A 284,927-nucleotide genomic window follows, 5' to 3' on the forward strand; every position below is an offset into this window, starting at 1 on the left:
AGTGTTTGTGTTAAGAATCTTAAGCTCATATTATTAATCAAAATGAATAAACTTTATTGTTACATAGAACTCCCAGAACTTCTGTGCACTGTGCCAAGTAGGGCATCAGATACAGAGAGTGGCAATTATATTACAAAGGGCCTTACCTTCAGTATATGGTGAAAATCCATCTTTTGTAACTTTGGTTATGTTTTTATGGAATGAGCCACAGCTGGAGTTGTTTAGAGCATTCTACAGTACCTGTGCATCCACCTGGACTGCAGCAACCACCTCTTTTTAAGGGCAAACTCATAATGGTTAAATTAACCACTTAGTGTCACATACCTAGTATCCGTAGCAACAAATTCCTGAGAGCCTTGATGATGAAGAAGTATCAACAAACTGCAATCTAATCAGATCGATTTTCTTATGATAAGTAAATATTAAAAATTAAATAATAACAAAGCTGAATTGATTCTGATAACAAAGTTCACATCAAACACAAATCTCTATTTTTAATAAATATCTGTATTTTTGTTTTAGTATTATTATTTTTATGAAAACTAGAAACTTGATGCGGGTTTGAGGAAGTTTAGTAATTCGACACACTCTTTCCAGTCTTTTGAAAATGAAATAGAAAATGAGTTTGCTGGTAAACGCGTGCTGTTACTTGAAATGAAAAATGTGAAGTTGCAAAGATTCTCAGAAGCAGCTGCAGGAACTGTCATACTAAAAAATGTTTTACTACAAAACAAAGAGGTGAAAGAGCTAGAAAGCAGCTGGCAGCTGTTAACAGACTAATTGAAATACAGCAGGTATCTTCAGCAGAGCAGGATTCACGCTGAGATCCAGTTATGAAAGGTGATTTTACAGTACATGGGCTTCACTTTCTTTTTGCCTGTATTTTGACCAAATGGGTTTTATTACAGGTTCACTGAGATACCTACACGAGCTCTGGTAAAAGATGTACGTTTTATTTTTTTTAAAGACACTAATCCTCAGTATGGTGCCACAAATCCTGGATCACCTAAAAGGTATGAGTTTGTTGTAGACACGTTTAAAACTGCTTTTACATTTTCTAAAAGATTGACTTATTTCCCAGACCACAGCAATTTTCCTTGTGCAAATATATATATATTATATATATATATATATATATATATATATATATATATATATATATATATATATACACACACACACACATATATATATATATATATATATATATATATATATATATATATATATATATAAACAGCATTTGCCAGTACAAGACTGACATTGGCAAACTAGAACAAAGATGAAAATCATGACTGTTGATCGTAGTGTTACATAATCACAGGCCAGCAGTAACATCTGTATGTTAAACCATATATAACAAAGTCTCCTTGTACCTGTGAGGAGCCACCTTCAGAAAGGTGAGGCATCCAGCCCACAGAGCCAGAACAGTTCTACACTCAATGCTCAAATATACTAAAGATACTGAGAAAGACTTACAGTGGAAACATTTATCTTTTAATATGTCCAAATGATGACAGGGGTATTAAATGAGAGGAGGAGAGCAAAGAACCACATTAATAAGTAAGGCACACCTTGTGTCTCAAAGGCAATTCATTTTGACTTGAGGAGGAATCATTGCTCTGTTTGGCTTCAATGAACTTTAATTTCTTGCACATTTCTTCTAATGTTTACAGCTATGGCCAAACATTTCGAATCACCAAGTATTTTAGAATTGAGACATAATAATAATAAAAAAAAACATATAAACACAATTTATGATCTTTAACTGTATTAAGTCATGTAATCAAATAAACTACAATATAATATCACAAAAATCTACTGGAAGCCATAATAGTAGTATAGTATTTCATGTTAGATTTAAAAATGTCACATTTTCAAATTGTTATAAGTTTTTCGTTTAGTATATGAAAAACTACAAAGCAGTATGTAATTCAATATGTTAATGTAGCATTATTCAACAGGTTTCATTCGACTATATGAAGCAAAATGAGTTCATTCTATAGGGTGATGCAACACTTTTGGTCATAGCTGCACAGTGAATGCCCTTTTCTCTTTGTAATTACTTACTGGTGCTGCCTCCTCCTGTAGTTTTTAAGATCTTATAATGTTAACTTTATATTTTAATTTCCTGTGCTTTACTCAGCCTGGACACCAATCCTGAAACTGACTAGATGAGATTGCAATGACGTCAACAGCTCCATGGTGCCATGGCTAAAGGGAGGTTGTCTTGTTATACGGACAGTATGTTTCTGGGTACGTGTCTATCACCTTGCCAATGCCTTTTTCTATGACCTGTTAACCATTAAGGATCTAGGACAGGAACATAAACCATTCAAATTAGCTTCAGGGCTGTGTAATGGCACAGAACACAATGAGTAAAAAAGAGCACTGCGTTCAGCAACACATTATTCATTTGCATGTAATTATAGTTACAAGATGAATAATTATTATATGTATATTTAGCAGACACCTTTATCCAAGGCGACTTACAGAGACAAGGATATGTGAACTATACATCAGCTGCAGTCACTTACAACATCTCACCTCATAGAGGGAGCACAACAATTAAATAACTTGCTTAGGGTCACACAGTGAGGCAGTGGCTGAGCAGAGATTTGAACTGGGCACCTCTTAGTTACAAGCCCTTTTCTTTAACCACTGGACTGCACAGCCTCCTATAATTTATAATGACACATGGTGTAGAACTGGTTGGATTTAATTTTTGGTGCAGACTTGCCCTCATGTAAGAGTTCTATATAATGTTAAATCTTTCAAATATTTCACACAATTCCACAAAAAAAAAAAAAAAAAAAAAAAAAAAAAGTTGCTGAGCTAATTTAATCATATGAAAATTGCACATTTTAAGTATATTGATTGATGTTTTTTTTTTTCTTCTGGTTTTCAAATGTTCCATCTATTACTGCGTCATCTTTTCATTTGTACCTCGCGTTACCAGTACTTACAGTCAATTGTACAACCTGCAGCAAACATATAATAGCAAAAAATGTATGTTACAGCTTTTAAGCAAAATCTTAAGCTACTCAAGGAACACATAGCCAACCAAAGGCATCAATAGCTGCTGTGTGTGGGTTAGTGGTCATGTGTATTCCCAACGTCTTCATCGGGTAAAAAAATTAATACATGCCAGTACTGTACTGCTTTACCATTGGCAGATTGATAATCGTGACGTAAATAGAAACCCTCAGTTCATTCTGCAGTACGCTTCAAGAGATTAAATTGCAAAGGTGTCAGCCGGCATTTTGCATTGAATAAAGAGTTAGTTTTAAAAGTCTTTAGTTAATTTAAATAGATGTATTCTTTTTCTTTGGTTTCACCAGTTTGCGAGTAAACTACTGGTACCTGATTTTTTTATTTTTTATTTCGAGGTATTATGGTTTTATATGACAAAACTAAATCACGAAATCAAATTTAACAAGTTACGGGGTTATGGAGTACGTTGACTTTATCACCATCAAGCAATACAACATTTACGAACGAATTATTTAAAAGCCTGGAGAATCAAAAACAAACAACTCTAATAAATAACCATTTATTCTGTTTCTTCTGCATCTTCACTTGCTAAGGTAGTAAATGTCATTTTAGACAGATTTTTTTTTAAAAAAATGTCTTCTTTCTGTAATAACCAAACAATTACAGTGCGTAACTTGGACATTTCAGAGAATTTAACTAATGCAAACCCCGGGGCATCTACCACAAGCACACAGCGCGTTGTCATGTTAGGTTTAACTCTGGCAGCGTTCATTCTCTTCGCTGTAGTTGGAAATATTTTGGTCATACTCTCAGTCGCTTGTCACAGGCACCTCCGTATTGTCACAAACTATTTTATCATTAACTTAGCCGTAGCTGACCTGCTGCTTAGCACCACCGTGCTGCCTTTCTCCGCGACACTGGAGGTGCTGGGTTACTGGGTCTTTGGGCGCGTGTTTTGTAATATCTGGGCAGCTGTGGATGTCTTGTGCTGCACTGCCTCCATTCTGAGCCTCTGCGTTATTTCGGTCGACAGGTATATAGGCGTGAGCTACCCCCTGCGTTACCCTACGATGATGACCAAAAAGCGAGGACTGGTCACTTTGGCAGCAGTCTGGGTGCTAGCAGTGGTTATCTCCATTGGCCCTCTGTTAGGTTGGAAGGAGCCAGATCCACAGGACGACAATGTCTGCAAGATTACAGAAGAGCCCGGCTATGCTCTTTTCTCAGCTCTGGGTTCCTTCTACGCGCCCCTCATGGTGATTTTAGCGATGTATTTCCGAGTCTACCTGGCAGCCAGAAGAGAGACCAAGAGTCTGTATTCTGGGATTAAGAGAGAACGACTGAGCTCCACAGAGGAAGAAGTCACTCTGAGGATCCACAGGAAGCTCTCAACTGGGGAGAGCTCTTTAAGCAAACACGTGCAGCCATCTAATAACAAAGTTCTAAGCAGCTCGTTTTCCTTTAGGATTCACAAGTTCTCCAAGGAAAAGAAAGCTGCAAAAACACTAGGAATAGTTGTGGGAGTATTCATTCTCTGCTGGCTACCTTTTTTTGTTGTACTCCCTTTAGGTAAGTACATTATTTGATTAAAAGATGCATGAAACCTGTTCAGGTTTGTTCTCTGCATTTAATTAAATAATGCTTCCTTTGGTACCAATGTGTTTTATTATTTTTATTTATTTATTTATTTATGTTTGTTTTTTGTATCCCTAGGTTCATTTTTCCCACAGTGCAAACCTCCTGAAGATTTATTTAAAGTCATTTTCTGGCTGGGCTATTTCAATAGCTGCATCAACCCAATTATATACCCCTGTTTTAGTCAAGAGTTCAAAAGAGCCTTCAAGTGCATTCTTAAGGGCCAATTGAGGAGAAGAACCCCATTTCATGCTCAGCATCATTTCACCTCCAGAACCAGCATGGAGATGACAGTAAGCACTCTGGAATGCGAACCAGACAAAGACACTTTCAGATTTAGCACCATATCTGAGAATAGTGAGTCTCTTCCCTACCTGTCAGTTGACCCTGAATGGAAATGTATGTCTTCACTTCAAGAGCTGCATTCATACAGAGGGTAATATGATATGCTGGTCACATTTTTACATACAGATTACTCAATGTCATTCTAATTGGGACCAAGATAAATCTGCTTATAAGAATAGTCATTTTTTGCTCAATGTCAGTCAAAAAAATAGAAGTAAAATAAATGCTGGTACAGCTTTAAAATAATAGCTGTAAAAAAAAAAAAAAAAAGTGAAAGCCTTGTCAGTCAGAAACTTTTGAATTTGTTGTATTCCAGGTATTCGACAGCTTATAAGCTGTTTTATAACCTGCTATTTTGAGAAGGGAAATCAAGGACACCTTAAACTTTGAACAGCAGGCTCTATTCTATAGTAAAGTACTTTGGGACCTTGTTTATATAGTAGACCATATTCATGTCCAGTTCGAATAGATTTACGTAAAGTTTTTGGAAGATTTAAAACAGAATTGTAATCCTCAGGCTTTGTATCTTTTTGGTTAAATGTGACCTGCTTTCTCCTGTGTGTGCTATGTGTTATCTATCTTGTATGTATTGCAAACATATTTGATTATCTACTCAAAATGGCTATATTTGTGTCCTATATTTTCAAACTACATATATTTATAAATACTACAAAAGATAATTGTGCATTACAGTGCTCATTCATCAAATAAATGTGCATTAACTACCACTGAAAGCATTACAAATTCATGTACAGTTTTATTTGAAATAAAGTATTGTATTTAAGTAATAAATATTTAATTATTTTGAGCGTTTGTATTCAATAACAGTGTATTGCATAGCTGCCTTGCCTAATCAACATTACCAAGACTGCAATATTTCACGAGAACTGCTTAAGGATTGCTAAAATATGTTATTTAGTTATCAACAGATCCACATCTAAGCTACAGTATTGGCATGTCCTGTCCTCTAAGCTATCAAAGAGTTGTTACCTGTGTTGAGGAGGGTATAATGAACTCTTGTATATGATTTAGAAAGACATGTTTTCAAAACACTGTCCATGTATAAAAGTATACTGAAGTGTAATGAACCCAGCTGAAACCATCCCACTCTTGTGAGCATATCACCTCTCCTCCTGTTCACATGGTGTAGTAGTTGAGTTAGAATGACTAACAAAGCAGGATGGAGAAAGACAGGTAGTTTAATTGTGAGGGTGAGGTAGAGGTGACAGTGTTTAGAAGTCAGTAAACCGGAAAGTGTTGCATGTAAATGGCATGTGTCCTGGAAACTATCCTGCCTACAGTAATGGATGAAGAAAGGATTTTGGAAATGTCTCAATAAATCTGGATCCTGCCTCAAGTTTCGAGCGTCTGTCTCTTTAATGTGGACCTACAAACACCCCCCCCCCCCCCCCCCCCCCCCCATACACAGAAATCTTCCTGAAAATTTAACAGCTTCAACATACAGCGCGCTACTTTTACTAATCCCTACTCGAAATACCTAGTTAATGTACTGCAGCTCGAGCACCAGCTGCTGAATTCACAGCTGTGTTTGAAATCGAGCTACAGGAACTAGTTTGAGCTCTATTTTTCTTTAATGGGGCTGTGGATTGAATGAATGAAACCCTATACACATGTTTGGGTTTATATTTCAGTTTACAAACTCACTGGCATATAACTCCTCTTTATATTGTGATTGGGGTATATGTTCCAATATTATTAATTGCTTTTGAGCCTATATTATACCCTTGATTGGGGGACGTATATCAAAGGAAACTGGCTTGGCATACAAAACTAAAAACTCAACAGCATATACTGCATGACACTCAACTCTGGGGTCTGGCTGTACTACAGGTCTGGACCTCATAATCAACTCAGCTGCTTTTTTCAAACATTACTAAACAATGCTGCATTTTTCTTAAGTTAATCTATCAAATCATTAAACTAATGAAAGTGGGCTGTTGTTTACACACAATACATAATGGGCCTTGGTGATCGATCAGACATTCCTCCACTATATAAGTATATATTTTCAAAACCCACCCAACGTGTCCCTGGGGATATTACAAGAAAAAGCGTGGCATTATTGAAAGGTTTCTTCACATTACATTCATGCAAACTTAACTTGCAAAGAGCACAGCAGCAAAGCTCTTCTGAATCATGCATGAGAGGTTTGTTGCCACATCTTAAGTCAGTTTGGATACAGTGATTGATGTAACATTGGTTGTCTGAATTTTGATGGACTATACCTAATCCTACCCTTTCACTCCCTGATACAACCGTTAAGGTTCACAATAACACAGCCCTAGCGGTCCACACTTACTATAGTTCAGTCACCATTCCCTCTACAAGACAACTCTTACAGGCTTGAGGGTCACACTCAAAAGAAAAATCTGTGGTTCACCAAAGTAGGTTTCTGCTAGTCATCAAAGATGCAATGGAACCATTCCCAGTATCAGGCTTCTGAATCCAAGTTGAGACAGATCAACAAAGTCTGCAGACAAAGGGAAAAAAAAAAAAACCTTTGCCAACAACAATTGATTATTCATACACTGCTGAGGATTGCAATGCTTCTTCTGCATTAATCTTCAGACCAGATATCATGTTGGTTTTGAAGCTTGTCTATATTCCTCTAACACGGAGTAGTGAGGTGTGTGGGAATGGAATATTTTTTTGTTTGTTTGTTTGTTTTTTGTGTATATGTGATTTCCAGAGGACCTTGACTATTTTAATGCTTTAAAAGAAACACTTGTAAAATAGCAAGTATTGTACATCTGTAGCATTGATTTCGTATAATGGGACTTTTGTGAATGTCATTTTCCTTAAAAGGAATCATTAGCTTTAATGAGGCTGACTCTCATTTGTTTATAAGTCACTTATGTAATGGGAGACATATTGGGCAAGATATGAAGAGGTCTATTCGTATTGTTCAGTTTCAACTATATGCAAAATACAATACAATGCCTTTTCTTTTTTTAAAAAACACCACCTTGTTTGCCAGCTGAGTGTGAAGAGAGAACACTTAAAGTCAGCTGGATACTAGGATTCTATTTCTTCCTCTGTGGGAAAAGATGTAGACCAAGAAGATCATCACAGAAACACAATACAAAGTGTAAATAGATACTGTACCTAGCTGCACGGAGCAGTCACAGCTATCAATTCTGCAAACACCAGACCTGCCACAGGCATGCTTTGAGGAGAGCACGTAAGTGTGCATCATGAGTTTTTCGTGTAAACAGTAAAAACGATTGATTTCCATTTTCATTTAGAAGTCGCAAATTAGCTTGTTTGTTGTTATTTTCTCCACAGTTTAGTAGTGTCCAATTATTTGTGTTTAGTTCAGCTCACCACTATCCCCCGTCCCTGCCCCCCCCCTGCGCTGAAAGAACTATCAATCTGTACGCGTCCTGAAACGTGCGCCTCTAGCCGTCCGCTTTTTTACACACGCCAGACTCACCATGCAGCCACGCAGAGCTACAGCGTCAGAGGACAACGCAGCCCTGGTCACTTTACAGGCAAGTCCGCAGGTGCCCGGCCAGACCACAGGGGTCGCTGGTCGCCATAAGCCTCCCTCCACATCATATTAATCAAAGCCTGGTAAAAATAAATAAATAAATACGAATTCACCTTTCACAACAAAAAAAAATCCATAATACTTTAAATACAGAGAAATGCATAATTGATATACAGTTAAAAAAAAAAAAAAAAACAGTGCATAATACATTAAATACAGTGGAAAGTGCATAATACATGATAGTAGCATAATACATGAAATAGTACATAAATACAGTGGAAAGTGCATAATACATGATAGTAGCATAATACATGAAATAGTAGCAGCAACACAGCATATAGCAGGCCAGAGTCGGAGGACCTCAGCTTGCAGGCAGGGACATAGCGGGTCAGCAGGTTGGGGAGGTACTCGGGACCTGTGTGATGAAGTGTTTTGTAGTACTGAAGACAATCCTGAACTTAACAGGTTAGCCAGTGCAACTGGGCAAGACGGGGGGTGATCATAGTGTCAGGAATCAGGCAACAAAGAAATTCAGTAGTAATCCTGGTCAAGCTGCGAGTCATTTTTCAAAATTCTACATAATGGAAAAATATTAATATTCAGCTATCAAATTGTTAGCTAATAATGAAAAGCTGTTGTATAAGCACTGTCTTAGATTGTGTTGCTCAGTAGTTTACTGCAAAATTATATGGAACCTAATGTAATTGTGCCCTCTACTGAAAAAACTTTACCAAGCCACACAATTCTGTGTTGTTGATATATATATATATATATATATATATATATATATATATATATATATATATATATATATATATATATATATCTTTCCCATGTTTGCCATTGATCTGTACTTGCCATCAGGTTCATGGATTTAACTATAATTGAAGAGATTGGATTAATAATATATATGGCCCAGGGTTTCGCCAGTGAGAGCTCATAATTAAAGTGAGACTCAGTCTGAGGTCTATCAAGGCTGACTGACTGGAACCATGAACCTCAAGGGGTCCCTCTATATATACCCCAGGGTGGCGGTCGGCAACTTTTTTGAAGTTATGTCTCGTCGATTGGTTACTAACACAGAATGTTACAAGTAATCCTAATACAAGGTGTTTACACTTTGAGTATAAATATATATATATATATATATATATATATATATATATATATATATATATATATATATATATATATATATGTGTGTATATTTAAATATATTTACACACACCACAATTTAGAATAAATGACTCTCAAAATAGATGTTAATGTGCTCTTCTCTGGCAATGAGTAATTAACTATCACACAATTTTTATGTTAAGAATTTTTGGTAGTGTTCTTTGTCTGCAAAGAATCACAGGTAAGAAACCTTAACCAGTTATGGGCACTACAGTGGCTCAGCTTGTAAAGGCACTGATCAGTGGAGAATGGAAATGCATCATGTGGCCAGTAGCTTGCTGGTTCAAATTCTTATGGTTTTGATCTTGGCTGGGGACCAACAGGGCGCATTGCTTTTGCTTTTGCACTCTTCCTGGCTTGGGAGGAAAGCTGTAGGTTCACTTGACTGCAGCACAGTTACTTCTATGGAGCAGGTGCTGAAGAGGCCAGGCTGAACCCCCTCCTCCAGGTTTTGGAAGCATCTGCTGTTTAGGTTCGCCAGGTAAAAAGAGGCGATTGGTTATACAGAGGAAACCAAGGCTGGATGTTGATCTTCTGTCCTTCTGAGTTTGTAAATTGGGAGCAGTGATTAGGTGATAAATCAGGCATTTCAAACTGAGTTGAAGCCTAGGCAAAATCCATGATTGGATAGTTTAAGCTGCCATACACAAAATTCCTCCTCATCTCAAACTGCCACTAAGCCAATTAGACTGTCCCCTGCTTCTTCTTTATAATTTAGTTTTTTCAAAAAGGTATTTTTCATTTACAATTGCATTTTAGAGACATAAAAACAAAACAAAGGGTAATGGAAAACAAAAGATGAATGGAAATAAGTGATATTGTTTAGAATGTTTGGAACAGTAACCACCTTTTAATTCTTCACTTGTGAATACTATTCATTTCAGCAGATCAATGTGATTGTACGGAATGAAGGCTAACAGCAGATTACCTTGGGGATAGGAGGGAAGCTGTGCTTGAATGCTAATAACACGGTCAAAGAAAGATTGGGTATTTCCCTGGAAATATGGAAAACATGAGTCACTAAAATAAACGTCAGCCAGTAGCTCCAATCCCTGACAGCAGATGGGCTGCAAACAAATGCTTCCATACAATGTAATAATTACAGTGCAAAAAACATATTCTCCCAGTGTATAGTTGTATTGTTAAAAAATTATGTAGTGTTGATGACAGAAGTGCCATTTGCATGTGAATTGGCATTAACATTGTAGACAAAAGTGTGTGTATCAGTGTGTGTGTGTGTGTGTGTGTGTACTGTATACTCTATATATGAAATAGGAAGACAGTTACATAAAGTAACATACAATTAAATGAACAAAACAACATTTATTGAATGCTGTATGATAACCCCCTTCTAATAAAATATATCCAGCTAGATTACTAGCAGTGAATTGGAAGAAACATGCTCTTTAATCATCCGGGTTTAAGATTTGAATGGCTGAGAACATTACAGTATTTTTGTATTTTTTGTTAGTAGTAGTAGAGCACTCATCATTGTCTACTGAATTCCTGTATTCTCATGTCTCACTCTCTTCCTAAACATCAGTGACACCCAGTGGCCATAAAAAATATTACATTTCTATAAGGAGTACTTGCATTGTATTTAGTTGATCAAACCCACTTTTGAGCAGTTCTTCCAAGCATTAGTTCAGGAATGTTAGTGTCACTAGAAGTCACAATTAGAAGGTATCAAAATACAAGATTGTAATGGACACTAAAATCCAATATAAATGGAGTTTGTACAGTCATTATATATATATATATATATATATATATATATATATATATATATATATATATATATATATATATATATATATATTATTAGGAGGCAGTGTGGTCCAGTAGTTAAAGTCCAGGGCTTGTAACCAGGTCACCGGTTCAAATCCTATCTCTGCCACTGACTGTCTCACTGTGTGACCCTAAGCAAGTCACTTAACCTCCTTGTGGTCCATCCTGCAGATATTAACTATAAGTGACTCTTACAATAGGACATTGTGTGTGTGTGTGTGTTTTTAGAGTAAGTCTATTTAAAGTGAAGTTTTCTTCTGTGTCCTTCATATTTTCATTGCAGTTAACCATACACTCTTGAGAAATGACTGAAAGGACCACTGGCTTTTAAACATTTAGTTGAATGCTTTATTGGGGTTAAGAGATAACCCATTTTTAAAAGCTTTCCATACATGTTCAGTTATAGAAATAGATATGGCTCATACTTTGGATGGGTGGGGCGGGGGCGGTTACACTGCAGTGCTATGTTTAACAATGATCTCAATAAGAACTAGAAATCTGTAGCATACATGGGTGTAGGTCCCCAATTTTGACCATCCAAAAATGTATCTAACTAAATTATTTTTAATAATTAAAGTTAATACCCCATACAAACTGCAAACAGCTTATTTTGGCAAAGAGAATGTGAACCAAAAGAAACTCTACAGAGTCGCTGGAAAGATAAAGAAACTTTAATAAAACAGAGAGTGTATACAGTAGAGCCTGGCACATCCTTTTGGATCAAAGATATGAAAAGCAATAACACTGCAGCTCTGCGTACAGCAACAAATACAGCATTCTGAAATCTGTGCTTTGGATCGTAGTGATGTCACAGTTATCATTGGCAACATCAGCTTCATATTGACGGGCCAGTCTTTAGCTTCAGGAAATGAAAGGCTCTGTGCGACGATGAGTAATCTGCACCTGCTTCCATCGCTAGGTCTCATTTCAGCAGGCTTTCTTTGCTCGTCAATGCATTAAAGCCTTATTTTTAAGCATCAGAAAATAAAAAGGGAATCTATTTGCTATAAAAAAGCAACACAATTGCATTTCCCAACAGCCATGCCTCTTAAATAGTCTAGACAGACTCATTCTCAACCTGTAAAATGGAAATTCTTCTCCCCTACCTCTAAAGAGTAGTGGTTAAGATAAAATAAATAGATCCCTGTGATGTACAATCTCACAAATAACAGTTTATGCATGGAGTTTAGAAGGCGAGCAGGGTAAAACCTTGGAAAGAAAAGTGTAAGAGCAAAGGATCATGCTGAAAAAAAGCATTAGAGATAGTTTCAATTGTCTATTTTTTATTAAAATGGTTTGAGGATGATTCTATGCATTTTGCATGAAGGTTCTAATTTGCTTAAAGGTTTACAGAACACTCTGTAGTCTTCAAAACAAGCACACTGCCTTTGCTGTATACTGTGCTGTCTGTATTGCAGTAATATGTGGATACAAGCAGAGGATGCCCCAATGGTCAGAAGGAAATCTCAATGTCTCTCCACAAGCACTGCTGAAAGCCATTTGTTATAAGTGAACAGTTTAATTCCCCAGTCATAATCTCAAATATACACATTTAATCACACTTCAACATCAGAAGCGTTACAAATAAAGAAATAGCAGGAAGTATAGAAGAAATGTCACACACAATGTGTTGCAGCAAAGGCCTAGCTACAGTATCTAGCTATCCAGAGCTATTAACATCACAAATTATACAAAGGGCTAAAAAGTGCATTATTTGCTTTTCAGATTGTGTTACTTTTAAAAGAAAATATGTTCTGGAATTGATAGTATACAATCATAGACATCAATATATCTATAGGATAGGATCTCTCTCTCTCTCTCACTCTCTCTCTCACTCTCATATATAATAATTAATTTGAATAAATGCTTAGTATAAATTGGCAATAAGTTATTTGAATAAATGTTCTGCTATGAACTGGCTATGATCTATTTGCTATTATGCATGATCTAGCCATCCTTTTCACATACTAACACTGCTTAAACACATGGTTTAAAAGTCCACTTGACTAAGACAATTACAAAAGAAAAGCTGCATAAAATACAAGAATAGTGTAACTCCTTTTGCACAGATACAGGACAATGAGCTTGATGCACACCGGACAATACTGGAAAGCTGGGACTTGTTTTAGATTTCGTAGTTTCTGAATTTCCTCAGAAGTTCAGACGGTGTGTCAGCTGACCAACGGAAACGCAAGTGCCAGTAGTTATCATCTGAAAAACAGCATTAATTGAAAATCTCACATTGCAGATAACAAAAAAAAAAAACACATTCTATCATTCAGGATGAAAATACAAGAAAAAGGAAAAATTGATCCTTGTTAAAAGGAACTGTTGAAGACAGTTAAATTAAAAATCGATTTTAGGCCACAGCTATTGGGGAAAGTACAACAAACTGAGGGAAACACTGGTTATTACTTCATTTAGATTATACACTTTCGAATGTTTATTTTATTCCCTGTATGTACATCCTTTTGGTATAAATAAATATTCATAGCTTTTCTTCCCTTTAGTTGTGTTCATTAAAACTCTATTCAAAAACCACTTTTTCTTCACACAAGGGTCCAGTAACAGTAACCTCCATCTGAACTGAAATTGAATCAGACATAAATCAACATGTGGGATACATTTGTGTGCAGTCTTCCACAGGCAGGTATTCTGTGCGCTTAAACACTATACGACCTGACAGTAAGTTAGGTACTTTGCTATGCCCTTTTCATGGAGAAACCATCTGGATACAGGCAGCGGTTCTTTGTAATATATTTTCCATCTGTGCATCACGAAGGAGAAAGGACTTGGCGTGGGTTACAAACCACATCAACTGCTGAACATGAAATCAAACGGACAGAGCTTCAGTCCTCTGCTCTAATGCCATACAATACCTGTCAGAATGTGTAGTCATTTAAACAACGTTGAACATTTAAAGCTTTTGCCTACAACAAAAACAAACCATCCTCTCTGCTACAGTGCATTTCACTAACCCACTGTACCTCCTAACACCCGAAACACAATGTATAGCACTTAATGAGAATAATGTCACCTGGCCACTTTGCAGTGCTGCTGTGGAACAGTGTCTTAAGCAACGCGGTGCCTCCATTTCAAAGTGTACTACTGCCTTTATATCCTGTATGTAGAGTATACACATCAACCTTGTACATTTGAACTGTGCATGTATTTAAAAAACCTTGACTTTGTCTTCATTGACAGAGCATTTATACCCAGGTGAAGTACTACTCACTGGAAGATGGTGGTGTTTTTGGAGATTGTGGCTCTTCATCCTCCGGTGTCTTCTCAGTGGTCTTGCCCCCAGACAGCCCCACCTGCTCCATTTTGCTGGTCGACCCACTGCAGTCCTGCTCTCCATGCCGGTCAGGTGGCTTCCCAGGGCTCACGCTATCTTTGATTCCTGGAGCCTCCAGCATGGGCTCCATCTTACTGTTCACTGCCCAGTGCATAGACTAACGAAAGAAATCATCTATTCAATTGTGACAACATTGCTGGGCAAATCCACCCAGAGTTGACCACATCTAATACAATACTGTTATAGTTTTACTTCTAGTATTGTTTAAATTGTAAGTAAGCAGCGTTACTACCCACCTTTTTTATGTTAGCTATGGATTTGTCCGTTTTTTTTTTTTTGTAAGATGTTCGTGCCATGTGTTTTTTGAAGAGTTCATGAGCTGCTCTTCTTTTCTTGTTGCCTGCCTTAGACAGAAGCTAAAATCAGCTGGTGTTTTTAAAAATAGTAAGGAATAGCATTGTTTTGTGTGCAGTGTATTGCCAGAGAAACACAAGAAAACTCACTAGGTGGCGCTGGCTCTGCTTTCTAGAGACACTTTGGACGTTGGATATAAATGGTAGGCAACTAAAACCAAAGAGCAGCTTCTGAACACAGGCGAAGAAGACACCTTCACACACACTTGAAAGAAGAAGAAAAAACTGCACTTGAGTAATTACAATAAAAACCACTGTGAATTAATGCAAACCCCATGAAAAGGCATCAGGACAGTGCAGGACTATGACAAGTCCATTTGAAGAGACTTGGTCTTGAAGAAACACGCACTGTGGTTTACCAAATCTAGAAAACTCAAGAGCCTTGTTTATTACAAATGTTTCTTTTAAAACACTTGTCAGCAGATCACTTGAACGCAATCCCCTGCCACACGTACATGCTTTTCTACATTAAATATAGAAAACAAACAAACAGACTACTTCATGGATTGTGTTGTACTTGTATCAAAAGAGATACACCCCCAACAAACATATGCATGACAATACCAGAGGACTCAAGTTCATTTAAAAGAGATGCAAGATGACATCACTGTTAATTAACATAAAAAGGTGATTATTTTCTTGATGAAAATGTTCAACCTGTGTGTTAAAAGCACTAGAGTAAAGGAGACTGTGGTTGGTGAATAGGCAAATCAAAGGGAAAGGAATAACACAGACACTTGAGTGACATACCCTGTTAATAAATTCTGACCCATCTAATATTCTATTTACAAATACAGCACTTTAATCTTAAGAGAATTATCCACTGACTGTGGAATACAAATCTGTAAACTTGGGGATAAGTGGCTCCTACATTCCACAGTAAAGGTTGCATCCTGCAGAGAGCTGAACCTCAGACACTCACTGCCTTGACTGTGTCACAAAGAGCCTCCCAGTCAAGGAAGGGGATGGCGATTCTGCTTCGTCTCCAGTAGTCATAGCGGGCGCGGCTGTCTTCATTCTTCAGGATCTCTTTCGCCTGCTGCAGCTTTTGAAACTTTTCCACTAAAACCAAATGACAAAATTGACAATGTGGGATATCATTTTTGTAATAATCAAGACTTTTGATACTGTCAAAATAAAGTTTTATCACAATTTCACAGTTTCATAGATACAATAACAAACATCTAAAATACTTTAAATCATAAAGAAAGCAGGATTACGATGAGGTTTTGAAAGCAAATACTTTCAAAAATAATAACCTTTAAAAAGATAAATCCACAGGCCTAGCAGGTTCACTCTTTTTATTCAACTCTTTGTAGAGCAATTTACTGAAATTGTTAAAACTGATCATCTGAATAAAATCTTTAAAGAACCACCTGGTTGAGCCTGGTGACCTCTGAAGGATTGACTGCTTCAGACCCAATACTGCAGAGGACATTTTCTGTAGCATGAATTTCCCAAAGCCTCAGCTCCTAGTTGTTTCATCCACTTGGTATGTGTATTACAATGTACTAGCCTTGGAATTATTTTCAGTTTCACACTCAAGTGTAATTGATTGGTGTTGCTTTACAGCATGCCTCAATACTGTTACCCACTGTGCACTCTGCACTTATCAAACCAGAAACCCTGCTTCACACTGTGTCAGTCTGGGAACCAAGCTACCAAACCCCTGCTACTAGAAGATGACAAATTACTTTGGAGTTCAGCTATGGGGGAAAAAAAATGGAAATTGAAAAAAGAAAATTGTTTTTCTCTCCCTCGCTCTCAAAATAAAGAGAAAGTGTTTAAAAACACACACACACACACACACACACACACACACACACACACACACACACACACACTATGGGATGTACAAACCTGGTAAAGATGTTGGATAAAATGCAAATTAGGATTGTTTAAAATTGGATTATCAGCATCCCTGCTCATGGAATAAAATTATAATCCAGAGGTATAACTGGGTGATGTACGTCAGTTTAAAAGATGGCTTTGAACTAAATATACCAACAACACTTAGGTAAACAACTAGGGTTTAAATTTAAATTCTACTCTTTTTACATAAAGAATGCCCCATTGCTTCAGTATTATCAGAATATCTGATCTTTTCATCCTTTTTTTTTTTTTTTTTTTTTTTAATTGAAATGACAAGCACCTCAAGCACAGCATTCCTTTGTTTTGATGTTGCAGCATGAATTCATTCCCTAAAGTGTCATTCGGTGGCTATATTGGATGCATTCTTCTTTGTTCCTGGTGTACTGATTTATATTTGCACACATAATGGAAAACTATTTCTATTCCCTGAGATTGTAAAATCTAATTAAACAGAGATGCATGTTTGTTGGTAACAACATTGTGTGCAATAAAATATACGCCCCTTGACACTTTTCATTCACCATGTATTATGGTTACAATGAAGATACCATTGTGAGCACACCAGGGTTAGCATGAGGCTTGGTTCAAAATTCAAAAGTAACATACATGGTCTTCTGCTGTTGTGACAGTATTTTATTTAAGTTAATTTGCCCATTCTTATTAAATGCCTTACTTAAACAATCCTCAATGAAAACATGTAGAATTAATTTTATGTATGCATATCATACCTGTGCATTGGAAAATAAGATTGCAACTGGGAATAGATAATACTTGTTTTTCTGTAAAATTTCCTGTAAAATCATTACCTGCTTTTGGGTTATCAGGATTTTTGTCAGGATGGCAGTCAAGAGCTCTGGCTTTGAACTCTGTGAGGATCTGTTCTGACTTAAAAAAAAAAAAAAAAAAAAAAAAAAAAAAAAAGGAAAAAAATACTAGGTCAGGTTTCACTGGACCTTTTGATAAACAGCACAATGTAACATCAAACTGTGTGGACCATCAAGCAGGAAACATCTCATTTAGGAAATTCAGCACTGCTTTCACCTGGAACTGTGGGTCAGTTTAGATAACAGTCTTGGCTACTGATATGACAATGCAGTTTTATTAAAACAGAAACTATAAATGGTCACAGTTTACTTTATTAATCTGTGCTGGTAGTCCTTTTTATATGTGTTCCATGATTCATAATGAATTCCAATAATCATTGCGGGGGATTGATTATTAACAGCAATGGGTGTGACCAGACACACTTTGCTGGAAATTGCCAATATTGTGACAGAATAATTTCCAGTTGATATTTTGTACTTTAGAGAAGCAGCACTTTCAGCTGAACTAAGTTAGAGTACTAAACTCTTGCTCCAGTTAAATATAAATGTGGTGTTGTTCTTCGGTCCAGTGTTTGTTTGGCCCACTCTTCCTGTTACATGCAAAGCACCAGATACCTGCCAGCTGCTGCACAACTCATTTACTGATGAGACTTAGATTAATTGCCATAGAAAACACTTTTCATTAAAGCAAAATGCAACCTCTTATAAACTTTGCTCACTCAAATGAAACCACTCAGTAAAGAGGTCTGATGGAGTAGCAAATACTCCAATCAGCCTTTTACTTGTGTTTAGTCAGACACATTCAAATCAATACTAAACCAACAGAATTCATTCATAAATTAGTAAAGAATGGAGTAATGTCAATCCATGAGTCATTCCTTATGACTACAAACAACTATTTATTCAGCTGATGCCATTTTTCCATTGCACCTGTTTTCCAAAAAAAACATGATTACCACTTGATGCAAATTCTTAACATTTGTCATATTAAAACTGTTCAAATCAGAAAAAAAAGAAAAACAAAGGCTGCTTCACAAAAAAATTGAATAATGTGAAAAAAAGCATACTTAACTTGCTGTAATTAATGGAGCGATACAAAAATGAATGGGTTCCTACACAGCAGTACACTGTATCTAACTGTATTTTAATTAAATAATAACACTGTAAGAATCTTTGAATTGCAATGGTTCAATGTGACAATGTACTGCAAACATAAAAGCTTATATATATATATATATATATATATATATATATATATATATATATATACACACACACACACACACACACAACATGCAACAAGTATAAACAGTACATTGAAGTAATGTGCTACAATTCAACAATTGTGCTATTGAATTTCTAGCACAAGGCAGACAATTACTGTAGTATTAGCCACCTGACAACCTCAGAAAAATAAGCTGAATTTAATAATATTCGCGAAAATTATCTTAATCTTACCGATGACAGTTCATCGCATCCCAGCAAGCCATAATAATCTTCTAGATCTTCTGGTCTGCAGTTTAAAATCGCGTCCATTTACAAATGTTTAATTTACTGGAAAAGTAAAATTACGCACGGACAGAGACAACTTTCACCGCTAGTACAATACTTTCCACAAGCCTTTCTTCCTTGTGTACGACCCTGGTAAGAAATGCTTCTGCAGCACACACGCTGATCCGCTGATCAGCTGATATTGCCCTGCCTTCTGCACTTCTTATTGGGCACGCAGTAAAGGGGGAGGAGCAATGTAAGATAGTGTGCTTATTTTACAAGGCAGCCTGGTATCTGTGTGTCGAGCTTAAAGAAAGAAAAAGAAAAAGAAAAACACTCTGTCCTACAAAACTGAAAACTTTAAACAGTTATCTGATCGTATTATTATTTCCCAATATGCTACTGAGAGTAAATATGAGCTGTATGATATTAACCACAGTGACATAATCAGCATCTTGTATACTCTGGCCCAAATACTTCAGTGTGGTGTCGTTAATGGTATGTTATTAAACAGATTTGGTTGAAACAGTTTTAAAATAAAAACCAACAAATAAACAAGTATGAAGTGATGTAAATCAAATCTGTCCATTTTCTTTATTATATTACATGTACAGACACTGCGAAGCTACAAAGGAGGGACCAAGTTGTTTACAAAAAAGGGTCAAGATCTATGGGAGGTTGTTATTAAGTTGGGGCAACTACCACTTTTTTTGTAGCAACATAAATAAAAAAAGTTGTTTTAAGGTTAAGTTACATCACACACTCTGTATTTGGGAGATGATACAGAGCAAATATTAAAAATATAAACGAGCTGTTTTAGTCGGAGTTTATAATAGAATGATATGTCTAGCTAATCTGAAATTCGCTGAATGTAGCCAACAAATACCTGCCGTTAAATAAATTTCCCTTTCGGCTGTTCTGTTTTTTCTCGTATTGACTGTTCAGGCTAAGCACTGATTAAGGCGTATCGCCACCCAGGTTTCTCTCAGATCCCAGTTTCGTCCATTTCATTGATCGTGTGAGGCACGGGTGTGTCAAGATAGTCACTAGAAACACTTTGGGTGTGTCAAGGGATGTATATGACCCAGAGGGGGGCGGAGGGAAGACAGGTATTATTTTATTTTAATACATATAATACGATTATGTATCCACATATTACACTATGAACGTGTGGCGTGTTAAGATATGTCGTATTTTAATAGATTCGACTCGTTAACAAAACAATTCTGTTAACGAATCTTGCCATGTTGCTTTAGTTTTCCTCTGATTACGTGTCTAGACACACGCTGGCTGTGATTGGCTTTACCGTAGATTTCTATGAAGGACGTAGGATGATAATGAAGGCTCATTGGTTACGTGCGTTTGTTGTGGATGACGTCACCTGCAGCGAGTGCTGGCGCGTGGGCCGCTGCTGGAAGAGGTCGCGTCACGTGAGCGGTTTAAATAGCCCATCAGCTGTCGCGCTCGGAGGATCTTCATGGTCGAGCCCGAGCGCAGACACTGTGCGAGCTGAAGATGGCGGACGGCACGAAAATCATCCTCAACTCCAGCGCCGGCGGCTTAGAGGCTGAGGAACCTCTGGCTAAAAGACTGAAGCTCGGGGAGGTGTTAAAGAGCAGGGACACGGCGGCCTCGGAGGAGGAAGATATGGGAAAAATCGGTGGTGAGTCCGAGGCGACGGCGGAGCGGCAGCGGCCGGGAGAGGGGGTGCAAGGACAGGCCTCAGCGGCATCAGGCGGAGACAATGGGCTGCAGGACTCTGAACTACAGGAGGGGCTGCAGGAGGAGGAGGAGGAGGAGGAGGAGGAACTCAACGGGGTTTCTGCCACAGAGCGAGCAGGTATTAGTACTGCTGTTGGCATTCCTGTTTACAAAGCGCTTTTGAGATGTGATCTTCTCGAAAAAACGTTAATTATCACCAACTTTTCAAAACTTCCCTTTAGGGATATATATATATATATATATATATATATATATATATATATATATATATATATATATATATATATATATATATGTGTGTGTGTGTATATATATATATATATATATATATATATATATATATATATATATTATATATATATATATGTGTGTATATATATATATATATGTATATGTATGTGTGTATTTATCTCGTATTAGATATATATTAGTACATATATATAATTATTTTGTATATGTGTGTATGTATATATATATATATATATTATATATATATATATATATATATGTATGTGTATGTTATATATATATATATATATATATATATATATATATATATATATATATATGTATATTGATATGTATATATATATGTATATGTGTATATATATATATATATATATATATATATAAATTACAGTTAAAACAAATACGGCATGTACTGAGAATACTGAAATTAAAATGTACACATTGTTTCTCGATCGTTTTTTCATTATTTAATCGCTTTGGCGTTTCGCAGTATGTCAGTCTTAGTTATGTTTTGTGAGTATTAGTGTTTTCGTAAAATTGCAAACATTGTTAGGTAATTTTATTGTGAATACAGTAGTGTAGTGCAAGCAGTGAGGGGATCGACAACGTACAAGGGAAGTTGTCAGAATAGAGGATAGCGACGGTGACTAACGTTAGACACATTTCACCAAACCTTAAGGAATTGCCACAACCTATTAAACTATTTGTAACTGTGTTTTATTACACATTTATGAACTCAACATTTTCTGCAAAAAAGGGTTTTAATATAAAGGTACAGTATATTTTGAGAAATTGTCCATCCTTGATCACGTTGAAGCAGCAACACATTAACGTGTAGCACATCTTGTCATGCAGCTTGCAGGGGTTGATATTAGCTAAGGGATTGTATTTATTTAACTCTACTATAAGTTAATGAGTTTTTTTTTTTAATGGCCGTTAGCGGGCTTGGAGTAACTCAGGTCGTGTATTGTGCATTAACAAAACAGGAGTTTTGAAGCTCTGGCTTAAACCTAAATAAGTCCGAGGTCTACAATTGTGTATTACTGAACTTTTGAAACAATTTGAAATTACAAAAAAAACAAAAACAGATTAACGGATTAGTGCATGCAAACAGTGAAATTCAGATGTACCAATGATACAGTACATATCTTGTATAAATTGTTGGTCAATCTGAAGACGAGGAGTAGTTATATTATGTTAAATGATACATGTAACCATCGGATTATTTTGTTTATGTAGCCCTGTAATATGGATATTTTTTCAGATGGAACACCCCAGAATGAGGATATCCTCCTGAATGGGTTCGATTCATATGACTGTGATGACGATGATACATCATCACATGCAAGTTCGAGTGATTGGACTCCACAACCTCAGATAGGTAAGTCTTGCTATATGCATGTGACTTGTGGTGATTTTTGTAGTCTTTGTCCTGGAAAACATTCACTACAGTTAAAAGCTGCATTCATAAAAATTAATAATAATAAAAAAATAAAATAAAAAATAAATAACGCTTGTGCTATCATGTACATGTTTCTGCAAATGCTATAGATCTCATGAATATTTAACATTAAAATATGTTTGCAATTTAACACATTTTAAATTTGAGCATATGATGAAAAAACCTTGGAGATTGAAGCACACTTAAATACATTTACCATCTGATACACTATATTTAAGTAAAGAAATGCATTAAATGTTCTCCAAAATTTGATAGGTTTATGCAGACACTTGGAATTTACATCTGTGTGCAAATGGCATGTTTATGTTGCTGGTAGAAAGGTATCTCGTTTGACTATTATGTGCAGCATCTGAAGTTCATATAACTGAGGTTTCTTGTTGCAGGTTCGTATAGTTTTATTCAGCAGCATATTATGAGGGAGACAGACCCGCGGACCATCTTGAAAGACCTTCTCCCAGGAACTGTGCTTCCACCTGACCTGGATGATATGACTCTCTGGCAGATTGTGATTAATATATCGGAACCTCCAAAAAGAAAGAAACGGAAAGACATCAATACAATGGAAGATGTTGTCAGGCTGCTGCAAGAATGTAAAAAAATTATGGTTTTGACTGGAGCTGGGGTATGTATTCCTTCTGTTGGGGGGGTTTACTGTTCAAATATTATCAGATAAACCTCGGTCACCCAACAAATTAGATGTTAACCACAGCATAACCAGTGAATTGATGTACAAGAATATGAAGATTAGGCTAGCATGTGTGTCTTGACGGTAAAGAATTTAAGAACACCACTAATGTTGAGTTTTGTCCTTCTCAAACACACATGCATATAATAAGTTACATTTTTGCATTATTTTTAAACATACAGCATTGCAGACTTTATTATTATAAATGCCTGGTTAACTAATAATGCTTTTTATTGCAGGTTTCTGTGTCCTGTGGAATACCTGACTTTAGATCCCGTGATGGTATTTATGCACGTCTTGCAATAGATTTCCCTGACCTTCCAGATCCACAAGCAATGTTTGATATTGAATACTTTAGAAAGGACCCTCGGCCATTTTTTAAATTTGCAAAGGTTTGTCCTATAAATTCTGTTTCAATGTTGTATCTGCAAGCCTTTTGAGAATACATGGGTGGCTGTAAAATATGCTGTCCATACATTTATTCCCTGAATACCTGTGTTAAACGTTCTTGGGAGTTGACGACACAAGGGCTGTATGTCGCCACATTTAGCAAGTACTGGTAAATCCCCCAAATTCTTCAAGTTCAGTAAAGGAATAATACAGTTTTGTTTCAGCAGTTAGTAAGTTTACCAAATACAGTAGTCCATCGCGTCTCTGACTGTGGGGGGAACAGAGTAAGGGTGGATATGTAAAAAGTCAGGAATGGTAGTGCACAAAGAACATACAACACAGTGTATAAAAACTTTGATGGGATCTACAATCTCTTAAGTAATCTCTGTTCAATAATAAACAAACTCCGGCTACTTGCCTGGCTTTTGGCGGATTCGACTTGCTAACTCACTTCGATATCCAACCCTGGTTCGTTCTCTCTCTCTCTCTCTTTCTCTCTCTCTCACACTGCTGCAGATAAACGGTTAGGACTGAAATATGATGGACAGATGACTATTTAGATTTGCTACATCCTTGTCTTACTTCTATCCCTAAACAAATGAAAAAAGCAGAGTAAAATATCTCTGTAGGAAATGCAAAATGTCTGTTCTAGCAGTTACAAATGATTTGATGCCGTCAGTCAATAAGCTTCCAGACTTAAAAAGCTTCAATTAAAACCAGTCGGCTCCAAACAACATAAATGTAAAGGAATGAGAACCATATCGGAATAAGCATGTAAAATGTTAAGTAAATGCTTGCCTGGCATAATTAAAAGAAGGAGAAACACTTCATCTAATTTACCTATGTAATTACCTCTTTCAACTGGTGTTAGCAGATGTGGATTTCTTTGGGGATAAAATAGATTTGTGGTATGCAAAGTGAATATTGACCAAAGTGAAACAACAGCTATGCACATTTAACATTTAAGTGAAATATATTTTAATAGAGGAAATTGTTATCTGGTGGAGAATTTTTTCATAATAGAGTAATTATCTTAGAAAGGTTGTCATGTGATTCCCCACCTGTTTGAACTGGATAGAAAATAAGTGTACATATTAAGCTTGGTATAAATAATTGCAGTCTGAACTTTCTATTTTATTTTATTTTTTTTTTAGGAAATCTATCCAGGACAGTTCCAGCCATCTCCATGTCACAGGTTCATTGCAATGTTGGATAAACAGGCAAAGCTTCTTCAGAATTATACTCAGAACATTGACACACTGGAACAGGTGGCTGGAGTCCAGAGGATCATTCAGTGCCATGGTTAGTTTTATATATTTGCATTTAATCAAGAAGTAATGTCAGACAGGGAGCTGTATCAGGGGATTAGATAGTAAGTCATTTGTCCACATTCTTCAATAAACTGTTTTTACAACTTTTATAAAATGTAATAGATTACAAGAACATCACCATGCTTGTTTTGTTTCACAGCTTGGTTTCTACACAGTAACCACACAAGTCTTTTATTGCATGTGTCAGTATGGTTTGAATTCAGACCACATGAACATATAAATGTTTGTGTTGTATATACAGCTTTAATTAACTACTTACATAGTGAACTAATGCTGTACATTTCAAATTCTTGAATCTCCATTGCAGGCTCTTTTGCAACAGCATCATGCCTGACCTGCAAATATAAGGTTGACAGTGAAGCTGTTAGGGAAGATATATTTAATCAGGTATGGGTACATTACATTGTAAAATTAGATATGTACTGTACACATGAAACATCTCAATGTTCAGAATTCTTTTATATAATTGTAGTGTTTTGAACAAAGTACAATTTTAGTAATGAGTATTGTCAATTGTTATTGGCAACATACAAAATGAGCTAATCCATATTTAAGCATGTTGCATTTCAGTTGGTACTAATTTACCTATATATCATGAAATGTCTGTGCAAACAAAGATAGCATAACTACAACCAGAATTGAATAATTGTTTTACTGTCAACTACCACTGCTGTAATAATTATGATACCATTGGTTAAAGCTCTTTTGAAAGCTGATTTGTAAACATTTTATAATTTTAGATCTTCCCATAACCTTTTTACCTGCATTTCATACACTTGTAGGTTGTGCCTCGATGCCCCAGATGTCCACCTGATCTGCCTCTCGCCATCATGAAACCAGATATTGTATTCTTTGGAGAGAATTTACCAGAACAGTTTCACAGGGCCATGAAGCATGACAAAGATGAGGTTGACCTCCTGATTGTCATAGGGTCATCACTGAAAGTACGACCAGTGGCTCTTATTCCAAGTAGGTTATTAAATTGTGCAATGACATTTTAATTCCTGAAATGTGTTATTTTATTTTAAGAAATAAAAAGTAGCTGAATGACTTGGCCTGTGAATCAAGGATAATAACTTTTGTATATAGTTTTGTTATTTAAGTGGATAAGCTTTCAATTTTGCCCCTTTACAGTGTTTGATTCTGTGATTTAAGTGTGAATTTTAAATCTTGAATACGTATCTGGAATAATATCGTAATATTGCATGTACCAGTGCTGTACAAAGGCCTCAGTCCTGTCTTTTCCTTTTTTGATTAAATAATGTGAGTTTTCATGTCCTAATGTTGAATTTTTTTTTTTGTTTTAGACTCCATTCCCCATGAAGTACCTCAGATTCTAATCAACAGAGAACAGTTACACCACCTTAACTTCGATGTAGAATTGCTTGGAGATTGCGATGTTATTATCAATGAACTATGCCATAGGTTGGGTGGAGATTATGAGCAACTATGCTACAACCCTTTAAGACTTTCAGAGATCGCAGAAAAGCCCCCTCGTGCGATCAAAGAGTCCAAACTACAGTTCACTGACCTACCACATACCCCCCTTGAACTTACAGAAGACTCCAGTTCCTTGGAACAAACTAGTGAGCACACTTATACCTCCAAGCAAGCTTCCGAAGAAACAGCAGGAGCTCAGCAATCAAACCATGTAGGGTCTACCTCTGAGCTCCCACAAGCTAGCGCTACAGAAAACCCTCCACAGAACAGGACTGAAATTGTTGAAGGAAATGCAAAAACTGATATGGGGGATTTGTTAACAAAGAATGAGGAGTGTCCAGAGTCAGGTGAAAATAAATCAGATCTTGAAATTCTCCGAAGATGCTGGCTGAGTAGATTTGCAAAAGAACCAATCAGCAAGCGCCTTGACAGTACGTTTTTTTTTTTACATTTTTTTTCTATATGTATGTGTGTGTGTGTGTGTGTGTGTGTGTGTGTATATATATATATATATATATATATATATATATATATATATATATATATATATATATATATATATATATATATATATATATATATATATATAATGTGGATTACATGTAATACTAAATTTTGAATTTACTGCTAGCTAATCTGAGTTTATTAAATATGACTGCAAGGATAGCTTTATGCTTTTGTAAAGAGACAACAGCTCCTATTAGATAAAGACTTGATATTTTCTGATTTCTGGAAAATCCTTGGACAATATGAAACATTATCCTTCACTTTGACATGTAAACTAACGTGGCTGCCGTGTTGTGGTCATGTGAGTTTTGGTTTTCATTTCTGGATGCAGAAAAGCTTTGGTGTTGCCTTCACATTTGGTATGAAAATGTAGTCAGTGGTTCTCTTGGTCAAGCAAATGGGCTGCCACACTGTCAAAATCTCTTGTAGACCAGTAAGGTACTGAATTTGTTACCAGTTGTGTCTTATGAAAACAGTAACACCAGGTTGTTCAAATTTCACCTGTGAGATGCCAGATTTTGACTTAATGATATAATTTCCTCCATGTAAAGCTGCCTTCATTCATGTATGTGAAGTCATTAATTTTTTTTAATTAATTTAATTTCAGATTCTCAATACCTGTTTCAAGCACCAAATCACTACATTTTCCACGGAGCTGAGGTATACTCCAATTCAGAGGATGAGTCCTCGAGTTCCTGTGTCAGTCACAGTGACAACGAGTCATGCTGCAGCCCTGGAGATGAGGGAGAGGACGATAGCGAAGGAGAAGAGTTCTATCGCAGAGTCGAAGAGGACGGTTCAGAAGATGACGACTGCTTCAGAGATGGCAGAGAAGAATTGGAAGCAGAAACAAATGACTTTATAGACATGCTGAGGAATCAGAAAGACAATAAACCTGACGATATTAAACATGTGACACAAATGTAAAAACATGTAATGCCTACATTTATTTGCTACTTGTCCACCAGCAATAGCAGTCAGTGGACAGGAACAAAGGATGCTGTCCTGAATTTTTTTTTTTTTTGAGGAGATTGATTTATAGATTTTTTTTGGGGGTGGTATTTAAATTTTGGGCTATGCTCTCACATTTGGTCAACTTATGTTTTCCAGCAAGGTTCTGCACTTCCGAAGTTTTGTTGTATACCCCTTATAATTGTACCCATGCTGTTGGACAACAGATTCTTAAAATGTTCTTTCAGACACTTGAACTTTGCAGTTTTAAAAAAAAAAAAAAGCCACTGATTGGTAACGGGATGAAAAAAGGGAACAGAAGACCAAAGAACAGGAGTTTTTTTTTTTTTCTTTCTTTCTTCCCACATCCACAAATTAACTTATGTTAGAAGTAAATGTGTTGCTTTTGCTCTTTTGAACTTCTTCCAAAAATATGTTGAATGAAACACTGGCATTTATTTCTAAAGACTTACTCTGGCAGCTACTTTTTATGGTAAATAGTGTAGCAGTAGTGTTATTTTTGTATTTTGTAATACTTTTAATTCATACTCAGTGTTCGTACTATAGGCGACAAAGAAATAGCACTTGGAGTATGTAAACATTTTACGCTTTACACAAAACAGTGACAGTGCATCATTGAGCACTGGCTTGGCTTTTTATTTTAACACAGAAATGATTTTCTTCCTGTGGAAATGCAGTAATAATTTGAATGTTTTAAGAGTGTAAAGAAATACTTTAGACTGGGATCTGATTCATCAAGCTAAGCTAGTACGAATAATTAGAAATGTAAATTGTTGTGGAAACATGTGCCTGCTTTCTAAACTTTTATTAATAATGTTGGTGGCTGTAAATTTTGGTTTAAGAATGGCCGTCACTGTGGTACAGCTCGTATAAGCATTATTAAGTATGCCTTTCCATGAAGCATTTACACTGCCAAAATGTGAATTAGACAAGAATTTTTTTTGTGTGTGTGTGTATGTGTTTGTGTATATATATATATATATATATATATATGTATATATATATATATATATATATATATATATATATATATCTATATGTATATAATATACAGACTTTTTGAAAACACAACTCTAAAGAACTTTTAACATTTAAAAACATTGTATTTTACAGCAAGAAACATTTTACACTGGTTGCTGTGGTAGAAGCTTTGAAAATTCATCAGAAGCTGCTGTATTGTCTTGCAGCTGGCATTTGGAAAATATTTAAAATCACATAGCACACAGTATTATTTATTACAGAAACTTTAGATGTAATCCACCAGGATAGTAAACTTTATAACTAAGTATCAAACTGGCTTTAAATGTCTACATGGGTGCATCTGATTTAATTTTTTGTTTGGAAAATGTTAATTAGAAGCCCAGGAGTATCTATGTGGCCAGTTCTAGATAGTATTGGGGAATCTACTTGCATTGATTAAATGTGAGACAAAAATCTATATGAAACTAATACCTAAACACTATTTCCAAATGTAAATACCACATGAGTAGAAAGAACAAAAATCAGTTTTTACATTTGTTTTGCATTACAGTAAAAGATACACATTTTGTTTGACATTGGCAATATCAAGAAGATTATTTTAAATTGCAGGGTCCCCGTTTGTTTTGGTGTGTATCAGTACTGTACAAGATTTTGGGAAGACCCAGATGCTTCCTCTTCTGTAATAAAATGCAGTATCTTTACATCCATTAATTCCATGATGCTATGTCTGTTTTTTTTGTTCAAGGGACTGTTGAAATCTTGTTTTAATTTATTTTATACAATATGCTTCCTCTCTCTCTCTCTCTCTCTCTCTCTCTCTCTCTCTCTCTCTCTCTCTCTCTCTCTCTCCATTTAACAATACAACTTTTTAAAATATAGGAGCAATGTTTTATATATATTTTTTGTTAAAATGTAATTTTATGTTGCATTGGCATTGGTTGTAAAAAAAAAAATACTGTATTGATTACATTTTCTTATTTTTAAGGTTTCAATTTTTATAGCAAATCCTATCCCGTCATTCTTGACTGCTGTTTTATTCTACTGATACTCGTTCATAGTTATTCACTGTCGTGAACATTGTTTTGTGGGTTAGTAATAGTTTATTCAACCATTCTGTCTTCAGTTATGTGGTTCTTACATTACGTAATCTAGTACACATCAAAATATGTATTTGGATTTGTAATATAATGCAATAAACATTGTCTTAATTATTTTTGTTGACGTGTGTTTTTATAAAGGACAAAGGAGCACTTGAACGGCACCTCTGGACACAAGAAAGAAGAGTACACTCACTGATCGCTGCAACAACTGAAGACAACTAAGATCTGTTTATGTTTTTTTTCCATAATTTACTACAATAATAACTGATTCACAAATATTTTGCATGTGTTTTTGCCACTGCAATGACGTTGAGCTAACACAATTTTGAGGAAAGGTTTCCACCCACATCCCAAATTGGTACACTATAATATTAAACTGCATTTCACATTAGATAGCTTTTTTTATTTTATTTTTTAAGCTACTTTAACTACTCCTAAAACACGGCAGTTGTTCCTTTAAATATACACTTGCTGCTTTCTCGCCCACAACTCGTTCTTGATTCCATTGGTTAACTTTTAACGTAGTTTGTAGCTGGAGTGGTCAATTGCTACCGTCAATCATTCAGTTCTAGGTTCCTATAAATACTACACTGCCTCTATCAGTTCTGAAGTAGCTGGGTCTAAGTGAGAAGTGAAAATGGCAACTCAGTTTTTAATCCGAACTTCATACAAAGCTGTGCGCTTGGCAGCAGCGAACCACGTCTCAAGAACTACATTAAGAGCTATGTGCACTGCCAAGGGTAAGTGTAGTTAGTGTCAAGTTACGACTGTTAAGACGTATTGTATATTGACACATTCTGTAACATTATAATTAAAATTGTCGACCTGTTACCACGCTGTGACATGGTCTTGACGATCCTTAGTAAAGCGTTCGGACAGTGTCGTAAAGATTAATTATTAAATACACACATATATATATATATATATATATATATATATATATAGATATATATATATATATAAAATTTTGAATAAACCAATTTTCTTATACTGACAAGGGCGCTTTGTATGCGTTTTTTGAATGACAAATACTAATAGTTTTGTATGAGTGGTTTTAATAAACGAAGGTCATCGCGCTTTTATTCCAGTGCCAGGCCCATGTAAAAGACACACCTTTTCTGGCTTGGCTGCAGGATTAGGTGCCAGAAAGCTTTGAGCTGGAAAGCAGGTCGCATGCACAAACATCACAGATAGTTTTTTCGGACTACGTGCGACCCTGAGAACAGTTATAGGCTGTCTATATGTAACCATAATCTCGATTTCTTTTAAAACTGATTGTAATTTTCTATAGTGCAAACATTCTGTTCCTTTGAGTTAATAAAACACGCATTGCTGTCGAACAGAAACTTTTTTTTTTTTTTTTTTTTTAACCCTCGCTGCCCTTCATACTAGACATACATTATAATAAACAGCCTTGCTTTTTGTTGTTCAACATACTGTGTAAATGGTACTCACGCTGACCACGCTTTTTGAAGGTACTGCCTCCTTATTAGCTGAGCTGTTGAAGGCTTGATCTAGGGAACCACTTGCAAGGGTGTTTTGAGTCTGTAGTACAAGTAATGCTATTGTTCTGTAGGCATCCCAACCAATGAGGAGCAAGCCACAGGGCTGGAGCTCCGAGCTCTGTTGGCCCAGAAGAAGGGAAAGGTAATGGAGTCTGTTTAACAGCATTATATATTTTCATTTTTAAAGGGCTGGCTTCACAGACCCTGATTAGTACTGATTTTATTTATTTTATTAACTAGTGCTTCTATCAAGTGTTTTCAGGAAGGTTAATCAAATATTTATTTGAATAGGACCCATATAGTATTTTCAGGCCTAAGGAGTATGCAGGAACCAGTGAGGATCCACATATTGTTCCTTCCATCGGCGACAAGAGACTGGTTGGCTGCCTCTGTAAGAACTGGTTTAAATGGCTCCTGGGGATTTGCTAAGGGGGGGGGGGGGGGGGGTAGTAGTTTTATAATGAATTACGCTTTGGTTTTTCATAGTCTTAATTCTTCATACAAGCCCCTAGTGTTAGTTTGTTATTGCTCTGCCTATTTTAAGATTACCAAAATAAAAATGCTTCCCAATCCATTGTTCCAGGTGAGGAAGATAACACTGCCATTGTCTGGTTCTGGTTACATGAAGGGAATCCAGAGCGTTGTCCATCATGTGGATCACATTACAGACTGATTCATGAAGAGCTTCCACATTAAACAGGGGAGCAGATATCCAAAGAAACCATTCATTCAATGTCTTGTTATTAAATGGGGATGTGTGCTCTTTAAATAATTAAGCAATTCAATGTGTGTATGTCTGAATTGTGTATTCATTTTGTTTCCCAACTGTGTTAAGATTCTGTCAGGACTTTATCATACGGCCTCCAATGTGGTACAGCTGTGCTATTGGTTTCAATGTTGTAGTTCCTCTTGTAAGTCATATTTTCTGCGTCTTTCACCTTTCCAGTTTAAGTAAAGCCAGATTCGGTCTTTTCCTTTCCACTGCAAATGTACAATCGGTGCCACCCAAAACGAACAAGACAGCTTTATAATGATGCTGCTTGAGAAACTTTGAAGCTTTTGCACCTTGAAGAAAAAGTATTGTCAATTAAAAGTTTGACTTCTTTGAGGGTTGCAGTGGGAATGTGATATATGTTGCAAGATAGATAATATAACCTTGTGATGTCTATGAATTATACTACAGCAGGTGCAGCTATTTGGGTGGGGGACAAAACAAGTTACATCATTTGATAAAGGGTGTGAAGTTTGTAAGGGTCAAAAAACAGTTCAATTTTTTTTTTTTTAAACCCAGCACAGAAGACTGTTTCCTTGGTTTAAAATCAAATTCTTGAAGATCTGGGTCTGAATCTTTATGGTCTGGTCAGATCTAAACTTATGCCAATTCCCAAGGCCCTGATCTGTTGTCACAAGAAGGTCCTTGGTGTCTTTGTGATGCTCTCCATAATGTGGTTCTGTAACTATATGTATGTGATATACATCCCTAGCAGTTTTCTCCAGGCTGACTCTGCAAATAAGTCACTGCCTTGGATCAGCAATCAAAATAATCTGTATTTGCTGTAATAGTTGTGAGCTGTTCGTTTGAAAAGGTGTAGCCCTGCTCTCTGACCACCGTTTAAAAACGTAACAACTGTGCTGGCATTTTAGAGAACTGCAATATACAAACCAAAGTCTACAAACAACAAGAGGTACTAGAGGTATTTATATATACAGTTATAGTCAAAAGTTTACATACCCCAATGGAAATCTGTAATTTCTTGAAAATTATAGAAAACAAAAAATTACAGGAAAAATTTTTGTAGCTAAAGTTTTGCTTTTGTGTTTATTTTTTTTTGCAAAACTCCAAAAATGCGAATTCACCAAATTGCTTGATCTTTTTGTTTAATCACTCGATAACATTTTTGACCAGAACTCATATCCATCATTCAAATGCCATTTGGCAAACTTTTAGAGATTGTCCTTGTGATGTTTTCCTGGCTTTTTTTCTTGGTCTGCGACCATTGAGACCTTCACCATGCAAAACTCGACCTATGGTCGACCAATATCTTTGGCAGTCAATCTCGGATTGTTATTAACCTTCCTCACAATTCTTCTACTTGTTCTTGGTTAAAGAACCTTCTTTCTTCCAGACCGAGGGAGCATTGTGACAGTACCACAAGTCTTGTACTAATTAATATTAGAAACAATAGTTGAAATTGGGATACTCAAATGCTTGAAAATCTTCTTGCATCCTTCTCCAGCTTTATGACAATAAATCAATTTCTGCCTAAGGTCTTCAGATAGCTCTTTACTTCTTCCCATATTGACTTATAGAACCTATGCCTAACCCTTTTATAGTCTCTAAGAAATTTCACCTACAATCCAGCATTTTCTAGACTTTTCTATAATTAGGTTCTGCATTCTGAATGCTTTTGAATTAGCATTTTTGGAGTTTTGCAAAAAAAAAAAAAAAAAAAAAAAATGCTGAAATAAATAATTGTAGACAGATATTTCTTATAACTTTTTCCTCAAAAGCAAAACTTTTGCTACAAAAGATTTTTTCTAAAATTCTTTGTTTTCAAGAAATTTCTAGAAATTATAAATTTCCATTGGGATATGTAAACTTTTGACTACAACTATATATATATATATTATATATATATATATATATATATATATATATATATATATATATATATATATATATATATATATATAATAATGCATAGCTTTTACACTAACCAGTTTTTAACAATACAGGGTAGAAGGTTTGTGGGCAATGTACAATATTTAATCATACAAAACAATTGTTTTATTAGCATTTACTAAAGTAAACAAATAATAGCAATTGTTCACAAACCTTTTATATGTATTTCAAAAATGGTTGCTGTATGTTTACACAATTAGATTTGTAGTTATGTATGCACAGGCTTCTGATTTTCTTTTTACATTTCTGCTTTCAGTCTGCTTTATTTTTGCATACACACTAGGCTATAGGGAAAATGGGTAAAACGGATATTGCATCAACAGATAAAGACTACAAGCTTGCATTTAATTCCTTTACAACAGAAAAAGAAAAGCATCCCTGATTGACTTATAGCTAAACACATGCATGTTATATATACCATTGAAATGAAATTAGTCCTATGAAATTGTAGGAGTGATCAGGGTTAATCCTAAAACCAGAACATTTGACACAGGTAAATCCACCGCATGTTAATAAAAACACCTTCAAAGTGAAAACTTGAGGTCTTAGTTTAATTATATGCACCTATGCTTTAAGATTGTTTTTTTTCAGAACAGTACATGGTCCTGACAAGTCCATAAAAAAAAAAAAATCAACACACAATAAGCTATTACATTCATTTAAGTGATATGCTGTATAGCAAAATAGCCACTACTGTTAAATGCATTTAATGTAATACCAAACGAAAGGCCAAATTTTTAATATATATATATATATATATACACATACACACACACAAACACTCTCTCTCTCTTACACACAGCATTGACACGTTACAAAAGCATAAAGCAGTTTGTTCACGCTCCCACCCCCACCACAGCAAGATGACACAACTCTTCCACACTCTTCAGTCTATGGGTGAATCCAATGGGTGTATTGTTATAAAATCAACACAGGGTTCTTGTGACAAGTGGACTACCAGCTAACTGGTACCTTTTTAATCAGTAGGCATATTTTAGTTCCTCTTCCATTGAAAGCCTTTTTGGTTTGCGTTTTTTATGTCACTTTCAAAAAAAAAAAATTGTCCAGATAGTCTTTAGAAATAGAAATACTGCAACTGATAAGGCAAGCAATAAGAGAGGTCTTTGTCTTTTTTACACTAAATTGAATCCTTCATAGTGGTCGATGGCCTGGATTAGCTTGGCTCTCAGGGTTTGCTTGTCTGTGTATTTTGGCAGGTCTAAGAGATTGAAGCAGGTGTGAGCCACTGGCAGGTACTGCTCCCCACCTCCAGTGGGCTGGATCACCAGCTTGAGGCTCTTCATCCCCAGGATAGGAATGCGGTCGCTGCCACTTAAAAACACTGCAAGGGAAATGGGAACAGTCACATTGGTGTTACGTGTATCTTAGGAACAACGCAACTTGCAATAAGTAACTAATATGATTGAAAAAAACAAGATGCTGCTTGCTGTGAAGCAAACCTGCAATGGGTTGTAAATTGATTTTAAAAGGTCTGACTGAGCAGTTTTGTTAACCGTGTGATAAAATTAACAGGTGGTGTAATCTCATAACAGATGTACAATGCTTCCCCCTTGTGCTTAAAGAATTGAATAGATCAGTTACCTTTTCCCCACAAAACATCTCTAACATGCTTCCACATAATAAGTAATTTTTTCTGAAACATTTGTTGCTGGAATAATTAGTAAGCATGGCAAATAATAGTCTGGAGAATCAGACAGAATACACAATAGCATATTATTAAATTAAATATTAAGGAAATGCAGGTGATAAAAATTATCTCTAAAGATGGCATTTTGACAGATTCATGAACAGGCACTTAAAAATGGATCCAGCTCCATTTTATAGACCCCTGAATAGACTGAGTGAGCGAGGGTGTTTGCACAGGCTCTTGCACAAACTTGCATGTACAATAATGCACAAGGGGACGTGATATAATATAACCTGTACTGTGGGGGAACTCCATGGATTGATTGACAGGATGTTAGATGATTAAAATGCTTACAAAGAAACTGTTTCTTCTCCTCCAGTGGCAGCTCATGGAACACTTCCCAAAAGAGCTTTATAGTAGGATGGTCTGCCCAGTACTCTCCTTTATACTCTGTACTCTGGACACACAGAAAGACAGCATTCAATAGGTTGCAACCTTCTGATACAGAAACTATAGTCCCTTAACTAAATACATAAACAAACAAAATACTACTTCTTAACTACTGCGGCAACAAAGTGAAAATTCAACCAAGAAACCTATTTCTGTCATGAACCATAAAACAGTTTTCACCCTTAACATTTAACCTTGTATTCAATTTGTTGTAACACTGCCAATGGGCTGCCTACCTTCTCCAGTTCTTTCCAGTCATAGTTGGTGTTTCCAATCACCATTGACTGGAGCTCGTTGGGTTGGAACAGCTGAAGCACTTTACCTCCGCACACTTTGTGGAAGCCTTCATAAAAGGCTTCAAATAATGGAGCAACTGATGTATTGAAGATGTAGTCCACATAGGCATTGGCAAAGTCCTGCCTGAAAATAAGAACCATCAAGGTCACATAGCTCCAACTGCACTACTAACAATACACTCAGCAGAAATCACATTTCCAACATGAGATGGACTAAGATTTCTGACTCCATTCCTCACCCTGTTTACAGATCTTTTGAGAAACACACACACATATGCATTGTGAATACCATATCCATATTACACTGAGCACACTAAATCCCATCACCAATAGGAACTGACAGAATTATTGTTGCTTGAGCTCTAATTGTGTTTGCTTGCAAAAAATTCTACAAAGTTAAACTTGTGCTGAATGGACCTCAAACTTACCTGTTGTGTTTGTTAACAACAACATCATCACCATTTGGAACAAGTTCTTTGACTTCTGTTGCACCAAAGTTTTCCACAGTAATCTAGTAAAAAAAAAAAAAAAAAAAAAACAACAACAACAATAATAATAATAATAATAATAATAATAATAATAATAATAATAATAATAATAATAATAATAAACTGAAAAGACTGTTTAAGTTTAAACAAAAAAATAAGCAATTTTTAAAAATAGTAAACAGAAACCTGAAAATGAAATATCAATACAAAACACATTACGTGATAATAAAATAACACGAATGAAACTAGACAAACGAGAAATGGATTCCCTAATGCTGGAATGCCTAATACCCCCTACTTGATGAAGTTACCCCCTCAACTTGTTTACAAGCTGGTATTGGTCAATGGTGATTGTGATTCAACTAGAATAAAAATAAAAAGATTCAAAGACATACTGTGAAATTCAAACAGAATACGTCCTCCACATTATCATCTGGATAATCCAGTAGCTGCTGCATACTTCTGTAAAGATTAAATAAGAATACATTTAGATATGTTTAATCTTAATAAACAGTAACAGTCTCAGATTCTCTTGACCATTATAAAAACTCACTGAGCACTGACTGATGGGTTGCCATATTCCACGCTCTAAGGCATCCTGGCTGATGTTATCCACTTAGACCCTTAACCCTTTGCAGTCCTGTGTCGGACCAAGTCCGACATTACAATTTTCCCTTTTCTATCCGACATCATCAAAAAGATGTAAAGCACAGCTCTCTAATTGTTTTTTCTCTGGAAAAAGCTCAGAAAACCTTTCAATGGCCGAGTGAGACAGATAGGAGCCGAAAAAAATGGGCGTATCTGATAGCTCCATGCATTACAGAGATAACACGGGCATAAACAAAGGCGACAGTTGCTTCTGCATCCAGTGCTCAAAGAATATCACGGACATTTGCTGGGTTTTTTGAGATGTTATAATAATAAAATAATGACTTGGATCGCATCACTGAGGAGTTTGGTGATAAAAAGAGTGATCAGGAGAGGATTTATCAGTATGCACGTCTATAAAGAGGTATTTAAAAAATACAGCGAACAAGGGGTGGGGCTTGGCTGGAGATATAGTACCGAGTGTCCTTTTGCAATTCAATGCCTTTTAAACCTGGTTTTACTCTGAAAAAAAAAATAGATAATAAACAGCACCTGTGAAAACAAATTGGACCGGACGTGCCTGACAAGCGCTGAATAAAAGGACCGCAAAGGGTTAACACTACAGTGCATTTGTGCTAAACTGCCCTACTTTCCCTCTCACACATAATTAAGCCACAACCTCTATGACAAGTAAGGAGGCTGTGGTACAATAAATCCAATATTTTCAGTTTGTCCACGACAAGTGTGGGCTGGCAGCAAAAGAACCTGACTGAAATTAGGAGGGAGATCAGACTAAAATTGAAGAACGACAGTTTTGCTCAAGACCAACCTGCCTACGCCAGGCTTCAGCTCTTTCAGATCATCTAGTGTAGGATTCTTCTTCAGAAGCTTTTTATACAGAGCCAGGGGGAAATGCAGATCTACAATCGTCAAGTTATATATCGCCAGGCCACAGACAACACCAATCAAATTGAACAAGTCAATGTCTTCAAAGGTCTAAATAAAGATCAAAACAAAAACATTACAAACATTCTGAACTGGATCACACATTGTCATTACAAGGCTGATTGAATCCAATGTATTTTTACCTTGTCAGAGAACCAGATAAGCCTTGAGTCTTCGTAATATCTAAACATGCCATATTTGGGATCCAGCAGCTCTCTCATTATGAGCAGAAAGAATTCTTTCCGAACACCTCCTGCATCCACAGCTTCCTCCCCAACAAAGATCACCTGCAACAGCACTGGCTTTGAATATATGTAACACCTTGCTTGAAAAGCCCTTCTTCAGATGTACTAATCTTTAGCATTAATGTATACAAGCACTTCCAGGCTTTGGATATGTTCTGTATTTCACTGCGTTTCAGTTTCACTTGTTGTGGTACAAAAGAAGAACGTCTCAAGTCAAACAGGCAAGTGCTCTACTGTGACATTAAAAAGATACAGGGAATTCCAAGCCAAAAGTAAATGCAGTACCCTCAGCGGCTTCTTGTAATCCAGATTCTTGGTTTTCCTGAGCACTTCCATTGTATCCCCTACAATGTTTTCCCTCCTCACTACAAGCATCAGACAGGGGTTCACAGACTCCACCACTGGCATGAAGAATGAGGAGAAGTTCTGCCTGTGCGCCTGGTCAACAGCCATCTGAGAAGCACAAATACAAATGATACATGATCCCTTTCACCTGCAAGGAGGGTCATCAGAACTGCTTTTATTTAGAAATACATATATCTATATCTGCTAGGGATCATGAGGCATACGGAAGACTTAATAGATGATAAACGTACCACTAATAAAAGGGAACACATTCTTGAGATCATGAAAGTAAATCCTGCCAAGTATTAACTCGGACATTCCTGGCTGACAAAGCGCTTGCTGCTGTGCTGTATTATTATACAGCTAATAAAATATACAAAAATCACTCTCACCTGCATTTGCAATACTGCATCTGTTTGCAATAGTGTTGTCTTAGCTTGGGCATCAAAGACAAAAGGGTATGTGCAAATTGTGACAGGCATGTCTGGCATCTGAAAACATCACACAAATCACAGACATAAGCAACATATGAGGGCAACTGCAAACAAAACACGTTTCATTCATAAAAACAGACTAAAATAACTAAGAAGTTAAAGTTGCAGTGAACAAAGTCCAATGATGCATAATTACTGTAACTAAAGGCTTTACAAGGAGGCAATGGGAACAGCCAGCAAACGTGTAAGCTTTGGTAAAGTGTTCATGGGGCAAGGGGGCACAGCTGATTAGAACTTCATTATGAAAACAGGATTCTTTATAAGTGAATAATTCATTAGCAAAAAATAAATGGTGTAAGACATACATGGGGGGGTTGGAAGGACTGGCGGATTTACATTTTTCATGTTAGTATTTTTTTTTTCAATGACTTTTCACAATCCCTATGATTACAGCTGCCTGCACAGACTTTCAGTCTTATCAAGACAGTAATAACTTTAAACTTGCTATAGTAGTGGCATCTCAGAGTAAAATAAACCAAAAAAATAAAAAGTCAAGAGAGCACCAATGTACAATGCACTCCTGCTACAACCAATTCTATAAAAGCACATTCAGAAAAGCATGTTTTCAATTCAGACTTGAAAGAATCTCTTGTTTCAACCTGCCCAACGTCAACTGGAATCCATTCCACAAAAGACGAGCACGACAGCAACAAGCTCTGGCTCTGGATGATTGAAAACTATTTTTTTTAGAAAAACGAAGAGTTTTGCATTTTCTTGGAGATAGGATGGCCCTAATCCATGAAGGACAACAGCACAACTAGCTCACTGTGCTCAGACTCACAATCCTCTGGTCCAGATTAGCCTGTTTGCCTGAAACACTGGGTGCAACACACATGTGTTGGATGTGGGAGCACCCTAGAGTTGAGGAACACCCTGTATGTAAAATATGTATGTTGGTTGTAAAGAACTAAGCTGCTCTGGAATCACATTTTTTAGGTCCTGTCCTGAGCCAGACGCGTCTTACTGCAGATAATATGTTTACACAAAAATAAAAACAAACAAGAAATATCTGAAACTAGAACTGCCAACACTGACACTACTCTTACCTCCAATCCTTGATTGAGCTCCTACAACAAAAAGGCAGCAGAAAAAATATTGAAAGAGAAAAGAAGCATTAGTGCCTGTTTCTCATGAGGTATGGATCAAATTTCATATAAAAATAGAGCTTGCCTTCTAAACTGAGTGGCTAAACTATTTCCTACGTTCACTTACGAAAAAAAAACTCTGGAAAACTAAGACTCATGCTGATCTATATAAAAAGGTATTTGTTGAAGTTGGGGGTAAACTCAAACATGACTGCATGTGCAACCTCCAGCATTACACGTGGCTTTCCATTATCATACGTAGCGACACAAGAGGCTGCCATACAGGTGGAAAACAAACTTCAAAAAAACCTTACTTACCACCCCATACATCTGTTGCTGTATCCATGTGATGTAATCATTTTTAATGTCTATCAGAGAGTGCAATTCGTGAATGTAGAACTTGTCATATTGTATGATTTGTGCTGATCTCTCGTTAACCTATAAAAGGAGAAGAAACCTCATTAATCTACAACTAAAATATAACCCAGCTAGCCTTGGTGCAACAGAGCTTCTATACACCACTCAAACCAACTGAGATCTAGCCAGACATGTCAGCTCTGCCAATGGTTCAACTGAATCACAAAAAGCTGCTGCTCTTTTTGTTTTTTACAGTAACCATGAACAGTTATATTGTATAAAATGCCTCATCTCAGTCACCCCCCAAAAAGGACCTTTACAAGGATCCTCAGATTGATCCAGCCTTTACAATACATCTATGGTTACAAGACCAAGAGCAAGGACAAGAAAGAGCAATCATATCCCAAAGTGATGTTTCCCCTAATCTAGATATCCTCCGATTATGAGTACCTGTTCCTAATTTCTACATGCTCATCTCTTTGGTTTTATGTGGACAGCATGGGGTATTTTCCCTGTGCTGGCAGACTCACCCTGTGGAGAATCTCCAAGATCTTCAAGGCGATATGCAGGAAGCTGTTGAAGATCCTCTGCTCGGAGGGAGGGATCCCAATCTTGCGAATTCTCAGGAGGTTCACCACCACTTCTTTGTAGAGCTGCACAATCCTCTGGAAGATCTGAGGTTCAAGTTTAGACCACCAGTTTTCTATTAGATATAATACAGAGGGAAATCAGATGCATAAGAATTACTCCTGAATCAAAAGAGATAAAGGATTATTCTCAGAGAACTAATCTTTTTATAAAGCCACCTGTCTGGCTCAAATACTGCTATTAAGGTCATTACAGCATTAGGGTTAGGATTATACAACAGGTTAGATAGCAAGTGTATATTTTTACCAAGTACTTTCAGTGGCGTTTCTTTCAGACTGACAATAGCCAAAGCAAAGGGTATTGCTAAGGTTGTGAAGTTGTTGGGGTCACTGAACAGTGGGCACTCTGGTAGTGTAAGGTACAATCGCAGAGCTTCGATATCAGGGGGAGAGTTGGGAAGTTGAGAGAGCAGGTTCTTCTCTATGCTAGCAGCCACCTGAGGATAAAGCAAAACGTTTTTGAAAATTTATTTTTATTCCAAGAAGGAAACAGACTCCCTTATTTGTGTAAAAAAAAAAAAAGCCACATATTCAGACAAATTTCCATTTACTTCTCCTGAGGAACCAAAAGTAAAGTGAATGTGAATATAACGTGACTAAACACGTCAAGACAATGTGTGTCTTTAATATGGTGTACGCACAACAGAACAGAACATTTTGATCACACATATCTGTACAAATGGAAAGTTTGTATTGGCAGGGACATTCCTCTTGGTTCTGTTGTAAACTGGACTATATTATATTCCTGTATTGTACTCTTCCATCTAAAAAGATATTTGCCAGCAATGTTGCAATAAAGGCCCTATCCTTGCCTACCTGTTGAGAAATGTTTGGATAATCACGCTGTATCAGCCTGTGAAACAGTAGCCTAGCTGAGTTCATGTCAACCCCTGAGAATTTAGAGCTGGTTTTATGGTGGTGAGGATGGCTGAAAAACAAAAACAAGAATGACTAATTACAGCAAATGCTGACATCATTGTATCAGAATCTGATTACGTGAATTGTATCGATGTATTGTATTGTAGGACGAAAAGCTTTACATCTTACATCTAAATGGTTAACAATGTTGTACTATGTTTAGAATTTTTAGAATTTTGGGCAGCACACACCTTTGTAGAGTTTGAATATATCAAATACAGTAGATCATTTACTGTTCTGTACAGAAATATAGACAATAAAAGATCTGCCTTACCTGTCCGATAGGAAGCTTCCATTTAGACAGCTTGCAGAAGAGAACACCACATCTATCTCACTGGAGAGGAATTCAAACAGCACGACAGGGGTCAGTGTGCAAGACTTCCACGCCTTATTATGGTTGTTAATAAACTGAGATAAACTTGTTTAATGAAATATCTCAAATTATATAATACTTATCAAAAGACGTGTTACGTTTTGTAAAAGCACTGTGTACCTGTATCAAGGAAGTCTTGACATGGGCAGATGTAAAGTGTATGCGAGGTGCTCGTTTGAGGAATCTAAGATTTTGTTTTTTTCTTTATATATGTTCATGCGATATATATGTGAAATAGTGCAACCTGGTACAGTATTATTCTGCAGAACTGCGTATTTTAAGGCAAGCAAGAGATATTCTTACTTTGCTATATCAGCAGGAAGCCTGCCTTGATCATGGTTCAACCACCTTTGAATAATTTCATGATTTAATGTATAAATCTTCCTCAGAAAATCTGAATTCCGGAAATCATCTGCTGGCAAAGAATTCTGAAATAAGAGATAAGATTTATATTACAAGTGGTTTTAATACTTTTAAATTGTACTTTACATTTCTTACTTTTTTATTTCACATACTGTATGTACTACAATTTATTTTTACGCGTTATCATAACATCCTTTTACATTAGAAAAAGATTCCCTTTTTCTTACTTGAGGAGTGTAGTAATGTGCAAAGCTTTGGTCTCCACCTGCATAAATTCTCTTCACACAACAGTATTCTTCAATATCTGTGCAACACAAATAATCAGAGTTTACAAGATAAATTGAATAAATTATCAACCTTCAACTGAGCTAACACGACTTGCTTTATTTTGAACTTTAAGAAGGAAGAAAAACACCTGTTCTACAAATCACAGATCAGATTTGACCATAGCAGGTTAATTGTGCAATCCTTTCTAGAACAGAAACACGCACTTACTTGTATTGGGAGGACACTGGCTATTGTGTGCAACCCACTTTCCCTGGACAGTGAAGGGGCTGCTCCGGTTACATGTAGAGCCGGTTCCTAGTTGTCCATTACCTCCCAGCCCAAAAGAGTAAATCCTTCCACACGATGGGACAAATGCTAAAGTGTGCTGCCTTCAAAAAAAAAAAGTAACAAAAATTGAAGATCGATCAAAAATCAGAGGACAATATGCTGCATAAACTAGTACCCTAAAACCCGACTTTGCCATGCAGAACACGTGGAATTACACAGAGGGTACTTACCTACCACAGGCTATCTGTGTGACAACACTTCCCATCAGTTCAAAGACTTTCCTTGGGTTTATCTCATGACTGGTAGTGTTATGACCTAACTGTCCATATCCTCCAGCTCCAAATGTAAACACACCTCCCTCCTACAATGAAATGCAATGGTCAATAGGGCTGAAGTAGTTCTTAAATTCTTTTAAATCACAAAAGCAGTTTTTTTCTGATTATACAAGGTTTTTAAACTAATAAGAACTTTGTTATGAGTCAGCTCAAAGACTGGGTGCCTGGTTAATATTTGCCTTACGCAAAAGCCTACTTTATATTATTCCAAAGCTTACTGTAAAACCTGACGGTTACCATAAATAAATGCAACAATACCAGTAATATGTCTCTGATTTGTCTTGTACTATACCTTGGTAAGTGCAGCTGTGTGATCCTCTCCGCAACTTATATAAACAATATTCTGTGTTCTGAGAGACTTGAGGAGCACAGGAGCATACCTGTCTGCAAGAGAAACATTTCAGTGCATTTTAATAATGCAAAGCAGAATATTTAGGTAGAAAGCTGTATGATTTCTGTCCCTGCAGCACTCAGAACTGTATTTAAAATGGAAACCCAGAATACTCCGGAGAAGATTCTTGATTCTGCTGTATAAACACTTACTTTTACTTGACAACATTTTCATATTATCCAACTGTGTTTTAATAACCGCCCTCCGTTTTCAGAGAGAACTCATGAGTGACTAGAACAGCAATGAGTATAGAGTATCGCTGATATTGCTGTGTCACAGCCAGCCTTTTCAGACTACTGAAGATCTTTCCTGGGATCTAACTTACCACTCTCATCATTCAGGCCGAGCTGTCCGAATTTGTTGCGTCCCCAGCCAAACACGGCTCCCGATAGCGTGAGTGCGAAGCTGTGGGCTCCTCCAGCTGCAATCTGGGCAAAAGGAACACCCAGCAAAGACCGAATTATCTGCGGGGTAGACTGACTTTTGTTTTCACAGCTCAGTCCAAGCTGCCCAAATTTATTCTGTCCCCACGTGAAGATCTGACTTCCTAAATTAAAAATAGATAAATAAATAAACACAGGAGAATATGTATGCGAGGCTGCGTTCACAAAATGTTTTTTATGCTAACACAATCATAACTAAATGATGAGTGGGGGCACATATATAAAAACTGAACCCACACTCTTATGCACTGCTGTCCAGTCTGTTTATAACATCACTCACACCCACTTACCTTTAGATAATGCAAGCGAGTGCTGATGTCCACATGCCACCTGGATTATCTGAACATCAGACAAACTCTTGATGGTTCTGTTTAAAGACAAAAATAAAATCATTAGTCGCTTCAAGCAGTATGAGGTAAAACCCTGCAACATAGCAAAACGCTAAAATTTCTTCAGGTAAGGGCGACCCCTGCCTTTTAATTTATTGGGCATTAATGAGCATGCATGACACAAAAGTGTCATTGATAAATCTTAATCATATGTCACTCATGTACAATCAAGATAAAGTCCCAGCAGCAGAAGCCCTGATGTCTTCCCCATGTAAATGAGATGATATTGTGGTTCCCAAAACAGTTTAAATTAGTAGGCTATCATAAATATCTACAACTCCAAGAATGTTTAATAATATACATTACAGGTATCAGAAGCGTGGAAAAAGTAGGTTACCACAATGTATCCACAGCATTCAGAATAGCATGATTACTGCTTACTTAGTCACATGAATAAAGTCCTGTCCTGATTGCAGAGATTGTCCTTTGGATAATCAAAGGAGCCATTCCAAGAAAATGGTACATTTGTTGTTATGCAAGGCACAACTATTTTAGGCTTTTTAAAGTATGTTACTGTCCATCCTCCTTTAAAATGCTATGTGACTACATTATAACTGTGGTCACTTCTGACATTAGAAGGTTGTTGGGTTGTGTGTGTGTGTGTGAATAGTGTCTCAGCTGGCTCAGAGGCTTGATTTATATTGCTTGTCTCACTTGAGTCACTGTCTTACCTGGGCACTCGGACACACTCTTCTGTACCCGGCAGGCCCAGCTGACCATCAGCTGCTGGGCCCCATGCAAACACCTGCCCCTTGTCATTCAGGGCGAGAGTGTGCGCTTCCCCGCAAGAAACTGCCACAATGTTCTGAGCATCTAAGGCACCGACATGCTCTACAAAAAGAAGCAATAAACAAACACTATGTTACTGCCCTTCCGCGACACCTACCCATATAATAGATAGTAAAAAAAAGCCTCATACTTTCATTGCTTTATACGAAAGGGAGGAGACCACTTCAAAACGTCATACTTTTTGAGTTCTAACTAACCTGAAGACCCATCTCTGCTTTCTAGGGACGGAGGATGGAACTCAAAGTGCTTAAATGGTGGTACCTGGAGGGTTACCATGGGGTCCCCTAGCCTGTCAATGGGTTGGGATCATGTTTCTTCAAAGCACGTACGTTGTTTACGCTACTTTATTTGTTGCTAAAGTTTTCCCATCGTGTTAGTCAAGAGGCATTCTTTTTGCACAACCAAAGTTGGACTATTATGAAAAACTACTATCTGAGTTCTCATACAAGTTCTCAGTCTGTACTTGTTACTTACATGAATGTCAAGTTTCTTTTCTATTCAGTGGTAAGTTAGATGAAAGGTCAGCAATAAAAGAAGTGATCCATACATAAAGAATCAAAAACAAGAACACAGCGCTGTGAGATTCCAGAAAACACTGACCTTTCAACTGAGTTGGCCATACCTATTCTATGGTAAATATTAAAGCAGGTGGAGCCAAACATGATACTAAGTTACAGCTTTCTGCTGTGTACAGAATCTGATTTAAAGTATTGAATCATACCCAGGGGCTGTATTGCAAGTTGCTTTAAAAGGTCATCACAACATAAAATACTACTCCCACTGACTGACTGCTTGTGATCAACAACTGTCCCCCTGCACTCTGCTGTACATGCAAAGGCCTGGACGAGGAATGCATGGAATCAGCCGAATCATCAGAATCTTTATTTGCAACATCAGGACGAGACAGCAACTCTTACAGCATTTGAAACGACCAGCACCTTTCAGCTAAAGCAAAGCACTGCAGCAGCAACATACTGGTGAAAAAATAAAATATTTATTCTTTTTGTTCCAAGAATACCCCCTGGATTTAGTTTCTTTAAAGGCTGGAATTGTTCACTTGTCTCACAGACATAGAGCAACTTCAAGAAAACAACTCCCATAATTAATACAAGATGCACAACTGCATTTGGATAAACTATGCAGGTGTCCATTTCAGCATAGAAAAAAAAAAGATGATCTTGAACTGTAAGAACCACGGGCAACTCTACATATCAACTTGTTCTATAAAATCATGTATGTGTTCAATATATTGTGCAATATCAAGTTTATCAGATGTTTACCTAAACAGCAATCAGAAAGGAATCTGTGGTGAGTTGGTGAAGATATCATGTTATACAGTTCACCATTCACAGTGCTAGCTGTCTTTTCCCTTCTAGTTTAGTTTTTTTTAAAAAGGAACATAAAAAAAGGTTGGTGATCTTTAAACACATTTCACCGAAACTTATTTAGCACTTGTTGGATTTACTCTAGTAGTCTCAAATACTGCTTACCTGGTTTCTTTCTCGCCTTCTCGTGGCCCAGTTGCCCCAGATCATTACAGCCGCAAGTGTAGACTGTCCCGTCTTCCAGCACAAACACTGTGTGCCTTCGCCCACACCCCACATCGCGGATCTTTTTACCGTGGAAGAACTTGCAGCTCCTGGGCTCGGTTACGATCTCCTCATCGATTCCACCCACCCCGAGCTGCCCGAAGGAAGCATTACCCCAGCACAGCATGGCTACTGGCCTTCCACAAGCCACTGGCTCTTTCCTCTTAAAGTCTGGGTGTTCAGCAAATTCACTGATGCTGGAATAAAGACAAAGAAGTAACCGTTATTTCACCCAGCTCAAATGTTTATGAAAACAACTCCATTACTTGAATCAGAGAAAGCTTCAACTAACTAACTGGCTGCTTTCCTTGTTACTTTTTGGCATATACAATTAATGATTTAAAAAAAAAAAAAAAAAAAAAAAAAAAAAAGAGAACTTCACTTTATCAAAAGTGAAGGGTGTGGGCTCCCGAGTGACACATCCAGTACAGACGCTCTGCGTGTAGTGCAGGATGTGCCCTACAGCTTGGAGATCGCAGGTTCGAATCCAGGCTATGTCACCGACAACCGTGACCTGGGGTTCCTAGGGGCCGGCGCACAATTTGCCGTGCGCCGCCCAGGTAGGGAGGGCTTAGGTCGGCAGGGGAATCCACAGTTCACTGCGCACCAATGACCCCTGAGGCTGATAAGACACCTGCAGTCCTGCAGCAGAGCCAATCAGATCTGTGTTACCCTCCGGCACTATGGGTCTGGTGGCCTTGCTGTGGACCTGCAGCGCAAAAAATGACGGATTGGCAGGCGCACGTTTCGGAGGACAGGTGTTCCAGCCTCCGTTTCCCCAAGCTGCCAGGGTGTTGCAGCAGTGAAGCGGGTTACAAATAACAATTGTGCATTTCAAACTGGGGAGAAAACCGGGGGTAAAAAAAAAAACAAAACATTAGCGATGACTAAATTAAAAAAAAAAAAAAAAAAAGTTGTGTGTGTGTGTGTGTAATGGTCCCTGTGTTATTTCTATGTTTCAAGTGAACAGAAATCTGTTAAGACTGGTTTAAAACTAGTTTTACAAGCCCCAGGACATGACATTCACAATTCTTTATGTATACACAGGTTGTTTTGTGTAACTATGCAATCTTCACAAGGCACATGTAACAAGAAAAATATAAGAAAATCTACAAAGTCCAACTTAAATCTACAAAATCTGAGACACATAATAAACAATGCATACATTACAACACAAAACAGTAACACCCTCATGGCATTTTAACTTAAGTACATGCATAATCATATTTGATCTGATTTGCATGCATAAGACATATCTCTCTGAGCCCTCTAACAAATTAGATTTTATATATAACTAAAGTCTTACCTCATTGTGGGATATCATATGATAATACAGTGTTACCAATGGGAATATAAAGTAAACAAAGAAAGAGTGTCAAAACTATTTGACAGCTGTCTGGTAGGCACTTGACATCTCTTCTACTATCTTGCTAGTCCTGGCTTGGGCCAGTGGACATTAAGATCATCACACCAACATTAGACACTTTTTTTCCCCCTTTACCCACAGCACGTCCATATTTACCCCAGTAAATGAGTGGAACTGCTGCGTAACGTTTACGTTACAGTTGCGTAAAGTCTAAGGCGCGCAAGGTCCTGGAATGGCAATTTCATTTTATTTATTTTTTCCCCACAGTTGTGTAGTAATTCGAGATTCCACTTCCAGGAAACTTAGTTTTACTATACGTTAAGTTCCAATAGCATCGTGGTAAATAAATATTAGACTGTACTAGATAGGCTAAGTATACAGTAAGACTTCACGTGTACAGCCGAGGCCCAGAAATTCACTAAGAATTACTAAAAAGTACCGCTAATATATATATATATTATATATATATATATATATATATATATATATAGATATATATATATATATATATATCACAATACTTAAACACAAGATCAAACAGTTTACGTGCAATTTACATTCTATTAAATGTTAAAATGACTGCAGTAACTCCCACACAATCAAGTAAACATATTCAGAATTGCCAACAGTGGAATTCGCCGTCATCATACCACATGTGATTAATTACAGTAGACACGAAAGCCTTTGTATTTGAACACAGCTTTCATATCACAGTATACCAATATTGCTTTTCTACAGCAACGATAAAAAGGCAGCTCTTGAGCACGAACCGATAAGTACGGGACTCCTCGATCTTTGTAACACAGTCGGTACTTTATTTGAGAAACACTGTGCAGACAGGAACAAATGACACCCCTTCTTCACATTTGCGTTTAGTTTGCCCTCAGCAACACTGCTTAATAAATCAATCCCTGAAATTAATCTACAATGGTAAACTGCTTCTTTCCGCTTTGCTGTTTGAAATATTAACATTTACATCAGGACCGTGTTTGATTAACTCATCCTTCCTACCTGCAAATGTTGGAGATATTTTTCCATCACAGCCTCGATTCTGTTTATGTGAAAAAGCAGACACGTTGTCTGTCTACCTCTCAAGAGGACGACATCTATGTGGATTTACCACAGGATAAATATAAGACAAAACCCAGCCTGCAGAACCTTCTTTTGATTTCTGGCTGTTGCGAAACTGCTTCTAGAAACAAAACACACCATAGGACCGGACGTGACGACATTTTTGAACACCTCCCCTTGTTTTCTCTCCCTTCGTCATCCGTTGGTCAGTGTGGAACGGTAATCTCTATAAAGGCTGGTTTTTCAAAATTTTTAATCTGCATCAAAATTATCAGGATTTTGTAATTCTATATTTTGCGATCGAGATTACGTTTATCTGGATGATTTTGATGCGTTTTTTTTCTGAAAATGTCACTGCTGGATTACATTTATCCAGATAAGTACGATTGGGGAATCCAGTTTTTAATTAGGCTAGTAGTTTATATATATATATATATATATATATATATATATATATATATATATATATATATATATATATATATATATAGATAGATAGATAGATAGATAGATAGATAGATAGATAGATACACACACACACCATGGGTCTAAATGGTTAGCATTTCTGATCAGAACTCTACTGACATGTAGATGGAAATGTGACATTAAAAATGACTCCAATTCCACTCTGGCAACCATAAGGAGTGGCAGTAAAAGTAGGATAACACATACTGGAGTCATGTTAAGTGCGGTTCACTGTCAGCATTAGCTCAGACAATGAAGATAAGGGTTTGCTTAAGTCTCGTTTCTTCAATCACTATGTAACACAATTTTTGTTCCTGGGTAGTAAGTGTTATTTCCTAATTTCTTATGCCTCAAAAGTATAGAAAATGGCTATTATTCCCCACAGACTTTGCTTTTGTGACCAGGACAGTGATATTTCAAAATATCACTATTTCCAATGGGAAAATGTGTGTCTTTTCGTCCACATAAAGTCAGAAAAAAACAACATATGAATCCAAATTAACATGTATTTATAGTAAAGTAATACAAAGATGACTACAAAAGATTTAGAAGCGAGTAGTTTTTCGAGATTTACAATTATACTGTATTTATAGTATAATTGTAAATCTCGAAAAACTACTCACTTCTAAATCTTTTGTAGTCATCTTTGTATTACTTTAGTATAAATACATGTTAATTTGATTCATATGTTGTTTTTTTCTGACTTTATGTGAACGAAAAGACACACATTTTCCCATTTCCCCATTGGAAATAGTGATATTTTGAAATATCACTGTCCTGGTCACAAAAGCAAAGTTTGTGGGGAATAATAGCCATGTTCTATACTTTTGAGGCATAAGCAATTAGGAAATAACACTTACTACCCAGGAACAAAAAAAAAAAAATGTTTTTGTTACACAGTGTTATAAATGTAAGGCCTGTGATCATGGCCTTCCACTTTAGTTCTTTATCAGGTAAACTTTGAAGACTGTGCACAAGATCCCTTTGCAAGACACGAAGCCACAGATGTCTCAATTAGTTGTCTCTAGTGGCGAACACTTCCTTGTCTGGTAACCATTTTCTCACCCTTCTGAATACAAAGCATCTCAGCTTTTTACATCTTATTAAAATGATAAGATTGATTTTTAAACGAGAAAAATACTTGTGATGTACACAATTTTAACCACGCCACTGATTCCAGCACACTGGTCAATGGAAGCAGTCTAGACAGTGTAGTTGAATCTGCTGGTATTTCTAGAGTACTGAAACACATCTATATTCAATACCCATTTGCAGCTGAATAAATACATGCACACTTATTCCAAAAACAACACAGCTGTATGTAGTGCAGATTAATACCTTTACTCACACATTTTTTTTCTATTTTTGAAAAAGAAAAACTGGAACAGTAGAATATGTCACATTATAATACAGATTAGAATGGTCATACAAAGCTGTGTTTAATTACCATTTATTTATCATACTAAAATGCTCATCATATCCATATTTCAATTTATAGAATATTTTAATAGAATACAGTAGTTATTTCATATTATAGTCAGTTGCATAAGCAACTAGGAATACTTTTCCTTTGTATTGAACCCTGACCTTAACACCTAAATTAAGACCCATCACACCAGACAGGCTTAATTTTTGGTCCCAATTTTACAATGGCAATTTTCAACCTTTAAAAATATGACTGCTGTTATCAGAACTGTAAACATAGTTAAAGTGTACTCAGCAAATGTCTGGAATCAGAAAGAGCAGAAGTAAACTGCAGAAATGTATTTAACACTTTATCTTTACAGACTATTGAGTGTATTTTTACTTATTTTTTGTCTGGTATCTGCAGCAAATGAGATGTCTTCATTAAATTCCTTGGCGGTAGGCTGGTGATTAGTTCTAGAGAACTGGAGCAGAGTTCTAACCCTAACTGAAACAGATTTACTGTGTGATCCTAAGCAAGTCTCCTCTAAAGACCTGCCCAGCTGCCACCTTATCGCTTTGAGTCTCTGTGACATAAAAGGTGCTTTATAAATTGAATTTTTTCATTGGTTTTCTACTAGCCTTTGTCAATGTATCTAGAACTAATTTACTTGACCTATATATATATATATATATATATATATATATATATATATATATATATATATATATAGAGAGAGAGAGAGAGAGAGAGAGAGAGAGAGAGAGAGAGAGAGAGAGAGAGAGAGAGAGAGAGAGAGAGAGAGAGAGAGAGAGAGAGCACATTGAGTGTGTATATATAAGTGGAAAGTGACATTAGGAGTGGACTCACATTCTACTCTAGCACATTCTGAAATAGAAGTATACTTTCTATATTTGTTTCATATAGTGGAGAACATGATTACAGTGAAGGCTTGTGATTTTTGAAAACTGTATTAACTGTACATTACATTATTCTGTATGCAAGCCACAAATAAGTTAACGTAGTACAAAAAAAAAAAAAAAAAAAAAAATAAAAAAAAACAGAAATAAAGAATAAACTATTCTATTCGAGTAAGCAGACTTAAATATTATCCACATCTAAAACATAACATAACATAACATGGGGCGGTAACAGAAAGAAAATAAACTTTGTCATTGTTCTCTTTGTTTAGGAGCCCTTAGTCTATATACCCACATTGCTGGCCTGACTGGCTAGTGGACAAGTCTGTGGAACAGTTAGAGCCTCCATCCACATAGAAATAACAATGACTACATGGAGGTAATGGGGTGACAGAAGCCACTTAAAACCACAGACAAGTATATGTCATTTTAGCAGGCATAAATATAGAATAGGGGCTGCCAATTTAAATGTAAATTAGACATAGCAAGAAGTATAGCTGGTTTAAAAGGTGGGTTGTCTCCCTGTCTGCAAGTCACAGATAAGTTTTAATGCAAATGATCTCAAAAACATCTTTGAACAGTGGAAGTTACTGAAATGTTGCCTTCATTCTCCGTAATGTGTCGTGAATCTTTCGAGAATGCTTCTCCGTCGGTATCTGATGAAAATTAGTGTTGTTCTCTGCAGCAAGAAGAGGAATGTCAGCTTGGCAGAACTGGGCAATGCGATGTCTCAGGTAAGCTTGCAGATCCAAGTCAGGAACAAATGTATACACATTTTCTTGAAAAGCATGAACCTGGCTCACTACCTTTGCTATATTCCTTTAAAAAAAAAAGATGCAATATGTTAAGTGTAGTATTAAATTAATACATTTTGCATAAACCGTGGTTTGTTGCAAACAGAAATGGGTGCACTGAAACAGTGAACGCTTAGCTTAATTGAAAAAAAATATATATATAGAATAAAGTTGTGTACCAAATACTAAATAATTCAGAGTTCTAACACCATACCCCAGAAAGTTAGAAATCACATGACCTTATAACATGGCAGCCATAATAGGTCAATGTCATGGTCACCAGAACATTTATGAAGTCACTGCTTCACACAGACTCTGAGATCTGAGGCTGAGGCAGAGGCAGTGCAAAACGTAAGCTTTTTAAAATAGCGACACAAAATGCTTATTTTTTTTTTCTTGCTCAATACCTACAAATCAACTTGACTAATAAAATAATAGATTACAGTTGTGTACTGAGTAACAAGTGACTAGCATTAGGTCTTGTGGATATCACACAGCCGTGCTATGGAAGCCATAGCTCAAAGTGAACGATGTCACTGGATTTTCCCTAAGAAATTTCCACAACATTACAAATGTTAGGTTGGCATCTCAAGTGGTTTATGATATATTAGCAGTTACAAGAGCTGTGGTCACAGCAACATTAATGTAAATAACTTACCTGAGTTTAGGCCATTTATAGGCACCATTTGCCATTGTCAATGCACCAATTTCAAGCTGCTGAACATGCATGGCCAGAAGGTGAGCTGAAGGGATGGTTGGTAGCTTTTTAAATCTGTCTCCTTCCATTAAACATAGATTATCACTTTTCAAGAACACCTTCAGTGATTAAAAAGGAACAAAAAATCACTAGTATATCCTGTCCAAGAGTGGCATTCAGACACATCTTGTAGATCCAGATTGTGAAACACTCAACTTCAGAAAAGGGTTCTTCCCAGGTTTCATCACAAATGCTTCAACTATTAAGTAGTGAATTTGGATTGATATAATACATGATATCAAGAAATCTATTTAAACTAATTGATGTGTGTTAAAAAACCTAACAGAGGGTAAATAAACAAAAGAATACCTGAACAGCTTTCAGCTCCTCCATGATTTCAGAAACTTTTGAAGAAAGGTTCTTCCATGCCTTAACACAATGGAAACAGGACAATCACCAGTAATATTAAAGAGTTCAATAGGTTTGATTGGTAACAGGAACATTACAGATTATAAAAGGCAATCTTCAACCAACTCATTCACTGGACTCTGTGTCAGGCTGCTGGTAAGGATAACAGGAATTGGATTTCGAAAACGAATGCTAGAGAGATTCCACTTGTAATAGAACAAAATATCACAATATTAAGAAACTGTATTATCTAAAACAATTAAAAAAAACATCAATAGGGTCACGAGTAAATGTGAACACATGCTGCAGTGATTAGCTATTGGGTATAAACTGTTTTATGGCACAGACTGTTTTAATCGTGTCTTTTGAATCCATTTGTCAATAGTGCATACAAAAGCCACATAAAAGGCATTTGTCCCCCAGTTATTAATAATCAACATTATTCTGTTACCATCACAGAGTTATAGAAACCTTATATGCATGTCCACCTTCCAGGTAAACAGGCCAAAAGCATAAATACAAAAAAAAGTGTTCCTTTTTTTTTTAACATAAAGTCATGACATTGTAATAATAAACATGGATGACTTACAGGTAACTGTCTGACTATTATGTTTTCAAGTCCACAAAGGATATGCATTGCTGTGGCAAAATTTCTTAATTCGAAACAAAGCTTTGCAACATGGAGAAATGTTGACAGTAATCCAGCCTGTGCCTAAACAAAATAAATAAAAGCAAATGCATAAAAGGAAATGTTATTTATTTTTCGTAATTATTTCCATACCATATTTTATGTAGCAAAAACATGTCATGTAAAAAGTTAATCTAATCACATAAATGCATTCAGAGGGATCCTCCACTTTTGTTAAATCAAGACTAGAGTTTTGGCATATATACTTTACAACACTATTATAACACGAGGACACTCAATGTGTATAGCTACCTTTGGAGTATCACAGATGACAATTTCAGCAGAGACCCAGCTACTGACATTGTCTCCGTATCTCAGAAGCTGCAGCAGGTATCTGTTTTGTGAAGGTTCTGAAGCAAAGAGGCTGCTGCCCTCTAGTGGCAAAGTATCCTGACCAAAAGTTCTGAGAAAAAATAAACATAAGTGTAAAACTACGCTCAGCAATTCAGTTCACCCTCATATAATTGTAGCTACAGCTCGGACAATCTTTATTCTCACCTCATTTTTTTTTTTTTTTTTGGGACGGGGGGGGTTTTGGTCATGAAAAAACAAATGGGCTCTTCACCAAGCAGTAAGACAAGGAAAGGCTTAAATGCCTTCATAATGAGGAGAAGGTTGAAAAGTATACTCACTTTGTAATATGTAGTGTTTTGTCTTTGACACCAAGTGCTCTTGAATTAAGAAAATGAACCGGGTGGCATTCTTGAAACATTTCCTAATGATACAAAAATGAAAATGTGATACCAGGTATTATTGATGAATAATGTAGCAATATCATTGCATAACGTGTGTTTTAAGCAAATGATTACTGCGCCCAAGAATAAAAAAAGCTATATTTTTGAAATGGTACATTACAGAGAATCACACATCTGCTTTTCCATGAAAAAGGAGATGCACTTTGACAAAATATCAACAACTTTTAAAATATATCCTTTTATTTTATTTTGTGTATTACTTCTTGTTGAAAATTATAAGCAGCAGTTTCGCAACTCAGAAGTTAATTGAAGGATTATAGCGCCCTCTTGTAGTGATTTCTTATGATGCCTTTTTAGGTAATTGTTCAGACATTATTTACACTTCTGTAAACTAAATTCTGTCAAAAGGCCACTGATGTCTAAATGATACTTTTAAAATATGTATATTTTTTCCATAACACAGATACACACCTGCTGAACCAAAGTAAGCTGGTGCACAATCTGTTGTGTGCTATATTCACTTTGAAATAATGGATAGTTTTCTTCTGTTCTCAGACATGAACTTGAGAGCTCGTCAATGAGAGAAGAGTAACAGGGTCTGGGCAAAGCTGCTGCAATAGAATACTGTTCTTTTTGCACTGGACTAATTGCTTCTCCACCTTTAGACATTCTCAAGTGAAAACTCTGAAACACAATAAAACACTTTCATTTTTATAACTGACATGGTCTTATATGTAGTCAAATTGTTTCAATAACAAAACAAGATCCTGCAACTACACAATCAGTTTTAATAATATATGTTTAATTACCATTATCATTAAGCATCGTCCATTTTAGAAAGATTCTTTCATCAAACAGGGGTTTTATCTATTCACAGTTTTAATGAAGTTTTCTCAATACTACAGACCTTTCTAGAAGTCTCCTCAGTTGATATTTTTCTGCACAAGGAATGAACTGACTTTGTGTCATCTTCACTTGGTTCACTGTGGGACCTCTTTTTCTTAGGGGCACTGTGTAGCAATGCTAGTAAATGCTCACCTCGACTGTCCAATGGAAGGACCTAAAAATGACAAGTGTACTTATTAATAAATAAAAAATATATATATGTTTGCCAAGTTAAATGCTTAAAAGTGTTCTCATGCACATTATTCGACCATGGTCAAATGTTGTTGGCAAATATAGATGTCAGTTTCAGTGTTCATACAATAGGATTTGTACAGTGTAACGTAACTCAAAAAATGTTCAAACAGAATACATTTTTGGAATCTTTTACAATGCATACCTTGGCTGAAATGAAATCTTTCAGTGTGTTTAAGAGATTGGAATCAGGCACAAAGTCCACTTGGTAGCAGTCTTCAACCCATGCTTGCAGTAGATCTAATGTGCGGTTGTATATCTTTGCACAATCAGAAGAGTACCCTTGGCTTGAGCTGCAGATTTAAATAACAAGTTCAGAAGTACTTGCCATTGCAAGTCAGATGCTTTAAAGTGATTGTAGCTAACAAAATAATTACATACATTGTCCACATCATTTAAGTAGATTTCAAATGTGTAGTTTTGAAAGAAACCTGTATTTTCAGCAGGCATGAAGGTTTAAAGGTTAAATCAAACATGCTTAAAACAAAAGACCTGTTCTGGAAGGGTCAGAGTTGCCCATTCCTGGTTTACAGTCTATTACAGTACCAGCAACATACCTGACTGCACTGTTCAATTTATCAATCAAAAACTGAAGAAATTCCTTTGGTGTACAGAAATAACGAAATGTGTAAAGGAACTGTTGAATGTAACCATCCAGAAATGCATACCTGTGGACAGACATTAACATGTTAATAACCTTCTGTTAAAACAATGCTGACAGAATTAAACTTGAAATGAAAGTGTGGGATGCATTTCTCCATGGTAAAATTATTTGAAACATGAAACAAACATGGTTAGAAATGTTAAAGCAAGATAAGTGTGATAAAATGGCATTATATGACTGGATGCTCAGAGTTAAGATGTATAAATAGAAATATTTAAGAATGCACATTTGTTGAGATTCACAGATTCACAGCATGCACTGAACTGTTTTACTATTCAACCATTATGCCTTCATTTACAGTGATTATGAGTTGCGAATTTATTGCATTTCTGTTGGGGAGTTCAGATTTGGTGTATGCTGCTGCTGGCTGCTGTAAGCGTAGGAACAGAAGAAGCAGAAGAAACACAACATCAGGCATACAGGAGACACAAAAGGACCTTCTGCGCAGCTCATCCAAAACTAGAATAGCATACAGAAATACTCATACCAAGACCAAATACATAGTAATATCACATATATTGTCTAGCCACAGTGATGTGAAACGTAATGAGAAAAACTAGTCACACTCACATGCAGTGTGTTTCTACTTACTGTGCATATTGATCTAGGCATAATTTAGTGCAACTAGTTTAAGCACATGGCATGCTGTTTACCTAGCATAAAGGTAGCACATAAGTCCAAGTGGTGTTCCCGCCTGTACCATTCTTGTTTTGTTTTGGCTGATTTTGCCGCTTACTTTCACCGATTGGAAAGTTAGCAGTGAGTTGTCTTCAGAAGGATTCAGTTTCAAAGTCGCAGCCCCTGATCCAGAGTTTGCCAGGGAAGGGAGGAGGGAGATGTCCAGACCCCACTGCTCCATACACAAAATCTAGTGATAAAACACACCATGCAAAATATAATGTGCAGGAAAACCACTGACACATTTAAAACAATGAACATCGCTTAATGGTTTAAAATACAAGGATACACTAGAAACATGATATTTACCAAGGCTAACTACAATAGTTATACAACAACATCAACTTATGAAAGATCAGACTGAGGTCTGTTTCACATTTTGCTTTTCTTACCTCCAGGTATTTTTTAATTAATTCCAGAAATTCTACTTTGGATCTCATTTCTTCCAATTGGCCTTTCAGTTTAGGTAACATTTTGGTTTCAGAACCTTTTATAAAAAAAAAAAAAAAAAAAAAAAAAAAAAAAGGGGGAATTCATGTCTACACAGTAAATGCAGTCAGCAATGGCTTTGTCAATAGTATGCTATACAAAGTGAAATGTTATGAAGAAAACAAACCAGTAAACCAATTTATTATAAACTGCAATGGAACTGTTTGCAAACAAGTTAGTTTGTTATTCATGTAAATAAAAGGCGTAAAAGTAAAGGCAATTTGTTTTACCTTTGTTTCGTCTGTCTTGGTGCAAGAGTTTCTGGTAGAATGTTCTGGTCTTTTTTAGATTCTTTGACTCCATCATCAACTGCTGCTGAAGCTCCTGGAGAAAGTGATTGGATTATATTACTCTGGAATCACTGTGTAGATTATAACAGCCCTAAAGCAATTACAAAACAGTTTCTTGCTACAATTTGGCAACTGCACTGTATATGAATTAAACTCAGCCTACAGTAGCCTACACCTTGCCATTTGGACCATTTGATCTTTCTCAATGGCTGCAGAAATCAATATCTTTTGAAGTTGGGTTTACATCTAACAGATGTCATGTCCTCAATTTGTTAAAATGACCATTTTTGTTTTACAGTTGACAACGTCTGTTCTGTAAAGTGTTCTCTTTAAAACAATTAGAGTGCAATAATGTACAAGAATGAGGATATGACAGGCAATCAATTCATTTTGATATAAAACTAAGAATCAAGGTAAAGTACAGTAGACTAAAGCTCATGTCTTCATCTTTTATGAAATGCAAATCTTGATACAGCGTGAAACAATGTAGAAGGACCCCTGCTTTATTACAGAACTATATTACATATACAGTAACAATAATGAAAATGCCAATGAACAAAGCATGGCGATGCACAAACCGTATGGTGAGTTGTTTAATTTAATTATATATTAAAGCTTGCACAAAGAAATGTATAATCTGATAAACCAGCAGCCATGTATCTAATTTCCCTTTCATCTCCTTGGTTTCAAAGACACATCACTGAGAGCTGTGTGCCTAGGCAACAGTGTTCAAGTGTTTCACAACAAGGCAGCTGTCACCTTATAAGACGCAAAAATACTTTTGATCAAGTTATACAGTAAGATTATTCCAAATAATCTGAATTTGATCATTTTTCCAAACATTGAGGACAGTTGTCCTCTGCAAAAGCCATTTTATTGTATATTTCTAGTAAACACGCATTTCAAGAGTAAACAAAAACGACATGCCAACATCTATTAGGTATTTTAAAATGTATCAGAGATTTTCTTTAACCTGATTGGACCTTGAATGTTAGTTTTCAAACTATGTTTAATCCGCCGAAAAATATGTAAATACAGCATTCGTGTATTTTTCCTTTTTTTCTGCTTGACGAATGAAAATCTCTGTTCTTGTACACCCCTTTTGAATGTTCTGTCAATGCAGAGTAAGTCAGTCACTGGCCGATACATTACACCCATTATATACAATGAGCAGGCTCTACTGAAACAGCGAGCTTTACCCTGTCTGGATTTTCAGCCTTACAGAACTACTCGATCCTTACCACTTTTACTATTTCTTGTATTTGACTTTACAGCAATGTGTCAACTTTAAAGTGCACTGGGTTTCTGGGTAAAGAAATGAAAGTGCATGACAGGCATGATTAATCTATAAACCCTTTAAATGCAACAGTAGTGATAACCTTATCTAAACAAGTTTTTTTTTTTGTTTTAAATAGACTTTGATAATCCTTTCAGACAATGTACTGTAAACACTAGGATCATGAATGGAAATTTCAAATGTTTTATCTATATATATTATTCAGATAAACCCCTGCTTACAATTGCAACTATCTGCTTTTATAATGTGCAATGTACAAATGCACACAATATGATAAGCATCTCAGCTGTGAATAAAGACTCTGAACAACATACCTGGTTAAGGTCTTGTTCTATGACAGACTTCTCCATTTAATATAGTTTGCAGAAAAATGAATATTGAAAATTAGACAGATTTAGGAAAGTGAAACCTTTTAAATACCATAACTTTATAATGCAGTTGTATTACCTGTTTAATTATATATATATATATATATATATATATATATATATATATATATATGAAAGAGAATGCATGGTGCACTAATAGGAATATATTCAACAATCTATTAATTTAAAGGCAGAATTAGTAAAAAGAGAAAACTATGACAAACTCCACAGATAAAACAGGACAGAATGACCTTTTGATATTTAGCATACACTTTCCTCTCTTCCCAGACACAGACCATTTAATATTCTTGCTTGTCTGTCTCAATAACAAAACACTTTACTTACCAACATTTTAACATCCATGCACGGTGCCTCATTTCTCCTCCCGAGCTTCTTCACGTAATTCAGAACCTCTTCCCCAAAGCAATCAGCCCCGTAAAACACACTAGTCCAGCCTGGATTGCACTTTCGAACATTTGTTTGAAAGGGAGATGAAGAACGGCTATTTTCAGGCATTCTTTCAAAGTTCACAGAATCAGTATCTTCAGTCTCCTCTGTATAACCTAGGCTGAGCTGATCCTTTTCCCTTGAAGTACAAGCCCTGCTTGAAACATATTCATCTTTTCCAGACAGAGGTGAGGGCTCAGGATTTCTCTCTGGATGAAGATCTTTCAAGTCCATCTCATCAAACGTATCTTTCCAGGGTAGTTCTGCCTTTGTGTCAGGGAGGGATTCCTTGTCTGACACTGCTAGCAAAATAGAAAACATGTAACAAATGCATCCCATAACCTCACATTTCTTAACTTTACAATGTGAGATTCAACTGTCCACCTTTGCTCAGTAAAACAGCTAGTTTCTTAGCGCTGCTTCAAATGTCAGTTACCTAGACAACCAACACCTGCAGAGATGGACGTCACGACCTAAAACATTTTTCATATTTTCCCACACTACAGGTTTCTATTAAACTTTCATTTACATATTATTTTTGTCTCCTTCCTTACTTTATTATTGGCATTCCCGATTTGTGCAGATCTTTTCCAAAATGTACTACTCGCCTTTCTATGGAAATTAACTATATTAGTAAAGGTGAAAAACAAATATCTGAAGATAACTATTTGAAGTTTTTGTCAGGAAAGAAAAACATGTCGCAATCGTAACTGGTAATAAACCAGACCTATACTTTCAGACTGCCTTGTAATAAGGGGGTTGACTTGGTTTCTTATCTTGGTTTTCAGCTCAAGTATGGGTAGGCTATTCCAAGCATTATCACTCAAATTTGCTAATAAATAAATAAATAATACTAGAAAGTCACAAAAACATATGATCTGAAATTGTGGATTATACTTTATATTATATGTTTGCTCCAGTCTTTAATGTAACAGAATGAGAAACAGAAACAACAGGGTTTATTCAATTATCTAAGCAGTAAAATACCTATATTTATACAAATATCTGTCAATTGAATTACAGTAAATAAGCAACCAGTATGCAACATTATAATATGACATGCTGTTGCTTGTCTGAATGTATAGTTAGTGATTTATTTACAGACTCTAAGTTAATAAATATGTCTTGAAGTAAAGAAAATAGGAAGAAAACAGAAAAGGTGAGTGTTGTTGTTATTGAATGAAGCAATGCAGTTTAAAATAGCCTGATACCTGGACTGGCACTGCCAGAGGTCTCTGTTCCTTTCTCAGTGCACCTTTCATCTGGTAAATATAAGGTTTCAGTTGCTGGTAGGGATGGCAACTGTCCGGGAAGCTGTCTCTGGTTCAGAGATACAATTCTCTGCAGACCAATGGGACTCTTCTCACAAATATCTTGAGACTTTCTTTGCTTTCTGCTCACAGGGGCAGAACTGTCAAAGCTTAAAACAGATTTGGAATAGATCCTGAATAGAAAAAGTAGTCACAATTTAGTACAATGAAGCACCAGAACTGCTAAAAAAAAAAGTACCTTTAACTTTGCACTGTTCCCGTATGTGAAACGGTGTGAAAAAGTTTGCAACAATTCATCGTTGCCTAAATTATTTTATTTTCTCTAAAATAAAGCCCTTCTATCCAAAAGGTTACACACGTTGGTAGAGCTGGTAATACACACACTGTATGTAGTAACCAAAATATTTCATCAAGCTAGTCGCACAAGAGTAGCTGTTACCACAGGGACCTAATGTACAATATAATGATGTACTGAAGCAAATGCTACTGGGTTTTAAATGTTATGCTTTTATGCATGTTGTTCATAAACCCTTCACATTAAGAGGCTATTGTTAAAGATTTGCATGAAAAGAAATTAAAATGCTAATAGCATGCATTACCCATTCCAGATTCCCTTTTAACAGACAAAGACAAAGCTTTGACAGAGTTTTTAAATGAGTAAATCTTTTCAAATTCAAAAGGAGTACCACATTCATTCGAATTCAGGACACAGCCCAAATTTCCTACCCTCAATTTGAGGAAAACATCACATAAAGATGCATTAACAACCATACAATCTCAATTACGCATATAAGAAAATGAGGCAGTTTGCAGACCTCTGCTGACACACAGAGCCAGAGCATTATAGTTATACGCTGCTTCTCATTTCCAGTCCTGATTACTTGCACCTGTTTTTCTCTCTTTTTGTAAATTGTGGTAGTGCATGTTGAAAAATACAGGGGTTTAACCAGCATTTCCGATCTGTTCAAGCTGGTACTGTTTGTTAGAAACGCGGAAACTGTAAAAGCTCCTCTTCGAATTCTTCAGGAAGCTAGTGGCGCTTCTTTGATAATGGCTGCCTGCATGTCATGGATGATTCGATATCAGACAGTAAGGTTTTTGTTTGTCTTTTCTCAGGCAGTCAGTAACGTTCCTGTTGGTGTACTCGGGCAGTCACGTTTTCAATACACGCAACACCATACTCGAATTTAAGATGCAGGCCATTTTTGAGGAAAAAAATTGGTTTAAAAAGTGCGTCTTAAATTCGAAGGAATAAGGTATTTTATCAATCTATCTATCTTTTCCACCTTTGTTTTTCAACACACTAAAATGCCCAAGTCTCCCTCTGGACATGTTGGGCACCTAACCAGTAAGGATCAACGAAGAGCAACCAGATGGTTACCTCCGTAACCCCAATGTTGAGCACCCTGCTTGAATCTTATGGCTCACTATGCAGTTCAAGATTCAAACACGCAGACTCTCAATCTCATGGCTCACTATGCAGTTCAAGACTCGAACAAGCAGACTCTCGATCTCATGGCTCACTATGCAGCTCAAGATTCAAACAAGCAGACTCTCGATCTCATGGCACACTGTGCAGCTCAAGATTCAAACAAGCAGACTCTCGATCTCATGGCACACTGTGCAGCTCAAGATTCAAACAAGCAGACTCTCGATCTCATGGCACACTGTGCAGCTCAAGATTCAAACAAGCAGACTCTCGATCTCATGGCACACTGTGCAGCTCAAGATTCAAACAAGCAGACTCTCGATCTCAAGGCTCACTGTGCTGTTCAAGCAGCAGTGCTTTTATTAGGTGATCGACTGGAGACACCAATGATCATTTCATAATAAATGACACCTATAATGTGTTATTTATTTATTAGTATTATTATTATTATTATTATTATTGAATATAAAAAAAACACATTTAAATGTGAAATAAGGAACACAAGCTTTTAAGCACAAGCAATGATTCCCATTGCTGAGTAAAAAGTAAGAAAGATGACTGACTTACCGAGAAGTTTGAGGATGTTTTCCATTGACAACTTTGTACAGTGTCTCTAGTAATCTTTCATCCCAGTACAGGTCACAGAATTTCTCAGATACTGCATTGCAAAATGTGCCGAACTGAAGTTCGTTTAGAGAGAGGATGTACTCTCCTTTTGAAAAGGAAAACAAAGATACTTAATGTTTTAAAGACTATGCTGGCATATACAATACAGCAAAATAAGCCTTTTAAAAAAAATCTTTAAAATGTTATATTTTATTATTATATTATTATTATTAATAACAAAAATCCTTAAATTAAAAATGGATAAATCACTTTCCCTATGTGCAAGGCAAAAAAAATGCTTAATAAATATATTTGAATAAACATAAAGCATTACCCATTGCAAGATCTTCAACTCCATTTTCCAGGTAGCCATCAAATGCAAATTCCTCTTTAATAAGACATATAACATTCTGCAGGGGTGAGCTCCTTTGGTCTAAAGATAAACTTGAACCAAATGGATGTGTCATTGTTAGATCTCCACAAGAATCTACAAAAGAATCCACAACTTCTACTGGTCTAGCTTCATTTTTGGCAGTGTGACCTTTTGAGAGTATTCTTGGAATGTCCTGAGTTACAGAAGAGATGGGTGAGGAAGTCGTAGACCTTTCAACAGCAGCTGCGTTTTCTTTGACAGCATGGTAGTGATTCACTGGGGTAATTAAATGACCACTGCCATCAGAGGTCTCACAAAGATTGATCTTTGGGTTGGCAGACATCACAACCTTGTCTATGTTTTTGCTTTCTCCAAGGAGGGAAGACCGCTTTTGGTGTGAGCTTGACCCAGGTTCTATGCTAAACTCCAAGCCTGGGAGCTGCTCTGGTATGGCTACTTGGACAGGTAATAAAGTTATTAGTCCAGTTTTTGGATCCTGTCTAAGGAAAAAATTATTAACAATGGGGCTACCAGGTAATACTGAAGCAGCTGAAGAGCGTGAACTACTAGCTGCAGTTGGAACACTCTTTTTTTCATCGTCTGTGCACCCAGAAGAGCTTAGGAGAACTGGAAAAGATTCGGAATTGACCAAAGTGTTTTTCTTCGATGATGGGGAACAGTTTTGCCTTAAAGTGCTGTTTTGGGAGTTCTGCTGTCTTTCATTGATCACGTTCTCATTAACATCGTTTTCAATGTCACTCACAAGTACCAGTCCTTTCTTTTCCAGGATTTCTTTTTTTATGGCTTTCACCTGTTGTTTGGCACTAGAAGTTTTATGTTCACTTTTGGTAGTAAAATGAAGAAGAAGAAAATAAACATAACAATGTTATTATGTTATTCAATGCCTTCAGAAAGGTTAGAAGCATAGAAATGCAGGCAATGCACCTTAAAAGTGAACCTTAGACAGGTAATGCATAATATTTCATTATTACAGTTTACATGGGCAGGGGGGGTCTGGAGTCCTGGAAAATAAGGAGTTACTGTATTATTTGTTGTATTTGAGCTACCTACTATATTTATAACTGTGGATTACACTTTTCAACACAAACATCACTAACAGAACTCAGTGTCCCACTGGTGTCTAGTGACATGGCAGAGCCCCAGTTGTCAAATGCCAGATTCTTGACTGCTTCCAAATATACTGAGATAATACCATATATTTAGAAGCACTATGCAGTCAATGCTTTTATGTTTTTTAAATAGAATGGACATTTACTCATGATACATTACATGTTTCTACTGATTCTACCACTAAACAAAAAAGTAGCATTACCCTGCTGTCTCTGTGTTCTGTGTGAGGATTATAGGTCTGAAGTGGGTTGCTGAAGACAAGAAGGCATCAGGCAGATTGGAAGAGCCGTTTACAGAATACAGACAAGGAACTGGACCCTTTATAGCAGTCAGCTTGTTCTCACCAGCGATCGGCACAAATCCTGTCAAGTAAAAAGCAAAGGGGCAAGTAAAACAGTTAAATATTTACACCAATAATAATAATAATAATAATAATAATAATAATAATAATAATAATAATAATAATAATCAGTAGTAGTTATTAACAACAACAATAATATTAATAACACGACTACTGCGGTAATAATAATAATAATAATAACAATAATAATAATAATAATAATAACACTAATAATATACAAATGGCAGTGGCATTTCAGCACTAAAATACTACAATTACAAATTAGATATAGCTGGCCCATCACAATATAATAACCACAATATTACCTGTCTTGAAACATGAAGACTCATGTTGACTTGGAATATGCCTAATATCAGCAGCTTCTTGAGGTTTTACTACACCGTCCCGTTTGAATGTCTAAGAAAATAAACCTGATAATTACTTTAAGTCTTTAATGTTTCAGGCCTAGGCTAATGCAGTTTTCACACACTAACATTTAAAAACGTGTCTAAAACATATATCTGAACACCCTGTATTCTGAATGCAAACTGAATCATAACTGGATATTAAATAAGTTGTGTAACATTATGGAAAGAGTTTTAAGTATCTTGTACCTTTCCTAACTCAAAACATACTTGACTGAGGGTGTAACAGGAAGTATTCTAGTTCTTTATAAAGGCATCTGCCAAATAAATAAAACTTACATGAACATGTGTCAGGGCTGAGGCCTTGCACAGGTAATTTGTAAATATAGTTTGATTGTGTGTTTGTATTATAAATAAAGGTATGTATATTTTGAATTTAAAAGTTTGTCAGGAATGGGGTTAAAATCCCATCCCTGCAGAAATGTGTCCATTGCCAAATTGGTGAACTGCTTGCCAATTTGGGGATGGCCACCTGTATAAAAGAGGAGCCAGATCCTTTGCTTGTTTGGTCAGTTTAGGAGAAGGCCTGCGAGCAGCAGGTTGTGCACGCTGTCTCTTCAGTTTAGGAGAAGGGCTGCGAGCAGCAGGTTGTGCACGCTGTCTCTTCAGTTTAGGAGAAGGGCTGCGAGCAGCAGGTTGTGCACGCTGTCTCTGTCCGGTGATAGTACAGCTTGGGTGTGGGTTTGTTTGTTAGTTTAAATCGTTTGTTTGTCTTTGTTATTTAATAAAAATGCTCAGTGCTGAACTGCAGTCTTCTACCTCTGTGTTTGCTCTTACTGTCACTGGCCAGCCTTGATGGCAATGCTACTCTACCACAGAACATTATAAACTCATATCTACATTATAACTGCAATTCTAAAATCAATCAATTATACATGTATGCATCAAATATAATTGCTCACTTTGCTGCTACGGAATCACTACCAGCACCTGTATATGCTACTACTGTTTTGATTTTAAAAAAGGAAGCTTTTTTGTTTAAACCAATTTGATAATAATACCGGATTCTGCCAAGTCAGTGCCCAGGGGTGTAAAGTTTTCATTAAGGCCAATGTGTGTGTGTGGTATATTAATATGCAGTTAACATATTTACTGACTGATGAAATACAATTCAAGGATGCTGCAATATGTCCACTGTTTTGTCATTTCAAATCTTTTCACAAAACAAACATTAAACTTTAAAGCTACAGTGTGCAGTGCAAAACCACATCATGAAAAACCATGTTTGTAGGTTACGCTAGAATAAAAGTTGGTAGATTCACAAAGATACATAAACACATAAAATTTTCGGTCCACTAAAATTAATGGCTCTACATAATCTCTGTAAGTAAGAAACTGGAGTGTCCAGTCTGAAAACACAACACGAAATAATAAATTAACATAGCATCCAAAGTAGCACTACAGTATTAAAATGTTCAATATAAAAAATGCAGACGCTCTTGCAGTGATTACACTATGTAACACAATTTTTGTTCCTGGGTAGTAAGTGTTATTTCCTAATTGCTTATGCCTCAAAAGTATAGAAAATGGCTATTATTCCCCACAAACTTTGCTTTTGTGACCAGGACAGTGATATTTCAAAATATCACTATTTCCAATGGGAAAACGGGCAAATTTGTGTCTTTTCATTCACAGAAAGTCAGAAAAAAACAACATATGAATCCAAATTAACATGTATTTATACTAAAGTAATACAAAAATGACTACAAAAGATTTAGAAGTGAGTAGTTTCTCGAGATTTACGATTATACTGTAAATTTACTTTTGAAATATCACTGTGTTGACTTGGCAGGATCCAGTAAAAGAAAAAAACAGAATAATTTGGTGACATATTTTAAATAATGTGATTATATAAAAAATAAAAAAAAAACCTGGTGAATACTGCTGTTCAGCTCCGCCCAAACCTTTTTGGCATTGGTCCCTTGATGAAACAGATAATCGCTGCAGGTCTGTAAAATTTGCAAGTGAAAAAAATGCAAGCAACAAAAAATAAATAAACAGAGCAGGGACAGTCAAAGTCAAGCTAATATTTAGTTGAGCTACTCAGAATGTACATTTTGGATTAAATAAATTGCAATCTGACATGAGAATTTTAATATCACAGGATTTTATTTTTTATATATTTTTTATTTTGCATGTTATATCTTAGGCTTGCATTTAAAATGCTGAGAAGTCAAATGTGGAATCTGCAATAACCTTTTTATTATGTACATACTAGTCAACTACTTTGTAGAATGTTATGCAGAGACATGCACCCGCATGGTTTTAACAGAGCGTTCTGTAAATATCCGTAATTTTTAAAATTTACTAGCCTAACAAGAACAAACTAAGAAGTGATAATAACTACCTTTTGTGCAGCAGCAATAGATGGTCTCTGAATAGGAGTTCTTTTTGCCATCTCAAGCAGCAGCCTCTTTAACGTTCTTGGCAATGCTAACTTTTGATTTGGTGAAAAATTAAACTTTGCGGCCGCCCAGAGAATAGCTGCCACACCATAGACACAAACCTGGGAAAAGACAGTCATTTTTGAGCTTTAGAAAACAAAAAGAAAACTAACTGAGAATTATTTTATAAAAAAAAAAACAAACCTTCTCAGTAACGATGCCATGTTCTTGAAATTCTGGTGCCAAGTAAAATGAATCACAGGTAGCTAAGAATAGATGCAGATGATGAAATAATGATGAAAAAGTTATACATCAGAATGAATCAGGCTTTACCAATTGGTAAGGGTCACTTACTAACCTTTGAAGTTTTACCTCATGACCTATTTTTATTAATGAAATTGAAATATATATTTTTTTATCATTTAGACATTACCAATCAATACATCAATGTGACTTTACTGTTACATATTGTTTGATATGCTTCATATTGTAGCCTCCATGTTATGCAGTTTTATTATTAGTGTTCTGAAGCAAAGAAAACTAAAAAAAAAAAAAAAAAAAAAACACATAGTGAAGAAAAAGAAATCTAAGAAGTTGAAGTACAGTACTTATCTTCTGAAGAGGAAACAAAGTTGACCAAATACCTTCAAGTTCTCACTTTACCTGTGTTTTTTGGAGTTAAAAAAAGGAGTTCGCCATCACAACCAACATAAACTGAGTCCAGGCATAAATAGGCTGTTTAAATATAAGAAAATATTATATTATAAATACACACAACAGGTCATATTATATTTCTTATACATCTCATGGATTCTCTATTTTATCATTCAGTGTTATATGATAACCTTCTATGAAATGTGTCAAATTGTAATTTTTTAATTATTATTATTATTATTATTATTATTATTATTATTATTATTATTTTATTTTTTTTCATAATACATTCGTTACCATTTTTTGCAGAATTGAATTTGAGTAATCTATGACAAAGATACACTGTACCTGGAAAATCTATGCAGGTCTGGAGAGTGTAAAGGCATATGTGACACAGAGCCCACAGTTCATTAACTGACAATGGTCTACCACAACGAGAGAGAAGGTCCTTTAGCGATATCCACTGAAAGCAAAACAGATATAATTGTATCTTTCAGATATTACATATAGTTCTAAATAAAACAGTACCATAGCCAAATAGATCACATGTTAGTTTAAGGATTTATCTATAATACATCAGTTTATCAAGCTAGTATGTCACCATGGGGTTTCCATGCAAGTTTTTTTTTTTTTTTTTTAACTCAAGACACTTACTCGAGAAAAATATCTCATGTAAAATGCTTTTTTGTGTTTCTGTTCGCTCAGTTTATTTTACTCGAGCAAGACAATGACCAACAAACAAACCTCAAAGTTGTTTAAGAACTATCTGGTGAAGAAGGACAACTCAATCTAATGACCTGCCCAGTCTCCAGACCTCAATCCCATAGAACTTGTATGGGACGAACTGGACAGAACAGTCAATCAAAGCTACCCACAAGTGCCATACATCTCTGGGAATTGCTGCAGAAGAGCTTGGAAGACATGTCGGGTGAATTCCAGCTGAAACTTGTTAACCGAATGCCTCGTGTTTGTGAGTCTGTTATTAAGGCAAAGGGTGGCTATTTTGAGGAATCTAAGACTTAGAGACAATTTTCTTGAACATTGCTTTGATACTCCTTATGTTTTGTTTTGTATATTTTAACATGTGTTTTCATTTTCAAGTATTCCCAGAAACGTATACGACATAAAACATAGTCAATTATGAAAAAAAACTAGTTTTCAGCAAGTGTACTCAAACTTGTGACTGGTACTGTGTTCAACACCTCGCTTGGGTATATATGGGTAGTGGGCACTTGAAAGGGTAGGGGATCAGGTGGTGCTGCATAAGCTATACTACCCTGGCTTTGAAACCCTACCCATCTGGACGGCTGACAGCTACTGATATGGGCAAATACGGGTAGTGGGCACTTGAAAGGGAGGTGGCAGATACTGATGAAACAGACTGAAGTGCATTAATTCGTTCCCAAAATTGCCAATGCCTGCTGTATCCTGAACAAACTCTTGTCAATAACAAAATGAGGTGTTCAGGAATCAGTGGCTGCCTGTGAGACAGAAGGGGAAGGTTACAGTCTCACGAGAAAAAAAAGTGGCACTGCCTTTCACAACAAGCCCAAAACAAGCACAACCCATGTTAGAGTGGGTGTTTATGCAAATTACAACCTGCGACTCTCAAAAACAAGCCCAATGCCGCTTATTATAAGGGGACTTGGCAACTGTGAAGGTTACCTCAGCCACCAGTTTCAATTGGACAGCAGCAATCTATGCTGTCAGAGATTCTCTCCTTTCTTTTAACACACCCTAAGTGAAGGTTTGTGTGCCACTTGTTTATGTTGTGTTAGTTATTGTAAGATGCTTGTGTGTAAAATGGGATTCTCTCCTTTCTTTTAGTTGGGTTTTATTGTGTACAGTTCAAACACCGATAAAACGTTTTAGTGTTCATTGCCAACCTATTTGGTGTTTCGTTTGAGGGCATCAACAGTTTCAACAACCCGTTGGTTGTGCTGTGCTGGGCAAACAGAGCTGGCTCATGGACCTTTTTTAGCAACTTATTTATCAACGTGGAGGGCAGACACGCATGTTTTTTGTCTTTGTCATAGTTAGGATCAAAAAAGGATTGGAATTATTCATTGACATTTAAGCCGCTCACTTGCTTTGTGTACTTTAACGTTGTGTTTTTTACAGTTATTCTCCAACAGCTGCCGTTCAAACAAGGGCATAATTCACTGGGCACTTGAAAGGGAGGTGGCAGATACTGATGAAACGGACTGAAGTGCATTAATTCGTTCCCAAAATTGCCACTGCCTGCTGTATCCTGAACAAACTCTTGTCAATAACAAAATGAGGTGTTCAGGAATCAGTGGCTGCCTGCATTTCACGTTTACATTGACCCGCATGGAAACCCCATTTGTAAAGCCTCATGTTGTGGTTTTATAACAAGATTCTACTGATTCCCGTATACCAAATACCGTTCACCAAATATGTCTTCACGACGAAATTTGGATTGTTCTCTATATATTTGTTCTGTCATAGTCTGTGTCGTTTAATAATTTTTTTATGTCATACATTGAGAGAACCGGTAAAAAAAGTAGGTGTTTTGGACTAAATCGCTCGTTAAGAGGGTTTGCACGTGCGCGTAGCGCATTTCACGTTTACATTGACCCGCATGGAAACCCCATTTGTAAAGCCTCATGTTGTGGTTTTATAACAAGATTCTAGCTGGAATACATTACATTTCCAGCAGGTGGCAGCGATGCACAGTACTGAAATTAATAGCAACGTCTTCAAACTGAATGAAGTGCATACCTGGTTCTCAAATGGTCAAATATGCAAATAAAAAACATTTACACCACATCCCAAAAACTATTATACTTATATATATATATATATATATATATATATATACACACACACACACACACACTATATTATTGTATATAATGTTATGCTATCGTCATACGTTCATCTTTACTGTAGGCCTATAGGTACAGTACACGGTCTGTAAAAAATGAACTAAAGGATCTTTGGTAACAAGATCATTTTACTTTTCACTGTATAGTTAAAGTTTACAATTTTGCACAAACTGTAATAGCAGTGCAAGTCAGCTGAAAGATTAGCAGGACAGCTGTTTGACAAACAAAGCACCACTACTTTACAGCAATGCATGGAGCAGTTCTGAGGATTTCAAACTCATCAGTAATAATTAGTTATGCTAATTGTGCCTAACTTCATATAACGAGGCACGCACAACTGCACAGCTCTTCTATGACACACTGTTCACAGAAATAATGTTAAAAAAAATAATAAAGTATTAGGATTTACAAATTAACTTACTTCATCCTGGGTTTCTTCCTTGAGACACAGCATACTTTCCTTCATGTGGTTGTCTTCACTTTGGTATATGTTGTTATTTATCCAACTTTCATTTACAGGGGAAGACTTCATTTGGGGTTGTTTATGATTCAAGTTACTGTTTCCAAATACAGGTTTGGTGTCTAGGCTAGATACAGCATTTTTGTTTGTTTCAATAGGTCTTTGGACGCAGTGGACAGGTGATGTAAAGTTTTCCACCTCAACAGGAGAAGAGGTGGTTTTGTTATTCATTGGCAAATATCCTGAGGATTCAGTTATTTCAAAGTGCATCTCTTCCTGGGGAAGCAAAGGCTTAGAGAGGTTTGTATAACTTGTGCTGCTGTCATCTGTTAATATTTCAGGACTGGGAACAATTTTTTCTTCTGGCAATATTTCAGAAAGGTCTATTACAGTCACAGTTCTGTTGGCTTTAAATGGAAGAAAAGGAAGAGTACTCTTACAGGAATTAGAATGATTCAGTATGGGCGCTATCCTCCCAGATTCTGTCTGGTTGATAGGACTTAAACTACTGGTATCTTGCAAAGAGATTATACCTTTGTTAAAGTCTGAAAGTGATGAAGCGGTCTGTTCTGTAGGTGTACTTGAATCAACTAGAGGACAGTATTTTTTCTTTGTTAGTTTTGCTAATTTTAGGTTCATGGCTGGGGACATTTTCTTTGGCTCTATAGATGTGGTATCAAGCTCTGATTGAAGATTCAAAGTATCTCGATCCTCATTAGATAGAGACTGCTTCTCATTTTCTCTTCTCTCTTCAACTGAGTTCTGCATTGCAGAGTCTTTTTTCACAGACACCACTAAATCTTGCACACATTTTCCCTCTCTTTCAGCCACATTTGCAATCTGATTCTTCAATAAATTAGGGTCAAATACCAGATCCTCAGTGCTGGAAGATCCATCTGCTGGATTACGTTCATAATCTTGAAGCTCACGTCCAACACCTGCCTGCCGCTCTCTTCCCTTCCATGGACTTTCACAACCATCTGTTAACAGAAAGTAAAATATATTAATTGGACTTGAATTTCACTAAAACACTCGTCAGTTAAAAATCCAGCAAATATGCTTTTCTTTTACATGATGTTCAAACGCATTAAACATGTAGGTTCTCTGCATCGTAATATTGTAAACTTGAATTATATTTATATTTAATGTTTTCATCCAATGTGGGAGCAATTGTAAAACATTAAAGAATATCTAGCATTCAACAGTGTATAGTAAAATCTGTTGCATGGGACCAGAAAAGCATGCTGGCTAATCAAGGTAGTTAAAGCAAGAGCTAACACTTTAAGCCTATCTAAAACAATCTGAAAAACCTCTTCACTATTTGTTAGAATCTTTGCTTTAATACCAACAACTTGGGTGGCATTGTGGATTTTTGTTTTAATACCCACATTTATCCCACCACAGTTAAAGTGGTGCACAGAATTTAGATTTAATCAGTCCTCTGGTTTGTGGTTGCTTTAAACTAAATGGGATTTGGAATACGCTACTGATCAAATTAATTTTTTATCTACCTTACCTTGAAAAGCAGCAACTGATTCAATTGATAACACTCTTCGTCCTATGGCAGAGAGTTTACGACAAATAGCTGCTGAGGCACACTTTGTATTTCCTTCACCAAGCCTAATAACACTCTGCAGCAAAACATAATATTTCAGCTTCAGTTTAGAACATACATGAGATATATAATACAAGTAATGCAATGAAGTAAATCTGAAAAAGACAAATGGAAAAGCATATCTGATTATTACTTCTGTCTAGTGATGTTCTTACCTCAATATCTGGTCTATCTTCAGGTTTCTCTAGTTGCATCTGTTCCAAAACCATCTTCAGCTCTTGACTCAGCTCAGGCTCCAGTTCAGGCTCTATGACATATTCAGTAGCTGCTGTTAAGGTTGAACCCAGAGAATAGATGTGTGCCTGTACAAGAGAAGCATTTATCCATTGAAAAAGGTGTTGGGGGTAAAATCAGTTGCTCATTAGCACACGTTCACATTTACTATTTATCAGCTCCTCCTCCTCTACTCCTCCTCCTCTCCTCACCCAAGACACTAAAGAACCAAGAATCTTTGACTGTCGCCAACATCTATGAAATAATACCAAATCATTTTCATACAGATTATTGTGATTACTGTACTTTCACCAGCATATCAACTGTAAAAGTCAAAAGTGTTGGTCAATAACCATTTATACTTAACACTTTAGTATTTTTCATAAATATTAGTCATCTTGAAATATGACAAACTATTTTAAGAATAAAACTATAATTATTACAGTACGCAATCGAGGCAATGGATTTATTATTATTATTATTTATTTTATTTTTTTATAGAATGCTCAATTAAAAGTCCTTCACTGCAACAACAGCTCAGGAGAACTGAAGTTCAGTTTGTGTCCTCCGATCCCACGATCAAGCCAGGAGCTCCACGGTAGATACTGGCAAACTACCGACGCTTGGAGGACAAAGTCAGAGCTGCAAGTGTCTGCTTGAGCTCACGTGGCACCTGGCCAACTGCAAACCATTGATCCCGACTGTCTGTCTGCACATCACGTGCCCATGCCTTTACCAGGTGAGCCATTCGAGTACCCCGTTCAAAGTACCTATCAACTGTAACATATTGTAAGATTCCATAAACATTAATGGTAATGTACATACATATAGATATAAACATGCATACTGTTCTGCAGTGTCAAAATGGCATAACAAGCAACCCAGGTAGAAAAATATGATCAAAGTTGTCCCAAAAGATTACAGATTACTCATCATCATTGTGTAAGCAAACTGCTTTAATATTGAATACAGCCATGACCACTTGGTTTTGCAACACATTCTATTTTTTTTCTATATCAACAAACAAATGTTCTCATTTTGAAGATTTCACTATAAACATTGACAAGGCATACACAAAGTCGCTCACATAGGGAGTTTTAGGCAGCAAATTAATCCAATTCTATAAACACACCAGTGCTGCCTCAATGTCTGTGGATCTTTTAAACATATTTTGGGGCATTCTTCATTTGTAATTATTATGCTGCTTTTTTTCAGCATTCCCTGCACAATAAACCATTTGACTTTGCCCATAATTAAGAAATCAACCATGGAGAAATAATTTAATGAGAAAGTGTCTAGAAACAATATCATACACAAATCACATCTCACTTCCACACGGTAAATGGAGCCGATTATATACAGTTTCATGATGTTATTCATGTGATCTGCATGACCAATTCCAATTAAAAGGGATATTCTGAATGCAACATTTGCAGTTTAATGTGGCAGGTCATATACAAGTGTACCAGTTTTCATTGCTCAGTGTCTATGGAAAATGTTTTACATTGAGAGCACAGTTGCAAAGGAAATAACATGTTGATCTTATATACTACTGAAAATAATTTATGTTTGGAATATCTTAATCAATATGCACTTCATTCTTAATATGTTCTCTTTAAAACATTTTACAAATTCACAACTGCTGTTGAGAGACTCCGGTAATTATATTTTGAAGCTATTACTGGATACTATTTTTTTTAACGTATGTAGACAGAGCTGGATCTAAGAAGAATCCTGTAACAGAAACAGCTTTAGTTAACACAACATAAAGTGAGAACACAGCATAGACAGGCGGTCATTATTTAGTTGGTAAATTGCCAGCTTTAAAGTCTGTTAAAGAGCACATGAACAACAAGCAGCAGAATGACTGAAATATCAATCGATAGTGACTTTCCAGAAAAACTCAAGCTGTGTAGTTTATCCTAATGTGTGGGGTACAGTGGCCTCCAACTATTTTTAAAATCCAATTATTGGAGTGGAGAAAGATCGGATTGACAGTTATGTCAGGAAAAAAAAAAAAAAAAAAAAAAAACTAAAACAAAAGCAAGTTTATCATTTCTTTAGGAAACAAATGAATATTGTTTTTTTTTTTTTTTTTTTTTTTTTTTTAAGGTTGGTTGTACAGATAGACGTGCAACATGTTTTAATTTCAATTTATATATATATGGTCAGGAAAACTGCTCATTGCACAACAATAAAAAATTGCTTTCCCATTATAGTGTATTGCCTGTACTTCTGCAGTTTTTTTTTTTTTTTTTTGCTGTGCTGTGACAGAGATCAAATGATTCTTGGTGTTAGACCTTCCTCCTGACCTGCGAGTGCGCTGTGTAAAGGGAACAGAGTACCCTGGGCAAAATGGCATGACAGTTTATTCCCAGGGTTAGGCGGAAGTCGACCATCTAGAAAGGGGGCAGAGCTACGGTACACGAAACCAGTGCCCCGGACGGGAAACGGCGTGGCATCCACGGATTGGAGAAGCGGATGCACTCGTTGACCAAGGGGTAATGGGTGATGTTATAAAAAGGGGACGTAGTGATGTGATCTGTTCCTTTGTGGATGGTTATATTAAATGACCAGAAGGAGAACCAGTGTTGTGAAACGTGAGTGTTTTGTTTGTTTTTGTTTGTCGTTAATAATACTGTTTGTAATTATTTAGACAGCTAACACCATCCGGAGCTGTCGCCAACACTGCACTTTCGTTGTCACTAAAGAACTGTATTCACCACGAGCACTAGAGCACGCACTGTGGGCTGGTGTTTGTGTTTGTGTATGTGTTACAGGTGGGCGAACTAAAAACAGGACTGTTATTATTTCAGGGCCAACCTGTGGATTACAAATAAGCAATACACACTGCTGTATTGCTTCATTACCACCGTTATTATTTACCGTTTTTACCATCTGGCCATTAGATTTAAAAACCATTAAACACTGCACCTGGATTGGACCTGGACCTGGTCTGTTTTTTACTCACTGCTGCATTACCTTCACCTGCACACAGTTAACCACTTTCCCACACGTGCCAATAGAATTAGACTTGATTTTTTTGTTTTGTTTTGTTTAGTCCAGTAAAATTTAATTTGGAGTATCTGAACTATAATAACTCACTTTGCAACAGCTTTTATAAACCCATTTATCAACCCATTAAGCAGTCAATAACGCAATATTATGCAAAACTCCAGCAGTATGAATGGTCCCTGGGAGGGAGACCTCAGATTTATCTTGTCTGACAGACCTATTTCAGGCTTCATTTCACAAATGTAAAACACATTTTCTTATGAGTCATTTGTTTTACCAGATATACCATAATAAAAAGTAATCAATACAGACCAAAACAAGCATTCATGCTGCAGTGTAACAAAAGAGTTTAATTCTGCCTGCTCACACTTGCAGAAAATCCTGGGCCAGAAGGATATTGCGGAAGGAATCATACATAAAAGTTGGATAATTATAGAAAAGTACATTTAAAAAGAGTGTCTTAAAATATTACATTTAACATTATAACTCTTTCTGTTTTCCAAAAATAAGTACTACTTTAACTTCCAAATAAGGTTAACATAACATCATCTTTGTTTTACTAAGATCTCTATTATTCAGGAGGGTTAGAGAACCTGGATATTTCACATCCTTTTGTAATGCAGCTTAAGACACCGTAAGACAAATTAACTGCTTTGAATGTTTCTAAAATATTTACATTTAATAGCTGCAGCGGTCAATTATAAAAACAGGTCTTCATCAGATGGACGACAGAATACCTACAAATGTATGCTTGCAAATTTTCAAAATCAATCATTTTTTTTATTATTATTAAGTTGCTACAAGATATTAGTTTTGCAGATATCTGCATTCATTAGCAAAAACATGGCAAACTCATACTATTAAGCACTTGAAAAAGAAGTTGATAAAATCCATGTAAAATAGTATTGGTCAGCTCCAATATTTTATAAGCGATACTACACTGGTAAACACCAATGGCACTGATTCTGTCTATGCTACAGACTCTATGCCTTTGAGTTCCAGAGAAGATGCAGAGGCAGCAGCAACAGCAGCCTGCACCACTGGAAACAGAATTTGCATAGCATGCTGCACAACATTTTAATTGTCCCATTAGTATGCTTTCCATCCCTCCCCTGTCACCATGGAGCCTAGGGACACCTATTTTGCAGACACTTGTCATGTCTGTGTCTCAAAGATTTTCATCCATCAGACCCTTGTATTCATCTATTGATTCATACTAACATCAAATCTGTCATGTTTCTTCTTCTAAAAAAAAAAAAAGAAACAGGGATGTTCACACTATCCCCTTAAATAAATGACACAGTTGGTAGCACACAACAATAAATTAAATGAATTAAAAAGCTTCAATTTTCCATGGTACTTGTATTATAAGAAAAAAAGAAAGCTGATACACTGGTTTATTCCAAACCTAGTAAATAAAAACAAAAGTATTTAAAATCCTACAATTGAAAATCAAACCTTTTTTTAATGCAGACTGTGCTGTTCAGTTTGGATGCATTTTAGCACCCTAACACTATGTGATCCAACTGCGCAAAATGCTTAACAAGGGAGTAATCACAAGGTTAACAATACATTAAAAAAACAAAACGTTTACTAAAGGATGAGAAGCAGCTGTCTGTATTATTAGTTATCACTAGAAAGGGCACATTGTCTAATAGTATACAGTACACTTGTTTAAGCAGGTCAAGTAATATTAAAACTCCAAACTGAGACGAAGGTGAAGTGAATTACATAAGACTATGTGTCATACATCATTGCAAAAACAGAACAATTTGAAAAGGCTTTTATGTATTGCGAATTGCTTACACTAATGGCATGACAGGATGCAATACATTTTGATTTGTATTGTTATATAAGCACACTGCCGTGAATGAATCAAGTAAGTAAGGGCAGATACAAGTTATATGTGTTTTATAATGACTGTCAAGCAGAATAAAAATTTAAAGAGATTCACTGTCTGGAAAACTTGAACAGCAATTAAAGAAAAAATAATAATAATTTGAGAAGCTTGAGACATAGTGTTTATGTCATTCAGGTACACATACATACTCTTAGAACTTTATTGATATTTCTTAAAAGTATTTATTTATTTATTTTTACCTCCAGGGACCTGTCTTAGCAATCTATTTGTTACCTACAGAAAGTCCAGAAAAATTGCAACTGCAGGAACACAACAATGTTTCATACAAACAAACTGTAAACAACACAAGGTTTTGCTCTACTAAATATATTTATGCTAATTTGCTCCTTGCTTGTCCTTCAGCAAAATGGCAGTGTAAATTGTGCTCTGATCTTCCCTGATCTTGTATTCATGTATCAATTTATATGCTTCTGAATGTTTTTTTGTGAACAAAATGCAAATATCACAGACTCAAAAGAAATCAATACACGCTCTAATGAAAAACACTACCATCGATCATCCTTTTAATTAAAAGAATTTAGGGTATTTAAATTCAAGGCAGCATACAGTAAGTGTTTTCTAGCCAAGTATGATGAGCTGGTTGTGCAGCTAAGAAGCCAATTCAAGGAGCGCACACATTCACAGCAAGCCCTTGTGTTATACAAAACCTTGAGACAACAACAATAAAAAAGACTGCCCTCTGTTCTTGCTTGTGTCTCTATAGGAAGGCTCTGTATTGATTTTCAGCATGTTTACTTCAAAATCAAGTTTGTGCAATATTGAATCCTATTAAATTAAATGTACACTAGTTTGGTCCAAGTTGGCACAAGTTTAATCAAACAAAAGTTGATAACTCTATAAAACACCCTTGCCACGTTAAATTTAGGAACTTCAGCTAAATGCCAGACAATTAGGTGCACGATAAAGCAGCATTATTGAGTTTCATACAGTCATAGGGGGTATGTAGGCTGACTCAGAAATGCACAAATAAAAATGAAATTATTTTTTTAACAGTATTATATAGTATCTCTAAAACACTGTGCATAAATATTACATTTTTGTTTACAGTTCAAAATGAACTGCAGATTAAAAAACAAAACAAAACAAAAAACAGAAAATATCACGTCCGTACTTACGCATGTGTGATTTCGATAGAGTAGACAGGATTTCCAAGCAGGCGTCTGGCGATTGTGCCTATGGAGAGTGCTCTGTGCTGCTCATGAACTTTGATGTTTTCAACTTGTTGTATAACAGTATACTAATTATTATTAATATAATTTAGTCATTTAGCAGATGCTTTTATCCAAAAGGGCTTACAGAGACTTGGCGGGGGGGTGAATCTCCTGATAATAAGCCCCTTTCTTTAACCACTGGCCCACCAAGCCTCCTAATCAGGGAAGTGCAATCTTTCTGCATTTTTTAGAAGTCTAGTATAAATGCTCAGGTAAATATCATCATTAATCATAATACTTTAAAGGTTTTTGTTTTATTTATTAGGCACGGCTGCATTTTTGTAACAGCAACATCGTCTGGTTGAATTTGTTTTCGGTGTTTGATGAAATGGATACATTGCTTACTTGCAAAACAAAGGAAGAAAACACAAGAGTCTACAGAATGCAAAGCGACAGAAAGTTATACCGAATCCCTTTGGATAATTTTTATGTTAGCTTTAATAAAAATGTTTATCATTGTTAGTAGTTATTACTATAATTTTATCTTGAGGTAAACATTATAATTATGCGGAGATGGGAAGTAAATATTCACGTAAAAAACATTTACAATGCACACTATTCTGTATTATTTATACTAACCTTGCCAAATAGAAAATGAATACAACCATTTCCGAAGAGACTACTAAATACTTGTAATTAAAAGTTTTAAGAATTAAGCCTACTGTTTGGTATTCTGTCTTAAACCAGCAGTTTGTCACCCAAACTGTTGTGACATACATTATTTATTAAATAAACGAGGAGATAAATAAATGTGTTAATCAGATTACTGTATATTTTATTGCAGCTGTTTTGCCATTCCGTACAGCGAAAAGTGTAACAGGGTACTTGAGCTGAAACCTCCAGATAAGAAGCGGTGCAGTTTAAAAAAAAGGTTGAAAACCCCTGCAGTAGCTGACAGCTACGTCAGTAGGCTGCATGACATGAAATCTAAGATAACTCTGTCCTAAATGTAATATTATCAAGCCAGGATTTTGTGGAAAGTGAGAAGGCTGAGGTGCTTTTAGATAAAAAGTCATCCCCAGTACTTTGCACCAAGTAAAATTGTGTTTTGTTCCAAAACTGCATGAAATAATGCTTTATTTGTGCTGGAACAAATGATGGAAACACGCCAATAAAACAGAAACATAATCCTTTAGGAATTTCTACCATAATGACAAGAGCCGGTTCCGCTTTTCTTTTTGTGATGGAATGTAACACAAGAGACTTCACACATTTTTTTGAATATTTAATTTCTTACCTGTTTAATATCCTATTATATAGTGTGCAGTATCCTACATATCGTTCTCTATCATTATCTATTGCTGTTTGTGCACAGATCATTATTCACCAGGCTTACTATCTAATGCCCATCCTTCTGAAAAGACATAACCGAGGTGATTCTGCAATGACCATTAAACAATACTTACTATTACTGATTACTTCAGGACACACCCGTTATGATTATGGTACGTGCAGTACATAATGTCCTATACTCCATATATTTGAATGGAAAAACGTATGATATACAATAATCTGGAGTGCTTGAGGAGTTAAAATCAGACAGATATTAATATAATAATAGAACATAGACATATTGGACAGGATAAAAAATTACAACTCTCAATATATTATCAACAACATCTGTTAAAACTACTCTAGATCTACTAACAAGTTTAAGGGTACAAATGACATAAAAAAAAAAAACCTCCTCCGGTGAGTGCTAGGCTGTTTGAATCAATATGTGCTCAGTACAAACTGTGCAATGACGAACATTAAATGGCCATATAATGAAATTATCGACTGGCTAATATAATCTGAATTTACACCAAGCAGTTATTTCTCCAAATAATTAGTTTTATAGACATGGTATCAGTTTTTCCAATGAAACAGGCCCAAAAGGCTCACAGTGCTTCTGTACTGATGTCCACTATTTATTCTCATGAATCCCTGTGTGCAGTAGTGAAGTTGTTTATGGACAGGTACAAGTTATGCCTTATATGAAATAAACAACCTTTTAGGGTTTTTCTTTTTAAGGAATGTATTTACTGGGTACAGCCCTAGTCAGATTTTACATCTTGATTACAGTGTTGCCTGCGTGCCAACTTACTATCTGAGGAAACAAGAACAAGCAGAGACACAGTACAGGGCCTCATTTACTAAGGCAAGTTAGGTATCTCACTGTGCGTCTGTCACCATTAACCAATTAACCCTAAACAGCTAACTTCCTACTGCATGAATTATTCTGCCACATGACACCCCTTTATGTAATGGAGCAACTTAAATGCTGCTCAGTATACTCAAATAGTTTATATTTGAAATAGAAACTACTCACACTAGCTTAAAGTTCTGTCTGTATAGGTGAGATATATAAATGTTTTTTGTGATTTGGTTGATTAGTGTTTCTTAATGCCATTTGTGGTCAGAATCTAGAACTCAGTTCAACAAACTTTATAAGTATAATAGAATATAAACTTATAAATATTTGAAATGTCAGTTCTTACCTCAAAGGTGTTTCCTGTTCTGTCAAACTCAGGAGGCACAAAAGCGCCCTCTGGATCATCTGGAGAAAGAAGAAAAAAACATTAAGATGTACTGCACTATGTCAGTAACTATATTCTCCACCATGGCAAATATAAAGGTGAAAATATATTACATACATTATTACTGCCCCAGTAAGTGCATGTAAAAATGTAAGCGTGGCATCCTGTATGCAGTCGACAGATATATTTAAATGTGTTCCCCTTCTATTAATTACTCTGTGGTTCCTGGATTAGAAGATATAATACTATTGAAGCAGAGGCTTATGATAGAAACTCAAAATACCAATTGCAAGCATTAGATAAAAAAAAAAAAAATGCATGAAAAACACTCTAAATGTTTTCTAAAGAAAAAAAATGACGACATTTTACTGGATGTTACATTGCAGATGTAAACTAGGACTGCACATCCACAGGGTAAAACATGTATTTTTACAGCCATAACAACAAAGACAATGAGGGAAAATAGGTCATGCTTGCATCAGGCCTGTCTCAGTAGGATTTATTATGTCTTGTCTTAAAAATGGTGCAGGCCTGTTAAACTCCTGAAGGTTATTCTAGCCAAGAAGAAATTAACTGTTAACAGTCCTAGACAGAAAGGACTCTGCATGTGATAGAAAGAGGTACGAGAGGGACACAGACTATCTGACACGACCACTGCAAATGAGCAGCGCTACTTTCAAGAGAAACCTTTTTTCTTTTATTTAGAAAAGGCCTTCAACAGTGTCCAAATTAAACAAGAAAACTATTTTACTACTGGTAAGCTGTCAAAAGTATTATGGTTATGGTTTTGTACAACTATTATTATATTATTCACAGCCACAATGGTGTCTGTGTACTCAGTCTGCAGACCTACACATTTAATATATTTTATTAGGTAATCTAGAAGATTTGGCAGCTGTCATTTACAATAACATAAACTTTTTGGGATGGTAGATGGCATAAGACTCCACCTTATAGATGATAATCAGTAACTGGTGTATCTAAAATTATTCAAAATTAGATACTTGTTTTTCCAAGATATAGGTATATTAAAAGAAATTGAAATCTGTTGTCACTAAATAAGCACATGGCTCCTGCAACAAAATGTGAACAGTGTGTTTATTACATGGAAGAAATGCCAATCATTTGCAGCCACAGTATTATCATAATGGCAATACAGTGGCTTCGTAACAAATATTGCACAGTGGCCATCTCTGGAATATTTCTTAAGTTGTTTGAGTTAAGTTGCTACTGGCCGATGACACAATTTTAAAAACATAATTACGTCTACACATGGCTACCCATGTAAGTGTTAAAGAGAAAAAAAAGAAAAGAAAAAAGCAGATCTGCACACTGAAGTCGCAAATTCACAAGGCTGAAGGCATAAATTAGTCTCTAGAAAGACAGAACCGCACAATCAACTGCGCTCCAAGATATCTTTAATTCATGTATGTAAGTAAGTGTACCATTGTAAATTTGTATTAAAATGGTGCAGTTTCCCTTGCTTTAATACCATGTCATTTTCCCAGGAGTATTTACCATGCCTTCACATGCTTTAACTCATTCACTTTACCCTAATATACACCATCACAATACACTTTTAGATGGGTCTCATTGAGGTTGTGAAAAATGAGAAAAAAAAAAAAAAAACTTTATAAGCCACTTTTTTCAAACCTGACACAATGCATGCTGTAATGTTTTGAAGTGTTCTACTAAATTGCATAGCAAGCTTCAGTTCAAATACCATTATAATTATAAGCCACAGGCTGAAGACACATACCCGTACCAATTATCATAATGTGATGTGTTCTGAAGTACTATAATAGTTCTAAATTGCAGTATAACAGACAAGTAGAAGGGATTAGGTACAAGTCAAAACAGTTGCACTCTTAAATCATACATGATCATTTAAACAAGTTCAATTCTAAATGTTTTACCTTTTATCAAACACTACAGCAGTTTATTTTATATACTAAAATGATCACAATGGCAATACTTTACTAATTAACTAAATAAGTATAATCCTGCAGGTGTTTTTCCCTGGAGTGATCAATTATTTTATCTCTGAATAAACACTAATAAAAAATCTGGTGGAAACTGGTCCATAAATCAGCATTGGGTTTTAGGATGGCAGTATTCCACCACCTTTTAGATCACTGTGCACAGTTGGATTTAAACATGTAAAACCACTATTGCATGGACCCCATTTCATCAGCTTCACAACATTGCCTTTTATATTGAAAAGTGAGCATTTTTATATGATTATTTTCTCTAGCTATGGTAAATTTTGATCAGAAGTTATTTATTTCCTTACTGTAAACATAAAATATTATACAATATGCAAAATGTAACTGCTGTAAATAATATCTCACACATGCAACATATCACACAGCTATTGCTACAGCATTAACCAGAAATGCATGTAGTTTCCAAAATATGATAGTTCTTTCTCAGAGGAAAAGGAGAAATTAGCAATTCTGAGGTAGTGATGTACAAGTTTTATTTAAAAAAAAAAAAAAAAAAAAAAAAAAAAAAAAATAAACAAATAGATTCTGTATCATTTTTAAAAAACATGCACTTACCACTGAGCTGTTCCATAAAGCACACGTTTCCGTTGGCATTAAAGGCCAAAGTATCGGGGGTAATGCAGAGAGTGTGGAAAAGCGGCGAGTGGGAAATACTCTTCAAGGAGTGGGCGCACTCCAGGCAGACAGCCCAGATATCCTGCTCCAATAGGCATCTATCCCGCAGTGAAAGGATATCTGCAAGGGACACATTCTCCTGCCAAGAGAAGTATTCCTATATTATCCTGCCTGAAGCCAATAAGAGCTAGGCATGAATCTATTTCATGTCCAATTGTGTGACTTGTGTTAATACAGCACTAAAAGAAGTAGCTCATAATGAAGGGTTTCCAGAAGGTGGCAACTAAAAGAAAGTTGAAAGACTTTACAGCACATTACAGATAAACAGCTTTTGGGTTTAAAAAGTGAAAATTATGGATGCAGAGGACATGCCAATCTTATTTTTTATTACTGAATGTCAAAAGGCAGATATCTGAATACGTAGGCCTATTTTAAAAACTTTAATTATATATATATATATATATATATATATATATATATATATATGCTGGGATGAACACAGGACTTTCATGTTCGGATATTCGCTCATAATTGAAATATTTGTTTGGATATTCGAACATTCTACTTTGAACGCACATGTTAATACACAACTATTTAATTTAAAATATGTTTGCTTTGTTTCAGTTTAAAAACTTTAACCGGACTGTGCACCATAGCCAACAAGAAGCGCATTATTTCATACATAACATCTTTATAATGTGACCTAGACACTGTAACACAGGCAGCAATTATGGGTTGCTCTCAGAACAGAATGCTATCCAGGGCTGGTAATCACTCTATCACGTCCTGTTTATGCTGCATGTTTATGAATTGATTACTGTTGTAATTGTGCAATGAGATGGCTGGTGGAATCGCCAATTCTCCAGAAGACATTAGAGGAACACTGGACTGTTCTGTTCTGTTTTTTTCATTATACCAAACTAAATTGGAAAACCAGATACTTCAGGCCTTGTACTGTAACCGCAAAGATCTGTAAATAGAATGGCATATTATCTTGAAAATGCCTAACAAGTCTCTGCTTAAACTACATAAAAGGTCTGCCAACAAAACACTCATCTAACAGTTGTTGAAAGATGCCCAGTCAACTAACACCAATGGCTGTGGACCTTTAGCAGTATTTCTGGAGTAATTTGAGCACATTCAGACTACATTTATCTCAATGATTTCTTCTGTTGGGGCATTACTTTTCCTGTGTAGTGGAATGCATATGTCCTATCTTAAACCAGATGTGAACAATATATACTTTTAGATGGTTTATAGAGAAGGATTGACTGTAGATTGAACGTCACTGTATTAGGGATGAACAAAAGTACTTGAACTGGCTAGATATAAACAGGCCCTCATGTATGGTACAGATGGTGTATCTACTTTAGCATGTCACCATGTCAATTTGTAATTTTTTGTAATCTCCCTACAGGTACAGGTAAATTAATTACAACAGAAGCCACAACTGCCCGTTTCCTTTAATTAGATATTCTAAAATTACTAGTACAGAAAGTGACATCAAGGGAAATGCGTTCCTCTGCAAAACTAATTACACTATGCAGTCAAACAAACCCTAAGTGTCAACGTATACTGTAAACCCGTTTTCATTGGTGGCTTCGGGCCTTTCCGTGTATGTATCATTTCGTATCTCGTTTCAACAAATGTTGCTTCTGAAATTGTTGGTATATGAATAAGAAACCAAATGAGATCGTTCTCTCTCTGTGTCTGTGTTTTAATCCTCTTTGAAATTCTGAAAAGTTACATTTACTGATGGAATCCAAAACTGCAGGCAGTGTTACTATCAGCTCTGCAGAATCGAGCCTAATTAATCCAGCGTCTAGACAGTCAAACAATCGATCATAAACATTCACTAGCCTTGATGCAATAAACATTAATACACAACTAAATTAAAACTTTCCTATTCCAGTAAAAAAAAAAAAAAAAAAAAAAACACATTCATTTCAAGTAAAATCTGTGTTAATTGTATAAAAAAAAATATTTTGACCCTTAAATAAAAATAATGTAATAATAATAATAATAATAATAATAATAATGAGATTATTATTTATCTTACCTCATCTTCTAACAACGTAGGTAGAGGTTCAAATTCATAGTACTCTTCTACGTCTTCGTCTTCTTCATAATAAACAGCCTCTGCAGTTTCGAAAGTCCCCATAGTGTTTAAAAGAGGTTTATACACCATTTACCAGAACTACATTGATTACTTTATACATTTTAAACCACAACCCTTACAACCCAACAGAGCTACTTTATTTTATCCTAGCAACAACACCAGGTTGGGACTGACAACATGCCTCAGTGGCTGGAGATAGCAAACAGTTTTTTTTTTTTTTTTTTTTTTTTTTTAGAACATTCGATTCAGATTTACTTAAACGCCACTCCCGAAAATATTGCTCAACATTGAGATTAATGCAATTCTTTTCTGCATTTTTCAAACGTTTGCTTCTTAATACCTATCTCTCTATATATATACGGTATATATTTTTTTATGTATCAACTGCATTTTATCGAGGACTGCTTGCCTAGAGTTTGCTAACTATGTGCTGCCATGGCAACAGCCGCCATACCTCCACAGAAACAACCGACATTGTTGAAAGAGACAGACTGCAGTTTTCAACTCCTCCGTACCGTAACCGCAATACAGCGCCACAACAGGATAAATAAATAAATAAATAAACAGAAAACAAGGTAAACTCATTTCAGCATATTAGCCAGACATGTTTCTTACTGATCACCAAGCTATTGCATCCGAACTGCAGAATAAATATGTTAAAATGGTCAGTTTTGAAACCTAGGTAGGTACGTAGTCAAATGCTACATATAGGGACTGCAGTCATACAGCGACATGGATTGGATTTGAGAGGTACTAAATAATAATGGAATTTGCTCGGTCGATAAAAATAGAGCGTGCTACAGGTACATATGATGGCTCTTAGTACTATTCACAAATCCTCAGAAGGAATAAGACTGGTACACTGTTTGCCTATGGTGGCTGTACACGCTATTATTGACAGTGAGTTTCAGCAGTCTTCTGTTTGTCAGACATGCAGAGCTTAGCTCATAGCTGTGATCTTTTTTTTTGTTCAGTTGTTGTTGATAAAAATAAATTTTTCCTAAACAGCCAGAAACACCTGTCTTATCACAATTGTGCACTTGTTAAAACCATGTTTGTGGCCCAAGGGTCTATGGGTTTTTTGTGTGTGCAGTTGGGTAATAAAAATGACAAGGAATTCTTTTTTTTTTTTTTTTTTTAAGGATTCAGGGTCTTAACTGTGTCAGCAGGTGGAATGGGATTGAGTTATACTTTCAGAACAGAAAAGCAGTAAAAGTACAGAGTTGTCTAGCAGATTGTAGAACAAATGTAGCTAAATACAATGATCCACAGCAGTGCCTGTTCCACTGTCATTTAGGTAATATGATAGGATAGTCACCAGCTCTCATGATTCATGTTTCCTCACTGTAATGGCATTATTTATTCATGTATTTGTTTATTTTTGCATTCCTTTGTTTCTAAATATATATTTGTTTACAGCTGTATATACTGCGTCCATGTATACTCTGCGGTACCAGTATATTATACATATATACATATATATGTGTGTGTGTGTGACTACATATTGGAATAACAAGAAGCATGCAATGGAAAAATAGGAGATAAATGTGTTAAAATTATATGCTGTTTTTTGACAGTTGGCAGAAAGTGAGCAAGGCAGCATTACAATATCTGAGAAATGCAGAGAGCCTTTAAAGCACTGCATACTGTGTACCAATTAAAGAAAGAAAAAAACGGTATGACGACATTTCCCCTCTGGCAACGAGGGGAATTATTCTGCCTTTTGTTTTTTTATTGAGCTATGCTTTCTTTGGTCTTTTTTTAAACATGAAGAAAGCCTGCAAAATAAAGAAATTACTGTGGTGTGATTTCAACATTTAATGCAAAAATATGCGCAATACTAGCACCCAGAAGATTAGAAGCCAGCTATGACGTACATTCATATATATTATGCCTTGCAGAGCTTGAATGAAGGCATTCTTGCACAAGAATATCAGAGTTGCAGTAGATATGGAAGAATATGTTTTTCTGTCTCTATGTCAAGCTTTCATTTTGAGATAAGCACACAATCAATGTAGGCCATGGTGGTCCACTTTTACAGCTTAATGATAGCTTTCATTTCTGTATTTATTTAAACTTGGGTTTAGTGTCTTAAGCTGCCACTTACATTGCATAGAATGGAATAACCCACATTATCTCAGATAGATAGAATTTCCAGATTAATAGCAGCAGTGAATTCCTAATATTAATAATAATAATAATAATGGTCAGTTTTCTAGTGCTGCTTCAAAATTCTATATGATAATTATTATTTTTAGATGATTTTTTTAAATTTTTTTTGGTTGATAGGTCTATCAAAGAGCTTCTAAAACAACGTGGAATGTGATATTTAATTTCCCCCTTTTTTAAGCTGTCTCTCTGATTTCACATGTTAGCCATATAGCATGTGAAGCTTCTGGTGAAACATGAATGTTGCATTTCTATATTTATGGGTTATCTGTATTTCCTTTGCACTTACAATATGTCACTATCTCGTTTTAAGGCATATATTCCCAAACCATCATGTGTATGTATTTTTGTAAGCACACAGCTATTGTGCATTGTCATGCGCATGTAGCTGAAGGAAAAACTATTGAATGTTATTAGCATGCAGTAACATCTCAAGCCCCAGGCATACTGGACTGTAACCTTAGCTACCATGACTGAAAGCAAACCTGGCATCACTTGAGAGGGAACAAAAGAACGACAGGGACCATAATATGTGCTATATTGTCTTGGAGCGCTTGGCAAAGAGCAGGATGACCCATCTGCCTTTTATTTAGAAGTTAAATATTGATAAATATGTCAAGTAGCAGGACTAGATCAAGGTGTTCTTTGAGTGTGTATGCTTTTCAGACAGTAGAATTTTTGGTAACGCTTTATATTGTGTGACATCAATATTAAACAGATATGCAATTGCAAATTCATGTTACATTAATATTTAATAAATATGCAATAGCTGGTTTTTTGCTAAATGTTAACCAAATGTCGATGGAAAATTTAATTGCATATCACGTCCATTTATATTACGTTTTGTTACCCTTGAAAATATGTAATCATTTCCCATTGTTTACCTGTTTTTAATTGAAAATACAGTTAATCTGACTTAAATATTAATGGAAAGTAACAAGGAATAATGAATGTAAATTGTATATCAATTGCATATCTATTTTATATTAATTTATGCCACGCAATATAAAGCGTTCCTGAATTTTATATAGCAATTCTCACTTTTGGGAACAACGGATTACGGTTAAAGTTAATGACGGGTTTATTTTAACATTTTCCAGCCAAAAAATGGGTAAATTATGTCAAGAGTGGAAAATACATGTTAATATCCATTGATTTTGGAAAGACTAATTTCCCTTAGAGTCAGGTCTTATCCTGGCTAACAATAAATAAATAAATAAATAAATAATCAAACCCTGAACAGCTTTGGAAATATTGAATCCATTGATGTGCATAAACATGGCATTTTACTCAGTAGACCTAAATATCCACTTTCATATTTAACTAATTGTATTGCTAAGTCTCCATTTAGCAGTTCTCAGTCCACACATACATGTTAGTAATTAAGAAAGAAAAAAGAAAGAAAAGGTGTTCATTATGTTATTTACTTCTCTTGTGGAATACAAACTAGATTACAATGTGAAAGTGAGTGCCTTGTTACAATGAGAAAATGTGTTATTTTCGCCAAACTCAAGTATTCAGACAAATAACATTCACTGACTCAGAATACATCCACTGAAGAGTGACCTCAGACTGCCAAGCTTAAATCACAGCTCCTCTAAACATATATATGCACTAACTGGGCTGTAAACATGTGGCATGTGTTTAACATACATATAGCTTACAAACCAAACATATGAGAAGCAAGCCCTTCACCATTACCATTTCACAGGGCGGAACAAGGCCACCTGCTGTGATGTTTTAGGACATAAGGTTAGTAATGAATAACATATAAAAGAGGCTCCGTTCCTCAAAAGGCCCTAGGCATATAAGAGGGGATCTGTCATTGAGGAAACCCCACAAACAGGAGGGGGGGTCACCGTCTCTGAGATGACCCGACAAACGAAGAGATTGTGAACCAGAAAGAAAAACATTGGTTAGTAATATTAACACATAATTAGGTTCCAACTCTTCAATGGCCCAACATATGCAGTAGGTGGGTTCCATCGCTGAGGATACCCGACATACAAGAAGGGGGCCACCGTCTTTGAGGTGACCCGACATACAAAGAAGGGCACCGTTGTTGAGGTTACCCGACATACGAAGAGGCTCGCGAACTGGAAAGAAAACAAACTTTAGAAGCTGTTAGAACACAGAGAGAGGGGTGTTCCGCCTCTTCAAAAGCCCAACATAATAGAAGGGAGGTTCCGTCGCCTAGGAGACCGACAAACAGGAGAGGGGTCACCATCTTTGAGGAGACCCAACAACCAAGAGGGGTTCCTCCGCTTGGGGCCCGCACATGAATAGAGGCATCAGAGCCTGAATGAGAAGACGACAACGGATCATGCACGCTAAAGGAGGGGTTTGGCCGGGAGTCCCCTCTGTTTTACGGAGAATCCTTCTCTGTGAGGTAAATGAAGCGACGCTTAACAAAGTGGGAAAGAAAACCCCCCTGTATATAATTTAATTTTATTTTATTTTAAAGGAGGAAACCTAAGGTGGCTGAGGCAGAAAGGTCGCCCCCACTCCGGACATACTAGCAATGGGCAGATGCTATTTCGGCTGGTCCCATATTTTTGATTAGGTGCTGGTTAATCTTTGCACCTGCTGCTGAAGTGGCTGCCCCAATTCTGAGTGAATGCAGAGTGTAGAATTGAGGGGGAAAACCTGCCCTGGAAACCAAAGCGGAGAGCTGAGAAAACCAATGCCTTGAAACAACAGACCCACCTGCATTAATGAACAGGATAGGAAGGAAATCTAGGGTTATGTTCTGTAATGTATTTCAGCATAGAAGAATAGGGGCATAGAGGAGAGTAAATTTTTGAAAGTTGTATACATTGTCCTGGCTGAAGCTGATCAGTTTTTGAAATGCGTAGAAAGAGAAATAAATGAGAATCCAGAATATGAGTAAGGTCACTGCGGTGAATACCCAGCGTGGGAAAACTGGAAATAGGATGGACTGTATATTCAGAATATCTAAAAAAAACAAAAAATGCAGCGACACATAATGCTTCCATTGTTAGGTCATCAACTGGAGGAAAACAGCCTTGTCGGAGAATTGAAATCATGCTGCCAAGAATGTCAACAGAGATAGGCAAGCGAGTGGTAGAAGCAGCCAGTGAGCTCTTGGAAATTCCTCTCAGGATGAGACGATGAGTCTCAAGAAGCTGTAGATTTTAGCTGTGGAGATAGATTTTCAATTTCCAGGGGCCATATACTGGAAAACCATTCTGAATCCAAGAAATGATGTGTCTGTAAACAAAGCTATGTCGTGCGGAGCCGAGATGAAATTGTCATAAAACATGGATAAGCCGTTACAGTGCTGAATAGGAGCAGACCACATTTTTATATCTTTCCTAGCTTCTGATGAAACATTAATGTAGGAGTCGTTTTTTGCTGTTGATGCCAGAGCAAGTAGACAAGATATAAATGTACTCCCTTAGGGAATAATGCGAATTGCAAAGTTGCAGTGACCCAGCAATGAAAGCAGAGCACGTTTTCTAATTGGTTTTTTGCCAGAATGTTAATGGGAGTGGAGACTATAAGCATCGGAGAAAGTCACTTGCGATTTGAAGGGCAAACTGAGGAACCAAAAGGTAGAGCAGTGGCGATGTTGAAGATGGGAGGATCTACTGATGGTGCCAATGATACAGCGGAACCGGATATAACTGTAGCTGCGACTGACGTAACTGCAGGAATACAGGAGAAAACTGAGAGAACTGAAGTTTGCTTCTCTTGTTCAATATTAGACACACTTTTACCTAAATCACTCAGTTGGGTATTGACCGAGAATAATGAGTCAGCAAATGGCTGCATAAAAGATTTAATCTCTTGTTGGATTGATCTAGCTGAAGCAGGTTCCTGCTGTTTTCAGTAACAATGAAACAGAGCTTTAAAGCAGCACAGATGACACACAGTTTAGTTTGAATTCAGGGTAGTCAGATATAATGAACTCATTGACTGCATGATAGTCCAGTACAATACTACAGCTCTTACATTGCCCTACCCCCTTACACTGACTCTGTATCCTCTGTGTCTCTTAGGCTCCCTGCAGGCTGTCACTCACAGTGAAACTACATGATTTCAATGCAGCTGAATGCATTCAAGAGATTTTCAGAGTACTTTCAGAAAGCGATGACAAGGCAGTATGTAAAAACATCTGTCATTTATTGTAAAAAAAAACCCACACACTACACTCAGCGTGGCACAGTCAATAAGGTTTTTTATTATTATTATTATTTACTGTTAAGAGCAATGTATGCTTCAATGCTATATTTATTTGTCATCTTGTAAACAGAAACACATTACAAACATTTATATTGTTGTATGTCAAGTGTACACTTGGTGTCCAGCATTACCTACACTGTACCTTTTTCTTGTTGCCCAGTATTAATGATTGTATTTCCATATATTAACATATTTTATTTCTCACTTATCCCTGTAAAAATAACTTTTTAAAGTAAAAATATCTATGTAATAACTTGCTTCTTTCTTAAGGGGAATTCAGAATTAGCCATACAGAACTGTTTTTTTCCCAATGCAACCTATCCCTCAGCAGATTCTTTGATTTGTACCAAAAATAAAGAATACTTTTCTTTTACCTTAAAAGTATAACTAAATGTAAAAGAATCAAGTTCATCCTAGTGCAGTGTAATTCTAACACTTAATTAAAAAGCTAAAATAAATAAATAATGCAAGGCAGTAAAAAGGTGATTTGTGATTGAAGTCTGGTGAATGTGATTTAATTATGGGGTCGCAGGTATTTATAAACTTAGTTGATATTAAGATTTAGCGGAATAGGTTTTTCTTGTAGAATGTTATTTTACTTAACCTTTCTGTTTTGCTCACATGTGGTACTCTCACCCCTTGCTGCTAAGCTACAGGATTGGTTGAGTGACTAGAAAGTTTGAAGGATGGAGGAGGCTTGTGAACCTGCCTAACCGACAGTGCTGTGTAATGCACTGCCATTATGGATTCTGTTGGTGAGATGAAAGTAAAAAATAACTATACACATATGAACAGTTAGGAAACAATATTTATAAATGCCATTCTATGTAAAGATGAGATAAACAACCTATTCTAGGGTTCCTAGGGCAAGGAATTGGACCTTATTTTTCTTCAATCTCACCAGACTGTAAAAATTGGTCCCAAAAGTCCCTAAGTTGCAACTAAGTTGAGTTATCCAATTTCCAAAGTAATTGGGGACACTTCACAGTAAGCACATCTTTACAGGAATTGAATGACACTACAGCTATGGGAATGGATTTCAAATTAATTAGTGTGCTATCCCCCATACGTGCATTAGCACTAATCAGATATACACTGAAACGTCATCTGTAATTTATGCTTGCTCACAGTTATTAATCACAATAAAGTCTTTCTTACTGTTAAAATTGTGATGTTCTCCATTTTTTTCAGGTTTCTGCTTACATTTAAACAATGTCCAACGGAAACCACGTATGAGAGGGAAAGACCTTTCCTTATTATGTTTAACAGGTATAAATTAATAATGAAAAGTTACCATACCAGTGAAGGGCCATGGATGTCCATCCCTGATCTATAATTTCAGTATATTAAATACTCCCCATAACAGAGCAAAAATGTAAAATGGCTTTTAAAACCTTACTTGTCTCACTAAAGGCACAGAACAGTGTACATTTTAGTTTGTTACCACTTCGTGACATTTTTTAATATACACTCCGGGTGATTAAGTGAAAACCTAGTTCTTAACGATTTCAAAAGCTTTTTTTTTTTAACTATTAATTACACATGTAAGACTGAAGCATATTTGCTTACATAGACTAAAACAGTATTGGCTTATGGTGAAAAAATACATTTATTGGAATCAGTGAATATGTAGAGAAGTGGAAAACTGACTTTGGGATTTGTTACAGTATCACTGCTTCATCCTTACGCCAGATTTCTGACCAGCTCTACAGCACAGTGACGTGAAGTCTGATGACAAAATGGTTTATAATAGAAAACACTGAAATTCACACTTAAAACAATCTTATTTTGCTTTGAAGTCAGTTTCAAAATATACAATATGCATAAAAAAGCAAAATATTCTTGCATTGGCATCGGTAAGCAGGCTTTATATATTTGTAACTATGGGAAAAACAGAAGAATGCATACAATATGTAATGGGACATTTTACAATGTATGTAGATTTGTTAAATCTTGACAAGGAAAAAAAAAAGTGTTTTACTCAGATACTGAGCATACCCCTTTGGGTTTAATTCTATTATATGACATTTGTGTTTTACATTTTTTTTTTTTTTAATGAAATAATATCTCCAACATGTTTAAACAAAAATGTATTTATTAAAACTGATTAAATATACATGATAAAGGAACATTTTCATTATCATGCTAAATCAAATTAATGGGACAACTAAAACTTACCTCCCCTAGTTTGGTTCCTTTCCTCATTCAGTCATAAGTAATTACCTCTTCCTGATAATGCAAATATGACAGCTGAATCTCTTCTAATCTCAAGCGTTTATTCCCTAACACAGCAGACACAATTAACATCCACAAAGAAAGTGTAAACAACTGTGACAATTCATTTCCTTTCAGATTCATCGGAATGGCTTAAAAAAACAAAAAAAAAACACCTTTAAAAATACTGAAACGGTTGAAGCCAAACAAAATACTGAAAGCATGTTGTTCCTTTAAAAATAGTATTCAACTCACGTGGAACACATTTACAGGAAGCTACTGCTAGAAACACTGCACAAAGTCACACACTGCACAACAAGCACTGCATGCGCTGTTTAAGAAAATGAACAACTGTTAGCGTTGACCTCTAATAGAGCTTTTATATTGATTTTACACACATGTAGTACCATAGATAGTGCAGTTAGTTATTTTTTCACAATGCTGCCATTTTTCACATGCAACACTAGAACACAGCGGATGGTATACCCTGACTTGTGCCATGCAAGATACAACCATTAAAGAACCACAGATTTAACGGTGGCAATGCAATGTTATTTAATACTTGTTTTCAACAGGATATTGAGACGTTACACAGACTGAATACCTAATGTAATCTTTTACAAGATAAGCAGCATAAAGAGGCAGGGTTTCTTTCTGTACATATAATTGACCGCAATGAAAAACCTAGAACATAAAAGCCTATGAATCACTATTATTACTAAGCTCTTATTTCTTTTTTTTTTTTCTTGATCGTGTTTCACAGTACTTTATGTATGACCTTATACAGAGAAAATGCTGGTTTGTGCAATATGTAAATGTGTAATATATAATGATAGGATTATTTGACACTGCCATTCTGAGGACACTGCCTGTTTAAATAGCTTCTTATTATCTCAAATTTTTATAAAAATAATTGACCTTATTTTAAATGTATTCTTACCTTATGTGCCACTTGTCCTTCTTCCAAAAGGATTAAAAGTATACTGGAAATTAGACCAGCACTTTTTCAAATGGGGGGGGGGGAGTTCAGAAGTGTGTAGGGTTTTTTTTTTTACAATATTAAAAACATATTTAAAATAGCATGTAATTATCAGAGCAACATTTATATAACATCCACTAGTTGTGACACCTTTCTATTTCTAAAACAATGAAGAAGTGCAGTGACTTTACCGTGGTTATTCTTCTCAAACCTACATTTATAGGGCAAGGTGAACTTCTGATCAAAAGGTCTGGAAACTGTTGGGTTAGACATAAAACACAGCATGGAATATTTGTACAATAAAAACATGTAAATAGACGCAAAAGCAATATAAAAATGTACATGTACTGACTGCTGAGTTATTTCAAAGGAGGTGACAGGTAGCGTATAACTGAAGCCCATGAACTACACAGTAGTTTCATTTTTCCACGGGCCAGTTCTTATATTTCCTGTACTATCCGAACTGTAGATGAGCCCTTCATGCAAGCTTCCCTTCAGTATTCCATTCTGACTGAGTAGGTTTTGAGGAGAGGATTGTCTCCGCGGATGCATCTCTAAATGTGCTACATGGTGCACAGTGTCATCATCGGGTGTTTTACTGCATCCACACACAACAGTGCTGGCATCGCTGCTTTCAGGCTGGCTTGCTGTAAGGAACAGTTCACCTTTTAGACAGCAGGCCCGCCTGTGGCACATATGCCCATCATGTGTGCTGTGTGGACTGTCTGTATGTGAGCTGTGTATGCTCCCATCGATACTGGAAGGAATGTGATAAGCATACTCCCGGTCTCCTGCAGTCCTGTGTTGAGTAAAGTGCCTTGGTTTAGTTCTGCTTTTCAAACATCTGTGAATGTGCATATTGGGTCTGAAGCTTTCCTCTGAATGTACGTGAATGGGAGGCTCATCGTCGATGAGATGCTCGCTGTGCATGTTGGCACAGCACGGTGCGACGGGAGAAAGGCAACTGACATGGTTTTGGACAGCCTGAAGGTTCGTTAATTTACAGTGTCCGGAGGTTGAATGGTTAAAACCTGGTACTGCCTTACCAGGACAAGCAGAATCGAGGCCACAATGTGAATGGACCCGTGTTTCTCCATTAACATTGACCTTTGGGCGAGCGTTGCCCTGCGCTGAGTAAGTGTTGCGTCTTGATGGGCAACAAGACCACCAACAATGCCAAATGTCATCTCTCTTTGCACAGTGATGGATCAAAATAAAAAGTCCTAAGGTTACTGAGAAAGCCCCATATAAACAACTAAAAATCATGTCTAAGAAATGACCCTGAGAGACTGCAAGAGCCCCAAAAGTCCATGTGGCCAGAAATAAAAACAAGGTAAAAGCTGCTGATCGAAGCTGGGCTTTAAATGAATGCTCATTTTCCAACATTGATGCAGAAATCATTGAGCAAGTGGCCTGTGACAATGACCCTGAAGCTGTCATGTGACAATGGCCTACTTCAGTAGTGGCTAATCTCTGCTGCTCCTCTGTCATTTTTTTCAGTTCATATTTCCGTTCAGGGTGACGCTTCAGTTGGATAAATGTGCAGAGGAAGTAGATGCAAGTAACAAACACAATGAATGCCACTGGACCGTAAAATGCACCAAGGCTTGGCTCCCATGCCATCCAGCAGCTGCAAAAGTAAGAGATATATAAGGACTGATAAACAATACAAGCTCTTAATACACTGCTCACTAAATATGGGATGGAACCTTAAAGAAAATCATATAAATGATTAAAAACATTGGATCATGATTTGACATCATGTTGCTCTATGAATATTGTATTCTGCTATTTGTTAACATTGATCAAAGCTATAACTTGCTTGAAAGCCAAAGTTAAATGTGTTATGTTTATTAAACAAGATTGAACAGAGCCTGTGGGAATGCTAATCTGTATTGTATTTAGAATGATCACCCAGATCCTGTCAAACAGTTGTTTCACACATACTGCTTCCATTATATTTGTTATAATAATTTGTAAAATGTAGTTTTATTTTAATGTTTTATTATTGCAGATACAACATATAACATGTACTTACTATAAGGCATCCTCTCCACTCCCATAATTGTTGATGTTGATAGCTGCTGTGATCCCACATATAAGAAAAGGGATGCCCCCACTAACTAAATAAAACCTGTGAACAAAAAAAAAAAAAAAACAAATATATATCACTGTTAATACAAAACAAAGTTATGTGTCTTCAAACCCTTAATGGTAATTTCTTACCTCTCAACATTTTCACTAAATCATATTGTATTTTTGTATATGTTGTTGTTTTCCTCTCACTTTAAAACAGCTTATAGGAATAAGACCCCACCTGAACTTACTGTCCGTGGTCCATGTTGCACATTGCATAGGAACCCTTCTGTACATTGTGTCACTTTGGGTCTTATTACATGTAACACAGGAAGTGAGTGTAGTCATACTGGATGGCTTCATCAGAGTGAAAGTAAAGTGTAGAAAATGCAAGTTTGAAAAATGAGGTAAGAAATGGTTTTCAAAAGCCTTGGTTTTTATTGTATAACATGTACGGAAATGTTCAGTTCATGCCCTTCGTTTAATACAAATGCACACAGAACACAGTCAAACAACAGAGATTCAACAATAAGTTTAAGAGCTAAACACACACACACACACAAGAACATAAGAAAGATTACAAATGAGAGGAGGCCATTTGGCCCATCTTGTTCATTTGGTTGTTAGTAGCTTATTGATCTCAGAATCTTATCAAGGAGCTTCTTGAAGGATCCCAGGGTGTCAGCTTCAACAGCATTACTAGGGAGTTGGTTCCAGACTCTCACAATTCTCTGTGTAAAAAAGTGCCTCCAATTTTGCCCCTTTATCTATTCTCCATTTGTGACCCCTGGTCCTTGTTTCTTTTTTCAGGTCAAAAAAGTTAATTGGGTCAACATTGTCAATACCGTATAGAATTAAATACATATTTTCTCTTATCCAATCAGCAAACTTTAGACATTTTAATTTTGAACCCTATTATATCGCATCTACTGTAGAACACAGCACTTCAACAAAGACTAAATTAATTCTGGTCAGAATAGAGAAAGTTGATTGTCATATTCAAATGTTTGTACTTAAAAGTTTTAAATGTCGGGCAGATTAAGTATTTTCATAAATACCCAAGACTTTAAACAATATGCCTCCACTGCTGCAACTACATTTGAATTTTCTTTAACATCCACTGAACTGGTTCAGAGCCCTTTTTGAATGACTGGATGCTGTTGACCTTCCAGCTTATTACAGTAAACGGAAGACTGTTACTGTACAATGTACATTCAGTGTGTTGTTTCTTATGGTAATATTCTTTGACAGAATTTAGTAAAATTTGCTGAAAAATGCATGTTATAATATGAAAATAAATAATTACTGGTCGATGAAATCATTTTGCAATAAAATGAAACAGTTATGATTGTACAAATGAATAACTATCTGTCTCTTATCATTTCATTAAAACAAAACCAAATGTGCTGCTGTTTCTGCACATGCCTGATAAATTGTGATTGCTTTTCATGCCTTTTTTTAACTGTTGTCGGCAAAGAATTGCTGATAATAAGTAAACATTTGCCTTTTGAGTTTTTCAGTTCCAATAAGCTACAACGAGCGGGTTTGCAATGTCCTATCCATTACAGTGCTCATTACTAGATATGAGAAATAAAACAAACAAGTGACAAACTGTCCTTAAGTGATTTGCTTCTATTATAGGCATGTGGTTTAATCAGTGCAAAATTGCAGGCCCTGTTGAATCAAGCCTAACTGCATCATAGAGCACCGCACTCTACATTCAGAAAGCCAGTTACCACCAAGATGTGCTTGTGAGGAGAGAAAGGCCATTAACCTTTCAGTTCTCATCAGGAAAACAAATTCAGACACCTGCTTGTTTTTGAAGATGCCTGAAATATGTCTGAATGGAAACATAGCTTGGATCTTGATCATAGTCTTTTAGGGACTGTTTATACTCAGCCATATTACCACAACCAAACATTACTACAGTTAGAATATGGAAATAACATTTCTCTGCAAACTATTTAAAAAACATTCATAAAAGGGACATAAACAGACTTTTGCCAGGCCTAAAGTGTTGGTGGTGTTGGTGCATCTACCATTTTATACTTTTTTTTAATTGGGGGAAATAAAAAAAAAAAATTATATATATATATATGTGTGTGTGTGTGTATATATAAGAATCCATAACAACTGCACTGCAAATCTCTCTTTTGCCAGCATCATGTTTTCTACATTTCATTTAAACACAATGCACACGCACAGAAAATGCAAATAAGATATCGTGGAATTGCACAGGGGGTAATGAAATCTTGTTCCTTGTACCCTAAGTGAACTTTGTCTCTTATTGAAGCAGAGGGGTTGAGTTTACAATTGGAGAATTAGTAGTATGGCAGCTGTACCTGAATATTACAGCATATTCATGCAATGCATCACTTCTTTACAGCTGAAAATCAGCAGGAGCACATTTGGTCAGAATCCCAATACAATGTTGGCCCAATGGAATAGACTTCAGCAGAGTAGAAGTAAGGTGTAAAGTGGCTCAGTTTTAGACAGTACTGTATTTGAGAATGTGTATCTGCAGAAGTAGTTTGATAGCAGAAAAACTTTACACTGCAATCTGAACTTAGTTCATGTACAGAATGCAGCAACAAATTATCTAAAACTAAGTTGTCACCGCCCAAACCTTTAAAACAGGATGTTTTCTGACTTGCAGGGATGAAGTATGTAATCTACAGCTCTGGAAAAAATTAAGAGACCACTGCAAAATTATCAGTTTCTCTGGTTTTACTATTTATAGGTATGTGTTTGGGTAAAATGAACATTTTTGTTTTATTCTATAAACTACTGACAACATTTCTCCCAAATTCCAAATAAAAATATTGTCATTTAGAGCATTTATTTGCAGAAAATGACAACTGGTCAAAATAACAAAAAAGATGCAGTGTTGTCAGACCTCGAATAATGCAAAGAAAATAAGTGGTGGAATAACCCTGATTTTCAAGCACAGCTTTCATGCGTCTTGGCATGCTCTCCACCAGTCTTTCACATTGATGTTGGGTGACTCTATGCCACTCCTGGTGCAAAAATTCAAGCAGCTCAGCTTTGTTTGATGGCTTGTGACCATCCATCTTCCTCTTGATCACATTCCAGAGGTTTTCAATGGGGTTCAGGTCTGGAGATTGGGCTGGCCATGACAGGGTCTTGATCTGGTGGTCCTCCATCCACACCTTGATTGACCTGGCTGTGTGGCATGGAGCATTGTCTTGCTGGAAAAACCAATCCTCAGAGTTGAGAAACATTGTCAGAGCAGAAGGAAGCAAGTTTTCTTCCAGGACAACCTTGTACTTGGCTTGATTCATGCGTCCTTCACAAAGACAAATCTGCCCGATTTCAGCCTTGCTGAAGCACCCCCAGATGAGTCCAATTTTCAGCTTTGCCCAACATCTGGTCGTCTAATGGTTAGACGGAGACTTGGAGAGGCCTACAAGCCACACTGTCGCACCCACTGTGAAATGTGGTGGAGGACTGGTGATGATCTGGGGGTGCTTCAGCAAGGCTGGAATCGGGCAGCTTTGGCATGAATCAAGCCAAGTACAAGGTTGTCCTGGAAGAAAACTTGCTTCCTTCTCCTCTGACAATGTTCCCCAACTCTGAGGATTGTTTTTTCCAGCAAGACAATGCTCCATGCCACACAGCCAGGTCAATCAAGGTGTGGATGGAGGACCACCAGATCAAGACCCTGTCATGGCCAGCCCAATCTCCAGACCTGAACGTCCCCCAAGGGCGCCCCAAAAACCCCATTGAAAACCTCTGGAATGTGATCAAGAGGAAGATGGATGGTCACAAGCCATCAAACAATGCTGAGCTGCTTGAATTTTTGCGCCAGGAGTGGCATAGAGTCACCCAACATCAATGTGAAAGACTGGTGGAGAGCATGCCAAGACGCATGAAAGCTGTGCTTGAAAATCAGGGTTATTCCACCAAATATTGATTTCTGAACTCTTCCTAAGTTAAAACATTAGTATTGTGTTTTAAAAATGAATATGAACTTATTTTCTTTGCATTATTCGAGGTCTGACAACACTGCATCTTTTTTGTTATTTTGACCAGTTGTCATTTTCTGCAAATAAATGCTCTAAATGACAATATTTTTATTTGGAATTTGGGAGAAATGTTGTCAGTAGTTTATAGAATAAAACAAAAATGTTCATTTTACCCAAACACATACCTATAAATAGTAAAACCAGAGAAACTGATAATTTTGCAGTGGTCTCTTAATTTTTTCCAGAGCTGCTTGCTTTTTCAAGCAACTGTATATGAAACATGCTGCAATTACTGTAATTAGTAATTTCTGTAATGTAATCTGCAGTAAAAAAAGAAAAAAACTGTTAGGTTAAGAAAACTACTTGACAGTATATCCAGTAATATGCTACGCAAGGTTAATTGCAGCTGTCAGTCCCAGCCCGAGATCCTTGTTCTTTTCAATTCGAAAGTCTCTGACCCGGAATGCATTTACTTTATTTGACCACTGCAGGGACTGCAATATTTCTATGGCTGTACTAATGTCCTTTTTGTGCAGTCTCTCTCTCTTCAGAAATCTTGAAAGGACTGCGTGCTGCTTTCTGAAAAATAATAGTTTGCCTGTGTGTTTGGCGAAAACAGTTGTCGGGGCATGACCTTATAACATGTGATGCCTTCCTGCCCTTAAGAAAAGTGTCACATTCAGTGCTGTGTTTTTTTTGCTTCAGTGTAATTCTGTTTAATAAAGAGGACTGTTCCATGAACCTGAAATTGAAGAGGTTTAGTTATCATACCACTACCGAAAGACATCTTGAATAGGTGTTATTGCAGTAGGTTTAATGTCTTCGGAACATCCCATATGGTAATACTTATAACAAATTATTTGTTTGACTGATAATCAACCTTTCTGACAAAAAATGTTTGCCTTTGTTGCACACTGTGACAAGCAGCATTTTACACATTGCATACACATATGCTGGAGAAATAAAATAGACAATAACGTCTAAAGAATACAGTAAGCAGAGCGCCTCATCCAAACCTAGTTCCAAAGCAGAAATACCAATGCACTTGCAACAGGTAGAAACCACTGCCTTGTTAATTCCCCACAGCAGCTAAATATACAAACAGAGAGTAGAAAACAAACAAACATTTGTTTCATATTGCGGTTAAGCATTTTATACCACAGTTATCCATTATATTATTCAAAAAGTAAGTCATATGGCAAAGTAAGCTTGTAGTCGTTCAATTTAACAATGTAAAAAGGTTACATCCTAGAAAACTATTTAAAATAGTAACAAGTATCTGAATAATTCCAGTGCCTCCTGGTTGCACAGAAACTATTAAGGTATTCTGGTTTTGCTGCAAAATGAATCAACATGGTAAAAATAAGAAATGCTGTTATACTGCATCATTGGCTTGGTTTTACAATGATTTTTTTCAAAAGAATGTATGTCATCATAGCGTAATCATGCTATATTTTTCTAGATTTTGGAAATGCCCATTCTTAGTGTGGAACCCCTGGAGGGGTAGGCCAGTACCAGTTTGGTACATTTGGCATCGTTCCATGGTCAAAATTGCATCAAATTCAAGGGACAAATGAGACAGAAGTATACTTGTTAACAAAGGGCATGGAAAATGCTACCGAGTGCAAATCAGGCATTGACATCCCTACAAAAAACAAACAAAAAAACTGTTGGTTATATCTTTCAAAGAATTTACTCCAGTTTTAAGTTACTTCATTTTTTTTTTTGTGTGTTTTTTTTTTTTTAATGGTGGATTTTACAAAACAAACCAACAACAAACAACAGTCTTTTAAGCACTATATTTGTTTGTTTCTCGGTTACGGAGTATTATCACATTCTTCATGTAGAGTAAATTAAAGACTGGAGTAAACACTTTGAAAATATACCCCGGGTACCTTGCCTCATCTGACCATGAGGCCCTCAGCACACAGCATGACTAACACAACAATACATCTCATTACCTTAGCATTGACTGCTTGGGTTGAGGAGGCTGGTCTCCATCCGGCAGCTGTGGGGGTTTCTTTGTTACTTGTTTATGAATATTCCTTGCTGTAACTCCAAGCCAAAGCACAGTAGAAAGGGTTGAATAATGCAAGACTATGCCAACCTATATCAAAACAGAGCAAATCACATGTTCAGAATGTGGATCTCTGGGTGCCCTATTAGAAATCTTGTTTATTATTGAATTGTTAACATCATAGCATCTAATAACCATTTCAATGAGTAGTATTATTGTATGACATTGAAGTGGTGATATCAATCAGATCCGGTAAATATTGACATTTCAATTCTATTTTTACAGTAAAGTATAATCCTAGGTACGTTGATGGATCTCCCCAAATATACTGCATTCTCTTTTATTGGTTTGCATTTTTGCTTAAACAATTACCAGCTTGCATCAGCTAAACTGATTCGATTACATTAGTCACATATCCTGATCACACCTTCTAGTCTTTCACTGATCATGCCAAATGAATCTTTTCCAGCAACATCTTGACATTTTGCTAGAACAAGTGAAACATTAGAGATTAATTGGAGAGCAAACAAATAACGAAAACCACAGAAAACAGGCTTGAGGATTGCTGTTATAATGATTTATCCAACTCGTTGTTCAATTGTGTCAATGTAAACTATAAGGAACAAGACAGCTGGAGGCAGGTGATTAATGCCATGTGCAGCTGCCACAGAGTAACCACAAAGTTAAATGCATCCAGTGCACTGCCTAGCTTTAATTAAGGCTGTTGAATGTGTTTAACTAAGATTAATTGGGTCTTATCTATGAGTTTAAACGGCAAAAGTATTTGTGTTCTCAAGTATTAGAGGTTAGAAGGCACGTGATTTTTTGCTTACAGGCATGATGCAAGTAGTAACTAAATCATTCTAAGATTATTATTCTGATCAACACATCCATCTGCTATGCAAGAACATTGTTTGTGAAGTTTAATAACAGATATAGACAGAGTACTGCAGTACTGTAGTTTTTCCAAGAATGAGGAATCGCTGTGGGTTTTTCGGCCATGAAAAAGTATTCTGTATTTTAACAACACCATTTATGTAAAAGAATGTAACTTAAGCATAAATTAAACAGCTTGGTTGACAGAACTGCCTCCTCAGATAAGCTCAGGCGTAATTTGGAACAGTGCAATTTGCCTGCTTATTCTGTTGTCTGATTTGAATGAATGCATTCACTTTAAAATGAGATCCAGTTTAAAAAAAAATCTAAATAATAAAAAAAAAAAAAAAAAAAAAAAATCACTCAGCAGCTGAATACAAAACAGTTATCTCAAACGTCAGTCGCGCTTGTTTACACTGTTTAATTGAATGAATTACATGATAACAAATTCAATTAAAAAAAAACAAAAATAACGTTTGGACAACAACTGGTTAAACGTTACCAATGTTTAATCTTACATGAACTTGTTTATATGCATTTACGTACTGTTATGACAATACTATTTTAGGGTATTCATGTTAATGTTGCATGGCAAAAATTATACCGTTAATATAATATATATATATATATATAGATATATTTATATATAAAGATATATTATATATTATATATATCTAATTTAATTATCCATTATTGACATTAACCAAGTTAAAATACATTTGAATAAGACCCTGGGAGTCAGAAACAAAGAATGTCACATTTAGATGTACTGCTTTGTTTGTTAAACAACAATTACATGGGAACAATACAGCTTTTCTCTCTTTTTTTTAATTGAACAGGAGAAACCCCAGGGCACAGATGCTCATATTTCACAATCAGTGTAGTTTAATTAGTTGCAATAAACTACCACCTTTCTCTGTGCATGTGATGTATTGCTTTGAATAGCAGCATTGTCAGTTGAAACTAACTGTTGACCAAAGTCATTCAAACCAAAGACCCTGACGATATGAAACAAATGCTAATTAAAATAACAAATACATCTGAGCAAAGCCTTCCAGGATACACAAGTTGAATAGCAGGCATTACACCGTTAAATACGTAGAAATACTAATGGTGATAAAATATTTAGTAGGCTGAAAAATTATTAAAAATTATTATTTGTCACACACACCATAAAATTACAACTTTCCACTCTGCCTGGCATCCCTACAGAAATTAATTAAGTACTATACTAAAATGTACACAACAGTAATGAATAGCATTTCAATGGATGCATATCCTAATGCATGCTGTACAGCAATAATCAATCGCTTCCATGACTTGTATACTTACTGCTTGGCAGATGATGGGGTATTTTATACGGTTGATGCCTCCAGCAAACACGGCAAACGTAAGGGCAGTGTGGAAACAGAAGTTGAGAAGCATGTGCCAGCCCTTTCTACTGATGCGGATTGTGCTACCAAAAGGGACAGAAAATACAAAAAATAAAAATGACATCCAGTATTACCTTTTTGTCTTAATAGAGATGAGAAATTGGATTGCCTGATGAGTGCCATGGCTTGTGTTGTATTTTGCGGGCCTTGATCGATTAATGTTCGAATAACGAACACATGCTTTCAGTTGTAGCAGGTCTTTCACGAAGTCTACATTCTTTTGATTCTTGCTTTTTTAATAATAGTTTTATCAGCGCATATATTACCATGTATGAAAATATGCACTTGCTTCTTGCATTTTAATATTACGTTGTTCTTAACGCATTTAGAATTGCATATCCAATATTTAATTATGAAATTGCGGATTGCACCTCTTTGTCTTAATAATTAATGTTATATTAACTATTGTGTTAGTCAAACAAAACAAAAAAAAAACACCTATATTGGACCAGAATATTTTTGACATCGATTAAACGTTTTGGCAAAATTATCAAAGTTTAACACTAGGCTAACATTTCAAAGCTCTAAAATATTATCATACCCTATACCCTAAATTATTATTTATATCGGTTTGTCTTGCAAGTTGTATTATTTAATTCCTCTGAGAACATTTGCTTTTGCACCTGCTTCAATATGTGTTTTAGGTTTCCATGAAGACTAGGACCAGTGCCTGTGTAAACCAGCTACAGGAACGCCAAGGCAACAGAACATCCTGCACTGGTATTACTGGACCAACTCCTGTCAGCACCCCAAGGCTGGACCATGGACTCTGGTCAAAACTGAAGCTTTTAACAGGGTTTAACAGGAATGAGGATTATTACTACTTTGAGAAAACAGGAATATTCTTGACATCCTTGGTATTCCTATGCATGAGTAATAAGGGCTGCTCTCCATTTATAGAGGGAGCTGCTGTACAATGACGAGAAGTGACAAGAGACCTGGTAACCAAGGTAACAAACACATTTTGCTCAAGCAACATCACAAGATCACACAAAACACAGGAAGAAGAGGCATCCATCAGCGACATGGTGTAGGGAAGCACTGAACATTCCAGATGTTCACAGTCTATAAATGAATTATATAAGATTATGAAGTTACCTGTGGTGCACGATGTAGGTTATAATAGAAGCGAACAGGCAAAGTAACATGACGGCCGTGCATGCATACACAACAGGGTGGAGGAATTCCCCTGGGTACGGTGGGAAGGACAGCACTGTCTTTAAATCCTGTTGAACAACAAGAACACACAGCATGGTTAGTATCCAGATATTCACATACATAACCCAGTGCTCATATTCTACACCTGCTTTCACCTCAATGCTTAACAGTAGAACTCAGTCCTCTATTGAAAGATAGACAGCTCTCTCCTAGGGAATTTTAGAAGCTCATGAAGACAACTGGTTAAGAAGAAAATTAACTGCAGACTTCATTTTGTATAAAGAATCTGGATTCATATTCCGTATCTCCATATCATTTCATGCACCACAGCAGTACAACACTTTAATTTCTAAGACTAACTGTAGACAGATTAAAATGTATAAGGAATTCAAATGCATCATTAGCACTCATAGTTAATGGTTAAAATATATTTAAATGCTGCAAATGCATCATCTTTACAGATATCGGAAGAAACATTCAAAGATAATGAATGTAAGTATGTTGTGAGATTCGGGGGGTGGGAGCTGGGGCCCTTCATTGCCATCTATCATTACTAATTTCCTGTTTAAACCCCAGTCACACACACCTTCCCTGTCTAGTGTTTTTTCTCCTCCTCCCCTCTTTTTCGCATGTTCCTTTGCATCAGTCTCCTCTGAGGGGTAAGTGAGTCTCACTTTCCCCGACCTTAGGTCAAGCTATGTAACCCCCATCTTCGTTAAAGGGAGGTTCTCACCACGTGAGTCAGAGGGGGACCCTTGGCCACACTCTATCCTTTCGCAGCTTGTGCGCTTATCTCACCTCATCACGTGAGGCTCTGCTCTATCTCCAACTTTTCGAGACGTGGCCCGCTTTATGTTCTCAGTGCTCCAGTCCCCGACTAACCCATCTCCTCTGTTTCTTTACAGGTTTTCTGCGGGATGCTCCTCTGATCCCGGCTTCAGAGGCCTGTGCCTCACCTCATGCAAGGGCAGCACCAGATCAGTCAGGGAACCCTTTACTATCATTTCATTTCAGGTCCCAACAGCACCAGAGCTGATTTCCTTTCCCCGAGAGGCGCCTCTGCCGAGCCAGAGATCTCATGTGTTTTCAGATCCATGGGGCTAGCAGCTTGGGGATCTCTTTTCTATCCTAATTTCCAAGTCCAGCCCATATCAGCCTGCTCCTAAGTCCAGGCTAGCAGCCCGCTTCTCTATCCTAAGTCCGGGCTCTCTTTGCTTGCTACTCTACCCTTATAGCCTCAGCTCATGACCCGTGAAATGGAAAATGCTATTTTAAATAGCTTTCACAGAGTCCAGACATTCACTTGCGCTTTGCTTGACCTACTTGGTAATTAGTGCCTAGGGTAAACCCATCTATGTCTAAATTCAGAGATTATCCTTGTGGACTTTAAAGACTATAATACACACTCAAATGTCCCAGGGATGCACCCAGTGGGTCAGCGTCCTACTGTGCGAATGTACTTGCCCTTGCTTGTAGAGGGGAGACGCCAATTACACATCTTTCACTGCAAAAATATAATCCAAAGTATACGACAGAGTGCAAGGTATCAGTCCACTCAAGTGCTACAGAAGGATAAATTCATATCTTTGAGGCCAAAAAGACACTATAAGGCAAACCATGAATGTCCTTATTAAACAGACTTCAATCTATATACCCACCTATGCACTGATGGTGGGCTTCCTTTAAAGCTGCAGCACACTTTTCCTCACCCCCTGAACTTACTCTATGTGAATGCAATTTCAGCACAAAGTAACAATGCAAATAGATAACTAATTAAACTGTGTCTTACACTGATTGCGTCTTTCACTTTCAGTGTCTTATAGAGAAAAAGTAAAATAAAAATGGCTTATATACAAAGGCACACATGCTGAGTTTACAGTTCTGCTGACTAGTTCATTTTATTTTACAGATCTTCAGTGCTGGAATAGTTCATTACAGATATGTGTGCCTTAATGACAGAACTATTTTAATTAGATGTAAAATGCATGCTCCTACATGCTTTAAAAAGGCATTAAAGATTCTAAGCTCCCAAGAACAACCGTGATAAGCCTTTAAATGAAAAGGACATTCTATCCTTGACACTGTCTGTCAAGGTATTTTATATTTAACATGCAGTATGTGGTAGGGGTGAGACCGAATAGTCGAACATTCGACTATTCGATAACGATGGCACCTATCGACAAGTGAATCCAACATTCGAAAGTATATAAAAAAAAAAGTATATATTGATTTTATTTGAACTTTTTGCGGTCCATTTATACATGTCAGGTCCAATTTATTTTCAAATGCACTGTTTATTTTACATGCGCTGTTTAAAATGTTTTTTTTTCAGAGTCAAACAGGTTCAAAAGTAATTGAATCGCAGAAAAACACTCAGTACTGTATCTACAGCCAAGCCCCACCCCTTGTTAGACGTGCATACTGATAAATCCTTTCCTGATCACTCGTTTTATCACCAAACTCCTCGATAATGTGATCCAAGTCATTATTTTATTATTATAACATCTCAAAAAGCTCTGCAAATGTCTGTGATATTCTTTGAGCCCTGGATGCAGAAGCAGCTACCTATATTGTTATGTCTGTGTTATCTCTGCAATGCATGGGGCTATGAGAAACGCCCTTTTTTCGATTTCATTCGGCCAGTGAAAAAACGACTAACCTGGCTTTACGTCCGCAAAGGGTTAAAGCCTGTACTGCTGATTGGCTCTATATGTAGCGGTAATGAAGATTGACTGGAGGGTGGGATTTGTTATTTCTTGTCTGTGATTGGCTAAACTAGAACGTACCTCGGCTAACGATGGCTTCCTCACAGAAAAGTTCTGCATGCAAATACTTTGACAAAGTAAATGAAAATACTGTTAAGTGTAAAATATGTGCAGTGCAATTAAACTACCACAAATCTACAACTGGTATGTTAACCCACCTAAAAGCCAATGCGATGCTAGCAATGACAGAAAAGGAAAGAGGACCGCAACAAACCGCCATTGCATCCTTTGCGGTGAGGCCTCATCAGTGTGACAACGTACGTGTCAAAACATCAGCCCTTATTGCTAATATGGTGGCAAAGGACATGCTTCCCATAAGTTTTGTTGAAGGTGAGGGATTTCGGGAGTTGATGAAATTTGTGGAACCTGAATACACAATCCCTGCATGAAAAACAATTACCATTCGACTCGAAAATATGCATGCGGATTCAACAGCTTCTGTCCGCAGAAACTTGTCAAAGGCTGAGAAGGTGGCGATTACTACAGATGCGTGGACTGCACTAACTACAGAGTCAAACGTCACGATAACTTGTCATTTAATAGAGGATTGGGAAATGAAAAGCGTAGTTCCATAGACTTGCGCCATGCCAGACAGGCATACAGCAGAGAATCTCACAAATGTGCTGAACACCACTGTAGACCATTGGGGATTACGGGGGAAAAATCACTGCCTGTGTTCACGACAATGCCAGCAACATCAACAGAGTTTGTTGAATGGGACTCGAATTTGTGCTTTGCACACACTCTGCAGCTTGCCATCAACAATGGTTTTAAACTTGGTGTCATACATAATGTAGTCGATGCGGCCAGCTGTCTTGTGTCGCATTTTCATCACAGTGCAATAGCTACTCAGGCTCTGAAGTTGAAGCAAAAACAGAAAACTCTGCCTAAGCACCAACTGGTGCAGTATTGCCGGACCCGATGGAATTCAATCTATGCCATGTTTGAGCGCTTACAGGAACAGAGATGGGGAGTTGTCGCAGTCCTGTCTGACAGGGTGTAAACAATCCTTTTAGATGCCCGCACACTTGACCTGGCTGACGACAGTTGGGACGTTATTGAGGAGCTACTGCCGGTGTTACGCTCTTTGAAATGCACTTCAACTGCTTTGTGCGGTGAGTCGGAGGTATCACTCTCTATGATGTACCCTGTCACGTCGACTCTGCTGTCTAAGCATCTGATTTCTACCACAGAAGAGTCCACAAAAGTCTCACAGTTTAAAACAACCGTGTCCGAGTCACTTAAGCGCCGTCTGGCACCCGAGGACACAGAAACAGCGCAGAAGGTGGGGCTCATCGCTTCATTTTTAGACCCCGGACACAAACACCTGAAGTTTACAGAGGATGCAGTCAGGAATGCAGTCAAAGATAAAGTTGGGGAATTACTTTCAAGTCTCCAGGAGAACACCAATATCGCAGAAAAGGAACCAGGTAAATCAGAGGCAAGTGGACCACGCGCAAAGCAACAACGCTCTGACAAGGATTCTGCTGTGGCTACTTATTCGGAGATGAGTACTACAGAGACGCCACAACCTCTCTGCAAACGGAACTGGAAAAGTACACACAAGATGAGTGCATTCCTCCCTATGAAGACCCTCTGGCATGGTGGAAGGTGAATGAAAGCAGGTACAGGAAATGTCTTCACGGCTTGCGAAAGCCTACCTGTGCATCCCAGCAACCTCTGTACCAGCTGAGAGAGTTTTCTCGGCTGCGGGCCTGATAGTCAACAGACTGCGCACTCGTCTTCTCCCGGACCATGTGGGCATGCTGATTTTTGTAAACAAGAATATGGGAACATGATAATAACAATGGACATTGACAGCCTAATTATTCCTAAAGTTTTTGTTAGGATTTTTTATTTTTTTTGCTTCCATGGAAAGCTAGTGCGTTAATGCCACTCAGGTATTTTTGTTCATTCATTTATTTATTAATGTTATTAAGCTAGGTACATACATAGCAAGCTATTGCCTATATAGGCTGTTTATTTTTTTTATTCACTGGAACTCGAACGCACAGGTATGTTTCCGATTTGATTTAAAGTAGACCTGTAGTCTATATAGAGTGTGGTTTGAAAACGTGGGAAAAGTAAATCGTTTAGTAAGTGAACTGTATAAATTAGCTAGCTAGGTAGTCTAATGCATTTTGTATTTCGCTGTTATGACCGGAAAACATTACTGACACAAGGACGCTAATGTTAAGGCAGTCTCACACGAGACTCGTGAGAGTTGACAGGTATGCTTATGTTATTCCTGCTGTTATTATGGCATTTCTGTATGTCTCCTAATAGGAAGTTGTTTTTTACATAGCCTAATGTTTATTTAACAAAGTTGTTAAAGTTGTTGTGTTAGCTAAGTATTTTAAAATAAAGTTCAGAATTTATTGCAATTGCAATAATTGTCACATTGCATTATTTCGCATTTAATGTACGTCTCAGTCTGAATGGGAGGCGGTGAGAGGAAGGGGGGCGACTATTCGATTAGTCGACCTCAACAGCTGTGGAATTATCGATAGTCAAAATATTTGTCATGCACATCCCTAGCATGGGGGCAGTGTACTTCACTGCTTATTTCTCTTGTCTTTGGCAGACAAAGCCCTTCCATTAATACAAAAAATTTCTCAAAGCAGAGTGTGAATAAATAGCATAGGATTTCAAGACTTTGGATATAATATCAGTACATGCAAAAGTTTTGTTAAATACAAACGGCAAGGCAAAGTTCTAGTCCTGAGTGAAATTAAAAAAAAAACTGTAATTAAAAATCACCAGGGCAGAGGGATTAATAAAAACAGAATGGAAAACTCCTTTGTTAGGCAAAGTGATTCAAACTTCAGTAACTTACTCGGTTTAAAAGCAACAAATTCATTTAAAAATCACACATCCCTGTTCTATAATAAACTGCAATTAAATGTCTCCTTGTCCCTTACAGAGATCATTAATGCCTCCCTTTTCCCTTCTTAAAACCACAATTTTAAAGTCCTGATAAATGAACATTGTTCAAGGGTTTAATGTAACTGTAGAATTCATCAGGAATAGATGTTTAATACATATTAAGTCAAATTACATTTAATAGGAAACCTCTGTGTCTGTGTCAAGTAAATTAATGAGAGAAACATTCATTATCAAAACAAAATATGTATCCTATTAAATGACACTACTCAAAACATTAAGTATTTCGAATGTCTTTGTCTTCCTAAGTAAAATAGTTATTTTGAGAGCAGCATCAGCAGGTTGCTGTGGGTGACAACAGGAAAATTTATCTTTCTGCGTCAATTTCAGCTAAAAAAAAAAAAAAAAAAAAAAAAAAAAAAAAGAAGACAACTAGCTACTGACGACTGTGTAGGACATACACAAAGCTAAAAAAAAAAAAAAAAAAGAAGACAACTAGCTACTGACGACTGTGTAGGACATACACAAAGCAATAATTATCAGCGCTGCTGTCTTTTTCTATACTAAATAAACACAGATATTATCTAGGATGTTATGAGGTCAGGCTGCTTGGTGCTATTCATTGCTTTTCACAGCAAGTGATTCTCGAACAAGACACATGGGGCGCTGCTAATTCCTAAAGTTAGTTTTATAAACACAATTACTTTTGTTATAACAACTATACAGTCATTCACTGTCAGTTTAAAATATACATCACAGTTTCATCACAGCCGTAAAACATGTTTTAAGCCTGTCGGCCTGTTTTGCCATTTTATGCTAAGTCTACCTTTCGGTGTTTCAGATAAGCATCTGCTTTACTGGTTAAGGCCAGGTGGATTTCAGATAGCCAAACAACTAGAAACCAATTTGCAGTCCTGTGCAACAGTGCATATCATATCATCATCAATAAAGGTTGACAACCTGAAACCTTTTTGGGTACATCTGCTGTAACAGATCTGTGACGAACTGGAACGTTGATTATGACTTATGTTAACATCAATATGGCAAAATCACTGAAAAGTTCACACAATAGGTCTGGCTTGGAGATCTTTACCATGATTTTTTTTTTTAATTACAACCTAGGCACCTCAGTTCACAGAACAAGCAATCAACAGTGCTTTCCCAAATGCATTCATCTGAATGTCACCTTCGTATCTGCACTTTCAAAATGGCACCAAACAGAAGAAGGCTGATGTTTAATGACAGAAATTTCCAGGATTAGATTAATCTAAGCAAAACGCAAAATCATACTGATTAGCTTTCAAGTCTCCTTGCCAACAGCCATTTTACTTTTGACTTGCTCTTTGTGTGGGACAAAGACATGCCTGTCTTGACAAAGGGCTAGTATACATGATGAGTCTAGTTACTACATCTAAAAAAAATCCTATTAAGCTGATGGCCTATGTCCCATAACAGGACCAGTATGCACTTCACAGCATTGATGTAGTGAGATAATTAATTACCATTTATTCTGCAGACCAGTGAATTTGGTTAGGCTAAACTAAATCAATAAGCCTTTTTTTAATCGATAAGCCTCCTACAAGCTAAGATCCCTGTCTTGAAAACCAATCACAGATGAAGCAAAGGGCAACAGACTGGAAATGAGACCTTACACAAGTACCCTTGTTGACAACTGGCAGGTCACCTAATTTGATTATCGGTATTTGATATATATATATATAAATAACTATATATATATATATATATATATATATATATATATATATATATATATATATATATATATATATATATATATACATATATATATATATATATATATATATATATATATATATATATATATATATATATATATATACACACACACACACACACACACACACACACACACACACACACACAATGGAAAGATTCCACACATTCTAAATACGGTTGAGCAGTGACACAGAGGCAGTGGCGTCGGAGAACCAACTCTTACTTTATCCCTCAACCATAACCCACGTATATGACCTCTCCCAAATACATGTATAACACAAAAACGCTGCCTACTACTTACACACAATGTACTGTAGTTAACTGTTCTTCAGTTATCCTCCCATAATTGCTACTGCACATTACTGAAACAAAAGCCTGTGATATAAATGACCAGAGTTATTAGGTTTCTGATTTCTGTATATTCAAATAAATAGGCCTACAAAACCATACTGCCCTATGCTTAAGTATTACTTTTAATGCAGAAGGAAAACAAATGTAGGGTACCAGGTTTAATCAGACAATACATGACAAATCTGACCAGTATGTGAACCAGTGCTTAATATTACTTAAAAGAAAATAAATGCTCTGAAAAGAAGAAAGCTCTGAGTGTCTCTGTGATCCTGATGTGTGAGGTGGACATGTGACTTGGACATGTCACCCCGTCACACACACACACACACACACACACACACACATATATACACACACTTTCTCGTGTTGATTTGTACCAGTTGGGGGTCACAGGAAAATCCCCCAAATCAACAGTAAAAAGGTCACTCTTGAAATCAGAAGTTAAAGGATGTGTTGCAGTAAGAATACCTCTGTTAAGAAAGGGGAACAAGACTAAAAGGCTAAAATATGCACAAGAACACAGAAACTGGACTATGGTTGATGAATGGACAATGACACCTGTGTCTTCTGCCAGTTCTGTTGTCAATTTCTTTTTATTCCTTAAGGATATTATCTTCAAGAATTGCTCATCCTTGTTAGACAGATTTGTTGGTCTTCTAGTCCTAGGTTTGTCAATTACAGATGATGTTTCTCTGTAGTCGGATACCTTGAAAATCGACTGATGCAAGCTTTTTCACTCAATGTTTAGCCTTCTATATGCAAGTCAAGGTTGTTATAATAGTAGAAAACACTAGTGGAGGCTTTGAGTAAATTATTGATGCTCATAATGCATCAGAGTAGAAAAATGCAACATGTTTAAGACTTTTGCACAGCAGTGTGTGTGTGTGTGTGTGTGTATGTATATATATATATATATATATATATATATATATATATATATATATATATATATATATATATATACACACACACACACACACACACACACACACACACACACACACACACACACAATACAATTGGGCCCCCACTATCTTGCCCTTTGCAAAGTAAGATAATTATTTGATTCTACACATGGCCACCTAACTAGCTGATAGCAAATTGCTTAAAACCCCCATGTTCACTGTCCAGGGTCCTGAAATGGGTTGTAACCTTTAAATCCAAGTTCTCTATTTCTCGAATATTCAATATTCATTTAATATGAGCAGGAGTTGGAAATTGGACTTTGGAGAACAGAATGATTTTTTTTTGTTTAATGACGAAATTGAGGTTCTTGAAATTGACCCTAAACTCTGTTAACAAAACGTTCAAAATCGAAAGTTCTGGTCACATCCTTCAGTGTTGTGGAAGGGTCAACATGGGGCTTCATGTACCTGTTGTCTATATTATTTCATGATCAACACTGAACCCTAAATTGTATTTACTGAATGCAGCATAATTTTTAATCTGTTTAATAAAACTTATAAAGTGCCCAAGATCTTCCTACTAGCCCAATGTGTAGGCTTATATGACAATTCACTATGGTTCACTTACATTAAAAACTACAGATCACATTACATGTAGATGTTTCAAACAAAGACAGAAAAATAACACTGCGTTTAGTTAAAACTTATGATGTCTGGATGCTACTATGGTGTGAAACTAGATTGAATCTCATTTCTACACCAATCATTTCCAACCTTGTCTGCAGTTATTGCTTTATATTTAAAATACTAAAAACTGAAACGTGTCTCTACACACATGAAACTATAAAGGCTTTAAAAATGATTTCACTCCCTCAGAAATTAAAAATTGTTACCTAAAGTAATTAGTGTGGATTATACTTCATTTAACATAGTTTTAAATACACCTTGAACATAATAATAATAATAATAATAATAATAATAATAATAATAATAATAATAATAATAATAATAATAATAAAAGCAATTATTATGGAGGAACCCTGAGCATGCACAACACTCAACAGGTCACTGCAGATGCAAGCATTTTAAATATGTGTATTCTATTATTATTATAATATTTACGGAAATGTATTTTGAGATTCTTATATTTTTTCCAGCTATGCAAAGAAAAATAAATATGAAGGGTGTGGTCACTACATATAGAGGAAGGGGCCAATCTATACTTGAAATGAACTATAGGAAAAGCACTACACTGGGTTAGCAAAGCATTCTTCATTTCTTCTGAAATGCACCTAAGTTCAAATCATTAAATCCATGGTCACTTCTATTTACTGAATTACTTTCTAAAATCACTTGACTATCAATTCTATTATAATTCAGCAATGACATGGCTCAGAGCCTTTTATAAAACACGTTTTCAATTGTAGAAAAACACAGTTTCTGTTAAAAAAAAGGAATGACAGTAAACACACTTAAATGCATATTACCATAGACCTATGCAATGACTGGCTGACATCTGTGTTTCATCCAACAACAACAGATTGGTATTCAATGCACACATTCTCTGGGTTTCACATTCCTTAGTACAGTCCTGCTATTCTTTATAAATGCATACCACTTATTTTACTTGACTTAAACCTCTTATTCATGTAAACAGTAGGGAACAACAAATCCATATTGATACAGCATTAATAAGAACAGAACACAAGACAGCCTTAAATTAATTTAATATATCCATATTTCTTATCTTCTATGTAATAGCTTATTTTACTTACTTCGCAGTGAACCAGTAGTGGAAGTTTAACACACACACACACACACACACACACACACACACACACACACACACACACACACATATATATATATATATATATATGGACAGGACCTTAACAGGACTATAAAAATGCACAAACGATCTTTGTTTAAAAACAACAACAACAGCAACACCAACAACAAAACACGACATGCTTGTCTGACATTTAAATCGATTAAACATTGCGGTATGTTTGCAACAAAAAAATTGTATTATCAACGTATCTTCGGAGACAGCCTTTCTATTTTGCTGGATAATTCAAAATATATAACTATATAAAGAATACAACAGTATGCATTACAATGTATGCACATAGATTTCAGCTTCGCCTTAAGAAAAACGAAATCACGTACGCTCACTGTTTTGTGTTGCTTACAAGGGACATGCTGCAGATATAACTGAAAATAAGAACAACACGTTCAGTTCTATTTTGAATAACTTAACTAAGGTTAGAACGTGATACAGGGGTAAAACAAGAACATGAAATCAATTTACAGTATTAGGAACTTATGACTTATAAGGCGCAATGTGGAAGGAATATGCGCTCCCTCCCCAGTTGTATACTCACCATTAGCACAGCAAAATTATTTAAGTGTGTGCAATGAATGGTGCTGATATTGGCCACAGAAGCAGTTATGTGGCACCCGTCTGCCCTCCAGCCTCCGTGTCCATCTAGAAGGTCTAAATCCCAATAGGCTGCTGTTGGGTCTACACCCTGTGCGAAGTGCCTAAGAGCAACAGTAATGGGCTGTGAGCGGTTCCTGAAGCTGCACCCATCTGCAAAAGCGACACATTGAATCAGGGAGATGAGAGTGGAAAATTCTTAAACGCTGCATCCAGTGAGCACACATTCTAAATGTATTGTTCGGTGCAAAGCAAACAACAATTACTTGCATATTTGTACAGTCAACAAAAACAAGTATAACATGGTTCATTTCCAACCGTATAACTGTGCATTTTCCTTTTGAGTGTTTGCCATTTACGCGACGGTCTCGTTGCCTGCTTATTTTAACTAAGATGCCAGGTTACATCACATAAAACACACAAATACCAGCATACATGTTTATAATATTTAAAAATGAAATGCACATATTATACCACATCAGTCTTGCCCACAAAGCACACGAATGACGTTCTTTTATGGTGCTTTGGTGTCTGATGTACTGAATATATATATATATATATATATATATATATATATATATATATATATATATATATATATATATATATATATGCCGTGAAATTATACCCGTTTAATATTATTCAGTGGTGACAATGGCATTTGAGATATATACACACGCACATATATATGATATTATATATATATATATATAATTATATATATATATGTATAGATAGATATATATATATACTATATGTGTCATAGTTATATATATGACTGTATAACAGTTGAATAGCAATGACTCATTAAGTTACCGTATATTTAATTAAAGGAGGCTCGTCATACATAGTAAGAGCGCCAGCATGACGTACATTATATACACATTTTTGTCTGCATCGTATTTTTTTTTGTCTTGAAACAACACTACAGCTATACTATCTCATGATACAAGTTTATTTATTTAAAAGAAAATTACATATTTACCATTATGTCACAGTACAGTGACAAACTGTTTTATTAAAATGATATGTGCTAATAGCGTTGTTTTGTATGCTAACATTTATTTACAGATATTTAAAATTAAATGTAGGGTTACTCCCTTACCTAATTTGGAGAAAGCAACTGGTGTGGAAACACTCCTACGTTTTCCGTCATCTGCAAGATTTGATGAATTTCTTGTGCTAGGAAAGAGTTTCCCATTTCGAAAGACAATAAACTGGAGCTTGCAAGTGTAGGTATCAACAGATTGCAATGCCGATGAGCTAGGAACACTCGGTGGTAACTGGATAGAAGCAATTGCCACTGTATTCTGCAGATAAAATAAGGGGAAAAAAATATATATGAATACAACATTCCAGTCGCCAAAGGGTCGTATCAAATTTTTTTTAAACTCCTGTACAACAAGACTGATGAGTTGCCTTCCCTTTCCCAACAGACTGGAATCTACCAAAGAAGCGTTGTAACCATGGTAATGCGGTTTAATTCAGTGCATTAGGCGCACAGTGCATTTCAATAGCTAGCCTGAGTCTATCTGGTCAAGCACCCTGCTGCAGAGGTGAGAATGGTTCTTACCATCTCTGCACGAGGACCCATCAACACTGCAGCAATGACTTAAAGAGACAAGCTACCAGGCTTTACCCTTCACTTGCAATAGAATTAGACAACTCACATTAAAACATTACATGAAATTCTTAAAGAGTTCACTAAAGTGGGTTTCATGATGTAATGAAGACACAGAATAACATTTTTTTAAAGCTCTCATGCAGTATGTAAGGCTGATCTGATTGTTTTTATTGCAAGGCAGAAAGGAATCTGAGCACAACACAAGAACACATCAACTACCACAGTGCATACTGCTTTCCCTACTGCTAAGGGCAATGCTAATTATTAAACCCTCCCACAGCGACTGATCATTTAAAATGTAAAAAAATAAAGACACAGGTATATGTTCCTGCCCAACAATGCAGTTTATTCCAGCCAACTCCAGTCTAGTTACCTAGTGGAATAATCTTTGCTAAACTGCACATTACATATTTGTATAATGTAATTATTTATATCAGTAGCGGCCAGTGGGCAAAAAAAAAATGGGGAGGCAGAACAAAGACAGAGGGCTTGGGTTGGTCCCCATAAGACCCCAGCAGCAGTAGAATCTTATTATTGTATTATGACTGAAAACACTTCATATTATTTATTTATTTGGCAGATACCTTTATCCAAGGTGACTTACAGGTATTACAGGGCAGTATTGTACAGGGTTACAATGCAATAGTAATATTTACATACAGAGCAGTTTACAGCAAGTATAAATAATACTACTAAAATGCAATATATGCTAGGATGCAACAAGTTAGGATTACAAGTTAGATCTACAATGACATATTGGCAGTGTAATAGCGAACGGATAGTGCATTAGTTGAGGATCAAGTAATGTGATGCTTAGGTTAGGTAAGTCCAGGGCATCGGGGTAGATCAAGAGATCTACAAGTGGCTGCTAAACGCATTTTCTCCACTCCACACATGTCAACAACGCTGGCTTCGATTAACCTTGGTTTAATGGGGACTAAACAGTCAATGATTCCAGTCAAGCAGTCACACCGTTTATTTTGTGTCTACTGTCCCATATGTTTTTTTTAATCTTCCTACCATTACAATGGATTTCTTCTTCTGGTCAAAATCTCCTTCCACCACTCAATCATGCATACTCAGTAAAGCAGTGAATCACCAGGGGCAGGGCGGGGTGGGGCGGGGGGTTGAGTTGCTCCTCCAGTTAAAATCAGGGATCAGACTATGTCATCTGACATTGCTAGTACTGTACTCTGTATGGTAAGAGCAGATAGTGTTTGTAACGAAGGCTTGCCTTCGTCGGATGAAAGAAACTCTCTGGGCTACTCCAATAAAAACCTGTGCTTAGATCATGTGATCTGCTACTGATAGTACTGAGTTTAATAGCAGATAACAAAGAATTACCTCCTCTGAGGAGCCAGAACAGCAGTTAATACAGGAATGGTGAACATGGGTTTTGGTTAAAATGTCATTTTTTCTTGCATTTTAGACAATGTTTTTGTTTTATTGAACATTATTATATTATACACAGTGGCTCTAAAAAGTATTCACCCCCTTGGACTTTTCCACATTTTATTGTGTTACAACATGGATTTAATTAGGAGTTTTTGCCACTGATCAACACAAACAAGTCCATAATGTAAAACTGAAAAACAAAATCTACAAATTGTTCTACATATCTTATATGGAAGAAGCCTTACAATTAGCACTGCCTCTGTATGTGATGTCAAATCCTAAAGAAAATTGACTATCTTCATACATAAGCAGATCTTTTTACATAGGCCAGTGTTTTCCTTTTGAATGGTCTGTTAATCTCCACTATCATCAACAACCATAAATCACCATCCCAAAATAGCTCTAATACTGCAGGAGTCTTACAGAATCACTTTCCTTTTTTTGTATTAAAAGGGACACTTACAGCTATGGCCAAAAGTTTAACATCACTTATAATTTTAGGATCGAGACATTATTAATAAATAAATAAATAAATAACTTAGATACGTTATTTAACATCATGTAATCAAAGAAACTACAAAATGAGATTGCAAACCTATTGGAGTACAGTATTTTATACTAGATTTCAAAATGTCACACTTATATGGAAAACTACAAAGCGGTATGTAATTCAATTTATTATCATAATATTATTCAGCAGGTTTCATTCAACATATATGAAGTAAAACTTGTTAATTCCACAGGGTGATGCAAAACTTTTGGCCATAGCTGTACACATGCATCATTTCAAATCACATGCAGAATAAAAACAACTCTCTGTGGGTAATCATTTGGTTTCATATTCGATTACATGCTACACTTAATTTGTCACAAATTATACAATTTATATTGGTGCTTTCCAATGACCAATTTTGTTCAGTAAGGGGCAAAGCAGAATCAATGAGGTTTCCTTCCACTGTTCTAAATGTTTTTAAGTACAATTGACATAAACAACACAAAAGGCTTGTTCTTGCATAGCCATGACCTATTAAGCATCATTGTTGTGTTAACATTGCTCACCAAGTGGAATTAAAAGCTGCGCTATGGTTGCCATGCCAACTGCTGCCTCCCACATACTCCCACAGACCTTTTTATCATAGATTTGAGCCAGGAAAATATTGTTCCCAGAGTAAAAAGTGATTTATAGATGTAACAGAATATTCTTTATTTAAATATGGGATATGGGAGACTGCAAATATAGATTATACCAGATCTATCCAATTACTTTATAAAGATCAGTGCAAAAAAAACAAAATTTCCCCCACGAAGTTAGTGGGCTTACTCTAGAGTTTATACTATAGGTAAACCTCTTCAGAGAAATTGAAACACACACTTATGGCCACAGTAATCCGCATCTAAGCTCATCTGATGTTATCAAGAACAAATATTGGCACTTCAGTCCCCACTCAATTAAAAGAAAAAAAAAAATGAAAATCAATTTCAAATAGAATCATGCATTCCAGATAAATGAATCACAATGCAGGAATAGTCAAGGAAAGCAGAAAGAGTCTCTTTACTATTCCAACAAGGTCTGGAAAAAGATAGCCTGAATTTACAGATAAATGAAATGATCTCTCAGAATTCATCATTGTATATCTACGTTGGCATGGTAGTGATTTGTAATGCGTTACTGGCCTGTTTGTGTGTAATAAAAAATGATAATTATGCGTACAACTACTGTTAGCTTCTAGTTTATCTGCAGACAAAGTAAACCCACTGAAATCTGCAATCTGATGGAGCAGCAGAATAAAGCCAAGTGGAATAGGTGTCTTTCAAAGATAAACTGTATTTATGAGATATTTATTTTTGTCATAGTGGAGTTTAGTCAGTTGTGTTTCAGATGTGTTGTACATTTTCACTGCCAGGTGTAATTAAGCATCATTAAATATTTGTCAGCTCAAAAGTACACATCTTGCTGTCTAATGCAATAAATGCACTGCCTTAAACACTCAACTGAGTAAGTTATTGTATTTGTGCTACACAACCACAGTTCACAGTTCATAAGTTGGTCTAATACATTGTTTAGAGACCCTTTCAGTATGACTGTTTTTACAGTTATCAATGCAGTTCAATGTTACATGTACCAATTTTTCCACCATTTTCTCAATTGTTAAGTCTTGCACTAACACTGCAGTATTTTGCATGCAGCAATAAGAAACACTGCAAAAGACCTATGAATATCTATGCAGTTGTTGTTGTAAGGAAAAAAAAGATGCTATATTTAAATCTTGTGCAACAAGACATCTTTTTTATGCATATGTGTTTATAAATAAAAAATAAAAATCAGATCTGCATATTTTGGCATATTTTAGTATATTTAATGGAAGTAAACCTGGTAACCAGGTAACAGGTAACGTAATGGGATATCTATGTACATTTTCACTTACAAATTGCAATATACAATACTACACACAACCCTGAAGTGTGTTTGCTGCCTTTAAATGAACTGGTTAGCAAAATATGATATGCTACCAAGTGAATCTGAATGGACTTTAAGTCTTTGATAATAGAATACATGCATCTTCTATGATGTTAATTACTTAATATTGCTATGTATATAATACAGCACAGACCTGTTTAACAGCTTCATTTCAAACTACATTCCAAGGACGTATAATAAATGCAGTTTTGCTGTTGTGCACTGGGTTTTAGGAATATGCACTAATTCATAAGGCCATGTTTCTTTTGATATGGCTGTTTTTAGTATCATAGTTATATTATTCTGGTGGTCTCCATGGTAACCTGCTTAGGTAATTGTATTATTTAACATTCCTGTTTGGATCTTTGGAAAAGAAAAACCACAAGCAAAAGCATCGTATTTAAATTATGGGAGGCACACGGTTCAAGTGTTGTGACTTTCTTCCAATATCCTGGATATCCTTGAGTACGGCTTACTGTTCAAAATGACAGGAACTTGTAATGTAGGTAGGTCATGAGGTAATGAGTAAAAGCATGTTACTCAAAGACATTTCCTCCTAAATAATTCCTAATAATGGAAACTCTTGACGGTAAACTGTCAGAGCAAATCCTGTAGTGCCCTCACATACTAACTTGTGTGAGTCATCATCAGATTGATAGCATTTAAACCAAAACCCATTTGGTCTTATTTTTAAGACAGCTGTTGTTGTTGTTCGATTTTTATTTATTTATTTTTTTAATGCCCAACAGACCAAGGTGGGCGGGCCAAGGCAGCCGGCACAGTCTGCTGTACTGCGGAGCTAGTAAAAATACAACCCCTTGGAGGACAAGGTCCGCTGTTGTTGTTTTGTTTAGTTTTTTTCACCTAGCTATAGCACAACACAGGCATGAGGGTGTACCGCGTGTGCACTGCAGATGTGCCAGCAAGTTAGGCGGGCCGAGGTAGCCGACGAGGTCTACTCTACAGGGTCTAATAAAAAACATACTGGATGCTTGTTTCACTGATATATACACAGTGTATATATATATATATATATACACACACAAGAGAAGACACTACCAAGGGGATATTGGTACTTCAATGGTACCAAAACATGTACATTTCCAGCCACTTATGGTGAAATTGACAGGTAAAGAGATTTATACCATGAGCCCTGAGATACTAACAGTCACCTATTTTATTGTATTAGGAAAAAGGCAATTACCCCACACATTTACACACTCCCACTGCTTTCTTTTGACTTCAGTAAATCCTACAGATAACTTTAAATTTACATTGAACAGCACTCGGAAATGCTTACAGTAATCAAGCCTTTATATTTATGCCTAAAGTTAATGCTGTCACCTTAGAAGAGCACTTCATAATCAAAACAGTACACTTTGTAGTGCTGCAACTAATTCAGCATTGTAATTTGGGTATTTCATTTAGTAATATTAAGAAGAACTCCATCACATTTGGCTTCTTGTTTGAAAGCTTACTGGTAAGCGTTTAAAAGACCAATGTACTAATTTGTCTTTGTCAATTTAGTACATTAAAAAAACTATTTAAAAAATGCTAATGTAACAATAATAATGAAGACAACAGAAGTGTCCTGCAATAGTGTCCACATTATGATCCTGAACCTGCCTTAACGAAGGATGTTAAATGTGTTTCTAATGATTAACCTAAATACTTCAGTTATTATGTATACTGTTCAGAGCTTCTTATCTTCTCCTGTCTTCAATCAGTCAACGTTATCAGTGTCTGTATGACTGCACAATACAACGAGACAATATGAACCCAAGAGGGTCTGTTTTCAGTAATGAGATGCCAGCAGAAGCTTATGATTTAAATTAATATACAACAAAATATATGCACCCATAAGAATTGCAAGACACGTGATTAGCATTGGTCTTGTTCACGAGACAAAATGGTTTCACTGCAAGCAGAAAATCAATACTACTGCTAATCTAATGCATTGGTATGTGTGTGTTTTAGTCAAATGAGGCATTTACTTTTAAGAGTCGCAATCCAGCATTTATTGGGACACAGACTATTAATAGGAATAGTGCAGAATTAAATCATAGATTTCAATTTAGATTTGATTGAGAAAAAATAGACACCAGGGTAATTGGTTTCCTCAATTTGCATTTTTATTTAAGTCTTTTATGTACAATTGGAAGGGACTGGATGACGTAATATATTTGTCCTCAGATCTATGCTTTGCAGCCCTGTTTGAAAGTTCTAACGGTTACAGCTCTGAACACAAGGGCTGCGATTGGGGAGGACATACTGCATTAACACTTTTGACCTTCACTCTTGAAGTTTGTGGTGTTGCAATAAGCTTTCATTTCCTGTACAACCTATACTTTGTATAATCTGTGTGCGTTTTAAAACACAGTTACAATTATTCATTTGTAAAACCTCTGCTTTGTATAACCAGTTTGGATGAGAATGTATTTACAGTTGGGGGAAGGGAAGTAGGTCAGAGAAATACAGTAAACGTTTTCTTTTATTCTATCAAATAAAATTGGATTTAAAAATAAATAAATAAATAAACAGAAGAGCCTGTCCATGCATGAATAACAATTCTTATTAGCATCAAAATTAAAAATACAACACAATCCTCTCATTATGATGCTCCATTCTTAGACCCTTTCTCATTGTTGTCTCTCTTTCACATAGAGAAAATCACAGCAGTAAAGAGTAGTTCTACTGTCACCCAAAAAAAAACAAAAAAAACCCCAAAAAACACATGGTGTAATGCCACATTTATTAACTTTACATTTACAATAGCTGAAGATTGTTTGCCCATAAACTAAACATGAAAATATTTGCCCTTTCGCAGAGGACAGCACTCTGTCTCCACATTTGACTGAAATCAAGGACATTGGATGCTCAAAAATTTAAAATCAGTCAAAAGCTAGATTGTGCCATTTCAAACTGCTTACTTCACAGATGTGTAGAGGCAGCTAATACTGGTATGGCAAAGCAATTTGTAAGAATGTGGTGATGTTGCTTCAGTTAGGCATAGGATTATCCTAAACCTTGACCTGAGGAGCTGGATTACACACCTTCTGAATCAATTTTAGCTGCATACTATTGCACAACTGCAGCTGTACACATTTCTGTGTACCACTGAATCAGCCAGTCCAACATTAATGGAAACAAGCTTTTGCTGCCGTCATGAAGAGTTGCCAGCTTGTGTGGTTTTCATTTTTCATCATCATATAGCTTGACTCCAATGGGACCTCCAGTATTGATAACTGGCAGGAAAAGAACAGCCCTGGGTGCTTTCCTTAATGAGTCCATTCTTGCCCTTTCTTTTACTCACTGACTACCTTTTGAGACAGACTGTAGCATTGCACTTGGCAAAAATCCTCACTAGCACCACAGCACCACTGTCAACTTCTGGAATGAAGCGACATTCTTCAGCAGCTGAATGGACGCTATGTCAGGTCCACAAGACACAGATGTCTAGCTGTCACAGATGCTCAAGAAAGACATGCACAGCATAGCACAGCACAGCACACACATACTCCCATTATGTAACTTCCTTTTCTTTACCTGTCTGATTTTGAATGTGAAATATTGATCTTTGATGTTGTCGGAAAAATAAAAAGGTGGATTTTTTTTTATCATCCATTTTTTTTATTATGCTTGAAATTGCAGTTAATTAATTCATTTATTCATTTAATTATCCAAATCCTCTATTCAACCAAACATCTATTTTCTTACCTCTTTATTAATATTGTTACTGGTCCCCTTATTGTGTTGAGATTCTTTTGGCTCATTTTTTTAATTTTTTTTTTAGGATATGCAAATATCCCAAATACAACGCTGTAGGTAAACTGCGTGCTTCCTGGTAACGTTGCTATAGGAATTCACATGGTAATACTGCAGCTAGAACACGTGAGTGAGTTTAAAAAACATGAAGTGCTAAGCTACCAGAAAGCAGTTTCAACTTTAATTTTTTTTAATATATTTAAATATTCAAATTAAAAGTATAAAACACAAGCTAAACAAACATTCTTAACAGCAGAAAGGGGGGAGGGAGATAATAATATTGCTTGTGCTAATACGATTTAAAATATCCTTTAAATATCTGCAATGAATTTTGGAGATCATAAAAGGTTCAGAACTAAATTGATAGGTTGTCTTGGTTAGGAAATTAAGTGCTAATTTGAGCTGCCTGACACTAAAGCCTGCTCTGCTGGAGCCACTGTCTTCTGAGTGGTTGAGAGTAATTCTGGCTGCACTTATAAAACATTTGTTATACATGCACATATTTAACTAGCTTTAAACTTTCATAATGAATACTGCTACCACTTTATTTAAAACATATTGCCAATGAATTAACATATAGAACTCTAGCTGATATCTGTGGCAGAGCAAAGCTCTGCCCTTTTAAATTGGCAGGGATGGGGTTAACTTCCCCTGCCTGCCTGGGTTTATTATGTTCAGGTGGCTGGGGTTGATTAGTTGATTAGGTTGATTAACGATCAATCAGCGCCCAGCCACCTGATATAAAAGGAGGCCTCAGCTTCTCATTGGGGAGAAGGGAGCTGAGGAAGCAGGTTGGTGTTTGTTTTGTGGTTTTTTGAATTTTCTAAATCCAGTGAAGGCATTGCCCAGCCTGGAAACTTTATTTTTGTGAGTTTTATTTTTGCTTTATTTGTGTTTGAGTATCTGTTATTTTGCCCTTGTGCACTTTATTTTTGTTTATTTATAATAAAACAGTTATTTTTTTGAACTGCAGTCTGTCTCTGGGCCTCTATCCACTCGCCAGCCTGCCACATTTGGTGTCAGAAGTGGGATAGCGCCACCTAGAGGCTCAGAGCAGTATTTATTTTTTTTTGAGAAAAAAAAAATGGGAAAGAAGAGCAGACAGTGGAAAAGGCAGGACAAGCAGCAGCTGAAGAAATGTAAGCTGCTGCAGCCACCGCTGGAGGACCCGGCCAGCCTCTTCCCCTGGTGTTCCTGGTGTGGGAAGGAGGACCATCGTTGGCGGTCCTGCCCAGACGTGCCACCGGCAAACTGGTGTGGCCGGTGTGAGGAGGACGGCCACAACTGGGCAGGATGCCCCTACAACCAGGCCCAGGAAGAGGTGCAGTGTTCACCCCGGGCATCAGGGGCCACCCCACTACCTCCAGCACCACCACCTTCACCACCGTCCCAGGAGATCTGGGACTGGTTGATGCACCCTGAGGCAGACCTCGTCCACGATCTCCCCATAGTTATCAACACGCTGTGGCGTCGAGATGGGGAGAGGTGGGAACAGTGGGAGGAACAGCACCACCCGGCCTCCTTCCCAGAGGTTGCCCTCATGGTGGTTAATTACCTGGCGGTAGACATGGGAGATCCACCGGTCACTCCAATAAAGAGAGGTGAGCCGCCTTCCCGAGAGCCAGAGAGGGGTGAGCCGCCTTCCCGGGAGCCAGAGAGGGAGGAGGAGCTGCCGTTCCCCAGAGCCAGAGAGGGGTGAGGAGCTGCCGTCGTCCCCAGAGCCAGAGAGGGGCGAGGAGCTGCCGTCGCTCCCAGAGCCAGAGAGGGGCGAGGAGCTGCCGTCGTCCCCAGAGCCAGAGAGGGGCGAGGAGCTGCCGTCGTCCCCAGAGCCAGAGAGGGGCGAGGAGCTGCCGTCGTCCCCAGAGCCAGAGAGGGGTGAGGAGCTGCCGTCGCTCCCAGAGCCAGAGAGGGGTGAGGAGCTGCCGTCGCTCCCAGAGCCAGAGAGGGAGGAGGAGCCTCCGTCGCTCCCAGAGCCAGAGAGGGAGGAGGATCTGCTGTCGCTCCCAGAGCCAGAGAGGGGAGGAGGATCTGCTGTCGCTCCCAGAGCCAGAGAGGGAGGAGGATCTGCCGTCGTCCCCAGAGCCAGAGAGGGGTGAGGAGCCGCCGCCGCTCTCAGAGCCCGAGAGGGAGGAGCCGCCGCCGCTCTCAGAGCCCGAGAGGGAGGAGCCGCCGCCGCCGCTCTCAGAGCCCGAGAGGGAGGAGCCACCAGAGGGAGCCGGGCCGCCGCCTCCGCCTCCGCCACCAGAGGGAGCCGGGCCGCCGCCGCCGCCTCCGCCACCAGAGGGAGCCGGGCCGCCGCCGCCGCCTCCGCCACCAGAGGGAGCCGGGCCGCCGCCGCCGCCTCCGCCACCAGAGGGAGCCGGGCCGCCGCCGCCGCCTCCGCCACCAGAGGGAGCCGGGCCGCCGCCGCCGCCTCCGCCACCAGAGGGAGCCGGGCCGCCGTCGCCGCCTCCGCCACCAGAGGGAGCCGGGCCGCCGTCGCCGCCTCCGCCACCAGAGGGAGCCGGGCCGCCGTCGCCATGCTACCTTGGAGATTCGGGGCCCCCTCAACCAAAGAAGGCTTGGGGGCTCCGACATCAACCCCGCCCACCACCACCCACCATAACAGCCCACCCAAGGGACATAATTGGACTCTTGGGGGGATGAGGGGGGGGGGGGGGGGGGGGGGGGGGGGGGGGAGTTGGCCGATTGCGGCCGGTGTACGTTGTACATGGGGGGAGGTGTGTGGCAGAGCAAAGCTCTGCCCTTTTAAATTGGCAGGGATGGGGTTAACTTCCCCTGCCTGCCTGGGTTTATTATGTTCAGGTGGCTGGGGTTGATTAGTTGATTAGGTTGATTAACGATCAATCAGCGCCCAGCCACCTGATATAAAAGGAGGCCTATTGCTTCTCATTTGGGGAGAAGGGAGCTGAGGAAGCAGGTTGGTGTTTGTTTATATTTTTTTGAATTTTCTAAATCCAGTGAAGGCATTGCCCAGCCTGGAAACTTTATTTTTGTGAGTTTTCTTTTTGCTTTATTTGTGTTTGAGTATCTGTTATTTTGCCCTTGTGCACTTTATTTTTGTTTATTTATAATAAAACAGTTATTTTTTTGAACTGCAGTCTGTCTCTGGGCCTCTATCCACTCGCCAGCCTGCCACAATATCTAATTATATTTGTCCTATATTTGACTTAGCCTACTATAGATGTGCTTTGAATATCAGTAGGTGTCTAATATGAAAAGTGGGATGTAACTATTACTTTTTCTTTGTGATATGGTAGACATGCAGTATTTACATACTTAAATACTGCTTTTCTTAACAAGCATACACACTTTCACATTTTTTACAGTACTTATTCTGAGACAGCGGACAAGCAAAGGCATGTTCAATGAGTAAATACCACATTAGTCAAGGTTATTGTAATGCAATCAATTAGATAATACCTATTCTTAACCAAGGTCTGTTTTACAACCCTGCATATATCTACTGTAACAAAAAGCTAAACAAAACCATACATGTAAGCATGTAAAGAATGGCAGCCATTCATTCACCTATCTGCTCTTCAGCAAATGCGGGTGGGGGAGACGACAAAACAACATTGAAATAATACATAAGCTTAGCCTACTGAGTATAAGTCTACTGAGAAAGTCACTTTCCAATTGAGGAGATTTCCACAGGCCAACATTTTGTACAAGTGCTTTATGTCAGAATGGTAATTACCGGGGTTTCTGTTTCTCTTGTAGTCTCAGGGAGGTGTTTCAGCAAGGCTAGGTGTTAATATTTCAACACTGGCATGGCTAAGCTGAATTGCAGGCATACTCAGAGGGTTTACAGCACAAAGAAGATTACAAAGTAAAAAACAGGGAAGCACATTCTTTTGCTTTCTGTACTTGTCATTCTCTGTTATCTTATGAGCTACCAATAAACAAACAAACAAGCCGAGTCTATGGATTTGTCATATACTTACCTACTACAATGTATGTTAAGATGATTCAGAGAGACATTTTCTACTTTAATGGTTAAATGTCATGTTTTTTAAAGCTCATGAATTCTTCATACGATTAAAGGCATTGCACTCATCTACTGACATGACTGACGATGATGGAGTGAGCTCTAGACTCTCAGAAATGTCTGGCTCAACTCTAACTTGCATAAATATGCCAAAAATGTTCCATTTGCTGTCTCATCGGGTTAAAACGTTAACTTAACTGTTTTAAACAGAGGCCGTGTTAGTTTTGACATTGGAAGCTGAGAAACACTTTAATCCTCATATGTTCACGTATAAACATGTAACCTAATATATGTGTGGTTAGACTGCACAAGTTAAAAAGTAATCGGAGTGGAGTACAGTATGTTTCATTACCATAGACCTTTTTAAAGTTCTTCCCAAGTTCATCACAAAACATGGAATATTTCAAGATGGAAGTCAACATTTTTACTTAGATGAGTGTATTTTTAAACATGTATGGCACAGACAAGGTATATCTTGACAAACCATGACATCCTGTATTGATAGTATGGGACTAACAATACAGGAAGGCTAACAAACTCGCCTATTTAATGCCATAGCATCCATCCAATAAATACATATCATATGTCGTGGCTTTTCATGACAGATCCTTCATGTATACTATACACTAAATTTCATAGATAATGTAAGCTGTTGTAATTAAAGGTTTAATACCTCTTTTTTCTATTTTCTACTTTAATATTTCAGTATGCTTTGAATAACTTGCATTGCCTAAAAAACATAAATTAAACCATCTATCGTGTCAAATCTACAATGCTTTTTAAAAAAAGATTTAAACCCAAAAAGATAACATATTTATATTTGGGATTGTACTGCATGATCCAAATGGACAAACTGGCCAATGGTTTTTAGCCCAGTTTTCGCCCCAGTTTGGAATTCTCAATTATTATTTTTATCCCGGTTCACTGCTGCAACACCCCCTGGATCCAACAGCGAAGCCACCAGACCCATAAGAACATAAGAACATAAGAAAGTTTACAAACGAGAGGAGGCCATTCGGCCCATCTTGCTCGTTTGGTTGTTAGTAGCTTATTGATCCCAAAATCTCATCAAGCAGCTTCTTGAAGGATATCAGGGTGTCAGCTTCAACAACATTACTGGGGAGTTGATTCCAGACCCTCACAATTCTCTGTGTAAAAAAGTGTCTCCTATTTTCTGTTCTGAATGCCCCTTTTTCTAAACTCCATTTGTGACCCCTGGTCCTTGTTTCTTTTTTCAGGCTGAAAAAGTCCCTTGCGTCCACACTGTCAATACCTTTTAGAATTTTGAATGCTTGAATTAGGTCGCCACGTAGTCTTCTTTGTTCAAGACTGAACAGATTCAATTCTTTTAGCCTGTCTGCATATGACATGCCTTTTAAGCCCGGAATAATTCTGGTCGCTCTTCTTTGCACTCTTTCTAGAGCAGCAATATCTTTTTTATAGCGAGGTGACCAGAACTGCACACAATATTCAAGATGAGGTCTTACAAGTGCATTGTACAGTTTTAACATTACTTCCCTTGATTTAAATTCAACACTTTTCACAATGTATCCGAGCATCTTGTTAGCCTTTTTTATAGCTTCCCCACATTGCCTAGATGAAGACATTTCTGAGTCAACAAAAACTCCTAGGTCTTTTTCATAGATTCCTTCTTCAATTTCAATATCTCCCATATGATATTTATAATGTACATTTTTATTTCCTGCGTGCAGTACCTTACACTTTTCTCTATTAAATGTCATTTGCCATGTGTCTGCCCAGTTTTGAATCTTGTCTAGATCATTTTGAATGACCTTTGCTGCTGCAACAGTGTTTGCCACTCCTCCTACTTTTGTGTCGTCTGCAAATTTAACAAGTACTGGAGGACAATACAGATCTGAATGGCTCCACTGCAGACCTGCAGGCACCCTATCAGCCACAGGGGTCGCTGGTGCGGGGTGAACAATGGACTGTCCTGCCAACCTAAGCCCTCTCTACCCGGGCTGCGCTCAGCCAATTGTGTGCTGCCCCCTAAGAACCCCCAGTCACGGTCGGCAATGTTTCAAACCTGCGATTTCCAGGCTATAGGGTGCATCCTGCACTCTACGTGGAGCGCTTTTACTGGACATACCACTCGGGAGCCCCGCCCCCCAGAATGACATAATTGAATATGACAGACATGGAAATATCCTTTCCCATCACATCAGATCACATTTTGTCTCTAAAAGGATTTCTGTCACTATAGTGAAGTTCATTCACCTGCTTTTATTCTAGAAACTATGTCAATGGATACTCTTTAAACCATTTAGACTAAGAGTCAGAAAATCTAATTGAATATGTGTTGACTGCAATTGTATATGTTAAGAGGTTTTCACATGATATTAGTCTTCACTTCATAATATATTAATTTCTTAATTTAGGTCACCAATTAGGACCAAAATACTGTGTTATATAATAATTAAAAATTACTAATGAAAAGTTAGTACTGAATTTGTGTCAGGTACAGCAATTTTAAACAGACTTTTTTTTCTGGAGAATAAATCCACACAATGTTTGCAAACATAAATCTGCTTTAAACCATTTGATAACATTCATGTAAACAATTCTGTAAAAAAAGTAATTAGCTTCAAATGTAGTTTGTTTGTATCTATTTGTACAGCTCTGCTGTGTATTGCCAACAAAACAAACAATATGTGGTTATCAAAATGGAAGATCACAAGATGATTGCACATGTCCACAGCAATAATTAAAAATAAATAAAAATAAACTGTATTTAAGTAATTGCAATACGAACTACTCTGAATGACCGCCAACTTCTTACAATGGCAAGGGAACAAAACAAATCTAAGAAAGCTGCTTGCTCTTTAAACATATCATAAAAAATACAGTGGGCATATAAAGCAAAATATGCATCCACAAAGTGGATCAAAAACTTGAGCTCAGACTTTTGCCACCCTGCTGAAGTGCTTTAGAAACCATGCAAACAGATTGTTATTGAACTGCATCCTGTGTGCCAAATGCAATTGCAGTTGCAATTTATTTACTCCTATTGGCAGTAGTAAAGAAGTCCGGTAATTTTGGCTGCCTAAAAATGTGTGTATTTCATCCAATTTCTACATTACAATCTGAGTTCCATTTTATTCATGGAAAGCCTTCCTTACACCTTACAGAGAAGCTGGTCTCAATTCCGTAGAGTCTGTGTAAAGGAACAATTGTCAGCGATAAATGAGTACATTTAAAACAACACGCTTTGTATATAGAAATAAAAATAGCATGCACACAACTTCAAAAAGTGACTGGTTATCATCAAAATGCAAGATGGGAAGCACATATTAAAAGAGATACTTGCTGGTTATGAGGAAATAGGAGGTTTCTGTCACTGGCTTCTGGGTATTATGTAATTTCTTCATCATATCACTAGAAGGCTACCTAAATCTGAATTTTACATTGTCAGTCTAGATTCTTGTGTGAATGTCAAGGTTTTTAATCATGTTTGACAAGTTATGTTGAAAAGAATAAAAGTAGCAAGCTGTACATGTCAGGAAGAGATTTAATGAAACAGATATTCACAGGCATATCTGTTCGTCAATGGTCTTCTCCACAACACAGCTGGTTTTATAATATATATATTTTTTACATTAACCAATATATTGATGAACATAGGCTGCAGCAGCCTGCTCAATACATTTAAATTAATTTGCCAAATTTATATCTAAATTGATACAATGTGGAGCTGCATTATATTAAAAAAAAAAAAAACATATACTGCAGATCATTTTTTTCGGTTGAAGGAGCAGCTGATAACACTAGGTGTCGCAGTGCTGCTTGAATCAGATACTGTAAGAGGTCACGCTTCAGCAACTCCTGGACAGGCTGGGCCTCACCTCCAGTGGTCGCAAGCTAGGCAACACCCATTTCTTTGGTTCAGCATGTGACAAGAGGCCATTGGCTTAACGGCGGGAATGGAGGTCGGTTGTAGTGGTGAGGCAACATTCATATTGGGCTTTGCAAAAAAGTTCAGTCAACACAATATAGGCACCAGTGTGCTGAACTTGAAATATAACAACCAGGGAAGTGTTTAGATGACAGTAGGTGGAATACAGAGGTAAAAGTTAAAGCATGGGTCAGCACCACTGACACCACCAAACCACCTATCATCTACATTTAGAAATAGCCTTGTGTACAGTATATATAGTACATCTGCACCACCTGCTGGGCACTTAAAACATAACAGATCATTAAAATGAATGTAAGAAATGTGGATAGTGGCTTCTGAACTATATTAACATTGAATCATGCACAGACCCAAGTACAATACCCAAGTAAAATTCCAATACACACAACTCTAGAAATACAGTCACTCAATGAATAACTTAATTAACTAAAGTTTATTGAGGTCTCAAAAATGAATTAGCGCCATCGCACCACTTACAAATGCACCTCTGCATTCAGATTTAAATGTATTAGAGAGGTTAATCAGTACTCCCTATTTGCTGTGTAATCTGCAGCCTCAGAGGTTCAGCTCTGGTGGAGTTAGACTGCAACATGGCAACATCTTGGTAGAATGTTTCTGTATAGAAGCAGATAACGAATTCAAATGCAACCAGTGTATTTGGCAAGGATGTTGTAATTATTTCAGCAGACTGGCAATGCAGATAGAACAGGTGGCTGTAATGAGGCTACATGGATGAATAAACCAAAAACAGGGTATAAAATGTTGATGTAAACAATTTATTTAAAAAAAAATTACATTTCAATAGTGTTACCAGAAAACTAAGAAGCAGATTATCTTTTGGGAAGTTCAGTAAATAAAGTTTGCTCGTAAATGTTGATTTGGACCAACCGAGACAAAAGCACTCACATGGAAAACGCTTCATTGTCACAATTTGAATGAATGGATTAATTGGGTTAATAGTCAGGACTACCTGAGCTGTACCTGCTTTTTGGATTAACAGACAACACTAAGGCCCCTCCAAGAGCGCAATAAATGACAAGAAATAAACTATGACAGTTTCATTCCACGATAGGGCTATAAAAAAAAATGCAAGCAACATAACAGAAAGACAACCATCTCTTATTTAAACTGATTTCAGCTGGCTTATCAAACTATCAATTAAGATGGCCTTTTTGTGTAGTTTGTTCCCCAAATTTATGAGCAATTACTTGCCTCTGTGGAAATTCAAGGTACAAGTCAGTTTTAATTAGGAGTATTTGTTATCTTGTGTTTTATCTTTAATTATACAAAGCATGTTGTTTTACACTAATAGAATGAAAGGGATATTTCTAATTTGAATGAAGTATGGTAATTAAATAATGCATAATAACTATCACAGTAAACTACTTTTTTTTTTTTAATAATAGTAACATATTTTAGCCAGTTGCATCCTAGCATTATAAACATGTTAAAGCTGTTCTTAACATCATTTCCAATGTTTTACTATGTATTCTGCATTCATATGAGCTACACAATTAATATGAGGAGTAATACGAAGGAAACTAAATGAAGCCCTGCTTAGCTGGCAAAAGTCCCAGCGGCTGATCTATATAGTACAGCTTTATGTTATTTACAGTAGCCAGGAACCCTGTTTATGATTTCAATATTTTTCTTTTCAGTTTGAAATGGTGTTACTTTTGAGGTTATCCTGTAAAGTATACCTCTTTGTTACACTAACCCTGCTTTTTTAGAACGTGGATTGCCTTGTTACAGTGGGTGCCATTCATCGGAACCACTGAATCAACTCAAAACTAAAGACTTCATTTGCTGGATGTAGACTGCACCAAATTGCTTTTCATGTCAATCTATCCAGGCCAGTGATGCTATTGTATTCAACAAATGTGGTGGCAATTTAAGTTGAAGGCTTTTTTTTAGCAAAATAAGCAAAATAAAAAATTTCAGGAAAATCAAAACAAACTCAGGACTTCAGAACCAATATCCATCTTCCAGCTATACACGCAGTGAGCATAACAGCAGTACACATTGGAAAAGCAGGGAAAGAACATGTGTAACCCTACTTGGACATTAACAAATTAATCTTTAAACAACTGTTTGCTCCATATTGTATGTTAAGAGTTTCTGGACAGATGTAGACAATAGAAATTATGGGTTTTAGCTTCCATTTGAATTCCTTAAATGTTGAAACTTCAGTATTAATCATGCTTAAACTTTTAAAAGTTTACATATTTGGAATGTTTGTCAAAAATGATGCCATAATATGCCCTCCTATTATCTTTTTATAAATTAGTGCAGCATGTGTATGCATAGTTGTGGCATAGTAGGACAGAGCCTTGCATGTAAATAGAGGGCAGGGCAAAGCCCTGCTGACAAATGTGTTCTATTGTGGTGTATGGTGTTTATTGGGAACGGAAGAATGTATTGTTATGATTGTTTATTTAAAACAGGTGATGTGATTGGTGTTGAATTTAAATCTAACTTGTATTTATTTAAAATACAGTACAATGTTTTGTTTATTATTGTACAGTTAAATGTGGTCTGGCAGAGGCGATGGTAGCAGCTCCTCTCTGCCAGACATCTCGTGAAAATGTGTGGTCGGCAGCTGGTGATTATTGATAAATTGGCTGTCGGCCACGCTGATTGAAAACTTGTGTAGAATGTGACCATCTCCGGATTGATTAATGTACTGCTAATCTGGAGATGGCCACGTGTATTAAAATCTGCAGGTTTTGCTGGTCATGGTAGGTGTACAGAGAGTGAGCTACGTGGTACGTGAGAGTGAGAGAAACAAAAATAAAATGAAAATATAACAATTGCTGCTCGTGCTGGAAGGACCAGCACGGTACTTGTTTTGAGGAAGTGTTTGGGTATCTGTCTCATTGTTGTGGCCATCGTGCCTTTATATTTGGTGTCAGTGTGAGAGATGTGTTATTATTTCAACACTTTTTTTGTTTAACCTTATTATTTAAATAAATATGAGCCCCAGCACTTTCACCTGCAGTACCTGTGTGTGTCTCTGTCAGTTCCTGATCTGGGGACGTCACTACTCGGCCATTCTGTAACAGCAGGATTTAACTGTATCTGGAAAAGACTGTGAAGAAACACTGAATATTTAATTAATTGTAAACTACGGCATAAAACTGAACGTGGCCTGCACATGTGGTTTTATTTGAAACTTTTATTTAAATATTTATACTGTACGCTAAACAAATAGCACCTAATTGCACCTAATAGATTTTCTAAAACATAATCATGGATATAATCACTGCATATTTCTGTCTATGACCATTACTTTTAGACAAATTAGAAGCTAACAGTATTTTGGCCGTTCAACATCCCCAGTGCACTTTTTTTTTTTTTGTAGTCATAATTACACCTTTTACTGCAAACTTCACAGATGGCACAACGCAAACAAACAAGCCAGAAGACAATTATTTTTGTTCTGAGTACTTCTTAATGGTTTTGGGAAACAGAACTCCTGTGGTCCTTTCTTCATTCACACAAATAAATAAAGACATAGTTGGGGAAGTAATAATGTATTGTAATTACTCTTGATTGCCTCTGCCAAATCACTGCAAAGCACTTGAACATAAAAAAGTGACGTCTGATGGTCTCTAAAAGATGTTTACACTATGTTGATCACTGGAAATATTGGCTATAGAGAAGGTGTCATCTGTCTCCTGCAGCAAATTGAAACCACTCCAGTTTATTTTCACTTGCAGAAGCATGAACTGAAATACCATGAACTTGGACACTCATCTCCAAAGTTCAACATTGTAACATACACTTATTCAATGCAATTCATGGTAGCATATTCAGCATTCCAATAAGAGGAGCAGAATTAAAGTAGATAAAATAATTCCATACAGTCAATCTTATCTTTTGCTCCCTTGTATTTACTCCATCAAAACTGCACATTACAGAAAGACCTACAGTATATACTGAATGGAAGTGTGCTAAAGAGAAGACTTATGGAATTATTTTGCTAGTTACAACCATGTTAGATCTCACTGGTGAGTCAATGTTGGGAAGAAAACTTGTGAGTGTCCAGTGATGTAACTGCCCTTTGAAAATACAGAGCCCTTTATTCAGCATTGTTCTAAAAAAGGACACCCTTCAAAAACAAACAGAAAAAACAAGAAAAACGCTGAATCACTGCAAACAGAAGATCCCTAAGGCTTTCTCATTTTCCCCTTCATTCAGACACCAAAACACACCGCATTCCTTGTCAGTCTTTAGTCAAAGGAAAGGTATTTTCACAGTCATGAAGGTCTTCTGCTGTTGGAACTTATCACCCACTCGATGATCAACCACTCGATGACTCAGAAATGTCTTCATCTAGACAATGTGGGGAAGCTATAAAAAAGGCTAACAAGATGCTCGGATACATTGTGAAAAGTGTTGAATTTAAATCAAGGGAAGTAATGTTAAAACTGTACAATGCACTTGTAAGACCTCATCTTGAATATTGTGTTCAGTTCTGGTCACCTCGCTATAAAAAAGATATTGCTGCTCTAGAAAGAGTGCAAAGAAGAGCGACCAGAATTATTCCGGGCTTAAAAGGCATGTCATATGCAGACAGGCTAAAAGAATTGAATCTGTTCAGTCTTGAACAAAGAAGACTACGTGGCGACCTAATTCAAGCATTCAAAATTCTAAAAGGTATTGACAGTGTCGACCCAAGGGACTTTTTCAGCCTGAAAAAAGAAACAAGGACCAGGGGTCACAAATGGAGTTTAGAAAAAGGGGCATTCAGAACAGAAAATAGGAGACACTTTTTTACACAGAGAATTGTGAGGGTCTGGAATCAACTCCCCAGTAATGTTGTTGAAGCTGACACCCTGGGATCCTTCAAGAAGCTGCTTGATGAGATTCTGGGATCAATAAGCTACTAACAACCAAACGAGCAAGATGGGCCGAATGGCCTCCTCTCGTTTGTAAACTTTCTTATGTTCTTATGTTCTTATGATTAAGAGGTATTCAAGATTAAAGAACTACAAACTTCAAATTAACATTTTTGTGCTCCCATATTTAAAATTCTGTCATTATATCATATGAATGTTTTTTTTTTAAATAAATATAATTTGAATGTTTATAATTATGCCAGATACACTGTACACTAAGTGTTTTTGTTTTCTTTAACTATGAATTCCTCCCCCCCCCCCCCCCCCCCATAAAAAGTATAAAAGACATCTTGACCCTGTTGAATATTTCAAGTCCCTATAGTTCTGTGTATTATCCTCAGCTGCTTTCTTACTGAGCTTCCATGAAATAAGTTTGCTTCTTAAGGGAAGTCCAATTACTTTATACTTATTTGCTAGGTGTTCAAAAATGATATTTTTCCTAGCCTCGTGCTGTCAATTTTTCTCTACCACAGCAGTATATGTTGTCCAGTGATGCATTCTCACACACTATGACCTGCACATGTTGAACTTGGCATTGTTATACTTCTGGCTCATCAACTGTTAAGTCTGAAATGATATTGTGAATGTAAACCTACATCAGTGGTCCCCAATTAGTTGATTCCTGAGGGACCATTCTGAAGGTAGCAGTGTGTGGCATTATTTCCATTGTTACATTGATTGATTAATGGATGGATGATGATCACAGACTATTTATTATTCATTATTGATTTTATGACATAGCTACATGTTTGACTATTTGCTGCTAATTATTTCACCGATTTCAATTTCCAAACCCAGTGTTGGAATGCTTGTGTAACTTGTACTCATTTGCCAGAGCATCTGCATTAAAGACAATAAAGCTGAATGGTAACTAGCAATAGAGAAAAGACACTCATGCGACAAGGTGACAATCACAAGCTATACCATAGAGAAATGAACAGGGATCAATCAATCTCAAGTGAATAACTAGCTAAAACAAGGAAAAATAACTACTGGTAAAAATAAATAATTAACAATGTTATCTAATTATGATTATTTGTAGTGTTTCAGGAAGCAGTTTGCACAAATTTTTATCTACATGCATAATTAAACTGACTTCTGCATGTGACAAACATCAAGGAAACACCAAGGAAACATCCAATCTGCAGATGCAATTTGAAATGAAGAAAAGACATATTAAACTAATTTGTTTAACTGTCACTTTGTGAAGCAGCGCTACCAGATGTTCACAAATCCTGATCACAGCTTCAATCTCTGGATCGAGAGGCATATCACAAGGACTTGATCTGGATATTGCTTTGCTTTACGGATGATAGCATTTCTAGTACACCTACCATTGTATACAGAGGAAGCTTCACTTGCCCTCTGAAATATAAATTATAAAAACAGACTGCAGGCACTGCTTGTTTAAACAAAGGTTTCCTGTATGTTATCTTATTCGAGACACGCACTCAAATTCTATTGGTCAACCTTCCGGCTCTGTATTCGCCACAGAAATGTTCAAATTAAAATGGTTCAGTTTTGGACTAACGTACCAGTGCCTTTGTTTGGATTGTCTGATGGATCTGTGGGTAATCGTCTTTTAATTACAATGCTAATTTAGTACACATCAAGCACGCAGGTGATGAATAATCCCAGTTTAACCAGGCACAGCTCAAGACATGAATTAGTGACAGAAACGATGAGAAAAGAAACATTTAAAGGGAATCCCCCCAGGGAAAGACTAATCCAGCCTGACTCCCTGCTACAGCCGTTAGGGCTGAACTCCCCTGCAGAGAAGGCATTTGGCATTCTTTGCAAGAAACAAACAGAAAACTTTGGCATTAAATACTACTGTCTGCCTGAGAAGATGAATACAATAACTTGTCCTGACTCAAGCTCTTCTGCAGGTACACATCTTACTGCTGTAAATTGTTACTGCTTATTTTCTGAGGTAAAACTGTGTTGGACTGTGTTATTATTACTGTATTATTACTACTACTACATTGTAGAGAATGAATAACTATAAGAGTCATAATCATGCAAACTCAAGTGCTAAACCACTTTAGATCATGCTGTCAGTGCACACAGTCCTACTCTCCACTGTCCTCTAGCAGTGCATATAGCTTGTTCACATTTGCCCCATCCAGTAGAGGGAGCTATAGTCCCCACACACTTCATTCTAATCAGTGCATGCTGCGGGTTGCTGAAAAGAACTGCTGTTTGCACTGCTTGTTGTAATTGTTCATTCACTTTTTCCACTAGGTTGTAATTGCCCCTCTCTTTGCAGTTTACCTTGACAGAAGGCATGTGTAGTAAAGCAAAGTGATGCACAGATAAGGATGGGAAAGGCACTGTAAACTAGGAAACTACTGAGTAGTGAACTTTAAAACGTCGCATTTTTTTTTAAGGGACGGTGCCTGTAAATGTAAGCAATACAGTAAACACCATTTGTATTGTTACCTGTAAATGCAGTACTATTAAGATAGGGCCTTTTTTCTGGCAGTGACCATTTCTGATTGAATGTATCACTAAGAAAAATGTCCTTCTTTGAGTAGCATAAGCACCAGCACTCCAGGTTTTTTGTTTCAACAAGGAATTAAGCATTTGTTTTAAATGGGCATTGTTTCCCGGTGCACATAAAGGACAGCATTCACATGACAGCTTCTGCAAAAGCATAACGTTGATATGGTGGGACCTGTGAGTTGAGACTTCATATGCATAGCAATGTGATAACTTGAAACCTAAAGGCTGTGGGTAACATTTGCCTTTATATTGCTCTATATTTAGATATAACTGAAAAAATAAGACCACAATAGTATAAAAAGGACATATCTCTATTACTGTAAAGTCAGTGTGTTATCTTCCAAAAGGGCGACCTTTATGAAAAAGGAAAACACGGCTGTCAATCTACATGTCAATGTTGTTATTATCCGTATTGCTCAGAAACCCCCCCAGAAACCCACAACAGAAAGTGATGCACTGGATTATTCCAGGTTACAGAAGACATCAGAAAGTGAATCTGAGATACACACCTTTGAATGCGCCTGGTGGTTCTCAGCATCCTGCTCTTTTTCCATGCATTCACACAATTAGGTATGAACACTGTGCGTATATAAACTGACTTATTCACCCTCAGTAGCTGTGTATTAAGCATTTCTTAGAAAAGAAGCCTAATCCTATAATAAATATAGTATTCACGGCCTTGGAGCTCTTTGCAGATTTACCAGCCTGACATTTTAGAATCTTATTCAAATCCTGCAGCTCCAGCCGAAAGCCTAGAGACATGCTGCTTCTCCATGTGTATAAAGCAGACTCGGACTTGTTACTCCCTGACAAACATGTAAGACAAATTAAAGGAAAGACCCTTTTGTATAGAGGCTGTGGCTGAGTGCAATTAGTCTGCTATTTCCAGTGTCGGATGCAATTATATATCTGGAGCTTGGCATGTTTCCTTCTGCAAAGATTAACCCCTACCTTGACTGGGAAATTCACCAGAGAGCTGCTCAGGTTGCCCGTGTTGCATTTGAAATTCAGCTGCGTATCTGCCTCCCAATCCCGCATACCCACGTCACGGCTCACTGCTCTGTCTGAATTCAGAGGCACTTTCTGGAAGGCAGTGCACGTCATTCCAGTGAAGCTCGCTGGTTTGATCACAAAGGCCTCCAGAGCTATATTAAGAGAAACCTTGCACAAACACATGGGGAAAAGGGTCATTTTTATTTTTTTAAGCAGAAAGAATAAGAAAGCGCTTTTCTTTTTTTTCTTTTTGCTTAATTTGATAACAGTCCTGTATGGTTTTCTCTTTAGCTACAAGAAACCGGTGTATTCTTAATGACCCAAATCATTGCCACTAATTGGCAGCTGGCTATTGTCCAACATGAACAAAAAATTGCTTAGTATTGCGTGAGACTGTAAAAGAAACTGTGGGGCTTTATTTATTTACACGTTGCATCCAAGTGGACGCTAATCATTCTATGGCATATGGAAAGCAAATAAGGATTGAAAAAATAACTGTTGTTTTGTTTGAAAAGGACCAGGACCCAGAAAAGACTTCTTGTTATGATTATTTTGTGGGAGAAAGGCAGTGTATACTTTGGCTGCCTGTTCGACAGTTTAAGGAAAATTTCTGAAATGAATATAAAACAAATAACCAAAAGCTACTTTACTTAGTACAATCAAACCTGCCTTCAAATCCTTCTTTTCATTCTTTCCTTGGTTGTAATCGCTGCATTATTGTCTATATGTTTGCAGTACATGGCTTATCTTTAGCAGGTTTGAGGGTTATGAAAAAAATACATTTCTAGTATTTGTGTCACTTCAGTATAAGAGAATAAAACAGAAACCCTAAGAGTCAAAGCCATTAATTTAACACCCAGAAGTTTGAAGTTGCTAAAGACCTCTTAGCTTCTCTGCAACAAACAAGATACTTTTGAGAAAAAACAAAAAATGAATAATTATTTAATTAGATCAACTCCTCAATAGTTTTTTCTATCTTTCTCAAAATTACAAAATAAATACAAGTAAGAGTATAAGCACAGATGAATGACAGCTCAACATAAAATGGGAATTAACCCAAACAGATTGTCTTAAATGATGCCCAGGAAACTACTGAGAAGCAAGGTAACTTGAATGCAGTGCTTTTGTGAAGAGAAGCAAACACATCCTAGGGGCATAATGTAAGCGGAATGGCATCTCTGATGGAATGGCTTGTAAGAGCAATAGATATGTGAATAAACATGAGCAGTGCTCACATAGCATAATACCTTTGAGATAACTTGAGTATTGCTGGTCAGAGCCAAATCTGCAATGTGTTCCACACACTGCACAATGCGAGTGCAGGCCCTTTCTTCATTCTGTGCCATCCACAGTATGTGTTCATCCACCAGCATCATATTACTGGCGATATCAGCTATGTAGTCGCCTAGCTGCAAATCAAAGTGCCATGGTTAATGTACTTTAAAGTTCAAGCAGTCATTCTGCTTGCAGCTTATCCTACAAGAATGAGCCCAATCAGGCTATTTGTCAAATGTCATTTTTAGAAGAATACAACACAATGATATTGTCTGTCAATGAATACAGAAATTGCAGAAGTTAGCCCAATGAATTACTTTCCAATAGCTCACAGTGCATTCATTTTGCAGCTTCAGTGATAACCATGAACTGCAAGTATCCGAAGGAAGAAAGTGATTCCCAAATCCTTTTAATATAACTGTTTGTGTAGTTTTATACGTCTCTCTATTTTGAAAGAAAATGTTTCCTAAGCTTGAAGTTCTTCTTGACATTATATAAGGCTTTATGTTGGCTTTCCCTTTCACAGAAAAGGACCAGTAAAGTATCTGGTTTAAAACCTGCTTCCTCTTTCTATCTTCCTGCTTTCTGTACCTCCGTGCCATTTATGAAATTCATGCCACAGTCTTTTCATAGTTGTCCAAAACAAACATTATGATACCATGCTTTAAAAGTTGATTTCCTGTGTCATGTGCCTAGTATAAACAAACTCCCTGGGCGGAGACTCGTGGCAGCCTGAATACCACATTATTCACATAGGTTAATTAAAAACATTCAAGCAACATTTCAAATGAAAAACACATCTGTGAATTTGCTCCTCAATAACTGCTCTATCACGGGAAGGAAATCTCAAAAATAAATGTGTTAACAATAAACATTCTGTTTCCCTAAATTACAGGTTACTTATTCACTGCACTAAAATTAGCAGATGTCTAGCCTTTGTAAAATAAATAGAACAAACCAACAAACTCAGAAATGTTTTACTTTACTTTAAATATTGTAAAGCCATAAATATTTGCAAGCCTTTTATTATGCGTTTTTCACGTATGAAAAAACAAAACAAAACATAAAACATGTTTGGCACGAATATCAAGTTTCACTAACAATACCTACTTGGTATATTGCAACAGGTCGCCAACATTTTTGGAGCAAAATAGGTTTTATTGGTGTGATTTGCCAAATATTTTGGTTGCAAATATTTTTGGATTTATAGTATACCAAAAATTCACACTATAAGTCAATCTGAAAAGCTTTGGACACTTCAGATTAAATTATGATTGAAGCTGACCAGCAACCACCAGGTTTCACTGCCAAACTGTATTTGAGAAGTACAGGAAGAGCATGCTCACTATTTTCATTGACTTATCACAGTAATATCCTTACACAGAAGCCATTACCAGAGATTATGGAGTCATCCTTGCCAAGAAATGACATGTAATCACTTGTAATGCCAGGTATTACTGCCTAAATAGTGTCTTGCACGTACCCCCCCCACCCCCCCCCCCCCCCACACACACATATTAACATAAATAAAAAGATATATGACTTAAATTACATTTTTATTCTTTATACAAATAAGAACTACAGGATAGATTTATTCTAGGAAATAATTATTCACATAATGATAGAGTTTGCAGCTTTTGTCCTGCTGAGGCAGGCATTACTCAGTTAAAAAAAAAAAAAAAAAAAAAGGCTTAGTACAGATCCTATAATTCTCCACACAGAAGGCCCAGCTGGTACTGTAATATACATGATTATATATTTAAAAAAATAAAAAAAAGAATGACGATACATCTATGTAAACACATAGAAAAAGACAAGGCTACCGTACATCTTTGATTTGATCCACAAAGAACATCAGCTTCTCCATCATCTGTGTCACAAAAACCACATCCATCATGTCTTCGAAGTTTGCCGCTCTGCTCGTGCAGGCCATCAGCTGCTGTGCAAAAGCAAGAGCATTGGTGGCATTGATCGACACCTGAAATGAGATTGAAGTGACTTTCTCATGAAATTCAATTTTACCGGAATGGCACCTTTAACTTAATAACTCATCCATTAGAGGGAAACATTCAGTTCTGGATGGGGGATGGGGGAAACAGGACACTAAATTATTTACATTCAGTGAATCACCCTGTCATAGGGTGTCACTAAATCTGTGAATCACGCTGCTGTGAAAAGGATAATACAGGTATTCTAAACTGTTTCCATTAGTCACTGGGATCGAGAGGAATGTCAAACAAGTGCTGTTCATTTGTCAGCAGACAGACCAGTATCATACAGATTTCAATTGGGACTGAGTTGTCAATAACATGTGACTTGTCAATAAAGCAAATGTATTAGAAAGAAAGGTTTAGGTATAATGAAATGAAAATGGTACTTAAGCAAATAAAATAATTTCTTCAACAAAGACCAAGCAAACAGCGAGAGCTGTGTTCTCAGGACAAAATAGAACATCTTAGAGACATGTATCGCAATTGTAAAATAGTAAAAGATCAATCAATAAAATACAAATTCAGAACAGAAAGCAGCACACATTGTTGGGGTCCCCAGTCTAATGTAATAAACCACGATGATGGAGCAGATAAAACACTGGGATCATTCAACAAACAATGCAGTGCTGCCCTAAGGATACCAGTGAGCACGTAGGGACAGGCTTCAATGGGTCAAGCATCTATCACTGTTCATAATAAGGTTCAAGGCTTACTCTGAAAGGGTTTTGAAAACCTACCTGACTGAACGCATCAAGTACACGAGTAACCTCGATGGAATACGGGCATTCTGAATAATCATCCTCCGCCCAGCGTCCAGCCCTGTCACACCTACGCCATGATCTCCTCTCCTTCAGAGCGCCATGATGTGAACCAGAGCCAAATGGATACTGCACACAGGGTAGGGATACATTTATTCCAGCAAGTGTCTTTGGCCACCTACCAATATGGAGAGATATCATGTTGACTAAATTAGCAGTGGAAGAAAAAAAAATCAATTAAACACAATGTGAGGACCGTGTTAAAACTTAAGAAGTAATTAGAAGAAAGTGTTTCTTGCACCCTTCTATTCTGTAGAACAAATACACTTCTAATTACTTTCCGGTTTGCAAAGCATCTGGTTTCATTTAGTTGCCATATTCTAAGCCAAGTTTGCAAACCTGTTAGCAATTAAATGTGGCCTTGCTTTAATGACGCATGTGGCTGAAGAAAGAGCAGTTTGTTTTGTAGCAGGGCTTACTTCGTTACTATGTTATCTGCTTGTCTCTGATCTTTGCAGGGTGTAGGTTCATCCATTAGAATAACAATAAATAAAAAAATAAAAACAGAAAAGGTATGAATTTCTAACAGCACTCTCTTGAAAAATAAAAACGTCTTTGGCTGTGGGTGTGGATTTTTAGTTTTACCTGTTAATCAATTATTTTAAAAGTAGACGTTACAGCATGCTTGTCCCTGTGCCAGTTAGAAATGATCTTGCTATGCGGTAATTTCACTCTTTGTTATGTTATAAATCATACACATTTTCTGAAACAAAAAAGGGACAATTTTCCACATCATTACTGCTCTGCCTCTGGAAACAAAACAATCCTGTTCAGTTTCGCGTTAAGTGTCTGCTGTAGACAGAGAAAACAGTTCAAGCAATTCCAAGAAAACAAGTCTTGAAGGAGATTTTGCTGCCATTGATTGCTTAATACCACCCCTCTAAACACAGTTTAAAAATAGCTTCCAGTTTTCCTTGGTCTTAGAAATACAGTAATAAAGTACCAGTTATATAAGCTCAAAGAGCCAGCTATATGTGTGTGTGTGTGTGTGTACAATATAATCTTATTGAAAAATCTCTGAATTTCTATGTGATCATTGATCTGATCATTTGACATTTCTAATAGCCCTGGTTATTGTTCAAATTAACTGCATTAATGTAAGCCAGTAAGAAATAATTAGCTGTGTGTTCCAATTCCCAAGTTCTCCATAGGTTGCTAGGATTTACAGAAGGGGCAATTGCTCACTTTACTGCCCTGACTAAACAAACACAGACCTGAATTCCCCTTTACTGTTAGTGACCCACTCTGCAGGGCAGTATGGCGCTGATGTTTCCAAAACCACAATCTCCACACGCTTGGAGATGTTCCCACGGGAGCTGCTGACCAGACACTCCCAATCTCCTGAAGAGCCGACATCGATGTTGGACAGGATCAGCTCACTAAGAAAAAAAATGGAGAAAGACATTTACTAGTTTTATCTTACGGCATTCCATAAACATTATTTTTTTTTTTTTTAGCTCTCATAGTTCATCCAACTGCTTTTAAATTGGAAGAATTCACTGACTAGGCTATTCTGACTTTGGTTCTGTGGGCATACTTATTGATATTATACTAGCGGTATTTGCTTTGCTACTGTAAATGACCAATGCAGTGCTCATGTGATGAATTGTCTCCTTACATGACTCTAAAAGCTTCCGAGCTGTTAACATGTAATGTCTTTTCTAGCATGCTATGTATTTAAGGACAAGTGCGGCAGTGTAAAGGGCTGTATGACATAAAATAAAACTACTAATGTTACTATACAACTGTGGCAGGCTGGCGAGTGGATAGAGGCCCAGAGACAGACTGCAGTTCAAAAAAATAACAATTTTATTATAAATAAACAAAAATAAAGTGCACAAGGGCAAAATAACAGATACTCAAACACAAATAAAGAAAAAACAAAACTCACAAAAATAAAGTTTCCAGGCTGGGCAATGCCTTCACTGGATTTAGAAAAATTCAAAAAACCACAAAACAAACACCAACCTGCTTCCTCAGCTCCCTCCTCCCAAATGAGAAGCTGAGGCCTCCTTTTATATCAGGTGGCTGGGCGCTGATTGATCGTTAATCAACCTAATCAACTAATCAACCCCAGCCACCTGAACATAATAAACCCAGGCAGGTAGGGGAAATTAACCCCATCCCTGCCAATTTAAAAAGGGCAGAGCTTTGCTCTGCCACACACCTCCCCCCATGTACAACGTACACCGGCCGCAATCGGCCAACTCCCCCCTCCCCCCCCACCCTCCCCTCCCCCCAAGAGTCCAATTATGTCCCTTGGGTGGGCTGTTATGGTGGGTGGTGGTGGGCGGGGTTGATGTCGGAGCCCCCAAGCCTTCTTTGGTTGAGGGGGCCCCGAATGTCCAAGGTAGCATGGCGACGGCGGCCCGGCTCCCTCTGGTGGCGGAGGCGGCGGCGCCCGGCTCCCCTCTGGTGGCGGAGGCGGCGGCCCGGCTCCCTCTCTGGCGGAGGCGGAGGCGGCGGCCCGGCTCCCTCTGGTGGCGGAGGCGGCGGCGGCTCCGGCTCCCTCTGGAGGCGGAGGCGGCGGCCCGGCTCCCTCTGGTGGCGGAGGCGGGCGGCCCGGCTCCCTCTGGTGGCGGAGGCGGCGACGGCGGCCCGGCTCCCTCTGGTGGCGGAGGCGGCGACTGCGGCCCGGCTCCCTCTGGTGGCGGAGGCGGCGACTGCGGCCCGGCTCCCTCTGGTGGCGGAGGCGGCGACGGCGGCCCGGCTCCCTCTGGTGGCGGAGGCGGCGACTGCGGCCCGGCTCCCTCTGTGGCGGAGGCGGCGACGGCGGCCCGGCTCCCTCTGGTGGCTCTGAGAGCGGCGACGGCGGCTCCTCCCTCTCGGGCTCTGAGAGCGGCGGCGGCGGCTCCTCCCCTCGGGCTCTGAGCGAGCGGCGGCGGCTCCTCCCTCGAGCCCCGAACTCTCGCCGCACGCCGTCCGAGGAGACCGGGCTCTGAGAGCGGCGGCGGCGGCTCCTCCCTCTCGGGCTCTGAGAGCGGCGGCGGCGGCTCCTCCCTCTCGGGCTCTGAGAGCGGCGGCGGCGGCTCCTCCCTCTCGGGCTCTGAGAGCGGCGGCGGCGGCTCCTCCCTCTCGGGCTCTGAGAGCGGCGGCGGCGGCTCCTCCCTCTCGGGCTCTGAGAGCGGCGGCGGCGGCTCCTCCCTCTCGGGCTCTGAGAGCGGCGGCGGCGGCTCCTCCCTCTCGGGAGAGAGCGGCGGCGGCGGCTCCTCCCTCTCGGGCTCGGAGAGCGGCGGCGGTGGCTCCTCCCTCTCGGGCTCTGAGAGCGGCGGCGGCGGCTCCTCCCTCTCGGGCTCTGAGAGCGGCGGCGGCGGCTCCTCCCTCTCGGGCTCTGAGAGCGGCGGCGGCGGCTCCTCCCTCTCGGGCTCTGAGAGCGGCGGCGGCGGCTCCTCCCTCTCGGGCTCTGAGAGCGGCGGCTCCTCCTCCACCCCTCTCTGGCTCTGGGAGCGACGGCAGCTCCTCACCCCTCTCTGGCTCTGGGAGCGACGGCAGATCCTCACCCCTCTCTGGCTCTGGGAGCGACGGCAGATCCTCACCCCTCTCTGGCTCTGGGGGACGACGGCAGCTCCTCACCCCTCTCTGGCTCTGGGGAGCGACGGCAGCTCCTCACCCCTCTCTGGCTCTGGGAGCGACGGCAGATCCTCCTCCCTCTCTGGCTCTGGGAGCGACGGCAGATCCTCCACCCCTCTCTGGCTCTGGGAGCGACGGCAGCTCCTCACCCCTCTCTGGCTCTGGGAGCGACGGCATCCTCCTCACCCCTCTCTGGCTCTGGGGACGACGGCAGCTCCTCACCCCTCTCTGGCTCTGGGAGCGACGGCAGCTCCTCACCCCTCTCTGGCTCTGGGAGCGACGGCAGCTCCTCACCCCTCTCTGGCTCTGGGAGCGACGGCAGCTCCTCACCCCTCTCTGGCTCTGGGAGCGACGGCAGATCCTCCTCCCTCTCTGGCTCTGGGAGCGACGGCAGCTCCTCACCCCTCTCTGGCTCTGGGAGCGACGGCAGCTCCTCACCCCTCTCTGGCTCTGGGGACGACGGCGGCCCCTCACCCCTCTCTGGCTCTCGGGAAGGCGGCTCACCCCTCTTTATTGGAGTGACCGGGGCATCTCCCATGTCTACCGCCAGGTAATTAACCACCATGAGAGCAACCTCTGGGAAGGACATTGGGTGGTGTTGTTCCTCCCACTGTTCCCACCTCTCCCCATCCCGACGCCACAGCGTGTTGATAACTATGGGGAGATCGTGGACGAGGTCTGCCTCAGGGTGCATCAACCAGTCCCAGATCTCCTGGGACGGTGGTGAAGGTGGTGGTGCTGGAGGTAGTGGGGTGGCCCCTGATGCCCGGGGTGAATACTGCACCTCTTCCTGGGCCTGGTTGTACGGGCATCCTGCCCAGTTGTGGCCGTCCTCCTCACACCGGCCACACCAGTTTGCCGGTGGCACATCTGGGCAGGACCGCCAACGATGGTCCTCCTTCCCACACCAGGAACACCAGGGGAAGAGGCTGGCCGGGTCCTCCAGCGGTGGCTGCAGCAGCTTACATTTCTTCAGCTGCTGCTTGTCCTGCCTTTTCCACTGTCTGCTCTTCTTTCCCATTTTTTTTTTTTTTTTCAAAAAAAAAAAATAAATACTGCTCTGAGCCTCTAGGTGGCGCTATCCCACTTCTGACACCAAATGTGGCAGGCTGGCGAGTGGATAGAGGCCCAGAGACAGACTGCAGTTCAAAAAAATAACAATTTTATTATAAATAAACAAAAATAAAGTGCACAAGGGCAAAATAACAAACACTCAAACATAAATAAAGCAAAAACAAAACTCACAAAAATAAAGTTTCCAGGCTGGGCAATGCCTTCACTGGATTTAGAAAATTCAAAAACCACAAAACAAACACCAACCTGCTTCCTCAGCTCCCTCTCCCAAATGAGAAGCTGAGGCCTCCTTTTATATCAGGTGGCTGGGCGCTGATTGATCGTTAATCAACCTAATCAACTAATCAACCCCAGCCACCTGAACATAATAAACCCAGGCAGGCAGGGGAAGTTAACCCCATCCCTGCCAATTTAAAAGGGCAGAGCTTTGCTCTGCCACAACAACTATCATACAAGACAGTATAAACCAGTATTATTACCTTAATTTGTTAACCTATAGATACTGTCAAATATAATGTATCTTAGTATCTTAAAATCTGATTTTAGCCACAGTACCATTATATTTTTAAATGACATGTAACACTAGTATTACATATTTATGTTACCTTTAAGCTGAAATGCAAAAGCAAATCAGAAAAAAAGTTAAAAAGTGAGTAAACATACTTAAAATTCAGTGAACAGGGATTGAAAACCAGATACTAAGTACAAAGTGCAAAAGAGTACAAGATGGGCAATTACCAGTAATGAACACCATGGCTTGCTGAAAGCAGTTTGAATCACAAGAACCACACTATTTTAACAGGTTATATTCCCTGTTATTTATAACAGCAGTTTTGTTTTACGGGAAGGAAAAATGTATCATTTTTATGTGTCCTTGGTTATTAAGCAAAATAGAATTTTGCTTAATGCTTCTGTTAATCACATTTCTATCTGATCATCATTGTATTTGTACATAGAGTAAGAATATTTGTAAGGCAGTATTAAATCATAGCATCCTGAAAACCTAATATAGATTCCTTGAGATTTTCAATTGCAGGTTGCACTAAATGTACAGCCCTTTCATATTTTTACTCTGAAAATGTGATCCGTTACTCTGAGCATTTTTAAATTACAAAGTGTTGCAATGTTGCATGAAAGAAAAATAAAAATAAAAAAACAGCGATAGCGTTATGAATTCCTGTAAAATTCACTTTCCTGAAATTATGAAAAACAGAATCTACTTCTGCTTCGCCTTGTTCGTAAGACATATGACATTTGTTAGTTTTTTGTTAGTGTTTCTTAATAATTTTTAATAATTTTTTAAACTTCAAACATGATTGATTTTTTCAATTTTTTGGTGTTCAAATCTACTTCAAACACTAGAGACTCATGATTTGAAAGCACTGACATGCTTCACCCGGTCAAAAACACTCACCACAAAAATATGCTTCACCCATTTCTTTATTATTCACGCAATACAGATCATTATCCAAATGTGTCAATGTAAGCTTCAATATATTTATCACAATTTGGTTGCAAATGTATAACAGATTCCTTTATGCAAACCAAAGCTTATTATTCTCTTGAAAACAAGGCACGCTGTGTTCACTTCCTGTATCTTCATATGTTAAGACACATATTGAAATATAAGCAAACATCTATTATTCTTTTTTCCCCTGGCTCATCTAAAATACCATGTCATAACATATTTTTAAATACCACTGCTCATTTTCTGTTTTGGGGTTAATAACCTGGTAACATCAGCCTGACATTACAACAGTTATATTTATGTACCCTACACTGCCAAACCAATAAAGACAAATAACAGAGTTTCCCTATTTAACTGCATTCCAGCAGACAGATGGAACCACAAACTGTTATATCAAGTATCTGGCAGTCTGTAAATAGCATCTTTCTAAACATAAACCAACTGTTGGTTGCTGTGATGTTTTTAGGCTGCTTGACCCATGTTTAAACCATATAAAACACTCAAGTGGGAAGAGTCAAGCCCAGCTTCCATCAGAAACAGATTCCAAAACTGTATTAGAATTTCTTAGCATTTGATTACAAATATAAATTTTTTAAATATAACAACTTTAAAACTGACATGTCTTTGTTAGAATTCCCTGTTGTTGCCTAGAATTTTGTATAAATGTGAATGTGTAAAAAAAAAAAAAAAATTTAAAATGCATGAGCGCAGGGGCAGTGAAAAAAAGATTTGTCAAAAACGATATAGGATGTGCTCAACTGAGATAAAACATACCTTCAAATAGAGTCCAATAAATTAAAATAACAAAATCGGTGTCACTACAATAAAAAGCATTGTGTGTGCAAGTGCCTCGCTTTAATGGATCATCGTGTATGATTACTGTTCCGATTAGTTTAGCCACGTTCAAGATGTGATGGAGATATACTCTAAGGCTTGATTAGAAACTTCATGAGATTTTCCCCTTCATCTGTCTAAACAAAACTATTTCCCAGACTCATCCTTGCAACAAAGGCTAATGATTTGATTACATGTAACAGTTTATGAGATTGTAAACTGGGCACATCTACTTGACATTCCATCTTCCTTTCACTTGTTCATCTCCCACATTTTGTATAACAGCGCAAAGTTGAGGGGACACTAGTCTACATGCTAGAAAAAGGTATACTTTTTTGTTGAAAGTGACGTGCAAGCTACAGGTTTCAGGTAAGTTTGTTGCAAGCAACTGTCAAAGGACTTGTAGAAGCAACATTACATCATAGAACAAATCAGCCAATGAAAGTGATGTAAAAAGTTATGTAACTAGCTTCTACGCTGGTGAAAAAAACTAAGAAAAATGATGGCAAAAATTAATGCAAAGCCGGTGTGGGAGATTCTCCTTATCAGGTCTTTTTCATGGTGATTTAAAAAATTTTTTAAAATTAACAATCACTTAATGGAGTGTTAATGATGTGTTACGTTTAAGTTCCAAGTTGTGTTTTCAGTGGTCATTTTGTCTCAAATAAGGTAATGGATAAAGAGAATCCTATTTTGTTTAAAGCCGTTTGAACATTGCAGTTCAGCAGAAGCAACTTGCAAATATCGTTACACACAGTTACTGACATCTGATTTGTAGAAAAAAGAATAATCACATTTCAACTTCTCTCTGATTACAATTAATTATTGTCTTCTCTGTGTTGTCCATCAACATTCTATCTACAGTTTCTGCATCTTGTAGAACAGTATCCTCTGAAACTTGAAGCAACAATGTAGAAGCAACAGATTTCATTCTACGTTTTCTAGCAACATGTAGAGTACTGTCCCCTTGGCTTAGCACAAACAGTTGTTTGTGGCTCTTGCACTGCAGTGAGCAAAAAACAGCTAAATTTGGGTGTGGGTTATAGCTGTTTGCTTTGTTTACTGAATGATGTCAATGTAAAACAAAATACAGATCAAAGAAATCCCCCTTTCATCTACCTCTGTTTTGCAACAGCATACCCTTCATGAGACGTAGCTATACAGTGCGATCAATGACACCAACCCCTTATTCTAATATTTACCACCCCTCCACAGCAGCTCTACAGAGCTACAGGAAAGAATACAATCTACATGCAGTATCCCCCTCGGTACAGACTTCATTGATTCTTTCTGTGTTGTGAGGCCATTTACATGACAAGTGTATCTGGTTAAACAGAACTGATCCCCATATATTTACACCGACAAATCCAATAACTACTTCAACTTCAGCCCATCGATCTCTGAACCACCACTGCCACCTTCAAGAGGCAGCATACTGGATGATGGTGTCTGACATCAGATGAACAAGAAGCACCAGCAATTAAATCTGGTTACCATAGCTACAGAACTCTGGAAGCAGAGTGGAAAAAAATGTGTAGCAAATCCATTGGCTGGGTGAGGACAGAAGTGGAAATATCACATTTATTCTTTGAATAGGCTGATTAGAAATCAAGAGGATTAAAAGAGATATCTCTGAAGCAGAGGAAAGCTTGAGGCTTTCAAGCACTCAAATACTGTGATTAACACAACATGTTCCGCATATTTCTTCACTCATATACGGAGGTGTCCAAAAGTATTGACACTATCAGATACTATAAGTTGTACCAGGTCTCTTATGGTATAAGTGTGTCTTCTCATAGACAAGGAGACCACCATTGTTTAAATCATTGAAAGAAAGGGACCATAACAAAGCACAGTGTGTGTGAGTCTCTTAGGTTTACATGTAAAATTACCTGCTTTGGTCCTAACTTAGTATGTAAGCAGTGTCAGTATCTAGTTACATTTCTGTTATGATCAATTGAAGAGACCCTGTGCTCTTTATCTTCTCTAACTTTTTTCTTCTTAAGTGGACACAGGGCTGGGGAATAGAAGGTGTCAATTCATAGGGCCACCTATGTATTTATACAGATAGCCATTAAAAAATGTTAGTTCAATAAAACATATGAATATCAGCTTTTTGTTTATTTTCTTTAGGTCAGGTCATGATATGTTTTACATCCACATCAGCAAATCATTCCAATAACATTCTTTTTAATGCCTCTCATAACTGGCATTTGTATTGTTGCCCTCTTTTAAAAGACTGCCAGGTTACAAACTCTACTGTATTGTATTTGGTTAGTGATTTTCAAGAGTATGCCATTGGTACTTCTGTAGTGAGATACAGACTGAAGGGTAATCTGTTTAATTACACAACCTTTTCAAATAAATAACCATGTAACTAATTGTGTTATTTGGCTGAATCATTTCATAGTAAGTGCACTTTTTCTACACAACATTGATATTGTTTATTATATTTAAAAAAAGAAGAAAAAAGGAGTATGTCACATAATTGAAAAGCGCAGTGTTATTACTGGCGAACTATTGTAAATATGAGCTAGCAGTGGAAATGAGAATATTTCCTTGACTTTCAAGGGGAAAATGCAAACTGCCAAGAAAAATGCCATAAAAAAATTAAAATGTGAAACCTGTTTAATCAAAATATTTTGTACTTATTTGAGAAATGTGTTACTGTATTAGCACATCATATGTGAGTTTGTTGTGTAACACATTATCAGTACAACAAAAACACCATTAAAAAAAATATTTGTGAAACACTGCTGAAGAAGTTAACGAACAATGCATTTCTGCATTAACTTTGCTGTATCCAGCGTTGTGTGTATCAAGACATTACTGCATGCTGTTTCGCATAATCTGGATTTTTTAATATTCATATTCAAACACTGTCGATCAGAAATCTGCCAGGAATGAAACTGGAACAGTTCAGAAATTTCTCTCAGGACATGAGAAGGTTGATTTGTTTTATGAAAGTCACAAGTATCCAGATCAATGATAATGGACACAGAAAATCAGCAACACTGCTTCTTTGAGAACTGCACATGAAGTTCTTTCTTTAACAACATATCACTTATATTTAATGATGAAGTAACCAATAAAGATGGAGACAGAGTAGGTACTGATAAAACAGTGTTTCAATATTTGACAGCATATGCAAGCATTATCATTTTGATGCTTCACACATAAATAGTTATAATGTATCACTATCAATATTCCCCAGCAGGTGGCGCTCACTGCTCAACAGGAATGGCTTTCTGCCAATTTATTTATTTGTGGAATTTCAGCTTTTAAAAAGTCAGAATTGCAGATGAGGGATGCATTTGTTCTTTACCTTGCTCAATTGTAAACAAATCGATTCTAGCTATTACTTTAAGTTATTAATTTGTATGAATTTGTTATATATATATATATATATATATATATATATATATATATATATATATATATATATATATATATATATATATATATACACACACACACACACACTTTTTAATATTAAAAATATAAATAGAATAATAATGATTTTTTTTATTTTTTTTATTTTATTTACCTTGAAACTAAACAACAGTCGTGGATGATGTTTTCTTCTACAAAGACACCTTTGTCTTCCTCGGTTTCTACTAAGTTACCATTATGGTACCACTGGACCGTGGTGGCGTTGTCGATGTAAGTGGCAGTGCATTGAAAAGGCAAGCGATCCCCTTGAAAGACCACCTGTCTGTAGGATGGTATCATCTGAAACAAAGGCAGCTCCAGGGGTCCCACTATAAAAATATATATATATATATATTAAGAGGTTTACTTTGAATGGTCAAATGCTAGGGTAGTAGTTTCTGTTTTAGGGTTGAAACCTTTAGAACATTAGCACATTTTATATGGGATTATAATTGGTATAAACCAGTAAGAGACGGCATCACCTGATGATCTTTTGTTTTAATGGCAATGTACAATAGTGTTCTAGATGGTGCTTACTAATATACATTGTAGCACTTCATCTGATCTACCCTACATTACATATATGTCTGACAGGCAAGAGCTCTGAAAAAAAGCACTTTACACAGACTTATAAAAACAAAAACAAAAAATACATTAAAAACATAGTCATAACAATAAAAACCACTTAGAAATGAAAACAGAAATATGAGGGTTAAACTAACTAAGACCATGTAATTTTACTCTACTTACTTTCGAATACAGCGTGTTTAGTTCCCTTCAGCCATGAAAACATTTAAGACATTATTACACCCAATATGGTTTACACAAAAAAAAGAAAGGAAACAGTGTTGGTTCAAAACTTTGTTTATTCTTTCCCGTCACTAGAAGTCAAACTAACAATAACTGATTTCAGGACTTTCTTCAAAAGTCCTGGTTAATTTGAATATAGTTCCATTCTGCTTAGTACAGGGTGTGTTGTTCAATGGTCTCACTGTGGCGCAGCCAGCTGCTTCTTTTATTGCACCGCCACAATTGCTAAATGTTTAAAGACCCCCAGAATGTTTATGTTTCCACCCATGACTTTGTACACTGGAGCAATTGTGTGGCAGTTTTAAATTACTAGCATATATTACTGAACTACCAGCTGTATGCCCATTTATTTTATCAGTGTTTGTTTTTTATTTTCTCTTTCTTACCAAACCTTGACAATTGTGAATACTGAGAAAATGAATGATGATGAAAGCATATCCACAGAATGATATAGCAATGTAACAAGGTTAATTGAAGTAGCTCTTTATTAAGCATATCTTGAAGTTGTATTGGTTTGAAAAACTACTTTGTTACGCATCAGCCATATAAACCTGTGGATTTCTATCTGTTAGCAGTGAAAGTGCAACACCTTTCTCTGCAGGTTTAAGATTAACTATGCATAAACTGGGCTGTCTCTTCTCAGCTCTTTTTTAATAAGATATTTTATCTGCTGTGTTGTCTTTTCAGTTTGTAGTATGGAGGATAACTTACTACATATACTCTCAGTGGCTTAGGGACTAGCCTTTCTCACAACACTTTGTTAATCTTAGACAAGAAGATCAGCTAAAAAGCAAACTAAGAAATACATGTTAATCATTGTAAAGGAATGCCAACAGGAATACAAAGTAATTATACTTCAGAAGATCGATCAATGTTGAAAGACAATATACTAGCGACTGTATGGAAAACTGTGGGCCTAGAAAGTAGCACTAACACCAATAAGTCCAATATAAAATGTGTTATAATATAACCAAATATAGGATAGCATTGTAGGTACCACTAATGTTTAAATAAATCCAAACAGTAAAATATTTATCATCAGTGACCAAATATTTAAAGCAATGTCTTAACAATATCAAATCCTCCCCCCTTTTGTTTTAAACATGGTACCTAAGTCAGCCAACCATACATGTATTTTAGTTTTGTAAGGATGACAGAAAATCATATCCAAAGCGCACAAGATCATTTAAAGATGTTCTTCAAGCCATCTGTTTTCATTACTTGAACTTTCTTAAGGAGAGAAAAAAAGAAAACTTTCATTCCTTTCTGTTTTTCAATGACTAACATGGTCCAAATGACTAACTGTTTTAGAACTGCGTAAAACCAAGTGCTTAGAAACAGAAGCAGGAATTAAATCAACTTGTCATAACAGTGCCTTGCTAGTCACATTTACAGCAGTGTGGAGTTCACCCCAAGAGTGTAGCGCACATGCTCAGAGAACACAATCAAAGCAACTTTAAGACAGCTCCACCTACTAAAATATTGAACAGTGCTGCTATACTGTGTCCTGATCATTAAAGATGAATTGAGTCTAAAATATGAATTACTAGACTAACTTTGGCTGTGATTAATAGCCCTTGTAGCTTTGAAGAGGTGCTGACTAACAAAATACACTAAAAAAGTGTGATGATGATAAGTCACGTTTTTTACAGTTCGAGAAGAAAAATATTTATAATTCTATTTATCACAGTTTCTGCTTGTGTTGTACTTCTATAAAAGTCACTTTATGGGTAAGTCCTGTCTCCAAACAACTTGGAGATCGCTAAACATAATCGTTTTCAAGATATTTTAAGTCAGCCTAAATACAGTAATCCTATAGTGGATACTCTTTAAAAAATGTGTATTTGATAGTTTTTCAACTCTTTCACAGTCAAGCCTACAAGCATGGCAATAGGCTAGAATTAGTGAATCCTCTCCACAGTGCCGTGTCGTACCCAATTCCATGCCGAGACTGGGCAGTGCAGGATAATTCAAAACATACAAGAACTTTGCTTGGGCTGACAGACGTATGTTTTCCATCCAGGTTTAGGTCATGAAATAATGTCTGCAAATGCAGGAAGCCCTGAGTAAAATGTATATTCTCAAGCAGCAGACCATATTCCCTACAAATATTATTTAGAGCTGAATGGAAAATACAGACACACGCCCACTCTGCTGATGTAGTGCTAAAGTGCCAGACAGTCCTGTACGAACAAATCCTTCTAAACAATTGAAAGTGTTAGCATTACTCAAATATCTGACCAGATACTTTGCATGTGCTGTGGGATTCTTTTTGAGCTGTGGAAATCTACAGCAACATTCACTGTTTTATTGACGAATTTAAAAAAGACGCTGCAGATTTCAAGTTGCACCGTTTGCACTAGATAATTAAAAAAATGAATTCTAGAAAAACACAAATATCTTAAAAAGAAGAGCTTCCAGTGAGATTGGTGTTCCCACTCACCTGATCTCTCAACACAGTTTCCATGGTAACGTCCCCCAACCCAACAACAGAAAAGCAAGCAAAAGGACCATTCAGCATAAGAAAACTGCCTGTCAGTTCTTTAGAGCAGAATTCAAAGGACTGGTTCTCTAAAAGGGTTAGGGTCCTGCAAGCCACCCACAACCTCACTTTTTAATGCCACTGTTTCCAAAAGGTCTCCCAGCCAGGCTGGCATGCTGTGATTGTAGGCCGCAAGTCCTCTCCACTGTCAATATTTGAATATGCATGGCCCTCACTAATGAAGACAAACTAATCTTGACGATGCTTGTGTGAGCATTTATTTTTTTATTTATAGCCGCTTTTTTTTTTTCCCCCGAGGACTTTTTGGTAGGAATTTAAAGAGCTTGGTTCAGATTGCAAAACAGTTTACTCCATGGTAGCGATAATAACAGATTGTAGCCTACAGAACCTAAAAAAATATTCCTTTGTGGACAGTGCCAATTACTGAATGCTGGGGGATTTAAATTGGCCTTATTTTTGACATTTGTTAACCTGATTGTTTCACACAGGGGCAAACAGACAACCTGCAATAAAGACACACAGAAAAGACTCACAAATATCACAGAATAAGGAACCTGTGAAAACATTTGTAACACACAGTGTAGTGTAAGACTGGAACCCATTCCTTAACCATCACTTTTATGATAATCTCAGTAGTTTTTTAGAGATTGTAGAGTGTGATTTTACTGCATAGACAAAAATAAATCACGATAAATGTAGGCAGCTATCAGCAAACCACAAACTACAACACAACGACAAACTAAGGCCACAAAATTCAATTTGCATTCTACATAAGTTTAATGAACCTATTTTCACTTACCACATTTTAGCTGTTGTTCCCCCAAACTGCGGAGTTCTAGTCCATGCAAAGTGCTCGGGTAAACACACAGGGTTTCATTTCCTATCTGGACGGCGTTGTTTCTGGCCCAGTCTAATAACCATTTTAGGTTACAGTCACAGAAGAGTGATTCTGTGCTAAAATGCCTGTTTAAGAAATCATTAGACATGACACAGGTTTTACACACCTTGTGTGGCACAAAAATAGAACTATAAAACACAGTAGCATTATTGCAGAGTTTCAGTGTATTGCATAAGCTTGTTCATGGTTATTCGTGATTGTGTAAGAGCTCTTAAAGTTAAGCAATAAAAAACACAGTAGTACTAAAAATAAGCTATATACTAAATAATATATAATGGAATTAGGAAACAACTATGGCCTATTTTACAAAACAAGAGATTGAAGAATCCCAACAGACAGGTACTAGAGGGCCATACTTACAAGACTTTAAGTGAGACCAGTTTGATGAACAACCCTTGAGACAGAGTTGAAAAAATATTTTCTGATAAATTCCTTAAAAAAACAAAACAAAATGCAGAACACATATTACTGTAGCACAAAAACAGTTCCACATTCAACAAAAAGGATGTCCCAGCAAGTGGAAGAAGCACAAGCTATCTTCGTGTCTGTTTTGGCGGGAGGTTGGGAGTAGTGTCAAATTAATGCAAATAGATTGCTTTTAAATAGTAATGTAATGATACATATTGATGTAAAGAGATTAAACAGACACATCTTACTGGTTGGGATATCCCCATGCTCAGTACTTGTTTTATAAATGTATTTTTTCCATTACAGTTAAAACGCTGCATTTATAGGTTTTAAATAGTATTTAATCATAAATGTTGAGAGATGGGGCGATATTTTAGAGAATTCTGTAAACCTTGAATAAAATTATACAATTCGAAGTTATATTCCTTTATTGTACTGTATGCAGTAGCATTACTTGGTATACACCCAGGATATGTATTCTACAAGTTTCTAATGCAGAGATCTCCTACCCTGGTCCTGGAGAGCTAATGTGCCTGCTGGTTTTGGTTTCAACCAATCTCTCAGTTACTTAATTGAACCAATTACTGGCATAATTAGTCAAGAACAACAGGTGTTCCAGATCTTTAGCCACTGATGATGTAAAGACACCTGTAAAACCTGCTGAATGGGGGCTCTCCGGGACCAGGGTTGGAGACCCCTGTTCTAGAGGATAGACACAACAGTGTTACAATAGATAGGAATGTAACATACCTTAAATTTCTGATGGCAGAAAGATAGATTTGGTTTGGGTAACCGCTTTGTGGTCATGGCATGAAAACAGTGCAATGTAACGCTCTGCTTTCTGCATTACCACTCTGGGTGAATTGTTATTCGAGTTGAGACAAAGAATGCTTAAGTACTTACTGGCAGAAAATTTGGCAATAGCTTTTATTGGCTGCCACTGCGCAATGTAAAGCAAATAAAAAAAAAAAATTAAAAAGTACTTACAGTTTGAACAGATTGCTGAGGTCTCCGAACATTTCAGGAGATAAACAGCCAATCCTGTTATTGGACAGGTCCCTAAAACAACAAATGCCCTGTAATTGTCATAAAAGTTCCCATATCAAAACAATTGGTGCAAAGCTATACTCCCTTATACAACAGAAAGAAAGTGCATCCTTGTACTGTTAAAATAAACGTTTAGTTTCTTGAGTTAAAAAAGTGCACGTTGACTATTTCCTTTTTTTTTTTTTTTAAATCCACAACAATACTTCGCTGAGCAGACTTTAAAAACACATTTTAAATATAAACTAAACTGATTAGCTTGCAATTGTTTGATACTACGTTTGGGCATTGAAGACATAACTTCTTGAGTGCATTTCTACTGTAAATTTGACTTTTAGAAATACAGTAACACTTTTCTTAGGAAAATATAAGCATTCCAATAGGAATAAAATAAGTAATAAACAAATCGAGGGTCTAGACCACTTAAGAGTTATGGAACAGGCACACACAACGCAGTACCAAACCCGGTCCAGTCAACACCACAAGCCCTTAAATAAATAGAACCTGAGAAGAAAGGAAAGCTGATAAACCTCATGCCTCTACAGTCCCGTGGCTTTTAGGGTCCACTGGTGGGTGGTGTATGGAAAAGGATTAAGCAAATTACTGATGACCTGAATAACAGCTTGGATGTCCCCGTGCTCATTTTCCATCAGCATGCTACTTATTTTCTTAATTTACTTTCTTAATTACAGTCAAAGCTCTGCTTCCCTATCCTGCTTTAATTGAAGTGTGTGCCCCAATGCAGCTGTAGAAGAGTAAACTCAAATCTTCCTATAATCACCAGTAAGTGGACCTCTCAAATTACTACAAGCAGCTCCAATTCCCGGATGTGCATTGCAAATCGTAAACTATAGTTATAATAAGGTCAATTCCAGGAGCTTTCTAAAGTGTGAAAAAAAAAAAAACCTTTATGTTATTTTTTTTTTTTTACTACCTTTCGAGCGTTTTTTATGTGTCAGAACAATTTCATTTTTACATTATCTTGGTTTGCTCACTTTAAAGTCACATCTGGCAAAGATGTTTGTAGTCCAACATATTCAATGTTTAAGATACCTATTCCTTAATCCCCTCTATTTAAATTAACAATGGGTAATAGAAATGGAGCACATGTGGTTTGCTGGGGCAAAGATTTAAATTACAATTACAAAAAAACATTTTGAATTTTTTTTTACAGCATATACACTATCTAAACCATACAGTATGACAATATGTACAATCAGTTTAGTTTAGGGCCAAATGTTAAAAACAATAACAGGCTTAAATAAAAACGGTATTAAAAGTTTGGTCACTGTGTCACAAAATTGATTTCAATCAGGATCATTGTATGTATAACAATCCCGGATGTAGTGCTGGGCTGTTCTGTACTGTTACTGTATGTTTGCTCTTATACTTACAGCCTCTTTAGTTCTGAAAGTCCACGAAATGCCCCAGGATCAATGGTACTAATTAAATTATTCTTCAAATCTCTGAAAAAGTGAGAAGGACAGGTTACTTAATGTGTCAGGATTTATTGCATACTGCAATATTAATGCAAGGCAAGTAAGCACCCTCAGAGTCCTGCTAGGGTTTGTATATTTTCCGCTGATGTTGAATTGCACAGACCGTCTAATTATAAAATATTAATATAGTTTCAATAATTTACAGGTGCTAGAACTTTATAAAACTGTTACTCTACAGGTAGGTCAAAATTACAAAACCTGCACACTTTATTAGGATCAGTATTCCTGACTGGATTTGGCATCATTCTATTAGAATTAGATATGGAATCCCTGCAGCACTATCAAGCTGCTATATTTTGCTGAAACATTGTTGTGACTCCACAATGCCTTCTTTCATGACAATAATGCATGCATTCAACATGCCAGAATAGTTTAGGAGCATGACAGAGACTTCAGGCATCTTCCATGGCCACCACTATCCCTGGATCTCAATCAAAATCAAATTGAGCATGTTTGGGATGAACTTGAACGTTGGCCATCATAATTCTTTGCCTAGTTGTCTGCACCAATTTCATGAAATATTAGTGATTGAATAGATTAGCATCCCTTCAGATCCCTTCCAGCACCTTGTGTAGCATGTGCCAGGTCATGTTAAGGCTATGATCAGGGCAAACAATGGGCTCAACCCAATATTACAGTTGGTAGATGTATTAATTATCCAGCTTGAATTCTACCAAAAGGTAATCAAGTCAAAGCTTTGTTATGCTAGAAAAATATATAAAAAAAACAAAAACAAAAACAAAAAAAAACCAAATGACTGAAATAAGCCTTGGTTAATTTATCCAATACAAATAAATGTTTGAAACTATTTCCTCCAACACACTGAAGCCTCACTGTGTCTTTAATATTTAAACTGCAATCAAGACTCATTTATACAATTCATTATTCCTTTTCTCTAAATGCTTTCCCCCTTTACTGGTCCTCCTAGACCTGTCTGGCAGTGCTGCCTTACACAGTGCAAACACTGTTTCTTTAGACTACAATCTGCAGTATGTTGCATTGTGTTTTTGGTATATTGTAGCAGGGATTCTACTTTGGCAAAAGGAAGATTAAATCATGAATATTCAATCCCACTGTTTACAAGTATTACAGGAGTGATAAAGAGTGCCAAAAAGGCTTCCATTAATGCTTCCTTAACATTAACTCTGATACCAGGAGACATTTGCTTTCTTGGGTAAGAGGATAATTGAGTCATTTGGCTTATTCGGTTTAGAGCCTGTTTTGTGCCAATCAAACCAACTGTGCCAGGCATGAGTGACGTGCGGTCCAGCCTCTTTTTAGAGCTATACTCAAATGTTAAGCAGTTAATATATATTTCACTTGTTAAATAAAGAAAGCCACACAGGCCTACACAAGCTGCAATCCTACCCTACCAGGAATGGAAAAAAAAAAAAAAAAAAAAAAACAGCATCTGTAATCGCCATGAAATCAAACCTGACAAAAAGCGCAGGCCCATGTTTTCCTTTCTGTAAGTGTAAACACGGTTTTTATTAAAAACACTTAAACATTTTAGTAAGACACAGGACTGGATTATTCCCTTACTTAAAAAAGGATGAAAATAACTAATTATGTTTTACACACTACAATCCAGAAATGCTGGTGTCTTCAGAGTTGAATGGTCTCATTACAAATTAATAATAATAATAAAAATAATTCTGAGGTTCTCTGAAATTCAAGTGTTTGTTTTCTGTTGTTTTCTGTTGTACAATCAAGGCCTCATGCCACACACACACACTGTGCATATTGTTAGGCACATTAAAAATACTGAATATAACGGCTGTATTTCTGAGGTCACACAAACCATCAGCAAGGCATATCAATCATCTGCTCGGGTTGTATAAAAGAAATTTCATCTCTAAGGGCTTGAACTACAGCTGGATAACTTCAAGCAAATTAATGCTTAAACAAAGAAGCATTTCCCAAGTCCTTGCCTTCCAGTGGAATTCAACCAGAAAGCCTTCACCTTGAGTATTTGAGCTGCCAGTGCTCACAGCATTTCAGAATCATTTAACAGCACAGGTGCTTGGGCATAGATATTGTTGACATATTTACATTTCACATTTATGAACTCATTATTTTGGCATAGATTTATACCTTTTGTTTGTATTAATTTATACTTGCCATAATATTTCACCTAATACTTGAAAAAAAGTTTCTAGTTATATTGGTTTCATGCAGAGCTGGACAGAGGATACTTACTTTACATGAGTTATTTAAAGTTTGTTTTTATCAATAAAATGATGTTTCAAATATTTAAAACTGTTGAAAAACAGAAAAGTGCAGTTTTATGAACAGTAAACTTTATATATTTACTATATTTGATTTACTTTAATATATATATATATATATATATATATATATATATATATATATATATATATGTGTGTGTGTGTGTGTGTGTGTGTGTGTGTGTACTGTACAATAGTCGACTTGTTCTTTCGACTTGGAGGTCTTCTAATTATACATATATTTTACAGAAAAACAACCACTGTAATTAGATTTTCTGGTTCAGCCATTCATTCCATAACCATTAACTGTGCACTAAAAGGATAGGCTCTCTTATCTAATTACATAAAACCTTTCACCTCAAAGTTTATAAGAGACTAATTAAATATGAAATGCAATAGTAGAAGCAGCAGGGGTATTCATATGTTGTCTCTTTTCCAAAACTACAGGTTATACTGTAATTATGGGAGGAAAAGGCATACAGTAATGGGCAAACATCTACCGCTCTGAAGGGCTGGGACGTCTGTGGCAGTTCACTTGTGGGGGACAGCTAAACTATTCACCCATTGAGGAGATGCTGAGTGGGAAAAAGCACAACCCCTATTGTACTCTGAATAAAAAGGAATGAATTCACATTCATGTACCAAGTACATGTAACAGACTAATGAGGGGAAAGGCCATTTTACAACATAAGTGTTCAAGCTGCATTGGGGTTCCTCTATAGAATGCTACCTCTGCGTATTTTATGCAACAACACTTGACAGGGTTTCATTCTACAGTATATGCTCAACGCATTGTGTTTTCAAAGCCTGCACTCTAGAAGATGCATGATAATGAGCAGAATCTGATCCATTAAGATTTTAGTAATTCATTGAGTTACCAATACAATTTTATCTGCCAGGTATTTGCTTTTTTGATCTACATAATATTGTAGGTGTTCTGTTGTTCTGTATGTTTGCGTGTTGTAAATTGCTGTTCAGTGCATCCTGAAAACAAGATGTTAGGTTTCAACAGATTGTTTTTAAATAAATAGGTATTTGTTGATTACATTGATAAAATAATAAATGCATGTCTATTGGTTCCAACAAAGACATATGATTAAGGAAATAAATACACCAGAAAGTGTACAATAAAATGAGTGAAAACAATTCACAAATGAAAATGATTTAGCTTCAGGAATTGTAGGATAAAAAAAATCTATCATGTCTGAGCAACAACGCCTGTGCATGTATCACATCAGTGGGGATTTACTTTGTACTATTGTAGCTATCAAGAAATATCTATAATCTTGGGGAACATAAATTATTCTAACGTAACAATACTGTACGCAAGTCCAAGCCACAACATTCCCTTGCTGACTGAGAGATGAGCAGGGGTCAAGGTCCAACAATGGACTTCCATAGCTACACACAGACTAACTTCATTGCTTGTCCCATAGCTTCTTATTGTTGTATGCAGAGCTATTAAACAGATAGGATATGGTCTTCATGTTTCATAAAACAATCTATTTATATAACTTCTATCATTCAAAAGTTACATTTTCATAGTCATGTATTACACACATCCTGCTATGTAACGGGAGAGTTCAATAGTGCATGGATCATCGGGAGTGGGCCACAGATGACTGGAAAAAACACAGTGGTCAGATGATGCAGCCTTCACTTTGCTTAATACAAATGATAGGGCGAGAGTATAAAAGCCACAATAAGCACAGAGCCAGGATGATGTTATATCAACTGACCAAGGTGCTGATGGTAGTTTGGCTTGGATAGGTTTTTATTACTGGACCACTTATGACACTTTTCCTGCAGGGGATGTCAGTAATATGTTTGTTTGAGTGATGTGTCAGATTCATAGTAGGTCACAATGGAATAGTTTGACTGGACCGGTTCAAGGAGCATGGATGCAGACTTTTCACAAATTTAATGGCCTGACTGAACATCGCTGCAATTAAAAGTACAGTACGTTGTCTTTGTCAGTATCCACATCTGCCAGCCACTCTGGCTGGTACATGCATTGATTGAACAGCGGGCTGTTATTCACAGCAGAACTGAACTTGTGGAATCTGTACCTGGTTGAACTTTGATCCTAACAAGTATTGAGGCAACATTCCTAATAAGTAAAAGCTATGGACTAAACCTCTCCAGTAGATTGATGGTTTTGGAATACATACTGTACTGTACCACAATAATGTAATACATATGATTATACAGCATGTATTCTGCTCTGTGAGCTAGCCTTTGATTTATAACATTGGTGCTTTTTAAAGGTACTCTGCTGCACAGCATTTATGGTCTTAAAGCTAGATTACAAAAACACAATACAGTCAGATTTAATAGTGGCTCATTGGCCTTTACTCCTAGTAGAAAGACCTGGAATCATTTTAACCTATTATTGTCTATCATAACAACTGGTGCGTCAAGATCTGTGCAGAGTTAACCTCGATAGCGCTGACACAGCTGATGCCTGTAGCAGGTGTGCTTTGAATGAAGATCAGAGACTAAAGATGTTGTCCCACCTCAGTGATTTCTCATGGTACAGGGAGGCTTTTCAAAGATGTGCCTTGCCAGACAGCCCACAAGGAACTGAATTTTTCTTCTGGTCTTGTCTTCATATATTGGGTTCCGTGTGCTTCTTTTAAGCTCAATCCTAAGACAACCATTTTCTATATAGCACCTGATGCTTCCACCACCTTTCTCCAATGCATTTCTAAAGACATGTTCAAAAAGCATCACCCTTTCACCTCATAGCTCAACGGTATCAGCATTTAATGAAACACAGATACTGTATTTCAAATGCGAGTAGTGGTTAATAATAATAATACCTTTATCTTTACATAGTGCCTTTCATGGTGCTATCCATCACAAAGCACATTACAGAGGTAGGCTGTGCACTTAATTGTCACTTACAATAAGACATTGATTTAACATCTCATCTGCAGGATGGAGCACAAGGAGGTTAAGTGACTTGCTCAGGGTCACACAATGAGTCAGTGGCAGAGGTGGGATTTGAACAGGGGGCCTTCTGGTTACAAGCCCTGGACTTTAATCCTCTTGTCGTTGTGGAATTCAGTCAGACCATTCAGCTGAATCCATTCTTGTTCATGTTACAGAAGAAATCAAACTGGCATTTGGAAAGCTTTCCTCACCATACTGCTAAACCAACACATGTTCTGTCATGAAGCGTCATCATGCCATTCCACATCCAATCATGAAGTGTCATCATCCCATTCCACATCCAATCATGAAGTGTCATCATGCCATTCCACATCCAATCATGAAGTGTCTTCATGCCATTCCACATCCAATCATGAAGTGTCTTCATGCCATTCCACATCCAATCATGAAGTGTCTTCATGCCATTCCACATCCAATCATGAAGTGTCTTCATGCCATTCCACATCCAATCATGAAGTGTCTTCATGCCATTCCACATCCAATCATGAAGTGCCATCATGCCATTCCACATCCAATCATGAAGTGTCATCATGCCATTCCACATCCAATCATGAAGTGCCATCATGCCATTCCACATCCAATCATGAAGTGTCATCATGCCATTCCACATCCAATCATGAAGTGTCTTCATTCCATTCCACATCCAATCATGAAGTGTCTTCATGCCATTCCACATCCAATCATGAAGTGCCATCATGCCATTCCACATCCAATCATGAAGTGCCATCATGCCATTCCACATCCAATCATGAAGTGTCTTCATTCCATTCCACATCCAATCATGAAGTGTCTTCATTCCATTCCACATCCAATCATGAAGTGTCAATATGCCATTCCACATCCAATCACGAAGTGCCATCATGCCATTCCACATCCAATCATGAAGTGTCTTCATTCCATTCCACATCCAATCATGAAGTGTCATCATGCCATTCCACATCCAATCATGAAGTGTCTTCATTCCATTCCACATCCAATCATGTGGAATTCAGTCAGACCATTTAGCTGAATCCATTCTTGTTCATGTTACAGAAGAAATCAAACTGGCATTTGGAAAGCTTTCCTCACCATACTGCTAAACCAACACATGTTCTGTCATGAAGCGTCATCATTCCATTCCACATCCAATCATGAAGTGTCTTCATTCCATTCCACATCCAATCAGGAAGTGTCTTCATTCCATTCCACATCCTATTTGACTGCGGTTTCAATCTTATCGACTGCACCCTAAACAACTGCCAAGAATGTATAAATCTATATTATTTCTTTAAATACTGTTATTCCAGCCCCAAGCTGTACATTTGGCTCACTGCTCTTCCTGCTTTATATAAATTGTCAAACCACAGTAAGTGGTCAGATTAGTGAAACAGTTCTATCTGTATCTCTAAAAGGATGTGTGTGTGCATAACAATTTTGAAGAATACCAATACATGGTTTCCATGAGGCAAAGCCAAGGACAATTTATGATAACACTCCAGTACATATCTTTTTATTTATTTATTACTTTTGAATCCACCATCCAGGGATTATAAATCAGATAATTGATTTTTAAAATATGTCTGGAAAAGTTATTAAAAAGGAAGTCTGCAAAACAGTTTGAAAAATGATTGTATACTTGGCTATTGATTTGCCAAACATTTATAACCCGCATGGTCTTCTTGACAGTTAAAACATGCAGTAACTGAAGTCTGTCTTTTATCACCCTTTTAACTTGATCCAGAAATACTCCATTGGATTCAAAACTCTGGGCTCTGGACCAAGAGCTTTGATATTGCACCGAAACATTTAAACAAAATCAGTGTTTATTATTAAATGCCACTCAGAAGAAAAAAAACTATATATATTATATATATATATATATATATATATATATATATATATATATATATATATATATATATATATATATATATATAAACTATTGTGATTTATAAACCCTCGCTTTCAAGACCTCAATAGTCGTCTTTGAAGAAACTGTGTTATTTCTACTTAGACCAGAAGAGGTCTTGAAAGCTAGTGTTCGTCAGATCACTGTAAATCTGACAAACAGTACGAAATTATCTTCATTAACACATGAAAAACATTTTTTTAAGGAAAAATACTGAAATTAAAAAGTGTGTGTCAGTATATATGGGTACTGCTGTAATGCATATCAATAATTCATTCTGACTGAATACTTTCTATTTTGCTCTAGTACAAATATAATAAAATAGGTATAAGTAAGTGGGAATAAGTGACACATTACCTTGAAAAGTATAAACTCCCTATTTGAAAAACTGCTTGAGAGTTGAAAGGTGAGCTTTATAACAAAGAATACATACCCTAAGCCAGAAAAAATTTCAAAAGTATACACGACCTCTGCCAGTGTTCAGTACTACTTTTCATTTGTCCTGTCAGACAGTACCAGAAGGAAGCTATTGATAACGTGTAACTAATTTTCATTCTTTCATTTTGTCTGGCTAGCTTTCAAAAGCTGATAATGATATGGTTTTAATTGGTTCCCACTGTAGCTGTCTGCAACATCTTAACCTCCCAGGCCTATCCTGAGCTACATTCATTAAGGTTTTTACCTCAAGATCACTCACGGTTTTGACAAATATCCTAATATACTGTAAGTGGACACACCAGGCACACAGGTATTTAAAATTGTTTAAGAGACAACCTACAGACATCGATATGCCAGGTTTCCTGGGACAGAGGCAGCTGCTTGACACAGGCTTGTTGCTGCTCTTAACCTCAATACAGTTTGTTAGCTGGATTAAGATGTCTGCCAACAGTTTCAGCTGGCATAATACATGACATTGTGGTCTTGTGCTGATTTGTCATGGTCAATGGTGCTAACACGGTCAGTGTACTTCATTTATCCAGATTTAGACAGAAAACGCATACCAAACAATATTTAAGTTGGTATATTATACAGTCTAACTTCACTATAATGAACCCTTCTATAACAAAGCCCCTTTTAACAGTCCAAGCAAATTAGCCTTATTAGAATGATCAATTTTTCAAAGTCTACTTGGATAAAACAATCTTGGTAGTGAACTTTCTCCAGTGTGAATGTGTTATTCTCTCAGTGAAAAACAAAGCCCTTGTGTGGAAAAGTGGGTTGCAGTGTGCAGGTGTAGTGGTGATTATGAAGACAGATAACAAAGTTCACGGTCCAAAAAATACGTTTCATTTGTAATCCTTGTCTGGCGACCGCAAAGAATAGTCCCAGGCAATACACAGCAATGTGTACTGCACTGTTCCAAATGATGGGTTTACAGTCCCAAATAATAAAAACAGTTTGAAAGAATATACACAGAAACACACACGCATGATCACGTCCAGAGTGAATGCTAGAGTGCTTGTGGTGAAATACAATTTATTTGTGCAGTTGTGAGTGTTGTCCGGGTTTAGCACTGGCCTGTAGCAACGGCTATGGATCATTTTCGCCGTCTAATAATAACAAACAGTGTAATTAGACACGACAAACAAACAAAACATTCCTGGTTATTTTACAGTTCTTCTTTCTCGGTTCACTCTTAGCCATAACAAAAGGAACAGATCACCTAGCCATGTTCTCTTTTGTACCGTCAGAACCCTCCCCCACCCCCCCCTTGGTTAGTGAGCGCAACCGTTTCTCCTCCAATCCATGGTTGCCACATAGCTTTCCCTCTGGAGCAATGACTTGGTGTACCATAGCTCCACCCCCTTTCTAGATGGCCCACTTTCATCTGACCCTTGGAATGCATTGTCTGACCATCTAGATCGGAGCACTCTGTTCCCTTTAAGAAGCAACCTCACAGGTCGGGAGGGAGATTTATAACCAAGATTCATTCTTTGTCACACCTTGGTAGGCTAATTCGAAGATAAGGATGATTCATAGATAACCTATTGTAGAGCGGATCATGTGTGACATATGCAACCATTGCCATCTTCACACAAACTGCAACTATGGCAACAGAAGTGAGGCGATAACAAGACTGAAACAGCGTGCATTGAGAAAAGCAAAATATGAAACAAATCGACGCTGGATATGCTTATCAAGAGAAACGGCACGTAATTACTATATTCAGAATGTAAATGTACTTTTTAATTTCTTACCTGTTTTCTTTTAAAAAACAGAGTTTAAATGTTGATCAACGTGAAGACGTCTTGAAAGAACTACTGTATAAAAGATGTTCAATTCAGTTTAGGTGTTTCTTCATTATTCTGATACAGCAAATTGCCAAACCCAACTGTACTGAACACCCTGATATAACAAACATTTCTCCAGGTCTCAGTATACAATATAACCTACATCCTACATTTTTCAGTCCAATGTTTTTGTATTGCCAAATCCTGCATTTATATGTACAGAATTCTGTATCCCAGTCCCTTACATTTCCTTAGCTTTTTATGCTAAAATATGCCATTAATGTGATGCCATTTCTTTAAATGTGGTCAAAAAGTCTCAGACTGCAGACAAAACAAATTTAAAGTCAGACATAATTAAAGTCAACTAAGTCTGAATCAGCTATTATGTGTTGAAATTCACTTTGCAGAACTGACTCCTGGGAAAAACTGGCTTCAAACCATTTCTCCCACTGGCCCCATGTCTTATGTACTTTCTGTTCCCACCAAAGGTTAAGAACAATTAAACGCAAACTGTTAGTCTGATTAACGTGCAGCAATCTCAGGTTTTTAACAGGCAAAACCACTAATGAGAGGGTTGCACTTGTCACAAAATCAGAAAGCACAATGCTGCACAACTCCAGTAACAAAAGCAGGATTTTGCTTTTTCTTCTGAAGAGGAAAGCCCAGTTTTACAGTTTGGCAAATATAGCATTTTAAGGTTTAATGACCTAAGCAACTCAGTTGCCCCTGTCGAAAGTCCACTTTAAGCTGTCAATGACATATAAAGGTGGTGATTCACTTTGAGGTTTTGCAAATGAAGCCATTTTAAATGAACATACTGAGGACCATGCTTCTTTCCCATTTTAAACTAGCTATCATATAAAATAAAACAAACAAAAAAAACCCACATACATATCACATCTTCCACGGATAAAATTAGTCTAAAAGCCTCATTTACAAAGCCCTTCAGATTCAATTGTACTGTATATGAAACATACAAAGTGCTATTTATTGTATAGAGTACAGGAAGCCTCTCTCTATACAGAATTGATTGCTCTCCATTACTGCCCAGATGATGTAGAGTGCATCTGCTATTTTAGCAGCACTGATGAAGCAGACTGCATCTTGCATTTCAGCAGCACCTATTATTTGAAATATTTGACTGAGATGTGCTTTGAGGTTAAACAATGACCCCCACCCCCCCAACACACACACACACACACACACACACACACACACACACACGCACACACAGACACACACACAGACACACACACACACACTACCTTTCCTTTTCATTTACAGAGAAACCGCCAAGTAACTTCGATCTAGAACTAATCACTATCTTTACCTGTATAGGTCCTATATTATTTATTATTATTATTATTATTATTATTATTTATTATTATTATTATTATTATTATTAATACCCGTCTGTCTTTGTGCACACTAAAGAAATCACAAGCTACAATGAAACAGAACTGGGTCAGTTACTCACAGTCTCTCCAGGGAACGCAGACCAAAGAATGAGCCATTCTTCAGCAGTGAGATTTTGTTATTACTGAGAATTCTGCAAGAAGCGAGAAAGGAATTTGGTTAGAAGAACAACAAAAGAGATGAACTGTCAAATTAAAGAAAGGTTGAGATCAGTAAAAAAAAAAAAAAAAGGTTAACACAGTCTAAAAGCAATACAACATAAACTGCTATCATGAAGTGCGTTTAGGGGCATTTGTCATTTAAAATTAATTAAACAAAATAATTTACTAAGTCAAAACTAAAGATGTGAAATACATTTGCATAAATAAAAAAAAAAACATGTACATTACTGTGTTATATGTCAAGTTTTTGGTAAGATTTGTGACAGAAAATAATAAACCTTTGTGTGAATGTGCACTTTATTGGTGCGTGACAGTATATACAATGGTCCTACTTTATGTATCGCATACTTCAAATATAAATGAATAGGTTCTAATTCAGTCTGTTAAGACAATTAACATCATGAAAATAGATTTTCTATATGTATCTTTAAATAAATCAATGTTAAGTCCAACACACTGATAGTCTTGCAGTGCAGAGCAAAGAAACTATTGTACATGCAGTAGGTTATACAAGCAGCAAGGCCTTGCTCTGCTGCAGACTCCTAGACCAATCAAGGTCACTGCTCTTGAGGCTCAGCTACACAGACAACAAGCCTAAAACTGTACATTATATGTAACAGAGACAGTACCATGGGGTTTGCTTCCCCAACATGGGTCAAATGGTTTATTCAGCTGAATAGAGCACTTTGTTCATATAAGGGCTAACTCTAATTAGTATGCAAATAACAAACAAAAAAACACTGATTTATATATGCAGCAAACAAACTGAACAATGCATTGCTATTGAAGCAAGTGTTATGGTTCAGTTTAAAGGATTCCTTTACAGTTTTGTTCTTAGTATTTTTTATTTTTTTTGCCAAGACTAAATGCCTCAACAACTTACTTCATACCCCCCCCCCCACCCCACCCCCACCCCACCCCACCGGTGATGTATTCACAAGTCACCTTATTCTATTTAAATGTGACGGAAATGACATCTTTCACACATTAATAACTGATACCCTACATAGAGCATATATATGTACGACACAACAAAGGTGGGTGATTGTAAGGAGAAGATGATATTACACTTGTGTGAATTCATTGAGTGGGGTCCTCTGTCAAGATGCATTGTGTCATGGGCTCCTTGATCCAAGTTGCTGTTATCAGGGACCTGTGGCTTAACACAAAATGCCAGGGCCACCCCACCAAATATGGTGGGGGGGTCCCTCAGCGCATCAGCATAGCTGAGAAGCCTCCTCTCATGCAGCAGTCACACACATGTATAAACCAACACGAACAACTGTTACTTAAACAAAATCACTTATTTCCTATAAATCTTAATTCCTTTAAAACTTCCCTTCACTATGAAACCAAAAGCTTTCCCCTCAAAATATATAAAACCATTGTCTGACCTTTTGCTTGGGAGTGTTCTCAGTGAAGTAGGCTTGTCCTGTCTAACCCGTGAAGAGCTGGACAATCAGTGCCTGCTTGCTGCTGTAAGACTGGGGAACGGTGCTTCTTTTTCTTTTTAAAACGGGCATCATCACTTATTTTACTAAAAGTGAGATTGCTGTCTTGCATTTTTTTGTGCAAACTCCTTTATTAAGGCTTTCACATCTCATCGCCTTGCTTGTTCACTCTCTATGCTCAAGGTTGACAGTCCTGACAGCCTCTTCTGGGTCATTGAACTTCTAAGGTAGTTTTTGATCAATTTCAGTTTTGAAAAGGACCTTTCTGCACTCGCCACAGTAAGTGGTATAGTCAAAAAGAGTTTCAGTGCACCTTGCAACATTCAAAACACTCAGCACTATAGCGTTATGTTTCAGAAATAAAAGCTCAGTTAGATCTTTAATGGTACCACCAGCAATCTGTTGTATTTCGTCTTTCAATGCGGTTCTGAATGACAGTAGCTGTGTAGGAAAGTCTGGAGATAAATCCCCTTCGTACTGAGCTGCCAGGGACTTGGCTGATTTAAATAATGCATCGTCATTAGCACTAAGAAGTTCAAAAGGACTACAGTGTTCATTCCACAGAAACATGTTTTAAACTGAGCAACAATAATGTCAATGCTGGCTTAGAACACAGCTACCTTAACATTTTCCTCAGGGTTAGATGATCTTTGGTCTTCACAGAGTTCATCAAAATGTTGTTGTACACGTCGTAATCATTTTTCGGTAAAAACTTTTGTTCAATTCCCCAACTACTTGTAAGTGAAGATGCAATAGCTTTACTCCAAACTGCTTTCTAAAGCTTGCAAAGGTCTCTGTTGCACTATTTGACATTTTTAGCTACTAGAAAAAGGTCCATGTCCTTAGAATGAAGCAGTTTCCATACGTTGTTTACAGTCTCTAGTACTTTGGACTGGATCACAACCATGAGCACAAACTCGAAGGTCTCCATGCTCATCTGTCTTTTTACACTATAGAATGATTGTACTTAGTGCTTTCATAATATCAACAAAGTGGAAGCATTGAGCAAGGTGAGCATTGTGCCTGGATGCCCAGCGTCTGGGGGACAGTTTTTTCAGCATCAGGTTTGCAGAAGACGTTACTTTAGTAAGGAGTTCCCACCATTTGATGCTTTGACTAAAAAATGAGTATAGTCACTGCACGAAATGTTCATGCAAGCATCATTCAGTACTAAATTAAAATTACGAGCAGCACGGTGCACATGACAAATATATGAATTATTTTTCACTTATTCATTTCTGGACACCAGAGTAAATTCCATTCATTGTGCTTGCTCAATCCTACCCGTCCTCAACATTTTTTAACTGACAGGCCTTTGTCTTCGATCATTTTCACTATTTCGGTCTCTAGCCCCTGAGCACTTTGATCTGTAATGTTATGGAAACCCAAAAAGCTCTCATTGATTTTTACTTTGATTATAATTTCATTAACATCATGGGATAACGTCACATATCGAAATACTTGTCGAAGTTGGTCTTCCTTTTTTATATCTTGTGTTGTGTCCATAATATCATAATAAAACTGAGCCTCTTTTATCTCAGTAACTATTTCATTCTGTAGTTTTTTTTAACAGTAAATTAATCAGCTGGTTTTGTATCTGTGGCCTAAGACATTTTACTTTGGTGTCTTTTTTAATTAACTGTTTTAAAACTGGGTCATACTTGGTCATATTTACTTAAGAGTTCTCTGACTGACAAAAAGTTTCCACTGTTTTTCTCTCCTAACTTTCCTCTGTGTCCTCTGAAAGCTAGAATGCAAGTAATGTCAATGACTCTCTATAAAACTCGTGTCCAACAGCTCGCCTGGGGCTATATTTATCAATTGTGTGTAAAAACATTACTTAAGTTGTTTGTACGCACAGAGTTTAGAATGTTCACATGCACAATTAAATTCTGATTTATCAGTCTTGCGTAAGGAACTCATACGCACATTTCTAAGTAAAAAATGTTAGTAAATCTCAATGTCACTAAAATTGTTAGCACATGGAGATTTTCATTTAAAACGCACCTGTACAGCCTTACATGGTAAACGTAGCCCTCTCATGGCTCCTTTGTCTCGAGTGCCCACACTGCAATTCTAAAGAATATATGAATAGTGGGTTCTGCCTGGTCACTTAGCCACAGCATTTAGTAGATGGAGTTGGGCATCACATATGCCCCGCCCATGTGGTACTGTGTCATGGTCACGCCATGAAATGCATTCAATGTGGGTGCTTGAATTGCTCTTTGGGTGCAGTCTACAGCACCAAGGGTATTGGGGAGCCCAGCAATTAATGAAAATCCCTTTTTATTTCAATCTGCTGTCCATCAGTATAAGGAAACTGAATGTACTGAGGACAAAGGGCAACGATGGAGTCCAAAACCACCGGCATCAGTGCACTAAGAGGCTTGTGAAATGCCACTTATGTCTCCGATCTGTCTTTGAAAGGTACCAGTCGCCAAAAAGCCAAGAACTTGTGCAGGAATCGGATGGTCTGTATAGCTTAGGTCCCAAAATATCAGAAAATTCCAATAGGACTTCATTGGGAAAGCGATATCTTACAAGAAGTGTTTGCTTTGTGCAAATAAGTCATAACGACCCCCTAAACACTATCTCAATGAAAAGCGGCATTAGCAAGGTCTTCCAAAAGGACGAGATCAGCCATTTTCAAGTGGTTTACAATTACTCTGTTAACTTATAGTGAAAATATTTACATGTTAATAGGCTGCACGTCTCTTTCTACGTTTTATAGTATTTTGCAATTCACAATGCACGACAGAAAGGACTAGCAACAACATTCTTTTCTATTTAGTTTGTAATACTCATGGTGGTGATAATCAATATTGATACTACTGCATGGATAATAATGATAATATAAAGCTAATTATATAGACCCGTCAGATTTTCATGTTCTTCAATTTTTCGTGAAATGCCCTGCCAATCTTTTACTCCAACTGCCCATGCTTGTTGGTGAGAAGCATGTCTGCGATCTTAAAAACAGCCAACACGGTCCACAGTATGCACTATCTAGTTTTAAAGAATAACACAGCCACTTCCTGGAAACCTCATCTCCAGTCTTAGTCACTTTGTAATAATACTCACTTGAAAAACATCTGTTTTTGTTATCTCAAGGGAATGGTTCTTTGCGCTTGCAAGACGCATTTTTAATAATTAACTTTTTTACATTTGCAGCATCGATATTTACTGGATAATTTGCTCTATCAGTTGGGAACCGGTCATCTGGACAACAATCACTAGTTTCAGCTTCTTGTTTGTCTTGTTTGTTTTCAATCAAAGTTTCATTATTTGCAGTACTTGCCTCATCATTAGTCGCTAGTGCCATATCATCAGGGTTGTCTGTGTTTTGACTGGAGCACAACGGGTGGTCGAGGTGTAACTCTGGCTGTGATGATGACGATGCTGATTCTGAATCATGGGTAGCAGGCCTAAATAGCAACTTGCTTTTAAGTATTTGCTCTCTCTCTCTCTTTATTTTGGCAATTTTGAACAGCACTCAAATACTTTCTTCCAACACTAGAACACCTCATAATTAAGTCACTCACAACGACCCCCCCCCTGGGGCGTGTGGAGTCCCTCAGGTGTCCCCGAATACAATGCAGTGACAGCCCCTGACTATATCCTGTCAAAAAAGCCGAATTTTTTCGGCTTAGTTACGGAAACGGTTAGAGGAGTCCCGACAGGGCTGAGTCTGATCATCCCAAACTGACAGTCTTCCTAGCACAACTGACTAGTAATATACATGTAGGTTAATGCACTTCAATAAGAACAGATCAAGGGTCAAACCTGACCCCACATGTTCCTGGAAAAACAAATAAGAACAAATCCCAGAATCTCCTTTAATTTTAAAGGGAACTATTTCATTAACCCTCATCCAAGCACGTACTGTACTGCATGTGTCTCCTGAACAACTGGAAAGAAAAACAAACACCACCAAATATTCAGTAACATTGCATTGTTCCTCACCACACACATCTTGAGCATAATTCCTGAGGCAATGGTCATACATATGATGGTTTAAATAGTAAAGGACTACAGTTCACTGTGATACCGGGTGTGTTAAGTAAGTGAGGCGCTCAGAGCAGCTCAGTGAACAAACCCCCTTAACCCCAGGGTAAACAATGGTGAATGCATAACAGAACCACAGGGAAAGCTTGGTAAAATTGCAATAATACCATGCAAAAATACAGTGGTTCATTTTTACATTATAAGGATGTAGCCAACAATAGAAAAAAAATCTTGATGCTGACAAGTGACTGCACCCCAGGTATCTTGTGTATGTTTTCTTTGTTGCACTGAATTGCAAAGATCTCCCCATTTCATCTGTACTGGTAATTTAGTTACAGAAGTACACATAGCATTTCCAGGTGTACATACATTTTACAGCAGGAGTACAAGCACTCCCAACAGCATATATTTCTATCACTCATTTTTCATTCACTTTACAGTTTCAGCACAAATAAAATGCTAGCAGCTTTGGGCAATACAATGATATGATTTAATTATTAGTAGAATATAATCAAACTCTGTTATTTCAAAATAAATATTGTGTATCGTGTCCACTCCAGCAAGTCTACTACATTCATCTCAGTTTTTTTTTTTTTCTGGGAATTGGGGAATTTAAGATGTTCATCATCATTGTAAAATCTGAACACATTAACTGGCAATTATACCTGACTGTTACAGCATAAATGTCATAACAAGGTGGATCACCATGACCTGCATTTAAATTGACACCTCCTTGCACCCCCAAAGTCTGATACACTCAGATAAGCAATGACCTTTCACAAAAGCACGGACAAATAGCAATGACACAAACTGAATGAAATACTTCAAGAAAGATTAAAAAAAAAATTGTTTCTAAAACAAAACTGCAAAGTCATGAGTTTTTAAATCAATTCAGTCTACATGCACTACACTTAAATAATAATTAAGAGTAAATCTGAAGCATGCACAGTGTAATCAATGTCTATTTCACATTTATCCATATCACTATTTTTGAAAGAAAAGTCTTAATAAACATAACTTAATGCTTTCACTAAAATGACTTGAACATTGAATAAAATGTCAGAGAATGATAATTGATAACTGCTGTCTAAGGAGGAAAGTTCTCTTACATTTGGGTTAAGCCACAAGGAGAATGATTCATATTAAAATTATAGTTACCATTTTATAAGATAAAAAAATACAGCTAAAAAGTAGCATGGCTACCTTCTGAGTGAATAACACATCACTGTCCTTTTATACTAGTATATGTGATTTAAACATTCTGGGTATGATGTGTGAAGTAAAAAATAAATAAATATGCAACACAATACTGCAGAAAAACGAAATAACTTAAATATTTTGATTTCATTGAAACCAATCACAGTAACCAAATAGGGTAAAGATCATGACATGAAGTATTACAAACAACTTGCACTGCCAACTCAATGGGTTCTGGCCACTTTGCTTCAAACATTGAACCTCTGTTATTCTATAATATCGGGTTGCTATGCTCAGCAAACCAAAATAACATATTTCATATCAACAAACATTGACCTTGGACATGAAACACAGACTGTTTTAGAGCTTGACATGGTATTAGGAGTGCTTTACGCTACAGTTAAAGATTTGTGGCTGTATGCACTGGCCAAATAAGTTAACTGGGCTGGATTTGGTTTTGGACAGTTTCCTTTCCTAGCACTAAAACTATTTTGAGTTGTATTTTTTAAAGTTATTTCACGGGGCGTGAGCTGGAGGTGTAAGGATAGGGCAGAAGAAGCAGAAAGGAGCAGTTAATAGGGCAGAGTGCCGGCCAGAAAGGACCAGACTTATGTTAGAGGAGAGGACGAGGCCCTGACTCTACTAGACCAGCGGAAGCGGGCATGGAAACTAGGATAGAAAGTGGTCACTGACTGAGGGCGATGATGCCGACACAACCCAGGGGCAAAGGACCCAGCAAATGAAAACACATATGAGGGTTATGACTTGGGGAGCCGCCCCTCGGGAGGAAGTCGGTCCTGGTAGACTGGGACACAAAAGGAGATAGAGAGAGAGAGAGGTACCCAGCATCTGAGACTTAAAAAAGGGGAGCTCGTTACACCCCCAATTGGCCGAGACTTCACGCTGCCTGGGACCTGAAATAAGGACAAGGCACAGAGGTTGATATGGGACTCGAGCACGGAGTAGCCACGACCCGAAAGTAAGGCAGAGTATAGAACAGAGCCTTGAGTGAGGTAAGATAAGCGCAGGAGCTGTGAAAGGACAGAGTGTGGCCGGAGGGCCGCTCTGACTCATATGGTGAGAATCCCCGAGGATAAGGGAGGCGGATGCCTAGCCCTGAGGTTGGACTCACTTGCCTCCCAGAGACGACCGATGCAAAGGCATGTATGAAAGGTGGAGGAGGAGGAAAACAAAACACTAGACAGCAAAGGTGCAAGTGATCAGGGCTTAAACAGAAAATAGGTACTAACTGACAGGAAATTAGAAGCTCCCAGCTCCATGCCCCCGAACTACACTAGCTAACATTTCATGTTGAAAGAGTGAAAGATCACACGTATGCCAAATTGGTACAGCCACTAATTAGTCAGGATAAATAAAATATTGGTTCTATAAAACGGCAGTGGAATAAATATAGACTTTAATGATATTTGTTAATTTGCCCCATAGTGATAATAAAGTATCCCTTATGATTCCCTCATAGCTATAACGTATTTATTAATGTGGAGCTAAAGTGTCAGTACTAGTAATTACATTAGAGAAACGTTAACTACATATGTGTTTTGTTACATGAAGTTTGAGCCACCCTTCATCTCTCAGCGATTTGCAACCACTACAGGCTGGTTATACTTCAGTCTTGTGGTCACAATACCAGGAGACAGTGGTGCAAAGGGTATGCAACACAACCAGCTTGAGCTGAGAACAATGAAACCCTGGTGGCGTCCAGTCTCCCTTTGACAGCGAGACAGCCACAAGACTGGAGACTGGCAATCTCTCCCAGCGATGGTCTAATTGAAGTATGAACCCACCTAAGCAGCGTCAATGCCACTCTGCCACTGAGGAAATGCAGACTTCAAATCCAGTTCACCAATCTCTGAAGATCTATCTTAGTTATTTTCTCTGTATGGTGCAATTCCCTCTGAGAGCTGTGAATGGCACGGCTGCCAATAACTGACTCAGTCACTTCTGTTCACCGAGGGTCTGGAAGGCACAGTAATATATAAACCACAGCAGATGAATTCACTTCACAAATGGTTAATATAAAAGGCCATTCCTGTATGTTTTCAGACAGCTTTCACCAGCTTCTCATAAAAGTAGCAGGAAAATCACCTGGCACTAATGAAACTACAGCAATCAAATGTAATATCCTGACTTGACTGGTAATGTGAGGTGATGAATTCAGCTGGAATTCATGTGAGCTGGAAGCATGGCAACTACTGTATTGAACAAGTGTGTCTTCCAGCACACCCAGACATACTCTATTAGCACAGTCTACAGCCAAGTCAATTGAATCACATTCAATCTCAGGTGACGGCAATACGTCACTGTACAGTCTGTCTCACGGTGTCTATCAAAGGATATATCTGACGGGTGGGTACACGTGCCAAATGCTGCTTACAATGTATGCACCTGGAAGCTTCTTCTGTTGTGACTGAGTGAAACTTACGAGTCTGAACAGAACAGGCTTAATTGAATCTTGGATTCTAGAGAGTACTGATATGAATGGCTTGAGATGTCTATGGATCAAAACTCATAAACCAACTGTTAAGGCGATTATGAATCTAAAAATGAAGACTAATTTCGTTTTTATTCATGGAATCCACACATACCACAAGCATTGCCTTAACAAATCACAACATTAAATGTAATTCTCTCAGTTTTGTTTTCTTCCCAGATACTGGTCCCTCAAGAGTCAATGCACTGCATGCCAGATTACAAGTACACAAACTGCTCCAATTTACATGACAAAACAGCAATAAACCACAAAACTGTACTCAAGTTCATTTAATGCTTATATATTATGCCACTGTTGATATGAAACCCATGTGGATAGTTTAATGACCCAGTTTCCATGGAGAATGTTTAAAAACACGTTGCAGGAAGTTATGGTTCCTGACTCGGGAAGCAGACTGAAGCAAAAAAAGAGAACAAATAATACAAATTTGCATCAGACCTGAAAAACTCTCTGGTTATATCTGCACCACTAAACTGTATACTTTTTTTTATAACAACAAAACAGCACTGGTTATTTCAAACACTGAAGGCTTGTCCAGGACTTTGTCCTAAATGTCTGCTATTTGTACATTCTCATTGCAAATGTTTCTGTAGATCTGCAGTGCACAAACTGCTGTGAAAGTTCTAATCCCCAGTAGGTTGATTTATGTTTTCAATTGAAAAACATTATAAACGGGCTTTGCAGGAATGTGTGTTATTATAATAATAAAACAATGCATCTTATTTTGATTAAAACACTGATCTGTGGTCCAGGCACCACAATGCACAACAGCTGTATTCAGCAAGAAATTCCAGAATCTAGTAAAGTGTGTTGACTAGATTAACAGTAAATCAGATTGATTAATTATGACCTCTCTGTAGACCGTACAATGACTTTGACTGACTTCCATGTATAATGATCTCTTAAGCCATTGTTACAATCTTTTGAACCAGCATGGCTGATCAGCAGCTAACCCACACTACCAGTGCCAACAGCTTAACACCAGTGCTGGAATTTCCAATCGGGTAAGCTTTCCAGGCATTTGTTACTAGAGAAATTGCTGCCAACTTGCTATAGCCTTTTGACAAAGTCTCGTTATGGGAATTCTTTCACTACTCCTGATTTTGTTTTACTGTAGATTTCAATGTTGAAAAAACTAAGGGTCTCAATGAAATGTGGACACAAACAACTGGCATTTATGTTTGTTTGGGATTTTTTTTTTTTTTTTTTTTTTTTTTTATGAAACTACTATATGGAGCCGTATAAGTAAGTGTTTGGTTAATATGTGCGTACCAGTGGAGTAATTTTACTATAAGTAGTGCAAAAACTGAAAATGACAGTAAATTATAAAGCCCCCTATTTGTTTCAGCCTGATCATTTTGTATCAAGTTTCCAGACAGTGTTCCTCTCTTTTTCCACTGATCTTGTTATACAGTACAATTGGGGAACACAAATCTTGTCATATGTAATGTCTAGGTTAAGAAAGCACATGAGTTTTGAAGTGCAACACTGACTACAGCTTCCTTTCACAGCTGAGCTGCCTCAGGTTAATCTGCTTTCCTTTGAGCTCACTCTTTGCTCAGAGTACGTTTGAGAGATACTGGGTGACGGTAACAGGTGTCGAGACCTTTTCAGGTGGTTGGTAATCCTCAGCAGTCAGCTTTCCATTCCAAGCATCACTGGTGATGAATACAAAACAGCACCCAGACAGTACAGACTTGAACATGCACATGTAATTTAGTTTCCTAAAGTTAATAATTATAAAGCAATTCATTAAATAACTATTTACTGCATGCATATTATTCTAAGGGAATGTTATTGGGGTTTTTGTTTGGGGGGGGGGGTTAAGTTTTAACTTAAACACTTTAACAATATCATTCTGAAAATGCACATAACTTTAAATTGAAATATTTATTCTAAAGATTTGTCATTAGAGACACTTGACATCATTGAAAAGCAAAGTACAAAGCTGATATTGCTGTACCTTCAACTGCCGGTAAATGTTTAAAAAAAAATCTGCTTGTAATTGAGTTATTATTAACGTACTTCTTTCAAACCATTATTGTTGATTTTCATTACATAACACAACAGAATTGAGTGGAGGGAAACCACTTGAAGTAGCTAAAGGTCACGTTTCCTAATGCAGGAAAAGCACTTTGCCAAATCGGAGCTGTTACTAACAAGCTAAGTTCATAACATTTCAATTGCAGGGAAGTAGGTGGGTGTGGAGTCATTTCTGTACAGGTTTTAAGTGGACAGCTACCAAGGAGAGCAGAACTGTACAATTACTGCAGGCTTGTGTCCAGCTTGGAGTGCTTCACTTTATAAAGGCATTGTTACACAAATGTAAAAAGAGACTCGCAGAATGCATGTGATCTTAAGAGTAAACTGCACCAACAAACACAATTAAATGAAAACCACATCTGCAACACAGCATTATTATTTGATATTGTCTCATTTCAAATCTACCTCAGGTCAGCTTACTTCAATAAGGAACGCAAACAAAAATGCATAATTATTTACTTATTTATTTTTTACTGGGGATTAAACACTTTTTTTTCTTTAGAAGTTTTACATAGATTCCTAGCAGCCTATTATTTTTAGCTGCAGTAGAATTATATTATACTGTGTCTGTCCTTTAGTGGCAGAAGATACCTGGATATGGAGGTTGTCACACGTGTGTTGTAAGGTAGTAGGAAGCTGACACTCAAAACACGATGGCTATATTAGTTTTATTAGGGTATATACATTTGTTTTCTCACACGGACAGCACACAGAAACTAGAGGAATTGATGGATATTCACCTAGATCACGCATATGACCGGTTTTAAAAGCATAAACAGTAACCACATGTCGCACAACCCCAACCCCATATGAAGGCGATATATTTTAATAAAGTGATACGGGATTAAACTGTACAATGGCTATTACTATACTAAGTATCCCTACACGCCTTCACTTTCTCTCAAACCTAAATACTACACTTTTTTAGTTATATAATCTTTCTGTTCATTAAAAACAAAAAAGCCTAAGCCTTCTTGGGGGCTTATAATGTGCGTGTGTTAATTGTATAGGCTATGTGTATTGATTTTTAAAAGAGAAAGAAACACGTTACCTTTATTGTAGAATTTGTCGATTCTGACTTTAAGTGACTGCAAGCAAATTAATTCATTACAAAATAATTCTTATACAATGAGTACAGCTACTACACTGTACGCACATGTATTTACTTTGGTGCTTATGAAATTGCTCGGTAATGAAACACACTTGTTAAAATAAACACCCACGTTACTTTATAGAAAATATGCTGTACATTACTCATTTTAAAAACCATACTCACAGAGAAACTGTCTTGTTGGGCAAAAAGCTGGGCTGTAAAGTTTCCAGTAACTCTCCGGTGTTACAAACAACTTTGATGCGAATAGTTTGTCTCCCAAACTCTTTGACTTTGGAGCGCTCGGCTGTACAGCGGCAACTATCAATGATTAGGTCGGGACAGTTTCTGTTTGCTGAAGAAATTCCCCAAAATCCAGCAACTAAACATACCAAGCACAAGAATTTCATCGTGAACAGAACCTCTGTTTGAGCTGTCTTATCCCTTTCCAACACGGAACATGAGAACCGCTCATGTCACTGTTGTTTTACAAAGGCCATAACAAGTCTTATCCATGGCAATACAGACCGTTATAGATGAGTGTCACACAGCGTCCTTTTCCCAGTGCAAGCAACATAATATCATATACAAGCATGTTTTGTCAAATGTAGTGACCCGACTAATATATACACATATATATATATATATATATATATATATATATATATATATATTTTTTTTTTTTAATGTCATCAACATGTCAGTTTGTAGTTCTCCTTGCGTTTGTTTAAATCACATGTCTATGATGTTCACTGACTGATATCCAAAATTATTTGTTGCGCTTAATCCACTGATTTATTATTATTGTTTTTTTTTTTTTTTTTTTTTTTTTTTTTTTTTTTTTTTTTTTTTTTTTAAAGTATAATTGTCATCTTCAGCAAGCCTAGATTAGTCATAAAACGCTTCAGTCAAGCAATGTCTGAGTTCTGGATCTGGTTTTCTGAGATGCAAAAGTTGCCGAGTGGTGCAGACTTGGAACCTCAGCAATCAACAGGTTATCCAAACACTGATTACAGCGCCTGTGCCTAAGGCGCACTGAAGCCGAAACTCACTTTATTTGTGTATTGCCGGGATTGCTACAATGCCAGAGACACACCACCCCGCCCCGTACAAGACGAATGGAAGTCGTTGTGTATTTTTATTGGCAGACAAAGAATCACGTGATGAGGTACAAGTTAAAATCAGTGAGACTTGTGTGTGGAAACGTTACATAGTCAAGTACATGCTAATATGCTTTCAAAATTAAACTTAGTGCAGGGTAGGGTGAGTTATTTGGTGCGTTATACCACTATAAAATAATAATAAATAAGAAAAACTGCTAAACAAAACACGTAAAACAAGAAATTGATAATAACAAGTTCATATGAATGCATTTTCTTTTTCGGAGGGAAAGTCTGCAGTTTGAATAGTCCCGATTACATTTCCCAGAAGTTATGTTAGCTGTATTGACAGAAGAATCCACCTTAAACAAGGTGTTCCTAGTAATATGCTCCTGAAACCCTGACCGGATGTAACAATTACGTTCGTAAGAAACCATTCATATAGCAAATGTGGTGGTGCAGGGGGGACAGGTTAGTGTTTACACTCTGTACCAGATGTACTTGCAGGTTACACATTCTTCTGGGAGCCCTGTTTTGCCACAGGGGTGCTTAAAACTTGTGAATCTAAAGTTAAACAAGAATATATGAGATGTTCCATATCTACACCAAGTTGTTATTTAACTCGTGGTAAAGAAGAGAAAAAATAAGGTAAATTGAGGAATCCAGTTTCCTGCATGGTGATCTCTAGGCATTGATGTGTTGAGTATCTGTGAGGGAGCTTCAAGAAACTGGTGTGAGTCAAGCAGAGCAGTTGCTGTCTGAAATGTTTAAACTGGAAATCTGCTTTAATCGTGATAGTATTTGTAGTTGGTTCATATATAAAGTTAGAAAGCAGTTTTTTGCTACAGTTTTGACATTTTACAGAAGTCATATAAACCTGGAAAAGAGGGGGCGTCCAAAAGATATATCATTGAGTGGAATAAACGTAAGAAGGTTGCTGTGTTGTCTTATTTCTCTGTGGCTCAAAAGAATCAAAGCATTGGCAGAGGTGGCTCATTTGTGTGTTTTGCGAGCTGAGACATACAGAAGATTACAGCAAATCCACAGGTGAATTGTTGTTTGGTGATATCAAAGGTTGCTCTGTAACTTTTACTGGACACAGCAACCTTAAAAAACAGTACTTCACTTATTTTAGTTAGAACCTACCAGTAAGTGATTTGGTATTTATGCCAAAAAAAAGGTGTTCTTTTAAGCAAAGCTCCTGTTCATTTAGGCGGAGCATTTACAATGGCAAAATTCAGTTTCACCGCAAACGTGTTCCCTGAGCCGAACTGTTCGTCACTACAATGTACTACAATGCGCTGACGGTCGAACGCACAACAAGACTCAGGCTTGAATTAAAAGCCGAAGCTATTAAAAATAGATGTGTTGCAACTAAGCAGGGATGCAGTCAGTCGCCGTGTTTAGCTTTTAGCTGGCAATCTGCATGATCAGTTGCGGGGGACAATAGAAGGGGCTACCTTCGAAATTGCAGAGGAACTTCTTGCATTGCACGGATTCGCAGAGAAGATGTTTTCAATGGTCTACAAAATCTGTTCTAATTTTGGAGTTGAAAAAGTCGCTGTAACAACAGATGGAGCTCGTTCATGACCAGTAAACACAAAGATCTGGTCAGTTTAATTTCAAAAGAGAAAACAGGACTTATTGCTATCCATGGTTTGATCCACCAGCAGGCTCTGTGCTCAGAACTTGGAAGTGATAATTTGCAGGAAGTTATGAACACAGTTGTTGAACCGTAAACAAAATTCGCAAACATTCGCTGCCACATCGTTTGAGTGTTCAACTTGTTTCAAGTGCACAGGGTAGCAACTACAAAGATCTACTTTACCACACAGAAGTACGCTGGCTCAGCAGTGGTCAGTTCCTGTAGAGATCTTCTGAATTGCTCCCAGAAATATACAAAATGCACGATGTGGCTCAGCTCAGTGATGACAAGTGACTGCTGGATTTGTCGTTCCTCAGAGATTTAACTTTGATGTTAAACCGTCTGAATTTGAAAGTCCAGGGAAAAGACAGGTATCTGTACATTATTTTCCAGAATATTTTGACCTTCATAAGCAAACTTGATTTCACAATTTCCATTCAAAAAGTTAGACGTTGAGGAAAAACTCAACACTTGTGTTTATGTTGTGTTGCTACTGAGTTAGAGCAGCTGAAGAAACCAATTTACTTTGTCGAGAATCCCTTTGAGTTCCCATTTGCAAATGCAAGCGAGATTGCTGAATGTCTCTGCATTGCAAAAGAAGACATAGAAAACAAACGGATTGAGCTGCAAACAAAAACGAGAAGCTACAGAGCTGAAAATGCAGAGGGTACTTTGAAATGTGGAAATGCATTGAAAAAGCAAGTCTAAGAAATGGAGCAGCAAAAATCCTATCCGTGTTTGCTTCAACATACACATGTGAATCCGTGACGGGGAATATTCAAACAAAACTCAGATCCTGTCTAACTGACAAGCATTTGGAGGCAGAGCTGAGATCCACTGTTACATCACTTGTAACACATTTCAACACCGTCGATCAGTGTTAATGCCCAGCAGTACTCTATTTTTTATTTGCTTCGTCTTACTGTGCTTTGAATGTGTATATAGTCAGAGTTCACTGTGATTAAACATTGTGTGTAGATAGATAGATAGATAGATAGATAGATACAGTTGTAGTCAAAAGTTTATATACCCCAGTGTAAATTTATAAAGTCATTACTGTGTTTCTAGGAAACTGACAAACACAATTCACAAAAAAAAAAATCTAATGAATCAAAACCATGGATAAACACACACACACACACACACACACACACACACACACACACACACACACACACACACACACACACACACACACACACCTTGTGTAAGTACTGTAGGGTTCTGAAAAAGGACCCATTTCTGGAATCAGTATTAATCTGATTGATTTTCAGATATTAAGAAGCATTACCCTAGTTCCATGTTTTTGCTCTGGTGTTGTATAAGCAGTATTTTGGGTCCATCCTCAGCTTCATAGCTAACTGGGCTTTGACACCAACATGTCAAAAGCACTTTTCAAGCATGACCAATGTGATAACATTCAGTCAGTACAATTGCAAATTAAAATCACATTCCCATTCCATTTAACTAATAAGCTGATAGTTCAGTCATTTGCACTTTGGTATATATGGAAGCATATGTGGTTTATTTCCTGAAAAAGACTCCTGCAGTTTGAGGTTATGTAGACAGTTAGACAGGAATATCAATCAACTGTTCATGTTGTGTGTGACCATAATAGCTCCGGGCAGGGATTCCAGCTGGATAAACTCAAGAAAATGTTCAAGAAAGAAAGAAACGTTTCTCTTGTACATTTGTTGCCCAGTGCTTCATACTCACAGACAGCCTCTGAGAGGAGTTCAACCAGAAAGATTAAGTTTTAAAACAGATTTCTGACCTGCCAAATGTTTACAGTCGTTCATCTGTTATAGCCAAAGGCATACACAAACCCACTCTCTAAGGAAGACTGACCCAAACTTGTTCGTTGTTGGATAAGACATACTTTCACGTTTTCACATTTTCTTTCTGTGAATCATATTTTGTTTACACAGATGTACACCTCAATTTATAATAACTAGATATTCTTGGGAAACTACTCCACAACACTTAGGAATGAACTCCCTTGACATCATCTTCTATACAATTTTGAAGACCGAAAATATTGTTGGACTAGTGCCCCAAACTTTAACTTGGCTATCGTATTAAAGGGAAAAAGAACTCATTGGTCTTGTATTTTGAAAATATTTTTGTAATAATATTTGCGGAGATGTGGTATTTCCTAACTCTGCTAGGGGTGTTGCAGGGGGAAAGGTTAATGGTTACACTGAAGTACTTTTCTGTTAATGCCACAGAGGTGCGTTAAGTGTTAAGATACACAATTATGTTATGACTGAAACAAACAAACAAAAATAAATAAATAAATAAATAAATACATTTACAAAGTGAATCTAAACAAATTGGTTAAAATAAGTCTAAATATATCACAAAAAAAATGTATACAAGTCTGAAGAATTCAGTGTGGTTCACTCTCTGCCATTTCTGCTCAAGTTGTTCAATTATAATGGGAGGCCAAGAAGCAGTGTTATTGGGAAACAAGCACTTCTTTATCTCGACTTCTGGGGTCTATCCTAGTTCAATTAGAAAGACACAATTCAATTATTCAAACATTAACGGGGGGGGGAAATAACACAGTATCTACTTTGAGGAATTGACAACCAGTGCAGTGCTTGTTGAGCAGATGTAGCAATCTGGAGGCTATTTCACAACGATAACGTTTTATTTGAGTACTTCGTTATCTTAAAAAAGTTCTCAAAATCTTGATAATTAGGGACCTTCAACAAAGTTGCATTCCTCACAGGAGAACATGGAATTGCACACCTGCAATGCAAGCAGGAGCAGGGATTCATTAAAATATACGTGTTAAGAAACGGAAACCAATTTGAATTTTTATAGCTGTAGGAGTGTTAACATGTTTTTTTCAGGCACTTCATTATCTGTCAGTTTTGAGGCGCCAGAATCTGATTATGGCAGTGTTCAAAACTAGTCATTATCAGATCTGGACATTGATTAATAGGATGTAGAACCTCAAATCATTATATTGATATTCACACACAATTAAAAAATATATTTCCAAATATTTTATAGCAAAATGAAATGCATTAAAAAGCAGTATAATGGGAATGCTGGTTTACTGTTCCAGTGTGTCAGTCCCCCATGCATTGTTTGTATGGTCCCTAATTGGGAAGCAAGTTGTTTGCATGATGTAAATACTTATCTCACGGGCATTGCTGAACATTTTCCCTTAAAACAACCAGGGGGCTAATGTTGAACATTGCCCTTTTTATTTCCTTGCTGATCTTACTGGAAGCAAGGTGTACAGCTGTGGCCAATCATTTTGCATCAGCCTATAGAATTTACTTATTTTGCTTCAACCAATTGAGTTACATACCGCTTTGTAGTTTTCCGTGCACTTAACAAAAAACTGACAACATTAAAAATGTGACTGTAGCAGGGCAGCAGGAGAGAGCCCTGCACATTATTAAAAGAGGCAGGGCAAAGCTGTTTTGTTTTTTTTTATTATTATTATTATTATTATTATTATTATTTGTACATATAACGGTGTAGCCATGTTGTTGTGTTATTGTTTTTGACGGCAGAGAGCCGTATGTTTTGTATGGTGTTGCAGCGTGGATGGGAAGCCCATCCACATTTAAAAAAAAAAACCTTGTGCAGAAGGTGGTCATCTCCCTATTTAATTAATTGTTTAATTTATTGCCAATTGGGAGATGGTCATCTGCATCTCTGGGTGGGTGTACAGATGAGAGAGGGGAGAGGGGAAACTGAAACAAAAACCAAATCTTATAGGTTCTGTAAAGGTTACTGCCCAGCTGGACCTTAAGGGTCTTTTGCTCTGTGAGCAGTGCTTGTGTTTAAATGTTTATTTTGTTTTTATTTAAACTCCACGTCTTTTTGACCTGCAGTACCTTGCCTGTGTTTTCTTCCAGCATTATGACCTGACATCACCACAAAGCCACCCTGTCACAGTGGCATTTAGAAATCTAACATAAAATACTGTTATTATGGCTCCTGGTAGACTTTTGCAATATTATTTTGTAGTTTCTTTGATTACATGATGTAAAAGTAAAGAGCAGATGTTTTTTTTGTTTTTTTTTTGTTTTTTTTTAATGATGTCTCAATCCTAAAATTGTAGGTGATGCAAAACATTTGGTCAAAGCTGTAGACCTACAGAGCACTAGCAGTGGGGTAAAGGCCATGTGTCATTATCTCAAAATGATGGAGACTTCAATTGTATATTTTTGTAATACAGTAATAGTAACTTTTTGTTTTTTGTTTAAGAAAGTTTACTTTCTGTCTTTGAATGATGAACTCAAAAGAGAGAAGTGCCATTATATTTAAATAACATTTCATTTTTGTTGCAGCATCGTAGAGAATTCCGATTGTGTGAATTCTGATTCTCTCATAAGTACAGTGATCATGTCATAATCTCCAGTCGTAGGGGAGAATGGATCACAAAAACCATTTGCATTCATTGGCACACTCATCAGAATTTCCTGGATGCATAGATTAGCCCTTGTTAATCATGTGGTAGATGATACCTCATGAGCAGTAAAGAAGGAAATACAGCACCGGAAGTGTGGAGAGTCAAGGCGTTGCAATCAATTGAAAGCTTCATTGTTTTCACACCCTCAAGTTTCATGCAGCTGTGCAACTGACCATGACACCTTTAAAAAAACTGTATTGAGATCAAAATGGGCAATATACTGCATGTGTTAATTCACTTTCTGTTACTTATGAGTAAAAAAAATGAAACCCATGGGAACATGTTGAAATGAAATCCTTTTCCAGCTGTATAGTATGCATAACCGACCCTCGCCACCCCCCTCCTTCTCCTGATAAGTGGTGGGAAAGGGCAGTGTAGAAACAAAGGCCCTCCATAGCTGGCTCCAGAGAGACATACACAAGCCCCATTCTCCCAGATCTCATGGGAGTGTTTTAGCTCGTTAAAATGTGACTTAAGGGTGGGAACAAAGCTTTACGAATGTGTTTTTTTTTTTTTTTTTTTTTTTTACCATGTAACTGTTAGCAGAAATATTGCATTGCTAAATAAGGAAGTAATCCCATTGGCAGCTCTGACAATTTATCTATTCATAACACATGATAATAGAGACTGTCTTGAACTGGTGTTCCTTGTTTAATCCAAAAACGCAAGCTCCATTAGGCTTCCAAAGGGCTTTGTTTATTATTATGCTTTATTTCTTGGAACCTAAACACAAAAGTAACACTGTTTTTCATTTCACATTAAAATGCGTATTTGTAGCTGTGTTCTTGATTGTCACACTGCTGGAACTAAAGGATATTATGGCCAGTGGGAAAAGGGTCACGTTGTATTCTTGTCTGCTGTATAATTGGTGATTGTACATTGGTGTGAAACAGGTTGGCTTAAAGTCTCAAGCTGTATAATTTCATGCAATGTGGTCCAGCTGTCAGTGATATACAGAAGTTGCATCTTGTCTTTATTAAAGAGTAGATTTTATTTCCAATTGTAGTGTTTGGTTTTAGCGACTGGGGAATAGAGCAGTGTTGTATGATAATGTTTGAATGCTCACATGTTTTTAAGATGAATGGTTTCTCACTTCATGCATTTGCCTAATAAAATGAATAATCTTTGCATAGAAATTTCGATTTCTCTTGTTAAAACTTTACAGATGAAACTTGCTGTCACAACCTTACACTCAGCAATACAGAAGTCGATGGAGTGGAGACAACTGAGGAACTATACAGCCATACCCACAGTAATAAAGATCAACAATTGTTTTCTGTGGCTAACTGCCAGGCTAAATTAAACTTTTCTCACTGGAGTCCTACTTTACAGTTGCTCCATCTTTATCAAAGATGTGAATTGTTAACAGCCAGAACATGTAAAGATAACTCAGGTCATTTCTGGTCTAGTTTAACACATGTACCTTGCTGCTATTATTATTATTATTATTATTATTATTATTATTATTATTATTATTATTATTATTATTATTATTATTATTATTATTATTATTATTATCTGTTTTTACTGCATCCATTATTTGGTTTAATGTCTTTATTTATTTTTATTTTTTTTTACTAGTTTCCAAAGGTTAGTTTGTTACACCCCTGGAACGGTGGCCTTTAAAATTGTTTCATAGTTGACTTCCAGGCATTCGCATGCCAGCCTTCCTTCAACAGCTGCACGACACAATGCTGTTGCTGTCGTCCAGCTTGGTTCTACTGTGATAGGTGGATGAAGTTTTCTGCCAACAGCTCCAGCTAGTGTGGTCTCATGCTGATTAACCATAATCATTGTGCTAACATGCTGGGCACATTATCTACTCTGGTTTACAACACTAGGAATATAAATTGGAACTACATTACATCCACAGTACTTTTCTATTAGGATTTTTTCTCTGTCAATTTCCTTATAGATCTATGTTTTGTCACATATATTTGTTCTGTATAAAGTTGAATACAACTTTAATAGTACACTACAACTGTATATAGGATTGTGTTTTGGACTATAAAATGAAACTGTACTTAATGTATGATTCTACTGTAAAACAGTTTCTGTCATTTCTTACAACCTGTCAAGTCTCTTCCTGTGCCCTGATTTTCCCAGTAGTCATATAAAGCACCAATTCTAAATTGATTACCAAGTTCGAAGTCAAAAGCTTGAGAGGTGCTTGGAGAAGACTGAACCGAGAGCAACGTTTATTTCAAGATCCATTCCTCAAGTTAAATCATGTTGATGATTGACATCATATTGATCTATCTGTATGAGTGCAAATATTTGAATTCACAAATGCATGCAGATTGCTGACCTATGTTAGATATGGATACTACTTTACATACTTGATATAAAACTGAAACCCTTTTATGAAAAAAGTATTTTTTAAACAAATCAAACGGTATGCCAATACCGTTTAATATCTACTATTCTACTGCTTTAGTAATCTTTTTTTTTTATTAAAGGGTCTTAAAGTGAATAAGCAGACATAACAGAACACAGCAGAAAGTTAATGAAAAAAGGATCCCTGCTAAGTACATTCTTCTCTAATGAGGCTCTTGCACTCCTGAAGAACCTGCAAGCAATTAGCAATTAAGAATTCACAGAACAACACAAGCTGGATTCAACGCTCTGAACTGGGTAAAGAAAGTTCTTTCTGATGCTTTAATGTGATATAAAACAGCATTACAACCATAACGAGTTTGTATTTGATTAAAAAAAAATCTGTCAGTTACCGCCATTTCCAATTAATGTTAACACTTATTTTAAAAAGTGTTCACCTCTTTTTGAGATGTGAACATCTTGACAACACTGTCATATGTTATATACATAGTGCTGGTAATATAAGCATTTAGCATTTAATATTATTGTCTGTGATAAAAAATAAATAAAAATAAAATAAAAAAATCTACAGTGGCAGACATGGTATACAGACACCAGCTGAATCAACATTGTACGTGTTCTTCCAAAACATTTCTCCCTTACGACCAGAAGTCACAATAAGTCAAATATTACCACAATGTTCTTGGACAACAAACATCATTTGTGGTTTTTTCTCTGGTTGCTATTTTTTAAAAGGCAATGTCTGAAGACAGCCTGTCTGAAAAATAAAATGATAGATTATGGCAAGGCATTCCTCAGTAAAAGCATGAACACCCCAGAGAAATGTGGTAAATGATGTCTAATGGCTAGGACTTGCAGTTGTGTTTCTAGTGTGACAAAAAAAGTATACTTTAGTTCCAGGTGTATCAAAATTGTTAGAGGGTGATTCCTGTTTGAAATATTATACAGTGGCCTGGGTGAGAAGAATACCATGGTTTGGGTTAACAGGCACTGTTGGTTAGATCTATTTAGTCTTAAAAACTAGTGTAGTTCATATTCTATAAATATTCAGCTTGTCCTGTTAAAAGGTATCACTACAAAATACATTTGTAGCAGTTCTCTGTGAAAGATTTTATAATCATGGTGGTGACAGTAGAATGCCCTGTTACCATGACATAACATATTCAATAGACTTACTTCAGAAGATATCTTAAATCCACTCATAGACCTTTACACAATAATTGCTGTCCACTTTGTTTTCTATATTAATTACGATCCTGGCTCATCGTGGAAATCCCGATCCAAACAACCAATCCTCCTGATTGGCTGGTCACCCCACACTTGAAGAGTTACACTGTCCATTTACCTATCTCTTCCTTTGATGGAAAACTACCAATCAAAATCCTGAGCCCGATTTCCATAGATCTGCCGAGGCGACCACTTGTAAGTTGTAGCAGAAGGCTGACAGTTTTTAAGAAATCATTACTTTGCACGAAGATTTTTCCAACTTAACCTCGGTTTGCAGGTTATTTTATTTTGGTTTAGTTTCGATTTAGGGTTATGTGATTAAAGTGGAGCCTGCATGCTGTATGGCTGCATTCCCAGTGTAAAGATCTTTGCATTATGTCTGTAGCTGAACTTCTAAGATATACTGTGAGTGCTTTTGGCTGGGTCTCATCTCCTACTTGAGTTAGGATGAGTCCCATCAGTGCTCCACAGTTTCATATATTTTTGGCTGTAGATAAAAACTCATTTTCATCTCTGTTTTGGAGTTGTTTTTTTATTGCATATATTGTTAAAGCTTACTTGCCTAGGCCTGATTTTGTAAACGATTGATTTTGTTACGTTCTAAAATGTATGATTTTTCCCTTGTGCTTGTTTTCTTATATACAGTAGTAGTTCCTTCATTAATCTAAAATCTGTATTGTTTTCATGTAACAGATTTTGTCTTTGAACAAAAAGAAACCCTACCTGTTTATTTGTAAAGAGAAGTGTGGCAAAGCATGGAAAAAGTACCTTGCCAGACTTACTTTGTTGTTTAGTTGCCAGGCCTTGTGGTTGTGTTTCACTGTTCTGATGAAAAAAAAGGTTGCACATTGTATAGTGGGCAGGCTTATTATATACTTTTAATTTTGTTGTAGTAGAAAATGCTTCTTAAACTTTAATTTGCAACAAACTGATTGAGAATAGAGTTAGCCTCATCGCTAAGGTTTTGTTTTCTTACTGTAATACCTGGCAGTGTGTCATTTCACAACATTGCTTAAAAAGGGAGTGGCGACTGCATACTGGCTGCTTCTCTGTACCAGGACTGTTCAAACTGGCAAGAGAAGTGATGGAAGGTGTGTTGAACAATTACACCCAAAGCCTGTCTGTATAGCAAAGTCAGTAGGGGGCAACAGGGTCTATTCATCATGGATAGTTGTAACTATGTTGTTAGGAATGTACCAGTAATGTGTTAATAACAGAAAAACCTGAAATATCATTAGTAATGTTCTGGCTTTTTCTTAGGTGCCCCGAGGGCACAATAAAACACACGTTTCACCAGCTGGTAACATTTTTGTGTTTCCTTATGTTTCTCATTTTCATTAGTGGCAAAAACTCATTAATGTTGGTAATGAAAAGATTTCCAGAACTATAAAGATATTTTTAAGGCATTCAATAAAATTATTATTGGCGTATGCCACACCACAATTCTTATCCAATACAGATGTTAATGGCCTCCTGCCAAGTTAGATGGCTTAACTAACATTTTTCCAAATTTGTGTTGAGTTTGCACTTATTGGTCACTTCACAGTACAAGAAGGTTGGTCTCTAGGCCAAAGTATGCCACCTTTGGAAAATATGATTAAAAAAAAAAAGTTAACTGTTAAGTTGTGGCAACGGCCTATTCAAAAAATAAAAAGGAAGGAAAATCGTGCACATTTATAACAGAATCAGAAAACAGATGCTGTGCTTAATGTATTTACATATTACATATGTGCAGGACTTTCTTCAGAAGTCACTTTGTATATACAGCATACAGGAAATCTTCAAAATGAAAATGGAACCACTTTATGTTATTCTATTCTAAATCACACATACAAGTAATCAACCAATCCCTTTAAGGGTTTGTTAGAATTCCAGACCATCTTACCCAGTATAATGATGTCATTCTGCTCATAGAACATACATTCTCAATTCAAAAGTTAAAACAACAACCAGCACTTTTTATGTTTAGTTGTAGTTCTTGGCTTTAATCTCATGTTGGATGTTTCTACTATAGAATGGGCTGACATTGCTGGTATCTGATGGACACATCATTTTACAGGAAACACTCTCCCCCATGAGTGAACATGTGCTGTCATGGGTAACCCTGCTCTCTCCTGGACAGAAGGGTAATTCTTTTTTTTTTTTTTTTGAACATTTTTATTTTTCTGGGGTTTTGAGTTGCAGACTGCTCCCCATTAGGGACCACTCCACTGAAGAATCCTGACTCATTCAAGAACCTGCCTTCATTACATTAGACTGCATTCATGTTAAATTAAATGTCTGTTGGAATTTGGGGCCACATGGACTTGACTTCCACCAGACATTACCAGTACTTGTGTTTTGAGGTCAGAATACAGAATTGTAAACTTGGTTGCTTTTCTGCAAGGGAGAATTTATCCCTAACCAATATGTCATCAGCAAGCACATAAAGGCTGTGTGTTATTCTTTCATGTCACTTCTTTTGTTTCGGGCTCTCAGTCATGTGCTGGGAAGTTGAAACAGGAGTCAACTGCTTAGACCCTGGAGGAAGGGCTACCCTCAGCCACGGATTCCCTGAGGTTTCCCCCTAAAAAATGTAAAATATGTGACTAGATAAATATTTATTATTCTTCATTCATGGTTTGGTGGCTTCGTCTTTTTGGGGGGAGGTGGCCACAGCCACTTCCTATCTGTGGCACTGGGATGCAAGTAACTGTTCATGTTTTTCCAGCTGGCCTCGCGCAGGTAGCCATCGGGCACCCACGGACGAGGCCTCTGGCCAAATTTATCTCGCCGTTGTGGGGTGCGTTAATTATTTATTATTATTCTTCATTCATGGTTTGGTGGCCTCATCTTTTTGGGGGGAGGTGGCCACAGTCACTTCCTATCTGCAGCACTGGGATGCAAGTAACTGTTCATGTTTTTTCCAGCTGGCCTCGTGCAGGTAGCTGTCACTCGGGCCTGAGTGCCCTCCACAGTCATGGGGCCCTGAGCACTCTCACAGTTCATAAATCATCTGCAATTGCAATCCTCATCATTCATTCATTGCCATTCATTCACTGTGGATTCTGCATGCTGAATATGCAGTTTTAATGATTAGTCATCAAGGGAATGCAAGTTTCCGTGATCTTTTCAGATGATACTCAAACATTCAGTATCACCTCAGATCCAGCTGTAAATCAATGGCTTGTTTAAATGTAACATTTACATTGTACCAGAAAACATATCTTATTTATACAACCTTTTACATTTTGGGGGCAATCCAAAAAATGCTGTGCATCTCCATTTTACATGCTTATTATTTCTCCACTATATGGTTGTTTTAGAATAGTTATAGTCCCCTTAACCCATTAAGTGCCATTGTCCACATTTGAGGACAGGCTTCTTTGTCATTTTTGGAGCATTTACTGTTATTTAAATTTTCTCTTTAACCATATGGCTATGATAACTTACTCTAGCTTTGTTACCCACAAATATCAAGTCTAAATGTAATGTATCAAATTACACAAATACAGCTTGTGTTCAGATTTTTTCGAAGACAAATTAATGTTGGTACGTAATGGGTTTATGTATTTGATATCAACCTGGAAGATTGTAAAGGGTTTATCCTTTACACTGGCTGTCCTCTGCACTGTCTAGGTAAATGCATGTATGTTGCTACAGTGTATAACAGGCCCTTTGGTTGATGTTACTCAGCTCTGGAATCTGTCTATATTGGTCCTATTAGAGAACTAAAGCTCTATTTCCAAAAACAGGATGTACTGTACTGTGCTGGAGCTCAGCTGACCTGTGAGTTGCCTGTTTAGGGGTTAGTGAGAGCAGCTCATAAACATTAGCAGCATCCTAGCTTCTCTTATTTTGTTCATTGACTTTTCCATGACTTATATTGCTCGTCTTCCAGGTACTGGTGTGCAATCTGTTACTTGTTTAATCTATTGTTGTCAATACATTCCCTATGGATTTTTAATGTCTGGTCCAGTTCATATCACTCCATAGTGCAAACAGCTGCTGAACCTCGGACGTAAAAGTTATTTTTACCATCAGTGCATTTGTTCAATCCCATTCTTTTACAAGTAAATGACAGGCAGCAACACAAAAGGCCCACTCTCATGGTACATAATAGCAGATGCAATCTCTGCTTGAGAACTTTCCACAGAAAACATTAAACATTTTCCTTTTAATCCTGTCATGTCCGAAGCTTTCACTGTTACAGAAAAAAGCAACATTTGTTAAATAAACATTCCCAAGCCATAACTGAAGTACTTTTTTGTATTTAGTTGCTGGTATGGATGATATGGGTGATTGGTTTCTAAAAGCAGCGGCAGCTTCTTCGGTTTTATGTCTCTAACTTTGGTTAGAACAAAATTGAAACAATCCTGCTCACTTGAATCCTATGTTATTGTTTTCATTACCCAGTAAACATAAATACAGATCAGTACTGATAGATCACTGATATATCTCCTTCTGTGGGGCTGTTTTTCCTCTAATGGCACAGAAAATTTAGTTCAAATACATGGCAAAATGGATTCCATAGCATACCAAAAGAAATTGGCCAATCATCTGAAACCCTCTGCTACAAAACTTGGTTTAAAGCGCAACTGGACGTTCCATAAGGACAACAATCTAAAATACGCATCAAAATCTGCTTCAGAATGGTTAAAGAATAAAATCAAGGTTCTGCAATGGCCTGGTCAAAGTCCCGATCTAAATCCGATTGAGAATCTTTGGTATGAGTTGAACAAGGCTGTGCACAAGAGAAATTGAATGAACTGGAACAATTTTGCATGATTAGAGATAATTTTTCCTATAATTATTTGTTTTCGAGAAATTTCTAAAAAATACACATTTCCATTTATATATATATATATATATATATATATATATATATATATATATATATATATATATATATATATCCATAGATAGAGATCTATATTTATCTTTATATTTTTCCAAATCTCCTACACCTCATTTTGTATCACCCTCCAATCCCCTTCATTTGGTTTAGCACTCTAAACAAATCTGTTTGTTAAACCATGAGGATCTGGGATATAAAACAAATTGATCCAAAACTGTCATTGCATCCTCCACGTAATCATTCTGTAAGCATGATAATCCTCTTCCTGAATCAAAGTGTACAGTAACACTTTCGCATCAGAAAAACAAATACAGTAGGATAGCTATTCTACTGTCTTCCACCTTTATAACATGCTGTGGCTCTTTATGTGCCTCTAAAATATTTTACTTCCAGTCCAGGGAATTCCTGTAAATATACAGTATATAAATAATCTATTACTTTTTCACAAATAAATACATCAGCCATCAGATACATTACAGGCCTCAGACAGGGTGTAATTAACAAATAAATCAACTCCTCTGTTTGTTCCACCACATTGAAACAAAACATGTTTTAAAGTATGTTTAATCAATACTTTTAAATGTATGCCATAATTACTTCTACCACCGACCTACAATCAAATACCTGTATTTTAGTAAACCCCTTCTTCTGTGTTACTTATATGCCTAGTATAGTATACATGTAGAGTATCTCCCAAGCCTAAAGCCAAAGCTAGTAATATTTAAATAGTCTTGAATTGAACTCCCAGGGCATTTAATTCTCCTCACTATTGGTATTCCAGTAAAATGTAATATGATGTACTTATCCAGTCTCTTTCTATTACTTACTCAACAGTTTTTACTGTACTTCTGCAGTACATAAAGTAGTCATCTAAACTAGAGTCCCTGAAAACAGTGAGGACGATTGAGACAGTTAATCTTGAGATAACGAGGCCACCTTGAATACCTTCCAGTGGGTATCATCCCACTTGGAAACCTGTATTTCTTTTGGTAGATAATATTATTTGTTTGTCTAATTAGCAAGGCCATAATTCATCATTAATCCATGTAACTGTTCTTCGTCATGTGTTAGTTACATTTGTATCTCAGTGAAATTGTTCTTGTACCATAAGTGTTGTGTTGCACTTATCTTGTTCCCTGTCTGATGGTCACTTTCTGTTTGTTACCCATTGGGCAATTGGAATCTCCAATAATATACATTATTACCCTCCAGTTTTATCAAGCTGGATGTAGATACTGTATGCTGTTGCCATCAATTATTTGCAGAGGAAAAAGAAATTACAGGGATCATCTATTGCCTGCTTTAGTAATCCAAATATTTTACAGAAGAACCATGGTGCATTATGACTTGTGACCTCCATACTTTATATATTATATATATTGGGATTTTTTTGTAACCTCATTGACCTCTCTAAAGAAGAGCAGCTATCTAATCATTATTTTTCTCTGGATGATAACACAACAATCACTGCAAACTTTGATCTAAGTCTAACCTTGTCTTTGATGTTTAATTGATATTGACATCTTTCATCAGACTAGACTGTTTGGTTTACACACACATACTGTATGCATAAAACCATAGAACACATCAGCACCACCCTAATTAATATTTATGGGACAAACTGTTCTCATGGGGATACATAGTCAGTAATTACTAAATTAAATTATTTCATAGATATTTAAAATTATTAGTGAATAAAACAGGGCAGTTATTTTATGCATTTATGATGTTACTTATAAGGTCAGATTTGCTGAGGGTGCAGTAAGAAAACTGAAAGCTATGCAAATCTGAAATTTTGATTTTCAAAAGGTGCGGTGTCTAAAAATGGTCATTAAACTCAGAACCAGGATAGGTTGTGATCTTGAAATCAAATCTCCCTAGAGAATATGTAAAAAATCACATCACAGGAAGTTTGGGTTCCTGGCTCAAGGGAAGTAGATGGAAGGAAGAAAGAAAAATAACAAAAAATGGCAGTAGACCTGAACTCATTGCAAATCCTGGCTAAATGTGCTTTTCCTGCAACAATTTCTAATAATAAACTAGCCGCACACATCTATATAAATAAACCAAACACATGGTATCTTTCTATTGGTTGAACACATGTAACAGTCTAATATTTAAAATGTAAACAGTGTTTTAGAAGAATAAATTGTATAACACGTGGCATCCATGAAATAAACATATCCAAAAATATACATGTCTATCTACAGCACCAGAGAAAAAGACACAGAAATGCTGCATTACATGATCAATCAGTTTCCAAGTGAAAGAATACATTCTCTAATGTACAGCAGAAGAAAATATGTTGTTGTTTAAATGTGATCTTTGAACAGGAAAGGTTCTTACAGTTTCTACTGTTACCTGAAATGGAGGATGAGTCATGTGAGTCCCATCAAGTGCCATTAAATAGAAATATAAAGTGTCCATCATTCTGGAAAGTAGTGGTTTCCTGCTGTTCCTCCATCTTGTGCACTGGGATGGTAGCTCATAGCAGGGACTATTTCTTCCATTGATCTGCTTTTTTAAATTATTCTGTATAGACTGGGGAGGAATTAGATTAGGGCATCATATTCCATCTTTTGTTACCTGCACAACCAGAATAGGGTGGAAACAAAATGGCAGCCATCAGTAACGGCAAAGCTATGCCAGTTAGGTTGTGTACAGTGCTTTTATTGTTACAGCTGCAAAGCCATTTGTCTAATAAATAAATAAAAACACTGCGCCCAGAAGAATCTCCTTTATTTCACTGTGCCCTTCAGGGTTATGCTGCGTTAATGTTCATCATCATTCTGTATTGATTGCATTATAAAGCTGTGTGCAGTGGATGACATGACCTGAATGTCCAATCTGTGTTCTCAATAAAAAACCCAGTCAATGATGTGAAAAGCACGTATGCGTTCCAGAAATATAGTTTCCCCTTTAGCTAGATAGCCATCTGTTCAAGAAAGTCTTCAAAATGTGTAATAATGAAGCTGCAAATAATAATACTGCTACATAATTAGCATCAAAGGAAACGTGTCACTTATATTTGAATAAAATTCACTAGATGTGATAGAAAAATGACAAACTCTGTTTTAGAGCAAGTGCAGTGACTTTATTGTGCTGATTAACAATTGATATCACAAAGGTACTGCAAAATGATCCGTCAATCTTGGGCAGGTGTTGTGACTCATGGTCTCCCAGTCCGTGGCCTGTCATTGACATTGTGTCTGGTTATACTGTCTCACCAGGTTTGAAATTGCTGGCTGTGAGCACCCAAGATGGTGAGCTACAGTACGCTGCCCTAGTCCAGCCTTCAACATGCCAATTGCACGACAGCGCAACTCTCTTGACAGACGTGGTATATATATATATATATATATATATATATATATATATATATATATATATATATATATATATATATATATATATATTTTTCTGTTATTTTCTTTATTGCTTTTATTCAAACTTGCAATTCAACAGCTGAAATCACTCCATATCCAGTATCCAATCAACTGTCTCACTAATTAGGTGATTAAGTGCATATGCTTCAGTCATAGTCACTCAAGAGTGCCATGGTCAAGGATGAATGAGCAAGTGCTTAAAAAGAAACCAAAAACATTTCGTCAAAGTCCATCATTTATATACTTTTTTTTTTTTCAAAAATAAATGTGTTACAATAGTGATAAGTTTCTTTTAATGCTCGGTATAATAATCAGCTGAACGGGGTGGCAGTTTCAGACAAGCATTTGGGTCTCCAAGAGACAAAACTGAGACCAACAGTTCTCAGGTGAATAAGAGCATGAAATAAAATCAAAACATATATCCTTATTAACTTTGCATACTGGCTTTTACAACCACATTGTCTTACATATTTAATTTAATTTAATTTATATGATACATTTCTTGTTTGTAAACAGGGAAGGTACAGCATATTTTAGGCTTGTGAGCCGACTTTCTCAATCTGTGAGAAGGCCTCCTAATGTTCCAGTCTAAGTATGTGGTGTTGACCTGTGCCGAGCCCCCCAGAACTCGTATAACAGAGGCCTGCAACAGCGACCAGCTCCAAATGATTTCTCATCATGTTCCAGCATGAGCCGGAAGTGAACCGTGACCTATGATGAGCCGCTTCTTAATACATTGGCAAGCCACTGAACCGCATGCCTTTCCATACAATGTGATACATTTACTATATGTTTTTTATTTTTTTTCAGGAAATGCTATTGTTTTTAATGACACACGGCTGGCGCATGAACATTATAATTGTTAGATTATACTGATATCCAGGGGTTGCTTTTAGAAAGAGGGAAAGAGAATTAATCAGGTTCCTGCCAGCAATATTAAGGCAGGAACGATGCAACACACTTTGTAACCATGCTTTCTTTACCAAAAATGATCTGCCACAAAATAAAAAATAAGAAAAAAATAACGCTTCCTGAGATACATTTTTGAGAAAGAAAATAGCCTTTCCTGGAGCATAAATTTATCTGTCGAGACATGATTGCAGCATTCACTTAAGAGAGGGAGAAAGGTCATTAGCAATTCCACTGAACAAACCTAAGTGCAGATGCAATACTGGCAGATATCAAAGTGAGCAGACATAAATGATGCATGATAGCATAGTGTTTTTCACTTACACAGAAAATCACGCTTTTTTAGCCTCATTATATCCTGGCATAATGCTAAACAAGGCAAAGCTAAAGCTTAGTTTAACCTTTTCTTAGAATGAGGAGCACATGTATTCCCTAAGGAATATCAAAACTAATGGAACTGTGCTGAAAAAAAATTAACAATGGTCTGCCTAAGGGCATAGCACACTGTATTTACAGTCACATAGGCTTGGTTATTAATGGGATTTAAGTCCAGTGCTGCTCTGAATGGATTGAAGCCATTGAACCACAACACCAATGGAAACTAAAGAGCTTCTGCCTCATATACTGGGTGTTCCAGTTTGCGTGATATTTGTAGAATTTAGGTAAAAATACATTTGAAATAACTAGACCAAAACACTCACAGACAGTGGCAGCTCCATTACAGGGCAACCTGTTTAACCTGTTTAAAGTTCCCCAAGGCTTCTTTGACCTTATAGCAGCTTTTAAAATCTAAATTACAAAAAATGTTATAACTGCATGCAATTGTTTAATGCTAACACTGTAAAATGAGAAAAAAAAATCACACTTGCTGTTTGTTTTGCTATTTAATTTTTATTTAAACGCTTACAATTTTACTGATACTCTTGTCTTTATATTAGACAATGTTACTGAGCTTTAGCACTAGACCGAACGTGATTAAAGCTGATTATACACTGCCATCTTGTGGTGGAATGGTACTCTATTACAGACATGTACCAAGAATCATGAAGTCAGCAATACAATATTTGTCATGGGTCTTTTTTTTAAACCTAGAACTTTTTCACCAATGTAATGCTTCTTTCGTTAAAAAAAGGTAATCCTAAGTGTGGTAAAGGAACATGTAAGATAATGTAAGTATAGTGGTTTTAGTTGACAACCACAGATTATCTTTGGCATGCAAACCATGACCGTGTTGTTTAGTGTTGCTAAATGATCGTTCACCATAATCAGATTAGGAGGTCCAATGACTGCACCAGTGTCTTGATAAAGTCAAGTCTGGAGTTGAGTTTCCAAATCAAAGAGGACTTAACCCCAACATTTGTATTTTGTTACAAATGTCTGAATTGTTCTTATAACACACATTTGAGAGGTTTTGTGGTAATGTATAGTGGTGACAACAGGTAGATTGATGTCTGTAGACAGCTGTCCAGTTAATGGATTGTAATGTTCATTGGACCAGCCTCCTTTTAGAACTTGTTTACACTGTTTGTTCTTTTCAATCGAAAGAAAAATACATTGCTAATTATATGGGAAAGATATTAGGTTGACCATATTGAAATTATGTTTTTGAAATATTATATAATGGAAGCATTTACTGTCATAAGGAGTGTAAAACAAGAACTTTAGCATGAACCCACAGGGACTATTACTGTACAACCTTCTATGAGATGCATTTTTCATTGCTTGTTTTCTGGGAATGTTCTTAATTTAACTAGCTAAAACAGGGTAAGAGGAGTTGGTACAAAATTGAACTCTGTGGCACAAAAGAGGTAAATGCATGCAAAAGGAAATAAACTAGGTCTGTAACAGAGATCCGTAACAGTCTGACTCTTTGTACAGTGGTTAGGATCTGGTGCTGAAGACCGCACGTTATTACCAATGAAGGGTTATTATCCATATATCTTTATAATTAACTATGTATGGTTAATATTATATTTAACATAATAATAATAATAATAATAATAATAATAATAATAATAATAATAATAATAATAATAATAATAATAAATAATAATAATAATTAGTTTTCCACTACTGTATTAACTTCTTATGGATGCTTAATACAATTATTGTAATAAGGCATCCTAATGAAATTGTAAACATTCACAGCATGCTTTAAAAATAAAGTTCATAATTGACCAAATGTACTATAAGTACTAGAATGTATTTTTTGTTCCACACTTTGCACAGATTTTATATGAACACATTTCCTTCCACAGCACATTCTGTACACGTAGTATTTTTTATTATTTTTTACAGTGTATAAATGTTCTCCTTTACAGTCAATTGCATGGGAGAGCTTAAAACAATTTCTATCCCACAATCCGGTGTGAAAATCATCTGGAAGGTGCAAAAATGTACTTCCCAGGCTCTGTGAAGTATTTGACACCAAGAAGCAAAAGTGTTAATGTACTGAAAACATGTGAAGCACTAAACTGTTATCCCCGCAATGCTCATGTCATTGCAATTCATGTTAATTGGAATTGGCATATGCACTTTGCCACTGTTGAAAAATAACTTTATCTTTTTTTTGCAGTTATATTTATTTAGACACTTTTAAGTCACATAAATAAAACATACAAAATTAGACTTTTAATAATAATATTTAATAATATTAGTCACCAAATTAACATGTGTTGTGTATATTCCACATATAAGTACATTTTAAACAAATAAATACTTACAGCTACAAAATATCCAGAACAATGTTATCATTTTTAAATCTAGAAGGTTCAGTTTCTGAGTATTACGTTGACTATGGCTATTCCAAACATTTTGCATCACCTATATAATTAACTAATTTTACTTCATAAATTCAAATAAAACCTGCTCAATAATGTTATGAATTGCGTACTGCTTTGCAGTTTTCCATATTCTATGAAAAACTAGCAAAAATTGAAAAATGAGACATTTTGAAATCTAACACGAAATACTGTACTACTACTACTATGGTTTCTGGTAGACTTTGCGACATCATCTTGTAGTTTCTTTGTTACATGCTGTTAAATAAAATATCAAAGTTATGTTCATATAGGTTTTTTTTTTTTTTTTTTTAATTATGCCTCAATCTTAAAATTCTAGGTGATGCAAAACTTTTGGCTGTAGCTGTATGTTGCTGGTAATAGTCTATATATTTGCTTGTGAATACAGTTTTCTAGTCTAAAGAAAGCATATACATATATATTCTGAACTATTGATAATGTAAAAATATGACCTGGATTTCACAAGATTTGCCTTTATTTTTTATAATGTGCTTTTGTATCCTTTGTGAGGAGCAGGAGACTTGTGGACAGAAAACAATGCGCAGTACGGCTTCTGTTTTGGAAGAAAGGGCCTTAAATAAATACGTTATCGGTAATCTAGTTTAAAGAGAGAAAAAACTGTAACAGTCTCTACCCCGACTGTAATTACAGAGTGTAATGTTATAACAGTTTAATTTGAAAGAGCTACAGAGAAAACAACGGGCTCCACGAACTTTGCATTCCTGTTACTTTTTTTTTTTAAGAATGTTATTAAAATTTAGAGTGTTTTTCAGTGTAGTTTACCTGTTATTATATTTCACTGTTGACCAGTCACTGCAATTTAAATGAATATATATATATCTATATAGTACATAACTAAATAAATTATTAATAAATTAATACATACAGAAATAAATAAGTACATGTGCTGGGAATTCTAACAAAGGCAACCCTTGCAAAGGTATGTCAATTCATTATTAATAAATGTGTTATGACTGATTTTGAAACAGTAGGTGCAAATGACTTATAATAGGCTATACAAGGTATCAACACAGCACTTAAAATCATGTAATCATGATCAAAGCATTTTACAGTACTAGGGAATCTACCTAAATTGCATTAACTGCTTCATTTTAAGGTTATTCTCAACACAACCATGGATAGGGGGATGATGCAATCTAGGATGATTTCTCAGTGCTGTAAAATGCTTTAATCAATCTAGCTGTGGTTTAACTCAGTCGGGTATAGGTTGATCAAACCAACCCCTAAGTCATTATAAAAAAGATGTACTTACTTGATAACACAGCATGACACCTTCTGCTAGAAGTTAGTCTTTAGGATTTTGTGTAAAAGGTTGTTAATAATTGACAGCACCTTTAAAACCATGCTAATAGATGCTTATATAATACATCTTTAAACTAGCGCATGAGAAGTGGCACTTCCATATTGAACAGAATGCAATAAACTGCACAATCTGTATGATGAACATACAGAACATACTGTAGTGTACAGTATCTGGACCACATTGAGTGGAGATGCCAGCTGGCTAATACTGTATACAGTAAGCACCAGAACGTGCACAGTCTCTTTCATATCAATTACTGATACAAACAGCAGAGGATCTGAACACCACTGTCATTGCAATCATTCAAGTAGGACAGAAAATTGCATTAAGAGACTTTAAGGGATCCAATGTTGATTATTCAACAGGATCGGAATGGGGGTCACTAAAAGACAGTAAGCCAGATTCTCAAAGTTAGATACTCCAAATTACAATTCCAAAAATCATAGTAAGCATTCTCACCTACAAACTTCTACATTAAATGTCTGAGAATTTTTTTTTTCTGGTTTAGTAATCCAGGCCAGTGTGTTTCTGATGATGTCACTAGCATTTATTGTTGAAGAGCTTCACACAGTACCTATTCATTTTCAGGTTTCCCTAAAGTTTTGCTTGGTAGAAATTCCCCTGTAGCAGCACAATGTACACAATATACAAAGCTATTATGTCTGTGTTTACTGTTGTAGAAATTTCAGAGGCAGTTTATTTTACAGTGTGGCAACATTTATAATCAATCACAGTAGCGGATAGGCAGTATGCCTTACTGAATTCCAACACATGAACAGAATTTCTGCTAACACAGGGGTGGGTGTCCTGTATCCACTAGCACCTTAAAATAGGGAAAAAATACTTTTTAAAGCATGGATCAATGTCTATCAACAATTATTTAAATAAATCACATGTTATATTTTAGCACTATAACATTAAAATAGTGTAATAGAAGAACTAGAGATGGACACTGTTAAGTATTGCCTGGCTCCAGTAAAGCAGAATGATGCATTTTCAAAGCCGCAGTGCTGGACAGTTTCCACTTTTTAAAGTAAACCAAATTCAAATTTGTTAAATAGTCAACAAATATGTATTAAATATCTTTAGCATAAAACTGACTCAGTGTATAAGAATAGTTTTTGACTGTTTTATATTAAATTAACATGTTTACGGAAAATTCACATAAAATATAACAATTGTGGGCAATACTCTATACCCAAAACACTTTACTGTAAAGTGGCAACCCTGTTAAACAAAACTCTCAATAGTACAAAACAAAGAATCATCCATAACTATTAAGACACTGAACAGTGCTAACTTTAGGAATACTAAAAGACACGTAATAAATCCAATGGCAAGCGTTTCTATTAGCAATCTTTTCCAATGTCTTCAAAAAGTTTCTTATAGTATTACAGAGCAAAGAATGGATTGAATTTGGCATGAGCTTTGCTTCACAAACTAAAACACTTTAGCAGATCATGCGAGAGCTGTTCATGATGAAAATGACCACATGCATGCTGCTGTTGCCATAACAATGCCAGTTACTATACCTCAGCATGCGTTGCTGGTAATAATTGCGCTCCACCTTGGGCCCTGCTAAAATGTAGGCTGCATTTTTTTTTGCATTTTTTGTACAGCGGCTTGTTGGTCACATGCTGTATGAGTTCTAAACAGCTATTTTTTTGTTTTTTGTATAACAGTTCTTAAAAATAAAGGTAATATACCCAGTACAGCAGATTCACAAATATGAATGAAAGTGGGAAAGACATTCTGGAATAACTGTCAATGTAATGGGGGTTTCCAATTCGGCAGCAGTTTAAAAAACAAACCCGTTTCTTTACGTTGTAGAATGCTTTAGCGCACTTGCTCTTCTGCTCCTTGGCTTCAGTTTTTATGTCGCTGTTCGACAGGCTGCAGTTGCTTACAGCTGAAGCATCCTCTTTCATTTTTGCTTGTCTGGAGTTGCTCACAATCGTTGTCACAACTCCATTCATGTCCTCTTCTCTCTTGTTTAGTTCATGTCCATACAAAGAGCAGAGAATTGAACACTGACATTAACACCGTAATCCTGTGACTAGTTTCATAGATTGCGGGGCTGTGAGACTGATGCAGACATGACAATACAATAGTACTTAATAGTCAATATATTAGGCATCTCCACCAACCAAAATTATATAAAGGACATCCTCAGATTTTATCAACATGCATAACTGCAATTGCATCTGGAGATGTTTTAATAGAAGAAATGTGTACATTTCGAGAGCCTATAGCAACATCTTGAACGATTGTTCCTTGCATTACCAAAAAAAAAAAAAAAAAAAAAATACTAGAGCTCCCTCTTTATAAGGCGGCCCTTTATACTGCGGAACAGGTTATGACGGTACGGTCATGGCTCCCATTTGCCCCATAATGCCATTACACTAACACTAGTAGTGAGGTGGAACACAAACAGCACGGTCTATTAACTAGGACTCCCTTCAGCATTATGAAGGGGGAGCACTGTATATAAATAAAATGTTTACAATGTAGAAATTATTTTACTCATGTGGTGTACTTGTTCAATCTCTGACTTATCTGCAGTGATACAGTTATATAAAAATCAAAATGGAAAAAATAATACAGCTTTTCTTAACATTTCTCAGTCGCCCCCTACTGATTAAATGTGTTATATGGTATGCAGTGTACAACTATAGTACAGTATGTGTGGATTGTTAAAGTAAGCTAAATACATGTTTTCACACACAAACAACATATACTGATACTTTTTTTTTTTACAGTAATGAAAAAGTTAAATATTAACACCAATTTAGATGCAATATGTTTAAATATGAAGCTTACCATTAACAGACTGGAAGCGTCAGGGTGGTGAAGACTGCAGAAGTGAGCCACTGCATATTCTATCAAAGCCCCAAAAATGAAACTGAAACAGATGCCCAGATACACATCAATGGCTTTGATGAAGCAGTTAGCATTGGGTAGGGAGGCCCTGGCTCCCAGCATCAGTGTTGTCATAGTAAGGACTGTTGTGACTCCTACAGACACAAAGACATACTGTAAGGTCTCAGAACAGGCCTCCGATGTAAAGTCCAGTCTCCCCAAGTAAAGCGCCACCCAGTGGTGTAGAATGGTTATCTAACTATCACTGCTATTCAGTAACTGCTCCTTTCTACTATAGGCAAAATCTCTTGATCCACGTGTTCAATGGGAACAGGAACAGGTTTTTGGAACTGCTTGCTGTGACGAACAGACTGTTTGGCTAAAGAAAACTACCAAGCTGCTGGGGAGGAAGGAGGACTCATTTTGCCAAATCAGATCTTGCATGTCTACTCTGTTCGGCCTCATGAAATAATGCCTTACTGTACCGTATATCACTTTATGTGTGTTCTGTATGACTCTATAGTGCATTTTGGTAGATTCAGTTTAATTTTGTACACCTGTGCCTGCCTGAATTGTTTCTGTGCTCCACTTTGTTAGGATTTAATTAGGCTGCAAAAAGTATTCACTATGAAAGCACCCATTTATAACTTAAATCAGTGCTATTTGTCCTTAGAAGGCAAACATCAGGCTAAGTACTGCACAAGCTTATCTGTGCAACCAAATGAAACTTTAGACATGCCTAGTTACGGGAGCGAGAATCTGATTGCAAATGAGAACATTGGCAGCAGTGAGCACTCTAAGCTGGAAAGGCAGCAATGGGTTTGTAGTCTATTCTATCTCTTCTAGATGTAAACTTTGATATATTCACACCCTGATTTCAAATATATTTCAGTATTTGATTTTCTCCCATGCCAGCGAGGCTATTAAAGGCACTTACCTATACAGATTCGTGCAGGAACTGAAGACTGGCTGATCCAGAACGATACCCATGATAGAACAACAAGCAGGCTTGATGGCACGTAGGTCTCCAGAATAAAATACAAAATATTTCTTTTGAGATTGAAGTGAAAAACCAATTTGGGGTAGTGGCCTGTGAAGAAACAAGGTGTGAGGTGTTTTCCTGTGTAGCACACCATACTGCTAGTAGAGGAATAGAAGCAAAGTATTTTACAGAGTTTTAGGAGATGGTCTGTGTCAAATTAAGATATTCTTCTCATGAGGGTTTTTGTATAGTATGTAAACTGAAAATGACAAGCAGAACTGCAGAGAAGGGATTATATTCAGAGAAACCCCACCTGCTGTGACGGTTGTAATGAATAGGTACTTGCCTTAATACCTACACTGATGGCAGACTTGTTTATTCTCAGTATTGACATGCTGTGGTTACAAGTGTCAGGGTTAATGGTAATTAGAGACCATTATTAATTAACTTTCGATTGCATAAGCTTGAATGACAATAAGTATTTGAAAGGAATCTTGATGAGAAGTACTGACACTCAGTCCATGTACCTTTCTTGGATGTGGATGCAGTGGAGGCATTCTTAACAGCATTTAAAGCAGTATTTCAGAATGTTTCAACTGGATCCACATCTGCAATTGAGGTTGCCCCAGCTCGTACTGATTTGATTTGACGCGCTTCTTTCCTGGACAGGGTTACAGTATATATACTGTACATCTTTCTTCCACTTTGAAATTGCTGAATAAAAAGAATGTTACAGTTCTTTAGTTGGTTTCATTACATGTGGGCTAAGCCGATGCATAATAAAAAAACAAATAAGAAAAACGAAAACAGCACTACTGGTTTACTGGTGATAAGCAATAAGCTGAAATCCCACAAAATATGGCTGACTTAAAACCTCTCCGTTGATTCAATTTTGAGATGGCCTTGTTTCACACATTACACACTGGGATAGTGCCAAAATCACACCCGCTGTGTTACCAGGCAAGACATAAACTGCAACACTGCCTTGTGGCATCACCTGCTGCATTCCATGCCTGCATAGCATCATGCCATTGAGACAACCGGGCATTTTAAACTGGAGGAGGCATTACACACAGCATGCTGATTTCAAATATATCACTCCTACGAGAGGCAAAGAGACAACACTTTATTCCAACAGAGCTGACAGGCACGCCTCATGTTGTTGTTAAAATATCCGCTAGGTGGTCGGCTACCACAGGGAAAGAGACAACAGAAGCAGATTTATACTGATGATAAAGAAAGATTTACAACTTGATGGATTAATAAAATAAATCACTTTCAGGTCTGTTTATGGAACTCAATTATTATGTTTTTAATGACTGTTTCCATAGCAATACTGCTCATATGATTATCTGATTAGGTGTGGGATTATTAGTAATTGATGATTAATGTAGTGTAATAGAAAATAACATTATTATTTTGTCATCTTTTTTAAAGTACCTCAATTTTGAGATCAACCATCTGCTAGGAATGGGACGAACAACAATGGGCCAAACGGCTTCCTCTTGCTCGTAAATTTGCTTTATGTTCTTATACTCTAAGCAGACATTACTTAATTCAGAAACACATTAAAATGTCTGCAAATCCAAATTAATTCCAATAGATCAGACGTTATTATTACTATTATTATTTTCAAAATGACCTAAGATTATACAGTATATATTAATACAGTTTGTTCTTATATACCTTTGAATTGCAGTGCATTTATTAATGCACCAATGGATGAATTGTTTTGAATTGTTATTTCAGGGAATAAAGCATGCAGTAATTTGTGATTCATGGCAATGCCCCCAGAGAGTCACTGACTTACCAGTCTCGTAAATGGCTTCTGACACTGATGTGTGATAATCTCCCACTGTGTGCTGGGCTAAACGCAGCGTGTCTAACCCACTGACTGAATCATTTCCTCTTGTCCAGTAAAACATCACATCATTGATGTTATAACCCCCTGAAAAACAGAAGCCATAGGTTAGTACAAACAAGACCAAACATAAAGTAGTTTCCTCATTAACAATATGACATTCCCATTATTGTAACTGTATACAGTTTCACCTCTAGGGGATGCTACAGAATCACGTTCTTCCATGCTGTGAGTAGGGAATCATGTTTTTTTTTTTTTTTCCAAGAAGCTTAGCATTATTGATTTTCTCAGTGACTCATGCCTCAACAATAACTTCAAATAAGGTGCATATGCTCTCTCAAAGCCCTTGGGACATTATACACCATGTTGTGTAAAAAACAAAGTCAGGAATTGTTTATATGCTATACATATTTTATGTTATACTGAGTCTAGAAATGTTTTTAACATATGACCTAACTCTTGAATTAAAAAGTCGCACTGAAGTGGTGAATAAAAAATCTCTGTCTGAAACATCACAATAACATGCATTCTCCTAATCTTCTCACAGTTCAAGTTTTAAATGCTCATAGTTTTTAATGAAGCATACCCTGTACAGCATAAAATAAATGATGATTTTGGTACTGGTATGCAGGTTCAAGCAAAAGTCTCATGTATTGTTTGGAAATAAGACTCTGCTAAGCATTTTTAAGTGATCTGCACCTACACTGTATGATCGGAAAATAACAACAATTACCATGACATTAAAGGGCTTTAGTCATGCTGAAGCATTCCTATAAAAGCATACTGCAAGCTTAAATACATTTTTAAAAGTTTCCTACAGCTTTCTAGTTGCAGGGTACATGTCTGTTTGTCCATTGGATATTTTGTTAAATCCATATTGCAGGCAACAGTGGTAGTTATCCTATAAAGAGCATCAGGTTTCATATAAACAGTCAGCGGATAGATTGCCAAATATGTTCTGTATTTTAATAAACCAGGTATTTCTAGCAAGTTTACCTGTCATCGAAAGCATGGTTCAATGCAACTCACACACAACTGTTATAACTTAGTTTATCAACAGGAAACTAACTTGCACATACATTCCTATCCTTCTTACTGGGTGAAAAGTATACCATTGAACTAAAACTGTAATACAAATATATTTTTGTTATAGATTACATATGAAATCGCAATGTAGTAATCCAATTACAAACTTATTGTTGCTTGCAGCTGCATCGTTCATTACTCTTACTACCTCTTTCACCACCCACTCTGATGTGTGTAGAGTTTAAAGCTTAGAAGCATACACAGTGTACCTTAATGCATAAAGGACTGTCCCATTGGGGAAGATTCTTATAAGTCTATTTTCTACAGTGATGTCATGAAGGAAAGATTTCTTTGAATCCACTATGAAAGTATCAGGAACCCAAAGCAGTTCTACAAGTCTTCCATCTAAGCTCAAACTCTTATTGCCGTCGAAGCACAGGCGTTCATCAGTCCATCGTTGTCTTAAAAATATAGTTGCAGTATAATCCTACAACAAAAAGAGATATCTTAATATATTCAAATTTCATCCTACAACAAAAAGAGATACTTATATATATTCAAAAACGATACAAATTATGTCTCAGCAGTTCTACAAGTCTTCCATCTAAGCTCAAACTCTTATATATTAATATATATATATATATATATATATATATATATATATATATATAGACACACACACACACACACACACACACACACACACACACACACACACACACACACACACACAGGGCTTTAATTCCCTTTTAAAACCATAAGATAACAGATAACAAGAAACCCTTACCATATTTATTTCTGATATTGTGTCAATACTTGCAACATCCAGGCTCATTCCAACACTGACAGGCCCATCTAGAGAAAAGTATAACTATTGAGCTACATAGTGGTTCACACCTCAGTAGTTGCATCCTTCCTTCTGCACATAGACTGTGAGGTGTGACACTTGCCATGTAATACATGTCCTTCCCTCCTGTATGTAAACTACTTAAGTAGGGTTCTGGCAAATACTTGTGGAGATTTGGGAAATAAGCAGACATAAGGTTAATAGAGTCTGTTCCAACACAGCGGAACAGCCTGGGCAAGCCATCGTCAAGAACCTTAACAGATAGCTAAGGGTGATTAACCAGGGCATCAACTAAACATATGTGAAAGCTGTCTGGAAAACATCCAGGGAACCTACTTAATTGTCTGACTGTCAGATTTCCAGATGGATTTTCTAATAAATTGGTTACACAGTGTATAATGCAGAAGTGTTTCAGTGAGGTTTTAATGAATCCACTGACAAGACATATTTCATACACAGAAAAAGAGAGTTCAATAACAGACATTGTTGATAGCTGTCATGCACTTCGATATTAATATGTAATTTCTGGAAAATTGTTTAACATGATATACTGTACTGTCACACAGCTATCACATCTGTGACAGCTCATAATTGCCAACGTTTTAAGATACTACTGTATTTTCTAAAACTTTTGGCTAACAACTACAGCATGTAGAATAGTATCTCATAGCAAATGCCTGTGGATATAGTTGTTCAAATTCAATTCAATTCAAAATCACATTAGTATCCAATAAGAGTCTTTAATACCATCCCTCAGGTTTCAATACCTTGAAAACTTCAGGTTAAAAAAAAAAAAGTTTTTTCTTAAGGTACAGCTGTTAGACAAACAAATCAGCGGCCATACTCACCAGTCAAGTCTAAGATTCTGACACTGAAGAACATGTGCCAAGGAATATTCATACCAACTTCCATTAGAACTGTATGCATGATTCTTATTATACCCTGTAGTTTATAGTTATTTAAAAAACATTTCGGCAATCCTTCCAAAAGCAAAAAAAAAAAAAGAGTTCCTTACTGTCAAAGAAGGGTCGAAGATATTTGTTATATCCTTTCATTAGTTTCTGGATTGTAGGTGGAAGAATTTCTCCTTCTTTCACCTCAGCACTGAGGAGCGAATTTTCCATAATCCTGTGACAGAGATATAGAAAAGGGAAATGAGCTGTAACTTCGAAAGACCCTGGCAGGTTGCACTGGACTTCCAGGGGCCTGCTGTCAGTGTGTGACAAAGCCTTGAGTTTGATATTCATCATCAGTGACAGAGGAAGGTTAAAGGTGCTCAGTGGTGTCAAACTGCAGTAATACAGAAGAGGCTTAACACATCAATACATATACCAGATTCTTATGAATATCACTACTTGTTTTCTTAGTTAACCAGGCTGATGTCTTTCTTGTTGCACTACCGTAATCAACTGAAATTCATCTGGGAGATTTTCACCGATGTACATTCATCAGAGGCAAATATCAGTGCATCATAAATCACTGTAATTAAGGAATGCCATAGTAGAATATTGAAAATGGTATTATGTAAATACACTTTTAAATTTGCAATCATAATCTCAGTTTTCTAAACGTGGGTTTATGTATCAAATGACATTTATTTTAATTACATGTTTGTCAAGCTTACCTCATATAACCTTTATTTGAAGACAGACCAACAGTTTAACCTGTTCCACTGTTATTTATGTGTCAGCTATTCCAATGAATCTCACTTACTGTCCCTCCTCTGCAGAAAAACACTGTAGAGCACTCCCGGACTTTACTATGAATCACAGTGTTTGAAAACAATGATTTAAGAAATGATTCAGATTCACTGAATGCACAATGCAACAAAAGCAGTCATTTTGTGTGATGGTATCTTATTTTAAAAGAACAGGGTTATGAACCGTTATAGATTGCTCAGGATCATTCAGCCAATGATAGCGCACGTCATGTATCCCATGACACATCAGAGAAAAACACTATTCACGACATGAACCATGTCACTTTCAGTTTTGACCATGCTGTATTCTGCAAATCTGCACGGTTGACGTCACCTTCTTTAAAAAATCATACCTGACACCTTTCTGGATTCCATTGAAATGCAAAGTCCATCCAAAACGATGATATCACAATGGGCCGCGTACCTCAACCACTTAACAGTATTCTCTGCATCAGACTTCCCATCGTTTCAACGAAACGGACAATGGGCTAAATAAAGGTTGTTAATGATTATAAAATATATGGTACAACAATTGGTTAAAAATATATGTGTTTGCATGCCATGCTTTGAGTTAGAGTAGCTTCAATAGATTCAATTGAAAAATACAGTGCCACCTGATGACCTGTTTTTTTTTCCGATTCCAAAGCAATTCAATAAAACTTCCAGACACTGAAATATACCCCTGGAAGTCATGCAATAGGAAAAGTATTTTTAGAAAGTATCCTTTAGTGAAAACTCCAGACACACTCCTGACATCTACTGTCAGTCTACAGAGATGCTGTGTCAAATTGAATCAGTTCTCGAAATACAAATAATTTAATATTAATAGTATCCTCACCTATGATATATATATATATATAGATATATATATATCTATAGAATATATATATCTATAATAACTATATATAATATATATATAATATATATTAGATATATATAATATATATATATATATAATACATATATAGATATATATATTATATATATATATATATATATATAATATATATAATATATATATATATATATATATATATATATATATATATATTATATATATATATATAATATATATATATATATATATATATATATATATATATATATATATATATATATATATATAATATATATAGATACTATATATATTATATCCTGAGGAGGGCCGTTCTGTGTCAAATGATGGTTGTCAATACCACACCTTAAATGTTTGTTATTCTTCAAAGACTTTTCTACTAGATGGTCCAAATTTTGTTTTTCTTTTGTTAAAATACTGATGAGTTAATATCAGACTTTATTATTACAGTGTAATTAATTCATGTCAGATAATACCAATAACACTTTACTTGATGACCCATTGATAGTTCAGAATGGCCTATAAGGAAGCATACATTTCACAACTTCCTTAAACAGAGGAATACTGTCTCTATTTAATGATGGTTATGTAATGCAATGAAACAGCACCACTGATTGTAGCAACAGCAAACCTATATACCAGAACATCCATCATGTTCAAAAGGATTACAGACATCAATAAGAAACTGAAATGTCTCTGATGTTTTTTTCATTGACAATTTATATATTTTACCTGAAAAAAGCACTTTGAATCTACTTGGGTTTGCAATAGTTCTACCCAAGTACCTGCCGGAGACTGCCAGAAGTGGGTCTACATACATCTGAGGATTTACACAGCCAGAGAGCTAAGCAATGGGACAGCTGCAATATGGCTGTGAGCAGCAACTGCATGGATGTCACTGAGATATTGTGCATGCATCACTGTGAATCGCCATCTGTGTGTTTGGCCTTCGCGGCAATCCAACAGATATGTTTGGATGACTGACATGAAAGTCCAAATTTATCTCCCTTCAAACGTAAGTGGCATGTGGGCATGTGAGTCATTTACATGCCCTCTCAGTGGTGATGAGGGGGAAATATTTTGGTCTCTCTTACTATCGGTTTGCATGAAGCTATACGTTGTATCCACTCTTTCAGGTTCCAACTGTAGACTACTATATGTGTTTGTGTGTAGTTTCCTGGGTGTGTGTTAAACACCTTTAACCAAATGGGTACAGTGGATCGGCTATATTATCACATTAAGATGCTAACATTCAATATCTAAGCTACTTATAAAACTACCTGTCAACAAAGGAACATCTTTTTAGGGCATTCTATTAAATATTAGTTCCCTCCAGATTGATCTAATACTAGCACTTTGTGGCTAAAACATTATTGATGCACTTCTAATGATCTCAAGCTGATCATCTAATTCCAATCACAAATTTTGCAAATGCCAAAGAAATCATACACATTTTGCACATTTCTGTTTATTTATTTTTATAATTATGTTTGAGCGGCTATATGAAATATTGGAAACTATATATTTTTAAAGTAATTTGTATTATTGTGTGCTATTTACACTACAGTCCCAGTGAAGGCCATGTCACATTTTATACATTTCCATATGTTATTGTTTTTATATTTTAAATTTGTGCATAATATAAAGCTACATTCATTTTGCACTTAGGGCCTCAAATCACTCAGCCTTCGTGCCAATTATGCTTCCCATCACTGATGGTCTAGCAGTCATACATGTATGTAAAACCTCCTGCTAGTTTCTCTGTGCAAAAGGTCATTTAAACCATTCACTGCAAGCTTTAAAGTTGGATGTGACAGTGGAATCTGTCTAGATTAACAGCAGACTATAAAGAGTGACATCTGATATAACACATTATTGTATTGTTGCTAGCTACAGTACTTATTTTTACTGATTTAATTATTGCATTTATATAGCACAATACATGTGTATAGCATGTCATACATACAACTGCCACAATCAGACCATTTAAATAACAGATTTAAATAACAGTATATAATACAAAGGCAGCAATTTTAAAGTTACATTAAAACCCACTAATCAAAGTTTTATCAAAGTCTGTTTCTAGTCTTGACTTGAAAACTGTAACAGTCCCAGCTTCCCTGACAAACAAAGGCAGAACATTCCATAATTTAGGAGCTCTAAAGAAAAAGCCCTCCCTCCTCCCATGCTGCTTTTGCTGACCCCGGGAATAACCAGCAGCCCCGCATCCTGTGATCTCAGAGTGTGGTTTGAAAGATATGGTGTCAGTAACTCCTGCAAATAAGTGGGTGCTAATCCATTCAGGGCCTTGTAAGTTAACAGCAAAATCTTAAAATCAATTCTATGCTGCACAGTGAGCCAGTGTAAAGAGGCCAAGGTAATATGTTCACTTTTCCTGGTTTTAATCAGAATTCTTGCGCTGGTATTCTGAACAAGCTGCACGTGGGATACCACACATTTTGAGACACAAGAAATAAGTGCATTACAATAATCAATTCTAGATGAAACAAAGACAGTAGCTCTGTGCCATCCCATAGCGATGTACACAGATATGTATTGTTTATAATACAAATGTTAAAAGACGTCTGACCTAAATACAGAGATGTATGAACAACTAGAGAAATTAAAGAAAACGGTTGGTGTGGGTTTCTGTATTCGGTTGGTGTGGGTTTTTTCTGTATAACATGACAAGATTTAGCAAAGAAATTTTGATATATATATATATATATATATATATATATATATATATATATATATATATGAAATATATATATATATATATAGATATATATATATATATATAGATATATTATACTTTGACTATAACTGTAATAACTAAGATACAGCATTTCAGAATGTAGGACTCAATTAGCAGAATTAAATGTATTATTGTGAGTTGCTACTGTCAACTGCCAAATGTTCTTTTTATTCTCATTTCTGCTTAGACTACTAAATATTCCAGAAAAATGCCCCTTTTCATCATCTGTGAAAATACTCCTAAAGTGAAGTGCTTGAAAAAAATTACCCCTTGAGTTATTCCACTGCCCTATGATTTTGTCTATCAATTTGTTCAATGATTAACACACAGTTGCCACAGTTACAGTCTGAGGATGTGGTAATTACAGTTCTGCACCCCTAGTGGTCATTTCTAAAACCACCGCTTCAGAAATGTTTGTAAGACTTTTTTGTACTTGAAGACTGGCAAATCGCAGCAGAAAAAAACAATACACACATTATTTATTCTTAAAAAGGTAGTCAATTAAATAATCTTTAAATGTAGCTAGTATAGTCATAATGTTTGCCAGTATACTGTAGACAGTAGACAATTTTGTTAGTGGAGTACAAACATAACATCAGAAAGTCAATTTCCCATCTTACCTGCTAAAGATTAGGAAGGCAAGTGCAGTCTCACAAGAAATAAACAAACGCATTGTCGCTTTGGCAGGAATAGATGCGCACGGTGTTTATCTGAAAAGGAAAAGCTAAGAAAAATGAGATGCCATATATAAAATCTGCAGGGCTACTAGCATCTCGATTCAATAGACATGGTCTTAGTGGAGAGCCTTACAATAACTTTAAAAAGCTTTAGGCCACTTCTGCTTCCCCACACAACTCTCACACAGGTTATAGAGGTCTGGTGGGTGACAGTACAAATGCATTGCAGATTTTCACATTTTCCTTCCATTCTGCACTTTGTATTCAACATTCCTACTGAATGGATGCAGCAGTGTTTGCTTTGCTTGTAGGTAAAAGGTTCTCCTTCCCAATTATTTCAATTTTCTCAGATGACATCTGCTCAGTGGGTGTTTGTACTCTTGCTCATGGACTAATAATACTCAAGATACAATTCTTATGTTGTATTAGTATCAATTTCTGTATTGTGAGACTTTTAGGATAGATGTTTCTAGAGTTCCACATTAGCACAGCTTTAGTTACAACAGTATGGAACTTGGTTTACTCGTTGCACATGTTACACACTGTAAACAACATCTACTGTCAGGAAAACATACAAAGATTGTGTAAGGTCATTATAAAAACACAGAGCAATTAGATTGTGAAAGGTCATTATAAAAACACAGAGCAATTAGATTGTGAAAGGTCATTATAAAAACACAGAGCAATTAGATTGTGAAAGGTCATTATAAAAACACAGAGCAATTAGATTGTGAAAGGTCATTATAAAAACACAGAGCAATTAGATTGTGAAAAGTCATTATAAAAACACAGAGCAATTAGATTGTGAAAAGTCATTATAAAAACACAGAGCAATTAGATTGTGAAAGGTCATTATAAAAACACAGAGCCATTAGATTGTGAAAGGTCATTATAAAAACACAGAGCCATTAGATTGTGAAAGGTCATTATAAAAACACAGAACAATTAGATTGTGAAAGTTCAATTCCTCAGATTTTAACAAGGCCTTGAAATGGTACTGTACCTATACAGTAAAATCAATAACCACTTAATCCTTTACAGGATCATGGTGAGCAGGAGCCTAACCTACAGACACAGGGTGCAAGTCAGGACTACACCCTGGACGGGACGCCAGTCCATCGCAGGGCATCTCACACTCAGGACATTTTAAAGTTACCAATCAACCTAACCAGCATGTTTTTGAACTGTGAGAGGAAACCAGAGTACCCAGAGAAAACCCATGTGAACACGAGGAGAACATGCAAACTCCACACAGAGAGGCCCACTAGGCCAGATTCAAACCTAGGAGAATGGCCCTGTGAAGCAGTAGCGCTAACCATTACACCGCTGTGCTGCTTGACTTCATCTCACTATATTATAAAGGTTCAGTGTTATTCCACTTTTTTCCAATTTATGCAATATTGTACACAATTGTAGCTGTTCCAGAACAGAATGTTGACATGGTTCAATGTTTTATCCTGAAATATTATGCTAATAAATGATATTATTTGTACACCATGTAATAACATTAAACACAGAAAATAAGGTAATAACCTATTAAATTAAAACATGAATCATAACTTTCATTATTAAGCATGTTCAACAATATTGCATTTTGCCATAAATTGCTAATAATGTATAATCTACAGGTTATTGATTCGTTTCACAATCAAATTGTGTTTCTTACAAATATGAAATCCAAGGTATTAATAAAGCAAATAGCGTATACCACTACTACTACTACTACTACTACTACTACTACTATACTACTACTATATAATAATAATAATAATAATAATAATAATAATATTTTACAAAACGTTATAAAACATCTATTTCTACCCATTTGCCTTCAGAATCATTCAGATGAAGCATCCACTGCTGTTAATAGCACCGCATTATTAATTAAATGGCCATCTTTAAAAAATACAACAAAAGCATGTGCGCAATATAGACTACCTCCAGATTTAACAGCCTGAAAAACATACACATGTTAAACTAAAACGAAATATTTAATTTATGTAAATAGCAAGACTGAAATCATACTTTTTGCAATACTGTATGTATATATATATTTTCTGATAATATACAAAAGTGTAATTATTAGGCTACACATACATTTAAATTTGCACTGGTTTATATGGATATAATTTACCTATAACGAAGGGGTCTGACAGCCAGCATCGTACTCTTCAGAAAACCCTAACAACGCACATCTCTCAAGCAACTCACAAGATCAATGATGGTCCGTATAACAAAGATGACTTTCCCTTAGCAACACGATACGTGCCCAGTTCACTCCAGTCTGTTTTGTGAAGGGAATAGTTTGGTTGCACGTGCGTCGTTCTCAACCCGTCGACTGGTTGGAATATAATTTAAACACTCCACAAACTGGGAGGCGAGATTAGAAGATTATTACGCACTAGATGATAGCGTTTCTGTCAGACCCACAAACAACTGGTGACCAGAAAAATATCGTGAAGTGATTTAGTTTCTTGACAAATTTAAGAAAAAAGAAAGATACTGCGTACATGTTATTACTTGCACCTTGCAGTGATGGTGACATTAACAAATGTGATTGTCCGAGTACAATATTTTGTGGAATATTAATGCTGCGCTTTATTCGACCTTTTTTTTTTTTTTAACCTAAATTTAATAGAACATATTTCCGCCTGTACTGGAATGTATGGAATTATTTTTCAGAATTACATTACATCTTGTATGGACATTTGTTTCACAGATTATACTGATTTATATATTTGGGTTGTTGTTCCAGATTGAATTGCTTATAAAAAATACTGTACATGTACTGTACTTAAATACTAATTGCAAGACATGTAACTTTTCTTACAGAGAATGTATTAGACCCAATGTGGACTGTAGTGCACAAAGGTGTATGTTATATTCAGCGAAAAAAGGCACTTTACAGAGCATTAAAAAAGGACCAAAAAGAAAGTACACAGAAAGAGTACACAGAACTGCAAATGCAAGTCAAAAAGGAAGTTAGAAAGGCCAAGAGAGAAATAGAAATGAACATTGCTAAGGGAGCTAAAACCAATTCCAAAATGTTTTTCCAATATTACAACAGCAAGAGAACATTCAAAGAGGAGATTAAATGTTTAAGAGATACAAATGGCAAAATCGTAGAGGAAGAAAAAAAAATAGCAAATATGTTAAATGATTACTTTTCACAAGTTTTTACAAAGGAAGATACTGACAACATGCCCCACATGTCATCCAGTTCCTATCCAGTTTTAAATAACTTTAGCATAACTGAGGCAGAAGTGTTAAAGGGACTAGGAGCTCTTAAAATAAACAAATCCCCTGGGCCGGATGAGATCCTCCCAGTAGTACTCAAAGAAATGAAAGAAGTAATTTACAAACCGCTAACCAAGATCATGCAGCAGTCTCTTGACACAGGGGTGGTACCGACAGACTGGAAAATTGCAAACGTAATACCGATCCACAAAAAGGGAAACAAAACTGAACCAGGTAACTACAGACCAGTAAGCCTGACTTCTATTATATGCAAACTTATGGAAACTATAATAAGAGCCAAAATGGAAAATTACCTATATGGTAACAGGGTACTGGGAGACAGTCAACATGGTTTTAGGAAAGGGAGATCGTGCCTAACTAACTTGCTTGATTTTTTTGAGGATGCAACATCGATAATGGATAATTGCAAAGCATATGATATGGTTTATTTAGATTTCCAGAAAGCTTTTGACAAAGTCCCGCACAAAAGATTAATTCTCAAACTGAACGCAGTTGGGATTCAAGGAAACACATGTACATGGATTAGGGAGTGGTTAACATGTAGAAAACAGAAAGTACTGATTAGAGGAAAAACCTCAGAATGGAGTGTGGTAACCAGCGGTGTACCACAGGGATCAGTATTAGGTCCTCTGCTATTCCTAATCTACATTAATGATTTAGATTCTGGTATAGTAAGCAAACTTGTTAAATTTGCAGACGACACAAAAGTAGGAGGAGTGGCAAACACTGTTGCAGCAGCAAAGGTCATTCAAAATGATCTAGACAAGATTCAGAACTGGGCAGACACATGGCAAATGACATTTAATAGAGAAAAGTGTAAGGTACTGCACGCAGGAAATAAAAATGTACATTATAAATATCATATGGGAGATATTGAAATTGGAGAAGGAATCTATGAAAAAGACCTAGGAGTTTTTGTTGACTCAGAAATGTCTTCATCTAGGCAATGTGGGGAAGCTATAAAAAAGGCTAACAAGATACTCGGATACATTGTGAAAAGTGTTGAATTTAAATCAAGGGAAGTAATGTTAAAACTGTACAATGCACTTGTAAGACCTCATCTTGAATATTGTGTGCAGTTCTGGTCACCTCGCTATAAAAAAGATATTGCTGCTCTAGAAAGAGTGCAAAGAAGAGCGACCAGAATTATTCCGGGCTTAAAAGGCATGTCATATGCAGACAGGCTAAAAGAATTGAATCTGTTCAGTCTTGAACAAAGAAGACTACGTGGCGACCTAATTCAAGCATTCAAAATTCTAAAAGGTATTGACAGTGTGGACGCAAGGGACTTTTTCAGCCTGAAAAAAGAAACAAGGACCAGGGGTCACAAATGGAGTTTAGAAAAAGGGGCATTCAGAACAGAAAATAGGAGACACTTTTTTACACAGAGAATTGTGAGGGTCTGGAATCAACTCCCCAGTAATGTTGTTGAAGCTGACACCCTGGGATCCTTCAAGAAGCTGCTTGATGAGATTTTGGGATCAATAAGCTACTAACAACCAAACGAGCAAGATGGGCCGAATGGCCTCCTCTCGTTTGTAAACTTTCTTATGTTCTTATGTTCTTATGTTCTTATGTTCTTATGTTCTTATGTTCTTATGTTCTCATTCGGGTTTGCCCTTGGGAAAAGTTTATGTCGGAATATACCAGAAGCCATTCTCGAAGGCATTTTTGACAATTCAAACAATTATACCAAGTATTGTACCAAGAAAATAGAAACAGCCTTTTTTTCTATTTGATCCCTTCCTCCAAGCATTGCAGAGCCAGCTAAACGCCTGGCTGAGTGTACTGGAGCAACTTGTATTTCCTTGCACGTATACGTTTAGACAGTACAATCACATATGATAAAATAAATAATCTACCTCTCAATTCATTTCATTGTTAATATCCCGACCGCTTTTTACGCTCATAACTCATAAGTCTGTTTCAAAGTCCCTTTAAAAATATCCGCTCTAGTGCACTCATAGTGTAAGGATTATTGCCCATATTGTCAAACAGGTAACACAGCAACAATGATCTGATTTTTTTTTTTTTTTTTTTTTTTTTTTTTTTAAATATTGCTCTTCCTGCAGTAATTTAGAGGGCAGATCTCAAACCCCAATGCCCTAGAACGGACTTTTTGAAAAGAGCTTTGAAACACACTTATAAGAATTATAAGTGTAAAAAGTTGTCAGGGTGTTAACAATAAAAAGAAAAATCACAGGTATGTTATTTAAACAGTTGTAGCAACACATGGGGACGTGGAACGTTATATTTTTTTCGAAACCCCGCTACTACCTTTTAATGTTTAATTATAATGATATACTAACCTTTTTTTTCTTCCTACTTTTCAGTAAAGGTTTGCAGATTCCATGTGTTGAATAGAAGATTATCGTACAGTGCAAAGCGTGTTTGAAAAGAGCTCTGTGGCTTCACACAGTTCACAATTTCTGAGAAGAAAGAAATGTAATCTCGTCCCTTAACTGCTAATAAGGTGATGCTGCTAAAATGCTTCTTTCAGAAAACTGAAAAGAACTTGACAAAAATGGTTTGAATGGAACTGGTAACACCCTTGGTGCAGGATTCCTGTGATTATGATATCTTTGGAATGTTAATATTTAAAGTACAACATAATATTGATAATTTGCAGTAGCACTATATCTTTTTGAAAACAAGGCAATACAACTAAACAATCCTTTGTGTATAACAAGTTACAGAGTGCTCCTGACAGAGGTTGCCATGCTGGTCTAAGAGTTTTGTAAACAGGGAGTACCACTTTTGCCTTTTTTGTTTTACAAGTGTTACTGTTTCAAACACATGTCAGTGCAAGAAAGGCGAAAGTGCCCATGCCTCTTTATATCTCCCTGATTATCAAAGATTCAGGTTATTCCTTTTACCAGGCTATGTATTTCCTCTCTGGGTATTTACTTTTTCACTTAATATGAAAATAGCTGCAGGCAAGGGACCATTTGTGATATTATTTAATTAATGGTGCATTATTCAAAACTATTTAAAAAATGAATAGCTTCAGTGTTAAGTGCAAAACATGATCATCTTTGTTAGGTGCAAAAAGTAATTAAATGTACATTAAATCTTCCTGTTATACTTTTAATGGACCCCCTTTGATGTCTGAGGGGTGATCTTGCTGTGCTGCCACACTCTTTAGAAATGAGTCCAGAGGAAATGTATGGAGGCAAATATGGAGCCAAACACATCTGTTACACAAGCACTCCTTCAAACCAGAGCTGCATGGCAGACTGCCTGGATATATTTAGGACCCCAGAGAAATTCTGTACAGACTGCGATTTCAGTAAATCTGCATATCAGTCAAATTAAGCATTTGTAATTCATACTGTACTGCAAGGACGTTCTTCAGATCGCCTGTCCTTTTCCAAGACACACACATGACAAATTTATTTATTTATTTATTTATTTTTGCCGATATTAGTTATTATTTTCACTATACAGCTGGCAGAGAGATTTCCTGTTGGACTTAAACAAACTCACAAGCTAATTAAGAATCTCAATAGAACAGTAAATACAATTTAGTAATAATGATTGCAGCAAACAAAGCTTGGAGCACAACACGGTAATACAAAACAGTATATATTCAAATTAAAAATTCAATTCTGATTTTAAAAGTGTTTTTGCATCAACCTCCCCCCAGTGATGTGACAAATGAAACTTTTTTTATTCAAATATTTATGATATTAACACTAATTACAGGAAATCAGTCTGCTAAAAAGAGGAACATTTATTTTTAATGTGGCGAGTAACTTGCAAGATAAATAATTAATGGATGTAACTTCATTCTTTAACACAAAGGAAGGAAAAGGTCAAGCAAACTGTACTGTCAACCTCTTAGAGCAGAATTTGACAAAACTGGAAATCTGAACTTGTGTAAAGACTACTATATGAACTGTGAGTTACACTGCCTCATCACTTTATTAGGACCTGTAGTTAAAAAAGGGTTGGGCCACCGTTACCTTCACACAATGTGACATCGACTCCACAAGGTCCTGTAAGATTCTGAGGGATGGTAATCCATGTAGTCCTTAATATTTCACACAAGTGCAGAGATGTAAGCAGGGGATGAATATGTCATTCAAGTTCATCCCAAACATGTTGGATTGAGAGCCATAGAAGTTGCTTGATGTCTCTGGCATGCTCCTAAAAACCATATGCACACAATGCTGGTGAGGTGGATGAGTGCATTACCGTCTTGAAAGCAGACGTTGTTCTGTGGACTTGAACCACAATGATGCTTAGTAAACTACAGCATTTGTGCCTTGCAGAGTAATCTGGGGACAAGACAAATGGTATATCAGAAGAACCTGCCCTAATAACAGGTCCTAATAAGTGGTCAGGCAGTATACTGTATGCATATATATGCATTGAACTCAAACTCTTTATGTTAATAATTAAAAGAAAGCAAGACTGATATTCATGAGGATAGAAATGGTCTATCCTTCATGTATATTGTGGGGTTATTTTTCTGTCTTCATTTTTTTATGCAAGTCACATTAATAATCCCCCCTAGTAATCTCTTAGAATATTTTAGACTTTCGCCTTCTGTTCATGAAATACATTTTCACAAAATGTTTACTCTGTGTACAAAACTTCACAGGATTCCAAATACATTGAATTCAGTGGTCTCAATTTATTTTTCTCTGTTTTATAAAAAATACATCCCCAAATACAGATCCCTTTTTTAAAATTCCTGGAATAACCTTGTTTGGTCAAAAGCCTTTGGACTTTTTGTTTTGTTTTGTGTTAACAGCTGTGGGCTGTGGCTTAAAGGAAAAATGGGCCAAAATGATAGAAACAGGATTCCTTTGAATCTTTATGCCCATGCAGCAGAATGTTTGGAGGGACTTTTTCGGGATGGCCACTCCAATCAAACTGAAAAGCTTTTGCTGGGTAAATGAATGGTCAGATATAATGAAATTGCTTGTAAATATGTTTTCACAGGTGTGCTGCAGCATAACAATGTTCAAAAGTTATTTTAAGAACAGCAGAGCTCAGAACAGAAGAATCATTATCAATAATACTATACCTGGTGAAATGGACAGACCTTGAACAGACAAATGGACAGACGTGTAAGAGTATGAAATGTTGTCACGTGCTGCTTAATCCTACTTTTGAAATGTATTTTTTATTAGTGGACTTGAACATCCCCAACAGCAGCAGTCATTGAAACTACAATCACCACAATACCCATATTGCTATACGACCTACATACTATCCTTTTTGAGAGCTCTTGGAATCACTTTCCTGAGTTATTAAAAGATATATGCTAAACTCTGTATGAACCGTTTTATACTTACTGTAAGTACTGTGCCTCCACTATATCCCCAGAAAGGGATGTGCGTCACCAACAATGGATGAAAAGAGACAGCGATTGCTTTCAGGCTATGCTGTGCATATTTACAATGTGGAAATCTGTGCATGTAGAAGTTTATTCATGAATATTGTACAGTATATGATATGCAAAAATGTAACACACCAAATCTGATTGTTGGATTTCTGCTGTATGGAATTTCACTGCTCTGCTTAGCAGTATATATGTAATACTGTATTTGTATCTTTGGAGCTGTTACTGTCATTCCAAGGATCCTTTGCTAGAGTTTCTTGTAAATCAATTCAAGTCATTCAAATGTTTTTATTGCTTATCTTTCCTTCTTTCCCTTTTTCCTTCTATCCTTTTTTTTATTATACCAGCTGTGATTTTTATTTCATTTTTCTTTTTTAAATAACATCCATTCCACCCTTTGCAGCAAGTCCAGCTCCTGTTCAGTTTGGCAACAGCTTGCACACTTCCTTGCTGGCCCTGGTATGGGATCCTGATGAAACAAGAGCTGTGGCTGGCTGTGCCTGAATACAGCATGCAAACAAAGAGTCCTCAGATACCCAGGTGAAGAGTAGTAACTAAGGAGGATTCGGGTTCTGATCTGTAATGTTTCCCTGCATTAAGAGCTCTTTCACTCTGTGTCTCTTCGTCACTTGGGATGGAAATGGAAACCATGGATACGTGTTACACCTCCTTATCCTTTTAGCAGTAGGTATTGCTTGAATAGACACTTATGTGGAAGTACAGCAGAGCAAGTTAAAAAGGCTGGTTTAAAAATCAAAGACGCAAAATTCAAATTAAAGCAGATGAAACCAGAAGATGAAAGGTGAAACCTTTTTTTTATTGTTTTTTTTTTTTTTTAATCCTTTTAAGAATCCTGTAATATAAACTGCGCCTACTTGTTATGGGGATTTGAATTACAAATATCTTGCTGTGTATGTTAATGTAACAGCGTTACATTCTGTAAAATACCTGCTCTTTTTATTACATTTAAATTAATTCAACATAGTGGTATATACTTAATATATATAGTTTGAATATTTTGATTTTGGAAAACTGTGTTTTTTTGTTCCTTACTGAATCCTCACATTGACTGGAGGTTTTCACTCTGGGAAGTTTTATGGCTTTGGTAACCTGTAGTACCACAGCAATGGCACCTCAACATGTATTATGCTGATCAGCACATCAGCTCCCAGAGAGAACCCCTAGCTTGCTAGTAAACGTACAATCACTGCCTCAGAAACCCATCACATATCACCTGATAGTTGCTATTGATTTCAAACTTGACTTAGCTCAGATTCTTTCCCAATTTGCCATAAAATGTTATTTTCTATTAAAGTGACCTACTTTATAAGAAAACCTTCTTTACTTTTCTCACTTGGATTTTCTATCTAGGTCAGCTGTACAGTGATGATTGCATACTGAAATTCTTTTGGAGCTCTGTTACACATGTATTACTGTTTCCTATAAGATTTTATGCTTATAACCCTGTTGCATTTTATGAGCGTGTGCTTCTCTAGGTGTCACTGGTTTTATCTGTATTTATGGGTTTGAAAGAATGAGACAGGAAGGTAAAATATTAGATTTTAAATTAACTTCAACCCGTAGCTTGTATATTAATTATTTATAGAGCAAGAACCTACGGCAAAGAGACCAGGACTTTGAATCCTGGCTTGGCCATTGATTTACTGGGGCAACTAATCCAACTGTGTGAAAGCAGGGCCTCTTGAAAGGTAAGAGCTTGCGTGGCAGCTGAGTTAAGAATTTATAAGCTTATATACGCTATGTCCTGGGAGCATGCTCCTTGGGGCTAGATAAAACACTGGATCATAAGAGCAGGCTGCTCATGGCATTTTTTTGTGTTTGAATATGGGAAATATTCCATTATGTAATAGTTTAGATTTACTGTAATACTATATATGCAAACTAAAGCAATGTTTATTAAGGATGTCCTAACATTAATCATGGTATTTTCATCTAACTCTCTATTTATCAAGTTTTAGGATCTGCATTATTACTATTCTGTGTTATGTTAATGCTTTATCAATAATGTGCTTGAAAAAATCATGCAATGTGTGCAGTGTGTTAAATTGGAAACTTATTAAAAACTATAGACAGGCAATTTTTTTTTTTTGGTTTAGGTTACCAGGGCATCATAATCTTAAGTCTTAGTAAATTTAAATACTTTGCATTATATTTATGATACATATCTTTCTTTTTTGTAGACTCCAAGAGACACCAAAGTGATTAATATTCTAAAATATCTGTCTGTAATACAGTATTTATATGATGTGTTTTAATTGTTTGAATATTGAACATCTTTGCAAATATTCAGGTTGTTTTTAATGAGATAAAGAATATACTAAAGTGTTAGATTATTTACTAATGGAAGCACAAAACAGGTTTTATAGATACAACAGACATTTTTAATTATTAAATCCAAGACATTTTTTTTTGTCTTTTGATTTATATGTCATGAGTTTAGAGTACCAGTAGACCTGACTTCATTACACATTTATATGACTTTGTTGATTTAGCATCTCGGGGGGGGGGGATCTAAATCTACGAAACATATTTGTGACTGGGACACCCCGCCCCTGTGTGTTTTATATTATCTGTTGTATTGTTATTTAAAATGCATTGTTTACGTGTGTAAAAACACGTTATTTTATTGTTAATTGTTTTGCAGCATGGAGAGGGTAAAGTTTCCCATCCATGCTAAACTCATGCAGAACGTGACCGTCTCCAGATTGATTAAATTATTACTAGTTTGGAGATGATCACATGTATATAAACCTGCAGCTTTTGCTGCTCGAGGTTGGTGTGTTCAGGGTGAAAGAACAGGAGAGAGAAGTAAGATCAGATTCTAGTGTGTAACTGCATTTCTGCTTTAACTTGTAGGAGTGTGATATAACTGTCTGTAAAGTTTTGCCAAGGAACAACAAAACTTAAAAGTAGAGAAAAAAGGACCTCTAGTGACAACAGTGAATATTGCAGTTAGAAATTAATCTGTGCACAGTGTATGTTTATATAACCTGTACATAATCACACATTGGTATACATATTTGTGTAAACTTCTAGTGTGTGTCCTATGAAAATGTATAAAATACTGTTTATTAAGTTTGTTTGCAGCTTTGAATGTATTTGAATTGAGTGCCTGGTAAGCATACTTATTCCTCATGCAAGCAGTCCTTAATTGAAATATTTTTGTTTTTTAATGTACTGTAATGTGTTTTAATGTTTTGTAATGTGACACTGTATCCTCATGGCAAGTTAATTCATACAGTGAAGTTATGGTTAATTTGTAGTACTCTATGCAATCACACTGGGTGTTTTAGTACCTCCTGTCATCTGTAACAGGAGTGCCTTATTAGTAGCAGTTTAAAAATATTTCTGTTTTCAGGTATGCCTTGGTAAATTGAGAGAGAGACATATTGTTGCAAATATAAATGCTGGCAGAGATGCCCAGGTTTTATTTACTTACAATTCACAATAATACACTATTGAAGATGAGGGAGGACCATGCTCCATCACTGAGCTGCCAGCACTGCCACTCTGGGATGTTGCTGCTTCAGCGGGACCGTAGTGTATACCAACAATAGTTTTCACTTTTTTTTTTTGCTTATGCAGAAAAAGCAAGAAGCAACAAACTTGTCATAGTGGCAGCTCGACACCTCTGGAATACTTGTTGGCCTCTTATACATTCAACAGCAGAAAGAGAAATGTTATTGGGATCAATTATAAAGATACTAAAGGCCATCACTACTAGTTCCAAGGAGAAAACAGTAAGAGATAATATGCATATAAGCACTGTACACAACTGAATAAAAGCTGCAATATAACCTTCAGATTCCCTTAACTTTATATTTGCCTTATATCACACTCACTACTCGCTACTCTGTCATTTCTCTTTTTACCAACAGGATGAATGGGATAGATTGCCTGCATTTGGACTTTCCACTGCAACAAGTGCATCACCAGTTACAAGATAGTATCAATAAAATAAGGATCTTTAACCCAGTTCCATTGGACACCATTACAATGTTTTGCATGTAATTGAAGTTAGGATTAATATATAAATACATTTAACTTGTCACTTTAGTTATACCACTTTCAAAGGTATTGGAAACCAAGAAGATGATCTTACTTTTAAAGCAGCTATCTATGGGCTTTTGTTCCATATTTTTGCAGCTAGAAAGGAATGGGATGCAGGACAAAGTTATTGATGAGGCAATCAGGGAAATGCCCAGAACAAAGCATAGGCTGTGAGTTCAGTATATTCTTCCTTCTTGCTGAGCTGGTACTAAAACAAGCCATCTTAAGAAAGGTGCATAAAGTTATGTAAATCCTGAAAAAGGAGCTGCGAAAGAACAGAGCGTGGCCGGGGGTCCGCTCTGACTCACACGGTGAGAACCCCGGTGAGAACCCCCCTGAAGGTCAAGGGTTAGCTGAAGCTGTTATCTTGAATGCTATTGTATAATTTAAATATAATTTTCTTAAGATTTTGTTTTTTGCTTATAGACAGTAATGAATGAATATGTGAAGAATTTAATTAGTATTTGGCCTTGTTTCCAAGTTTAATATGCTTGCAAATATTGTTGCATTTGGAGGTATCTAAAAAAAAATCCTGTCGTCTTAAATTATTTTTATGCATTAAGTCTTCAAAACTTTCTAATTGACCCTGCTGAATTACAGTGCTTAGGGCTGTAATAGCACCGGTAGCCTAGGTTTAAATCTCTGGTCAAGCCACGCTGAGGGAAAATCTGAGTCATAAGCAATCCATTTCAACATTGCTGTGTCAAACTCCAGGTGGTATGTCTTTATAATCTTAAACCACAATTTAACAGGTAATATTACCCATGTCACCTCAGTTTTATATAGCTCTTTTAGCATGATTGTTTGTTGGATATATGTCCTAAAAATGTAAATATGTTTTAAGTCAGACCACTGTGCACTGTATTTGAAAAACTATCAATCAGATTCTCTGAAGATTGTTTTTTTTTTTTTTTAAAGAATTGTTGAATCCCATACATAAAATGAGAAGATTACTGGAAACCTACAGACAGCAATTTACACCTCAGTATCAGTATCACCTCAGGTCAGTATCAAAGATTGCAGGTCATATTTTCACACGTCGGTGTTTACTGCATCAATCTAGATTCATAATACTGATTTTTTTTCTTTGTTTTTCGTATAAGCTACTGTATTGCTTCAAACAATACTGCACTGATTCCTTAGAATAACTATTTGTCCCATAAGTGCCAATCAGTTTCTTTCTGACCATTTCTGTGACAATGAAATAACTGGGATTAGGCTGGTCTGATTGCTATAAAATAGTATGGATGACACATGTATTTGTTCTTTCATATATTACATGATATGCTTTATCATTTTATCTTCTTTTTATTATAGCCATGCCAAATTGGAACAACTGATGAATAGTTGTAGTGCATTTTATTTATTATTTTTTTTATGGGAAAGAATGATTTCTGGCAAACTTCATTCCTTCTAAACTTGCAATGAATTTTCCAGGTAATATTTTGTATGTATTTTCTAAATAGTATTTGTATGTATCGTGTGCACAGAACATATGGCAAGTGTTTTTTTTTTTTTGTTTGTTTTTTTTTAATTATCTAATATTATGCAAACACATCAATTGCCTACTTTTAAAATGTTTTAAAAAAATAAAAATAAACAGATTTTTTTTTTTTTTACAACTATTTACATAGCTGGTAATAAAAACAATATAATTTTACTCTCAGTCAATATTTGGTACCACTTTTCAACTAGTTAAACATCACAATAAATGAACCAGAGTTTGCAATGCAGAGCTAATATTTGCAAAACACATCATTCTACTTTAACAAGTTTTTAAAAAATAAAATAAACAATTGTTATTTTTACAACTATTTACATAGCTGTTACTAAAATACTGCTTTCCAGTACTTTTTATTGTTCACAGTTTGGATCATTGATTGTTTAGTTTTGAATAATGCTGCAAACACATTGTAGATGTTCATCTGAGGGGGTCAGTGTGTGCTGCCCCAAAGCGTGGAATGCAGAATGGTCCTACAGAAGCAGAGGAGCGTCCCAGATTAACAGAACAATTAACAATGAAGGTACATTTTTTCACTTTCCCCACGCTTTTTCCATGGTTAGACTATGTATTTACCACAGTTTGCCATGTTTTTGTTATGTTTTATCATACCTTGTTATGCTTTACAATGCTTACCTCAGCTTTGCCATGCTTTCACTGTGCTCTATTACATATGTTTTCGTTTTATTTAAGTGAAGAGTTATACTGTAATAATAATAATAATTGTATTTTTTTTTATGTCTTTTGTAGGGGCTGTGCTTTTGGTTTCTAACAAAAGGAAGAAAGAGGAATTCTTCCTAACCTAGTTATAACATGAAGTTTGAGTGCACAGTAAACTAGTAATATATTTACTTTCCATAGCTTCCTATATTTGTAATACAATCTGTACTCCCCCTTAATAAAATATACTTAAACTGTAATTAAATATAAACCAATGTTTTCTATTACCAATGTACAAAGACTCCCAGAAAGCAAGCCTTTTATGTGTATGGGGGGTGGGGGTGGGGGTGGAAGTTTAAGAAAACTTTCAGTTTATCACATTTTGGAGTAAGTCGAGTTTAAGTGCATTTACTGAGATTTCATCTCACAAGAATGTACAGTTTGTTTCTCAGATTCTTACCTGAAACATTGCATTTGAATGTATTTCTGTTTTTAAGTATTTGAAAATAAATTGGGGACATTTTAACTCAGTACACATTTGTGCTTAATTTTGATATAGTTGCTTTTGAGGCTCTGCCCTCTTAGAATGCTGATCAAGACACAAGGCCTAATAGGTTTCCCTTTGTTTGGCCTGTTATAGTCCTGTTTGGCCTGTTGAGGGCAGTACAGGAAAAACAGTTCAAAATCAGATAGAAAAGACTGCTAATTTACTGCTAGATAGAAATGTGTCCTGTTCTCATTTGTGTGCAGAGAAGTACTGTGTTTTCTACTATTAATGCTGCTGAATGAGAATCAAGCTTAATGATTATTATAAGCTGAACATTTCAACCACAGACATTTTCCATTCCCAAGTGGTCAGCATCTGCTATTTAGTTGCTGTTTTAGTTGTGCCTACATACAATGCAAACACCCCAGAGGCATTCAGGTAAAGTCAGAGTTTGTATAATACTGTAAACAGCATTTGAAACTTGTCAAACAAAGCAGCAAACTCGAAACGATATCGGATGTTGAGCACTTGTTAGAAATCATTATATAAAGCCAAACTACAATTGAATGACATACATCAGTAAATGGCAACAGTTATGGGATTTCAATATTAAAACAAATAACTATTATTTGACATGTATATTTGAAAACCACTCTAGAGATGACTTAATAAGTGGAGCACTACTTGGTGACACTTGTCAGGATCATGTTAACAGCCCCACACTGTGTTGTATTTGTCAAAGTTTCATAAGGACAAGTTACCTGGAAACAATGTTTAACTAAAGCTTGCCTGTTCCAAACATCTTTGCAGTAATCTACTGTATTTAGTATAGCAGAAGTATGTTTGACCCTACCTTCTATACTACATAACCAATGACTTTATTAGTTGTACATTATATTATACAATTCAATATTTGTATTGCTTACTTTCTTATCTTGCAACTAAGCATCCTAGGCTTGTTAAGATGCTTGTGTACTTTACTGATAGCTTATGACTCCCTCACTGCATAGAAACCAGTTTTGTTTATTTCATTTGCCAGTTCCTGTCCTCCCAGATTTCAAAATTTCAGGATAGAGAAGTTATATTTGAATTAGGTTCCATATTGTATTGATTTCTGAATCTAAAGACTGGGAAACAGCATTCAGCATTATTTTAATGCAAATGTACTAATAGGATTTCAACAGTGAGAGAAAATGGGGAAGCCTAACAAAGGATTTCCATCTAGCAAAAACTTTTACTAACACAATGCAATAGATATTTTAAAATGTTCTGGAATAATTGCAATTATTTAACAGATTAGATTCACCCTTGTATATAATACACTCAGAACACACTAGTAGTAGTATCAAAGTTTGTGTTCAATATTAAATTCTCATTCTTCAGCCCTTTAATCATCAGCTGTTGTGGTCCAATATTTACATTTACACTTTGGTTCATTTTGGGTTCTTTTTTTTTATTTACAACATTGCATTGGATTTGTAAACAATTCCCCAAATCGTTAAATTCTATTAATGACTATCCATGCTTAATTAGAGCGTAAACATAGATCTAGTTTTTGTATGTAGTATACAACAATAAAATTCAACTATGCAAATGTTTTGCAAAACCATAGATTTTCATGTTTTTGTTTATTGTTTGTTTGTTTGTTTGTCTCCTCTGCAAAATCACAAGTTGCCAGAAAATACAAGAATAATGATGCTGACAGTGATAATGAAGGTAAAGCAAGGATAAAAAAAGAACCAATGATTAGACTAGCTTGTTGGTATACCAGAGAGTGTGTTGTATATGTTATTATTTCAGTGCAGGTTGATTTTTTGGCCTAAATGTTGATTGAAGAAAGGTAATAAAAACAGAGCTATTGAATGTACTGCTGAGGAAATACCTGTTGAGCGTGGAATGGGAATTTGAAATTATATAGATTCTGTGGTTTACATAATGTGATCCATTGGGTTTACCTGGGAGGATTTTGAAATATGGTTTCCTATCCCATATATTGCCTGAGCTGATTTAAAATTAAAAGTAATGTGCATTACAAGGTCAACAGAATTAATCTTTTAAAGGCTTGTTCTACAAGGACAAACACTGTGTTCCTGACAACAGTAAACACGCTACAAAACACTAGAAGTGAGAGCCTACTAGGCAGTGTTTAAAATCAAAACAAAGCTTATGCTTAAAGAGCATAATAATGCACTGAGTTAGGTAAGCAAGGCTGAACAAAAACAAGTTTCATCTGCCTTCTGTGAGTTGAAATCCTAAATGCATGTTTGTCTGGAATTTAATAACAGCTAAAAACAATGCAGAGCTTAGTCTGCCAAACCAGGAAGGAGACTTTCTGTGGTGTTTTTGCAGTGTGCTTCGGTGGGCTTCACTTATGTGTAGCAAAAGAAGTCCTTACATTCATAATTTACACTTTATAGGCTTTTATAACCAACAATTAAACAACTGTTATCATAATCACATGAGGAAAGGAGCAGTGTTGCAAGGTCCAGTACCAGAGTTGGGTTTTAAGATTTATTTGCTCCCATGTGCACTTGTCAGCAGCAATCTTTACCCTCGTGTCACTTTTTATTCTGCTAGCATGTAAACATATAAGCCAAGCTTGTTCTATAAAAAAATGGTGTTTGTTTTTATATGAACAATACACAAATAATATGTGTATATAATATTTAAATAAATAAGGGAATAATCATTAATGATGCACTTGTAGATCTCTTGAGCATCCCATTCTACTATGCACTGGACTTGCGTGACCTATGCACCACTTTACTTGCACTATTGCACTAATAATATATCATTGTAGACAAAACTTGTTATAATCCTAAACCATGTCCAAATCGTGATTAATGATGTACAGTGAAAATAAACATAAAAACATTTGTGATTACCTTTTAAGAAACAATATTTATAAAAGGTAACAACATTAAATAGTGAGTATACTGTATTATAAAAGAGGTCAATTCTTTAATAGTAGGACTATTTCCTCTGTGACTACAACAAGGCCACAGACACACAGATTAATGTTGTTTTTGTCTTTCAATGAGCAGACACTAGTATTTTCTCCATACAATTCAAGGACAGTGTTTTATCAACCATGCATTCAATTTGGACCCTTTATTCTGTATTTTCTGTGACTTATAACCTTGGGCTGGAGATATATGTACTTATCATAGAACAATGTCCACTTATTGCTATTCCTAGGTCATTCATCTACAGCCAAAGTAACACACACACACAGCACTCTTGACACAGGGGTGGTATGCAAATAATACCGATATATATACAGACCAGTAAGCCTATATATATATATATATAATGGAAAATACCTATATATATATATATCGTGTCTATAATGCTTATATATATGGATAATTGCAAAGCATATGACATGGTTTATTTGCAATTTATCAAAATGACACTATTTTTTATTTTTTACTTTTGTTTGGAATCAGAACTTCCATCATTTCCATTATTGGCTATGACAGCTTGTGGAAAAGGATGGATAGGGAGGGACTAACAATCTTTCCCACTACCCCTGGTTAAAACATATGAACCCCTCCACCTCCTGCACAGTAAAATCTCAGAGCAAAACTCTAGCCATTTCGATATTAGCAACACAGTATATGGAAAACGTCAAGAAGGGAAGACATTTCATCTAACCTGAAGGGAGCAAGTAGCAAAAGTATTATAACTCAGGATCACAAAACAACCGGAGCAATATGATCTCAAAGGCATTCAGAACTTGATGAAGAGGTATTTTGCATTACATATTATAAAGGGCTACAGGTTCGATTCATATTGGTCAAGTATAAGTTACACACTGACATGGATATAAACACAATATCAAAGCTTTGCAGATGATTATCTTAAAAGAACAGCTTCCCACTTTCTTTTATCGTTAAAACATTCAAATAAGATAGTTCTCGATACAGAAACATGTGCTTGTCTCACATATAGGTATAATGCCCATAGAAAAACTCTAACATTTAGATTGAGTGCTATATTTGTATAAGTAATGATACTCATTGTGTCCTTGTTTAATAGATACTTTGAAGTATTAAGTACTTTGAAGCTATTGTCATCTCAGAAGCAACAATATTGTCATCTCAAAAGTGGCAAACACTTCTTTGAATGGTAGGAGCATTGTCTTTGAATGACATTACCACTCTTTACATTTAAGGATATATGTATTGTGGAAGTCAGGCATTGTCAATGTTTCAGAATTAACAAGATAACATCTGCTTCATAGCTTATGGCATGCTGAGGCAGACAATTTATATGGTTATGTGAGCATGTGTATATTATAGTATAGTCTATATAATATATTATAGTAGATTATAGTAGATTGTGAATGCACATTAGAGGCTGTCTGTTTAGGCTAGAGCAATTCTCACTTTAAATAATATACTTAACATATATTGTGGGATGTTTTAAGCCTTGGGGATTAATAAAAACACACTCCCAGTGTCTGGGATTTTAAAACATTTTTAAAATTGAATTGGAATACTGCAATGGGAGCATTTATATTCTCTTTCTATTTGTCCAGAGTGACTAGAATGTCAAAAAAAAGCTCAACTGAAGCCTCATATGGTCTCGCAGTCTCCTCAATGGGGGTAGTTTAACATTATATATTTAATATAGTGATCAGCACACCTATGAATGTTTGTACCCAAAACAATTTCCGTTCAATAAATAAACGAATACATAAATAGTCTTCTAAAAAAAAAAAAAAAGCTCTTATAAAGAGGCATATTTTTTAAACATGGGAAAAGCTGAACTGTTTTCAAATGACTATAATTCCCTCTGAAAGGTGCTATTTTACTTGTAGAGGCATTTGGCATGCAAGGGTAGGTGATACTCCATATATTGTTCAATTGCTGGTTTTCCATTGTGCTACAGTTTGTAACTGTGCTTCCTCCACAGTGCTCCACTAATGGGTGTCATGCATGCCTTCGAGGCACCACCTGCTAGAGGGGTAGACAGTATCTGAACCGCTATTCACAAGCATTCCTATGGACGCTGTGTGAGAGTGCCAACAAAGATGCTTGTTAGCACCAACTGAGATGATGAGTTTATCAACCAAACGGTTCAATGAGGAACAGCTTAGCATTCAACTAAAGAACAAGCACTGTAGTCGAGAGGAGATCCATTACAAGATATTGCTGAAACTTTTCAGGTGTAAATTGCTTTTAGGCAGCAACAATGTTTATAAAGTATATTTGCTCAACAAGGAATCAGTTTTATCATATTTAAATGTTATGACCTAGTTTTTAAGGTTTGAACTCAAACATATTAAACCAATCGCATTGCTTGCAACTTAACTAAATTAGAACAATCACATTGTGTAACATTCAGCCTATCATTCTCACCATAAGCACTGCAGATGCATCAGTGGTCATGAACTGCATGACAAAGGATTCAGAAAAGGGTTAAATGGGAACTTTTGAGATTTGTGATCTCAGATGACGAAAGGTTGTAGTATACGTGAATTGCGCTGCTGTAGTCATTTTTAGCAAAATGACAAATATTTTATTTGGTAGGTTTACTGAGCAACATACACTCTTATTTCTTCATTACATTCTGGGATTCCCCACTACCATCTATCCCACATCTGTAGATTATCATTTAGTGAGTGTTAGCTTGACTCCTTGGGAAAGGGGTAGACAATTGATATTATAGACCTTGTGAAAATGTGCAATTTCAGAGAAATAAGAAGTTAACTATGCTGTCTGTGAACTTGTGATCAATCCAGTTCAGATATCTGGGGTGAAATTGAAGAAGAAGAAGAAGAGATTGGAAATGTAATACTATACTAATGGATTCCTCTTAAAATAAAACAGGTGAAATTAAACTTCTTTAAGACTACAGTAAAAACAAGTTGAACTGAGGGCAACTCTGAAAAAGAAAACATGTTTCATTAAAAACAAAACTAAAACACACAGTAACACATAATGCCAATAAAATCACCAGAGATTATGTATTGTATGGCCAATAACATGTACAATTACTGCCTTCTGAGTTGGGTTTATTGCTTAAATAAAATGCTGTAATTGTTATAAAGAAATGCCTTCTTTCAATATTGTGTTTTAAGGTACTATATTTTAGACTCCAAAAAAGCCGTAGATAAATGCATTTGTGGATAAATAAATTTGGAGAAAAATTTTCAGCAACTGTTGTATTCTTGACTATTTGTTGCTTACTGGCATACATAAATATGTTACATTTGAACATAATAATAATGCATTGTTAATTAAAAAATAATCAGTAATATATACATTAATTTTAATAGACTTTATTCTGCATTTGAGTATAATTAGCTTGCTTTAACTGAAATTAGGATAGACTATTATAATTGGGTTATTGTAGGAGTGCAAGTCCCTGTACCATTAGATTAAAAATCCATTGAGAGACATGAAAAACCCACATACAATTATGCTAGCACATTAGGAGAGGAAACCACTAGTCTTGAACACTAAATACAGGGTAACCACTTCACATTGTATCAGCTTTTACCATCTGAGCTGCTTTGTGAATATTTGAAATCCTGCAGCCTTTGAATTTTAGAGGTCTGTGAGTAGAGAAGTAATGGTAGTTCTATACTATATTTGCTGATACCATGTCTAATACAACGTGTCCCCTTTGTATAGCATGATTAACATCTCAACGCACACCTCTTTATTGACTACTATCTCTTTTATGCTACCGTTACCCAAAATTCGAAACGCTGAATACACTTTACACTTTGTATGTATCACACAGAACAACTGACATTGCAAATGAACCATAATGACCAATGTATTTTTTTATCTCAGTTTTGAAATAATGTAAAACAAAGTTTTTCATGTATTTCTCACTGTGCTTTTCTTTAAAATCTATGGCATTGTGTTTTGCGTTCTCCCAACACCCCCTTACAGCATAGAAGTGTTCTGGTGATTCAATACTGTCTTTCTTTATGGATGTACATTTAGAAGTGTATGTGTCTGTAAAGCTTATTTTGCATTGATTGGCTTTTCAATATTGGGACAAAAAACTCACCCATACAGTACATACATTAAGATAATTTGATGCAATTTTCCATTGAAGATATATGGGCCCATCAGCTCTGGGTAAATTGTGGATAATTAAAATATGACCCCCATATGACCCCCTTAGAGTGGGGCTTAAGGATAGGACTAGGCCATAATCCACTATAAACCCAAAGCCAATGCAGTACAGGTATGTTGTTTTTTTGTTTTTTTTATCTTGCTATACACCTTTCAGACTGCTCTGATTTACTTTGGTTAACAGCTGTGTGTGTGTTGTGCTTGGAATGGGCATTGTTCAATTTTTACCCTTCTGAAATAAATGAGGCAAATAATGGAGCACTCTTGTCATTTTCTGAATACAAGAAATGTAAAGATAAAAAAAAGATTTATAGTCAAGGGTCAATTAAGATCACTTCACTGACACATTAAAACATAACGAAACCAGGGTTAACTCATTTTGTAAGTATTGGATCATATCTTGCCCTGTTTTATTGTTTATTATGAACCATTAAGTCTCTCTGAGCTAATCAAACCAAATGATTCTCAAACAATGTCAGTTTTACAAAGTGCAAGTGTTGTCCTCTTGTGCAACATTTTTCATAGGAGATTTTTAATTTTTTTAAAAGGTGGGATGACAGTAAAACAGTTAAAAAAAAGAAAGATTGGTGACCTCACAATTGGAATTTAGCATAACTGTTTTTGTTCATAAGCATTAGAAATTATCAATTATATTGACTCCTGCATTCAGCAAACATTTACAACAGAGATGTAATACACAGGGCTTTTCTTTTATCAGAGATCACAAATCATCATTGCATCCATCAGTGCTGGTGATGGGCCATTACCTCTACAGCATGCTCATGGCCTTTGGGAATCTTTTTTTTTCAAACTTACTACTCATGTGGTACCCTATTAAATAATACATGGGAGCAATAACCCTTAAGAGCTGAAACTGTGCCTCAATTCAGCACTGGCAGTGTCCGTCTTGGCACTAGCATTAGCAACAATGTGTCATGGATTCATGGCATAACTGTGGACAAGAGATGGTATACATGTGTGGCAAACATGCTGGTTTTGGCATTCTATTGTTGCTCAACCTGTTGCTGCAGTAGATAATTGACCTATACACCTTTCAGAGATGATAATCTGTCCTTCTCACCTTTGATTGTGACTTGTATTGGGCCAATCTAACAAACTGGACATGAATTTTATCTTTGCCCGAGATTTGTAACAAGCAAATAATTACATGTATATACTGGGAAAATATATATGAATAAAGTGTGCTTGGATATTTCTTGAATTATGTATGAGATAGGGTAACTTGATGTCCATATTCTGTGTACAGCTTCATATCCTAATATTAGCATTCGCATGAATATTAAATTTATTTGCTACAAGGAAGACCTGTGAGAGTTTTAGGTTCATTGGAAATCACAACTTATATTTATACAACCTGATTTAGACTCCCCTGGTCTTAGCGTGCAATGGACCCTTAAGCCAGCACCACATAAAAACATTCAAGTACTGTAGTGCAATCTGTAAAACTGAAACAAGAATAGATAAACATGCATGTTACTGTACATGTGATATGTTATGTACCTTGGTTTGTGTTACATGTGTGGTACTATTCATAGTCATACTATGTGTAATAACAGTAGGAAAAGGCTTACATACGTATTGCGGTTTAGTGTGATTGTGTATTTTTAATGTTTATATTATGTAACTGCACTCTGGTCATGTGGTTTGATTACAGCTAGACCACTGAGGTGAGTTTGAAATACAATGCATATAGTTACATACCAGGAAGCAGCAATAACTTTTCACAAATTGAAGCACCAAAAGGTCTTCAACAGAAGAGGGGTCAGTGATAATATTGCTAGTGCTAAAAATTTTGTTTTCAAATTGTAACACAATAAAATGTGGAAAAGTCCAAAGAGGGTGAATACCTTTGAGAGCCACTGTATATAGTAGAGTTCTAAACTTGTCTAATCTGTAGATAAGTCTGTTATAAAAGCATTTTGCAGTTTCTTTATAAAGCAAGCCCAAGGACTTTTAATGTACCTTTCATTGAAAACAGATATAGCTCTTATTTAATACTTCTTACAAATTGCAGTTGACCACAAATTAAAAAAAAAAAAAAAAAATTCTAGAAAGTATGTGGAAAGCAATGTATGACTCCGAAACGTGCAGCTTAGCGTTGCAACAAATATGTTTTTATCAAGTTAGAAAAACGTACTTTGCACGACTTCCAGTCCTTTATTCCAGTGATTTTAATACATCTCTTTAATGAGTGCAGCTTTCTCCAAGTGTTAAAGTACTGGCCAGAGCAAAGCCTGGGACAGTTTTACAGCTTGGTAATACTATACTATATGTATTTTAAAATACCTAGAACCTAGAGTATTTCAAAAATCCAAACAAAAGACCAAAAAGGCTTTCATGTATTAGGCAATCAGTTTTAGAAGAAGATGGATTGTCTTTTTAGTGTTCCTGCAATGGTTTCAATAACATGGTTAAATATAGTTTCTATTCCCTTTAGCTTTCCCATGAAGTCATATGAAATACATAACACAGGTCCCTGAGGTCAGAGGAGGATGTTTCAATTGCTATGTTATACATTCTGGGTTCATTAATCACAACAGTTATGGATCAACAGCTGGGCGCAATCAATGGCTCACAATGGTCATCACATGGTCAAAATTGTTACATTTAGTAACATGGAAATTGTGATTTTTAACTGGCTATAAATCCACATTCTGAATATTACAAAATAAAAACACTTTTTTCTGTTTTTTAGGTCTGCTAGTTGTGACTCAATATATGCTACTAAAAAGTAACCAAAGTTAATAACACAAAAGACCAGGGGGCAGTGGCTCATATACAGACACCAAGTATCACTAGTTTTAGAAAAAAAAAAAACAATAAGATGTCACCACCTTTCAGTCTCTAGCATAGCAGTTAAACTCCTAAAAGAAGGGAAATGACAATGCATTTTAATGAAATATCACACATTTTTACATCTCTGGGAGATAAGTCATATGACTGTGACCTCACTAGTATGCTTTTGCATCTAAAGTGAGGGAAAATCGGCTGTTTATTTATTGTACCTACTAAATCAGGAGTGAAATGGACCTTGAAGACGTTGAGAAATGTTTTAAACCAACAAGGAACAAACTTAATATCCTCAGAATCTGATAGTTAATTCTTCATCTATGATCTGTTTTTGTACTTGCAACTGCAGATCTGCAATGTTGAAAGAGATAATTCACACGACTTCTGTAGCTTCCACCTCACCTGTTTGCTATCATAAAATGAGTGAGTGACTGTGTTCATAATTGTATTCATCCTTAGACATATTGTCCATTGCTGCGGCATCAAACATGGGATCAGAGATCTTTGGGTCTTGTTCCATCTTTTAGCTATACATGGTTTAATGTGTCATGTAAATTGCCAGGATCAACATAGTGTACAAAACCCACCCCAAAAAACACAACATCTAAATCCTAATCAATGCAGATATATCTCAAATAAGGTATATGCAATCTCTATAAGATACACAGAAAGTTATATATACAAACAAATGCTTACGATTAACATGCCTCAATTACTGTGACTGTGCCATGCAAAATTAGAGCCTATGAAAGATATACTAGTATCCATTCTGTCATTACAAGTTTCACTGATAACAGTACAAACCACAAACACATGATGGCTCTTTAACAATTTTAACTGGAAAACTATAGAACCATTTCAATGCTTGGGGGGAGGGGGGCAATAGTGTGTGAATCACACAAACACACACTTGTAATAGCTTTGTTTGCAAACATTTTGGATGTCAATGTTTACTATTATTTAGACATTTTTGCTTTTTAATTTGGTCCACTCTGTGGTGGTCCACAGTTGCTGTAGTGGTGTAACTTGTTTTATTTTTTCAGTTTAAACTTGTTCCATTTCATACACTACAGAAATCCATAGCTGTACTGTATTGCGGCATAGATTACAGAAACAGAGCGATCTGATCGGCTGTAAAGGTTGTGACAGTGTATAATAATATCAGGTAAGGTTTAGACATGGCATGTGACACATGGTCCACCACATTTTACGCCTCCAGATTCTTTATACAATAAAAAAATACAAGAATACATTATCCTGCACAGGTAAAGTTTAGCATCTTGCAGACTTCATAATGTATCTAATAAAATAGATGCAATAGTTATATACTTAATATAACAAGTTGGAACAGGACTTAAATAATAAAATAAAAAAGGTTTCTTATCCTTTGAATGTTTTTATTCATTTAGCCGTGGTTATCAACAGTTACATTAAATCCCTGAAAATACTTTAAAATAACCTTACTACATACCGATAATTATATTTACTGCGACTTCAGCACAATCTCAAGGATACAATATACTGTACAGCACAAAATAACACTTTTCACTAATAGACAATCTACAACCTCTAATCATTCTTTTATATGTCAATATGTGTCTCCTAACTATTTACATTTACAGTGTTAGGCTGAAGTGCATGTTGCATTACTTTAATTATACAATGTAATGCAATGTGATTTTACAGTAACTATGTTAAGCGACTATTTTTTAAAATGTCATGATACTGACCGTCGACTACCAACTATACATGATCTGGATCAAAGGAACTTTGTAACTTAGAATATATATATATATATATATATATATATATATATATATATATATATATATATATATATATATGTGTGTGTGTGTGTGTGTGTGTGTGTGTGTGTAAAATAACAGAGGATAAATGAAGTAGCACAACCTGCACCTCCCTTTACATGGGACAGATTTTGTTTTCAGGAATTGACACTTGAGGAAAGGAGCTGTATCTGTTTTCTTCATCCTCTGTTTTCCCAGCAGTATTGTTTGAGGTGGCAATGCAGGCAGCGATGGCAGACATCTCTCCATCATTGCTTTCAGCAGTCATAGCCCCCCTGTCTGTAGTCTGGTTGGCGGTCAACTCTGTTGAGTTTGTGTTGCAGTTGAACAGCTGAATCAAACATTTCCTGAACTGGAAGTGAAGAGAAAGAGATTACACAGAGGAAACATGGAGAAAAATACACTCTTGTTTGATAGTAGACATTGTGTTTATTGTTGTTTTGTTTGGGTATTCAATACATGGTTTAGTTTTCCCATGTCAGTAATATTGTTTTCAGTAACTACCGCAGTTGGTATAAATGTGCACTGGGCCTTGCTAATGCCTAATTATGTTCTAAATCCTACATCTTGTTCACACAGCATGTTTTAATGCAGGAACTGAATGTCAAAGTTGTACTATCACACCTAAAAATAAGCATCTTTCTTCTAGACGCACTAAATTAACATTGATATGCCCTTAAGGTTTTTATGTTTTTGGCTCCTCTGCTCTCCATATGATTTTAATGACAGTATTTGGAAGGGGACAGTTTTTTTTTTTTTTTTTTTAATTTCCTTCCCTGAACAAAAATAGAATGAAAGACGACGAACAGGTTTAAGAAGATATACACATGCTGTTAAATGTGTAGTAGAAATACTGCAGGTGTGTTGAACTGTATATCTGACCATTTACATCCAGAGATCGTAAGGTTATTGAACATTGGCAATACATTTCATTTGCAGACGTCAACTGTACCCAAGGGTGTATTCTGATAACATAAAATACTCTAACTGGTCAATTAACTGAGTGCAAATCAATAAAGCCTAATAATACATGAATGATCGATGAGGGAAAGAAAGTAAGATCTGGTCTCTATTACTGTTAAATATCAAATCTGGTGTCTGATTTTCAAGATTACTTATTGATTATTGACACTCTTATCTTCATGTAATGAAAATGAATTTAATCGTTTTTCGATATAATTAGATGTGTCACCAAGAGCTCCATTAAAGGCAGATGTTAATATTTGTGAAAGGGAGTCATTTCTAGCCTCTGGCTAAACAGGCTAAGACAACAATATGATTGAACTTAAAAGAAAAAAAAAACAGCACTACCACTAAAAGTTTATTAAAAAATGTAAAGAGAAACTCAATACATTCAATTACATGTTTTGACAAGAAGTTATTTTCAGTGTCTTTCTAGATGAAACATTTGTCCCTGAACTAATTTAGATTATTTTAATACATTTAAAAGTAGTACCACTAGTTGTTGTATAATTTTGGATGCTTATGTAAATTAAAACGTTCTTAATAATTGCTTTTATTCCCTTTCAGCATAACAAATTCAGTGTTCAGTTGCTGAACTTCTTAAAACAAACCTTAAACTCAGAAGCCAAAGCTTCAACTCAATGCTTATGAGTTCTAGATATTTCAACATAGGTAGACAGTTATTACATATAACCAGTTCAGGAGGTGCCCATTCATAACTGTAGGGTATCTAGAGAACCACTTGTCCAAATGTAATGTTATCAAAGGGCATTCTTTGACATATTTTAGCTCCCACAATGACAGTATCATTGAACTACATCATGAGGAGGCAGGTTATACTGCAAATAATCAGTTTAAATAATCTGATACAAGAGGAACCTGGTATTGTTTTTATACAAGACATATGTGTACATGGTTAAGTGACACCCAACAGAAAAAAAACAAAAAAACAAACAAAAAAAAACCAATCCACAAATAGTCATCCAAATGGTGTTTTTCCCTCTTGTTTCTTCGCCCTGAAGCCTATCCCCGGGCTATGTGTGCCAGTCCTGATGCACCGTACATCGCAAGGGCTTTGTGTCATTTCAGCACATCTCTGATCAAAGTAGTTAGTGAGTTGCGCGTGATACGATCATAAATGATCATTCTGATAGAAAAGTTTCCTACCTCTCGCCAAAAACTCTTATAGACCACATGTGTCTGTCTCTGTGTGTGTGTGTGTGTGTGTGTGTGTGTGTGTGTGTGTGTGTGCGTGTGTGTGTGTGTGTGTGTGTGTGTGCGTGTTCTAATTGGAGTGTCTTTGCCTTTGTTTGCATTGACCGCACGTTGATAGACAGAATCATGGCTGCTCCAGGCTTGGTGCCTTTCATCAGATTTGTGAAATTACTGGCAAGACAACAACTGCTGTCCTCCATTTGCATATTGAACTGTTATTTTCTTAATTTACTGATGTGGCAGCAGATGTTTTCAAAGAACAGAGATTGGAAGGAGTACAATGCACTGCAATGTTTTTTTTTTTCATTGAAACAATGCTTGCTTTTATTATGCTCCTGTTTGGGTTTATCTTTTATTTCAGTATATTATTGCCTCTCACTATTAAGACCACTTCCATTTATTTTTTCTACTCTGCTGGAGTGTGTTATCCCGCTTATAAAACGAGCGTGACAGTCTCGAAATGTAAAGATCATGTCCCGGTTAATGCCTCTGGGACAGCATATGTCCCGACATTGTAGACACAGTGCAATCTTACAGTTTAGCGCCACAGTCAAACCATAGCATATCTGTTTATAGCGCATCATAGCACCGTCTCTGCCAAATTATTTTGCAATGCCCGATACTAGCTCACTTGCCAGTTAAAACAATTTCTAAAAAATGTATGTATATATGCAGATATATACTCCCAGAAACCTTTCACACGGTACACACAACTGAAACACACCGGCATCTCATCTCATGCCCATAACGACTCTGCATCAACATTATCTTACCTGTCCTGTAAACTAAATTAAATTGGTGATGAACCCATTTTGCAGAACTGATAATTCTACAATTGCTGAGCGATGGGTGCACACATTTTTTACGAATACAGCTTTACGTCTTCTGTTTTTGAAATGCTTATGTCTTTCTACATAATAGTTTTAAGCTTTATAAAATCAACAATTTCAATGGAATACAGCAAAACCAAAAAATTCACCAACATAAATCACATATAGTTTCCACTGACACAATTTACAGCAAACAAAACAGGTCAGGTAAGTGAAACAAATACACATAGGTGTGTATTTATTTTATCTAAATGATGGATCAAAATACTGTGCTGTTTAAATGATTAAAATAAGAACCACGCTAAATGGACAAAAACGACTGTCTTGAATTTTTCAATGATTGATTTCCATAATCTTGGTTGACGAAATCCCTATATGTAATAATTTAAAGAGTAGCTGTGTTTAGGTCCAACAGTGTATAGATCAACAGAACAGACCCCTAAATCTAGACATCAGAACACATATTGTGTGCAACTTATAACGAAAGTTTAAAGAGTACCTGCTTGTTCATAAACACATATATCACTGGGTTGTAAACCGTGGTCGTTTTGGCGAAAAAGGCTGGGATTGCGGCCAGCCGTGGATCCAGATGAATATTCGGGCATGCTGTGACAAGAATGGAAAAAACAGCGTAGGGTGTCCAGCCAATAATAAATGCCAGGATCATTACCATGACCATACGCGCAACTTCTCTGTCTGGTTTCCTTGTGTTACCCAGATGTCCTTGAGTATCTGACACCTTCAAAAGAGAAATGATTGTAGGGGTATAATGTTAGCACAATGTACAATTGAACATTGCTTTACATGGTGCAAAAGAGAACATTAATGTTAACATGTGAACACCCCCCCCCCTCCATCACAGCTGGCTGTGCTGTGATCTATACCACTTTATGTGACATAGGATCCCATAACAAATCACAGCCTTAGGTTTGTCAGATTTAAACAAGCAATTATAACCTTCAATGGCTCATTTAGAAGTCAGTATTGTGGAAAAGCGACCAGTGTTAAATAATGATATTTGCAGTTTAACCAAGCCATTGGCAATGAAGTCCTGAAGTTCCAATGCATCTTAATATTCAGAAAAAATTCCTTAAACCAGAGTGCTTAAAACTACATGACTTTGTAAATGTGGTTGAACTGCTAGTGTACAAAAAAAAAGGGTTTCATAATTGATCACTTTGATCCCTAGAGGACATAAATATGCACTTAATGTCATATTGCATTCGTTTCAGACAGTCAGTTAACTTTTTTAGAATATTTAAAGGATTAATTGTTTTTTGAAAAAAAAAATGATGCAGTAATTAGAATTAAGTTTTTGTATATGCGGCTTTGTAGATATGGCCAACATTCCTTAAACAGATACTGAAATTAGATTCTAACTCTTCCTTAGGTAACATCTACTTACTGTATATGTACAGACCCTTTGAAACCTATGGGAGTCGTGGTGCTGTTGCTTTCAATAATGGAAGCAAGAGGCTTTCTATAGCTCTTGATTGTTGTTTCAAGGAGTTGGGAGGAGTCCCCTCACTTTTACCCACCTCTGCTGCAATCACTGAGGTGTGTTATACTTTAAAGCAGAGCTGTCGATTGGATGACACAAACAATACTTGGCTTGTTAACAGAGATGCCAGGGTTAGAACAGCCAATTGAGCAGGATTTGAAAATTATTGTGAGATTTAGGAATACGCCATTAAAATTCATTATCTTTTCCCTTTCTTTTATGAGTGATACAAAAAATGAATAAAATATATATGCAAGTCTCACTCCTAATGAACGGAACTTGACATGTCTGCATTGAGCTTCACAATATGGCTCCTGGTGCTGTATGTAAAGGGGAAGTTTCTCATTGTAAGAATGTTAATTGGTTTGAAAATGCAAAGACAATTGGTTGTCTTTGCCAGAATGTACAGAAAAAATGAACATGTTTAACACAAATATACTGAAACATTGTCTTAGATAAATCTTATCTTTTTCTATTTCTTTGCTACCCTTTAGTAGGGCTTTAAAGTTTTAGCAGACTGCATCTATAGTATTTAAGGTAAATTGAACGAAGTTGGAAATTGGAAGTTTCTCCATTGTTTATAAAATGTGTGTTTGTGTTGTTCTTTCTCTTAAGAGCCTGCTGGTCCTCAGCATGGCTCTTTACTCCACAATGCTGGACAGCATGAGTTATTTTAGGGGGTTTGACAGTTAAGCTAAATTTAAGTTTATGTTAACACTGTGTAACAAAAAAAAAAAAATGTTGTTTGTTCCTGGGTAGTAAGTGTTATTTCCTAATTGCTTATGCCTCAAAAGTATAGAACATGGCTATTATTCCCCACAAACTTTGCTTTTGTGACCAGGACAGTGATATTTCAAAATATCACTATTTCCAATGGGAAAATGGGCAAATGTGTGTCTTTTCGTTCACATAAAGTCAGAAAAAAACAACATACGAATCCAAATTAACATGTATTTATACTAAAGTAATACAAAGATGACTACAAAAGATTTAGAAGTGAGCAGTTTTTCGAGATTTACAATTATACTGTACAAAAATTGTGTTACATAGTGTAATGTATTACACCATCTGTTTTGTTTGTTCTTATGGTAACTGGGTGGAGGTCTGTTTAAAAGTACGTATTTTTTCTACATGCAACAGTTGCAGGTATGTCACATATACCACAATGTGGATTGTCATTTAAACAGAGCATATGCAGACATAACAAGGACTTACTTTTCTTAGTTTTCTTATGAGCTTTCCATATGATACAATGATTATGCCCAATGGCAGTATAAAGCAGGTTATAAAGAATGTGACTATATATGTGTGGTCAAAGGAATTCCCTGAATACCTGAAAAAAAGAAGATTCAGGTTAGATATTTCCCCTAATAAATGGCAAACAGTACAACTTCAATACACTTTTTGTTGCTGTTGTTGTTGCCAGGTTTTGATATCTAAGGCCAGCTTTATCAAGGTATAGTAGGCCAAGATTAATGCTAATCATGGTCTCTGAAGCCAGATGTGACCGTTACAGTGCAAGTAAATTACAATACAGAGGGTTCAATCAATGGGTTAGAAATATGCTTACATTATGTGTTACTAGTTTTGTGATATAACTATTTTTATTTTAACAACAACAGTACACAGCAATTACCATTGAAAGTCTTGCTTTGTTTTTTGGTCTATTCAGTAAGTGATGAGTGTGTCATTGTAAACCCCAATAGATATTTCATCCCTGGGGCTGCAGAATAAAATGGCCTAAACTAAACTTTATAGGTTCTACATTCTTCTTGTAACGCATTTAATCTTCATTGGTTTCCATTTTGGTGCATGTCATAGTATAGACTTCAGTCTCATCAGTTTTGGTGACTGAAAACTATTCATTGCTAGTCCTACATGTTATGTCTTTAATATGTTTTCTCTTTGATGGACAATATGTGTCAGGAATAAAGCCATAGGAATTTCAAAGGCCTGATCAGATGTAGGCAGAAATATTTGGTTAGCAGAATCTTTATAGCAGTGGCTAGAAATTCAGAAAGGCTTCCTTCCCAATATAAATCTCAGTGATGTAAACCCCTCCATTATTCTGTTTGACTAATTCTGTTTGACTACATGCATATATATATATATATATATATATATATATATATATATATATATATATATATATACACATATACACACACACACACACACACACACACACACACACACTGTGTATAATATGACAGGGTCTTCCTCGGGTCACACGCGTGGGTAGCCGCTGTTCAAGCACACAGAGAGACTGAGGTGGTGTTGAAACGCTGGCACAGGCGCGCAGGATTTATTAACAAAAACAGAAAACGAAAGTAAAATAAAGACGGTCATGTGACGTTACCAGTGATGGTAACGCACAGAGGACAAATACAGCAATCTGTACAAAAAGTGCAAAATAAAACACAATACCCCAAACTATAACTCAAAAGGTGCCGTGAAAACGGCAGGCCTTGCAGCAGCCCCGAGCTATCTCCCGCGGATGTTTTTAAACTGACGGACACTCGGTCGAGACCCGCCCACGTGCTGATCGAGGACCAGCACAGCCAATCACTTGCTGCCCTTCCCTCAACCAAGCATAGCAGGCAGCAAGTCTCAATCGAGTGCCTGTCTGTAAACAATAATACAATCAAACTAATCAAGTCCCAAAAACGACACAAAATAAACCCATTCCCACATATAAACCACACCAACACTAATTTACCACTGTGCAGGGCAATCGCACTGCCACAATAACTTTGTGGCTTTGTGGCTTCAAGGATATGATTTTCTGGGGAAAATGGGGTCATATTAAAAATGTATTCATAGGAATTAAAATCTGGTTAATGCAATTCAATTATAGAAGAATTTCAAAAAAATGTATTTTTAATTTTTTTGTAACAACACAAAGTTTGCCCCTGGAGAAAAACACTTCCACTTGGTAATGAAAGCAACCTTACACTTCCTTCTCTCCCATAGAGGAACTTAATGGGTACAGAAGGACCTTTTTATTTTACTGTGTTACATGTTCCTATGGTGTTGTTACAACTGTTTATGTAAAGTGTGTGTATTGTTTAAATATATATTTTTTTAATTTTACATTTTGACCACTTTTTAAAACCTTTAAATTTTATTCCCTGCCTCAAGATGGCTTTCCATGTACCTGCATGGAACTCTCAGAACTACATTCCCCATCATCCTCCTGCTCACTGCTAAATCCATCTCAGTTAAGAGCACACAGACACTTTTTCTTTTAGCTTTTGTCATACCCGTAGAGCCAGAACCACTGATAGAAGGTACTTTACAGTTGCTTAAATGCTTTTAGTTATATTCATAAACATGTTTTAAGATGAGTGCATTGTACAGATCAAGAAGCACGGTGACTATTACGTTACTGACACAGTTCGATAACAATGCAGCAGATGTGAGAGTGACATTTTAAATACCCACAGCAAAGACTCATCTGTCAAGCAGCGGGGAAGCATCAAAACCTACTTCTCAAATCACTTTAGGTGAGGCAAGGCCCCTTACCTTTGTTATACAATGCAAACCCACATGCTAGTTGACAGTAGGGATTGAACCCTAGGGCCAGACAAACAACGAAAAGCAACTGAGTAGAATTAACACTAAATACAGTGCAAGGTAGAGATAATTCAACTCCAACATTTAAAATGGCATTGGTAGGTTATTTTGTTAACAAATACACCTGCTTTTTTTAGCATTACTTGTGTCATTTTTCACATATTGTTATAGTTTCTTTTATGCAGTTTGCTGTAGTGAAAGCAATTGGTTCTTTATTTAAGTAAGTAACTAAATTTCAGCCACATATAAATGATAAACATCCAGGGAATTCTCATTTAAAATAAAAGGAAAAAAAAAACTCTTCCATTCTGTTTGCTAAAAGATTTCATTCTGTTTGCTAAATGTGTTTGATAACTTGCAATTTCATTGACTAATAATTTTTTATGCCTTTTTTAATCCAACACATCAATCAATATTATGCATACACTCTGAATTAATCAGAGTTTTCATTATAGGTGGTCTTTCTGTACAGGGATTGTTACAGGTGTTAACACAGTCTAAAAGCAAATGTAAATAAAAGAATAGATATGCATTGGCCTGGACCCTAGTAAATCATGTAGTGTATGCTTGTGTTTCATAGATTTAAAAAAATGCCTCTAATTCAAGTTAAATACCTAACTCTAAAAGACATACAATATGAACATGTTCATTATTTTATACCTTATGAAGTAATACAAGTCATGCCCTGTCGATATAGCTCAGTGGAAAATGAGGCCTAATAGTACTAAAGTGAATGCTACATACCAGTTAGGTTCGCAGGTTGTCCCGATCTTGCTGACAGTGTAGCTGCTCCAACCCATGGTAGGTGGGATGGTACAGATGAAAGAGAAGGACCATACGAATAACAGTCCAAAGGCAGCATGCTTCCCCCGTAAGCGAACATTACCCAGTGGACGGCAGATCACAAAAAAGCGTTCAAAGGCAAGAACAGCCAATGACCAAAGAGCAACAATCCCTGCCAGAAAAAAAAGAAGTTATTAAATTCAGCATTAACGTCAATCACACGTGGAGAGACTGGTAGCACTGTATTGCAAAATATTTGTTTTCTTTTTTTAAAGAATTATAACATTAAAAATTAGATCTGTTTTTGTATTTTTAGTGGACCTACTGATGTTCTGTTTACGCACTTGGAATGTGTGCTTTGTTTTGATTATTTGTGTTCAGAACGCTGCAACCATTTTAAATTTGCTCTGTAAATTAAATACACGTATTTTTCTTGTAACTCCTGGGCAGATAATTAGTGTGATTCATCCATGTAGTTGTTATGTTAATTGGCGTGGGACTCCAGAAAGCAATTACTTGCAGGTGTGAAGCAGAGATCGAGAACAACGGCAGTTTATTGGCCACGTGAGAAAAATAAACTGATGAGCTCTTCTTACAAGACCGAACTTTGTGCTAAACCTAATGTATCACCAAAACTATTCTATAAGATGTAAAGGCACCAGACTTTGTTTTTTGTATGTAGTTCTATACATCATTGCATCAAATGTGCATTACTTAGCTGGCAGTGTAACTGCTAAAAGAAAATATTAGCTGAATTTTAAAGGGGCATGATTACGGATGTCTGGTCAGACAGGTTAACTGTATTTCAGACTGCAATTGCAACTGAAAAATCAAGGACCTCTGTGCCTCTTTAAGGAACCAGCTATTGACTGAAGGGGGAAGATGACAGTTGCAGAGGACTGTGATGGAAGATTACCATTATATCACGTTTTGGATGCATGCCACTTCAACCAGTCATCAAATCATAACCAAACAACTGGTCTACAATTTTAACCTAGTATCCCAGGTAAGTTAAGTTTTACATTGTGTTGTACATTTATTATACAAGATAAGTAACCTGCAGATTTGTCTAAAATATATTTGCATACTGGTAACATTCTGCATTAAAACTTAAATGTTATCATCCAAGGGAGAGATTTTGACTGGTGTGCGTTGTGTTGCTTCATGGCAACAGCATGTAGTAGAGAGTTACGCGACTCTTTACTTCAACAGACTATATCATTTATACTTTTGGGCTGTAACTGTAAGACATTTACAATCGTTAAACTTCTTGAGTGTTTCCTACAAAAAGCCCTGATTTCGAATCTTTACATCAATTACTTTACTAGGTGAAAACACGAACCAGGAATCAGAAACATGCACGCATATGTCTATGGCACAAACAAAACATACATACCGGCCTATTTCTCGATGGTTAAACTGTGTCAAAAATACATTTGACCTCAGATAGGCGCAAGGGAATGCATACATTTTTAAGTAGCTGCATCTATAAGACACGTCATACAGGTATAAAAATGATTATTAAAGATTATTTTCTTACCCTGTGCACTAGTGCTCAATACTATCAGCTATCCATTGCGCATAATGAGTTATCTGCAAGTGTTGCATTTGTTTTTTCAGACGTCATATATTACCATACATGCCGTCAGTCCCAATATAGTCGAGACAGTCCCGATTTCCTAGCAAATGTCCCCAATCCCGATGCATAGGAAGAAAGTCCCAATATTTACACACAGAAGCAAATTCATTTATTGTGCACCGTAGAGTTAATGAAAACCACACGCTGTGCTCTCGGTGCGGCTGACAAATCTGATGATCACATATACAAAGGTAAACGTTTCATTGCGTCTGTGTTTACTGTCATGCTGGTCGTCCGGTGTTGAGTTGAAGGGATAGTTGAGGTCTATTATTTGAGGTCTATTATTATATGATAATGAGTGTTTTTTTTTGTTTTTTTTTTTTTGCATATGACCCCTCCAATGTGTATGATGCGTAAATCATAAATATTGAACACCCCCTTATAAAGGTTTCCTATAGTAAAAGCACTATAGTAAATTAATAATATAACCTGATATGTCATATTCAGCATATTGTTGTTTTGAATATGATATTGAAAACAAAAACAAACAAACAAATCTTCAGTTGCAGGGGCATATTAGTGTGTAGTTACATTTTAAATCATGATCATTTGTCATAAACTTTTTAAACCCATTAGGAAAGTAAGTGCCCACTTCCACGATATCGTATACACTGTGTGTGCCTTTGCAGAGACAACACTGACACTTACAGTTAGTTTAGTTTACAAATGTCTGCTATGATTAGCTTAAACTTCACTGAAACAATGTAAATGTTATTATACCATGTAATCGTTATGAACAATGTAGTCGAGTACAGTAGTGCATGAAATACTTAGATGTGTAAATTGTACACTTACCGAAGAATGTAACTGCAAATCCTTCCAGTACACAAGCCCAAGATCCCATGAAGAAATAACCTTTACTATTAGACAGAAAACTAATAGTCCCGCCAACTAGTGAGAGCAGAAAATCCGCCAGAGACAAGTTGACAATGATATAATTCAAGGGCTGCCTTAACTGTTTGAACTTAAACGTCACACATATCACAGTTAAATTCTCAGAAAGTGACATAGATGTTATAAAGAACATTAACGCTGCTAAAAGTTTGAAGTTCCAAGGTGCTATGGACTCATCTGGACCCGAGAATGGGTCTCTCTTTCTTAGAATCTCAGCAGGTTCAGTGTACAAGACGCCGTTTACAGACACTATAAACGAATCCATCTTTCACTGTAGGGATGTTAAAACACTAACCCACACACAAGTTTACAAGCTGTTTCAATAGGTTTTCCGATTACCTAAAAAAAAAAAAAAAAAAAAAAAAAAAACGTAGATACAAGGGTTGAAAGTGTACCATTGGTAAGTTAGCCCCCCGTCCTCAAAACATTTAGTTACGTGCTTTGAAGTGTTATATCTAACCTTTCTGATGAGTTAAATGAAATCGCACACTTGGCTAAATATGTTTGTAAAAAAAAAAAAAAAAATTAAAAAAAATTATTCGCAAAAATTGGTATGTGTGTAAATAGTTAACGACCATCTCTGGTGCTAGCGAGCGCGTCTGCACAAGGCTATGCTTGGAAGGCTGATACAGCTGTTGTACAAACTCAAAGATCCTTTATATATTATCGGTCAGCCACACAACAATGCAGCCCATATTCCAGCCCACAGAAGCACAATAACAGCAGCCCACTCACTCCCTCCAGTTTCCATCAAGACAGAACCCGAGCAATCATGCAGAGCCTCTTAAATATTGCATGGTGTTTTGAAAACTAATGGATGATGTTGGAGTGTTGGAAATGCTGCCAAACAATATTAAAATAGAACACGCTGTTATAAATATAAGAGAGTATATCGATGCAAATGTTCTCTGAAATGGAATTGCCTATCTTGTAGTTGTCAGTTTGGAAGATGTGTTTTAAAGTAATTAAACAACATTATTGACGACTGCAAACTTTGTTTTCGCTTTCAAAGTAGAACATCACGTTTCTGACAGAACCGTTACTACTACCGTATTTGTTTTACAGACCATAAACTGATGAATAAACTACCTTAAAAACTGTGCTACCACAACATTGCTGTCTCTCAAGAAAACTACGAAAACCCAAACCAGCTACAATAAATAGCCAAATGATGAATCGGAATCGTTTCGTCTATAAAGAACCATTATTGACAATGTATTATGTACCGGTAGCTGGCAATATAAACAGAGTTCTTACTGAATAATTCCAAACGGATTCCACTGTGAGGTGATAGGATTAAATGCGAATATGTTGTTTTCTATAGCTATGTGCAGTTTTTCGTTAAGTATATGGAAAACGAAGAGGTATATGATTCAGAAGTATTCCAAACATATCATACTGTTTCACTGACACATTGGTGGTAGTTTTACTGCAGTAGGAAAGGGCACAACGACAACACAAGTGATGCTGGCTGACTGGCTGGCCTACTGGCTGTGAGACAGGTGTAGTTAATCTCCTGTCAGCTCTGTCCAGGGTGCTGAAATTTGTTGTCAACATTTTTTTGGTTGTACTTTGTACAACTACCGCCAAGGTTTCAACGGAAACAGAAGCGTATGTTTGGAACCATTTTTCTTAAATATTATAATTACAGCTATGACTAAAAGTTTTTCATCACCATAGAAAATTAACTAATTTAGCTTCATAAATTTGAAAGAAACCTGCTGAATAATGTTTTAATAACATATTAGATTACACTGACAAATGGCGTTTTGAAATCTAACGTGAAATATTCTGCCTAACACTGTTATGGCTTCCGGCAGACTTCTGTGATATCATCTACATGCTCAAATACATCGTATCATTTCCAACATGGCCACATGGTGAGTAGATCAGTTTCAAACATTTCTTTAAAAAAACAAAACAAAACAAAAAACACTTTAAATCATTGATTAGGTGATTAAATGTTTAACTAAACAAATGATTATGGGTTAGAATTGTTTCATGATTTATATGTTCAGAGTTAGGCAAGGTAAGAGTGTGTAGGCTTCAGATTTTTATAAATTAATAAATATGCTTAAAACTGTCATTACCATGACAATTATTACCCTAAGAACTTATTTTGTTCTGGTAATGACGGAACTGTTACCATAATGATACTTTTTAGAAATGCTTTATACTAAATTATTTTTAAATATAAATTAATTCATCAGTATTTCACAGAAGTATTTTCTACGCATGCAGAATGACTAGGGGAGGGGCATTAATATCCTTTAACACTAGAAATACTGGACCTGGTCTTTTTGACCAATCTCGGTTTTTAAATGCGTTTTTCTCCACTGATTTGGCAGCTAGGCATATGTGCTTTTTTGACTTTTTCTAAATATATGTATTAAATATCTCAAAGCATCTGTAGACCCAGGGTTGCAGAAACTTATGCAGATATAATACGTTATACCCAGAACTACCGGAGCTGTCATTTTGACCGTCATAGTAGAAACAGTGGGGTTGGCTTAGAGCAGGTGAGATCGATCACATGATCGAGCTGCTGAACTTGAAAGCTTTCGGTTTATTTTGAATAGCTAGAGCAGGAGACATTTTCAGATGTGATTAGTTTATCAACAACTGTAAAACTACTTATTGTCTCTTGAAAATTAATAGACCAACACAACGTAATACTGCACATCAAGTGTGGCAGTACTTTCAGGAGTTATCAGAAGATTAATATGGACACGAAAATATGCCAGACCAACAGACAGCGATGAAACTTACTGCGATCATAATGAGGTTAGTGATAGTGACAGTGATAACGAAGTTGCAGAACTTTTGTGTGGCAAGTGCACTGCGCATGCACAGAAGTGGTATGATTGGACAAACTAGACTCCAGACTTTTTTTTCACATTCCACATTTTTTAAAGATAGAACAATCTTTTAAAGTTGAACCATCCACATTTTGAACAGTTGTAAGATCCATCGTTTGAAGAGTAAGATCCGTCCTTTGAGCTTTTCATACATGTTAATAAACTACTTTTTAATTTAGTCCTGTTTTGCATGATTATATTGAAAAATAAAAATAAAATTAGAGAATAATAGTGTAGCAACATTCAAATCTGAGATTCACATTCACACAGGTAATCTCGCTTGTTTGGGGAAACAGGGGGAAAAAACATCAGTGTTATAATACACAAACAGCCATACATTATTCTATTAATGACAGACTATCCCTTCACTCGAAAGCTTTCCCTAACCCAGAACAAAAACTAAAGTAGGAATATAGGAATGTCTCTATTTAATAAATCAAAAGTAACATGTCTTTGATTTTATCAAATATAAATTGTCAGTTGCATCAGTGAATGTTTAAAATGTCTCCTGCACCTCATATATATCTCCAGAGTTAATAAATTCCAGTCTCTCTCTCTTTTTTTTTTTTTGCTTTTGACATAAAAGTGCTTTGTATGATAAATTAGCTCTGGTTTCTTTGTAATCCAGCAGAGTCTACCTCAGACCTGTCACTGTCTGTACTTTTTGATACAAATTAGGATTTATTGCTTGAATTTATTGCTTTTTGATACTTATTAGGATTTATTGCTTTATCTCATGCAATTCAAAGTTTGAAATAACTCTATATTCTAGAGAATATGTAATATGACCCCACATTTCCAGAGTAAAGGTTAAGACAAGTGTGAATAAAAATATCAAACAATAAAGATTACATTGAAAAATATAACACTGTGAACTGACAACACAGGATACAACAAAGCTAATGTGCTCTTTTTAAACTCTGCAGTTTCAGAATCTGAGGGACCCGCTGTTTGTTTGTCTGTCTCTCCATACCCATTCAAATGTCACACTAACATTGTTCTAGTGCTGGGGGTATATGAAAACATCTGTCCATCTGTTTGCATTTCAAACCTAGACTTGTCCATGCAGGGAATATACAACTTGATGATCTAGTTGTTCAAGGTAGCTCAAATTCTGAATCCACAGCCCTAGTGTTTACAGTATTTACCGTACATCTGCTGATAGTTTGTAAAAGTATGAATGGATTGCCTGAGGTTCTGACCACTGTGAATAAGCTATATATTAACATTACTGTAGATCTGCCTTGGAGACGAAGTTTATATACAAAAATGGTATGTGCTACAAAGTTGGTTTAACAATGTAAAACAGACAATAATCTAATACTAGATATACGTGCAGGAAATTACTAGGCTTACATGTATATAAAAACAACAATATACAAATTGAATTGGTCCATATTGATCTAGTGACAACCATAGGTTTAAGTGTACTGTATATGATAATTAATCTGAACCAGCTTTTATTTAATTTCCTGATGTTAGCGAATCATATTTGTAGCCTGATGTTACAGAAATGTATACAATTTCTTTTGAGTATTTTAGAGCACATGTTTTCTATGCAGGACATGACATGGCTTTCAATGAAATTGAGTTTGTTCTTGGGTTTGCTCAGATAAAGGTGAAATCTAACCCTATTGCACTCATCACTTTTCCAGCAAGGAGTGGTAAGGTTATACTGTGTATGTATTGCAATAGTCAGAAATCGGAACATTCTTTAAAATTGAAATTGAACAAAAAACAAAAAAGGTGGCATATCTAAGAAATACTCCCTTTCTTTATATTTGTGTACATTAAAAAAAAAAAAAATACCACAGTGGTGGGTGTATATGGTCAAAACAACCTTTATGTGTTACCAATGACAGTGTGGGGTTGTGTATCCCAACCAGAGATTCCCTTTCATGCATGGTTTTAGTGTTCTCCATCCCTTTAACCTTTAAACCAATGTGAGTCATGCATTTCCATTAAGTTGTTTCATGCCACTTCATATTATTTAGAGTCCCCTTTACAGGACAGGGTGTCCCTGTGAAAGAGGTGAGTGAATCTCACAGGACTTACATCTGTCTAAATAACTGTTTATAAATAAGTAAATTCATGATTCATGATTAATTTTGTGTTACATTTCCTTTATTTTGATTAATTAATTTATTTATATATACAATTTTATTATTACAATGATTTTAAGCATCTGCCCACAAAATGTAACCAATATCTCTGTCGATAAACATGTTTATGTTGCTTACTTTGACGTAATGTTTTGCCGACCACAAGCCGAGCCATGATGGTCATGTGCAAGTGTACCCCTTAGTGATCAGGTGGATGTGCACAAAACTGAAGTTCCATAGAGATTGTTGACAGACTTCAGTCATGTAAGGGCCTTCTGCAGTGCCCGTGCTTCTAAAATAGCCTACATGTACAGTACTAAATCCATATATGTTATTTTATTGAGATTTTTATTCTTTTAATATGTAAATAATGTATTTGATGCTGAGGCCTGCCAGAGTTGCTTTAATTAATGTAATAAATGTTAATATGTATGGCCTCCTCTCATTCTTAACTTGTATAATGTTCTAAGAAGAACATGACTAACTTATCTCCAATATTTTCCAAGTATCCTACATTGCTGTAGTTTCCTTCTAGTCTTAGAATGAGGAAGATATTGGAATAAACCATGGTTAGAGACAATACAAAGTGTTACCAGGTCACTTAATGTGCTGCTACATCACCAATATCAATATAACATAGAAATCACGGAACCACTGGGAACAAGTGACAACAACATCATCAAATTTGAAATCTACTGGAAAAATAAAACAGCAACATCCAGAACGCTGGTCTACAACATCTGGAAAGCCACCTTTGAAGAAATGAGACAGCTCCTTTGCAACATAGACTAGGACAAGACACTGGAAGGAGAATCCATGTATGGTGGGTGGACAAAGTTCAGAGACCTTTTTATCCCAAGGAAATCCAAACAAAGAAAACACTTTCAAATGGTTTACTTGATCCATTAAGCAAAGCATCAGAAAGAAGAGGAATATCTAGCGAGCATACAAAAAAGATAGCAATGAAGTGTAGAAGGAAGCAACAGCAAAATAAAAGTCAGGAGCTTAAGGGACATCATGGGGAGGTTAGTGGAGGATGACAAAGCAATAACAAACATATTGAGTTACTGCTTTGTACAAGTTTTCACCAGCAAGGACATCAGCAATGTGCTCACCTGACACAGTCCTCAAACAATGGTAGAAGCACTTAACGTAAATCAAAACGATCTACTGAAACGACTGGGGGCTCTCAAGACTAACAAACCCCCTGATCAGGATGGCATATACCCAAGAGGTTAGGGGAGACATGATTAAAGTATTTCAAATCTTAAAAAGAGTTGACATAGTTAACCCTAACTACTACTTTGAGCACAGTACAGAAACCAGGACCACAAGACACAGTTGGAAATTAAATGGAGATAGATATAGAACAGAGGGAAGGAGACTCTTCTTCACATAGAGGGTGGTGGACCTACTAGGAACCTGACAAGCTTAGATGGCCTCCTCTTATTCATAAATTGTGTTATGTTCTTAATATATCTACCAAGCATTCTCATTTTTGGGATAACCGAACGTGTGTTCTAGCTTTCAATAACAAACATTGTTGGGATATCGCTGCACTGAAAATGTAGTGCAAAAATGATTACTAGTATATCAAGCCATGTTGATTAACTTTACAAAGGGGAAGTGAAGGAAATCAGCTTCATTGTAGTAGTGAGGTTATCAGGGGAGATGTCAATTTAGTTGATTTACAACACCAGTCTCTAGCAGATATTCTCAAACAGTTTGGAGTTTAAAAAATGTTCCCTTTTCTAGCTGCAGAAACAGATTCCTAAACAAAATTGTAAAATGTGCAAGTATGTTCAATTCCAAAACAAACATGTTACTGATACAGACATACTGTACTAACAATATATCTTTTTAGGTTACAAAACAAGGAATCAATAAGAAATCTAATGATTATTTAATACAGTCCTTTTCATTTTATTGTTGTAATAATGTAATTAGCTTTTTGTTTAACATTGGCAAGCGGGAGTGGATCGATTTTGAAGGGATTAATACTTAAGCATCTGCACATTTACAGAATGTTAATACAGCCTCAAATTGTGAAAAACAAGCCTCTACAGCTTTGGTATATACTGTAGCACAGACTCAGCTATGGGGGTCAGGAGACTCATTTTGTTGTTGGGCTTGGCACTTAACTCTGATGTGTTTTACCTTCACATACTGCAGCAGGACTGTTTCTGTTACAGAGCCCTTTTGTAAAGGAGTATTCAGTTCCTGGGCAGTATTCACTCATCTTTTATTTCATTTTGTTAGTTCCCAGTGGCTTTGTGAAAATTCTGCTAATTAACTTTTTTTTTTTCAGGTTTTGTCAAGTATTGTACATATTGTAAGTGGATGGTAAATAATAGAAGTGTTTTAAAGTATTGATTTACCACCAGCTAATTGCATGCTTTACTCAAAGGTAAATGTCAGATTTAAAATCTCAATAGACCATCTTCTTTGAAAGACAACATTAAATGACACCCCAAAGGACCCTATGTACCATTTATGGACTTGCTAGTTTTTTCTCCAAAGAACACACTCAAAACCCCTTCTTATTATTGTTACAATGGCTGCACATAGAAACATCGAGATCCTGTGACATTTCAGCTTTTTGACTCCTTTTGTTGGCTTAAAAATTACCTTTTTGTGGCAAGTTCTGCTCAGGTTTTCTTTACTGAATATTGCTTCTTATACATTAGTAGTTGTAGTCAGTAACATAGGTTCTATTTATCTTTTACAGTATGCTAAACTAAGACAATAAATGATAAGCATTTTATACTGACCAACACAACTAAGTGGATCCTGTGCTTTGGAGTATTTCCTTGTAATTGCTGGAACACATGCTAAAATCTGAAATGCATTTGTGTGCTGCCAGTTCTACTGGATTGTGAGGATAGTCTTGCTGCTTGACATGGATCAATGGTCACTCTCAACATCACGATAGCTGGGGTCTGTCTCCCTGTAACAGATATTGAGTAAGCAAAAGTCCTAACAAGTTGATTTCTCTAGATATAATAGACTGATTTCATTGTTTTCCCAAATGTTTTATTTAATAGGGACAATGTACAATGTTTGACATTCATAACAAGTCACGAGATGTATTGTACCCAGACTTAGCTATAAGCTAATTTACATAGGGAGTCCCTGGCTACCCGTTATATATATTATATATATATATATTATGAATTATATTATAATATTCATATTATATATATAGATACTTATATATATATATATATATATGTGTGTGGTACACACACAAATAACACATAACAATAAATACAAGATTAATAGATTAGTTCAGATCAAACAAGCCTATGCATAATCTATTTGTAGTATGATTTCCTCACTTGTCTCAAGAATTTCCTAAAAGGGCAATTGATGCATCTCAGTGAAAACAAATCAAACCTGGAAGATGGTGGTTGAATGAATTACATTTGAGACAGGATCCTGCTTTTAACATCTACTGTACTGTCCAATTTGTTGAACACTCACATAATAAGCAAACAAATATATGACATTATCCTTTGATGGACAACAGAAATAATTATTTAATTTAATGTTGACAATAGAAATAATTATTTAATTTAATGTGGAGAATAGAAATATGAACTGTTTTTATGTACCGAATAAATAATATATATAATATATATATATATATATATAATATATATATTATTATATATCTATTATATATATATATATATAGAGATCTTTATCATAGTAATAGATCTTTATCAGTCGTTTACTCTTCTCTGGACAGTCGTTTATCTAGCAGACAAGTATATATGAATGCAAGGGAGCAATATCAATGTATGTATTCCTTTGGTGAATGTAAGGCAGAACTAATGAGCACCTAATTTAACGCCTGAGTTAAACCTTGCTGCCTAATTAAATGGGAAGTTGAAGGCTGACAGCCTGAAACAAGATATTGGAAATTATATAATTTATGTCAAATAACCCAAAATCAATTCAAGGATGTGAAAATTAAAAATTAATTATGCCAAGCATGTGGTTGTGCCGTAGAATATGACAGGCTTTACAAATAACGTTGAGCATTTGCAGTCTGTTGCAGTGCTGAAACATAGCAAAGACATGTTATTTGGTGGTCTAGTTATTAACGAGAACTAGTAGATGTTTTCATTTAACATAGCTATCTAGCAGGAAAAAAAATGATACTCTGTTTACAGCTCTTTATTTAAGGTGACCAGATGTCCCGTTTTGGATGGGACAGTCACACTTTTGGAACACTGATCCCAGTGTCCCCAGAACCTTTCTCTGAAAGCTCATTTCGTCCTGTTTTGTTTTCTCAGAGCATGGTCGCGGCGGTAAAGGAAAATTGTATTTTCATGCAGGCTGCTGTGTTACTACCATATCTAACTTATTATAGTGATGTGACTAAAGGGATGGTTGAATCCATTAAAAAGCAGCTCTACAGCACTGTACAAATCTGAAGAATTAATGAACAGTCAACTTTCATATTTACAACCTATCACAGAGAATTGCAGCGGGTTTATCCACTGACTGTTGCTAAAACACTTTAATTTGTGCATCAAAATAGCCATCACAACAATAGGAGGGGCTGTAAAATGTGACAAAAGTATTTGTATAGTGAATAATGCAAAATAATTTGTGAACTAGTTATTTTCACATTTGTGAAATTCACATTTGTTGCAAAAATAGTTTCAGAACATTTTTTATTTCTTTAAGTATACATTTTATGTTGTTTTAGCAACAATAAAATACAATAGTTTCAGTTCTCTAGGTGCCCATTAAATCTTTTTTTTTTTTATTATTATTATTTACATTTATAGTTGAGTACTCTACTTAAAACAATTACAAAAAAAAAAAAAATTCATTTTACATTTCTTCTTTAAAAAAGATACAAATGATCTTAGAGGCAGGATAAATCATTTTTTTTAATTTGGTGACCCCTTATTTGTATTTCACTCCTCTGTAAAAACTCTGCTTAGCTTGATCCTTATTAGAAAATTGTAGAGTATATATTTCTTGCATATGATTCTTTATAGAGGCTGTCAAAAATACATTATCAAGGAAGCCAGATTGTCTGAAAGCAGGTACGAGACACCATCTACTTCATTTTTACATGTTGTGGCCACTTTATTCTGCTGTGTGAGGTAACATATGCTTCTAATAAAAAGTTGGCAAAGAATCGGACACATGCAAGTCTGGAATGTAGTGTTCTTTAAGATATTTACATTTAGGTGCAAGCATTAGAATATATTCTTTTTTTTTGCCTAAATCATAATGAATAACTGAATTATCTTGCAAATATTTGTCAGAATTTAACTTTTAATACAGATGGCTAATTTTGAACATTTAGCACCTTACCATTACATTTTGTCAATCTTTTTTTTTTCTAAAATAACATTCTGTTTTTAAAAAAAAAGTTCATGCTTTATATAGATTTTGTCTGTTCCATAAATAATGGGAATTGTTGTCCAGGTAATGTACAGTAAAGGAGTATTCATTGCTGAATTTCAGATCCTTTTTATGAGCGTAAAGCCATATATATATAGACATATATTAATATTAATCTTTTATGGTTTTCTACACTTACATAAGTCAACAAAATAAAATATCATTAGCTTTTTCAAACAATAGGTAATTTCACAGAAGAAATGCAGGTTTTGGGAATAATGAGAATATCATCTGATTTTAAAATACTGGCAAAAACAAACAGAAGTGAAGATGGAATATCATAAGGTTTGCCTAACTGATGATTAAAATTCAGAATACAGTTTGACATTTCATAGTAATGTTAGACTGGCTCAAGCTGTTTTCACAACGACACACATGAGCTAAGAAAAATAATCAGCAATGGCGTCCTTTAACTATAATTTTTTTTTTTATGGTCTAGTGTATGTTTTCCTCTCATTTTCTTACGTCTCACGAGTGCATTAGCAAGCAGAATTATGCTTATCGTGGTGAAGCATGGACCGGAGGAAGTTCACAGTCCTTAACACTATTTGTTTTCCATACAACTGAAATTAATAACATGTTAATTTTGCTCTGAACATGGCCCATGTGAGTAAAAACACTTGAAAGAAAATCTAATGATGCTGCATAAACCATAAGCTAGACAAAAATACAGTCCTGCTGATCACTGGTATAAAACATAATGAGGCATGTAGACGGACGAGGTGGAATTGAATTAGTGCTGCTTGAAATGCTGAGATCTTGTTGTTATTCAGAAATTATCACAGCAGGAGACCAGTCCAGCCCATATCACAAAACATTGGAAACAGAGCTGTCCTCTGTCCATCAGCAACCTTACAGTCAAAGACATCAAATTAAAGTCATCTTCCTCCATGTTCTTGCTCAGAATCAAAGGCTTTTAATGAACCTTTAAAGACCATACATGTGAAAATGTATCCTTTTAGCGGCTTTTTAAGTAGGATCAAATACAAAAAAAGTGTGACCTTAGCTCTTTTTTTACTATTTTCACACTACCTATATGAATAGGGTATATGTTTCGGGAATTACTTAATTGCACAGGAGGTGAGTTAATCAGGTAATTGATTGTTTATTTAACAGGAATACAACAGCAAGCACATGCAAGAGGAGAAACAGAGGAAAAGATGCCAGCTGCTAGTTTTTTACATTGGAGGTGAAAATGGATCTTTAACAATAAGAACGAACATTAGCACTGTCATTTAAACCTTCATTTTAAATATGCTGGCAGTTTATTAATGACATGATTGTAAGCCTGACTACAGCTACCTAAACACAACAGTAATAATCAATCTTTTAAAAGTGAAATCTTATTGCTCAGAAATCTAAAGGAGTACAATAAACACAGAGAACTTACAGATTCAGCTTTTTTTGTTATTTAATATAAGCATAACACTTTTACATTCACACTTGCATGGAACAGTAACAAAGCATGTAATTCAGGAAAAATTTAATGAAAAAAAAATAATAAAAGAATTGTTATGGACTTTTTCCTGGCCTTGTTCTAAAACCCTCAGTCTAATACAACTCTATGTCCACTACAATCTCAGGGTATTAATATCTATATCTATCTATCTATCTATCTATCTATCTATCTATCTATCTATCTATCTATATATATATATATATATATATATATATATATATATATATATATATATATATATATATATATATATTCTACTAAATTACAGGACTAACAAAAGTCACTGATAATATAAATCTCACCTCTGCCACTGACAGTCACCAGTTCAAATCCAACTCCGCCACTGACTGACTCACTGTGTGACCCTGAGCAAGTCACTTCACCTCCTTGTGCTCCATTCTGCGGATGTGACTGCATATAATGCACACTCCACAGCCTACCTATGTAAAGCGCTTTATGATGGTGATCCACTATGAAAGGCGCTATATACAAATAAAGATATTGCTATTACGGGAGGCACAGTGGCATGGTGGTTAGTGCTGCTGCCTGTGGTCCTAGGTTCGATTCCGGGCTAGGGGGGTCCGTCTGTGTGGAGTTTGGATGTTCTCCCTGTGTTCACGTGGGTTTTCTCTGGGTACTCTGGTTTCTTCTCATAGTCCAAAGACATGCTGTTCAGATTAATTGGTCACTCTAAATTGCCCTGTGTGTGTGTGTGTGGTACCTTGTGATGTTACTTGTCCTCTACAATACTTTGGGGTTGCAATTAGTCCATTGCTGCTTGTAATTATTTAACTACCTCCAACTTGTATTTTATCCATGCAATTACAAATTAAAAACTGAGGTATTGACAAACAGATATGAAAAGAACAGCTTAAGATCTTTGGAGGATAATTACTGAAATTAACAATTGACAATATTTTTTTTTCTTGAATAATATTCTGCACATTAAAACGCTCTGAAACAAGGGCATCGAAATTCTGAGCTAATCGGACCTTCAGAAAGATTTTGGAATTTCCTTTTATTTTAATATACTGTATGCAGGGTTTTAAATAAACATTTTATTTTTTGTATTTCATTTCACGTTTCTCTGAATAGAACAGTGGTGTATTCGAAGTCCTGTAGTGCTTTCAAGGCTATGAGGAAGGGTTAGGGTTTGATAAAGAGACTTCATGTTGTGTCTGCTACATTTTTCTTTTTAATGCATTGTGAGTTCCAAGTCCAGTGGCTGAGAAGGAGGTGGGATGTGTAGGGAGTGGACTACTGCGGGAGCCTATTGAAGTTCATTGTAAACTCATAGTTTACGATTTAGGACTAGGATAAGAGACTGAATTTCATGTATTTACTAAATAATGTACTCACCATCATAGCTGTCTTAGTGTCATTGTCTGTGACTGTTTAAAGGCGATCTGATCATGGATCTGAGCAGAGATTTGATTGGTTGTAACTACAGATGGTGGCCATAATACATAATACAGGATTGACAATAATATTGTTTAGGTGACTTATTAAGAAACAAGATGGTAAAAATAGCCCTTAAGTACTTATATGGCAGTGATCGTAAAGCAAGCCTGGACTGTAATCAAAGCTAGTGAAAGTCTTCCATTGAGTTCCTATTTTTAGTGCCCAAAAGCTACTATTTAGAGAACTACAGTATACTCAATTTATAGTAAAAACAGTTTTATAAGATTTGTTTATTTATGGTTGTGCTAAATTAACTTTGGTACTATGTCCTAATCTCTGTTAAATCAGTGTTGCATACACCATCATTCAGACCAGACAGGTGATGAGCATTTTAAAGCAAACATGTTTGTATAATGAATTTTAGTTATGAAAACACATAATTTAAAATGGTGCTCAACCACTGTCTGACCTTTCCTGTTTGTGACCACCTGCTCATCAGCAGATAGTTTTCTTGGAATCCTTCCAAGTAGTTCATCACGATTAAAACTAAACAAGCCATGTAGCAACGTGAATGTGAATTAAAAGGAGATGAAATGAAATCTGGCTTTTAAGGTACTGCCGATCACCCTTAATGCCCCCAAACTTTTTACATTTCAATAAGCAGCTCAGATGCTTTGCAGAGGCTCGCTTGATAAAAGTACTTAAAATGAGAATAAAATCAAAAGGATTATTGTCATCTTTCATCCAGCAATTTCAGATTCGGTCCAAAAAAAAAAAAACAGTAGAAAGCTTACTTTCTGTGGGGCTTTTATCAAAGAGTGAACCATTTTATTGACCATGGTTGCTATAAAATATGCATTGCGTGGCTGCTTACTGACATTAAGGTAGTAGATGTATCGCAAACAAGCTGCAAGCTTTTATAAATACGTGATATAAGTAGGGCTTTGGTTTTAATCGATAATAACCGAAAAACACCCCAGAGGACCTAATTAGAAGATTCATTTTTTTATTTTTTCAACCTGATAAACATTGGTTTTGGCAACATAGTTAAAATAATGTCAATCATAGGTTTCAGCAGATGAGCAGTGTGCAAAGACATTGCAACTGACCAATCATCAAATTTGTGCACTATGTAATTCAAATAATGTGCATAAACACGTCATTTGCCTAGCAACGACCTTAGTAAACATGATCCCAAACAAACCAGCAACATTAGTAGAAAGTACAAGTAAATGTTTCAAAATGATTGTATTATGCTTTAGTTGCTATCTACCCAGATAAATGAGATCAGACATTTTTCTTTTCATAACTGAACTATTTGTAGACATTTCTGAGTTAATGTAACTGAGCACAACAGAGCGAGTGTGTGTGAATGCTTTCACACTCTTTCAGCTAAAGATTGAAAGCACATGACCCAAACTAGTTGGCAGAAAACAGATATTTTATTGTGAAGACCTTTTTATCTTGTACATATGACTGGATTAGCAGCTGTCATTCACATATAGGAAAACACAGCCAGCTGTCTTTACGGTGCCACAGCCAGCCCTGGAGCGCTGGGAAGCTCACATCTACACTAACATGTTGTATCCTAGCACAGCATCTGTTACCCTGTCCTAACAGACTGATGGCTTTCTCATCACCCAAGGGGAGAGTGTGGCTGAGTGGAAGGGGAAGGGATTTTACTGCTCATGGTTCCGTTCAGTAATCTTTTGGATTGAGGTAAACATGTTTGACCAAGTGATACTGGGCCACAGAGGAAGATTTAGTAAATAATTTAACTGCTTGTCCTGGTGATTCCTAAAACCGTGAATAAACGATGTATCCAGGACTGGGAGACGTGCACATGACTTTGCGGTTCTCAAAGAGCTTCATGAAAAACCCCAGGATGTGAATTGTAGCTGTGATCCTCTTGAGACTTGATGCGTCTGATAGATCCAGGAATCAACCCATATGGAAAATCAAGCCAGTACACAAGGACATTTCCTGTGAAGGCCAAACAAAAGTATCCCACACTGTGATGCTCGGAACCCTCTACTGTTATCTTGAATCAACCTACTACAAGATGTTAATTGTGGCCAATTAGGGCATATGTAAACAGTGAGTATATATATATACTGTTTTCACTGTTTTATTTTAGACTGTTTCTGCCTGAAATATACTTTTTTCTGGAATATTATATGGTAATATTATTATTATTATTATTATTATTATTATTATTATTATTATTATTATTATTATTATTATTATAATAATAATAATAATAATAATAATAATAATAATAATAATAATAATAGAATGGCAGCTATATATTACCACTTTGTCACAGCTTCCAATAAAATAAAATACAAAGGTGTGCTCAATCTGACCCAATAGTTTTTCCATATAACCAGCAGCATATTAAAATACTTTTTGTCAATGTATGTTTATCTTTTGATTTTAGTGTCTTTCAGAACTACAGGAACAGGACTTCCTGAAGCAGATTAAATTGTCCACTGTATGAATACAGCTGTGAGAACTACAGCTGCTACAACAGCACCACCTTCTGGAATTACAGGGAACACACACAACATTTACTCTGGCAACTATTCAAAAGGTTCATGAAATGGGTGGAATGTCTTAATTGATAATCAATCACTTTATGTAAGAAGTTGGAAGTCAATGGAATTTCAGATTATAATTTAGGGTAACAGCATAAATTACCAACTGCTGCACAGACACAGAGATGCAGCACACAGACACACATAAACAACAGACACTGAAATGCAGGTGTAGACCAGTGTGTACTTATGATGTGCCTCTCCCTCTGCCCCTCTCTCTCAGGATTACGAACGGAGACTGCGCTTGTTGACCCTGGATGATATGTAACAGCTGCAGGCCCGCATGCTTCACACTGAGGCTGTGGTGTGCATGGAGCTGTCCTTCCTGGACTGAGGAATACTTCTGCTGCCCGCTCCCCTTCACCCCCCTCCCGGTGTAAGAGCGTAGAAGTACGCCGCCAGTGTTTAAAGAATAAAACCTCTCGACCATCCTGTTTAACACCAGCACAAGACCAACTGAGCGAGGGATTTAATAGCCCAACATCCTAACCACTAGGGGCACCATTTCACAATAAAGCATTTACTGACTATATTTCAATCATTTGGACTGGAGCATTGTAAATGTTTGGTAAGACAAACAACCTCTAAGATTATATAAATCATTGAACAAAAAAAAAACAAAGATAAATAAATTTATAAATACAAATTATATTGTTATTTGCATTATTTTTATTATTGTAACAGGAATTAAATGGGTGTGTGTGTGTATATATATATATATATATATATATATATATATATATATATATATACACAGTACTGTGCAAAAGTTTTAGGCAGTTGTGAAAAAATGCGACTCAACTATGCACGAAAACACAGGAACTGGGGTGTAGAAAAATGTCAGCAGGTGCTCTGGACTGATGAGTCAAAATTTGAAATATTTGGCTGTAGCAGAAGGCAGTTTGTTCGCCGAAGGGCTGGAGAGCCATACACGAATGAGTGTCTGCAGGCAACAGTGAAGCATGGTGGAGGTTCCTTGAAAGTTTGGGGCTGCATTTCTGCAAATGGAGTTGGGGATTTGGTCAGAATTAATGGTCTCCTCAATGCTGAGCAGTACAGGCAGATACTTATCCATCATGCAGTACCATCAGGGAGGCATCTGATTGGCCCCAAATTTATTCTGCAGCATGACAACGACCCCAAACATACAGTGAAAGTCATTAATAACTATCTTTAGTGTAAAAAAGAACAAGGAGTCCTGGAAGTGATGGTATGGCCCCCACAGAGCCCTGATCTCAACATCATCGAGTCTGTCTGGGATTACATGAAGAGAGAGAAGCAACTGAGGCTGCCTAAATCCACAGAAGAGCTGTGGTTAGTTCTCCAAGATGTTTGGGCC

The 284,927-nt window shown here is 36.5% G+C and overlaps 9 protein-coding genes across 12 annotated transcripts; 3 read left to right on the top strand and 6 right to left on the bottom strand.

Moving 5' to 3' along the window:
- Positions 1-3,626: 3,626 nt before the first annotated feature.
- LOC121325865 (alpha-1A adrenergic receptor-like) lies at positions 3,627-6,217 on the top strand. Its single transcript, XM_041268951.1, has 2 exons — positions 3,627-4,563; positions 4,708-6,217. The coding sequence occupies exons 1-2, from the start codon at positions 3,627-3,629 to the stop codon at positions 5,067-5,069; spliced, it is 1,299 nt and encodes a 432-aa protein (XP_041124885.1). The 3' UTR covers positions 5,070-6,217.
- Positions 6,218-11,860: 5,643 nt separating this feature from the next.
- LOC121325416 (dnaJ homolog subfamily C member 12-like) lies at positions 11,861-19,595 on the bottom strand. Its single transcript, XM_041267873.1, has 5 exons — positions 19,315-19,595; positions 17,839-17,917; positions 16,083-16,222; positions 14,685-14,904; positions 11,861-13,660 (listed from the first exon to the last, which is right to left on the bottom strand). The coding sequence occupies exons 1-5, from the start codon at positions 19,390-19,392 to the stop codon at positions 13,575-13,577; spliced, it is 603 nt and encodes a 200-aa protein (XP_041123807.1). The 5' UTR covers positions 19,393-19,595; the 3' UTR covers positions 11,861-13,574.
- A 1,188-nt stretch (positions 19,596-20,783) lies between these two features.
- Positions 20,784-29,066, top strand: LOC121326144 (NAD-dependent protein deacetylase sirtuin-1-like). The gene is made up of 9 exons (XM_041269327.1): positions 20,784-21,187; positions 22,583-22,699; positions 23,164-23,402; positions 23,705-23,857; positions 25,010-25,157; positions 25,494-25,573; positions 25,969-26,155; positions 26,494-27,057; positions 27,741-29,066. The coding sequence occupies exons 1-9, from the start codon at positions 20,863-20,865 to the stop codon at positions 28,058-28,060; spliced, it is 2,133 nt and encodes a 710-aa protein (XP_041125261.1). The 5' UTR covers positions 20,784-20,862; the 3' UTR covers positions 28,061-29,066.
- A 1,711-nt stretch (positions 29,067-30,777) lies between these two features.
- On the top strand, positions 30,778-32,804 carry LOC121325120 (cytochrome c oxidase subunit 5B, mitochondrial-like). The gene is made up of 4 exons (XM_041267410.1): positions 30,778-30,926; positions 31,763-31,833; positions 31,983-32,082; positions 32,275-32,804. Exons 1-4 carry the CDS (start codon positions 30,824-30,826, stop codon positions 32,385-32,387), a joined length of 387 nt encoding a protein of 128 aa, XP_041123344.1. The 5' UTR covers positions 30,778-30,823; the 3' UTR covers positions 32,388-32,804.
- Positions 32,805-35,118: 2,314 nt separating this feature from the next.
- LOC121325675 (probable E3 ubiquitin-protein ligase HERC4) lies at positions 35,119-50,687 on the bottom strand. Of its 2 annotated transcripts, XM_041268528.1 has the most exons (25): positions 50,485-50,687; positions 48,009-48,304; positions 46,401-46,560; positions 45,631-45,707; positions 45,223-45,444; positions 44,799-44,890; positions 44,402-44,532; positions 44,112-44,272; positions 43,844-43,920; positions 43,557-43,681; positions 43,155-43,214; positions 42,779-42,890; positions 42,210-42,399; positions 41,846-42,018; positions 41,277-41,396; positions 40,920-40,940; positions 39,772-39,870; positions 39,320-39,487; positions 38,933-39,076; positions 38,674-38,840; positions 37,652-37,718; positions 37,197-37,279; positions 36,709-36,892; positions 36,377-36,479; positions 35,119-35,716 (listed from the first exon to the last, which is right to left on the bottom strand). In XM_041268528.1, exons 2-25 carry the CDS (start codon positions 48,232-48,234, stop codon positions 35,508-35,510), a joined length of 3,171 nt encoding a protein of 1,056 aa, XP_041124462.1. In that variant the 5' UTR covers positions 48,235-48,304; positions 50,485-50,687; the 3' UTR covers positions 35,119-35,507. The 2 variants fall into 2 exon arrangements, with proteins under 2 accessions (XP_041124462.1, XP_041124463.1); XM_041268529.1 differs by lacking the exon at positions 40,920-40,940 and having other exon boundaries at positions 50,485-50,686.
- A 2,505-nt stretch (positions 50,688-53,192) lies between these two features.
- Positions 53,193-89,844, bottom strand: LOC121326132 (kinase non-catalytic C-lobe domain-containing protein 1-like). 3 transcript variants are annotated; one of them, XM_041269310.1, is made up of 31 exons: positions 89,083-89,844; positions 86,964-87,162; positions 84,364-84,422; positions 75,679-75,825; positions 75,425-75,539; positions 73,870-74,888; positions 70,948-71,062; positions 70,609-70,680; positions 70,150-70,211; positions 69,909-70,067; positions 69,433-69,510; positions 67,463-67,553; positions 66,999-67,158; positions 65,627-66,507; positions 65,254-65,398; positions 63,198-63,430; positions 61,885-62,288; positions 61,486-61,512; positions 59,815-59,908; positions 59,488-59,582; positions 59,071-59,285; positions 58,311-58,421; positions 57,899-58,046; positions 57,524-57,676; positions 57,088-57,300; positions 56,554-56,636; positions 56,174-56,324; positions 55,823-55,945; positions 55,195-55,254; positions 54,787-54,944; positions 53,193-54,153 (listed from the first exon to the last, which is right to left on the bottom strand). In XM_041269310.1, the coding sequence occupies exons 1-31, from the start codon at positions 89,209-89,211 to the stop codon at positions 53,922-53,924; spliced, it is 5,931 nt and encodes a 1,976-aa protein (XP_041125244.1). In that variant the 5' UTR covers positions 89,212-89,844; the 3' UTR covers positions 53,193-53,921. The 3 variants fall into 3 exon arrangements, with proteins under 3 accessions (XP_041125244.1, XP_041125245.1, XP_041125246.1); XM_041269311.1 differs by having other exon boundaries at positions 61,885-62,285; positions 89,083-89,843; XM_041269312.1 differs by lacking the exon at positions 61,486-61,512 and having other exon boundaries at positions 89,083-89,843.
- A 5,637-nt stretch (positions 89,845-95,481) lies between these two features.
- On the bottom strand, positions 95,482-192,554 carry LOC121326021 (adhesion G protein-coupled receptor A3-like). Its single transcript, XM_041269160.1, has 19 exons — positions 191,912-192,554; positions 179,328-179,399; positions 168,444-168,515; positions 166,993-167,064; positions 165,958-166,029; positions 165,499-165,662; positions 161,502-161,715; positions 152,223-152,387; positions 150,928-151,126; positions 150,028-150,177; positions 148,172-148,333; positions 146,883-147,092; positions 122,464-122,668; positions 121,303-121,511; positions 110,197-110,324; positions 108,998-109,121; positions 106,734-106,879; positions 100,749-100,844; positions 95,482-100,340 (listed from the first exon to the last, which is right to left on the bottom strand). The coding sequence occupies exons 1-19, from the start codon at positions 192,133-192,135 to the stop codon at positions 99,116-99,118; spliced, it is 3,909 nt and encodes a 1,302-aa protein (XP_041125094.1). The 5' UTR covers positions 192,136-192,554; the 3' UTR covers positions 95,482-99,115.
- Positions 192,555-217,293: 24,739 nt separating this feature from the next.
- LOC121326116 (gamma-aminobutyric acid receptor subunit pi-like) lies at positions 217,294-224,428 on the bottom strand. Its single transcript, XM_041269289.1, has 8 exons — positions 224,320-224,428; positions 223,245-223,312; positions 222,727-222,944; positions 222,250-222,332; positions 221,381-221,518; positions 219,526-219,678; positions 218,550-218,743; positions 217,294-217,759 (listed from the first exon to the last, which is right to left on the bottom strand). The coding sequence occupies exons 1-8, from the start codon at positions 224,426-224,428 to the stop codon at positions 217,415-217,417; spliced, it is 1,308 nt and encodes a 435-aa protein (XP_041125223.1). The 3' UTR covers positions 217,294-217,414.
- Positions 224,429-256,412: 31,984 nt separating this feature from the next.
- On the bottom strand, positions 256,413-268,006 carry LOC121325990 (vertebrate ancient opsin-like). The gene is made up of 5 exons (XM_041269115.1): positions 267,643-268,006; positions 265,170-265,380; positions 262,065-262,182; positions 259,848-260,087; positions 256,413-256,692 (listed from the first exon to the last, which is right to left on the bottom strand). Exons 1-5 carry the CDS (start codon positions 268,004-268,006, stop codon positions 256,456-256,458), a joined length of 1,170 nt encoding a protein of 389 aa, XP_041125049.1. The 3' UTR covers positions 256,413-256,455.
- Positions 268,007-284,927: the final 16,921 nt, after the last annotated feature.

This window comes from Polyodon spathula, chromosome 13 (genome assembly GCF_017654505.1).
Source record: "Polyodon spathula isolate WHYD16114869_AA chromosome 13, ASM1765450v1, whole genome shotgun sequence".
Lineage (NCBI taxonomy): Eukaryota > Metazoa > Chordata > Actinopteri > Acipenseriformes > Polyodontidae > Polyodon > Polyodon spathula.

What these genes read in the sequence shown, in the direction of transcription:
- LOC121325865 (XM_041268951.1), top strand. Translation starts at nt 3,627, where the DNA reads ATGTCTTCTTTCTGTAATAACCAAACAATTACAGTGCGTAACTTGGAC. An exon ending in TTTTGTTGTACTCCCTTTAG is followed by an intron (nt 4,564 to 4,707) that starts GTAAGTACATTA and finishes TTGTATCCCTAG; the next exon opens with GTTCATTTTTCCCACAGTGC.
- LOC121325416 (XM_041267873.1), bottom strand. Translation starts at nt 19,392, where the DNA reads ATGGACGCGATTTTAAACTGCAGACCAGAAGATCTAGAAGATTATTAT. An exon ending in TCCTGATAACCCAAAAGCAG is followed by an intron (nt 16,223 to 17,838) that starts GTAATGATTTTA and finishes ATTTGGTTTTAG; the next exon opens with TGGAAAAGTTTCAAAAGCTG. An exon ending in AAAAACACCACCATCTTCCA is followed by an intron (nt 13,661 to 14,684) that starts GTGAGTAGTACT and finishes GCTGTTTTTCAG; the next exon opens with ATGATAACTACTGGCACTTG.
- LOC121326144 (XM_041269327.1), top strand. Translation starts at nt 20,863, where the DNA reads ATGGCGGACGGCACGAAAATCATCCTCAACTCCAGCGCCGGCGGCTTA. An exon ending in TGGTTTTGACTGGAGCTGGG is followed by an intron (nt 23,403 to 23,704) that starts GTATGTATTCCT and finishes TTTTTATTGCAG; the next exon opens with GTTTCTGTGTCCTGTGGAAT. An exon ending in CATTTTTTAAATTTGCAAAG is followed by an intron (nt 23,858 to 25,009) that starts GTTTGTCCTATA and finishes TTTTTTTTTTAG; the next exon opens with GAAATCTATCCAGGACAGTT.
- LOC121325120 (XM_041267410.1), top strand. Translation starts at nt 30,824, where the DNA reads ATGGCAACTCAGTTTTTAATCCGAACTTCATACAAAGCTGTGCGCTTG. An exon ending in TGGCCCAGAAGAAGGGAAAG is followed by an intron (nt 31,834 to 31,982) that starts GTAATGGAGTCT and finishes TTATTTGAATAG; the next exon opens with GACCCATATAGTATTTTCAG. An exon ending in GAGACTGGTTGGCTGCCTCT is followed by an intron (nt 32,083 to 32,274) that starts GTAAGAACTGGT and finishes CCATTGTTCCAG; the next exon opens with GTGAGGAAGATAACACTGCC.
- LOC121325675 (XM_041268528.1), bottom strand. Translation starts at nt 48,234, where the DNA reads ATGCTGTGCTGGGGTAATGCTTCCTTCGGGCAGCTCGGGGTGGGTGGA. An exon ending in ACACAGCTGCACTTACCAAG is followed by an intron (nt 44,533 to 44,798) that starts GTATAGTACAAG and finishes ATTTCATTGTAG; the next exon opens with GAGGGAGGTGTGTTTACATT. An exon ending in CCAGTGTCCTCCCAATACAA is followed by an intron (nt 43,921 to 44,111) that starts GTAAGTGCGTGT and finishes TGTGTTGCACAG; the next exon opens with ATATTGAAGAATACTGTTGT.
- LOC121326132 (XM_041269310.1), bottom strand. Translation starts at nt 89,211, where the DNA reads ATGGTGTATAAACCTCTTTTAAACACTATGGGGACTTTCGAAACTGCA. An exon ending in ATCAGTTGCTGCTTTTCAAG is followed by an intron (nt 74,889 to 75,424) that starts GTAAGGTAGATA and finishes TTCTGTTAACAG; the next exon opens with ATGGTTGTGAAAGTCCATGG. An exon ending in CTCTGGCAGTGCCAGTCCAG is followed by an intron (nt 62,289 to 63,197) that starts GTATCAGGCTAT and finishes CTATTTTGCTAG; the next exon opens with CAGTGTCAGACAAGGAATCC.
- LOC121326021 (XM_041269160.1), bottom strand. Translation starts at nt 192,135, where the DNA reads ATGAAATTCTTGTGCTTGGTATGTTTAGTTGCTGGATTTTGGGGAATT. An exon ending in TGGTGAATTTCCCAGTCAAG is followed by an intron (nt 122,669 to 146,882) that starts GTAGGGGTTAAT and finishes TTTTATCTGCAG; the next exon opens with AATACAGTGGCAATTGCTTC. An exon ending in CCCAAGCAGTCAATGCTAAG is followed by an intron (nt 100,845 to 106,733) that starts GTAATGAGATGT and finishes TTTTGTTCACAG; the next exon opens with GTTTTATTTAGTTAGTGGGG.
- LOC121326116 (XM_041269289.1), bottom strand. Translation starts at nt 224,428, where the DNA reads ATGGAAAATTCGCTCCTCAGTGCTGAGGTGAAAGAAGGAGAAATTCTT. An exon ending in ACAGTCCTTTATGCATTAAG is followed by an intron (nt 222,333 to 222,726) that starts GTACACTGTGTA and finishes TGCTCTTTATAG; the next exon opens with GATAACTACCACTGTTGCCT. An exon ending in TACCCTGCAACTAGAAAGCT is followed by an intron (nt 221,519 to 222,249) that starts GTAGGAAACTTT and finishes TCTGTTTTTCAG; the next exon opens with GGGGTTATAACATCAATGAT.
- LOC121325990 (XM_041269115.1), bottom strand. Translation starts at nt 268,006, where the DNA reads ATGGATTCGTTTATAGTGTCTGTAAACGGCGTCTTGTACACTGAACCT. An exon ending in ACAACCTGCGAACCTAACTG is followed by an intron (nt 262,183 to 265,169) that starts GTATGTAGCATT and finishes TCTTTTTTTCAG; the next exon opens with GTATTCAGGGAATTCCTTTG. An exon ending in ATGTGTTTATGAACAAGCAG is followed by an intron (nt 256,693 to 259,847) that starts GTACTCTTTAAA and finishes CTTCACTTCCAG; the next exon opens with TTCAGGAAATGTTTGATTCA.